Here is a 272,511-nt window from a genome sequence, read left to right as displayed (position 1 = left end):
TTTGTATCCATCACAAGATTATAAGTTCTTTAAAGGGAGGAACTATGTCTCCTCTACTTACTTGAATATAATTGACACCCAACAGACTGTTCAATACAAATCAGATGTGTAGTCGCTAACTGTTACAAGAATAAAGGCAACAGACCTTGAAAAATAGTATGGAGGTTCCTCAAAACATTGAAAATCGAGCTACCCTGTGACCCAGCAATTGCCCTACTGGGTACTTATACTAATGTAGTGATCTGAAGGGGCACCTGCACCTAATGTTTATAGCGGCAATGTCCACAATAGCCAAACTATGGAAAGAGCCCAGATGTCCATTGACAGACGAATGGATGAAGAAGATGTGGTATATATATACAACAGAATACTACTCAGCCCTCAAAAAATTGGAATCTTGCCATTTGCAATGACATGGATGGAAAATAGGGTATTATGCTAAGCAAAGTAAGTCAATCAGAGAAAGACAATCATCATATGATCTCACTGATATGTGGAATTTAAAAAACAAGGCAGAGGATCATAAGGGAAGAAAGGAAAAAATGAAACAAGATGAAACCAGAGAGGGAGGAAAACCACAAGACTCTTAATCATAGGAAACAAACTGAGGGTTCCTGGTGGGGGGTGGGGTGGAGGGTGATGTGGTGTAGAAGTATGGGGATGGACAGTGGGGAGGGTATGTGTTGTACCGAGCACTGGGTGTTGTATAGACTGATGAATCACAGACCTGTACCCCTGAAACAAATAATACATTGTATGTTAGTTAATTGAATTTAAATTTCAAAAGTGCTTAGTAGCATTTGTCTTGACAAGATAACCGTTATCACTGCTACTTAACAAATTGCCCCAAAACTTGGTGCCTTAAAGACAATAATACTCATATATTTTCTCTCACGGTTTCTATGGTCAGGAATTTGGGAGTGGCTTAGCCAAGTGGTCTGGTTGGGGGTCACTCATGAGATCACAGTCAAGACATCAGCCAGGGCCACAGCTATCCAAAGGCTTGGGTGGGGCAGAAGAATGCACTTCCATGATGGATCTCTCCCGTGGCTGGTAATTTCGTGCTGGCTGTAGGTAGGCGGTCTTGGTCCTTCCCCATGGGGGCCTCTTGCAAGGTTACTTGGATATTCTCACATCATGACAACTAACCTCCCCAGAGTGGACCATCCAAGAGAGAGCAAATGGAATTGGTACTGTTTTTTTAATGATCTAGCCTTGAAGTCCCACATTATGACTTCTGCCACATTCTGTTGTTTCAAGAAAGTCCCTACCTATGGCCCACATGTAACTGACTGAGACTTAGACTCTCCACCTTTCCAAGGAATTGTGTCAAAGAATTTGTGGACATACTTTAAAACCAGCACGTAACCAAAGAACAAGTTAATGAATAAGAGGATGAGGAAAAATTTGATGTAGTGGCTCTACGTAAGTTTTCCTAGTTTCAGAATAGAGAAGGAAAAATAACTGCAGTAGTTTGAGAGCAATGTAGTAAAGAATCAAACAGTGCATTAATATCTGGAGAGATTACTTAATATCAACATAGATACAGAGGTGTAATATTTATAAATGTTTCTCTACAATATGTTAGGAAAAGTTACCAAATATGTTAGGAAAAGTTACCAAATCCTAAAAGGTTAAAGACCAACAGCCAGTGCAGCACTGCAAAATACGTACATATAATCAACGGATAAGGTAACAAATGAAATAGCAGCAAAATAATAGCACCTTCCATCCTTGCAGGGATTACAATAACTATAAATGTCTGAAAAGAAAATCTTCAGTCTATCCATGCATTGTTGGGTTTTTGAGTGGAGGGCCAGGAACACATAGCATTACCTTCTTTGCCAATTCATATCAGCCAAATATCTGATCCTAGGACTAGAGAATTAAGCAGATAAAGTACAAGGTTAGAAGTTGAAAAGGAATAAATTACATAATCTACTGTAACAGCATTATTGTATATATTGCCAGGCAGAACTTTAGCACAAGCCAAGATCTCTAAACCGCTTTCTATGGAGAAATGGATCTCAGTATCTTAGTTCTTTTCCAGCTCAGGGATATAATATCTGTCTGCTAAAAACCCCTCTTTAGTTTTAATTGACTGTGCTGTCTTCCTCCCTTCCTTTCCTGGGCCATTTTGAGAACGGAAGAATGGCTTGCAGATCACATAAATAATACATGGCCAAAACCACATAAGGAGTATGTGCATATAAGAAATGGTGGTAATTCATGATGGATTAAAAAAAAAAAGTTTAAAAAATACGTGTGTGTGTGCATGTGTAATTCTTTTTCATCTAAATTCCTCCCAAATGAAGAGTCCACAGAAGTGACTTTTCAAAATATTTTATTTATTTATTTATTTTTGAGGAGAGGAGCAGAAGGAGAGGGAGGGAGAGAATCTTCTGCAGGCTCTATGCCCAGCACAGAGCCCACATGGGGCTCAATCTCACAACCCTGAGATTGACCTGAGCTGAAATCAAGTCAAATGCTTAATCAGCCAAGCCATCAAGTGCTCTTACTTTTGTCTTCTCTCTCTGACTTATTTCACTTAACATAACACCCTCTAGGCCCATCCATGCTTTTGCAAATGGCAAGATTTCATTACTTTTTATGCCTGAGTAATATTTCATTATATATATATATATATATATATATATATATATATATATATACATACCACATCTTCTTTATCCATTCATCTATCAGTGAACACCTGGGCTGCTTCCATGTCTTAGCTATTGTAAATAATGCTGCAATAAATGTAAGGGTACATATATCTTTTCAAATTAGTGTTTTTGTGTTTTTGCGGGGGAGTAAATAAACAGTAGTAGTATTACTGTATCATATGGTGACATATTTTTAATTTTTTGAGAAAACTCCATACTATTTCCACAATGGCTGTACCAATTTACATTCTCACCAACAGTGTATGAGTGTTCCTTTTTCCCCACATGCTCGCCAACACTTGTTATTTTTTGTCTTTAATTCTAGACGTTCTGACTTGTTAAATGTGGTATCTCATTGTGATTTTGATTTGCGCTTTGCTGATTAGAGATGTTGAGCATCTTTTCATGTGTCTACTGGCCATCTGTATGCCTTCTTTGGAGAAATGTCTGTTCATGTCTTCTGCCCATTTTTTTAAAAATTTTATTTATTTATTTATTTATTTATTTATTTATTTGACAGAGAGCAACACAGCAAGAAAGGGAATACAAGCAGGGTGAGTGGGAGACGGAGAAGCAGGCTTCCTGCTGAGCAGAGAGCCCGACATAAGGCTTGATCCCAGCACCCTGGCATCACGACTTGTGCCGAAAGCAGATGCTTAATGAGTGAGTCACCCAGGCACCCCTCTGCCCATTTTTAATCAGATTATATGATTTGGGGTGTTGAGTTCAAACATTGTTATTTTAATTCAACTTCTGGTAATGGACATTTTTGTAAAATACTATAGGTTGTTCCACATTTTTTAACTAAGTGTGCTAAACTTTAAATGTTGCTTAATGGTTCCAGATTTTATGATTATTAAAGATAGTTCTGTATTTTACAAGGTAACCTACTGCAACAGAAAGGTTATTAGATTAGGAATCACAATTACCTCATCAAGTTCTTCAACCTCCCTGGCACATAGTTTTTGCATCTGTAAAATGGGTACAATATCTTCCCTGGATTTTCATTATTTATGATAAATACTAAATTATATAACATGTAAATAGTTATCGATCAGTTATTGGATATAAGAATGCATATACTAAAATAAAGGATGGTTTTAGCCCAAGAAATGTTAGGCAGCTCTGATTTTAATGTTTTGTGTTTGTTATATATGAATTGTGATTTCCCAAAGCCCAGTGATGGAAGAGATCACTTTTGGAAGTGATGGAAGAGATAAATTACGTTTGACATTACAGTAAATAGATTTTGAGTAATGGACTCTCCTATGGAAAAAAAATTACTTTTAATTATATGGTTTTTATAATAGCCATTTTTAGTATATGGAGTTCCTTTTTGCTTATATTTTCCTTCTTTGTTCTATCTGGCTGGTTGAATTTTCTAGATGAAGGATCTCTATAGGTCCCTTCCAGTCTTATAATCTGTGCATCTTTCTAAGCATAAATGCAAAAGCTATGAATACCTTACTTAATATAATATTCCCCAAGTTAATTGTTTCTGAAAATAGATACAGGTATATAAAAATATAACCAACACTGATGAACATAGAGAGGGCACCCTAGGCACTGACCCTGGCTAACACGGTTAGATTTCCCAAGCATCTGGGGAAAGTGCTACTTTGATGCATTTCTGGTATTATCATCAGGCTTTACTACATAAATTTCTGAAAAACCATAAGTTTGGCGAGGCACATTACTGAGCAGAGTGGAAGACTTGGGGCGGGGGAGGGGAGCATTATCTCTCTAGAGCTGCTGTGTAGAGCAACGTGTGTCTCCTCTAGAGAAAACCTTGAACCTCACTTCCACCGTTTCATCACAGAACTATAGGAACAACTGAGCTATGGTGGCTCCAGTCTTCAAATTGGACAGTGTCATTTCAGGGCAATGCCTAAGGCAGAAGTTTCTAAACACTGGACCTTGGCCCAGGGCATCAGAATCAGCTGGCAAACTTACCGCTTGCTCTGACTTCATACTTCTGACTTCAACAGAAGTCAGATCTCTTAAAGAGGAGGCATAGGTATTTGTACTTTCAGCAAAACATCCAAGTGACTCTCACAAAGTCATGTGCAAGACTCACTGGTCAAAATCGGCTGCCCAAGCATGCCCACCGCTGTGCCTTATCTTGCTGTCGATGGAATATTCCACAGCAAGACACAGGTTTCAGCCATTCTCCCACATAAATGAATACCCATCAAAAACTAGTACTTTGGTTTTCATTCCTTCAGCAAGTATTTCCTAAACTCCTACCACATGCACTGTGATGGGTGTCAGCTCAGAGCAAAGAATAAAGCAGATAGGATCTCTTCCATCACTGGGCTTAAAATCCTGTGCTGGAAGGAGGGGCAGTGGTACATTAAGCAAATAATCACTAATAGATTGTGGGTATAAAGGAAAACAGGGCATTTGAGAAAGTATTATTAGTGCTTCATATATTCATGAAGCATGAACGTGATCAGAGAAGACCTATGTTAGGAAATGACATTCCATCTGAGATTTAAATAGTGGGTACCAATTGGCCATATGGACAATCATTAACAGGGGGTCCATGAACCCTGCTACAGCAATAAGTTTCACTTCTTACACACCCTTGTTCTCAAATGTAGTTTCAGGTCCACCGAGCAGTGTGCCTCAAAGCAGCTTAGGAAAAGAACACTCTGACTCAGAAAGGAGTCCGTTGGACTGGGGGGCTCCATTAAGAAATCCCATTCCTAGAAGCTTATTTAGTTATTATCTGTTTCCAATCTGGGGCTCTAGTAATCAGATTTTACATAATTTGATCTAAAACAATGGTTCTCAATCTTGGCTGTACACTGGAATCTCCTGGGGACCTTTTAACAAAAACTCCTGATGGGCTGGCCTCACTCCTAGAAATTCTGATTTAATTGTCTGGGTGTAGTCTGGACATGAGGATTTTCTAAAGCTCCCCAGATGATTCGAACATGTAAACAATTTTGAGAATCACTATTTAAAGGAGAAACAAACAAACAAAGTCTGAATTGATAAACAAGGAAAGTCAATGAACAGTTAAGATAATCTGTCGGTTTTGCGTATCTCTGTTAGAAAGCAAAGAATAGCCAGTAAAATTGAACCTAAAGTCACTAGCACACTAAACACTAATGACGAGCTCACTGGCTTTCTACTTCACATAATAAATAACTTTCTCTGCCCTTGATCCATTTTTAAAAAAGATTTTATTTATTTATTTGACAGAGAGATACACACTGAGAGAGGGAACACAAGCACGGGGAGTGGGAGAGGGAGAAGCAGGCCTCCCACTGAGCAGGGAGCCAGACACAGGGCTCAATCCCAGAACCCTGGGATCATGATCCAAGCCCAAGGCAGATGCTTATTTGACTGAGCCACCCAGGCACCCCATTTTTATGGGCTAACCCTTTATGCCAAGGATTTTGTGTGCTGGACTAAAGAAAAAGATGTCAAGGTAGGTTAAGAATATCTCATCCCTCAGAAAATTTGAAGTCCATTCAGAAAGACAGAACTAACATCCACAAAATAATCAAATGGACACAGTTCCAGGTGTTAGCTGAGACAACAACAGTTCAAAAGATGGGAGAAAAGGTTGGGCAGATCAAAAAGCCCAAAAGACATGGGACCTAAATGATCTCAGAAAAAGGAGAAGGAATAAGGCCAGGCAAGGGAGTAAGAATAACCATGGAAGAAAAAAGAGAACAGGAAAGAAACCTGCCTTCCTGCCCTCGGAGTGGGAGTTTGGAGTAGGAAGAGATCAGCTTTCTCTCCAGTTGAAGTTGGCCAACAACCAACAGCCATCATCACATTCTGTTCTTCAGAGAACCGATCTTTTTAGGCATCTCCCCTCGTAGTGAAGAAGACTGTTTTTTTTTTTTTTTTTCATTTTACTCTATCAGAAAAGGAATGAAGCTTTGACTTCTGAACGCTTTGATGTCAACTGCCAGGTTTTACAATTTTTAGTTCCTCAAAGGTCTTCCAGTCTTACTGTCACTGAGAGATAAAATGGTTTTTCAAATTTTAATGGTATATTTTGGTCACTCAGGTACAAGTTTCTCCAGATTTAACACCTAAAGAGAAACTAAATCACAGTTATATTTTAGGGTGGATTTATACCAGGCACTGTGGGAAGTACTGTGCATACATTATCTCATTTAATTTTTACACCATTTCATTAGGAAACAGTTATCCCCATTTTTTAAAAAAGATTTATCCATTTATTTGAGAGAGAGAGAGAGATAATGGGTCAGAGGAAGAGTGAGAGAGAGAGAATCTCAAGCAGACGCCCCGCTGAGCGGGAAGCCCGCCATGGGGCTGGATCTCATCACCCACAAGATCACAACCTAAGCTGAAATCATGAGTCAGACACTTAACCAAATAAGCCCATCTCCATTTTTTCAGATGAAAACTATGAAGTGCATAGATTGCAAGCAAGTGACATAGTAAGTGGTAGAGTCTGGACTTTGACCCAAGTCTACTTTATTCCAGTGTTTAACATGTCGGTACTGTCTTTTGCAAATTTTATAACAGAAGAAATCAAGGTTCTTGGTACTACTTTATTACACCTAAAATCTCATGATCTCTGTACAGGAGAACCACCTGGGGTATTCTTAAGCTATAGAAGCTTGGATCCCACCTCAGAACTACTGAATAAGAACAACTATGGAGACTGGAAATCTATAATATTTTCTAAGGACCACAGGTGATAATAATGCACAGCCTAGACAGAGAATCACAGTCCTGCTCAGCAGCAAGAGCTGGGAAACGTTTGTGTGGCCTAAATGCTACCTCCCGTGTTTCTATGCTGCTCTGCTCAGGGCTCTCCACTTAGAAATAAGTGTAGCACTTTCTTGTTGAAACTGCTGGGAACAACCATGAGGAGGAAAACAAAGATGATGATAACCGATAGACGCAAGTTTGATAGGATACTCTCTCTGCCTTGGAGGAGCTCAACCAATCCCAAATCTGGGGAATTTACAAAACATCACCGTTTCTAGTCAGCAGCGGTTGATGGCATTGTTGCGTTCTCCCAAAAGTATTAAAACCTATTACACCAACCCTATTTGTGGTTTGCAAATGTGCTTTTGTAGATGAAGCCTGTCCTAAATGAACCCAGTTGCCGGCTTCAGTTGTGTTAGTACTGGTGTTCCCCCTTTCTCAAAAATGATTAAAGTCAGTACTCATAGAGGTCAGATGCTCAACACCACTACAGAAAACATGCTTTGGGAAATATTTGGGCATCATCAAAGAAAGACAGTCTTGTTAATCATGATCTCAACAGCTTTGAATGTTTTTACAACCGGCATGTGATTGTTGTAAGCGAAGGGGTTTGAGGGTAACCATGGAGGGCTGGGATAGCCAGAAGGGGCTCTTTAGAATGCTTGGAAATACAGTAGGATAGGTAAGTCTGGGTCAGTCCTTTATACTTGTGCTGGGAAGAAATTAATATTCACGTTATTCAGAGGATCATTCCAAAACAACTATTCTTAATGAAGTTTTCTTTCATTTAGGGCAAAAGACCAGCATTCAAGGGCTATCTATGTGAAATGAGACCTAGAAAGGAAACCGCATTTTTTTATCTTCCTTAAGGACTAAGCCACTAAGTAGAAGGCAAACTGGAATTAGGCTTCATAAGCTTTATAGGGCATCTGTCAATCATTTTCTTGATTATGGCCTATTTGAAGCCCCATGCTAATCTGTTGTTTCATGAGCAATTAAAAATCACCAAGAAATGTACTGGTGTTGAGTCCTTTGACATTTCCTAAGTATAAATGCAAGAGAATATAAATGATAAGTCAACTTCTGGAGATAGAAGTTTTACGTATCATTAGATCTTATGTAACAACTTATAACTGTCCAGGCTTTCAAAAATAGACAAGGAGACAGCAATTAAAAAACATCTTGAGAACACATAAACTCAATCCAAGCAATAAAATTAAGGCCATAAATTTATTTGCCTACCAGCCCCTGCATATTCATTTGTTATTACAAATGGTTTAATATAGACAGGGAGGGCAACCTACCTAACATCCCCATAGTCTATGATTCCCTGGAAAGTGGCAATTATCGGTGGCAATTAGCACAGAGTGAAAGTGGAAGAGAGCAATTAACATCATAATTTCAATTGCTTTATCAAATCGGGATGGCAAACAGATTTTTTTAGTGGTTAGTTTTATGCCATCAGAGCCTATTGCCTTTGAGGAGAACAAATGGTTGGAACTTACTCTTGGAGCAATCTCACGGCATCGAAACATCTCAAAAGCATCAACTGAAAAATGGTCATGTACTTAGCGGAGGAAAACTTAGAATAGCAAGGTATGGGAAATCTCCTCAGTAGGTAGAACAGTTTTATACAAATACCTTTGAGACCAAAGGCTTGCAGGGATCTGTCAAATGTTGGTGGTGTGGAGTGCTGCTGCTAGGTAGAGGATCAGCTGCGCAATAACTGCTTCAGAACATCACTGTGCCAAGACTCTGTCTTCGTAAATTGTGATTCTTTGTTCTCAGTGAATGGGACAGGCTCACTTTGCAAAGGTGAAGAAAAAGGCAAAAGGCTAAGTGATGTAACCTTTTTTTTTTAAAGTGAATTCCTTATTTTACCCCTTAGTTCTGGGTTTATGAATCATAAGATAGTCCATCTGGAAGGGACCTTGAAGACCATCCAGCAAGCCCTTCATTTTACAGGTGAGGAAACCCAGACCTAGGGGACTTAAGTGGCTAGCTCAAGGCAATATTCCTAGCTCACTGATGAACTTCTGGGTATATCATCAGTGTCCCCACTTATTTAAGAGAACAGAGACAGATTTCCCTTTCAGAGTCTACTAATTGGAAATTCTTTGAGGTTAACACTAGCTTTATTTATTTATTTATTTATTTTCCGGAGGTGCTAAACCCATTGGTCATTCCCATATTAATACCTTGAGTGCTTTAGAAAGGCAATGTTGAGATATTTCTATGCAGATGTGAAAGGGAGGTTTGTTTGAAACCATGCAGAGGGGAGTAGAGAGCCTCTGTCTCCAATGTAGGAGATTTGCTGAACTGGCCATCACATTTGAAAATGTCTGTCTCTAGGTCCTAACTTACCACTTATATGACCTTAAGAAAGTTACTTGATGTCTCTGAGCCTTGATTTCCTCATCTATATAATCAGGATACTAACAATTACTTCCAAGGTTGTTATAAAAGTAGATTTCAAGTTGTTAAGTAAATTGGGAAAATAATGAAACAAAATGCCTAGATGTCAGCTCCCTTTATGTTCCTTTTCAGTTATCACTGCCACTTCCAGAAAGTTCTAATAAAATCAAAGTGGTTTTTACACCACTGGGCTCAAGTTTCTTTATCCATAAAATAGAGATAAGATACCCAACTTCATTGTGAAGTCTGTGGTAGTGCTTGGTAGCGTGGGCCCTGTTACACACTCAAGGGAATAATGGTGTTATTGTTAGTATCCAAACCCTCATACTCCACATTGGACAGTTTATGTTCCAATCTACTTATACCTTCGTCTTTCCTCTCCAAGTACCTGACACTCTTCCTTCAACAACTTGTCATCTTCCCTGGTCACGTGACCAGTTCCTTAGTGTTTGCTTTGTGCTGGGATGCTGCAGGGCTACCACGGAAGCCCAGGCTCTCTGCTCCGCCCGGAGCCTCCCACCACCCATGTCCTTTAAAGCATGTGTTTAGTACCTCATTTGGCACTTGCTACATGTTGTTAGCCACCATTTTGCAGTTACGTGGATTCCTCTACTAGATGATACAACTCAAGAACAAAGAATGTTGTGTTTTTGTTGTTTATTGTTTGTTTGTTTTACTAACTCTACAAGTCTAGCTGAGTATATCGATCAGAGCAGGCTCATGTTACCTCTCTGTTTGTTGAGTTATTACCTGATTACAGTATCGAAGTTGGCCAATAGCTTTGCCTTAGTTACTCTGCTCCCATGAAAGATTACCAGGAAACTAAAACAGCCATTATTTTGCAGGCCAGGAATTTGCACAGGGCATAGAAAGAACAGTTTATATCAGCTGCTGGATGGCTGATGCTGAAACGCTTGAAGGCAGAGGCTGGAATCATGTGAAGGCTCATTTGCTCACAATGAATTCTAGCTGCCATCTGGAATCTTAATAAGAGCTGTTGACTGGAACATATGTGCGTGGCCTATTTGTGTGGCCTGGGCTTCTCTGGATTATTGTGGCTGCAAAAAAAAAAAAAAAGGATAGCCAGGTGTAAGCTGTGTCCTTAATAAGTTCTAGCCTTAGAGGTCACAAAGCATCACTTTTGCCTTATTCTACTGGTCAGAGATGTCATGAGTCCACTGAGATTCAGAGGCAAGGGTTAATAAACTCTAGCTCTTGATGACAAAGTGGTTCTGAAGGAGCATGGAGCTGTGGAAATACTGATGTGGCCATTTTTAGAAAATATACTCTGACATAAGACTTATTGTTCTAATAAAATAACACCAAGTTTTTCTATGTTTTAAATTTAGGGGCTATCTTTCTCTTAAGTCTCCAAGTAGATGATCTGAAATCTAGAGGGCATCTGTTCTACAGATGAGAAAGAGAAGCATGGAAAAGATATGGCATAAGGAGTACACTCCAAACACCCCACTCTAGTGAGTGATCCACTTCACCTTCAGGGCAGAGAATGTCTATTGCCTAAATAGACCATCAGTTACTACTTCGGGAATCAGTGAGTGATCCCATAGTTGGCATTTGGTTGGAGCTTCCTTTGATCCCTCAAAGGTGCTTTATCCCTGATAATGCCACAAAGTTCACTCCCTGGTTAGTTTCCCTGCCTGAGCTGACTCTTTCCTTAGCTCAAATAACAATCAATTCTGGACACTCTCGTGCTCCAGCTTGCTGATGTTCGCATGACTAAGGGAGAGTAGAAGAGGATTTCTCAAGTTTTTGTGTTCTTTACTTTTCTGTGAGAGGTTCAAGACTCCCTCTTATCAATACGTACCCCTAACCACCAAAAAACAAAGAGATAAACAAACAAAAATGGATATGGTAGAAAATAAAGGTATTATACAGACCACAAAGTTTGAAAAAATACCCTGCAGACATGTATGATTGTCACACAGAAGCAAGTTTCTCAAAGGAAGGAACACACTACTAGTTTTATAGGGTCATTTTAGTACAAAATACTTGTTCTCTTCCAAGACACACAGCAGGCAAAACTGTGAAACAGTGAAGTCTGTGCACCACCCTTCCTCTCCATGTGTTTGCACACACACACACACACACACACGTACACACACACCCTTCCTATTAGTGCTCTTTCCTGGTCTGTCCACACACCATAGGCTACCATGACATCTGCCCAATCACCCTTCTGTTCTCTTCAGCCCTCTCCATAGAAAAACCCATGTGCTCACTTATCGTCTCAGAGTCCCGAAGCCAGTCTGCTCCACTGATCGTGGTTAATTGCTTAATTAATTATTCCTTCCAGGTATTCCTTCCAGGTATCCTTTCCAATAACAAAGAGCTATTAGGATTTCCTGGGAACCTAGATCTTTGGACTTTTCAAAATCAGCAGCAAGAATCAGCAATACTTAGCAAAGGCCTTAAAAGTGAACACCTTTTCACCTACCAGTTAGACTTCTGAGAGTATAGACCAGATAACAACTGAACCCAAAGATTTGCATAATGTAGATGTTTACCAACATGCCAGTTATCATAATGAATATTTGGAAATAATCTGACTATCCAAAAGTAAGGGAATAGAGCTATTAGGTAATGGCTAAGAATCTACCTCTTAGGAATATATGCAAATAATTAAAAGAATACATTAAAATATATTTATTAGCATAGAAATTATTTGATAGTATATTATAAAATATTATAAGTAGATTATATAACATAATATAGAAAACCATATGGTCTTCATAAATATATTTTTCATATGTATATATTTTTTCATAAACATAACCTTCTAGGAAAACCCTAGAAGGATATATACCAAAATATTGTGTTATAAAACCTCTGGCAGGTGTTTGGGGATTATTTTAAAATTTTTAAAGTTTATTTATTTCCTTTTTTAGTACACCCAATGTAATACTCAAATTCAAGCACTGCATATTCAACTGACTGAGCCAGCCAGGTGCCCAGGATTATTTAATTTTTATTATTCTTGCTCATTTGAATTTTCTATTTTTACCTAATGATGAGTATTCTTTGTATTTCTTTTTTAGTTGAATAACTTAAAAATTAATACAAGTCTGTAGAAAATATGTCTTAACCAAGATAGGATTTTCCATTTCTCCTCACATTTCATCCTTAATCAGCTACCCAGTCTATTTCTGGGTAGTCTAACTATTAAGGTGCAGTAGGTAATCATTTTATTGAAGTAAAACGAGTGCACAAATCTTACAACTCAATCCATGTATTGAGTGGGTAATTATTTTAAAATGAAAATGGAAGTGAATATTGGGACCTACACAAAGGATAAATAAAAAGTAGAAATTTAGATGCCAAGAGAATATCTCTCTGTTCCCCAAGTTCAGAGTCAGATTAAGAGACGGCCAGCAGGGCTACTTTATGGGAAGTTAACACACTGGGGAGCAGCAATCTTTGCTGCTAATGTAATGAGTTGGAGAACATTGTAGTTACCAGAAATTTTCTCAGGAAGGGTAAAATATGGCTTAAAGAAATACCTGGGTAAAGCAAGTATTGAGATAGGGTATGAGACCTTCAAAGGAGCATTCTAAAGGCCCCATTTTCTAAAGACATGGGTCAAGTTAACTTCAAGGTTTCTTCTGATTTGCTGCATGGTGTTCATGAATTTGGGGATAGCACTAAAATGCTTGGACCTAAGAAGAATAGGCAGAGCTCTGCTTCTGGTGACCTTTCTCTGATACTTTTCCCTGCAGGGCTCAGCCCCTCCTCTACATAAATATGTAAATATTTAAAGAAAATAGAGTTGTGGGCGTGTCCAATTTTTAGCCTGCCCAGGACACTCACAGGCTTCGTTCCAGCTCTGAATCCAACACAGAAACTCTCAGGGATCCAAGTCTCACCAACGGTATTAGGACTGGAACTTTTGCCGCCACATGGCATCTTCATAGGACTGTATTTATAGCCATTAAGTGGCCTACTACAAAAACGCTCTAAGAATTCCCATTAATAAGATTTTGATACTGGAGTGTAAAGGGATATACTGTATTCTCTCCTCTTGTACTATATTCTCCTTTCTTGTTTCCTTTAAAAAAAAAAAAATTATTTATTTATTTATTTGAGAGAGCGGGTGCAAGATCCTGAGTAGGGTGAGGAACAAAGGGGGAGGGAGAAAAAGGGGAAAGAATCTCAAGTGGGCTTCCTGCTGAACACAGAGCCCCATGGGCGGCTCAGTCTCATGACTCTGAGATGGAGATCTGAGCCGAAACCAAGAGTCAGATGCTTAATCAAACTGAGATACCATGGCACCCGTCTCCTTTCTTGTTTCTTGTGAGTTGTCCAAATTATTTGCACGTTATATTTTTGGGTCTAGATAAAATTTAAGTAACATGTTAGCATCTCTAGATATGTTGTCCTTCAGAAATAGCACACTACTCCAGACATTGATTTATTGAATAGGTTCGAGATGCACTTCAAGCAGTTGGATCAGTCCATCGATGACAGCCTGTCTTGATAGGTACAATGGCAGAGAGAGGCACAGTGTGTTGTGGGAACTGAACGTGCACACCTACAACGTTGGAACGTGTGAATTTTGAAGAAGGGGGCAAATCACTAGACAAAAGAGGGAGAACGATCATTTCCTATAGCAACAGAGTTTCCCAAAGTTTGTTCCGTAGAGTACCAGTTCAAACGGATGCTAACAGCTAATTGTCAGGAAAAGTCTGTGAGAAAATGTTTGTCGAATACTTGGGTAAGCATGAGACAAACCCAAAATGAAGACTGTTCTATTAAAAATAGAAGGAACATATTCTTCAAAAATATAAATGCCATAAAAGACAAAGAAATGGCAGTCCTGGCCATGTGCCTGTCCTAGCTGTCAAGAACGAACCTGCTTCAAGGAATGCAGTTGGCCAATAGCCTCCAGCTGCCACATCTTTGAATTGGCCGCTGCTGTGTTTATGCTGAGACCACACTCCCCTCAGGCTGCTTCCAACCGGTGCCTATGCTCAGAAAGGGAACGACAGCAGGGCCCTTTCTGCCTGTAGCAGAACTCGGCTCCTCTGCTAAAAGGAAAAGTTTGCTCTGGGGCTCCCCATGGACCTGATGATGGATCTTGGATCTTGGGTCTTCTGTATCTTGACTCTGGTGGCGGCTACCCCATTATATATATGACACCTATGACAAAACTGCTAGAACTAAACACACACAGACACATACACACACACACAGAAGTGCCCATGAAACTGGAGAAATCTGAGCAAGTTCCTCAGATTATACGCAGTTTCCTGGTTGTGCTACTGTCCTCTAGTTACGCAAGGTGGGGAAAATGGGGGAGGGGTAAAGGGATCTCTCTCTATATGACTTCTTCCGGCTGCGTGGAAATCTACAATGATCTCAAAATAAAAAGTTCACGGGGCGCCTGGGTGGCTCAGAGGGCTAAAGACTCTGCCTTCGGCTCAGGTCCTGATCCTAGAATCCTGGGATCCAGCCCCGCGTCGGGCTCTCTGCTCCGCGGGGATCCTGCTTCCCTTCCTCTCTCTCTGCCTGCCTCTCTGTCTACCTGTGATCTCTGTCTGTCAAATAAATAAAATCTTTTTTAAAAAATAAATAAATAAAAATAAAAATAAAAAGTTCACACCCATACACTGACACACACACACACACGCTTGGTCTTTCCTGATGTGTACCATTTACCTTTCCCAAGGAATAGATGTATGTTATAATGGTGCCTAATGGAGACAGCGTCTTTATCCAGAAGAGCAGTTCCAATAGCCGGCTGTCTTTCAGTAACTAGGATAGACCCAGAGGAAAGATATTTTTGTGCAGGCAAGTCTTTTGGTAATGTTCACATCTCACGACATCGGCAGCTGCCTACTCCACCTACTCCATCTCCCTTTGGTGGATTGAAATGAAAAGTTTGTTCTTATTCATGAAGAGCTGTGCTTAGCCTTGTCCAACTTGGTAACACAATTCGTACATTTTTCCTGTGTTATAAAACGGAACCTAAGAAACCTGTTTTATTCTAATTGTTCATTTTGAAGGTGAAAGGAAAGGTCTGTGCTCAAAATGCATGTCTAGGACCTCAAAGCAGAGAAATAAAAAAGCTGAATTCAAATGGAGGTGTAAAAGCTTCCTCCTTCCCTCTCCGCACAGCTATGGAGGAATAAAAGCCTTTTTCTCTATTGACAATCAATCAACAAATATTTACAACCTTTTCAACAAGCTTTTTCGACCATTAGTAGATCATTAGAGAAGACTGAGAACTCCCTGCCCTTTTAAAGGCTTTAGGGATTTAGCTGCAGAAAGATGAAACCACGCACAGTTAAGAGAGCTCCCATTCTGCGCCCATACTTCAACCACAGGTAGCTTTTAAGAATCCATTTGTGGTTCTGGACAAATGGGCTGAACTAGGATGGGAACCCATAACAGAAGCAACTGAAAAAGGAGATAAGCAGTTAGAAAATTCTAAGTATTTTGAGAATACTGCTCAATTGTATTATACCTCTTTTAAATTAAAAAAAAAAAAGTATGTTAAACTGTAAAATAAACATTCTTCCCTATTTGTGCTTCTTATCGGAATAATTGAAAATACTCTGCAATTACATATTTAGTATTTTGCCTTTACCTATTGGTGAAGATGATAAGTGATCTACTTAGAATGCTGATTTTATTCATTTTTCTTCAGGTCTCGCAGTGGTTCAGCAAGTTAGAAATGTTGTGCTTACTAGCAAGATTGCATTTATTCTTCAAGCAGTTCATGAGTTCCAAAATCAAGTGCTTAAAACCTCATAGAGTGGGAAGAGGATGTACATGGGAACTCTCTGTACTATCTGCCCAATTTTCTATAAACTCAAAACTTTTCTGAAAAAATAAAGTCTGCTAATTGAAACGCAGCAAAAACCTCATAGGGAACTGGAGCTAAGGTTACAAATAGATATGAAAATTTTCTTGTTTTGTGTACTGATAACTTTTCAAGCAAGTATAACCAAAGCCACCTTGTCCCATCCATCCCCCACCCCCCAAAAGCACTTGTTCTCTTTTGGAAGGAACCTACTAATAGAGGTGGGAAGAAATAGCCAGAAGAAAAGGTCTTGAGTCTGTCTTGAAGGGAGGAAAGGAAGACACATCAGCATGGCTCTCAGGGTCCTCACTCCTCAAAAGGAAAGCTACGTGGGACTGGCTGATACAGGATGTGAGAAGAGAAGAATCTCTCTTCTCTAGAGAGACTCTCTTCTCTAGAGAGTCTCTTCTGTAGTAGAGACAACGGCCACATCTGCTGGAAATAAAGATGAGAAAAGCAGTGTACAGTGACAGGTGGAATTTTGAGGCATCCAAGACAGGCCAGACAAGAATGGCCCGTGGCCCTGTGACCAGGTCAGGAAACGTTGGCATTACCAGCCCCAGAGAAGAAGTGTGTAGGAAAGACTGCTGTTCCTAAGACACATACCCCTCAAGGACTCCCCTCCCCTTCTGAGCAGAGGGAAGGACTGGACTGAGTTCGAAGTTCCCACAGGGGACGGGCAAAGGGAGCAGAAGAATCAATTTGTTACAGTAGGACATCCCTGCTTTATCCCATGACTAGCATGGCCTGAGGGAAATCCCTGTGATGTAAGTAATCTCTGAAAGGATTCACCGAATCATGCAGTGTTGTTAAAATGCTGCATCCTTTATCATAAGAATTCCCACTAATTTTTTTTTTTTAAGGAAGTTTACTTTCAGAGAGTCAGATGATGCAACCCCTTTCCACGAGAGTGACCGCAGGAAGGCTGTGCCATGTTGCTGCTCCCTCACTTTCTAATCTTGAAAAGATTTTTCTGGGACATCAGATAAATAGGACTTAAAATTCTGAGCCCACTGCCCCACTGTGTACGCACTACATGGGTTGCGGCAAAAAGCTTCCCTTCGAGGTGTCCTTTTCAAACTGTCTCTAAAATGAGGATAACCTCTTCCCAGGAGCAGCCCCCGTAACTATGTACCACTGGTGACATTTCTTCAACTGCATAAATGTATACGGAGTGTCAAACTGTGTAGGCTAGAGCTTAAAAGCATTAGTATGGTGAGGTGCTAATCTAACCTGCAACCTGGAATTTCTAGAATGATTCACAGGAACTTCTCAGAAATGTCAGTGAATGCCATTTCCCCAACCCTAAAGAGCCTAAAAGGGCAGAGAGCATGGTGATTTCCTAGGATGGGTCACTACAGCAGAAGCAGCATCTGGGGGTTTCCACCGTTCTTTCACAGTTCAAGGGTGTGGAGGTAACACTGGAGTTCCCAGCAGCAACCTCCACAGCAAAGGTTTGGGATTTCATAGGGTGCATGTGCAGGATGGCCATGAACTTTACATGCACAAGAAACAATTTCCGAATCCAGGCGCGGTGGCTAACTGCTAGTCACTACCCTAATCCCCCCCCCCCCCATAAAATTAGAATAACACATAATGCTGAAGTCACAGACCCAGCTCCAAGTCCCACTCCTCTGGAGAACTCCCTATTGTGGCCAAAAGATGGATTAGGGCTTCTAATCGGTCCTGTCCTGGTGCCTTTAAATGAATCCAGCTCACCCACGCAAACTCAAGCGGCAAGCCCATGAAACACCCGCTGGCCATAGAAATTTGGAATTCGTCTAGACGTTTCCCTTAGAGAGATGAAGAAATTTGCCCAAGGTCACACAATCAGGAACTGGCAACGCTGGGATTCAAATCTCCATTTGCCGAGCAACAAAGACTGAGCACGGCTGGGCGTGTTGTTAACTCTAGGCTCTCAGTGCTCCTTCAAAGGGAAAAACACTGCTGCCGATTTGGTGACGGGTGACCTGGGCTAGGCTAAGAGCACTTGGGTTCAAGAGGCTAATAATAAAACACATGAAGAATCTCAGGTCCAGGTGGCTCTATCAATTTCGAGATAGATGTTATCCACCAGAATGCATTTCCTCTGCCCACATCTCACATTGCATAGGTCGCCAGTTACTATTACTGAGTGCTTTATGGGATCAAAAGAATAATAAAATATATCTCCTGAGCTAAAGCAACTCAGGGAACTCGAGTCTCGGGGGCTGGGGGGCAGGAGTGCAGACGTGGAAAGTAAACCAAAAACACAATTGTCTGTTATTCAGCCCACGGTAAGATACATGCCTCTAGAGAGATAACCAGCAGAAGTATGCATATTACCAAAATGATTTTTCCTAAAGTACTGGTACTTCTCTGCCCTCATGCTGACCCTAAACACACCTGAGAATAACATATTTACTCGCTTCCTTCACCTTAGTAGCAGATGCTTGAAAAAGTCTTAACTTGCTGTTGCCCTAAGCCCCTCCTTCTATTTTTGTAACAGAGAAGCAAAATTCTCCACGGTTGTTGTTTTTTTTCCCCCTGAGCATTCTTAACATGTTAGGACTTAGTTGAGATCTTTTGGAGAACAGCGTAATTGTTAGGAATGTGATCATGGGCCCTGTTCAGGAGGAATGTACACACGATGTACATGGCCGAGTTCTGTCAGTTTCGGTGGCTTAGTCTCAAGTCACGTACAAGCGGCTTGAGGATTCATGCGCAGCCCCCACATTATTCATCTGTGGCTCCGATTGTTGCCGCAATAAAGTGAGGCCGTTCTCTCTGCTGGGCTTGTGTCAGTACTTCCAATCTTATCCTGTTTTTTCAAGTCTTTCAGACTTGGCTGTGAGACCGCCTTGTGGGTCTGAAATTCAGGAGACTGTCTTATAAGGCGGTTTTGATTCGATCTCTGCAAGTTTCCCCGTCTGAGCCGTCTGCTCAGGACACGACACCCAGGGAAGATTGCACAATGCTTAAGCTGTTGTGTTTCTAAAACGAAATGGAATTACCCACCTGCCACCCTGGACACGTTTGGTATTGTTGTTTAGGAATCAATTAAAATCAATTGCGCTGATCTGTTGGAATTGTATCTGAAACAACTTGGAGTTGTGTAAAACTTGGAGAGATGTGATTTTCAATCTCTATTTTTACGAAATGTGAAGGTGTTATACGTTCTGTCTGATTCTTGCCTTTGTGTGAGTTTTTCGCCTCCTCAAATCTGGGCCAAAGGAAATTTTTCACATGCTTATATTCACCTTCAAGTGATATGCTTCACTACGAAGCTTGATTATTCAGAGACAATAGGTACCACGATGCCATACAATTACTCTAAGATTGGTTCCAAACTAAACCACACACATAGATTTCTCGTTTCTCATAGTAGTGTCGAGACTTGGGATGTGTTTTTAGAGATTAAGCAGAGAGCAAAGAACATGGATTGAAAGGTTTTCTTTAAATCATTTTGCCTTTGGTTTCTGCAGGCTGCAGAGAAAGGCAGATTGGTATAGTGGAAAGTGCCCAGTCTGAGTCTACGGAACCCAGATCCGTTTTTACCACCATGTGACAAGGGCATGTTAATGATGTTGTGTCTCCTCAACTATAGCCTGTGAAAATAACATTTCACTCATAAGGGGTTCAAGTGGTTCGGATTTACTCATTCATTTATTCAAGAAACATTTGGCACATTTCCTATGTGCCAGCACATAAGCATTGGAACCACAGAAAAAATAAATCCCTGTCCTAATGAAGTCTATAGCCAAGTCAGATAGACAGACTTGAATCCAACAATGACCTAAATCAAAATTAAAAGGTAGTTACAAAATGGAAAGTGCCACCAAAGAAAGGTGCATGCGGCTCTGAGATCATATCAGCCTCATTCAGGGAACTGAGGAGGCCTCCTTAAGTGGATGGTGTTGAGCTGAATCTGAAGGACGAGGAAGCATTAGCTGGGCACAGTTGGGGGTACTTGGTAGGGGTTGAATTCAGGCAGAGAGATCAGCGGGTACATAGGCCTCGTGACAGGAAGAAGCATGGCGCCCAAGCAGCCTGAATGGAGAGGAATGTGGAGCTAGAGGAGATGAGGTAGGAGCCAGAACAAGGTCTTATAGAAACTGTGATCCTACTGACTCACTCTCTGTAATCCTCAAAACTGCCCCCTTTTGGGTAACCATATGATCACATTACTCATGGGCCACGTATACATTTTGACCTTTATCTTGAAAGCAGTAAAGAATTTTAAGCCTGGGAATAACATAACAGTTTTAGAAAGTCAAGAAAGATGTGAGAGTTCATCGCAATACCTGCAGTCTCTCCTATGACTGCATGTTTCATAGCAGCCTCATAAGGAACCACAGCCTGAAAAAAACAGTATTCTACATTTATCAAGGTATAATGCAAGCATTCCACAAACAGGTGTCAAGTTTTCAGGCATATAGAGTGCCATATTAGGATTCTCCAGAAAGACAAAAACAATAGAATGTGTGTATATGTATAAGTAGAACTGTGTGTGTGTGTGTGTGTGTGTGTGTGTGTGCGTGTGTGACAGAGACATTTTTAAGGAATTGGCTCATATGATTATAGTTTGGCAAATCCAAAATCTGCAGAGAATGCTGGCAGACTGGAGACCCAGGGAAGAGTTGCTATTTGAGTCCAAAAGCAATCTGCTGGCAGAATTTTCTCTTCTTTGGGAGAGGTCCGCCTTCTTTTCCTCTGAGACCCTCAACTGATTAGATGAGGCCCACCCATGTTAAGGAGGGAGTTCTGGTTTAGTCAACATCTACAGACTTAAATGTTGATCTCATCTAAAAAGCACCTTCACAGAAACATCTAGAATGATGTTCAAGCAATTTCCTGGGTACTATGGCCTAGTCAGTTGACACATAAAATTAACTGTCACAAGCACCTATTGGTACAGGTAAATAAGTGAGGTTTTAACCCTTCCAGGTTTTGAATAGCAAATTGTTTAATCCAAATATACTTGGAATCTACTCCCAAATGCACTTGCTCCCATAGATCATGGCATCTTTGTTGGGACACGAGCTCAATCTAGACAGTTTATGAACAGACAAAATAGTTTCTGAAGAGGCACAATGGGTTTTGTGTTCTCCAGGATTCCCACCTATTACAGGCCCCATAGGTCCCACATTCCAGAGTGGAGAGATGAGATGTTCTGGGAAGAGGTGTGGCTGAGAGACCTCCCCCCTTGAAAGCTTCCTGCCTTGGAAGAATAAGGCAAGAACTGTTTAGTTTGTCAAGGAAATTCCCTAAGGGAACCATTGACTTTGAAACTTCACAATTTCAACGAGGAAGTTATAAAGGCCAACATCTAAGAACTGAAAGTCTTCTCCCACACTCATTTTTTTAAAAAGAAAAAAAAAAAAAAAGTAAAAAAGGACATCTCATGTAAGCAGCCTCCCTGTGATACTTTTGTGCCTCTGTGAAGAAATAGGAATTTTGTATTACAGTTTAACCATACCAGCTGCGTTGGTGAGATGAGCCATGATTTCCCCCACGACATTAGCATTTGACTTTTTAATTCACAAAACCTTTCTCTTCTGCTCATGAGAGCGAAAAAAAATAACATGCTCTGATGTTGTGTCCATGTTTCCCCTTATTTGAGAAAGTGAGCAAAAGGTGAAAGAGGCTTTCTAAAGATATTGAAACTAAGGCCACACCCATGTTTTGTTTTCTTTTTTTTTTTTTCCTTGTCTTTTTATAGCTTGGAGAGAGGCAGCATATTTGAAAAGTGAAGAGAACATTTTCAGTGATGAGAGTCATTGTGCAGACTAGCTGATTTTTAGCTTCACTGTAGTTGGAACAAGACACAATGGCTTTGCCTTAGCATTGGTGATAGAACGTACAGTGAGCTCTGTGATTGAGAGAAGTATAAACTGAATGGGGTGTCTGAGACAGACTGTGGGCTCTGCTTTCTGAAAAAACTGGAGTAATAGCAGACCAGGTTTTTCCACACCAGTAATATCAGGACACACCAGTGTGATTACATCTTATCTATGTGCCTCAGGAAGGATTTTTGCCTCACATATCCCGGAAGCCAGTTGCCTCAGACCTGTAACTGTCCAGGGAGCTCAAACTTTTTCCTTCTTTCTATTATTTTCTCGGTTCAAAATATATGCAGGACTTTGGGGAAACCAATGTTTTGGACTGCCTGCTCTTAAATGTGCCCCCATCTCAATGGCCAGTACCTTAAGTATTAATTAGATTTCCTTTCTACAGTGTATATTGTAGCAAAACAAAGCACAAGGACTCAACTGTGTTGATATATACCATGTAACTACACATGCTGACTAAAGCGAGTGAGTGCGCGCACGCACACACACACACACGGCAAATCATTCTAAAAAATGTTCTATACCCTTTTTCTCTATATATAAAAACATACTGATTTTCTTTCTCCAAACCAAGTGATAAATTGCTCTTCTGGAAAGCTACAGAATTTCTACTAGATTAGCCAGTTATTTAGAGTTAAGACAACTTGAAGTTTGAAGATTCCTAATCATCAAATGCCTACTTTACTTGGGGAACTAGTTCACTCCACTGTGAACAGTTCAGTCCACTGTGAGTAGCAAATCCACTTCCTTCTATAGAGGTAGAACTGAGCACAAACAGAATAGCTGACCAGATTTACAGGAATAGAACGATAATAGAGTAGGGAAAGGGAGGTAAACTGCTTATATGACCACACTTCTCATCTTATGATTTATCACAAAAAAGGTTTTTTCAAAGGACAAAACCGTTCATCCACCCCATCTCTCCACTGTTTTCCTTTCTTTCCTTTCCTAATCGAGCACCCCCAATCCATTGTCTGCATGACTATCAGCTCTTGTCCCCATGCCCTTCTCATCTTGTAGAAGGAAACCCTGGATTCTTCAGAAGTGTATAAATTCAACACAGAATGGTTAAATATGGTATAGAACACATCTTCCCAAGATGATGTAATGCTGGTCTGTCTGAAGTTGGGGTAGAATGTTCTAACTATGAATATTCTGTCAAACTCCTCATATGTGTGTACTTTAAACTGAGTTTGATTTAAGTGGTATTTCCAAATCCTGGCATTTAAAAAAATATTTATGCTCATTTATAAAAATTTGGAAAGATTCATTTCCTTCTAGGTATGAGGGATAGGGAATTTTTTTTTCCTACCCAAGAGGGTCTGATTTTCATTTTTGACACAATGGGTCAGGAATGAATGTTAAATCCAGGTTCCCGGGAAGAGAGGCCATAATGATCTGATTTGGGTCCCTGCTGCTACCCCCAAATTCATACATTGAACTCCTAACCCCCATGATGTAATTATATCTGTAGATGTGGCCTTTAAGGAAGTAATAAAGTTTATGTAAGGTCATTCTAATCCTAAAGAATCTATGCCCTTATAAGAAGAAGAACAAGCAACAGAGCTCACTCTTTCTCTTCATGCATATCAAGAAGAGGTCATGCGAGCACACAGCAAGATGGCATCCACCTGCACGCAGACAGAGAGGGACTCGGAGTGAAACCTGTCTCGCCAACACCGGGATCTTAGACTTCTAAGAACTATGGAAGATACGTCTCTGTTGTTGAAGCCACCCAGTCTGCTGTATTTTGTTATGGTAGCCCCAGCAGACTAAAAGAGGGGTCAAGTTCCAGATCGGGAGGAGCAGGACACGGGCCAGGACTAGAAGCCCAGTGAGAAATCTGAACCGCTAGAATGTCCCCACGGTTTGCAAAACACGGAGAAAGCACCAGTATATATAGAAACGTGGCATGCAATTACACTGGGCTGTGAGAACCAATAGGAATTTGAATCCCTGTTATTCCCAGCTGTGTAATCTTCACAGTTTCAGTTTTCTCATTTGCAAAATGAGGATAAAGGTAGTAACTCTGTATCGTGATGATTGAACAACATAGGTAAAGAGCTCAGCACAGTACCTGCCTCGCAGGAAACACTTACTTAATCATCAAAAGCAAGGAAGACAGTGGAGAGGCTGCTAATGAGCAGTTAATGTGGCCAGAGGACAGAAGCAGAGCATCGCACAAAGTGACGATTCAAAAAGCCTGGGAACAACTTCTCCAAAGGTGGAACAACTACTAGGAGCCCACAGTTCCTATAGAATATGACTGCCGGATGCAGTCAGGGGCTGGCGGCTTGCTCCCGATTCTAAGCAGCCTTGCTCATATGGATAGACGTCCATATCATTGTGCTTGCACAAAACAGATGGCCCACTCACTGAGGATGTAACACAGAATAATTATGGTTAAAGAAGATTGACAGAGGAGGGTGAAACATCCCTGGGCTAGCAAGAGAGGAACACCACCAGCAATCCTTGGCCTGAAGGGCACTGGGAGGAAGTGGTTGCTGAATCCCAGTGAGACCCGCGTGGTAGGAAAGGGTCTCGACAGGAGCTGTGACCTTTTCTAGAAGAACACAGTCACGAATCACCTGAGGCCTGGCAGGAAGGGCTGTGGGGAAAAAGTAGATCCACCTCTCTCTCCTGCCGCCCTCTGACTTCCTGCCAGTCCCTCTTGTTAGCCAAACCCAAACTGAAGCCAGAGACAAGGGAGCCCAGGTGATTTAGTCCACAGACGTCCGCCACATAGAGCTCAGAGTGGGGAAAGATGGAGAGTCCCCCTTTAAGGAAACACAGAATAGACAGTGCAATGAACAAAGGATAAAGGAGTGTACTATCCCTCTAATGAAGATGGGAGGCTGAAGGCACTGTTCTTAGAGTTGAGACTAGGTTTTCTTAGGAGCCCTCCTGGGTATACTACAAACTCATCAAGGCAGAAAGCAGCTCTGTCTCCTCTGTCTCCAAGAAATCCCTCTGTCTCCTCAGAGGCGCCAAGACCCCTCCCTGGCACCTTCATCCAACACACATCTCCTTCTCTGATTATACTCTCTCTCGTGTGTGCTTCCGAATTTTCAGCACCTGGTTCCTGCCTGGGTGGCTGCTCTTTTCACCTTGGGCTTCCCGGGAGCTTACCTTTCTTTGGAGAAATTCTATTTCCAAGTGAGCTCTGATGATCCTATCCAACTATACCTAGGGACAAGTTCTACTTGAAATGCTTTGACGTCTGGTGTATACAGGACACAATGCAGGTGGAGAAAATGACAGTGTTCTGCTTCGTCTTTAACCTATGTCCTGAATGCTCTACTTTGTTTTCTGTTAGTCACTAAAGAGTAATGGGATGCCGATCGCTTTCATCTTGGGATGTATTGCGAAGATGTTGACTTTGGGATCTAGTCCCCTTGCCTCCACCCCGCCGGATATGCACTCATAAGTCTTGTTGACATTAATGAATAGTTGTGTGTGCACAGCGTGAGGACAAGAGAGACAACCGGGGTCAGAGAGGCGGTTTCTCTGCTCGAAGCAAGAGCAATAAACTTCATCCACCAAAGAAACTGGGAGAGTAGCAATGTAGGCGATTCTTTTTGTTTTATTCTATAGGGAGGCATTCAAAGTTCTCCTAATTAATAGAATCTTTTGTGCATCACATTCAGAAGGGCTCTTCCCTTTCCAGAAGGAATCTAACAGCACAGCAAACATATGCATTTCTGGCTGCTTTTCAAGCCATATTTATTAACTAAGTGCTAGGGTGGAGGACGGTTTTCTTTGCCAACAGGATTCATAGGACACAGCGCTTGAAAGCACATCAAGGAATGAACCATTTCTATGACAAACACAATCCCTGCTTGTAACACCAACTTAGCTGGTGCTGTCAGCACTGACCACATAAACCACAGACTAACTGAAGAACTTCAGGCACCTAGGGTTAAACACAGTCTCCCAGTATGATGAGGTGCTGGAGCCAATCCCCAGAGCCACTTGAGTTTAGAGAAAATAGCAGCTGGTCAGACAGAGACCATTTCCGACTTCTCCCCACCATTTTGGACACAGGGATCTTCCTGGTGCTGAACTCTCTCATATCCTGTTGCTGGGAAGGAGTATCCTATTCACCAGAGGGCCCACACTACTCCACACACCCTTTGCAAAACAACTTTTCTGGGACAAATCCAATGACCTATGAAACTGAAGCCGGGAAGCTGCCAGGTAATTAAGACACAGGCCAGTTTTCTTTGGTGCCTCCTTACAGCCCCTGTCCACCCTTCTCCCTCTGATCGCTCCCAGCTTCCAAAGTCAGACATTCTCCTTCCCTCAGAGGCAGCCTGTGAAGATGAGGTTGGGAGAAAAGGTGGTTACAGGGTTCGTGTAAGGTGACAAAGCTGGCACACGCTGAACACTTAGCATTAGACAGCCGCCCCTGAAGACTGCTCCAAATCCATCAATCATCATGGAAAAATTAGAAGCTTTGCTGGATTCCTGCCTCTCCAAACACAACTTCTGAACTTCTAAATGGACTCCATAATTCAGCATTTGAGAATCGAGCTTCAGAACAGCAAGACTGTCTCTATAACACACTGTCAGGCAACTTGGAACAGGCAGAGAGGAACAAGTCAAAACAATCAGCTATTTCATGAAGGGCACAAGATTAATCTTGAATGATGCCCAAGTCTGACTCACGTTGTCAAGTATTATATATGATCTCTATGAGCAGGCCATTTTCCCAATTCACTGAAACATCTGTGCACTTTAATGGGCTAAGCTCTACCCCATCCAATGCCCTCTAGCTGTTTTTGTTGTGGATTATGTAATTTAGTGAGTGATGCAATCAGAACAGGAATGCTTTCTACCTGTGCTTTGTACATGATGTTGTCTGATGGTTAGTGCAATTGGCTAGATGGCTCAGGACCTTAGATTTCAACACCCTAAATTGCTCTGTGACCTTGGGCCTTTTACTTCCCCTCTCCTGGCTTCCACTGTAAAAATGGGGAGGAGCCAATAGTTCACCTCTTTCACCACTGAGTTTGAAAATACATTAGAACTGCTGTGAAAATACACACCGGTACAAGGGACCAATGCCCAGAAAAAAGACAGGCTAAGAATCCTGGAAAGTGGGCAGTGGGCATATTTTCAAACAAAAAATTTTTTTTGCCTGTTTTATTTGTCTTTGTGTTTTTTTTTTAAGATTTTATTTATTTATTTGACAGAGAGAGATCACAGTAGACAGAGAGGCAGGCAGAGAGAGAGAGAGGGAAGCAGGCTCCCCGCTGAGCAGAGAGCCTGATGCGGAACTCGATCCCAGGACCCTGAGATCATGACCTGAGCCGAAGGCAACGGCTTAACCCACTGAGCCACCCAGGCGCCCTATTTGTCTTTGTGTTTAACTATGTGAGAAGTTATGCATCTGAAGAGAGACTCTTGAGTATAACTTCAATTTTCATTCAGTGATATGAGGAAGAGAAAAAGAAGTTAGAGAAATCTGGGAAGTAAAGTTTGCTTTGTTAAATGCAAAAGAAGCTCACACTTACCTTAAGATATATTCCACAAGGATCAATGACTTAAATGTTAAAGAAAAAAAAAAAAAAAAGGGAGGGGCGCCTGGGTGGCTCAGTGTGTTGAGCCTCTGCCTTCCACTCGGGTCATGGTTTCGGGGTCCTGGGATTGAGTCCTGCGGCGGGGTCTCTGCTCAGCGGGCATCCTGCTTCCCTCTCTCTCGCTCTCTCTGCCTGCCTCTCTGCCTACTTGTGATCTCTCTCTGTCAAAGAAATAAAATCTTTTATAAAAAAAAAGAAAAGAAAAAAAAGATGCATGAAAACACTAGAAGAAAATGGGAATGTTTTTAGAAATTTGGAGACTTTCTCAATGATGTCATTAGATCCAGATGCTACAAAGGAAAAACTGAATGATTTACCTACATAAAATTGTAAAACTTCTTTACAGGAAAAAAAATAAAAGACACACACAAAATAAACATGTCAAAGAAGAACAATGAATGTTTCATTTCACTTATCAGAAAGAAGCAACTGTCTTTAACATACAAGGTACTCTTTAAAAATCAATATGAAAATCATGAATTCAAAAACAAACAAAGGAAATAAATAAGCAACCCAGAAAAAAGACTGAAAAGACCAACAAATAAATAGAAAGATGTTTCACCACACTCATAACTGAAGAACTATAAACTGAAATAATGTTGATATGCCCATTTTTTTTTTTACCTATCTAATTGACATATTTAAATGCTTCTTAAACCCCCTGATTAGTGGAGGTATGGAGAAATGGACTTTCTACATTCTAATGGTGAGAATGAAAACATAAAAAGTTGGCAACTGACAACATACATTAAAATTTAATTTGTGAATTCAAAGGGATTCTTTTTCTAGGTATTTTTTCCTGCAGATATGCTCTTAAAGTATACAAAGACTCTTCACTCCAGCATTGTTTGTAGTAACAGAAATCTAGAAACAGCTATCTAATGCAATCCTTCAGGAGACCCATAAGTACTGACAATTCAAGTTATCTAAGACATGTTCTTAAGAAACATTGTATAACAATAAACATAGTTCAACTCCCATTTGAGGTTAAGAAAAGATCTCTAATACCTAGAAGTGTGTGTGTGTGTGTGTGTGCGTGTTGCTTACATGGATTTCCTATTCTATTGGCATCTGGGCTGAGGTTTCAACATTAATAATAGTAAGGGACATATTCCCCCATATTCTAATTAGAGATACTCTATTATCTGAATTATCCATTCAGAACTTACTAAAAGGTAAACAAAACCCTATATTTTGACCCTTAGCTCATCATCCATCTTCAATCTCTAACTATGAGGATGTTAGAGTGAGGGGTGCCTGGGTGGCTCAGTGGGTTAAGCTTCTGCCTTCAGCTCAGGTCATGTTCTCAGGGTCCTAGGATCGAGCCCCACATCGGGCTCTCTGCTCTTGGGGAGCCTGCTTCCCACCTCGCTCTCTGCCTGCCTCTCTGCCTACTTGTGCTCTCTCTCTGTCAAATAAATAAATAAAATCTTAAAAAAAAAAAAAAAAAGATGTTAGAGTGAGAAAGAAAAGGAGAGCTTGGAGAAGTGTTTTTGGCCTAATAGCACTTAGTTCCATGGATTCCCTTTCTCATGAGTGAAGTGCCAAGAGAGGGAGAAAGAAAGAGAAACCCCTGGAGAGTGGAAAGGGCTTGGCAGATGGAGAAAAAAAAAAAATCTCTCAATCCCGTCTCGTTGCTTGCCATGCTGCAAAAATTCAGAAGGTCCCTCCATGCTTCTCTTTTGATAGAAGGTGAGAGAGCCCTTGGGTGAACTGAATCTGTGTCCCCCAAAACTTAGGGGCACAGAATGAGGGGCCTGCCTTTTTCCTAGAAAAGGCTAAAGGCCAGACATAGTCTAGAACAACACGGAACAGCAGAGGAAAGAAAGAGGGCCATGGTGGGAGTGGCCGCCATTCTTGTAGGGCTCGATAGGGCAACAATGCCAGGTTTACCCAGAGGCTCAGAGATCGCTCTGGAAGGCAGCCAGGCTATGCCATCTTAAAAAGATCTTGCCCCAGAGCCCTATCTGCTGGGGCAAGATAACCCTAACAGAAACATTCTGGGAGAGGAGAGGAACCACAAGATTGCACTGCTGCCCACATTCCCAGTGTGAACAAGCTGAAATCTGAGATTTGGGGGAGTCACGAGAGAAGAGGCTAAGAGAGCATCTCCAGAGAACAGAGAACAGGTCAGAGAACAAAGAGCAGAGTCCCTGACGGGGCAGAGAGAGTGTCCGAATAAAGCCCTTAGAACCACCCCATGTGAGAAGCAGCCAGCACTAGCTCTCCACCACCCAGAGGGCATAGATGTCTGATTACGCAGCACCCGGTGAGCAAGGCCTGTCCTTTTACCTCTCATCTGGCCTCCACAGCCCAGTCCTGAGTGGCCAGGGGCAGCAGGGTTCAGCAAGGGGCCCAGGGGTGTGAAAAAGCAACGTGAAGGAGAGGAAAAAGCCACATCCCACATTCCTCTGTCTCCCTGGAGGCTTCTGAACCATGACCAGGTCTACACTCAGGGGAAGGAAAGAAATGTCTAACTGGATCCAAGAAGCAATATATATATATATATATATATATATATATATATATATATATATATATTTTTTTTTTTTTTTTGACAGAACGAGTGAGAAAGAGCAGGGGACTGGACCAGAGGGAGAGGGATAAGCAATAATCGATGCCCGGCTCAGTGGGGAGCCCGACACGGACCTCGATCCCAGGGCCCTGGGATCACGACCTGAGCCGAAGGCAGATGCCTAACTGACCGAGCCACCCAGGCGCCCCAAGAAGCAACTTTGACTGATCAAATTGACCTTTTCAATCTCTTTGAAAATGAAAGACTGTTCTTAACTCTACACCTATTTGGAAAAGCTACAGGATCTGCCCAAGGGAATGTCTAAGAGGTTTGGTAGCATGCTTTGAACTTTTCTGATTTCACCCCCATTTAGTTCAGCCCCTTGGATACACCAGTTCTATATACATTACACATTAAAAAAAAAAAAGATTTTACTTATTTATTTGACAGACAGAGATCACAAGTAGGCAGAGAGAGAGGAGGAAGCAAGCTCCCTGCTGAGCAGAGAGCCCGATGGGGGGCTCGATCCCAGGACCCTGAGATCATGACCTGAGCCGAAGGCAGAGGCTTTAACCCACTGAGCCACCCAGGCGCCCTACATTACATATTTTTGAAAGGACCAGCAAGAAACTGTCCGCGGAGCGGGCTTCATGCATGTGGAGGGGCGGGGACCTTTGCTTTTACTCAGCCCCCCCCTTTTTTTGCATCTTTTATGATAAACATAAATCATCTTAAAATTTAAGCTGTTTTAAATATGGAGCTAAAACACGTTGTGTAGCCAGATTAATTTATGAAAACTCTTTGCCCCAAGGCTTTTAAAGGATCCTTTTCAGAATCCTCACCTTCCCCTTTAACACAGTTACCTACCACCTCCTTGGCCTAATCTGCTAGGTTGGGTGGAGTTCCCCAGCCACCTAGTTGGCCCCAAAGGGCACCAGAACCTTCTGTCATTTATCCCACTGAAGTACACTGGAAAACAAATAGCCCGGAGAGGTAGGTTCCCAACAGCCGGCGCCTTGGCCAGTCAGTCCCACGCAAGTAGGCATTCCCAGGTGTGTCCCTTAAGGCTTTAAAACTGCTTTCAGGGTGCCTTCCACGGATATGAAGTATTACAGGGAGTTCCTAGCATGAACAAGCTCAGGTCTGCAGAGTTCCACATCTTCAGTGAGAGGCTCATTCATCTCCCCATCCATCTTTCAATCAATACATTTGGACACCTAGTATTATGACTGACAACTATGTTTTACATCACGAGGTAGAAAACCAATTGTTGGCAAAGCTTAGAAAAGAGAGGGGCCCCTGGGTGGCATAGCCGGTTGAGCGTCCAGCTCTTGGTTTTGGTCAGGTCATGACCTTAGGGTTGTGAGATCAAGCCTCTCGTTGGGTTCCGTGCTCAGCGCAGAGTCTGCTTATGCTTCTCTCTCCCTCCTCCCTGCCCCTCCTCCCCTTCTCTCTAAAATGAATAAATGAATCTTTAAAAGAGAGAGAGAGAGAAAGAGGAATTTCCCTCAATAGCTTTTTTCCTAAGAATTATTTTGTTTATATCGTAGTAGTCTTTCATGTCAATGATGTATTTGCTCTCTGTCCTCATAAATACTCATGACTCTGGGAAGGTTGCTTCTTGCCTTATAGATTAAATGGTCTGACAGTGGGCTGCTCACCTGGTGGCTCCATCAAAGAGAGAGACCAGGGGGCACCTAGGTGGCTCGGTCGGTTAAGCGGCTGCTTTTGGCTTAGGTCATGATCTCAGAGTCCTGGGATGGAGCCCCACATCGGGCTCTCTGCTCAGTGGGGAGCCTGCTTCCTCCTCTCTCTCTGCCTGCCTCTCTGCCTACTTGTGATCTTTGTCTGTCAAATAAATAAATAAATAAAATCTTATTTAAAAAAAAAAATGAGAGGGAGAGAGAGATGGAAGGAACCCAAGAAAGACCATGGTCCAAGGCCCAAGCCAGAGCTGAAGACCTCATGCCCTAAAGAGTCCGTAGCAAAAGAGAGAGCCCATCTCACTTTGTCCTCCCTTTCCACAGCGGAAAGATTAGGTAGCTCCCATTTACTCTTCTAAAAATGGATTACAAACCTATATCCCTCCAAGCTCAGGAAGAAATATCTGAGGCCCTCTTCCCACATGGCTCTTAGAGACTGAGGAGGCAATGAAGAAAAGGGGCCGAAGCGGGGGCGGTGCACTGTCACCTCACCCAGCCCTAACCCTGTCAGGCCTCTTTCCATACAAGTTCTTCCTGGCAGCTGTCATTCAGCCATGTGGACTATGGGGCAAAACCCTCAGAAATCCAAGACAAGGTGAGAACCGAGGATGAGGGTGGGGAGTGGGGGGTGGAGGTCAGTCAAGAGGGACACTTGGAAGTGCAGGGAAAGAGGCAAAAATCAGGAATCCTTTTTGGCAGGACAATCTAGACCCAAGTCCACAAGCCAGGATGGTATCAGCACCTGGAGTCATGGCAAGGCAGCAAGAATTAAAAAGGTGATAAGAGAAGAAAGAGGAAGGAGGATGTCAAGAACTTGAGTTAAAAAAAAAAAAAAAAAAAGGAGAGGCGAAGCAGAAACTCGAAGCAGAAACAACCTCTAAAACTGGAAATCTGCTTTCTCTCTCAGTATAGTCTCTCTTCTTAGGGAATGTGATCTGCTAGGTCATGTCACTGAGCACCCCCCACACCCCATAGATAGCTATGTTTGGGAAATGGCTGATAGGATAATTAACCTGGGTTTTGGACTCTAAGTATGAAGGTAAAGGTGGATTCTAGCACAGCTCTCTACTTAAATGTCACCACAAGATTGTTGCTGGGAAAGGAAGTTGCATACAACCGAATACAACAATTAATTAACAATGCAAAAGAACACATTCTGAAAGGTAAGAACAGGAAGCACTCCATAATCCTATAAATTATTCCTGTTTATTGAGTGCTAAAAGCACAAGTTCCAGACATATATAAATAATGTATTTGTATAAATAATTGAAAACACAAGGAAAATTACATAAGCAGGAACCAAATCTAAATTTAGCAAGGCCCCTGGCTTCATGAGTCCCTATAAACTATGCTTCTCACTAAGCCCCGTCACCTCACCCAGGAGCAAATCAAGAGGAGAAATATTTTACTGTATTGTATGGAACTGGCTACAGCATTTCCCTTCTCTGGTTTTCAGTTTCTGCACCTAAAAAAAAGGGTGTGTGTATGTGTATGTGTAAAACAGCTTTGAAACCTCTTCCAGCTCTGACATCATATTACCTCCTGAAAAATTACTAGACTACTCATTAATTAGGATTCTGTTTATACTTCTATTGTTCAGGAAAATTACTTGTTTGGGGCTTAATTTGCCATCTTTTTTTTTTTTTTTTTTTTTAAAGATTTTATTTATTTATTTGTAAGAGAGAGAGAGATTGAGAGCGAGCACAGGCAGACAGAGTGGAAGGCAGAGTCAGAGAGAGAAGCAGGCTCCCTGCGGAGCAAGGAGCCCGATGTGGGACTCGATCCCAGGACGCTGGGATCATGACCTGAGCCGAAGGCAGCTGCTTAACCAACTGAGCCACCCAGGAGTCCCTTAATTTGCCATCTTTATTGCAAAATCATCTATGTAAATCCTAACATCCTTGAGCATCCCAAACATCTCTGGATTTCAATTTTATTATTTATGGCTTGACCCATCATTAAGGAACACTTTCTCTAGTAACATTGGTAATCTTGGTTTGGTGTTATTTAAGCTAACAAATGACTATCTTTGGCTAAAAGCATATACTGTAACTACAACCTTAGTTCATGAATTAGCTAATTGTTTCGCCCTCCTTGGGACATTAGCTTGTTGTCTCTTTCCTCCAGAGGAAGACTCCATGGTGCCAAAACTCTGGTGTAAATTAAATTAATGGGCTTCATTTTCTAAGCTGTACAAAATGCAGAAGGAGCATGCACTCCCTGGTCTTCCCTCTGGCAATGGTTACACTTGATTCTAGAAACAAATTATCAAGTAAATCACCAATAGCTCTGGTTAGTGAGAAAAGGAAATGGTAGGAGCACTCTGAATTTGGCGTGGTTTTCTTCTTCTTGGACTCTGTTCAGACTCAGAGATAACAGTTAAATTACAATTGTCATTTATGGGGTAGCAACTATGCAGCAGGCACGCCCATTATCTCCAATCTTACGACAATTTGGGCAAGGTAAATATTATCTATCATATTAAATACTGTACTATATAGATCTCCACATCTATAGATATTTATAGATACTATAGCACTACAAATAGTTTATATTAGTCGTTGGTATGCATACTGTTAATCTTTGAGTCTCAAAGATTAGAAACTTGTCAATGGCCACATAAGACACAGAAATAAAATTTAAACTTGGGTTTCACCTGACTTCAGTCTTCTCACACTACTTCTGAGATCCTTCTCAAGCAACACATTGCAGTGGTTAAGACTGCAAGCCCTAGAAATAATACCAGCTTTCAAATCCCTGCTCTAGAATCGAAGAGTTCTGAGGTCTTAGACAAGTTTCTTAGGTTCTTTGAACCATTGTTTTCTCACCTGTTGATAATAGTAGTGCTTATTGCATAGAGTGAAATGATGCAATATTGCAATAATACAATTTTGCAAGTACCTGCACATTCCTTGACAAGTAATATGTGCTCGGTATGTGGTGGGAGTGGGGGCCGTGGGGGTTATATTGTGCTCCCCCTGGAAGCAGAATTATTTCAAATTCTGCAGTAGAACAAGGACCCTTGCCACAGGATCCAGCAACAGATCCACCAACAGTCCACTAAATGTTTGTTAATGATCTCTGTGGTTTACCTAATAATGCATTTTCTGTCCAGGCAAGTGATATAGGTGTTTTTATTTTTATTTATATTTCCAAAATTGGAACGAGTCTCTTTTTTCCCCTGTACATGTGTGTGCTCACGCATAGTATGTATGTATGTTCAATCATTTATGTCAATTTTTATTATTCATTCATTTATATCAAAGATGCCATAATATCATATGGCATGAAAAAGCATTTCTGCATCTGAAATTGCTTATTACTTACTTTACATTGTAAATATATATAAACAATTATATTAATTGCTTATTGACTACTTAATATTAAATACACTTGGTTGGCTCAGTCAGTTAAGCATCTGCCTTTGGCTCAGGTCATGATCCCAGGACTCCATGAGACCTGTGTGAGGCTCCCTGCTCAGTGGAGAGTCTGCTTCTCCTTCTCCCCCTCCCCCTGCCCCTGCTCATTCTTTCTCTCTCAAATAAATAAACAAAATTTAAAAAAAAATTACCAATATATACATCACATGTACTTTGAAGATTAAGAAGAATAGATTTTGTAACAAAATGTCACATAGAGAAAATGTGTAGGGTGTGTGTGTATGTGTCTTTGTGTTCCATATCATTCATTTACTATGAAGTTATGATGCTGCCAAGTTCAGTTAAATTTCTGGGGATCGAATTATCCTTAAGCTATATCCATCTTATAGTTGATAAATATAGTGTGTAACAATTGTTCCTTCCCAAATTGTTCCAACAGAAAAAAAATAATACCCCACAACTGAATTCATTTCCTATGCTATACATTTGAAGGAGGCAGGCAAACTCCATAAAGTATGGCCAAGAGTGGTCACAATTACTTTCCAAGCCAAAAATTATGGATATTTAAGGCATTAGGGTTTATGAACCCTAGTTAGGAAACTAAGAAAAGGCATATCTCTCTTTCAATCCCATAAAGTAGAATAAAATAACCCCCCTGGGAGTAGCATACACTACTCCTTAAATAAAATGGTGAGCCGTGTGAAAATAAGGACCACACTGACTATTCCCTCTCTCTAGAAATGCCCTTCTTACAGATAGCTACATATCTAACTCTCACTTCCTTCAAGTCTTTGCTCATATTGCTTTCACAGTAAGGCCCATACTGACAGTCTTTATACTGCTATACTGTTTTATTTTTCCATACTATTCAATTTACTTATTTATTAGATTTAGTATTTATTGCCAATCATCCACACAGAAATGTAGGTTCTATGGGGAAATGCATCTTTGTCCATTTTATTCATCATTGTATTCCAAAACCCTAAAGAAGTATCTAGAACATAAAAGGTGCTCAGTAAATATTCATCAAATGATGCTTCTGCAGATGATATTGAGACATGCTCAATGCACCCGGGTATGTTCCTAATAAAATACAGAATCTCCATCCTCCAACAATGAACCATTACAAAAACAAATTTCTCTGGGAGGGAGGAATGGAAAATAAAATTTATTATTGTATACATTCCATGGCCTGGGAAATGGTGACATAGTGATCCAGTCATACAAGGCTTTTCAAGCACCTGGTCAATGGAATCACATGCAGTGATCACTCCAATTTCCTTCCCCAAGTAATATCTCTTCACTTTGGGGTGATGTGCTCTAATCCTCACATGATTACATCTGTCTCGGACTGTATTACAATTCTCCTGGCCTTACTCAATGGCTTGTTCAATCTACCCCCTACAGAACCTTAGCATTCCATGATAAGGGGCTGTGAGAGCATTTGACTATTTCAGAATCTAGCCATCTCTTTGTGATTGTCTCCAGGTTACACTCATCCTTACCCTATGGTGTAGCAATTCTACTCGACCGCATAAGGATGATGCCTCTGGTATCAACAGAGTAGTTCCACATTGTTTGGCCATATAGCTGATATTATAGAGGAGAAGAAATAAATTGTATTAGAACCACCACAACTTTCCACTCTTATCATTTTTCCCTAATTTTTTACACCTTCCCCTTGAAGTTAATCAATAGTTACAAATCTGTACCTTTATTTTCACTTGCCGTATACATTTATAACTACAATAACTAGATAGATAGGTGAAAGTCACGTGCTTGATCATTTTCTAGCAAAATATACATGTTGTGGACTTCAAAATACTTGAGAACTTCTGATTTAAGATTTCTCTTGGAAATGAATTATATTTTCACTAGAATGAGTTGGATCTAGCCTGAGGCGGATGTTAAAATCAAAGTGACTTTAAAAAGTGGATCTAATCCAAGTGAGTGTAGGCATATATGCCCTTACCAAGCATAGATCTGAAATCACTGGAATTGCTGAATGGTTGTTATAATATTTGGAACTCTCCCTTAGCACAGAATCACTTGAACAGAGTATTAGTAGAACAAAAAGTTGTTTCAATTTCATGCAAAACAGGATTAAATGTGTCTTAGATGAATGATATATAAAGAAAAAAAATTTCTAAAAAAAAAAAAGAACCCTCCACTCATATAAAACCATCCAATCCCAATTGGCCACCGTCACTGTGATTTCCTGATCTATGACTTCTTTGTCTCCAACTCCATGCTCTGATTGCAACTGTCACTGAGTCACACAGCCTGCTCTAGGCATGGAGCCAATTTGATTACAACAACTGCTTGTGTGACAGAGAAAGGTGGTTTTCAGGGCCCTAGCAAATGGCTCACCCAAGCTTCTGACTCTGGGGCATAAATTTTTACTGTCATTCACAAGTTGGAGAATAAATATCCGCCTAACCTAGTAAACCAACAACCTGGAAAATACATATGGATGCAGGATTCTATAACCAGGACACAGTAGGAATGATCAGACTGATCATACTCCAGACTTATAGTAAGCACAACTGAGCACATCTACATTCCTCGAGTAGCAATTTCCATGTACTCAATACATTGCAATCTTATTTTTATTTTCCAGAGTTACGACTACGGCTGGCTTGTTTTTCAATCTCAGGTGCCTAGTACATGATGTACGCATAAAATATTTACTTAGTATTTTAAATATTATGAAATAACAAGTCACTTAGAATGAAAATAACAAGTCACCTAGAGGCAGCAATGTACCTATTAGGTAGTCTCATTTACCCAAAAAGCTACTAATTCAAGGGGAGGAATCTAAGTATTTTTTCAATCTTTTAAAACAGAATAGTTCTGTTTCAAATTACTTGTTTTAGTTTCGTGGAAGCTAAGACCTGTGTTTTTTGTTTGTTTTAACTTATCAAATAATATGGCATTCTACTAATGTAATTAAGACAATCAGGGGCGCCTGGGTGGCTCGGTGGGTTAAGCCGCTGCCTTCGGCTCAGGTCATGATCTCAGGGTCCTGGGATCGAGTCCCATATCGGGCTCTCTGCTCAGCGGGGAGCCTGCTTCCTCCTCTCTCTCTCTCTGCCTGCCTCTCTGCCTACTTGTGATCTCTCTCTGTCAAATAAAATAAAATCTTAAAAAAAAAAAAAAAAAAAAAAAAAAAAGACAATCAAAAAGTGTTTATGTAAATAAGATGTCCTAACCACAATGGCAACTGTTCAGGATATCTCTGTATTTATTTTCAGGTTTCTATGTTTCCTTTCTTTCTTTTTTTTTTTTTTTAAAGATATTTATTTATTTATTTATTTATTTGACAGAGATCCCAAGTAGGCAGAGAGGCAGGCAGAGAGAAAGAGAGGGAAGCAGGCTCCTTGCTGTGCAGAGATCCTGATGCCAGACTTGATCCCAGGACCCTGAGATCATGACCTGAGCGGAAGGCAGACACTTAACCCACTGAGCTACCCAGGCACCCTCCTTTCTTTGTCTAAAACATAGCCTAGAACATCAAAATTCTTCAACCTCTTGGAGAGAAGTCTTTTGCTGTATCTTTTGCCCTGACTGATCTTCATTTCATTCACATAGTTCACCTGACAAACTTGTATTAAACTGGGTACATAGTTAGGTACCCTAAGATAGAAGAAAATGGACTAAAAAATATAGCTACCATCCAACAAACACGTCTCAGGTTCCATTCTTCTGCTAGTGTTTTACACATACTATCTCAATCAAACAAACTTCTATGGCTGTCACTATCCTTTTTCCTTTTTAAGATTTACTTCCTTATTTGAGAGACGGGAAAAAAGACGGGGAGGGGAAGAGGGAGAGAAATCCTCAAGCAGACTCCAGGCTGAGGGTCAGAGCCCAGTACGGGGCCTGATCCCAGGATCTTGATATCATGACCTGAGCTGAAATCAAGAGTCAGCCAGGTGCCTCTGGCTGTGACTATTCCTATATCTGCCTTAAAATTAAATTTAGAGGGTCAAGGAATTTGTCCAAATTCACCAGCCTGTGCAGTGAGCTGAAGTTCAGCCCAGGGCTCTTTGACCCCAAAGCACAGTTCTTTCCTGTTCACATGCAAAGATAGAACTAAAGGAAAAGATGCATTTTCTTATTCTAACCAGCAATTTGGATGGCAAATGAGCCACATGTGCCTGAAACAATAGAAATGATTCTAAGGGAATGCAAAAGGAAATGTAAGATGGCCTAGGCAGAGGGCCACTTTCCAATAAAGTAAACCAACTGTCTAAGCAAAGTAGACCTTGGGAAGTCAGTCCCAGGCTGGAAAGAATCAGCAATTTTTGGTCATCCCCAACACTTCCTCCCTCTAGAATATTCATCTCCCAGCTCAGCCAGCTTTTGTGTTTTTGTTTTGCAGCTGGGATGTCCCCCAGGGCACTCTGCTTTCCATAGATTTCTGGCCTCACTTAAAACTTCTTCCCTCTTAGTGGAGTCAAAGCTGCAGGTTTTCAAAAAGTATTCCACTGAGAAATGAAGGGGAAAATGAACATGGACGGAGGTGGAAGAAGAAAAGGAGAAGGGAGAACGTAATAATAATAATAATAATGAGTAGTCAAAGCACATTTAAAAGTATTGTTAATAAATGCCATCTTCTTTTTAGGTTTTTGGTTTTAGTTTTCTTGCTTTGTTTTGTTTTGCTTTTTCTAGTCCTAAGGAAAGTCTACTCAGAGACCTGATTTCCAATTCGGTTAATTCAAAGATCTCAACTTTCTTTCCTCTGAGTGGGATTGGGGACAGATGACAGCTAAGGTTTCTCTGTGTCTGTTGTGCATATATTATCTTATTTCATTATGAGGACATATGAGAGTGGCATTATTATCAGCTTTTTACAGAACAGGAAACTGAGTTCAGAAAAATGAAATACCTTTTCCAAGTGTCCTTAGCCAGTCGGGCAGAGATGAGCAGTATTTGCAACCAAGCTTCTCCCAGAGTTCCACTTTGGGACCTTAAGAATGCTCTCCTTGTTCATCCTGAGGCACTTCCCTCTATCACTTAGTCCCTCATCTCTCCTGTATCTATAGCTTCAGCAGTAGCTGAAACAAAAGTCAGCCCCAAAGTGATATAGCTAAGATTGGAGATGAGAGGTTACGCATGTAGACTGACCAAGTGGTTGCGTTTGAAGCCTTATGGATTATGTGTGTGTAACTGTGTGATCTTGGGCAAATACCTTAACCTTCCTGAGGTGACATTTCCTCATCTGTAAAATGGGAATGCTGTCTTACAGGGTGAGAACTAGATCATAAATACCTAGGTGAAATGAGGAGAGCAGTGCCTGGCATAAATAAACATTGTATAATCATCCGCTGCCATTATTACAGAAGTTGTTGTGTGGGAAGGAATAAGAAATTAGGACTTTAACACTCTTCTTTTTTTTTTTTTAGTATTTTATTTATTTATTTGTCAGAGAGAGAGATCGAGATCACAAGTAGGCAGAGAGGCAGGGAGAGAGAGCGCGGGGAAGCAGGCTCCCTGCTGAGCAGAGAGCCCGATGTGGGGCTTGATCCCAGGACCCTGAGATCATGACCTGAGCTGAAGGCAGAGGCTTTAACCCACTGAGCCACCCAGGCGCCCCAACACTCTTCTTAAAACGTGAAAAATCAGTGCTCACTGAGTCACTCTGCTGCTGTTGGGTCAACTCACTGTTTTGGGACAATAAAGATAAGCAGGCAAGAAATGCCCAGGAAAAAAAAAAAGGAATACCCTGGAATTTCCAATGATAATACAATCATTATATTAATCTTTGGAGTAATGGTTCTTCTGAAAGAAAACAATTCCTGTTGTTAAAAGGTAATCTGAATCATATTAAATTTTTAAGGGTTTATTTGAGCAAAAAATCAATTCAGATTGGGCAGAGACAAACCGGAAGTGGTTAAGGAGTGCTTTACTGACAAGAGCTAGAGGAAAGGCTTTAAAGAGGAGGCAGAAGCAAAGCAAGAAAATTGTTTGATTGGCTATAGCTTAAGTGTTTGCTTTATTTGGAAAAGCCGATTTGGCTATTTGTAGTTGTTTGTCCTTAGCTTTTGATTTTTTTAACCTTGAGGCATTTCAGGCTAAGGTTTTGGTTTGCTTCAGCAGGCTACTACTATAAGGCACTGGAATCACTTCAGTCTAATGGCCTCCTCGTTTAATTAACTTAACACTGTTTGGCCATATTCTTAGTGTACACTTTTCTTTGAGCATAATAGACACTATAGATAAATAGTTATTTATCTTAGGGCTGGAATGACCTTCAGAGTTGGTAGTTAAATGCTTTCACTATACTCAATCACAGCCTTCCAACTACCTTTCATTGTCATACAAATGTTATGAAAACACACACAGAGGAGGCAGATTGAAAGATAGCCCCAAATATGAAATATTACCCCAAATGGACTCTGCTCTTGGAGGAAAATATTATTATTTCATTAAAGAGATATCTGTTTATCTACCTATCTATAGAGAGAGGATTACATAATTTGGAGGGTTGGGGAATAAATATTTTATGGTAATGTCCATTTAAAGAAAAATTTGTTGAATTCTCATTCAACTTCGATGTAAAATAGCCAAGGCTATTTTCCATGACCCGAAGGATTTAAATGGCTTCTTTTAAAATAGATGGATATTTTTGTGAGGGAAACTGATTAAGAAAAGTCATCAAGACTTTGACATAAATAATAATCCTTTAAGCAAAATGTATATTCCTAATACAATATATATTATATAATTATATATACTGAGTTCATATGAAACCTGATTTCTCTTTTACCTATAGATCTTTCCAGTTCTTAGAGTATTTTGAATGGGGCCTGGGAAATTTCATTTTTTACAAGTTCCTTGGCTAATTCTGATTCACACCCAAATCTGGAAACCACCGACCTACTTTTTAATGGCTGCCCTAAAAGTATATTATGTAGATATGATGCCATTTATTTAATCAATCTCCTTTTCTGGGGTGTTTAGGTTCAATCCAGTTTTCATTATCATAAACCAGGCTGTGATGACTACCTTTATTAATCATATCTAACATTTATTGCATGTTTCCTATATGCTGGCCACTATACTATACATTTATTTCCTTAGGACAAATTCTTCAGTGGTAGAATTACTGAGATCAATTTTGTGTATTTTTAAGATTTTTGATGCTTGTTGCCAAGATGTCACTCCAAAAGTTTTCTCTGTTGCTACTTTTGAGTGGGAAAACACTGAGGGCTATGTTATATGAAGACTAGCATTCAGCTGTCAGCTCAGTAGGCACCCACAAACAGTGGCTCATTCAAGATACTTAGAAAAGATACGGCACAATGTCCTAACTCGTGCATCATATCTTAGCTGCTATTGTTGCTAAAAGTAGCTCTCCTGAGTGGTTGCTTCCAGGAACGCCTATCCAGGATCCAGCCACAGGGGCTCTACAGTTTCTGGGAACTGGCACATTTCACATGCTGTCTCTTCTAGGGCCATCAAGGCATAGCTATCTTTGGTAGTCAAAGGAACACAAGGTAAGGTGGAAATGCTGGATCCAAGATTATTTTTTGTAGAATTCAATAGGAAAATGTTTTGATACTAGATGAAAAATAATATGCATTGATCAGGTTAAAAAAAAATTAAAGCAGACCTAAAAGAAATTAATCAGGTAGGCATGCTGGAGTCATCCAATGAGTAAAAATGAAATGCCTTTCCTCCCCATTGCTCTTTTCTTAGGTTTTTGTAGAATGAAGTATGTGGACAACTCTGAATAATATCAATTACTTGCTTATGTCGTATCTTACCTTTTTAATATAGGGAGGAAGAGAAGAAATTGTTTGGAAAGGTGGTATTTTTCTTTTTAAGACCAGTATGAGATGTTCTTGGTTACCAAAATAGATATTTTTAAAATCACAGCAGAAACCCATTCTGACTCTAGCATTAGGGGACAAAGCCATCTTGTCTTCAAAGAAATCTGGTTGATTCAGCGAACACAACTAGATTATTTAGGATCTGTCTACAAATGTCCAAGAGCTATTCACCTTTGCAAAGTAGAGCTAAAAGACTTGCTTTCATTAAAATGTGGAATTTTAACACTGGAATTGGATTTTATAATTCACTGTCTTCTCCAATCTTTTTAAGAACAAAGTGAGAGCACAAAGTATAAATAATTCCAATAAACTGTCTAGTCCCCACTCTTATAGGAAACTAAGGCACAGAGAAGTTAAGTGAACTCCTGAAAGTCACATAACTAGCAAATGGAAGGTGTGAAGTCTGACTGTAAACCAAGACTCAATAATGTCCATCCCTTAATTTTCTTTTCTTCTTGAAGTTGCCAAAAAATTCCCAAAGAATCTGGAACGGTTACATTTTACATATTCCTTCTTTGGGGTAAAGTAGTAAATGAGGTATCATAACTACTAACTAAAGGTGCTTATTTTTTCCTTCCCACCTACAACGTGCTTCCTAGGGTGAAAACATCCCTAACCTTTCAAGGACCTTGTGCATGTTAAATGTGCACCTTGTGGCTGGGTGTCAGTCAAAGCAATCACTCTTGCTGTGGATTCTAGAAAAAAACTAAAGTTGGAAGCAAATGGCATGTGAAAAAGCAATGAAGAGGCAGAGAGAATGAGATATTTTCTGGAGTTTTGGGTAAGGAAGATTTGGGGCAGTGGTTAAAAAAAGAAGCTGTGTAGAAGGAGGAAGATCTGGAGAGAATCTGATGCATCTAACAAGCAGTAGAGTGAGGACAAGGACTTTCATGGCCATTGTTGACTCCTGTAACCAAACTGAGTACCTGAAACCAGGCTGGCACCACTGAATGCTCAAGAAAGTTCTGTTGAATAAAATAACATGAGTCTGGCACTCTGAAGGCCTGGAATCCCTTTCTGGCTTTCTCATTAGCCTTGGTCAATGCACCTGTCTGAGCCTCAGATTTTCATCATCTATTACATGAAAGACTTGGGCTAAATTATTTCTCTGTAGATACAGGCATTTTTTTTTTTTTTCCTGCCAAGCTCTCACTTAGTAGGGGACCATCCCCCTTTCGACTCCATCATCTGTGAGATTATAATGGGACCATAAATAAAATCTAACCTTGTCTGGGAACCAGTGTTGATTGGCCCAGGCATAGGAACTTCCAAGCTGGGCCAATATCAGGGATTTTTCCCCTCAAGGAATTTCAGAATTGGAACCAAAGCATTAGTATCAGCCTTCTGGTGCCTGAAACAGAGAATACACAAACCTGCAATTGGTTGCTGGTCACATTCCCCCAGTTTGATCTGAGTGGTAGAAATAATAGATAGAGGGGTGCCTGAGTGGCTCAGTGGGTTAAAGTCTCTGCCTTGGGCTCAGGTCATGATCCCAGGTTCCTGGGATAGAGCCCCGCAATGGGCTCTCTGCTTGGCGGGAACCCCACCTCTTTCTTTGCCTTTAATGGGCAGCCATTAAAAAGTAGTGATCTCTGTCTGTCCAATAAATAAATTTTTAAAATCTTAAAAAAATATAATAGAGAAAAGATAGATAGAGAAAAGAAGCAGCACAGAAGTAGAGCAGAATGACAGAAACAATTTTTAAATCCACCATCCTTAGGCCGAGTGCACTCCTGTCCTTTGTGTAAGTAGATACCTTAGATTCCTCACCTTATATTCCCCATTAAAAAAGCCAAAATTAGCCCCTTAGCCACTAAATCATCTAGGAACCAAGATGAAAATGGTTACATCCAATATACGCAATATCTCTTTCATTTCTAAAAGTCAAAGATTTTAAGAATTATGGAGCCTGCAAGGTGGCCAGATAGGAGCATTGTGTTTTGACAGGAAGCATTTTTCACTGGAGCTGCCTGGAAAACAAGATGGGCTGTTACAGCACTTCCTGGGGTCGGGACAAAAGAGAACCTTTACGTAGGACATCAGATTGTTAAATGAAAGAGCTTCATGGGTGCCTGGGTGGCTCAGTGGGTTAAAGCCTCTGCCTTGGGCTCAGGTCATGAATCCAGGGTCCTGGGATCGAGCCTCTCGTCGGGCTCTCTGCTCAGCGGGGAGCCTGCTTCCTTCCTTCTCATTCCGCCTGCCTCTCTGCCTACTTGTGATCGCTCTCTGTCAAATAAATAAATAAAATCTTAAGGAAAAAAAAAAAAAAGAGCCTTTTGCCTAAGTGGGAAATTAAGTTTTGGAGAAACAAGACAAAATGGATATTTCCACAATCCCAGGAAAGCTAAACAACAGACTCCTCTGTCATTAAAAATTTTGGAATTTTGTTCACCTTGCCCCAGTCCCAGCCTTGAGATAGGGCTCCATCGGCACAAACGGTAGAAGGGAGGGTATTAGTAGGGAGTAAAACAGGGGAAAATTCAAGAAGCTTTAGTAGCATCTTAAGTCAAATTAAGGGACACCTGGGTGGCTCAGTTGGTTAGGCATCTGGCTTCAGCTGGAGTCATGATCCTAGGGTCCTGGGATCGAGTCCCACATTGGGCTCCTTGCTTGGTGGGGAGCCAGCTCTCTCTCTCCCTCTGCCTGCCGCTCTGCCTGCTTGTGCTCTCTCTCTGTCTGTCAAATAAATAAATAAAATCTTAAAAAAAAAAATGAAGTCAAATTAAATGAAGTAACTAAGTGGCATGTTTAGAATTTGTCTTTCTGCATATAATTCACATCCCGGAGATTTCTTTACAGTAGAACAGGTTTCATTTTCACCGAGTGGCCCCAGTACATGTTTGATTGAATGATTACTATGCAAGAAGGACTGGAGAAGAATTATAAGCGTATTTCCTTGGAACTCTGAGTTAAAGCGCTTCGTGATCCAATGCTGGGAAGCTTTCCATCTTATTGTGCCGTAGACCCGTCTGCCGTGTCATACAGTGTTTTGATCTTGGTGATGCTAAAGGGACAGAAGTCCCCTTCCTGCCACATTCTGCATGTACTTTTCTCATGGATAAAAGCTGTATTCTCCTGTCACTGTTGTGTTATTTGGTTTGAAGTGTGCATCTGAATTGGAATTGGTATCTAATATTGATCTGACAAAAGCCATTTCTCATGAAATCTCAGAAAAAGCACTGATAGGCCAGGTCTCCTAGTTTGACACAGACAGTAAAGAATGGGGGGGGGGGGAATCCCAGGAAGTGTTAAAGATGATGATCTATGGAGGTGTAGGAGCAAAATATTAGAACTTTTATTTTTACTTGTTCTGTATCTTACTCATTTTAAAAATTTTATTTTAGAATGTTTTATGATGAACACAATATATTAATATGACAGCATATGTATATAATTGATGTATTGATTTTATTTGGGGCTGTATTTCAAAAACCAACAATAGGACTACAATTCATTCCTTGAATGCTCTTAGGAACAGGGATGATGAGATAAACAGAATCATACTGTGCAAATAATTCCAGACTTGGTTGGAGCTAGAGAACATGAATTCAAATCCTGGTTTGCTTCTTACTACCTTTATAAGCATAGGCGAGTAAGTGCACCTTCTTGAGCTTTCCCTTCCACATCTGCTAACTGGGTATGTGAGGCCGCGGGAGATAATGAACATAGGACTGAGCAGGGTATCTGGTACATACAATTTTAAGATTTTATTTATATAAATATCGCATATAAATCTCAAATTTATTATTAAACACTGATTTTCTTGGGCTTTTCAAATATATCACATTATTAATGACACATAAAAGGCAATACTCAAATCTGTTAAGTAAGTTCTCTTAAGATAAAGATCATTCATCCAACTATCCTAGTCTAAAGGTATTAGGCTAAGTGAGATAAGTCAGTCAGTTAAAGACAATTATCATATGATCCCACTCATACATGGAATTTAAGAAACAAAACAGGATAATAGGGGAGGGAAGGGAGAAATAAAACAAGACAAAATCAGAGCGGCAGACAAACCAGAAGAGACTTAATCATAGAAAACAAACTGAGGGTTGCTGGAGGTGAGAGGAGTGGAGGCATGGGGTAACTGGGTGATGGACATTAAGGAGGGCACGTGATGCATGAGCACTGGGCCATATATATAAGACTGATGAATCAATGAATTCTACCTCTGAAACTAATAATACATTATATGTTAATTAATTGAATTTAAATAAAAAATATAAAATGCACCAATAAAAAAACCAACAAATATCCTAGTGTAATTATTGAATAATATTTATTCCTTAGGCGGTTTCGCTAGAATAAAGTATTTCCTTTCTTTTCTTCTATTACTCTTGTCCCCAAAACACATGCTCAGTTTCATTTCAATCCATGGCTTTATAAAGAAATACCCAAATAACATCATTCATAAAATCCTTCTACAAAATATTTCATGGCCAGAGTTAGAAAACTCTAGCAAGAAATTGTACCCAACTATTTTGGATTGGACCTTTACACGATTTCTGTTTTGTACCGTTTTGTTTTTCCATGAATGACCTGGCCTTAGGCCAGACAGGAAGGAGTTTTAAGGAAAAAGTAGAGTTTGGCTAGAAGGAAAAGTTGCAGTCGTCTTTGTATTTCTGTTAGGGAACAAATTCCCATGCCACTGAAGAGAAGCTGTAATCTGACCTGGGTAGCATTGCCTTTCAGAACAGGGGTTCTTAATCATGGTGCTGTTGACCTATTTGAGCTGGATTGTTCTTTGGTGTGACGGGTTGTTCTTAGTAGAATCCCCAGCCTCTACCCATAGATGCCAGTGCTATTCCCTTCCTCATCCCCCCACCCCCCGCCCCGGCCCTGTTGTGACACTGTGACCTAAAAATGTCTCCACTGAATGTGCCCTTGGGGGCAAAATCGCCCACAGTTGAGAACCACTATCCTAGAATAATCCCCAGGATCTTTTCTATTGTGTTCAAGATAAAGTGAGTCTAAAGAATTAGGGAGAAGTTGAAATCCAAACCCTATTTTTACAATGTTTCCTCTAGGATTTTTTCAGGGTGCAACTTTGTCAACATTTGATCACTGGCTTGTATTATGCCTAAAAGCCCAAGTCAGACAACCAGTGCCGAGGTAATCCCACCTTCCTTTGTGAGTGCCACCATCTCTACAATTTTTGTGAATCTATGAAGTACAAAAAGGGAAAACGCCAGGACAAGCTCCCAAGTTAGAAGAAATAAGTCTGCATTTGGAGGTGAACGGGTTACTGGGTCAAGGGCTAGGGAGAAGGAGGAACACCGGACCCACAATGCAGGGCATTTTACTGGGACCAAACCCTGTTCTGTTGGCCATTGAACTGGCAGCGTGAGTGGAGGAGGAGAATTTCCCCTGGTCCGTATCTATCTCCTCTCCTTTTTGCTTCAGCTTCTTTCTTTTCCTTCCTTTCTCCCCACCCTCCATCCCTCTTCCTCTATTTCTCTTTCCTCTTTCTTTTTCTCTTTTCCTTTCTTTTCTTATCCACCGTTTCTTTGTTTTCCCTCCTTGTCCATGCCTTTTTCCTTCTGGTTCTTTCCCTCTGTTACTCTTCTAGGCAAACGCTGGTCGTCCAAATCAAGCATACTGGCTATGACTGGGGTTCTGGAATCAGACGGCCCAAGTTCGAATCAGGCCTCTGCTGTGTTCTTGTTGCGAGAACTAAAGTTATTTAACACTATGTGATTTTATTTCTTCATCCCTAAAACAGAGATGATACTAATCACACCTATCTCATGATGAGATTAGGATTAACATATGTAAGCACATGGAACAGAGCCTAGCATCCAGTAAGCACCCAATGTTAGCTATTATGATTATCTTCATGTCCTCCACCAGGGAGGAAAAATGTGCAGCAACATTTGGCCACTTGTATTTATCGAGAGGGCTATTGTATGTTATTGATCTGGGAGAGGAGAAAGTTAGGCATCTGTCTCATAACACTTTTAAGAATAATATTCGTTTTGTTTAACACAGTTGTGCTGGGGAAGCTGTGCTGGGGGATCATTATGGACAAAGGGACATTTTACAGTAATAGAACATATGCACTTCCCCTGAATTTCTCCCTAAAGCATATGCATTACTATTGCTAGTCTGAATACAACGGATACAGTATTTCTGTGTGACTGGAAAAAAGGCAAACTTTAAAAGTACATAAATAAAAACAGAATATCGACTATAGGAAAGAAAATTTTCAAAAGCCTTTATAAACTGTAGTTTTCTTTTTTATTATTTTTGCTAGAAAAGAAAGTGGCCCATGGAAAACCATGTGTAAGAAATGAGTACATTCATAATGGTTTCTTCACAACAATATTCAGCTAAGGGTACAGCGAAGGAAATTGAGACGGAAATTAATGAAAAACAGATGGATTATGGAATTCACTGAAGAAGAAACATGAATGAAATGAAACTTAGTGGTTAGGGAAATGCAAAACAAACAAAAAGGCACCATACTGGGTGGCCTTACACAGGCAAAAATTAAGAGATTGTCAAAATCCACTTTGAGTGAGGGTATAGACAAAAGGGTACTCTCATATACTCCTGGTGAGAAGATAATTGATTTTTTAAAAAATGGAAGAGTGTTTTTGGAAGACAATTTGGCATTATCTTCCATTATTTAAAATAGTCATTCTTTTTGACCTCACTATTTCACTTATACAAATCTTTCTGTGAGAAATCTTCACCCTTAAGGCCAAAGGTATGTAACAAGGGTGCTCACTGAAGCACTGTTTCTACTAAAAAAACCCAAATCTGGAAACAATCAATGATTGATATCCATTTATAGAGAGAAATAGGTATTATAAAATACATTTAAAAGAATGAATACTAATATCATGTTAAAAAAGCATGCTAAAAAGGAAGTAAAATAATATATAAAATTTGTTTTTATTATGTGTGTGTGTAAATACATAGAAAAGGATCTAAAATTACGTATTCTTAATTAACAGTAGTCACCGCTGAGACAAGTAAAATTGAAGTTCTCTTACTCTGACTGCTTTATTATAGAGCTCTAAGTTTTTGCAGGAAGCACTTGTTTTAATTTTAAAAGTCAACAAAAAACGCAGTTTGGTATATTTATCTTTGCACTTGGGGGATTACTGTGATGACATACATATCTACCTATCCATATGTCTGTGCTAAAGTTCAACTCCAGTGTATCTGGTCTGAGGTAGCTGATTACGTCTTGGGATTTCTTCACCTTGATATTAATTATTTTGTGCCTTTTAATATTGCTGCTTTTAATTGCACATGATGACCCAGGTTCACATGAGCTCCCTTCATATTCTGGGAAGGCAAGAGGCAACTTCTATCTGTCAACATCGTTGAGGGTACAACACTAGACATTTTGGGAAAAGAAAACAAATCTTAGAAAGCAGAACTCCTGTCTTCTTAATTTGATATTCAGAACATTCAGAACACACACTAGCAACTTAAGAATACCTTGTAGATTAAACTAAACACAGGAAAAACGTCCAGTATAGAATTTTTACATTTTTACATGCATTCAGAGGAGAAAAGAGAAGTGGAAAGCCCAGTGGGAATGACACTGGGATGGATGAGATAAGAAGCAGGACAGGTGGCCTTGGGCATTTAGTATACAACAAGCAACCGTGGATAGTTCTTGAACTGGGCATCAAAACAAAGCACATCAGAGTATTTTCTCAGAGCATTTTGGTATTAATTAGTAGATTGTGGAAATAAACCAACAGGGCCTGTACAGTAAAGTACTGTCAGACAATACGATTGAATATAAATAAGCCAGCCACATAAACATCCATCAGATCACTGTGCAGTATCAGACCCTCTCCTGGGGAAGATGAAGATAGGTATTGGTGAAAGGGGTAACATATTTAACTAGGCTGAGCACTGGGGAGTGGCTGTGAGCACTTCCCCCTCACTGGGCTTCATCTTCAGTATGCTGACCTTGTTGTTATGTAAGTGTGCAAAAAAGAACCAGACATTGATCAAACCTCTCTTAGCTCCAATTGTCCCTTTAGAGGCTGAAGTTATACAAATATACAGTCATCAGTGTTTTGTTTTTCCTATTCACACTCTCCTTGAACACATGGGTGAAGCCATTTTCAAGGATGGTTTTCCATTTCACTGTTCTTATTTATGTTTCACAATAATGTTTTATGGCAACTCACTGTGAAAAAGTAGAAAATATATATATTGGTCTCTGCCTCCAGTTCTTGGCACAGAACTCCTAAAACCCTTGTAATTTCCTAAGTGATAAGAACACTAGGAGCATCTCTTGTTCTAATATTTGCCTTTGACCCCGTCCCTGACACCGACCTCCTAAAACCCTTGTAAATTCCTAAGTGATAAGAGCATTAAGAGCATCTTTTGTTCTGATGAGGCTGAGCGGCTTTCTAGATGGCTTCTGGATGGGGGTCTGGTCATCAGAAAGACCAAGCCATGATTAGAAGCTTGGAATTTTCAGCCCTACCCCTTCATCTCCACAGACAGGAGAGGGACTAGAAACGGAGTTAATAATTGATCATGTCTATGTGAGGAAGCCTCCAAAAAATCCCAATAGTAGGGGGTTCAGGAAGCACCCAGGGTGTTGAACACACATGGGAGCTGGGAGAGTGGTATGCCTGGAAAGGGCGTGGAAGCTCCGTGCCCCCTCCCACATACCTTGCCCTACTCAAATCTTCCATTTGGATGTTCACCTGTATCCTTTATCATATATCCTTTTACAATAAATTGGTAAATGTATGTAATGTTTCCCTGTGTTCTGTGAACCACTGCAGCAAATTAATTAAACCTGAGAAAGGGACCATTGGAACCTCTGATCTATAGCGTGTTGGTTAGAAGCCCTGGGCTTGTGACCGCTTCTGAAGTTGGGGCAGAAGTGGGGGCAGCGGTGGAGATGGGGGAGCAATTTTATGGGACTGAGGCCTTAACTTGTGGAATCTGATGCCATCTCCGGATAGACGGTATCAGAAGTGAGTTAAATTGTAGGATGCCCAGCTGGTGTTGCAGGGAAATACTTCATGTGGGTTAAAAACTCCACCTATTCGGTACCCAAAAGTGAAGTGTGCTGTTTTAAAATAAAGGAGGCACGCAGGGGAGAAACACAGCAGGAAAGACCTGGAGTTTTCCCTACACAAAAGGGGGAAAACTGAGTTTCTTCCTAAATGCTCTCCTATGATTAATCCTCCATTTTATGTGAAGCAAGTTGAGTTGCTCCAATAGCACGTCACTTGTAACACTTCTAGCACTTACCACAGGAACGGGAATTTACCTATTGACATCTTCACTAGACGTGAGTTTCTTGCAGTCAAGTGCTGCTTTCAGTATATTTAAGTAACTAATTAGTTAATGAATTCCTCTGATACAGTTATTATCTGTGACTTTGTCAAAGATGGATCATTTGAGAGTTGCCCCTAAGGACCACTCTCTAATAAATCCTAATGACAGTTTTCTGAAAGTTCTTTTTATCCTTCACTAAACACTTTTGGTTTTGTAAAAGAAGATCAGTATTAGAAGTAAACACCTTGAAAAAAGAATTAAAAAAAAAAAACCCAAGAGATGATTATTGTTAGAATTAAATGAGTTACATTCAAGTGAATGAATGAAAAGTAAAGGATAAACTGGGATCATACATAAGTAGAATTTATGAATTTGAATGGAAGTTTGGCCAAATATCTCACGTCATTTATATATTTGAATAAGTAAAAGCTTCAGAGATATAAATTCAAAATATAAATTAAAAGTTGTCCTTTTGGGGCGCCTGGGTGGCTCAGTGGGTTAGGGCCTCTGCTTTCGGCTCAGGTCATGATCCCAGGGTCCTGGGATCGAGCCCCGCATCGGGCTCTCTGCTCAGCAGGGAGCCTGCTTCCTCCACTGTCTCTGCCTGCCTCTCTGCCTACTTGTGATCTCTGTCAAATAAATAAAAATAAATAAATAAATAAATAAATAAATAAAAGTTGTCCTTTTGGTGAGGGCACCTGGGTGGCTCAGTAGGTTAAGTGGCTGCCTTTGGCTCAGGTCATGATCCCAGAGTGCTGGGATCGAGTCCCACTTTGGGCTCCTTGCTCGGCAGGGAGCCTGCTTCTCCCTCTGCCTCTGCCTGCCACTCTGCCTGCTTGCATTCTCCCTTTCTCTCTGACAAATAAATAAAAGTTGTCTTTTTGGAGAGACATAAATTACCAGTACCATATAAAATAGCATTTATTAAGCACCTACCAGACATCTCACTTTATAAGTTATGATGCAAAAATAATTTGACACCTATGGAAGTTGGGGTTGACTAAATCTAGACATTAAACAAATACTCAGTTAAGAATAGTATCATGGGACATATCAAGAATAACCACATTTCTAGACTAGACCAAATAGTGTAGGGTGTAGCTAGCAATTTTATTTTCCTAAATCGATTCTAGAAAGCTCTATGGAAAATATTAGGAGACATACTTAAAATAAGCAGGGACAATAAGGCGGGTTAAGAGAAACTGTCCTAAGTCCTTGGCACAGCTTGGCAGGGTCTCCAGAAGGAAGACTTGGATGATCCAACAAAGGAAGGAAACCTGAAATAAACAAAGATTGGCTAAGACCCAGAAGACAATAAGGGTGTGAAGTGTTTTAGCTTCCTGATAAAAAGCTTTAGAGCTGAGGGTGGCATTCTCTAGTATGAAGGACGGGTCAGTGTCTTCTTAGGATTTAAAAATCTTACGGAGAAAGAAAACATCTCTGTCTGGAAAGGTAAGGACTGGCCAGGTGTCACTGAAAGCAAAGTTTTCAGCATCTAATAATTTCTAAACACAGAATTCTTCAATATAGTATATTTAGATTTTCTTATGCAAACCTATTAAAGATACTGTCACAGAATTCCAAAATGGACATATTTGGGGATGCTAAGAAGAATAGTGTCATTAAAGGAAAACAACAGCAGTTATTTTTATTACTTGTCATGGCATTTATTCAGATAACATCTTGTATTTTCTAAATGTTTCCTTTTGGTTTTCCATGTCTTCCTAGCTAGATTGTAGATTGCTGGAAAGCAGACTTTCTCCCAGCACCTAAAGTAGTCCTGAATATTGTCTTATCTACATGTTTTTTATCCATCCTCTCTCCCTCTAGGCCCTGACCAATGCCCTAATTTTCTCTCAGGTAGACCACTGCCACAGCCTTTTTACTGGTCTCCAAAATTTTGCAATATGTCTATATCTATCTATACAAGATGGTATACAAAACAGATAATAAAAATAACTGCTACCTTTTCTCTCAAATACTCACAATTCCTTTATAGATCTCCTTCTGCCCTATCACCTAAACTTCTACATTCTTGGAATTATAACTGCCAAACTTATAAATTATATATATATATATATATATATATATATCACACACATCTACATTGCCAACACAGGTAGAGGTCTGGAAGAGTCAACTCTGTATGTAATGCAAGCTCTTAAGTTTTGTTTTTAAATTTAAGTAGAGCAAATAGAAGTTATAATATATATATATAATATATATATTATAACTGCAGTAATAATATATAATATATATATAATATATATAATAATTATATATATATAATATATAACTATATATATATAAGAATGTAATGTTTTAAGATGCCCTGAGTGGCTTGTGAGAACTGCCAGGCTTTACACATGCCCAACAGAGTGTAATGAAGCCCGACTGAAAGTGTGATATTGTTGAATAGAAAGAACAGGAATCTTTCAGGTAAGTCAGAAAAAAGAGAGTTGGGAAAAGAAGGAATGCTTTTTAGGGAAGCAGGAAGATTTGAGAGAAAAGGGGGAAATGGGGAGGTGGGAGGAAAGGGGCAGCCCTTACGGGCACAGTGCCCTGGTGGAGAGACCTGGGACTTCATGGAGCTGAGTGTAGAAGACTTGATGGAGGGAAGAGCAGAGTCAAGATGCTGAATGTTCTTAATCCTAGACCAGAAAGAAGAGGATCAAAGGAAATAGGAACAAAAATCCTTTTGTCGCAGGGCGGGGGGGGGGGCAGGGTATGAAAATGGCTGAAAATGATGGTGGGAATATCTTACTTTTATATACTTGGAGGATAGGCAAGTCTGACGAATGATACCCCTAATCAAGGTTAGGAAAGGCCACCTACCAGAGAAAGAGATTATTTACAGCAGGGCTTCTTAAACTTCAATGCACAGTTGAATCACCTAAGGATCTTGTTAAAATGCAGATTATAATTCAGTAGGACTCCGGTGGAGCCCAAGAGTTTGCATTTCTGCAAGAGTTTGCAGCAAGCTCCCAGGGGAAGCTATGCTACTTTGAGCAGCAAGTAATTACAATATTCAACATGAGCATTTAAAACATTTTTATCGAATAAATAAACACAAATAAATAAATGCATTAGTGCTTCTAAGGTAGATATCTTCTGCGGCTTTACCAAAGACTCTAATTATGAAATTTATCTCTTTTTTACCCTTAGTTGATGGCAATGAAGATATATCTAAGATAAAAAGAGGGAATACAATGCTCAGTCCAAACCAATAATAACATATTCGAAAGCACAACCATGGTTAGATGTCTATATTAATAACAAGATAGTTACTTATGGCAACATATCTGCACACGAAAGTACCCAAAAGGACGTTCTGTGATAGAAGTGTTCTATATCTGAACTGTCCAGAATGGTAGCTACCAACCATCCATGGCAGTTAAGCCCCTAAAATGTAGCTAGTAAAACTACAGAGTAAGTTTTTAATCTTATCGAATTTAATTGATTTTAATTTAGCCACACATGGCTAGTGGCTACTGTGATCGTGAGAACTAACCAGATGTTGTTGCCTCTGGAACTGATGGTATAAGGGCATTTATGTACGTGGGCATCACAGGAGGCAGCTGATAACGACTCCTCCTCCCTTTATTCCAAAGTACAGTTCTCCTGCCAAGTCATCATCCACAACAATAATGATTTGAAATAGAAAGTATATGCCACCAAGGAGCTCATCTTGGAGAAGTTATATATACTACCAAAACACACACACACACACACACACACACACACACACTCTCAGACACACACACAAGTGCATGCACACACACAAACACACATGGGTTTGTAGAGGAGAAAAATTCTAGTTTGAGCTCCAGCCACAGCCCTGCTAATGTGTGAACTTTGGCAAGTCACCTAACCTCTCTGATGGTCAGTTCCTAATTCTTTCTATAAATTGGAACTGATGATAATTCCTAGTGGGCAAGGTGGTTAGGAAGGTTAAGTTTCTAAAAGACTTTCCAAGTTTGGTAGTTGTATACAATGGCCGGGTATTACTCACTAAAAGGGAAGTCAAATGCCATATTTGAAACAAAATCCAAGGAATCATCTAGACTCCTGTTGTGGTGCATTTGTTGCATGCACACATCCTTGGAAATTTTATGTCACAGATATTTCAATCCTTCACATTTACTGTACTGGGATCTAACCTTCAAGGAACAAGCATGCCAATTCCATTTGGGAGAATGATGGTAAGGAGAAGTGCTTTATTTAGCAGTGTGGGCCTGGTAAGCATCCTCCCTGCTAAGATTATGCTGAAAATAAAGGAAATCACAGACTGCTCATTTCCCTTGTACTGGTTGTAATCTTGTGGAAACTTCCTGTAAAAGGCAGTTATAGCATTAAAAGTAAACTGATTTCACACTCACCGGATACTACCAGACCAACAATTGCAGTCCTTTGGGAGAAAAATAAAATAGCATACTTATCCTTTATACTTTGTATTAGTTTGGAAGAACAAGGAAACCCTAGCAATGGAGAAACAGACTCATGCCAGAGGCAAGGAAACTATTTAGAAACATGGTTACCATTTAGTAATTCCTCTGAGAGGCAAAGCTCATTAGCCAAGAGACTGGTTTTACACACACACACACACACACACACACACACACACACACACAGAAAGAAAGAAAAAAAGATTGTTCATTAAACAAAGTACAGCATGAAAATAGAATCAATCCCCTTTGATCTAGGCACATTCTAGTTACAGTTTTAAAATTTTAAATTTTGAAACATCTGCTCAGGGTAATGTTTAGAAATAGAAATTTGAGTATGTATTTTATGCACTGCTAGAACCTCACATGTTGGCATGATTATCTCCTCTTTTGGCTTTTCAAGTATACAAATCTCTGCTGAGAGCTTATTAGCGCAAGGGACAGCATGTGTGAAATGCTGAGCTGCTGTTGTGTTCAGGTTGCAATAACAAGCTGGAGGGGGCTCTGAATTTCCATCACCATGTCAGTCAATACAGCTTCATTTTTTTTTTTTTAAGATTTTATTTATTTATTTGACAGACAGAGATCACAAGTAGGCAGAGAGGCAGGCAGAGAGAGAGAGCAGGAAGCAGGCTCCCTGCTTAACAGAAAGCCTGATGCGGGTCTGGATCCCAGGACCCTGGGATCATGACCTGAGCCGAAGGCAGAGGTTTTAACCCACTGAGCCACCCAGGCGCCCGCTTTTCAAGTCTTATTAGATCCAGGTTCCCTGACTGAACTATCCCTTTGGCCTGGACCTGCCTTAGCTTATGATAGATGTTGGGCCACCCTTTTTTGGGTGCTGCTGAAATCAAGATTCTTAGGTAGGGATGTGTTTGGAGATGGGATGAAAAGTAGTTGTAGGGAAAAAGGTAGAAGACTGTGAAGGGTTAAGAAGGACCAAGAACCTGGCATCGTTCTGGAAAAGCAGATTTGTCAGTTCCATTACAGATCTGCTGATCCCAATCTTGGGAGTGGGGCTAAGGAATCTGCTTTCAAGCAGTACTTCCAGCATATTAAAAAAAAAATATATATATATATAATAGAAAATTTCAAATATATGAAATAATAAAGAGAATGTGCTCATTATCATTTTGTAGCCAATCTTGTTTCATCTCTATCCCTACCTACTTCTTCCCACTCCTCACCCTACTGAATTATTTTGAAACAAATCTCAGATATATCATCTATAGATATTTCAGTATGTTTTTATAGAAAATGAGGACTTAAAAAAACCATAATCATAACACTAATACTTAAAAAAAAATCCCTTATTATCATCAATCTCTAGTTGGTGTTTGCTTCCCCGATGATCTCAAATGTAAAAGTATTTGTTCAAATCAGGATCCAGATAAGGTCTCCCATATTGCCTTTGGTCATTCTGTCTCTTGTACTGGTGAAGGTACAGACACTGAGATAGAGCAGTGAGGCCTCTTGAACTTAAGGTAGCTACTGACAGTGAGTAAGACTGAAAGGCCCCTGACCCTTGAACCTGAACGTAGGACCATTTCTGATTGCTTCAGAGGAGAATTCTCTGTTCAGACCAAGATAGTTTACTAAAATGCTGGTAAGATCTTCAATAACTGGGTGAGAAGGGAGGACTAGAAATGTACCCTTAAAAAGAAGGGCACAAATGTGTCCTGAGAGGGGTACGGGGAACACTGGAGGAGGAACAGTCTTGTTATTATGTCTTGGTTATAGGACTGGGAACAATCTAAAAAGTGTGAAGTTGGGCTATTGATCATATATTGCCCCTTTCGGTAAGTACTGTGTGTGAAAGTGGCCAGCACAGTGCCTTGCACAGCACAGCCAAGATGGCTTTCAGATCTCCCAAAGCCTGTCATTGATCCTTTCCCTGATGCAGGTGAATCTCAAGCAGATGCAAACTTCTTCAAAAGAAAAGGAGGCCTTTACCAGTGACCCAACTTTCCTTGTACTTACTTAACCATAATGACTGAGAGCAATCATTTATGGATAAGGCTTGCTAAGGGCCATGTGTCTAGCAAGAGTAGTAACAGAAGAAAGCCCATAGTTATTTATTGAATGAACAAGCAAGGCTGAGTTTAACCTTCCAAGCCACTGCCACCACCTTGTCATGGAGTGTACCATCATATCCATTTTACAAAATCGAAGGAAGAGCTAGAATTTATTGATCTCTTCATCTGTTCTAAGGGTTTCACATATATTATTAGTTCATGAATCAGCACAACAGCTCTACGAATTAGGTACTATTCTCCCCATTTTTCATGGGCAATGTTTATGTAACCTGTCTAGAACACACAAATGATAACTGATGGGACTTGATTCAAATCTGAGAAGGCAAACTGGGTAGTAGAAGTAGTAGGAAGGAGAGCAGGCCAGTACCAACATTCCGGGAACAGGGTCTTCCCAGGAACAAGATCAAAACAAAACCAAACCACCACCACCACCAACAACAACAAAACGCATGTTCAGAGGTAAAAGAGGTCACCTCTTCCAGCCACCAACACTGCCCCTTCCTTACTCTGAGTAAGGAAATGCTGCTGCCCAAGAAAGAGGCAAGAGTTACATTAAGGAAACCTCAGAAATCAGTGGGCTGGTTTTAGGGACCGCCTGGGAGTCTTAGCTCCTTTACTCCTCATTTATTAAGCAATGTGCAAAACACTACTATGTATAAAACACTGTTTAATAACAGGCTAGTGTATGCGCTCTAGAAAGCAGCAATCCTGAAACCTCCTGGAGACAGATGCCAGGTGAGGAGCGCTGGCTGGTTTGGGAGTTTTCCCCCACTTTCCTCATCCTCAGGAATTGTTTTACCCCTCAAGGTGACAGGAGCAGCATTTCCTCTCAGGCCACATAAACTGAAAATGAGAGAAAAACACCGCACACAAAACTAGACTGATAGCTAGAGAGATGCGTCAGAAACTTAGGACTCAGCCCCCAGAGCGGATGGCGTAAGGCTGACTTTCTAGGTAGAAGGGATGATAGAATTTGCAGCGGCCAAGGCCAGGGGCCCTGAGTTCTCTAGTCCCGCAGACCCTAGACTGCCGGCTGAAACCCCAGCAGGTTTCTGTGCAAAAACCTTTAAAGATGAATGCATACATTGTCCTCTAATAATGCAAAAGTGACAGCTGCCTATTCAATAATCATTCCGCCTCCGTTTAGAGCAGTTCGTGCCACAGAGGCATCTTCTGCGCTATAGTTATGCAACCTCACTCGCAGCGGGAGTTATTTCCTGTGCTTCTGGCTGCGCCAGATTCATGTAACACGCCTACTCTGGGCTTCAATGGAAGTCGTTCTCCATTAACAACCACTCTAGCTTTCGGAGATGAATGCCCTGCACAGCATACCCCTCGCGCTTTAAGAATCCAAGGTATTAAAACTAACTCTAACACACACACACACACACACACACACACACACACACGCACTCCCGCTGTACATGCAGCTAGGGGACTGCAGCAGTGCAACCAGAGGGACAGCAGGCGGAGCTCTCTTTGTACGGTCCCTCCCTCTAACCCCCACCAACTAAAAATGAACTCATGCCAGTTCCATTCTTCGCTCTGCAAGGAAAACACAGACACACACACACACACACACGGCAAAACAGAGCAGCCTCCAACACACACACACACGCACACACGCGGCAAAACAGAGGAGCCTCCAATTTCCTCCTTGACCACACTGTCATTCTAGCCTCCTCGTTCTAACAACCCAGATATTCCAAAGCGAGTAACGGGGTGTAACGGGGAGTAACGCGCCGCAACAATGCAACCTCCCAAGCAGCTCCCCGTGCAGCTCACACCCCCGCCCCCTTTCGCGGCGTGCCAAGAGTTTGGAGCGCGCGCACGCACACCGAACACGGTGCCTGGCGTATCCCTCCGCCTCCCTCCTCCTTTCCCCACTCTGTGGCTCGACAACGATTTGGGAAATGAAGGGAGGAGGGAACTACTTTCCTGAAACTTGCTATGCTGCACACGACTTCGAGTTGCAGTGATTCGCCCGGAGGCCGCAGCTTTTAGCCCTACTCACACGCCCTCACAGCCCGGGTACTGCGCTCGGCAACCGCACCCCGCGTCCGCTCTGGCCCCCGGGGGAGGCAGGCGGCCGGGAGAAGTCGCCAGGGACTACTTCGCCTCCTTCTCCCTTGGGCGCCCCCGGTTCGGGCAGCGGCGGCGGCGGCGGAAGGAGCGGGCGGCGTGAGCGCTTCCGCCGCCCCCCTCACGGCTCCCCTCGGGCGGGTGTGAGGAGCTGGCCCGCCGAGCTGCCGGTGGGCACCGGCTGGTGGGGGACCTGCGTCCGCTCTCCTCGCTCTCCCGCTGCCTCCCGGGACCCTGTCTCCTGAGTACGCCTGCTCTTCTCCGACCCGGGTGGGGGAGATCGGCTTGCCTGCCCTGGCCTCACACGCTCCCCGCCGCCCCCTCCTCCCCCTCCTGGAGGCGTCCCGGCTGGAGCGTGTCTGGAGGAATCCGCCGCCGCGAGGCCCCTCGCCCCGGTCCTGCGCGTGGCTGAGGACCGCCCCGGCCGCCTCTCGGCGCTAAGCGGGCAGCCGGCGGCGAGGTGGGAGATGGTGGGGTGGGCTCCGGCAGGACCGCGCCGCCGCCGCCGCCTGGAGCCTGGGCTCGGCACCCTCCCGCCGGCCCCCACCGAACGGATCTCTGCTTCCTCCTCGCCGCATCCCTGAGGGAAGCGCCGCCTCTGCTCCCGGGTTCTCCGCCCGCCCGCTCCTTCCTGGCCGGACCCCGCCGCGCTCCACCCCGGTGGCGGGAGGAGCAGCTCTCCAGTCAGCCTTCGCAGCCCCTCTGCCCTTTTTCCTTTCCACCCACCCTCCTTGGCCTCCTCGGATCCCTTGGCTGGGCGCTGAGGCGGAGGAAGAGGCTGGGGTCGCCACGGCGGAGGTTGTTGCCGCCACCCCCCTGCGGGGGTGGCCGGGGTTCCCGGCTGGGGGGGCACCGTTCCGGGTGAGGCATCCACCATGGTGAGGCCCCTGAGCCGCTGCACCCGCGCCCCCCCGGCCGCCGCTGCCTCCTGCCCCTCGGTGCTGCTGCTGCTCCTCCGCCTGCTGTTGCTCCTCCATCTCCAGATCGGATCGCGGTGAGGGAAAGATGAGCGAGGAGACGGCGACTTCTGACAACGAGTAAGCGCCTCATTGATTTTGATTAGTAGCCCCCCCCCCCATCCTTCCGACCCCTCTGAGACTTGGGTGCCGGAAAGCTTGCAAGCTTGGAGAGTTCGGTGCATCTTGTTCTGGAGATAACATTTGATTTCTTTAGCCATTTAATGGCAGCCCCCCCGCCCCCCCCCTTGCGCGTTCAGTTGCTTACTTCTGGGGGAGGGTATTGAGTGTTGGGGTGGGATGGCAATTGTACGCCTATGAGATGGACTAATGTGGACGGATGGTGGCGGGGTAGAAATTAACTTGTTTGCCTCGAAGACCCCTGGCCTGCCCTTTTTCACTTTAGCCTACCAGTCCATATACCCTGAATATCTATCCTGCTTCTTTTATAGCTATTTTACTTGGAAACTAATGTGTGGGAGCACCTCCTGCAGCAAACTGCTCTTGAATCTTAATTCGATGAGTCAGTGACTCTTAAATACCGATTAAACCTCCCCCCTCCCCCCTTTTAAACTTATGACCTGTAAGCTTCATGTAGAAAATGGAACTAGGGAAACATTTTTAGAATTTAATAACGAAGGACACCTGGAGTGTGGGAGACATTGAACTGTTACGTTTTACCTTTGCGAATGCTGGGCATGCTTTTATCAGGGGCATAGAAGAATATTGAATGTTAATTTATATCCTTCGGCTGTATTGAGAAACACCGTTTACCTTGGTTTAACAGTATTTACATTGCTGAATGTGTTGATGACTTCATTCATTAACTTCTAGAGTGTCATGGTTTAAGTTTGTGTTTATTTGGGCGGTTCGTTTTCCAAACGAAATATGTTGCCTTTTAAATATTTTGCTTCAAGGTAACGGCTGCCTGCAAGAATAATGGTGCGGTAACAGTTTTTACGGAGACCGGATTTAATTTCGTGCAGAATATTTGCGTCCGTTCTCTTGTAATTAAGCTCAAGTTTTGTTTATCTTTGGAGGATTGGAAAGAGTTAAGAGAGTTAGGACTAGTCCTAGGATGCATTCCTTTAAATAAAGTGCATTCCTCGAGTCAGACCTTTTTCAGAGAACTTTAAAATCCAAAGCCTAGGCCTGTTTAACATAAAATAGCTTGAGAAATGCCAAACAGCGTTTCTCCTCAAACCTCCACCCCCCCCCCCACCCCCAACACACTCTTCTGATGAGCGGGTGTGGGAGAAGGTAGATTGCTGCAGTGTCAGTGCAGTCTAGAAGCAGAAGTGGCCGCCATGTTCTCTCTCTTTTTGTGAATCGCCCTCATTTGCATAGCACACTCTTCATTCATAAAAAAATAATTAAACATCCATCACCTTGGACATCTTGAAAGGATTTCCCAGGACAAAGATTCAAAGCCTGACTGTCTGTCTTCTTATAGATTTTCGAGATCAGGAAGTAAGGAGAATTACAAGTTATAGGTTAAATTCAAAAACATACGCACACACAAACAACTACCTCTATTCTCAGAATGTTGACACAGTTATGTGGGAAATATCAGTTCGGGGAGGTGCTGGGATCACGTGATCGCCTCCATTCATAAAATACCTGGCTGTCCATTCACAGTGCAGTGCACTGTCTCACTGCCTTCCGCAGATTAGACCTACTTTGAGAGAGATCAAGAAGTATCTCAGATAACACTTAGGGGAAAAACTGCTAAAAATCCTGAACGGAAGGACGATAATTTTTACTGGTATCTTTTAAGAAAGTAGACTGGATCAAATGTCAAATTCTGTTTTAGAGATGGGAAAAGACAAATTACCATATTTAAAGTAAAATGTTAATATTTTCTCTCTGGATGCATCTAATAGAAAAATGAGGGAAGGTGAATTGACACATGCATAAAATACATTGTTTCTAAATAGACTTTTTCTAATACTTGTGGGCAGATTAAGGATGCAGGTTTTTCATTAGTGATATTGGTGGATGATACTGCTCTTACACTGAAAATCAGTAAACAATTCCCAGTACTTTTAATCCCAAAGATGTTGGGATTTGAGACACCAAAAGGCAAGTTGAGAGGGTTACCTTTTTTTTAAACTCAAAAAATTAAAAGTTTTTGATATAGGTCACCTTGGAGATTACCTCATTCACTGAGACATTTAGAATTCTGTTTTTTTTTTTTTCACAAATTTCTCCTGCATTATTAAAAAGTTATTCCCTAGGGCTTTGTTATGTTAGTTTTGGTAGAACAGTAAAAAATATTTTAGCATATGTATTTTTTAATGAGATGTTATGGGGACAAACTCTTGGAGGTTTTATTTAAAAAAATTTTTTTTTTAAATTTTAGGAAATGATGTGTTTATCTGGTAATCAGTTTTATTAGAGCCAACATTGTTCATTAGCTAAGCCACAAAGTGTGAACTCCTTTGAAATGTAGTTTTTATTCCAATAATTTATCTTATCTTTACTATATAAATGTTAATTTAATACTTTAATAGAGGTAATTTATTACTTATAGTTGTATATAATAAGAAACAACAAAAGATATATATATATATATATATATATATATATATATGTGTGTGTGTGTGTGTTATGGCAGACACACTTAAAGCCTCAGCATAGTAAAATTCCCCCATAATATGGATTTTATCTGGGCCTTTCATATATATTTTTTTTACCTTCATTTTCCTTTTTTAGGAGGAATCAGTAGGAATTTAATTACATTAGAGACTGTTCTTAACACTTAAATGTTATTCACCTGATTTCAACTTTTTAAAGACTGAAAATCACCCAATATTTTGGGAAACCAGTAACTTTTTCTAGGTAACCATTGTGGAAAAATCTAGTAAGGCCTTTAGAGGCCTCATTTTGAAATCCTCTAATACATACTATATTACTTGAAATTAGAGTTTGGTGTGGAGAGATAGCTCTCAAAAGTTGATTGTGAGTGTATATTTAACCAATAATTAATGAAGGATCTATTATATGTAAGACTTTATCTTATGCAGTGCCAAATTTGGGGAAGGGTTTGTAAAAGTCTGCTTTTCTTTTCCATCCTTCAGTAATAACTGGAACTAACTTAAAGAGTCAATTAAAAAAAAATTCCTTCTTGCAAAAGTAGTAATTTACGATAATGTACAAAATAGTCCTTAAAGGGAGTAAGTAATAATAATTTATTTGTGTATTTGTTTCTCAGATAACAAGTCTTAACATTTGATATACTGTAATCAAACCTTTCCAGTGATGTTGATGATGAATCCTTTTTATTTATTGGCTTCTTACTATGTACCATGCACTATGATGGCTTTTTTCTGTATTATTTTATGTACATACATGTATACTTTTTTTTTTTTTTTTTAAAGATTTTATTTATTTATTTGAAAGACGGAGATCACAAGTAGGCAGAGAGGCAGGCAGAGAGAGAGAGAGAGGGAAGCAGGCTTCCTGCGGAGCAGGGAGCCCGATGCGGGGCTCGATCCCAGGACCCTGAGATCATGACCCGAGCCAAAGGCAGCAGCCCAAACCACTGAGCCACCCAGGCGCCCCTACTTTTTTTTTTTAACATTTTATTTATTTATTTGACAGAGACAAAGAGAGAGGGAACCCAAGCAACGGGAGTGGGAGAGGGAGAATCGGGAGTGGTGGAGATAGAAGCAATGTAAGGCTAGATCCCAGGACCCTGGGATGGTGACCTGAGTGGAAGGCAGAAGGCAGATGCTTAACGAATGACTGAGCCACTTAGGCGTTCCCCCCAGAACATAGTTTTTAATGGCATAGTTTTTATGTTCAGTATATAACATACATTAGTTTTAACCAGGCTACTATCGTTGGATATTCTGTTATTACTGAACAGTGCTGCATTTGATCCTTAGCTCTGTCATCATCCAAATCTTACTCTTTCCTTAAGATAGTCTAGGAATGGAGTTAAAGAAGATGTAAATTTTAAGTTTTTTCTGCTATATTGCTCTCTAGAAAGGAAAAATTCACATGACAGTGCTTATGTCTTCAAATATGTGTCCAGTTCTCTTTGAAAACATTTTTGCCAAATTTAAAGGTGGAAATGAAACCCTTTTCCCATTTTTAAAATGCTCTGGGTGGTAAAATAATATTGATTTAAAAAACCCCAAAACTAAAACAAAACAAAACAAAAAACCCCCAAACCCCAAAACTTGTTAGGTTTTGGGCAACCAGACTGTTTTTAAATATCATGTTATGAATAGAATTAAAGTGATCATACAAAAGGCTTTTGCAGATAATTTACATAACTTTTAACTAGTTTCTATGTAGTATGGTGTAACATAAAGAGCATTGGACTTGGAATTGGGAGATCCCTTTCTGTCCTAGCTGTCACTAATTATTCTGTGATTCTGGACAAGTGCAGCATCTGTGGGTCTCAGTTTGCTCATTTCATTTGAGCAATTTGAACTAAGCATCATTAGAGGTCCTTCTTGTACTAAATTACCCTGAAATAATTTAGTGATAGACAAACATATGTATTTGTTAATGATTTTTTTGATTAATTTTATTATGTTGTTTTTGACATATTTAAGCAAATGAAAGTCTTCCAGTAGAGATCTGGTAGGATACTGAAGTAAAAGCATGAATTTTGAAGGGCCGAGGTAAAAAATTTGGAGACAATTAGTACATTCATAATCGTTTTTTTTTTTTTTTTAAGATTTTTATTTATTTGTTTGACAGATCACAAATAGGGAGGGAGGCAGGCAGAGAGAGAGAGGAGGAAGCAGGCTCCCCACTGAGCAGAGAGCCCGACTCGGGGCTCGATCCCAGGACCCTGGCTGGGATCATGACCTGAGCCGAAGGCAGAGGCTTTAACCCACTGAGCCACCCAAGTGCCCCCATTCATAATCTTTTAAGACTTTATTATTTTGGGCTTAATAGCCACATGTCTTTGATAATGTATATACCTCACATGTAGAGAACTTTGTACTGTTTTTTTTTTTTTTATCTTTTAAAAACTATGGCCCCTGGATGAATAAGTGAGCAAAAGACTATTGGGCTTAAACCAACTTGAGTAGTTCTAAAAGGAATATACTACTTTTAGTAGTTCTAAAAGGAATAACAAGAGACCAGCTCTCTCATGCTTTACTTACTGGCTAAGAAGTGTCAAAAGTCTTTTCATTTGGTTATTCATACTAATCATATTAACTTAAGACTAAGGGATAATTTTACACGTAATTAGTTTAAGAAGTTAACTCAGATAATGAGTTTTTTCATTCTTTGATAGTTAGATTTAATTCACTATTTATGACAAGTTTTATGTCTGAGCTGCATCTCATTTTATTTTATTTTAAAGATTTTATTTATTTATTTGACAGAGATCACAAGTAGACAGAGGCAGGCAGAGAGAGAGAAGAGGAAGCAGGCTCCCTGACCAGCAGAGAGCCCCATGCGGGGCTCGATCCCTGGACCCTGGGATCATGACCTGAGCCAGAGGCACAGGCTTTAACCCACTGAGCCACCCAGGCGCCCCTGCATCTCATTTTAGAGTTGACAGCCAAAGTCATTACAGATCCCTGAGATGTTTTTATGGCACTCAGTATGGTTTGAGATGAAAAAGAGCTCTTCATGTATTTTTGTTTAAATGTAGTTCATTATTTTTGTTAAAACATAGTTCATTAGTAATGGATTTTAGACCGAGTTATTAAATTGCTTCAGACATAGGGTTCTTAGAATTAAGAGTGTTTTTGCTAATCTCTAATTGAAATTTGTTTACATTCATAATTGACAGAATTTCCAACAAACCATAGCAGCATTAGAGATACTTGTGAGAGCAGTTAGTTTCCTAGGGCTGCTGTAATGTAAAAAAGTACCACAAAATGGATAGCTTAAAACAACAGAAATCCATTGTTTCAATTTTGGAGGCTGAAAGTCGAATATCAAGGTGTTGGCAGGGCCACGTTCCTATTAAACCAGTAGGGGAATCCTTCCTTATTCTGGCTTTTGGTGGTTGATGGCAGTCTGGCATTTTTTGGCTTGCAGCTGCCTGATTGCATTTCCTGCCTTCATCATCACATGATGTTCTGCCTGTGTGTCTCTGTGTCTTCAGGCGGCCATGTGATACCAGTCTTATTGGATTAGGAGCCGCCTCTACTCCAGTATGACCCCCTCTAAATAAATTACACTTGTAGTGACCTTATTTCCAAGTAAGGTCATGTTCTGAGGTAGAGGGTTTGAACACAACATATATTTTTTTAGAGGGATACTATTCAACCTGTAACACCAATAAGTTAGATTTTTTTCCTTATGGTTCAGTTGCTGTTCATTTGTTACAGATTTATTGAAATAGTGCTTTGAGTCATTGTAGGGACGGCTTGCAGGGTCATTCAGAAGAACATGTGACTCTTCATCTCAGGGTTGTGAGTTTAAGCCCCCTTTTCGGTGTAAAGCTTACTTAAAAATAAATAAATAAATAAATGGAGTTACCTTTATTAAACCATTGGTAGAGCGTATGTGTATCTTAATAAAGCATGGCTATTGCTGTGTCAAAATTAAAAATATTTTGATAGCTATTTCAGTATAATTGATTCTTTTGTAATCCTATGTATTTTGTTTTAGGCCTTTAATATTATTCTGAGAAGGGGGCCATAGCCTTCAGTCAGTCAAAGAAGACTATTGACACAAAAGGTTAAAATCTTCTGCTATAGACAAGAGGCTGAACTCAAAGATAGAGTTTATAAAATTGGAAGATTAAGAAACATGAATAGTTAAAGGAACAAGTCCAACGTATCAGCTCATAGTTCCAAAACAGATCATGGAGGAGAGGAAATACTCAGAGATAATGGCTGAGAATTTTCAAGAAGTAGCAAATCAAACCCAATTCAGTGAACTAAATACGAAACAAAGCTTCATAGTCAGACTGGGTTTATCTTGAGACTGCATTAATGGATCAACATAAGAAAATTGATGTATTTTTATCACATATAAAGATTAAGGAAGAGAAATAATACAGTCTTAAATGCCAGAAGTGCAGTGTTGTCATTCAGTCTCTGTTCATAATATGAAACTAAATGTTTATAATTTATAGATTTATAGTATATGTTCATAAATGTAGATTTATAGTACTTTTCTACTTCCTAGAATTTTAGACTTAATATATATATATATATTTTTTTTAGATTTTATTTATTTATTTAACAGAGATCACAAATAGGCAGAGAGGCAGGCAAAGAGAGAAGAGGAAGCAGGCTCCCCGCTCAGCAGAGAGTCCGATGTGGGGCTTGATCCCAGGACCCTGGGATCATGACCTGAGCCAAAGGCAGAAGTTTTAACCCACTGAGCCACCCAGGCACCCCTAGATTTAATATTTCTCATTTAAAAAGATGGTATTGGGTTTGGTCAACTTTAGGATAGCTTTTAGTATAAGAGTTGTGGCATAAAGTCACCAAACTTTTTTTGTTGTTGTGAATTACATTGACTTTGTGAGTTTGCAGTTAGGGGTCAGTTTTGGGTTTGCACTCTTAATGAAATGTAAAAGCATTTCAGAATATTGGTTGCTTGAATTATATGGATTTTTTAGTTTTTTTCAGGACAGATACCATTAGTAACTTTCTCTTCAAGAATTTCAGTGTAGTGACATTTGAGTGGCTTCTAGGTACTTCCACTTTTCCTTAGCCCTGGAGATGCAAAGATAGGTAAAACCTGATAACTGCTTTCACTATCCAGCAAGGGAACTAGATCCGTCTGAAATGTGATGTGTGTTCTGTATATGAAGTTCTTCAAGGCTCAAGGAGAAAGCGATTATTCCTGGCTGCGGATGGCAGTGTGGGAGTTGTGTGAAGGAAGGCTTCAGAAAAGGTCAAATTTTAGGAGCTGGCCAGAGATAAGGATGATGGAAAGGGAAGGGCATTTCAAGAAAGGAGGGGAAAACAAAACAAGAACAAGCATGAAATGGGAAATGAAAAGTTAGGAGAAAAGTAATAATTTTTTGGATATACTTATTTGCAGGAGTGGTGGGAGAGAACATTATATAAAAAACTAATGATGTACTGTACTTTGGTTAATTGAATTAAAAAAAAAAAAGACTGTTGGAGGCATTTGTGAGAAGTCTAGATTTATGCTTAAGTTTTGTCAGCAACCTTGGGGCAAGGGTGATGGCTAGCCCTGGAGCATGACCCCCACAAGATGAATGTGAAAGAAGCTGCTGAAATTCAGTTTTTGTTTTCTCTTCTTCTGCCCTCCCCTCTCTTCTCCTATCCTACCCTCTCCTGTCTTGTCATGTCCTTAGTAGGCTCCATACCCAGGCAGGAGCCCAATATCGGGCTCAAACTCACCACCTTGAGATCAAGACCTGAGCCAGCGGGGCACCTCGATGGCTGAGAGGGTTAAGTGTCTGGGGCTCAGGTCATGATCCCAGGGTCCTGGGGTCAAGCCCTACATCCGCCCTACATCAGCTCTCTGGAGCCTGCTTCTCCCTCTCCTCCCTTGGCCTGCTCCTCCCCGTTTGTGTTTGTACTTGTACTTGTGATTATGCATGCGTTCTCACTCTCTGTCAAAAAAAAAAAAAAAAAAAACAACCCCAAAAAACAAAACCTGAGATGAGATCAAGAGTAGGGTGCTCAACCAACTGAGCCACACAGGTGCCCCAAAAGTCAGTTGGTCTTGACAAGATGAAAAAATTTATTTTAATTGGTCAGCGATGATATTTTTGAACAGGGTCCTCATTAATACTTCAGACAATGCACTGAGTTCAAAGAAAAGTTGTTCTTTGAGCTACCCTTCCTCACTCCCAACTGCAAGTCTTAGGTCAGTAAGGATACTTAATGAGAAGTACCAGTTTAAGTACTACTTTTCATGTAGGCAGTGCAGAACTACTAATTTAAGTGAGGCAGTGATCCCAGATTTGTGTAAAAAGCTGAATGCTGGGATTCATTTGGGCAGTTGATTGGAGGGAGAAGATGAACGAACTACAGTTGATGAGAAAGATGTAATAACCAAGTCAGAACAGCAGGAAATAGTCCATTTGAAACTGTTGAGGATAAGTTTGTGGGGCAGTTCAGATGGTCAGATGATTACTTGACTGGATGTGAAGGGATGAGTAGGAAGAGTGTGGGATGACTTCAGCATTTTAAATTTGGGCCTCTTGATGCTTTTAAATGAAGTGGAAAGAGGCAGAGGTTTTTATTGGGAAAACATCTCAGTTTTGGCCTTTTAAAACTTGCCTACCTCTAAGCATCAAGGTAGAAGATGTCTCATAAGGTGTATTAAATATAGGTTTGGTATTCCAAAGAAGGTTGAGAGGGTAGAGTTAGAGGTGATGTCTTTGACATATGTAATAGTTGAACCAGGGGTAAATTGCCCAAGAAGAATATTTTAGTAGTGGGAAGATGAATGGTGAGAAACAGCAATGTTTTTGAGAGACAAAAGATAGAAAATCCTTTTTTTTTTCTTTTTTAAAAGATTTTATTTATTTATTTGAGAGAGGAAAAGAGAGCCTGAAAGGGGAGAAGCAGACTCCCCAAGGAGGTAGGAGATGTAGGACTTGATCCTGGAACTCCAGGATCATGACCTGAGCCGAAGGCAGTGGCTTAACCAACTGAGCCACCCTGGCATCCCAAGATAGAAAATGCTTGATAGGTAGGAGAGTTTGGAGGAAGAGTATTAAAGACAAAATAGGAAGTAATGAAGTAGAGACAGAAAAGAGTACGGCTATACACATTCAGGGGAAAATTGGGAGTTGAGATTATTGTTGAGGTGATGCAAGAAAGAGAAAAAACATTTACAGAAGGCTTGGGTAAAAGGTAGAACAAAGTCTAGGAAAGAGAAGTCTCTCAGACTTTGTTATTGTTTGTCATATGCTGTGCTAGATTTAATCCTAATGACCCATGTGAGGTAAGTATTATCCATAGTTTACAGAGGAGATAACTGAGACTTAAGAGTGGTTTAGTAACTTGCCCACAGCCACAAAAGGGAGTAATGGTAGAACTGAGATCCAAATGCATTGTGTTTGTATCATACCGTATGCGAGTATGTATGCCAGTCAGACTTGATTTTAAAGAAAAAAGTGAGGTTGGAGTGATATATAGACACAAAGAACTGACGGCTGTTTTAAGGGACTGGGGACTGGAAGTTTTGGTAAAGTTAAAGAGCATGTAGAAGTGGGAAAAATTGAAAAATAGATATTTGATCAGAAAAGATAGACTCCAGAGTAATGATAGATGAGAGAATATTAAGGTAGAAAAGGTTGTTGCAATAGAGGAGCCAGGATCTTTATAGAAAAAGGTTAATATTGGGGTGCCTGGGTGGCTCAGTGGGTTAAAGCCTCTGCCTTCGCCTCAGGTCATGATCTCAGGGTCCTGGGATCGAGCCCCACATCAGGCTCTCTGCTCAGCAGGGAGCCTGCTTCCCTCTCTCTCTCTGCCTGCCTCTCTGCCTACTTGTGATCTCTGTCAAATAAATAAGTAAATAAATCTTTTAAAAAAAAAGAAAGAAAAAGGTTAATATGGCTGTTTAAGTTGTTAGGTTGGTGGTATCAGGAGTTGAGGTGGAAAGGAATCTTGAGGCAGCACCAATGTGTTTAATGTGTGTGTGGATTGAGTGACTTAGAGTGCAAGTATGAATGCTGACGTCTGCTTCTACTATTTGAAGAGACTGGAATAAAGGTTTTAGAATTGGAGGTTGAAGATGGAGGGTGCTAGTGGAAGGAGGGCAAGAGAGGGAAAGGTTTATTTAGCTGTGGGAAGAGTTGAGAGTATTGGAAATGATAGGATCTCATGTAGTAAGGGTCTTATCCTGAATAAGGACGTTGGGAACTAGGGATGTTGGGAGTTAGAGAAAGGAAGATAGACATGTGAATAAATTAACCAGATTTGGATTTTAATGAGAGAACGTTAAGGTTTTCTGAGAGGCTAACCAAGATATTGACTGATACTGTAGGGTTTTATCCAGATACCTTATACTGTCTTTGGGAGAAGGTTTTGTATTTTTGTAATCAGAAAATCCTTTTCAAAACAAAATTCACTAAAATTACAATTTTGTGATTAACTTGGGTCCTGCAGTTACTGGTGACTGCCTCATTAAGACTTTGGCAAATCACATAACATGTCTTTGTGCTTGATTCTCCATCTGTAAAACCAGGATAATATGTCACTACTTCAAGGGATGTTAAAGTAAACCTCCTCCTCCCCCCAACATTTTTTTTTGATTAGAGATAAGAGGATATTAAAAAGAACTTCTAGTTCTTGAGAAGAAAGGTACTATGTTCATGAAATAATCAGTGCTCAATTTCATTTAGCCCAAGGTAGGGTTACTTTTAAAAAGGGATTACTGGGGCGCCTGAGTGGCTCAGTGGGTTAAAGCTTGTGCCTTCCACTTGGGTCATGATCCCAGGATCCTGGGATCAAGCCCCAGAGCCCCACATCGGGCTCTCTGTTCAGCAGGGAGCCTGCTTCCTCCTATTTCTCTGCCTACTTGTGATCTCTGTCTGTCAAATCAATAAATAAAATCTTAAAAAAATATATATAATTTTTTTCAGGAGGAAACAATTTTTCCAGGAGGTCAATAATCCTTTTTTATTTTTTTTTAAAGATTTTATTTATTGATTTGACAGAGATCACAAGTAGGCAGAGAGGCAGACAGAGAGGAAAGGAAACAGGCTCCCTGCTCTGAATTTAGTCTGTTAAGTTTAATTTGGTCAGCTAAAGGTCTGTAAACATAATGTTCTTTTTAGTCACCAACAACATTGGCAGAGAGCCCAATGTGGGGCTCGATCCCAGGACCCTGAGATCATGACCTGAGCCAAAGACAGAGGCTTTAACCCACTGAGCCACCCAGGCACCCTGAAAAATTGTATTTCAAATTAAATGTTAAAGAAGGAGCTTTTTGAAAGAACTTAAAATCTAAAAATTCCAACAAGCAAAAAATAACAAATCTGTGTTGTGAGTATTTTCTTTTATGTTCTGATCAAAAAATGGAGGGAAGAGGTAGCTAGATTAGTAACTAGTGTTGGCCAAGATATAAGGCAAAGACCTGACTCCAGCCAGTTTTTTATTTGATACTTAATACAACTAATTACATAAGGAGTATATTTCTAGAGCTTATTAATTAAAGCAATTTTTAATACATGAGGTATATTTTGGAAGTATAAATAGCTTTGACATCTCTCTGTTGATTTCAGTGGAAAAAGTTCTCCTTCTCAGAAAAATAGCATCCTATGGAAGATATAAAATCTACTTTTGTGAGAGAGAAGGTAGAGAGGAAGATTTTTTCGGCTTATTAAAGATGTAGACATTTACTTTTTTGCAGCTATAATCAAACTTAAGATTTCTACCTAAGAGGTGAGATGGGCTAAATCTATTAGCAGTTCATTGCTCTGAATTTAGTCTGTTAAGTTTAATTTGGGCAGCTAAAGGTCTGTAAACATAATGTTCTTTTTAGTCACCAACAACTAAAGCAAAAATCTGTTTATATTTTCATGTAGCCTTATTAGCTTATTAATCTGAAACTAATTTATTAATAAAAATAGTTGCTTTAGATACATAATTACTGAAACTTGATTTAGAAAGGAATTTGAAGGTGTCTATGAATCAAAGTCTTAAATGAACATAAATCAGGAACTTAAAAATATGATGAAAATTATATATACTTTTTCTCTTGAGAATTATTTAATCCAAAAACCCAAACTTCATTAACTTAGTAAAAGTTGAGAACATATACCAGATAACTTTAATAAGTATATCAAATTAAGGTATTCTTTAACTCCCTATTTTGAACACTTTAAAAAGGAAAGAGAGAGGGGCGCCTGGGTGGCTCAGTGGGTTAAGCCGCTGCCTTCGGCTCAGGTCATGATCTCAGGGTCCTGGGATCGAGCCCTGCATCGGGCTCTCTGCTCGGCTGGGAGCCTGCTTCCCTCTCTCTCTCTGCCTGCCTCTCTGCCTACTTGTGATCTCTATGTCAAATAAATGAATAAAATCTTAAAAAAAAAAGTAGTTTGACTTATAATTACTGGATAACTTTGAGTCCCATTTTTGCATTTATCCTGTCTCAAATAGATTTAACTAGATAGTAGGAAGAAAATAGTGAAACTGAGCTGAATCCTTGTAATTGACTAGTATGGTCTGAATATTCATCTTCCTGGGAGTCCATATTGACATCCTAACCCTCAAAGATGATATTAGGAGGTGGGGCCTTTGGCAGGAGCTTACATCTTTTTTTTTTTTTTTTTTTAATTTATTTATTTGACGCAGAGAAAGAGATCACAAGTAGGCAGAGAGGCAGGCAGAGACAGGGGGGGAGCAGGCTCCCCGCCCAGCAGAGAGCCTGGTGCAGCGCTGGATCCCAGGACCCTGGGATCATGACCTGAGCCGAAGGCAGAGGCCCAACCTACTGAGCCACCCAGGAGCTTAAATCTTGAGCTTGGAGCCCTTGTGCCTTCCCAGTTCCAAGACTCCATAGAGAGGCTTTGGAGAGATCCTAGCCCCTTCTGCCATGTCAGGGCACAAGCAAAAAGGCTTCCACTATGAACTAGGAAGAAGGCCCTGAGCCAACCATGCTGGCGCCTTATCTAGGACTTCCCAGGCTCCAGAACTCTTAAGCAAATTTCTCTTGTTTGTAAGCTATCCAGTCTGTGGAGTTTCGTTGTAGAAGCTTGAATGGACTAAGATACTGACTTTTCTTTGTTTGGGTAAGGACAAGGAACAATAATTACCTCAAAGAATGAAGGAAAGAAAAAAAAAAAGCACAATTTTCAGTTGCTTTTAGTTTCATACATACAGTTTTTACTTGTTTTAACAGTATATGTACAAATGTTTATTCATTTTCACCTAATATACTAAGAATTTTCATACTTATGCATAGTTTTTTTAGTAATATAATTTTAATGTTTGTAATATTTCATCTAGTTGTACTGTATGTTTACACAGCCATTATCTTATTCATGAAAACTTGGTTTCCAACTCTTTGCCTTAATAAGTAAATAACATTGTAATGAGCTATTTTTTTTTTACATGTAATTGCTTTTTTCTTTTCAATTAATTTCTTAGGATGAATTTACAGGAGAGCAATAAATATGTCAAAGAATATTAAGTTTTTAAAAATTTTGTTATGAATTGCTGCTTCCAAAAATTCACATTTTTTTTAGTATTGTAGATTATTTATAAATGAAATTCATTCTCAGACTTCTTAGATTCCATTTTTTTTTTTAGTATCTTGCAGTTTTTTTATATAGCTCCCAGCCCATAATTAAGTGACAGCTAATATTTGAGTGATTACCAGCATCATCTTAAAATTATCTTGTGGATTTAGTCTTCACAGCAACTATTTCAACATTGTTATAATTACTGTGCTTCCATTTACAAAGATGAGGAAATGGAGGCTTAGCAAAAAGTTAAAGAACTTGACAAAGATTATATAGCTGGTAAAGACTCCAGAGCATGTACCCCTGAAACAGGCTTTTAAACTTTTGACTGTGACAGTCATAAGTACATAATACATGCATTCATATGCAAACATCATTTCATAGATCAACTTAGACAAACTGCGATGGCACAAGAGGATTTTTGTATTTTTTTTTTTAAATTGAGATATAGTGGGCAAACTTTGTTAATACATTAATTTCAGGTGTACAGCATAGTGATTTAACAATTCTGTATGTTATGTCATGCTCACCACAAGTGTAGTGACCATCTTTCATCCTGCTCTGCTATTATAATACCACTGACTAGATTCCCTATACTGTACCTATCATCCCTGTGACTTAGTCATTCTGAAACTGCAAGCTTGTACTTCCCGCTCCCCTTTATCCCTGGGCCCATTCCTATTCTGTATAAAAGCATAATGCTGGTCAAGACTTTGTAGTTAAAAATCCCCTCTTCTGGGGGCGCCTGGGTGGCTCAGTGGGTTAAAGCCTCTGCCTTTGGCTCAGGTCATGGTCCCAGGGTCCTGGGATCGAGCCCTGCATCAGGCTCTCTGCTCAGCAGGGAGCCTGCCCCCCCATCTCTACCTGCCTCTGCCTAGTTGTGATCTCTCTCTCTGTCAAATAAATAAACAAAATCTTAAAAAAAAAAAATTCCCTCTTCTGAACTACAGTGCGTAAGGGATGTTGTACTCGAAGGATGCTTCTATTGGTACTAAAGATTTACATTTATGTTCAGTTTATTATTTCATGAAAATAAGAGATAATATTGGAAGGCATAGAATCCTCAGGGGAGTGCATTTCAAGGTCGAGTTGTGAGGAATTTCAGGGGAATTCAGATTTGAATTGCTGTAGCTCAATTATAGATAATATGTGTTACATCCTTGCTTCTCACATTTCTTCACTGAAGGGTTCCAAATGGTAAGGGAATGCATTCCAAAGCAGTCTTTAAAAGGTATAAAATTATTTTGAAATCTAGCAATCGATTTCAAAGATTTATGTAAATCTTACATTTTAATCAGTACTATAGTCGTATTTCCTGTATGAAATGCTTCTAATTATTTATATTAGATGGAAAGCTTTTTAACTATCATATCTTTGCATATTTATATCCTGTGCCATTATGTGTCTAGCTCATGTGGCACATTCCTGGGAGGAAGTGTATTCTGGTGAGAGGCAGCATTTGAGGTACATCAGCGTGTTGCTCCTGGGTGGAGGGCATGATTATATCCTGTAATTATAGTGGCTGCCATTTTCAAACGAGTAGGGAACCTTTGGATCCAGGAAAAATTAATAAAAACTTTCTGAAATACAAAAACAATATACACTGTGGGAAACTGGGAAAACAATGGGAAATTACCCATTGAAAAATTTTCTTTTCTGCACTTATTTATAGTAGAAGTATTATAAAGGCAACAATATGTAGAAGTGATCTTAAATTAAAAAATAATGTTTCTATAAAAATATTAGGTAGATTATACAGTTTATATAGACAGTGAATTACCTGTATTAGGAAGAACAAAATTTTGCTAATTGGCACTCTAAAAATATGCAAAGCTGCATAGAAAGAAAAGAAAACTCAGATTCTGGTCTCAGTTTTACTATTTACCTATGTGACTTAGATGTTTTAGTGTCTGTGCTAATGAGCACAGTTATCTTTCCCTGTCCATAAATACTTCTTCATGAAAAATGTAAATAAATAGGTGAGTTTTAATTTACTTGGGAAAAGGAGGGTTTTCTAGAGGATTGGAATAGAAGAGGGAGGTAAAGCAGAAGGCACACAGAAAAATAAGAGGTTTTTAGCAAAACCTTAGCGAAAGGAAGAAACCTAGGGGAAAATGAGCCTGGCCCTGTTTGGGAAGTCACATGAAATCTATGTAAGTAGTGTGTTAGCTATGTTATTATATAATCTATATGTTGGGAAGCTTTCTAAAATATCTGCATAGTTAAAATTGGATTGTGAACGTTTGAATGGTATACCAAATGATTTAGGAAAATTGCTTTTTAAGATACTGTTTGCAGCAAAACAATGACTTCACAAGGATGTTGAGATCATATAGGGGAAGGAGAGAGTTCCTAACATTTTTAAGTTGATCAGGGAATGGTAAATGAGAGTTCATTATACAAGACTCATTATGTTAAAAAGATACCAATATTCTATTATTTGAGCATGTTTGCCTTATTGCTTTATTAATGAAGTTGAGGTAATTTTTAAATTAAATATAATGTAGTATTTGTTTCAGGGGTATAGGTCTGTGTTTCATCAGTCTTACCCAATTCACAGCTCTTACCATAGTATATATGCTTCCCAGTGTCCATCACCTAGATACACTATGTCTCCCACCCTCTGCCCCTCTAGCAACCCTTTGTTTGTTTCCTGAAATGGTGTCTCTTATGGTTTGTCTCCCTCTCTGGTTTCATCTAGTTTAATTTTTCTCTTCCTTCCCCTATGATCCTCTTTCTTGTTTCTCAAATTCCTCATATCAGTGAGATCATACGATAATTGCCTTTCTCTGATTGACTTATTTTGCATAGCATAATATACTCTAGTTCCATCCATGTCATTGCAAATGGTAAGATTTCCATTTTTTGATGGATACATAATATTCCATTGTGTGTGTGTATACACACCACATCTTCTTTATCCATTCATCTGTTGATGGACATCTAGCATCTAGACTCTTTTCATAGTTTGGCTGTTGTGGACATTGCTGCTATAAACATTGGGGAGCACATGCCCCTTTGGATCACTACATTTGTATCTTTAGGGTAAATAACCAATAGTGCAATTGCTAGGTCATAGAGTAGCTCTATTTTCATGAAGTTGAGGTAATTTTAAGAGTTTTCATAGGCTCATATGTTAAAACAGTATTTGGTACACCGTAAGCACTAAGTGTTTGGCAGTATGCATTCAAGGTATGTCCTCATTCTCAACCTTATTTTTTAAGTTTTAAATTCATTCCTCATTTGCAGTAACAACTCTTGTCTTAGTTGTGGAGTGATTCCTGCCTGCTTTAATACATCTCCAGCCTTCGAAATCATCCAACTATAAAGGAATTGTAGATAAGGAAAATATATTTTTACCACCAGCTTTTAATCCATTGTCTCTCACAGTTCTTTCCAAATGGTTCTATTAATTCACTCAAATATACTTTTTTCTCCCCTAAAATTTTCCTTATGTCCATTTGCTACCATTTCGTCCTAACTAGAATTCTTTAAGAATCTAATCCATCCATCATTTCCAGTGAAATTTCCTGTACTGGTAGAAAGATTTTGTTTGTAAATCCTGTCCAGTATGGGAGCCACTCTGTGGCTCTTTGGCTAATGAGTACTTAAAGTGTGGCTTGTGGGACTGAGGAACTAAAATTTTAATTTAAATAGCTACATATAACTAGTAATTCCTGTATTAGATAGCACAGATCCAGAGAATTTCTAATCTCTCAATCCCAGCAAATTTTTGAAAACAATAACATGTTCTGTGTTCAATCTTAGCCAGTTTATTGAAGAAATATACTACCTTAGCTAGGTAGTAGATAAGCTTCTTCCAAAGTGTGGTATGTAAGATATTTTAGCTTAAATGACAAGCTATTCCTTTCTACATCTTAATTAAGAAAAAAGGTGTGTGTGTTTGTGTGTGTGTTTAATAAGGAAGGAGTATTATCAGCCTTAGTCTCTGGTAGACAGCCAATACAGTAAAAGCCAAACTGTATTAAATGTTATAGTTATCATCTATTTATGTCTTGTGATTTGTTGTTGTTGCTGTTGTTTTAAATTGGCTGTAGTGATAAAAAAACCTTTCAGGAGTATTTTTTGGTTAAAAATGTGGTACTGCATTTAAGGTAAAAAATTGATGGTGGTAGTGAATGTCAAAACAAATCTGTGGCATACTGATTTAGTGGAAGGAGAATTGGAGTGGTAGAGAATCACAAGTCCTGCTGTGACACTAGTTTGCTGAGGCAGTCTGTCTTTTTTAGGTGTGGTTTCTTCTGCTTCTTTCTTTGGGTAAGAGGTTGGTTTTGAGTGAGAAGAGATTTGAAAATTTTTAAATTTTCTTGTATAGTTAACATACAGTGTTATATTAGTTTCAGAGACTTATATTTTTAAGTGTACTTTATACTGTAATAACTGATAAAGCATACCATTTTGGACAGAAGCTAAGATGTATTAAACACTTTGTATGTCAAACATGCTCTATGTCAAACATGATTTACCTCAGTTAATCCTTCACTCCAAAGCCATTTACACATAACTGTCACTCCTTTTTATTTTTTATTTTTAAATTTTATTTATTATTATTATTTTTAAAGATTTTATTTATTTATTTGACATAGAGAGATCACAAGTAGGCAGAGAGGCAGAGAGAGGGGGAAGCAGGCTCCCCGCTGAAGAGCCCAATGTGGGGCTCGATCCCAGGACCCTGGGATCATGACCTGAGCTGAAGGCAGAGGCTTTAACCCACTGAGCCACCCAGACACCCCAAAGAAAAATCCATTTAAATAGATGACATTTTACTCCTTTTAATAGATGACTTGATGCAGTCAAATGACAAAATGCATTTGGAATACTGAATATATTTGATTTAAAGGAAACGATTATAAAAATCATGTTTATAATTCATTTTAGCAACTTAACATGATGATTCTGGTGGAGATTAATCAAATGATTCCATGAGGATCTACACAACAAAAGAGTATAAGAACAAAAAGTGACAGTTACAGTATAGCTTTAAAATGCTTTATGAATGTTAATTTTTGTGATGTTACTTATAGTGATCGATCAAAGTACAGAATGCACCTTTGTAATTTTTAAATTTCTTATATTGTAGGGTTTTAAAAGGTGATTTATTCATTTAATTTAGAGAGAGAGAGAGAAAGAGAGCTCCTGTGCATGCTGGAGTAGCAAGAGGGAGAGAGAGAGAATCTTAAGCAGGCTCCACAATGAGCACAGAGCCCTACTGGACCTTAATCTCAGGATCCTGAGATCATGAATGAGCCAAAACCACGAACCAGATGCTTAACCAACTGAGCCACCCAGTTGACCCTTAAATTGTAGGTTTTCTATCTGTATCCTCTCTGCATACTATTTTGAGAAGTGTCAAAATAGTTGTCTGTTCAGTAGTATAACATGGAGAAAGGAGTTACACCAGGAACACCTGGGTGGCTCAGTCCGTTAAGTGTCTGCCTTTGGCTTTGGTTGTGATCCAGGAGTTCTAGAATAAAGTCCTGCATCAGTTTTCTTCCATCAGCAGGGATGCTGCTTCTCCCTCTGCTTGTTGCTCCCCCTGCTTGTGTATGTGCTCTCTTTCTGACAAATAAGTAAAATGAAATGTAAAAAAAGGAAGAGTATACCACTAAAATGCATCTAATCAGATTTTATATTTATACCCCTCCATAACCTACAACTTGAGGTACTTTCTTGATCATAATATTAAAATTAAATATTAGAATTAGTATCCACTGAAGCTAATAAAGATGAGAATCATAGACAGTAAAGTTAGTAGGATTGTTACTGATCAGGAAGTTCAGTCATTTTTGGTTTTTATTCTTCTCTAGCACACACTGGAAAATAAATATTTTTTTAGTTCTTTTTTTTTCCTTTTCAAATTTTTATTTAAATTCTAATTAGTTAATATATAGTATAATTTTGGTTTCAGGAGTAGAGCTGAGTGATTCATCCTTACATATAATACCCAGTGCTTATCATAGCAAGTGCTCTGCTTATTGCCTGTTACCTATATAGCCCATTCCCCATCCACATCCCTCCCATCAGTCTTCAGCTTGTTCTCTGTTGTTTTCTTATGGTTTGTTTCCCTCTCTTATTTTCCCATCTTCCCTTATGTTCATCTGTTTTGTTTCTTAAATTCCACATGAGTGAAATCATATGGTTTTTGTCTTTCTCTGACTTATTCCTAGCTCTATTCATGTCATTGTAAATGGCAGGATTCCATTCTTTTGATGGCTGAGTAATATTCCACTGTATATATACCTCATCATTATCCATTCATCAGTTGATGGACATTTGTTTGGCTGTTGTTGATAATGTTGCTGGAAACACAAGGATACATGTACCCCTTTGAATCTGTAGTTCTGTGTCTTTGGGTAAATAGATAATAGTTCAAATGCTGGGTCATAGGGTGGTTCTGTTTTTACCTTTTTGAGGAACCTCCATACTGTTCTCCAGAGTGGCTGCACCAGTGTGCATTCTACAGTAGTCTAAGAGGATTATCCTTTCTCCATATCACCAGTATCTCGTTTCCTGTGTTAATTTTAGCTATCTGACAGGTGTGATGTGATATCTCTTCATGGTTTTGGTTTATATTTCCCTGATAATGAGTGATACTGAGCATCTTTTCATGTGTCTATTAGCTATCTGGATGTCTTTGGAAACATTTCTATTCCTACCCATTTCTTAACTGGATTGTTTGTATTTTGGGTGTTGAATTTGTTAAGTTCTTTACAGGTATTGGATACTAACCTTTTATGAGATATGTCATTTGCAGATATCTTCTCCCATTCCGAAGGCTGCCTTTTAGTTTTGTTGATTGTGTCCTTTGCTGTGGCAGAGGCTTTTTATCTTGATGAAGTCCCAATACGTCATTTTTGCTTTAGTTTCTCTTTCCTCCAGCGACATGTATAGAAGAAGTTGCTCTGGCTGAGGTCCAACAGGTTGTTTCCTGTTTTCTCCTCTAGGATTTTGATGAATTCTTTTCTGACATTTAGTTCTTTCATCCATTTTGAGTTTTTGGGTATGGTATAAGAAGGTGGTCCAGTTTCATTCTTCTGCATGTTGCTATCCAGTTTTCCCAACACCATTTGATGAAGAGACTGTCTTTTTTTCCATTGGATATTCTTTCCTGCTTTGTTGAAGATTAGTTGACCATAGAGGTGTGGGTCCATTTCTGGGTTTTCTATTCGCTTTCGTTGATCTGTGTATCTGATTTTTATGCCAGAGCCATACTGTCTTGATGACTACAGCTTTGTAGTATAGTTTGAATGATGTGACCTCAATTCAGATACTCTTAAGGGTATTTGAGCTGTTTCCAGATATTTGTAGTCATGAATATTACTACTGTGAACATTTTTGTTATATGCTTTGGATACATATATGCTAAAAGTTCTCCTGAGTATATACTTGGGAATAAAATAGTTGGATTATGGATTGTTGTTGTGTTGTGGATTTTAAATTTACAAGGTAATGTCAAATTGTGTCCCAAAATATTCTAATTTATACTCCCCACCAGCAGTTGAAGAGACCAGATAAAAAATTATACTTTATTGTGATCTAATGATTTTTGGTGAAATGTTTTTCAGTGCTTACTGTGTACCAGATATTGTTCTAAACACATGAATTGATAAATTCTTTTAATCCCACAACATCCCTATTGGGAAGATATTGTTATGCCCAATGAAAAAACTGAGGCTTGGTGAGGTTAAGCTAGTAAGAGTTGAGATTCAGATTGGTCAGGTCAGGCTGCAGAACTCAGCGTTTTAACTGATGGGAAATTGAACCTCTTCAGAAACTCATATTTGTGCGTTTATATTCTTTTTTCCCTTTCCCTCTGTTCCCTTCAATCTCTAGGCCTATGTGTGCTTGTGTTGTATTAGCACTGTCTATCGTGTGGTCTTCCTTTAAAAAGCAGTTTCCTACAAAAGTTCAGCTTCCTCATTGCTAGAATGAGTAAGATGGTTCAGATGATTTATAGCATTTTTGGCTCTAATATTTTATAATTTGACTTGCTCTTTTATATAGTTCATTTTAGTTTTAGAATAATCTGTTATTTATATTTCTTTGTAGTATTAAAATGTGAAACAATTTGGTATGCTTTATATCATTGTATAATTCCATATTAACTGTGTTTTTTTCATAGACTATTTTTAATGTATTAAGCAGCTAAAAAAATTCTGGAGTGGACTTGAATGTATACTGATCTTTACATAAGCTTTTGTACATATATCCCTTGAACAGATTGAAATGTTTTCCTTTAACATTTCTAGGTAGTGTCCTTGAGGTAGTTCTTTATTAAGCCAATCATTTTCATCATCTGTTTACATGCTTAATAGATGTTTTGGAGGTTTTTTTGTTTCACCTTTTAGGTACTGAGTTTTTTGAGATAAAATATTATTTTAAAATTATAATTCTAGTGATAGATGAGAATTTACTGGCCTAATAATTATTGAATGACAAAGTGCCAAACATAATAATAAACACCCAATTACTCATGTATATTGCCAAAGTAAGGTATTATTTATTCAGATGTTAACATGTTTAGGTTCTGTAAAAACAGTGGTTAGGTCTTTTTCAATAAGGAAAAATCTTTTAATTCAAATCCATTGTGTGTATGCTGCATATTTGAGTGGTAGTTAAATGTTTTACTGCAGTGGGCCCAAGAGGATCAATCACACATGTGCCTTGGAATAGTAGGCTGATAGAAGCACCAAACAGATGGAAATCAGGATGTTGCAGTGTTTCTTATTAGTCAGATTTAGTCCCTCTCCTGAAGTTTACATTGCTCTTAGGTTTGGCACAGTCATTAATGTTGATATTGAGTGAAATAGTTACAACAAACATTTACTGAATGTTATGCCAAAGAAAGGATTGGAACTAACATTTTTGAGGTTTAGTGTGTTCCAGGTGTTAAGACAGTAGGCTTTGGGGAAATGGAGGAGTAAAAGATGAATTTTTTGCCCTCACTGACTTCTCAATCTGATACTAGAAGTAAGTGGGTTTTTTTTGATAATGAAGGACTTGGAAATACTGATTTTTCTGCTAGGAGAAAATACAGTTTTCCCAGAAGAGTGAGAAAAACCACTTGAAGTAAAAATTAATTCATTTTGAGAGGCATTTTTATGTGTTATGCTTAACTTTATATATACTATAGTAGTCTTGTAATGTGACAAAATAGCTACAGTCTTAACTGATTAACTTTGAAGTTTGTATGGCAGGAGAGATTTTGTAATAAAGGTAAAAGATACAGTGTCGGTTAATTTAGAGCAGATGAATATTGTGAACATAATTGTTTTTGTAACTTTAGCCTTTATTATAAATAAAATTTTATATGTGAATGATACTTTATTATTTATAGAATGTGTAGGACTTTAATCTTTTTTTAGAAAATAATTTCTTTCACTAGGAAGAGCTTTGAAATGAGTAATTTGTAACTATTTAGCTCTCTTGGGTCAGGCTTTAATGTAAGAGCACAAGATGTGTCATTCTAAATCAGATAAATGGTCCAAATAAGCCTACATTTCTGATTAAAAGAGTAGAGGGTATTTTTGGTGAAGTACAGGGTTGTGGTTCCAAACTCCTCAAATAACTTGTCCTTAACCTACTGAACTATAATTTTTCTTCCTTTCTTCCCAATTGTTTGTGCTAAAAATTGGAGATTTTATGGGTGAGACGTCAAGGTAGGAGCATTGAAAGGATTGTATAAACATGCTGGTGTGTCATTGCCTCTTATCATCCTGTATAATCTTTTTTTTTTTTTTTTTAAGATTTTATTTATTTATTTATTTTGACAGAGATCACAAGTAAGGCACAGAGGCAGGCAGGGGTGGGGGGGGCGGGGGAAGGCTCCCTGCTGAGCAGAGAGCCCAATGCAGGGCTTGATCCCAGGACCTGGGATCATGACCTGAGCCAAAGGCAGAGACTTTAACCCACTGAGCAACCCAGGCGACACATCCTATATAATCTTGAGAAGTTTTTCATTATTATATACTGAAGAGCTGTCATTCAAAGATGTGGCAACTACTGGTAAATTAAGTATAAGCTAGTCCTCATATTGCTGTGTTCTTTCAGAAAATTCTGATGCATCCATATATATGTATGTATGTCTCTCACTCTGAAATGTTAGACTTAAAGTAGGAAAAAATACACAAAAATATATTCCTCAGTCAGCTTTCCAAGATGTTAACATCTTACATAGCCAAATCAGGAAATGAACATTGATATAATATTATTCAAGTTTCATCAGTGCCACTGATGTCCTTTTTCTAGTTAAGGGTACAATCTCACATCACGTATTTTATTAAGTATTTATGTCCCTTTAAATCTAGAACAGCTTTTCAGTCTTTCTTTAACTTTGAAATTTTTGAAGAGTACTGGCCAGGTATTTTATAGAGTTTTTCAGTTTAGGTTTGTCTGATGTTCACTTGTGATTAATTCAAGGTAAGCATTTCTGACAATAATGCTTATAGAGTGGTGATGTCCTCATGCTTCACATCAGAAGGTCCATGAAGTTGATATAAACCATATTGATGATAATGAACTTTATCATTTGGTTAAGGTGGTGTCTGCCAGGTTTCTCAGCTGGTAAATTCTTTTTATAATAAGCATCTTCTGGGAAGAGATACTTTAAGACTGTATAAATATTCTATTTCTTACCACACACTTGCCTACTTTTTTTTTTTTTTTTAAATAGCCATTGTTTTTTGCTTGCAACAATTAATTGTGATGTTTGCCAAAGGTGATTTTTCTATTTCCATCATTCCTTCTGCTACTATTAATTGGAATTCTGTAGAGAAGCTTTCTCTTCTCCTTGCATTTATTTAAGTATTTCTATAAATATGGGAAATAATCCATTGCTGTCATTATTTTGATGCTTTTTTGGCCATATTTGGCCACTGGAGCCCCATGAGGTTGGCTTCTGCGCCCTTTTGACATATTTCTTCGTTTTTCGAGCACTTTCTTTTCGGCTTCACAAAATGTTTCAGACTCATCTACATTTTCTTCACTCCAGCTTTAGAGTCATTCCATTTATACAGGGAGCTCTGGTTCCTTTTATTGGAGAATTGTATTTAGGAACTATTATCCCACTGCTAGGTGTGCTCATTGGCATTAGGATGGGGCTGGTGCTACGCATTTTGCAGGTGAAGAAAACTTGAGATGAAAGTTAAAAGTTTTGTTCATAACTCCAAGACAGAAGTGATGGAGTTGGGACATAAACTCAGGCCTTCTCATTCTAGATTTCAGATTCTTTCTACTTGCTCTCTTTTATTACTATAATATTCCTTTTATACATTGGTCTTTTCCATAAATTTTGTTGCTTGTCTTTCTTGGCAAGGACAGAGCACAGTCTGATTCTAATATTCAAGAAAATTACTTTCCAGCAATAGGTATAACTATTTCAAAACAGAAAATAGTCGTTATAATTTCAGAAATATTTATCATATGGGGTGCCTGGGTGGCTCAGTGGGTTAAAGCCTCGGCCTTCGGCTCAGGTCATGATCCCAGGGTCCTGGGATGGAGCCCCGCATTGGGCTCTCTGCTCAGCAGGGAGCCTGCTTCCCTCCATCTCTCTCTGCCTGCCTCTCTGCCTACTTGTGATCTCTGTCTGTCAAATAAATAAATAAAATCTTTAAAAATAAAAAAAAAATTATATGCTTGATATGGGTAAGCCAATGTCAATCAAAGACATTGGTAGTATTTGAATATGTGTGTACTTGTTGTGGGGGGACATTGTGCTGAGAATGTTTTTTTGTTTGTTTATTATGAATTCCCCCCCCCCTCAATTTATAGTTAAGGGGGTAGAGAGAGACAGGTGGTGTGGCTATTGTAAATTAATTATCAATGACTCCAAATGGCTTAAGGATTTGTATATAATATATATCACATAAATATGTAGTATTTAGATTTATATGTGTATTTTAATGTATTGTCATTTCATAATTTAAAAAATATGCAACTATTAAATGACATGCTTGCTGATTACACATAAGCACTTTATGTTGTTGCTTTTAATTCTTACAGTAGCATCTTACATTGGGATTATTTTTCTCTTATATTCAAAGTGAGCAAAGAGTCTTAAATGGAGTGACTTGCCTGAGATTATAAAGCTTAATAAAAGTAAGATGGATTTAAATCCAGTTTTTACTCAGCTTACTATGTGAAGTACTGTTTCTGTTATATATGTGGTTTGTTCAGGGTTTCAGAGTGTCCCTTTGTTCTGATGTTGAGTATTTGGTGAACAAGTCTATTCTGTATCCCTCTTCAGGGGCTTTTGAGTTTGTTCTGCCAAGGATGATGACCCAACTCTGTCACTTACCAGTTTTGGGATTGTGAACATCTGTAAAAGGATAATAATCATACCTGTTTTGAAGGGGTATTTTGACAATTAAATGTAATCCATATAAAACATTGCACTGTGTCTGTACATAGCAAATACTAAAGTGTTAGCTGTCTATTAGTACTATTATTAGCAGGAGAAGTAGCAATTAATTAATTGCAAAGGAACATTAAAAGTTCATAAGAGAGAATAAACACCAATACATGACAAATATTTATAGTGGACTACCTGGGAAATATTACAACCTTGGGTAGTTAAGAAATTAAGAATGAGAAAAATTTTATTAAACAGCATCTTGTCTCTCTGGGTTTTTTGTTGTTGTTGTTTTTGTTTTTTGTTTCTTGGATTAGGGCACTAAGGGCTGAAATGATAAACCAACTTGCCCATATATTGTAGCTGCAGTGTGTTGAACTCTGGGACTGTTCAGTGTTTTTTTTTTCCCCGTCTTGATGTTTTTCCTCAATGTCCATGGAAACCACTATCTCTATTAAGGAAATAATTTATTGGGGATGTAATTTTTTTTCTTTATTCTTAGGAATCATTGATACTGGTAATGAACACTGATTGCTAAAATACAGCCAGTGTATGTTTGAAGAGAAATACCTAATTTGCCTTTTTAAGGGTCTATGGTAGCATAATAATGCTTTCAATCAGAAGAATCCCTTTGAGCAACAGGTCAATGAAAAAACTTTTCTAAAAGCACTGTTTAGAGCCTCATGTTAGTCTAATAGGGTCTCAGCAAGAAATAGTTTATTTAGCTTTTGGGTGAATGCTATTTGTTTATTTTTTTTTTTTTTTTAAGAAATTTCAAATACAGAAGTACAGAGTACATAACATACATGTGTATTCTTATCATCCAAAATTACTATTAACATCTTTTTCCCAGTTTTTCTTTTTAACGCATTATTGTTTTTGTGGTGGTAATTATAATTGAGTTACACTATTAGATCTATTTTGTCTAAAGACAAAGATGTTGTTTTCTCACTTTGGTTATTAAGGACATTTGGTTGGACACTATTTAAGAAGTTAATGAGTATGTGGACCAGCAAACTACATTTTCTTTCATAAGAAAAAACAGTTGTTTGCAAAACCAAATGAGTTAAAACGAGCAAACTATTTAGTATCTGTTAAGTTAAAAGAACTACTCTTGACCATCATTCAGAAATATAATGAGAATGGATGACACATTAAAAGGTTTCGAAAGCATTAAATGCTTTGCCTAGTGAGTGAACTTAGCCCATCCTCCAAAATGGCTCCCAATGCTTCCTACCTCTTGGTATTAACACTTGTGTAGTCCCTTACACACTGGACCAGGGCTGGTCTGTGAGGCTAATAAAATACAGTAGAAGCGATGGTAAACCACCGCTAAGATTAAGTGGTAAATGATACTCAGCTTCTGTTTTAGAGGTATGTGCTCTTGCTCTCCCTCTCTCTCTCAAATAATTTACTCTTGGAGAAGTTTTGTTGCTATGTCATGAGGCACAATAATAATAAGGAACAAAACAAGCAATGAAAGTTGCAGGTACCTTGCTTTTGAGAACTAAATTGTTTGATATCAGGTCCCAGGCTCTCTAACTCAGCCAAAGCCTCTCCATCCCTTCACCCAGGAAGCACCTCCTCATCCTTCAGCAGATGTTATCTATCTCCTGGAGGGATCAAGGTCTCTTCTCCGTGTGGTAGGTGAAATGCTTTGCCTAGTGAGTGAACTTACCCCATCACCTATCATCTATATCTAAAAGGTTATTATTTTTTTTCCTATACACACATAACCATTGTGATAACTTCATAGTGTACCAGTATGATGAAGTATTTAGGAACTAGGTTAGGTGAAAAAAAAGTTGTAGGTACTTGCCAGGTAGAGCTTGGAGAAGAGTTGATCAATGAAAAATACGAGCTGTCTCCAAGTAATTGATAAACCTCATAAAATATTAGGAGTATACTTGGACTCTTGTTCCTCAGAGTAAAACTAGAAGCAGTGGATGAAAGTTAAAGGATGATGTAAATTTTTGTTTTACACAAAAGAAATTTCCTAAATAATGTAATTTGATAAATAAAGAAATGGATGGTCTCATGAAGTCTGGAGTTTCTTGTTATTTTCAAACCAAGACAGAAAGGATCCATTTGTGTGGATCTTTTAAAAAGGAGTGCTGTGTTGTATGTCAGCGTAGTTTAGATCTTTCAGATGTCTTATAACTTCCTAAGGCCCATACTTTTAATTTTTATACACTTAATACACCACCCTGTTTTTGAAGTCCACCTTCTGAAAAATGCATATTTATTGTATGAACATAAGATGCGTAGCTTTATAAAAAACCTTATAGTGCTCACTTCGGCAGCACATATACTAAAAAAAGAACCTTATAGTTTGAGATTTATGAAGTAAAATTTGTCAGTCCCCACTAATCAAACATTTTTGTGACTGTTTTAAATTTATGTATCTATATGAAACCCGTATTATGTCTATGTGAAATTTATCTGTAGGAATAAAAAGCTTTTACTTCTTGACTTAAGTGATTCACCCTTGATATTTTCTTTTTTTTTTTTTTTTTAAAGATTTTATTTATTTATTTGACAGAGAGAAATCACAAGTAGACAGAGAGGCAGGCAGAGAGAGAGAGAGGGAAGCAGGCTCCCTGCTGAGCAGAGAGCCCGATGCGGGACTCGATCCCAGGACCCTGAGATCATGACCTGAGCTGAAGGCAGCGGCTTAACCCACTGAGCCACCCAGGCGCCCTACCCTTGATATTTTCTGAATTGTCATTTTTCAGTGGACACCAACATTGCTAAAATCATCCATGGTCTATAATATTCATCCATGGTCCATAAATAAGGTCTTTTTGTGAAAGGGTGTGGGTTTACTATATAGACTTTAAGCATTCCTTACTCTGCCCAAGGAGCCATATATAGTATTTGTGATTCATTCCAGCTGTGTCTGATATAAAAGCTACTAAGTTGTTAAGTGGTGTTAGAATGCTTTGCGTTTTCAGATTTTGGAACAGTTTTTATGTTTACCTCATTCCTAATGCCTGTGGGAAATGTGTTCTATACATCTTCAATGTAGTCTTTGACTCATTGAATGTTTGTTGTTGGGAGGGCCAAGAGGGAGAGAGAGAGAATCTTAAGCAGGCTCCATGGCCAACATGGAGTCTTGTAAGGGCTCAGTCTCACAACCCTGAGATCATGGCTTGAGCTGAAATGAAGAATTAACCCATTTAGCACCAGGCGCCCCTTATTACAACTTTTGAAATGCAAGTTCATAGATTATAACTTATCTGATGATTAAAATTTGTCTGATGATGGTTTTTATTTCACCATTGCCTGTTTTTCTTCTGTGTGGGAACCATGGTCTCTAAGTTTATAAGGGCATTACTGGCTTGCTGTTTTTGTTAGTTTTCTTAAACTACTGTGTATGAGGACCATGATACCAGTTTAAGTCCAATATTGCTCACAGATAAAGAGTGTTTTTTGAGTTTTAGTGTAATTCCATGGAGTGTACTAGATTAAACATTTTTGGGCTAGGGGACAGAGTAATGAGCATTATATATAAAAGAGGTGTTGTCAAGGTGGAGATGTTTACTTTGTGTAATGGGATTATAGGTTTTGAGATTTGCTCCTCTGCAGAAGCGGGGAGTCATCATTACGGTTTTTTGAGTAGAGGCTGTGAGCTTACATTTAGGCTTATGAAACTGTATAAAAATGAAAAACATAACTGATAGAGAGTATTTACTCCAGATATTTCTTACTTTTACATAAATGAAACTGGGGCTAAAGAGTGACTTTTTTTCCTTTATAGACACAGCAACTTAAGTTTCTGAGCAGAACTACAACAGCATGGGCTTTAATTCCTTGCTCAGTTGCTTTAATTCCTTGCTCAGTCACTTAAGTGGTACAAGTCACTTAAGATTTTGAAACTTCTCAGTTTAAACTTCTCAGTTTTCTCAGCTGTAATGGTGGAATAACACCATTTTACAGAGCTAGTTTCAGAATTAAGGAAAATACCTTTAAACAAATACCCAATAGGCTGCACAGATAACAAGAGCTAGATAAATGTTTACTGTTAAAAGTTTATTATTAGAGCCTAGATTGCTTTGTTTCTTTTTTTTTTTTTAAAGATTTTATTTATTTATTTGACAGAAAGAGATCACAGTAGACAGAGAGGCAGGCAGAGAGAGAGAGGGAAGCGGGCTCCCTGCTCAGCAGGAGCGGGACTCGATCCCAGGACCGTGCCTGATCCGAAGGCAGCGGCTTAACCCACTGAGCCACCCAGGTGCCCCGCTTTGTTTCATTTTATATGGTTTGATTGTTTTTGTGATTATGAGGGGAAAATAAAGGTAACCTCTAACTCTGCTGCTTGTAAATTTTTCTGCATTGTTTAAGGCATATTGTACACATTTTATCTTTTTATTTCTTCAAAACTGGGTCTTTAGTGTTTGTCCTGTCACAGTGAATGAAATATGTAGCTTTTGTAGGGTTTTGAACAAGAATTATATGACCTGACTTGCACTGTGTTTTTAAAAAAGATTTTGATTAATTATTATTCATTAATTTATTTATTTATGAGCGAGTACTCACAAGGGAGTTGGGGGAAGGGCAGAGGAAGAAGGAAAGAATCTGAAGCCAACTCTGTGCTGTCTAGCCTGACCTTGGGCTCAGTCTCGCAAACCTGGGATCACAACTCTAGCTGAAACTGAATCTGATGCTTAGTCGACTGAGTCACCCAGGTGCCCCTCTGACTTGTGTTTTTAAAAGATCATTCAGAAGTTCTTGGCTTTTAGCTGTCCATAGGACTTTTTTTTTTTTTTTTTTTTTAAGCTAACTTGTTCTTCCCCAAAAAAGTCCTTTGGTGTTTTAAACTAAGTTTCCAATAAACAAAATTCAGAGAGTTGTCATCTTTATAATACTGAGTTTTACTTTTAGAAAAGAAAAAGTTGTGGTGCCTGGGTGGTGCAGTCGATTAAACATTGGTCCCTTTCTGTTCAGGTCCTAATCTCATAGTCATGAGATCTGCCCCATGTCAGGCTCTGCTCACCATTGAGTTGTCTTGAGATCCTCTCTCTTTCTCTCTCTACCTTCCTGCTTGTTCTCTCTCTCTCAAATAAAAATCTTAAAAAAAAAAAAAAAAAGAAAAGAAAGAAAACAGAAGTCTTTATTCATTCAAGTCCTTTATATACCCTTCATTAAAGTTTTACAGATTTCATGTTGATCTGCACATTTATTCTAGTAATTTTATATTTTATTGTGAATTGGCTCTTTTTATATTGCAGTTTCCTAACTCATGGTAATTAGGAAAGCCAGTTAATTTTTTTATTATTTCTATTTTTAAATTATTTCTTATATTCATCTACTGTGCTCTTTTTTAAAAACAGACTTTATTTTTTAGAGCAATGTTAGATTCACAGTAAAATTGAGGGAAGGTATAGATTTCTCTTATATCTCCTGCTCTCACACATGCCTAACCTCTACCTTTGTCAATATCCCCTACCAGAGTGGCACCTTTGTTAAAACTGATGAATCTACATTGATAGATCTACATTGATACAACCTTATCACCCAGAGTCTCTTTTGGGTTTGGACAAATGTACAATGATATATATTCACCATTATAGTATCACGGAGAGTAGTTTTACTTTTTAAAAAAATCTTCTGTTCTCTGCCTACTCCTCTCTCCTGTCTGTGCCAACCCCAGTGACTACTGATCTTTTTTTATTGTCTCCATAGTTTTGCTTTTCCAGAATGTCACAGAGTTGGAATCATACAGTATATAGCTCTTTAGACTGACTTCTTTCACTTAGCAATATGCTTTTAAAGTTCTTCCATGTCTTTTCATGGCTTGACAGCACATTTCTTTTCAGCATTGAAGAACATTGCATTGTCTGAATGTATCACAGTTTATCTTGGTTGCTTCCAAGTTTTGGCAATTATGCATAAACCTGTTATTAACATTCATTTGCAGATTTTCATTGTGGACACAAGTTTTCAGATCCTTTGGTTAAATACCAAGGAGTGCTATTGCTGGTTGTGTGATAGGAATATGTTTAGTTTTATTATAAGAAATCACCAAACTGCCTTCCAAAGTGGCTGTTGCATTCTGCATTCTCACAAACAATAAAAAAAAAGGTTCTGTTGATCCCCATCCTCATCCGCATTTGTTGGTGTTAGTGTTTTTTATTTTTGTCATTCTAGTAGGTGTGTAGTTGAGTCTTGTTTTGATAAGATGACATAAGATGTGGAGAACCTTATTGTGTGCTTATTTGCCATCTGTGTATCTTTGGTGTGATGTCAGAGTCTTTGGTCTGATATTTAATCATTTTGATTATTATTACTGAGTTTTAAGAATTCTATGTATATTTAGGACAAGAGTCCTTTATGAGCTATTTCTTTTACAAATTATTTTTTGTAGACTGTCGTCTGTTCATTCTCTTGACAATGCTTTTGTACTTTCAGTTAAACCCAGCTTATTAATTGTTCTGTTCATGGATCATGCCTTTCGTTTTGTATCTAAAAAGTTCTTGCCACACCCAGGTCACAGGTTTTTCTCCTGTATTATTTTCGAGGAATTTAGTAGTTTATGTTTTATATTTGAGTCTGTGATCCATTTTCAGTTTATTTTTGTGAAGGATCTGAGGAATGTGTCTAGGTTCTTTTTTTGGCATGTGGATGCCCAGTTGTTCCAGCACCATTTGTTGAAAAGACCATCTTTGCTCCATTGTATTGCGTTTGTACCTTTGTCAAAGGATAGATCAGTTGAGTCTATTTATATGAGTCTATTTTGGGGTTGTCTATTCTGTTCCATTGGTCTGTTTGTTCTTTCACTGATACCTTGATGATTTTAACTTACAAGTCTTGAAATCAAGGAGTGTCAGTCCTTTAACTTCGTTCTCCTTCAGTATTGGGTTGGCTTTTCTGGTTTTTTTTTTGTTTTTTTGTTTTTTTTTTTTGCCTCTCTGATATAAACTTTAGAATCGGTTGATAACTGTGAAATAACTTAATGGATTTTGATTGGGATTACATTCATTTCATAGATCAAATTGGGAAGAGCTTACATCTTGACAGTGTTGATTCTTCCTACCCAAGAACATGGAGTATTTCTCCATGTATTTCATTCTTTGATTTCTTTCATTAGAGATTTGTAGCTTTTCTCATACAGATCTTGTACATGTTTTGTGATATTTGCACCTAAGTATTTCATTTGGTGGGGGTGCTAATGTGGATAGCACTGTTTTTAATTTTCAAATTGTTTATTAATATTATATAGATAAGTGATTGGCTCTTGTGCTTAATCTTGTATCCTGTGACTTTGCTATGATTGCTTATTAGTCCAGAAGTTTTTAAGTTGTTGATTCTCTCGGATTTTCTACATATATGATATCATCTGTGAATAGACATGGTTTTATTTCTTCCTTCTCAGTTTGTATGCCTTTTATTTCCCTTTTTTTTTTGGCTTACTGCATTAGCTAGAAATTCAAGTACAGTGTTGAGAAATCTGTATACATTTTATTTTATTTTCTTGTCTTACTTCATTGGCTAGGACCTCAAATGCATTGTTGAAAAAGAGTGGTGAGAGGGGGCTTCCTTGCCCTGTTCCTGATCTCAGATCACAAGCTTCTAGTTTCTCACCATTAAGTACAATGTTAGCTGTAGTATTTTGTACATACTCTTTATTAAGATACTCTATATCTGCTTCTAGGTTACTAACAGTTTTTATTATGAATGGCTGTTGGACTTTACCAGATGCTTTGCGGCTGTTGATAAAATTACATGATTTTTCTTCTTTAGCCTTTGATATGATATAGTATATTAATTGAGTTTTTTAAAATGGTAAGCCAGCTTTGTATACTTGGAATAGATCCTTTGGCGGTGGTACATAATATTTTTTCACACAATATAAATTTTTTACCTTTTTTTTTTTTTTTACACACATTGCATATATGTCTATGAGAGAGATGAGTGGTATTAGTCTGTAGGTTTTTTTTTTTTTAAGTCTGTAGTTTTTATATGGTTTTGATGTTAGGGTAACACTGGTGTCATAGATTGAGTTAGGAAGGGGGTGCCTGGGTGGCTCAGTGGGTTAAGCTTCTGCCTTCATCTCAGGTCATGATCCCAGCGTTCTGGGATCAAGCCCCATGTCCTGGGGGCTCAGCCGGGGGCCTGCTTCCCCACCACCCCCGCCTGCCTCTGTACCTACTTATGATCTCTGTCAAATAAATAAATAAAGTTAAAAAAAAAAAGATTGAGTTAGGAAGAATTTTCTTTCTGTTTTCTGAAAGAGACTAGAAAATTGGTGTACTTTCTTAAAGTTTCCTTTATTTTAGGGAAAATTCATCAGTAAACCCAAGTAAGCCTGGTGCTTTCTGTTTTGGAAGGTCATTGATTATTGACTCAGTTTTTACAATAAATCTAGGCCTTTTCAGACTTTTCGATGTGAATTTTGGCAGATTGTGTTTGTCTCTGAATAGATCTGTCTCATGTAGGTTGTCAGATTTGTGGGCATAGAGTTGTTCATAGTGTTCCTTTATCATCCTTTTAATGTCTATAGAATCTGTAGTAACGTCTTTCCTTTCGACTTACCAATTTTATTGATCTTTTCAAAGAACCAACTTTTGGTATTATAGATTTTTCTCTAATGATTTTCTGTATCCAATTTAATTGATTTCTTCCCTAATTTTATTTCTTAATTTCTTCTCATCTGCTCTTTCTGGATTTCAGTTACTCTTCTTTTGCTAAGGTTTTAGCCTAGGTAATTGATTTTAGATATTTACTTCCTTAGAGATGCCTTTGGTGCTATATGTTTCCCTTCAGGCACTGATCTCTTAAGTTTTGACAAATTCATTTTCATATTCATTTAATTTAGAATATTTTGTCTTGAAATTTTTTATCTTGATCTTGAGATCAAATGTCTTGGGATTTTTTTTGATCTATATTGTGTTTTGTATGTACACTACACACATGTATATACATATTCACTGAGTCATAAACATACATAATTGGATACAATGTTGTTGTTTTGATCAAACTTAGTGTTAGATCAGTTAAGAATAATAATAAAAGTTTTTAATTTACCTTCATTTATTCTGTCTTCAGTTCTTTTTTTATATGGATCTATGTTTTCCTGACCTTTATTTGTTTTCTTCTTCCTGAAGGACTTTTTAACATTTCTTGTAAGCATGTCTTCTGGCAACAAATTCTCTCAATTTTTTCCTTGCCTAAGAGTCTTTATATCTCCTTCACTTTGGAAGGGTAATTTCACAGGGTATGGAATTTTAGGCCAGTTATTTATTTTCTCTCAACATTATATATATTTCACTCTAGTCTATTCTTGCTTGTATGGTTTCTGAGAAGTAAGACATAGTTCTTATCTTCACTTCTGTAGAGGTAGAAGAGGTATTTTTTTTTTTCCCTCTCATTTCTTTTGGGATTATTTTTCTTTATTTTTGATTTTCTGTAGTTTGAAAATGATGTGCCTAGGTATAGTTTTTTTCACATTTGTCCTGCTTGGTGTTCTTTGAGCTTCTTGGGCCTGTATTTGGTGTCTGATACTATTTTGGGTAAAGGCTTAGTTAGTCATTAGTGTTTCAAATATTTCTTTTTTTCTTTTCTCTTCTGTTACTCTCCTTACACAGTTTTTAGTTGTCTCGGGGTTCTTAAACTTTTGTTTCAGTCTTTTATCTCTGCTTTTAGTTATGGAGATTTCTACTGAGATATCATCAAACTTAGAGATTTGTTAGCTACATCTAGTCTATTAATGTCTTTGAGTCTGTCAAAGGCATTTTTTGTTTCTGTTTCAATGTTTTTGATTTCTACGATTTCTTTTTAGTTCCTTCTTAGGATTTCCATCTCTGCTTTCATTGGCGCATCTGTTTTGCATACTGTTTACCCATTAGAACACTTTGTGTATTCTATAGTTGTTTTAAATTCTTGGTTTGATGATTGCAACATTTCTGTCAGAGCTGAGTCTGGTTTTGATGTTCTGTGTCTTAAAATTGTTTCTTGCCTTTTAGTAGGCCTTGTAATTTTTTCTTGGTAGCCAGACATGTTGTACTTGCTAAAATGAACTGATGTAAATAGGCCTTCAGTTATGTGGTGAAGTGTCTGTCAGGGAAGTGTTTTATAGTCCAGCTGTTAGGGCTCAGTCTTTTCTTCCTTCAGCTTTATTAAAGTATAAATTGACAAAAATTATTTACACTTAAAGTGTGCAGTTTAATGTTTTGATATACATATACATTGTGAAATAATCCCCACAATTAATCTAATTAGCATATCTGTCACTACATATAGGTCCCCTCCCCTCCCCCCCACCTTTTTTTTTTTGGTGGTAAGAAAAGCTATATCCTCTTAACAAATTTCAGGTGTACAATATACATTATTGTTAATTAGCACATTGCTTATAGCTCTCTATTTCACTAGAGTTGCTGCTTCTAGAGTCTCTTATGTTTACCTAGCCTAGGTCAAAATTACTTGACCAGAAGGATACAGGGGAATGACTGTTTCTGTAGGAAGGGAGCTCAGAGGAGGAAGGCAGAATATTTAATCTTGCTTAGGACTAAAATTTTATAAAATGTTTTTTGTTTTCATAGAGGTTCTTTGATATAGGACATCAGTAAATTGAGAGCAAGATTAGGAATTTATATTTTTTTTTGTTCATTTACTCGACAATAACATAATAACAACAACAATAACTGAGTATTTATTATTATCTCCAATAACATACTCAACAATAACGTACAACAATAGCAATAACAATAACATACATTTTTTTTGTTCATTTACTCAACAATAACATAATAACAATAACAACAATAACTAAGTACTTATTATTAATATCTCCAGTAATACTCTATTTGATAGAATATAATAAAAATGGAGTAAGGAAGACAAATCCCAGCTTTTGTGGAACATAAACTCTGTTAATAGGGAGACAATAAATCCCTAGAGAAGTAAGTAAATTTGATAATTTCGGATAGTCATAAGCATTATGAAGGAAATGAAACCAGGAAAAGAAACAAGAGTGTAATAAAATAGGATGGAGGGGGGGCAGCATCTGGGTGCTCAGTTGGTTAAGCTTCTGCCTTGTGCTCAGGTAAGAATCCCAGGGTGCTGGGATCAAGCCCCTGCATGTCAGCCTCTCATCCTGGAGTTTTTGGTCTCCCTGCTCAGCAGGGAGTTTACTTCTCCCCCTCCCTTTACCCATTCCTTCCACTCTTGTTTTCTCTTGCATGCTCTGTGCATTTTTCTCTCTCTCTCAAATAAATGGATTAAAAAATCATTTAAAAAATTTTATAGAATAGGATGGAGGTAAGCTAGATATTGGGACCTTTTTAGATTGGGTGAATTAGCTTTGAGGATTCATGTTAGCTTATAGTTGTACTTAGGGGGGAAGACTTAATGTCTCTGAATGTCTCAGGGAAGCATCCAGGTAAAGGTAGCAAAAAATGCAGAGACTCGGGGTGGAAGGAAGGTGTTTAAGACTGGAAAGAAGGCTGGTGTTGTTGGAGATAGTGAGCTAGGAGAGGAATCAAGAGTTATAATCTTAGAAACTATGGTAAGGAGCTACTAAAAGAGTTTAGATTGCTAAGCTATCTTAAATGAATGATATTGCTTTGACTATTGAGTTCCTCTTTTAATGCTTTCCTTTGAAATTTAATCTTTAAGATTAAAATAAGGTTACAGTAATTGTCTATATTGCCTGAAGTGATAGGAAAGAAAAAATTCTGGATAAAATCTTATGGTGTCATGTTTGCAGTTAATTTATTCAAAATTAAGGTTTTGTAGTTTAATATTTTGAATAAGTAGTTATTTGCCAATACAGCTACATATCAGAACTACTTCCTAAGCCTCATCCCTTAGGAATCAGGGAGTGGACCTTGGGAATCTCTTTCTAAAAGTTCCCCAGATAATACTCAGAGCCAGTATTCAGATGTGAGTTTGGGAATCTTTTACCAATGGAATTTTTATCTAGTACAAGTTTGTTCATTATTCTCGTACCTGTGTGCTTATTATTAAATGAGTTGTTGAGATTATACAAATTTCTTATTTCATATTTAAGAGCAAAGTGTATTCAGTGCTTTAAAATAAAAAATGTATTAAGTGACAGTTTAAGGAATGAGGAGTAAAGTACTTATTGACTAATCACCCTTGTTGCTTTGCACTGTTGAGGAGATCCCAAAACATGCTGTTTTTTGTATAGTTTTCTGGTTTAAAAAAGAAAGAAAAGTGTAGTGGTAAAAATGGATGAAAGTAATTTATATTTCTGTTGAACTCAAGACTAGTTGTCTAAGACAGAGGATGAAAACTAGGTAAAATTAGTCCACACAAAATAAACCAGTACTTAAGAATTCAGATTTCCTATAGGCACGATTTCCAGCTTCGCTAAAAAAAGATCAGAACATTCTCATGATATTGAGCCTGCATTCCTATATGGTAGCTGCTGGAGTAGATGGCCATAGTCTCCATCACTGCAAGTATTATACACGCTTAAAAGCAGTAATCTTTGCTCATTTAGGTTTATTTTTGATACCTGCTCAAGGCCTGTGTTATGGTTATCAGTATAGGCTGAACCTGAGTCTCATTTGTGAAAGGAGAAGAGATAGAAAAATTCAAACTTTTATTTTATAGCTATTCCTTTATAAAAGGCAGATTATCTTAAAATGATATGGTTTAACAAGATAGATAATCAATAGAATCTGAATTACTACTTTAATCTCTGTTACTGGAGAAATTGAGTGTTTGACAGTTATTATATAAATCCATTAGTACTTTTGCATTCAAATTGTACTTTCGATAAACTAGGCTTCTCTTTCACATTTTATGACAGAAACCATTTTCTTGGCTTTCATTATACTTTATTCCACAAAATTTCCTACCTCCCTTTAGTACTGTGACCCAATCCCTGACTCCTCTCTTCCATAAAAGGAGTAGTATTTCTCCCAAAGCTCAGTCTCAGTAGCATATTCTCCTTATCTTTTATGGAGGCTTCGGATTCACTTTCAAAACTCCATTTCCAGAATTAATCAGTTGTTCCTCTGAACCCTAATGGCTGTTTAAAACAATCATTTCCCTTTATTTGTTCATTAATTGGATTGTAAATTCTTTGAGAACAAAGACTGTGTTTTTATTCATCTTTGGATATTTTTTGTTCAGTATATTATTTGACTTGTGAAAGACATCCAGTCCATCCATCCATTTAATTTTTTTTAATCTGTTATGTGCTATGAACTGTTGAATTACTTAGGCTCTCCATGGCTTTTTAGTTATTCCCCTTGAATGTTCTTACTACACTTGACAACGGAACTCTTATCCTAGATTGACGACTTTTCTACATCCCTTACACTGCATGCAGCACCACTAGACTGAATCTTTACAAGTTTACAGCTCTGGAGATTATCTTTGTATTTTTTGTATTCCCTATTTGTTTCATAGTATTTGTTCTATGCCTTGTACTTCTCTCTGTAAAGACATTGCTATATTCCCAGGGTTCATTACTGAAATAGTACTTGGATTCAGTAGCATTTTCTTAGCTGCCTTTCTTTCTTTGCTTCCTGACTCTTTCAAGCTTTCCTGATCCTACTTTTTAATAAAATTAAAATTAATAATTAATAAAATTAATAAAATTACCTGCCAATTTAATGATATGCCCCTGGCACAGAAGTCTAGAATAGTTTCCTTTTGAGTATGCAAGGTGTTGACCAGTAGGATTCCTGTTGAGTCTAATTTTTGTCATCCTCAGTAACCTTCCAACTTACACAGGAATAACATACACATTGCATACTCTTAGTCTTTCATTGTGTTCCGCCTGCTTTAAATTACTTTTTTACCTTAAATCCATGCCCGTGTTTCCTTCTTCAACATTGTAATGGTTATCTTTTGTTTCAGTATGCTAACCATAACTTGATTCTTTTTCTTTTAAAAGAAGAGCTCCCCTTACTGTTTGGGGAAAATCACCCCTTCTTCACTTTGAGGCCTTTGGTTTGAGTTGCATGACTGACCCTTCATAGGTGTGATTTGTTTTGGAATTATCCAATAACCCAAGCTAGACAAATTAGAGACAATGAGGCTCAGTTTCAGGACTTTTGAACTCTGAAAAGAGGCTGTTTCTGCTGTAACAAGAGGATTTTGTGCATTTGGAGCTAATGGGGTGAATGAGATAAGTAGGGAATCTTAACCAGAGCCAACTTTATATTTTTTTAAAGATTAATTTACTTATTTTAGAGCACGAGCTAATGAGCATGGTTGGGGAGGGGCAGAAGGAGAGGGAGAGAGTCTTAGACAACGCTTTGGGTACGGAGTCCAATGCAGGGTTCCATCTCACGACTTTGAGATCACGACTTGAACAGAAACCAAGAGTTGGACGCTTTACCAACTGTGCCACCCAGGCACCCCTAGAGCCAACTTTACAATGAAGTTACTTTTATTTTAAATTAAAATGCTTGTAGTTTGAAGCATTGTCCGTACATTTCAAACAGCATAATAAGCAGGAGTCCTACTAAATTTCCCATATTAGCAGTTGTATATTGTGTCCACATGCAGGCAGGGGTTGTGTATACATGGACATGTGCAAGAGGTATAGATAGCATCTTAACTTATTCTGTGAGAATCCTAAGGCTTCTTGGAACCTTGAGATAAAAATTTATTATTCAGTAGATATATACTTAAAATGTGAATACTGTTTTTTAATCAGTGAGTTATATCAACCATGCATTGGCTTGGTTGTAAATAATGATAAAAAGTAGGCTTTCTATTCAAACCTTTATTTGAACACTTGCTCTATCACTTATTATCTATGTAATTAGGTATGAAAAAAATGAGGGTTTGAGGAAATCTCACTGTAAGAAAAACTAGCTCTGCAACTGAATCTGTTATTTTAATTTTAATCTTAATTGGAGAAATGTTATCAAATGTCTTTGTTTTGATCCCCAAAGGGGTCCCTGTTCTTTTGATTCATTGTCAGCTGCCAGACTTTCTCCTCAGAATGCTTGATTCAGAGGAGCATATGTCCTGCCTTTCCACTTTTAAAATCTTCTTAGTGCCAGTACAAATTGACTGACAGGTCTTGGAAACTTCCTCTCCTGCTTTCTCTCCCCACAATTCCAGGTACATTTTTGATGTTATTTCAAAATGTTCCTTTACGGTCCACTTTTTATTTTATATTATTTTAATTTTTTTTTAAGATTTTATTTATTTATTTGACACAGAGGTAGAGGGGCAGGCAGAGGAAGAGGGAGAAGAAAGCTCCCAGTTGAGCAGGAAGCCAGCCCAATGCCGCACTGGATCCCAGGACCCTGGGACCATAAGCTTAGCTGAAGGCAAGTGCTTCACCTACTGAACCATAGTCCACTTTTTAAATAAGATCCTACTAGAATTAAATAAGTAAGATGCTACTAGAATTTTTTCTCCCTTTATGAATGAGATTTTAGAGGATGTATTGTTGGAGTATATCTTATTGTTAAAGGCAGCAATACTTTTAAGATTTACAACCCACATTGTTAAAAAGTATATGTTGTAAGATATACTAAGATCATTTTTTATTGATTTTATTCTCAGTTATAATGAATAAGTTACATATAACGAGGCAATATTCATATTCTGATAGCTGATAGTAATAGAATGAATTATAACGACTGAGCACTTATATAAATAAAATATTTATGTAAATGTGTCCCATCTAATTGTCAGTGAATCTGTTTTAGATAATTGTAAAAACTTAACCAAATCCATTCGTCGTCTTCTTCTTCCCTTTTTTTTTTTTTTTTTAAGTTTTATTTATTTAATTAATCTCCACATCCAGTGTAGGGCTAGAACTCATGACCCAAGATCAGGAATTGCTCGCTTTTCTGACTTAGCCAGCCAGGTGCCCCCTCCATTCTCCTTCTTTAGGGAAATGATTTGGGGTTAATTTTTAAAGCTTTGGTTCTCTGGAATCCTGATGAAAGTAGAATGTGAGTGTGTTATTAGGCAGCAATTGGTTAACAGCATCTGGACTGGGAAAATTGTGAATGAGCTCTGGAAAGCCAGAACTTTACTCTGCCCTGAGCGTGGTGGTTTCTTTTACCTGGGTATATCTCTTTTCCAGAACTTCCAAGAAGCTATGTCTGTGGTAGTAGTATCAGATATTTTGGTTCCTGTTTGGGGCTTTTAGGAATGATTCTATACACTCGTGATTTCATACCCATAGGGTTTTATTCCTTCACAACTGAACTTTCAGTTAAGGAGCTAAAGAATAGCCTCTGAATTGCTATGAGGACACCTGCTGAAGAGGAGTCTTGAAGTTGCTCTGCTGGGTGTCCTGTGCTGTGTTTTCTTGAGTTAAAGATGCTAGGTAGCATTAGCACATTAGTCACATTGTGTGGACTTTGATTAGAGAGTCGATGTTACAGATGTTCTTTTGCTTTTATTATGACATGCAGATGTGATAGTGCTCATTAGTTGTAGTAGAAGAGAATTGTGATGGAACAATACAATGTTGAATGTCAAATCAAGTTTTTGGTCTATTCAAGGTGCTATGGATGGTATAGGAAATTTAAGATGTAAATGGGAGAAGGTTAAAACTAGATGATACAGGGCAATGCTAGAGGAATCATAACTAGTGACTGCATCATGAAAGAGATTATAAATACACCGAATTCACCAGAAGGAGAAGCCTTTATAGCCTCTAAAACGTAAGACAAGTATTAGCTATGGGTCTTTTATATTGGTGTAAAGAGCATTCCAGAAGAGGAAATGAAATGCAAGGTAGGAATATACATATATTTATTTCTTTGGTGGCTACTTCAGTTTATAGTAAGTAGAAGACATCAGGGATTAGCTCCAAGTATTGTATGAGAGAAAGTGAGCATTCCAGATTTTAAGAATGTTTTCTTTCAATATATGCTCACCTGACAAGTTATTTTTGTAATCTTTTTGTTAGATTTCCTGTCCAACATGGTAGCTGCATATGACTATAGAGCACTAATCAGAATTGACATGTGCTGTATATAAAATGTGCACCAAATTTCAAAGACTTAGTATGAAACAAGTGGAAGATTCTCATTATTTTATATTAAGTATCTATTAAAGTGACATTATGTTGGATAATTAAAATTGGATTAATTAAAATATGCTATTATTTTACCTCCTCCTTTTTTTTAATTGAGGCAAAAGTCACATAACATATTTAACCATTTTAAATTATACAGTGTAATGGTATTTAGTACAGTCACAGTGTTGTGCAGCCACCATCTCTATCTAGTTCAGAATAGTTTCATCACCCTAAAAACATACCTCATATACATTAAACAGTTACTCCCCAACCTGCAGACCAACAACCTATTTTCTGTTTATAGATTTACCTGTTGTAATGGAATCAAATAATATGTGACCACCTATTTATAGCTTCTTTAACTTTTAGGAGTAATATTTGTAAGATTGCATATTATTGCATATCAGTGCTTAATTGTTTTTTATAGATGATGTTATAGTCATTATTAAAAGTGTGGTATTAAGGTCCCCAACTATTACTGCAGATCTCCTTCTCTCTCCATTTTTTTCAGGGTTTACTTTGTATAGTTTGGGACTCTGGTCCCTACACTGTCTTGATGACCCTTTTATCAATATATAATTACTTTCTTTTTCTCTTGTAACTTTTTTTTTTTTTAACTTTAAGACTATTTTCTCTGATATTAATATATCCATTCCAGCTCTCTTTTGGTGAGAAAAATCATGGTGAAAAATCATGGAATATTTTTTCCCATCTGTTTTTTTCAACCTGTTGGTAGTTTTGGATGTGAAGCAAGTCTTTTGTAGATAGTATATGGTTGGATGACGTTTTTTTTAAATCCTTTGTGCTAGTTGGTCAACAGCACTTCATTCATTTACATGTGATTACTGTTAATGAAGTACTTCTGCCTCTTTGCCATTTGTTTTCTGTATATTTTACACCTTTTCTGTTTCTTATTTCCCCTTTTTCCCTTTTTTTGGTGCATTTTTTAATAGTGTATTTTCAATTTTCTTTTATATGTATCTGTGTGTGTGTGTGTGTGTGTGTGTGTGAGATATTTCTTTACTGGTTATCGTGGAAATTACAGTTAATACCTTAAATTTATAACGACTTAGTTTAAATTGATACTAGCTGAGCTCTAATAGCACATAAAAGCTGTACTCCTATATAGGTCCACTGTATGTTGTTATTGTCACAGTTTACATCTTCACACATTAATGTGTGCATTAATACAGATTTATAATTATTAGAAGCAAGAAAAATCTACAAACCAAAAATAGAATAATAATGGCTTTGTATTTCCCTCTTTAACCCTACCACAATTCTTCATTTCTTCATATGGCTTTGAATTATTGTCTAGTGTCCTTTATTTCATCCTGAAGGATTCTTTTTAGCACTTCTTGTACAACTGATCTACTAGTGGCAACCACCTCAACTTTTTTTTTTTTTTTTTAAATTTTATTTATTTATTTGAAAGACGGAGATCACAAGTAGGCAGAGAGGCAGGCAGAGAGAGAGAGAGAGAGAGGGAAGCAGGCTTCCTGCGGAGCAGGGAGCCCGATGCGGGGCTCGATCCCAGGACCCTGAGATCATGACCCGAGCCAAAGGCAGCAGCCCAAACCACTGAGCCACCCAGGCGCCCCCCACCTCAACTTTTTAGTTACCTTAATTTCTTCTTCATTTTTGAAGGATAGTTTATATGTAGAGTTCTTAATTTGACATTTTCCCCCCAGCACTTTACTACCTCTGGCCTCCATTGTTTTTATGAGAAATGGGCTGCTAATCCTATTGGGAATCCCTTGTATATGATGAGTAGTTTTTCTCTTGCTGCTTTCAAGACTTTTTGTCTCTTAACAACTTGGTTATAATGTGTCTCAGTTTCAAAACTATTTATCTTTTTTTTTTTTTTTTTTTTTTTTTGCGTTTAACTTCTTGGATGTGTAGATTTATGTCTTTTATCAAATTTGTAAAGGTTTTTCTTTTTTTTTCTTTTTCTTTTCTTTTTTTTTTTTTCTCCATTTCTCCAAATACTCTTTCTGCCTGTTTCCCTTTTCTCTTTCTGAGATTCTCTGTTGCATGTGTGTTGGTACATTTTTTGATATTGCCTCACAGATTTCTTAAGCTCTGTTCATTTTTCTTTGTTTTTCTTTCTCCAACTCTGACCGGTTCATTTTGGTTGACCTACCTTGAATCTCACTGATTCTTATTCCTGATCAAACCTGGTATTAGAATTTTTCATTTCAGTTACTATTCTTAATAATTCCAGAATTTTTATTGGGTTCCTTCCTGTAATTTTTCTTTTCTTTCTTTCCTTTTTTTTTTTTTAAGGTTTATTTATTTATTTTAGAGAGAGAGAGGGAGTCAAGCAGACTCTCCTGAATGTGGAGCCTAATATGGGGCTTAATCCCAGGATCCTGAGATTATGAAGTTAGCCAAAGCCAAATGTCAGACGCTTAACTGACTGAACCACACAGGCACCCCTTATAATTTGTTCCCTTATTAATATTTTCTCTTTGCTTAAACATCATTTTCATTATTTTCTTGTTTTTTTTTTTTTTTTTACTCTGAGTATGTGACAGTTTATGTATGTCCATAAGTAAGTCCAGTATCTTTATTTCTTCAGGGATAGTTTGTGTTAATTTCATCAGTGAATGGCCCAGACTTTCCTATTTCTTTATATGCTTTGTAAATTTTTTTGGTGAAAACAAGAGTTTGAATATTATAATGTAATAATAACTCTGGAAATCAGATTCTTCCCACTCTTCAAGGTTTGTTGCTGGTCATGGGCTGTAGTTTAATTTTCTGAACTCTGAAGTCTTTATTCTTTGCCATGTGTGGTCTCTGCAGTCTCTCTTCTTAAAACCTGGGGTCATCTCATGTTTTGACAGAGATTTCCTTGAACTCCAGGAGCTAAAAAAGAAAGAAAGAAACAAAGGAAAACTCTCCAGTCTTAAACAGATTATCTCCGTATCACAACACTCCTTCAGTGCTTAGCCAAGCTATTTATAGCTGCCTTACCCTTTACTTCCCACTTGCGCTGAGCTTAGAGGTCAGCCCCAGAGGGTCTTTCAGAACTTTGTCTTGGCTATGCATGGGGCTTTCTGTCTTCCCCAGTCTATAACTGTTTTTGATTGCTCTAATTCCTTAAAGAAACTCTCCCAGCTTTTCCTCCCAGACTCTTGGTACATTTTTTACTGGCCATTTGTAATATTTTGCCCTTGGCAGCAGCTGGCTGTTTGTTTGTCTTATGATGTGTTTGAGGAATGCAGGCACCTTATGTCAGTCCTTCATAGAGCTCCAGATACAGTTCTTTGATGCTGCAATCTGGCTCTGCTTTCTCCAGAACCAGGGACCAGGATCTCATGCTGAGAACACAGGTTGCCCTGTTTAAGATTACCTCTGAGGGTGGGGTTGAGGAGTGGGTTTAGGCCAAGGGCAAGTGCCACAAAGCTTTCCTCCCATTCTCAAGTTGCCCTTAGACTTAAAATTTGCTTGGTCACTGTAAATCTTTGATTATTTTCTAGAGTTCTGACAAAGTTGATTCTGTTTGCTCTGTTTTTTAGTATTTCTGTTGAGGGATGGGCCCCTGAAGCTAACCTTCTCTGGTATTTTCACTGTTGGCCTACTTTTCTACTTTTTTAAATGTAACTAACTACCAGAAAATTAATAATTACATACATGGCTTGGATTATATTTCTGTTAGACCACACTGTTGTAGTATTGCATTTTCAGTGGAAATTGAGTACCTTTATGTTGCATTTGGAAGGAATAATGCCTGAAATTCTCAAAGATCCTGTAGTTGCACAATTAGGAATAGCTATTTGCCATTATACTTTGTATTTTCAGATTAGTGTGGCATTTTTAGAGAATCTCTAAACATCCTTCTATAGGATGAAGTATTACTAACATTGTGTAATTATGTACCTACCTCATTGAAGACTCCTAAATTTTGACTAGATTCTCATATGATTAAGTGTTTAAATCGTCTTGGGCTTTGAGCCTTTTTTTCCCCAAAGCACTCTTCATAGATATTTGTAAGAATTGTTGAGCATTCTTCATGCTTCTTCATCTGATTTTCTTTTCTATTTCTGGATTCAGTTTTACAAGCATTTATTAAATACATATTTTATGGAGGTACTCCTGGACTTTCAAGTGTTGGGCCTATCCAGGACTGCCAGATATTCATGTTGGTGATTTTCTTAAATACTGTATGGAGAGATACTTCCTTTTTCTCAGGAGATTAATCTGCTGATTAGTTTTGGTCTCTGCCACTGACTCCATATCTTTTCAGCACCCTCTGCTTGTTTGCCTAATCAGTAAAAAATTGGCATCCTAGATATGCAGGCTTGTCGGCTTACCCTCATTATTACTCTGTTCCTTGCCCTTAAGTGCCAAAGGCACTGTATACATTCTCAGCATGGGTAAAAGCTTTACTCTCAATTCTTGCTTTCTGGTGTATTTGGAAAAGTAAATGCTCATCATCTCTACTAAATGAGGTTACATACATGTACAAAACCATATAGAAGGAGTTGGCAACATATTCAAAGGTTGGGGGTACTAAATATAAAGGATTCTGCTGGATTTCTTAGTGAAAACATATTATTTATGTTGACAGTGAAAGAATTGCTTCCTCATGAGTGTCATTTGAATCTCCTTGCATTTGTTCTCTGACCGGAGAGATGGGTAATCTCTCATCAAATGTTCTTGGTATTGACCTGATAAATTTAGATGAGAATTACTTCATCTTTGTCATAAACCCACAAATTTTTCCTTAGTATTTCTGGTAGCACTGATAAGATCAGGCAATAAAATTTTACTAAAGATGCCAAGAAACAAGAGATACAGATTACTATGCCTTCCAATCTGGTAAAAAGGAACTAATCAGGTAATTACATAGTGGTACACACAAGGATATCATGTATCTTACCTAAATCAGTGTCCCCTTTTTGTTTTATAGAGGAATTATTAAACACAGCTAACTATCAAGTATGAATTATTTTGAGTCTTCTACTCACACTTTACATGATGGAAGCAGTATAAGAGAAACTGATAGGCCATGATAGGCATCAGGGGAGACTTTCTGGGAAGTAAGAAATAAAACTAGATAATGTATTAAAATTTAGAGATAATCCATGTTCACTTTGGATTCTGTAAGAATCCCTCTCTGCTAAACCTATGTCTGCTTTCAAAGGATAAAAATCATTTTTCTTCTACCACCCAGGAATCCTTCTCAGGCCTTCCCTCCTCAAAAGCTTGATCTGAGGTGTAAGACTTAGGAAGACTAAGAAATTCCCTCCCTTGTCTTTCATCTTCTCTGGTTGTATGTCTTTATAATACTCATTATTTGTACTTCGTACATGAGAATATTCAACTTTCTTCAGGCACGTTGTTATTTCCTTAATGAGCCAGGTTATCTTTAGAAGAAATACGTGCATATGATGTAGTTGGTGGGATGTTCTATGGAATGTAGAGAGGGCTGAGATACTAGGCTATATTTAAACAAGTCTCTGTTATTAGGGAGAATTACACATAGTAAATAGGTGGGAACGGTGATACTGGTTCTTTCAGGTTCTTGGGAGAGATTCAGTGTGCAGGATGGGGCAGGTTTTAACATTATGGAGGGCAAGAATGCTGTTAAAATCAATCTGCATTCCACTTAAAATTCATTGTTGTAGTATAAATGACAAGTGTACAAAAACTGCTAGCTCTTGTTACAGAGACAGGTACCATTTTGAGATCATAGCCTATCAAGAAGTGTGTGTGTGTAAGAGTTTGGTAAATACATTTCTGAATAAAGGGTAATACATACATATGGTAAAAAATTAAAAAAAAAATAAGAGCACTTAATGAAAGGAAAATTACTTTTGTACCTCTCTTTTTCTCTTGCTAAAGAAAGTTAATCTGTTGTATATTCTATTCATATGCATGTACCTGTGTGTGTGTGTGCGCGCGCGCGCGCGAGCATGTGTGTGTTTTCTTCACAAATGATAGCGTATTAGACATATTTCATGTATCTAAAAAAAAAAATCAAAACCTAATAAAACCTAGAGATCTGCTCACTTGATACTATAAAGAGTTTCTTCATATTTATCTTGGCTACACAGCATTGCATTCTTAGAAGTGGAGAACTTTTCCTGACTGTGCGACTCTGGTCAGAGAGAGATGTGGCTACAAAAGGGTGAGAGGGAAGCAATGTCCCTGTCTTTCAGAATGGAAGAAGGCCACATTCCAAGGAAGTGGATGACTTTTAGAAATTGGAAAAGACAAAGAAACGTATTCTCTTCTGTATTATCCTGAAAAGAGTGCAACACTGCTTGCACCTTAACTGTAGCCCAGTGAAGCCCTTTGGACTTCCAGTGCACAGAATTGTTTAAATTTGTGTTGTTTTAAGCCACTCTTTTCAGTAATTTATTATGGCAACAATAGAAAACTAATAGATATATGCTGTGCATTCTTTTTATCAATTTGTTACTCCTTTTTTACAGTATTGTTTATCGTGTTTTTGCTATACAGGAATGTTTCGTATAGTTGAATTTATCCCTTTATTTTTTAATTGCCTCTGGATCTTGGGCCTTTCCTACTGTGGGATTATTTTGAAACTACTGTATTTCATTCTGATGCTTTTATCTCATTACAAACTCTGATATTAATATTGGTTCCCTGTCTTCTACGTTCTGGTCTCTTATTGACAATGAATATTTTTATACTTCAGCTTTTCTAACATAGACCAAGAGTACTTCCAAAAATGAAATCATGTAATCAGTGCCGGTAATTAAGGAATCGGGGAATTAACAGTAGTGGGGCCAGATGGCATGGGACATACAAAGTTGTAGAGTTTTAAACCAGACTTCGGTTGGTTGATGATACTGCCTAGCATAACCTAGAATTGTTGACTCTTAAGGGATAGTTTGTGGCTACCTCTTTATTTATTCTTTTTAGATTTTAGTTTTATTCCTCCTTCTTCTGGAAGACTTCCAGATGCTTGTGACTTGGTTAGTAGTGTTTTCATCATGTAAGCAGTATGTGGAAGAGTTAGAGAACTGATACTTGATACTTAGGTGTGGCTAACAATTCTTACTGAAAGTAAAAAGCTGTTCCCTGGGTTTATTATCAAAGCCATCATAAAGATAGAATGAGATAAATTTAGACAATTTCAGAATGCAGATATTATAATATCATAAAGTTGATTTAATATATGAAGCATTTAATATATGAAGGCATTATAATTATAATTACTATTATAATGTCTTCATATATTAAATAAACTTCATATATTAAATCATTGGGTACCAAACTGTGAGCCAGGTACGATATTAAGCACTTTACTTGCATTTCCTCATTCACTTTTCAAACACCGCAGTTAGATAGTTATTATCCCCATTTACAGAGTAGGAAAATGTTGGTACAGAGAGCAAAGTAATTTAATTTGCCCAAGATTATAACTTTTAAATGATGCACCTGCCTTTGCATTCTAGGAAATCTGACTTGCTGTGAAACACAATGCCATGTGATGCTTTGGCGATTACTATGTGGAAAATAATATTTGCTCCAAGTTTAAAGTTGCCAATACAAAATGAGTAATTTAAGACTTTTACTTTTGTAATCAAACTCATTCTTTTATATCTTTATCTGTAAAATTTTTAAAAAAGATTTTATTTATTTATTTGACAGAGAGCACAAGTAGGCAGAGGAAAAGAGAGAAGCAGGCTTCCTGCTGAGCAGAGAGCCCGACATAGGGCTCGATCCCAGGACCCTGGGATCATGACCTGAGCCAAAAGCACATGCTTAACCCACTGAGCAACCCAGGTGCCCCATCTGTAAAATTTTGAAATAACCTGTCTCATTAGCGTTGATGCAGTCAAAGTTCTGTTACTGCACTTGGTCGTGGAGAGATTTTTAAAAACACAAATCAAAGTATTCTACTCCCTTGATAGATTTTTATCTTGTGGGTCTCTTTATTGTGTTAAAATAGAGTACTAACTTAGACCATGGTTTGAAAGACCTGATACAGTAAGATCCAGTAAGTTAACTTCACATCAAATGTAATTTTAGTCATCTCCTGTACTCCCCATTTTGTGTTAACATATCCCACTATTTATATTTCTCACTAAATTATGAGCTTTTAGGAAGAGACCATAACTTCTAAATTTTGTCTCAGTATGAAGCATATAAATAAATGTTCCCTGGATAATTGAATAGATGAATGGGTAGTAATGTGGTTATCTTCTGAATACCATCTGTATTTTTTATGGGTGAGAAAATAAGTACTTATACTGTGAAATGCTATATCGTTCTGATTTACTTCTGTTTAATGCTTCCTTTTTCTCTTTACCCACTCTCTGTAATAATATTTAATACCTGGATGGTAATACTTACCTTAAATATACTGTTGAGGACATGGAATGTTTTGTCACAGTAAATATCTCCTTATGGAAAAATATAAATTCTTATTGTACTGAATCTTAAGGGTTTCTAAGTTTTGTTTTGTTTTAGTATTTCTAGCAATTTTGTTTGGTACTATTGTAGTTAGAAATAGAAAATAGTTACCTTTGCCTCCTGTATCTGGATTGCTTTCATATCCTCAGGAAAGTTTACCCTCATCTTTCCTGATGCTACTATAACAAATTACTACAGACTTGGTGGCTTAAAAATAACAGTTTTGTTATATTGTAGTCTGGAGGTGAGATATCCAACTAGATCTTGTTGGGCTGCAATCAAGGTGGTGATAGGACTGCACTTCTTTTGGAGGATTTAGGGAATCATTTCCTGGCCTTCTCCAACTTCTAGAGGCCTGCATTCATTGGCTCATGACCCCTTTTTGCATCTTCAAAGCCAAACAGAATAACATCATCAAGTCTCTGATTCTGACCTCCTTGTTTGCCTCCCTTATCCTCTTTAATTGATCTTCTATTAGTTTTATTTTTGTTTTCTGGATATTAGTATATTTTGTTTCCTTGGAAATGTAATAATTTTTTTGATTTGCTTAAGAGAGGATGATGTAACTCTGCCCCAGCCAGTGTTCAGGTAACTCATTTGCAAGGACTGTGAGTCCCCAAAATTGTATTCAAATGTGATTTTTTTTTTTTTAAGTCTAATGTGTATTTTCTTCAGGGGAGATAGTTTGTAGCTTTAATCACAATTTCAGTAGTATCAGTGATTACCCTGAGCCCCCAATTTAATAAGAACCATTACTGTACAAAACAATGAAATGACTTGTACAGTTCTGGTTTTTTTCTTGAATCTGTTTCCTAAATATATACATTTCTCATTGCCTGTTGGCCATTAAATAATGGTCCTATCCCAGCATACTTCTGTACTTCATTCTGAGAGCAGTTTGGTTCCAAGGTCTTAAGTTTTTATTTGTAATTTTTTTCTTTTACCTTTTGCCAGAGACTGCTAATTAGTCCCGGGTATCTTTTCTGTTTTACTAGTAATAGTGTTCCCAGTTTTTAGATGGGCACATGGTTGTCTGGAAATACAGGCTGTATTTCCTAGCTTCCATTACAGATAGTTGTGGTATTGTAACGTAGTGATAATCAGAATTGTCTATATAAATATATTTAATTTTGTTATGACTTTCTAAGTAATTTCTGACCACTCTCTCCTTGTTATAAAATTGTCTGTACTTCCAAGCTTTGTAAATCTATATTAAAAATCCTCTTTGGGTTGCTGAAGGGGAGGTGGGTGGGGAATGGGGTAACGGGGTGATGGAGATTGGAGAGGGTATGTGTTGTAATGAGCATTGGGTATTATATAGGACTGATGAATCAGACCTGTACCCCTGAAACAAATTATTTTGTTAATTAAAAAAAATAAAGATGAGCTTACAACACACACAAAAAATCCTCTTTAGTTAGGGAACTTCTTAGGTAAGAGTGTTAATGATGTGTATTGGCAACATCACTGTAATAATTTGGCAGTGTTTTGGTGAAAATATAATTGAGGTCTGTTTGAAGTAATATTTAATATTTCATGAAATAAAAAGAAAAAGATAACACCTAGAAGTGTTAAAGCATGGAAGCGTAAGAAGGTTTAGAGGTTGGGTTAGGCTTTGGAATGGGATAGAGATGTTTTCTGGTATAAATCCATACTGGACCATAGTGGACCCTAAATACAAAAAGAAGTTAATGAAAATGGGTCTTAATTCACCAGCGGTATGTATAGCAGACTTGATTGCCATGCCTAGGGGAAACAGAATCATGTAGGGCTAAGAAACAAAGACCAAACTGGATTTAATTTCTGGTGAGTGATCATAGGGTATAATTCAGTAGGTGCATGAGTATTTGTTCTGCCAGACATGGTGATATTAAGGACTTTTTTACTTAAAGAGAAAGTAGAGAATTCTGTTTGCTGAAATGATTTTTAAAAGAAAAAGAAGTTTTGGGGCGCCTGGGTGGCTCAGTGGGTTAAGCCTCTGCCTTCAGCTCAGGTCATGATCTCAGGGTCCTAGGATCGAGTCCTGCATGGGGCTCCCTGCTCACTCTCTGCCTACTTGTGATCTCTCTCCCTATCTCTGTCAAATAAATAAGCAAAATATAAGAAAAAGAAAAAGAAGTTTTATCTCTTAATAGAATGTAAAAGGTTTAAAATAGGTTTGTATGAGATCTTATAGAAAGTCCCCAGCACAAATCATAAAGGAAAAGAAATACATTTCACCATGGTGAAAGAAAAGCTCTGTTCTTTGAAAGCCCTTACAAAAATAAAAGCAGCCACGGATCAGAAGATGCTTATAATTCACATAACTGGCAGAGGATTAGCATCGCTAATATAAAGACTTTATGCAAATCAATAGAAGGACAACTCAGTTGAAAATTAGATAATATAGAAAGAACGAAGAGAGCAAGAAAGTGTTTGGGTAGATGTATATAATAGGCTTGGTAATAACGGAGGAGCAAGAGTATGGTATAAGGGAGAAAAGAAACTAAAAGTGACAGCCATTTTTAGGCCAAGGACATTTTGCAAATTAGAGTATTGGGGCTTGTAGAATTTTCTATAACTGTACTCTGATTTGATAAGAAATGTTTTACCAATGTGCACATTTGAAAATGCAACCAAAATAGGCATTTGCCACAAAATACAATAATGTACAGCTTTAGAGTTATTCTGGATTATGTGTAATACAGTATTGCTATTTCAAAAGAAACTACGTGGAACAATATAAGAGAGGCAAAATTTATCTTCATGTTGGTCCTCTTCTTTTGCCTTTAACTTTAACGAAGTACCAGTTGAAAATTTTAGGAAATAAACGTCATGGTGACTAAGAATTTTAGGTAATTTAGAACACATGCTTAATCCCATTAGTAAGTCCTCCTGGCTCTTCCACCAAAAGAGACCCATATCATTTCTTTCCACTTGGGTCTATTCCTTTTTTTTTTTTTTTTTAATTTATTTGACAGAGAGACACAGACATCACAAGTAGGCAGAGAGGCAGGCAGAGGGGGAAGGGGAAGCAGGCTCCCCGCAGAGCAGAGAGCCTGATGTGGGGCTGGATCCCAGGACCCTGAGATCAGGACCTGAGCCGAAGGCAGAGGCTTAACCCACTGAGCCACCCAGACACCCTGCGCTTGGGTCTATTCTTCTCACCCAAGGCCAATCCAACATTACCTCTCACCTGTACTTGCTGACTATAGGTGAAAGGATATATTTGATACAATTGTTCAGATGAGATCAGAGAATATCAGTTGAGATACAATTTAGATTTTGAATAAGATAAATGAAACCCAGCTAGGTTTTACAAAAGAGCCTCTTCGTTTTACTAGAATAAAAGCTAGGATGAAAAGTGGTTATTGTGTAGCCCACTACCACAGGGAAGAATAGAGCTTTAGTTTGAACTATTTCAGAAAATTATAGAAGTAGTTATTGTCAAATTTGACTTTTTTAAATAAATCACTGAGAACAAGTGCCTTTCAACTAAATATTTAAAGCAGCTCAAGAGGGAAATTGTTGGATTCTTAGCAATAACAACAAATTGTTATCATAAATAGTTGTTGTCTTAGACTAATAGACTGATAGATTACAAATATGATACACAGAGAGTAAAATCCAACAAGTTCTTAAGATTTTAATTGTATCATGGCAAGTATTATTTTTCTTTATTTTCCCCATTTACTAAAATGGGCTTCTGTTGTTTACAGGATGAGGGGAAAATGTTTATTATTATTTTAAATAGAAAAATACACTTTGGTTCCTTGCTCTAAAATTACTTTTATCTAAAGAAAGAGGGGATTACAAGTACAAATTTTATTATACTGAAAGGCAGATATGACAATTTGTAAGAGCTGCCATTAGTCTTTAGATGAGAGGTCGCATGTTTTAGATAAGAGTTAACTACTTTCATTTGGGCAAAGAAGACATTTGAAGGTAAAGAGATTATAATAATTGAAGGCACAGGTGAGAAGATTAACCTTGGCAGGAAGGAAGGTCTGTCTTTAAAAACAAACACCAAAGCCCCACCCCACATATTTATCGAACAACTTGAAACATTTTATGGTACATATTCTAGTCTTAGGTCTTAAAGTTGGAAGCTGAGTTATTAAATTATAAACTAATGAAGGCCCTGGTAGGGGGAATACAGATTTACTTATATAAGCTTCTGGGATAGTTTAAAGCTTGAAGGATCAGCTTGAATAATTAAGTGAGACAGTGACGTATTTGGTATAGTGAGATTAAAAAAGTATATAAATTACTGGTCAGCTGAAAACTTCTTTTATTGTATTAAAGTGAACAGTGAATCAGGCAGCCTTATTACTCTTCTCCTAAAGAGTTCTTTGTTTTATCTGATTTTTCTAGAGAGGACAATATGTCTCTTCTAGGTGGCACTTTATAAAATAGAAAACAAAATAATTGGGTTAACAAAGAGAATTATGTTAGGGATGCTTTTTTTGAAAAAGCGTTCATACACGGGACATTCTATAATTTTTACAGTATGTTGAATAAAGCCAAGACATAGTTAAAATGTAAGTTCTATATTTAAATCACTCATCTCGTAAATATTAATTATAAAATTATCTTGAAGAAACAGAAATTAAGGGAAAATGCTAAACTTCACCATCCTAAAATAACTACTTAGGGTTTTTAATATACTTTCTCATGCTGTTATTTGTGGATATTTTTATATTTTTAAAAAAATATAAAATGCTGAGAAGCATTACACAAATTGTAAATGAGAATTAATAAAATTCAAAAATGAAAAAATAAGAGTTTATGCCCTAAAGAGTTTAACTACTTTACACTCTGAAGTCATAATGTACCTGATCTTCTACATACAGGTTATTTTACTCTTTGGGGTTTCTAAGTCTTGTAGAACCTAGGATAAAGTTCTTAAACTTCCCAGTTTACTACAACATTAGATGAGAACGAAGAAGAGTCAGGATCTTACAGTAAAATAAATATTTAAGTACTTGTTGGGAACTTGAATTTTGGTTTTAATCCCTACCTTTGTGACTTCTTTGAACTTCAGATATTGACCTTTAAATGAAGGAGTTCAGTTCACAAACATTTAAGCTGAACCTAGTATGTCCAAGTTATATGCTGTGCTTCTGGGGTATCCTTAGGTTAAATTCTTGACTAACCAAATGACCTTTGTCTAGTATTGATTCTTTACCTCCAAGCTGGTTGTCATTGTAACACGCTTCCCTGACTTCTTGGTATACATGTCATGTTTATAGTAGAGGTACTTGTTCCAGCCTGTCCTAAGAGGAAGACTCCAACCTGATACATGCATTATACCAACTAATATGCTATGCACTCATACCTCTTCTGACCAGTTCTTTGAAGTGAAGATTGATAAAAATGGGGTCCAGATAAGAATCAGAGCCTCGGAGTAACTGAGTAATAAAAAGATTAGAACAGTAACCTGTAAAGCTAAAGAGTTATAGTGCTTCCCTTAAAGAATTAGTTTGACACCAATAATAGAGAATTATGGTTGACTGTGTAAATTTTATCTTTTCCCAGTTCCTTCTTGGCTTTGAATTACCAGGATGATTACTACAATTTTAGTTCTTTGTTTTAGTAATAATAATAATTCATGCTTAAATATTGTTTATTATGTGTCAGGCATTGTTTACAATTATTAAAGGTAACTTTCTCAAGGACGCACATCTAGTAAGTTGCTGAGCCAGGATCCAACTTGTGAAAATATGACTTTAAACTCCTCACTCAACCACAACACAAGCGATGCTTTAAGTATACAGCTTTCTGACAAAAGACTTGGGCCAAGAATTTATAAAGAATGTCTAAAAATCAATAATAAAAGCATAATAAAAACATGACCAGAGACTTAAAAAGAGGATGGCATATAAATGGCCCATTGCCACATGAAAAGTTGTTCAACGCCATGAGTCATCAGGAAAATTGATACTAAAACCATAATGGGTTGCCACTGTAATTCAGTATAATGAGTAAAATTTAAAAGACTGGAAACACCAAATTTTAGCAAGGATATGCAGCAACTGAAATTATCATATATTACTGATGGGAATGTGTAATGATAAAACCACTCTGGAAAACAGTTTGTTAATTTCTTTTATAGTTAAACATATTATCCTGTAAACTATCAATTCCATTTTTCCATATTAAGAGAAATGAAAGCAATATGTCTACAGAAGGGCTTGTACAGGAATATTTATATAACAACTTTATTCATAATAGCTAGCAACTAAGAACAATACAAGTTGCCCATCAACACAAGAAAGAATAAGTGATTTGTGATGTATTTATTCAGTGAGAGTACTACTTAGCAAGTAAAAAAGCGTGAACTTCTAATATAACAGCACAATGAGTCAAATAAGTAAAAAAAAAAAGGTACAAATGGGCATTCTGTTTGATTCCATGGGTATTGAAACCCGGTAACAGTCCAAGCTAATTATTTGTTTAGAAACACAAGAGTGGTTACCTATTTGTTGGATAGGAAGCAGGCTTAAAGGAATTTTCTGGAGTTATGAAAATGTTTCATATCTTGATGATCATGTTGGTTATGCAGATGTGTACATTTGTCAGAATTTGTTGAATTTTATATTTAAGATCAACATATTATATATAAAATATACCTCAACAAAATAAATATGTAAAGTGAGAAAAAAAAACCCAACTGGGGGGATTTCAGACAAGCACTAGGACAACAGAAATAACAACTGGCAGCCTAACACTTCGAACATGTTAAGACACTAAGTAGCACAGAACTGTTACATAGAACCTCAGTTGATAGTCATAGTAACCAAGACAAGTTTAAGTTTTATTTAATACAATTTTTAAGAAGTTATCAAGGTGTGCTACTTTTAGAAAGGAGTTATTAATTATTATATTGAAAGTTTGGAACTAAAATGCTTAGATATGGATGATCTAGAATATTAGTTTATATGACACATTTCTTAGATTTTATGTAAAGAACAGTTGTGGTTAATATTGGGAAATGATTCTGGCTAGAACTAGAATGTGGTCTCTTTAGAGACTGCTAAAAAGAGAGCCTGAAAAATTTCTATAGATGAGTTTGCTTGATAAGTTCTTGAAACAGAACATTTGTCTTTATATGATTTGTGTGATTTATAGCGGAAATAAAAAATGTGGTATCTGTACTGTGTTTGTTTCAGCACTTTTTTTTATAACCCAAAAATGTTAGAAACTTAGAGATATCACAATGAAATGTGCTAAAATATAGCATTAATTTGTCCTGGTTATATTGCAACAGGTGGACATAAATAGACAAGTTTAATGGTGGTCTGTAGATTGACAATATTTGTCTCTGGGGTCCTTTATGACTTGTTCCACGGCAATCACATGTGCTTCAACTACTCAAATGATGAATTGAAATACAGTATTTGCAGTCTTTTATTGTAAGGTTAGTCTTCAAGATAAAGGTCGATCTTTTAAGTTAGTTAGTTTGTGGTTTTTTTTTACCTCTCTTCAAGTAGGTTACTTTGTGGATTGTCATGGAAATAGGAAACATTTTAGTTACCACACATTAACTAATGTGGTTTTTGAGTTCTCAAATAAGACTGACAGCTTGGCTGTTTCTTGTTTATGGAAAACCTAATTTCTAATCTTTGCATCTGTTTTAGTAATAGTTATGCACGAGTGCGAGCTGTGGTGATGACCCGGGATGACTCGAGTGGTGGATGGCTACCACTTGGAGGGAGTGGACTGAGCTGCGTCACTGTCTTCAAAGTCCCTCACCAGGAAGAGAATGGCTGTGCTGACTTTTTTATCCGTGGAGAGCGACTCAGGGACAAAATGGTAATGAATAATGTATCTACTGCTAAAATTTTAAGATTCTGTAGAATAAATTATCTACTTAAAGTTTTCATTAGCGTACCATTAGGAGAATGATTTTTGCTCAGGATCAGTGATTATATTTCTAAGCTCTTTTAATGTTAAGGACAGTGAAACATGCCTGTTTCTTTGCAGCTGGGACTCATTAATGTATTGTGTTAGAAAGGAGCTGCATTTTTTATTAGGTTTAATCATGAATAGCCCCCCCCCCCCAGTTATTAAAACCAAGTATAATCTGCCTGCCTTCTTTCTCACTCTCCCCTAGACTAGTGGTTGACAAACTATAATCCACAGGGAATACCCAAGCCTACCATGTGTTTTTGTAAGATCCACGAGTTAATGATTTTTATAGGGGCACCTGCGTGGCTCCATCTCTTAACCACCTGCCTTGGCCTCACGTCATGATCCCAGGGTCCTGGGATGAAGTTCCACCTTGGGCTCCTTTCTCAGCAGAGAGCCTGCTTTACCCTCTACTTGCCACTCCCCCTGTTTGTGCTTGCTCTTATGCTCTCTGTCTCTCTCTCTCTCTGAGACAAATAAATTAAACTTTAAAAAAAAAACAAAACACCAAAACAACAACTTCAAGTTTAAAAAAAGAGGAATGGTTTTTACATTTTTTAATGATTGAAAAAAAGCTAAAGAAGAATAATAATTTTGTGACACATGAAAATTACATAAAATTCAAATTTCAGTGTCCATAAATAAGTTTTCTTGAAATATAGCCTAGCTTGTTCATTTAATTTTTTCTATGGCCCCTTTCATACTACAGTGACCGAGTTGAGTAGTTGCTGTAGAGACCATAAGTATCTGGAACCTTACAGAAAATTTTACTGGCTCCTAACTGCAGTTTCTTATCTCAGGTTCTTTCTCTTCATTCTCTATGAATCTAGTTCTTCTGGGCTCATAAGTCTACCTGTTTGCCAGACTAGTTTTTAACACTACTATTTTCTACCAGATGAGTTTCCTTCCATCTGTATATTTTAAAATTTGAATCTAAACTTTGATAATGTTGGATATTTGTTCTCTTTTAATTGGTATGGAAAGCTCTTTCTTATCTCATTTGTGAACCAAAATACAACTGCAGTCATACCTGAGAAGCTGAGAGTTGTTAATGTCATTTCTGCATCAAGCAAAAGGAAAGCACACACTTAGAAGCAAAAGGAGAATAAAATGCCAAAAATTTCCAAGATTCTTGAAAATAACTAGAATTCCCTTCAAATATGTAATTGTGGACTAGTTTGTAAGCCCATTTACTTACCATCAGTAATGTTATTTCTGTTGGAAATGTGTTTTAAGTTCCAAATAATTCTTTCAATACACGAACATTTTGATTAAATCTACTTTTTTTATTTTTGTTCCTCGTTTTTTTTTTTTAATTTTTAATTTTTTATAAACATATATTTTTATCCCCAGGGGTATAGGTCTGTGAATCACCAGGTTTACACACTTCACAGCACTCACCAAAGCACCCACCCTCCGCAATGTCCATAATCCCACCCCCTTCTCCCAAACCCCCTCCCCCCAGCAACCCTCAGTTTGTTTTGTGAGATTAAGAGTCACTTATGGTTTGTCTCCCTCCCAATTCCATCTTGTTCATTGATTCTTCTTCTACCCACTTAAGCCCCCATGTTGCATCACCACTTCCTCATATCAGGGAGATCATATGATAGTTGTCTTTCTCTGCTTGACTTATTTCGCTAAGCATGATACGCTCTAGTTCCATCCATGTTGTCGCAAATGGCAAGATCTGGTTTGGTTTCTGGGTATTTTTTATTACTGAGTTATTTTTAGTAGTTTAGAAATTTGCCCAAATTGTCTGTGCCCCAGTTTTTGCCTCAGTTAAATGGAGTTACCCTAAATCATCTTGAAAGCTTTCCAACTCTGTTTTTTGAGTTTATGATTCATTCCTGACAAGGTATCTCAGTTAACCAGAATGTGGTTTTAGGATTGTAGGAAACCCCAGTTGAAGTCAAAAGTGTATATAATATATTTAACATACTGTCTCTAAAAGTTTAAATATTTAAAGGTAGTTTTGAGTTTGCATAAGATGGTGGATGGCATACTAATGCTTATTTAAATAAAACTTGTAAACTTCTAAGAAAGAACATACGGTGACCTGTCCTGGAATTTTATGCTTCTGTCTGAGCAAATAATAATGGAAATGTTGGAGGAGAGGTTGTAGATTTTAGGAACTGAATAAAATACTGAAGATTTAAGGCATGTTTTAATTTTGTAAAAATAGGAAGAAAGACAAGTCAAAGGTGGAGAAAGAGTTGGAGAAAACAGTTGCTAGAAAAAGCATAAAAATAAGGAAAGGATGACCTAGATGTGAAGTAGAAAAAAAAAATATCAAAGTGAAACAGAGTATTAGTTATATTAATGATGGTGGACAGTGTACTTTAGGATAATTAAATACAGGACCAAATCTGCATTAATTAGGAGTGAAGCTGGTCAGTGAAAGCTCAGATTGATGGATTAGGTGGTTGCTTATAGTGTGGCTTTGACATAAAACTAGTGAGAATAAAACTGGGATTCAGAAAGAGCACACAAAAACTTATTTCCTTGTCAGGACTTAATTTGAGCCCATAACCTAATCCTACGGTATAGAATCGTAATAGATTAACAAGAAGATAGGTTTTCCTGATAGAAGCACTGACCTAGGAATCAGAACATCTCTTCTTTCACCCGACCATTTTGCCTAGAGGAATCTTATTTGTGAACAAGGATGATAAGTATATCTCTGTGTAGACATAAAAGGAAAATTACTTTCAGTTGGAAGGTTGCCATTTTTCTTGTAAGGATTAGCAGTACTGAAGAGTTTAGGTGATGGGGACTTGTGTGATCAAAGGCAGTGGCAGTAATGCCTAGAGATGAATTGAAAATAGCAGTCTTACGGAATCTCAAGATAAATGGGACAGGGACATTGAAATAAGCACATTATTTGGCCCCCTTTCTTGGGTAATGCACATCTGACCAAGAAAATTCTGAAGCAATAACAGAATTGAAGTGTATACGTTTTTCATTTCACTGCATTTTGAGATCATTAATGTCCTTATCTATCGATGTTTTCATTAATTGGTTTTATTTTAATCCATTTTTCTGGATTCGAGTTTCATGATTTATCTAAAAAAGAAGTACCTTATGACTGTCTATAAGTTTACAGAGGTCTTCCCAAGTTAATGATGGTTTTCTTTAAAATCCTTGGTGAGTAAACTGCAACTAACTTATCTCCATGCAATTCATGTAAAAGATATTTGGTAAAAGCTGTATTCTGTACCCATTTTTTTGTGAGTCACATCTTAGAATTTTCTACCTTAGGTGAATTGTAGAAATGAAGTGAGATACCTGCCTTTCATACCTACGAGAAAATTTGTGCCCTCTAAGAAATGATCAATAATTAGTAATCTGATAGTTAATAAAGAAATACTTGTGTAGCTAATAAAGAAATACTAGATAATACTTTAAAGTGTATGTATTAGTCAGAATACTGGTTAACCACAGTGAAGAAGAAAGGTGGCTTTTCTCAAAGGTAAAATATAGGCACTTAGGTAGAAGACTTTTTCTAGTCTTTGATTTACAGTTACTATACTAAAAATGTCTTGTTACATTCCCAAAGGGTTATATTTCAATACTGCTGCTGCTGCTGCTACTACTACTTCTTCTTCTTTCACAAGAAAGGGAGCTCAGATAAAGAGCAGGCTCACTGGGATTTTTTTCAGGAAGATGGCCTTTTGTATAATTAGGTCAGTGCTCATTCATTCATTCATTCATTCAGAGAAATTAGAAGCTATTTCCTATGATGCTTACCTATAACTTGCCTGCAAAGTTATGATGCTTGCAAAGGTGGAATTTATTTCGCAGCCATCCTTTCATACTGTAAATTAGAGCTCATAAATAGGTAAACGTGGCTGGAGCTCCCAGACTGCTTGCCTCTTCACCACTAGCAGTTCCACCTCTTTCCTTGTTGCCATACAAATGTTCTTTTTCTAAGTGTGCCTGAGGAAAAAGTTGGAAAGTTCTGCTCTACATCGACTTTCATACTTTATTGATGATTGAGAAGGAACTCAAAAGAAACACCAGGCTTTGGTGTTATAGCCGAAGGTAATAAAATACTACCTTTAATTAGGTAATAATGACACTTGGGGATGGGTGGAATAGTTTTTGACAAGGGTGGATTCTCAGAACTGCTTTTTTTTTTTTTTCTTTTAATATGAATTGTAGCCTCCATTTCCTTCTAAATCTTTATAGCCTTGGTTTCTTCAGTAAAAGTTAGTGTTATCTTGGATCACATTTTAAAAAATGCTAACTAAAATTTAACTGTTAATTTGGGTTAACTTCACTGTTGAGCTTCACATTTCCCATGATAGAAACTTTCTCTTGCATTCAGTTTTCACTGGATATAGTGACCCTTCTCTGTTAATATGATAGTCCTATTTTATAAGCAAACATTTTATCAAAGTATTTACCATATGTATAGATTGTATTATTTGACCATTTTAGCTAAATTGCATGTGATATATAAATTTGAACACTAAATTATATATACCTTTAGTCTTTATGAGTACTTGAACAAACTCTCAGTAATATTTAAAATTTTGCTCAAATGTTACTCAACACAGTTTTAAGTTATAGATTCTAAAATAACTATTTAGAATATTTTATGTAGTATACAATAAAAATACTACAAATTTAATTTAAATGTATTATGCTATTAAAAGTTACATACTATGAGATAACAAGAAATGGGGTAGGCTATATAGAAAGATAATGTAGGATTCTTACAACATCTAGATTACTTAAAAATACTCTGGAATCAAGAAAAAGACATTGCTATGTCAAAGCAGAGTTATAGATATAACTAAAAGCTTAAAGTGACAAAGTAATATTAAAATGAAGAAAGGAAAAATAAGAAGCATTTTAAGTTTTAAGAATTTGCCTGAGATTAAAGGAATTGTTTTTTGGATTAATAAGTAATTGGGTTGTGGATAAAAATGGTTATAAAAGTTAAAATGCCTGTAAGATAATAGTTCTATTGTTTAAAAAGGCACATTTTAAAAATGGGGCTTCTTTCCAGTTAAGTTGCCAGAACCTAAAACAAAATTAGATTGTTTATTTCTAGGAAGAAAATAAAATAGTTAAAATATAGCAGTGGCTTTTTAAAAAATGAAACTTACCCACTCTCCACCATTGGAAACCTTAGAAGATCAGGGATCATCTTTCTGTCTTGGATTGAACTTTATAAAAGTACAGAACAACAGTTTTCTGCTTAGCCTTTCCCACTGTACTTCAGAATTATTCCATTGTGAAACTTCAGTCCTACAGAACTCTTCCTCCACTGAAAACCAATGGCATTAACTAACTTTCTGTTCAGGATTCAGCCGCTCTGTCTCTTGGAAAATGCTGGTTCTGTCACCATAACACCACAGAGTTGGGGGAAAAGTAGCAGTGGGAGTAGAGATAGTTCAGGATTTTTCTTGTTCCTTACTCCTCTTACAGGATATTCCGCTATCACCCATGTATATGCCATTTAGATAACCATCCTCTAGCTTTCATTTTCATCTGTTGACCGTAGCAGTTCCTTCCTGTAGCTAACTTTTCCACATCTGAGCCTCATCATTTTTGGCTGCTTTTCTTTGCATATGTCATTACTATTTTATTCCCCTTTTCTTGCTCTTAGAGTGTCCTGCATAATCTATCACTTTGTACCTCCAATTTTCTCCCAATTTCACTAGACTCCTTCAGGCTTCAGTATCTTTCCTATTGTCTTCTTTTTTAATCCAGTCTGATTTTTCTTGTCAGTCATTCATACCACTCTCATTCATATTTCAGTTGCCAGTATGTGATGAGTTTTTGACTTACCTTGCACTAAAGGAAATTCATTGAATCCCACATTATCAAAAGGGAATACTCCCTTTTTAAAGGTGAGTCTTTCATGTCACAAGTATTTATTGAGTAGCTACTGTGTGCTAGACATTGTTCTACACACTAGGGATATGTAAATAAATAAGTCCCAGTTTGTAAGGCAACATTCTGGTGAGGGACGAAGAAATATTAGAATAAACACAATAAAATGCTGGATAGTTCTCAGTGCTAAGGGGGAAAAAAACAAGTCAGGAGAAAAGAGGTGTGGGGAGTTTTTTGTAGGGAGGTTTGTTAAAACTAGATTGGATAGCCAAGGAAGGTTTTACTGAGAAGTAGGTAACATTTGAGTAAAGATTTCTATTTGGATAAGGCCTTATATTTTAATTTATATGTTTGGACTTTTAAATCTTGAGTATCCTTAAAGTAGAATTAATCTGTAATTTTGGCTAAGATTTTATGCTACACTATGTAAGATATTGAGCTTTTTGTGGACGTGGTGAATGGATTCAAATAGTGCAACGATAATAGTCATAGACTTAGGAATTAGTGATTCTTCCATTTCTTCAAACAAGTGCTCTTTGTTTTTTATTCTGTTTCATTCCTTTCTTCTGTATACCTCTCCTTTCTTGCCTGTATTACTGCAGATAAGTCTCCTAATATTTTTCATGGCCCAGTTTTACTTTTCTCTGGCTTCTATAGTGCTTATCATACTGAACTTTCTAAAACCTGGATCTAATATTTCTTTAGTAGTTTCCAGAAATTTCCTTGAGACAGTGCTATCGTCTTATCTCAACACAAAAAACTTACAGTCTGGTCACTGCTCTTTTTATTTGTCTTGAATGTATCTGCCTGTTTACCAAAGCAGTGCTTTCCATGATGTTGCCTTAGTGAATTATTCATTCATGATTCACCAAAAGTATGTGTCGAACTTATGGAAATGCCTTCCCCTCTTTTACATTAACGAAATAACTGTAAAGATTGCATGTTGAAAGTTTATATGGAATAGTGAATATAGGCAGACAGCTTGCTACTCATGAGGAAATGAGAATGGAAGGAACAGTTGCCTTTTTATTGTCCCTGGTAAGTAACAGATGGAAAAATAGGAAAACTGAGTTAGAGAAGGCACCTTGGGCAAACCAGTATTCCTGGAATGGAAGAAATACTAATTAATAACATTCATCTAGTCCAAAATTAACAATTTGTTATCTTTAGAGACTATAATAAATTATACTGTGAATGGCTTTCTGGATAGCTGTAAATTTTGTGACTTTCCTCCCAGCAGTTGTTTTACACCAGTTAATTCTTTAATAGTCCCTGTATTCCTTAAAGAGGGGAAAAAAACCTGCCTGTTATAATTTCTATGCTCTTTCTTCTAGAGACATGTAATAGTTGTTTCTTGAAAATTAATATCTGGAATATGTCCCATGTTACCTTTCCGGTTACTTTTATTTCGTCTTTTTAGAAAACTTAAGCATAACACTTGCATCAGCACCCTCTTTATTATGTTATACTTCCTCTTTAATATTCAATTATTAATTTTAAAGTAATATTTAATTGTTTAATGATTGACTTATACTGGCTAATTTGTTCTATCAGGCTCATCAGAATTATCTTGGCTTGATGTTTCTGTTTTGTGTGTGTGTTTTTTTTTTTAAGATTTTATTTACTTACCTGACAGACAGAGATCACAAGTAGGCAGAGAGAGAGGAGGAAACAGGCTCCCCAGCGAGCAGAGAGCCCTGTGCGAGGCTTATCCCACTGAGCCACCCAGGCGCCTTTTGATGTTTCTGTTTTATATCTCATTGTGATATATTGCACATCCTTTCCATTACATTCCAACTGCCATTAAACTGCTAATGATAGTTAGTAGCTTCCGTGATAGCTAAATTAAAGCCCAAACTCTCTGACCCCAAATTACTGACTTTTTTAACTTTACAAATATTTTCTCACTACTTTTGCTTATTAGAATCTAAGTGGAATGTAGCATGTATTTAATAGATTAGTTGATTGATATTATTCCTTTAATTAATCAACAGATATTTGAGTGCCTTCTGTGTGCTAGACTTTTTAAGTTTATGATATAGTATGATGGTTTGATTTAGACTTCTTACAATAGTCTGCTTGGGCAGCCATAAGAAAATGCCACAGGTTGGCTGCTTTAAACAGTGGAAATTCATTGTGAAGTCCAAGATCTAGGTGCTAACTGGTTCATTTTCTGATGAGAACTTTTTCCCTAGATTTCAGAAGGAAGCAGTTAAATACATTACAGTTCCTATTCAGTTCCACTGGTTTGTCTGTTGATTGTTAAGTGAATATTTCACTTTTTAGTTTTAGTTTTATGTAGTTTAATATCTGCTAATACTAGTTTTCCCCTTGTTAGTAATTTTTACCCTTTTTTATTGGTATATCTTTGCTTATTCAAAACAGTGAACAATTTGTCGTCTTTTTTTTTTTTTTTTTTTTTGGTATAGGTACACATTTTTTTTTTCCCTAGGCACATCAAAAATGTTTGATTGTAAATGCTGTTTTGGGGGGAAGGGGTGTCATTTCTGGTGTCCTTTAAAGCTTATTCATGAAACTTACCTTTCTTTTGTGTAGCATTAGCTAGAACTTCAGAATAATATTAAATGTTGGTGCTAATGTTGGCTTCTTTGTGAATTTAATGGAATTTCTGGTGTTGCAGACACAAGTGTGATTTAGCTATTGCTTTGAGATGTCCTTTATTATAAGAAAGTGTCCTTAATGTCTCTTAGGTTCCCCTACCAGAAGTTGATACTCATTTTTCTGAAATCTAGTTGTGCAGATGTTCTGTAAACTTTTTAATTGATATTTTTATTGTGAAAATTAGAGATTACTAATTGTTACTGTAAGGAATAATATGAAGAGATCCTGTTACTTGGGTAACATTTTGCAAAACTATAGTATCACAGTCAGAATATATATTCAAATTGGTAAAAACCATGATCTTCAGGTTTCCCTACTTTTACTAGTACTTATTTGGGTGTGTATTTAGAACTATACAGTTTAACCATCCACAGAAAAGATACAGAACAATTCAATAATCATGAGAATCCTCCCTCCTGTTACTCTTTTATAACCATATCCATTTCCTCTTTCCCCTGGCAGCCACCCATCTGTTCTCCACTTCTCTACTTCTGTAATTTCAAAAATGTTTTATAATTGGAATCATAAGTAAGTAACCTTTCAGGATTGGCTTTTTTCATTGACTATTGTTCCCTGGTTTCATTCAGGTTGTATATCAGTAGTCTGTTCCTTCTTATTACTGGCTAGTGCTCTGTGATGTCTTTGTACCAAATTTGTTTAACCATTGACTCATTGAAGGACATGTAGGCTGTTTGCAATTTTGGGCTATTGCAAATAAAGCTGCTCTGAACATTCATGTACACATTTTTTTATGAATCTAAGTTTTATTTCTCTGGAATAAATAAATTACAGTTGTTGAATGTATGATAGTTTCATAAGAAACTGCCAGACTTTTTCCCAGAATGGCTGTGCCATGTTACATTTCCTTTAAGGTTGTTTTGTTTTAGTTTGGCAGTTTGGAGATCTAACAGCCTATGGGAGCTTGGGAAAGAGCCAAGTAAAGAAGCAGGAGTTATTGCCTGTGCCCAAGAATTTTGGGTGGTTGTTTGTGCGGCCACCAGGAGTTAGAACAGTGTCTTAATTAGAAGTCATTGACCAGTTTTCTCCAATTTCTACTGGTAGCAGTCTCTTCTAAATTCTCTACAGGGGATAATCTTCTTGCTGGTGGTCTTCATATCTCTCAGGTGCTGAAGGAATGACCATGTATCTCATTTTCCACTTCTTCATCCCCTTTTACTCTTCCTACTGATTCAGTTTCTCTGATGGTTACAAGTCTCTGGTGGTTTTCTGTTTTCAATCAGTTTTAATTAAGTTTTTCTAGGAAATTGGCTATTTTTTAAAATTTGGGTTTATAAAACCTTATACTGTATTCTTTATTACTTTCTAAAGTTTTGTCGTGGTTTCAGTTTTGTTCTACTTTCATTCCTAATTCTGTTTATTTATACTTTAGGGGAAAAAAAGATTTTATTTAAAGAGAGTGTGCAGGGGAGAGGGGAGGGCGAGGCAGAGGGAGGGGGAGAGAGAATCTTAAGCAGACTCCACACTGAGTGGGGACCCAAGGTGGGGCTCAATCTCACAACCCTGAGATCATGACCTGAGCGGAAACCAAGAGTCTGATACTTAACTGACTGTGCTACTCAAGTGCCCCCATTTATTTGTGCTTTTATGCTGTTTTTTGTTTGTCTATTTCATTTCTTTGCAGAGAGTCAACTTTTAGCAAGAATAGGATAAGATCTCCTGAACATCTTTTACCCAAATTCATGAAATCCACCTCCCCTTCCATATACCAATTCTTTAACATGTTGGCCTATTGGTTTTGTTACTCTCTCTCCCTCCCCCAGGAGAGAGAGAGAGAGAGACACACACACACACACACACACACACACACACACACACACACTTTCTGAACTATTTGAAGTAGGTTGCATATATTCTGCCCTTTACCTCTTTGTGCCTCAGTGTATTTTTCCTGAGAACAGGGATATTTTCTTAGTCACAGTTTAATTATCCTATTTAGGAAGTTTAACATAAATATGGTACTTGAATCTACCATCCATTTTCCAGTTTTGTTAACTGTCCTAAAAATGTTCTTAGAACATTTTTGTTCCTTCAGTATGAGATCACATAGTACTTAGATGTCACGACTTTATTCTCCTTTAATCTAGAGCAGATCCTCAGTCTTTTCTTTATGACATACATATATTTAAATACTGACTCCCTCCCTTCTGTTGTAGCTGAACTGCTCTTATGTGAGAAACACTGTCATTGTTTCTTCTGTTTCTTTTTAAAAATGTCTAAAATCTGCTCAGCTCAGAACATGCCATGGAAGACAAATTTTTATTAATAGATAATTAGTAAAATTATATATTTGATAATACAGTATTTTTTGATATTTCTTGGTGTTTTTATAAAGGATTTTATATCCTCCAGAAAACTAGAAATGAAGCAACTATTTGAGATAACAAGTATTGATTTTGGTTAGAAGTAATCTAATTTGAATTTGGCATTTTTATTTCAAAAATGAAATTATTTTTTCCTCAGAGTCAAACATACTTCATAAAATTACTTGTGAAAAAACTTAAGCCTGGTTGCCAGCTGTACTACTTCTTAGATAATACAATTTGTAAACCTGTAATTAGCTCTTTGTAAGGTAGCAGCTATAATAAAGTACATAGTAGTTTGAAAGTACATATTTAATTTTACTCTGCTCTCCCAAATTGTTAGTTGTTATTAATGAAAACAAAAATGAACTTGTACCCATTTTTGACTTGGTCTATTTTAAGTACTTCTGGCAAACAGTCCAGTAATTTTATGATGAGAGTTTTGCTCTATATTTCCCCAAAAAATTTGGAATATATCTTCAGAAGTTTTAGTTACTCTAGAATTTCTTTCAGAAGGAGGAAAAACATTGGAGATTGAAATTTTTCACTGCCTTTAGAATCCGTTAACTTTAGCTTCTCAGAATCTATCCATAAGCTCTTTGAGCTCCTGAGTGCTTTTTATTTATCATTCAAATTTTTCCTCCTTCTTTATTAAAAAAAGTCTTCTCGCAAATTCTGATCTAGTTTTTCATAGCACTTATTGTATTATGGATTAGTGCTGTCACCTCATAACCAACATCACCATTACTACTACTGTTTATTGAAGGTTTACTATGTGTCAGTTACAAAACAGTGTTAAAATTCTACTGCTTCTTAAAATGCTCATGCACTTACGTTTATTGAGATCTTTATTTCTCCATACAGCTTCAAGTTACTGTCTAGTATTATTTCATTTCACTTTGTAGGATTTCCTTGAGCTTTTTTTTTTTTTTTTTTGCAGGATAGATCTAGTGGGAACATTCTCTCAGCCTTTGTTTATCTGAGAATGTCTTAATTTCTATCCTACTTTGAGGGGCAGTTTTGCCCAGAATAAAGGATTGACTTTTTTTTTTTCTTTTAGTACTTTGAATATATCTGCCCACTGTCTTCTGGTCCCCAAAGTTTCTAAAGATAAATCTGCTAATACTCTTTCTTAGGACCCCTTGAATGTGGTGGTTCATGTGTATCTTGCTGCTTTCAAGATTCTCTCTCTGTCTGATGTGGGGCTATCTTTTGAATTCATCTTATTTGGAGTTCGTTGAGCTTCTTTGATGTTTATATTGATGTCTTTCATCAAATTTATGAAGTTTTAAATTATTGTTTCTTCACATATTCTCTTTGCCCCTTTTCCTTTTCTCTTTCTGCAACTCCCACAATGTATGTTGGTTCTCTCTCTCTCTCTCTTTTTTTTCTTTCAAAGATTGATTTACTTATTTTGAGTGTGAGGTGGGGGGTGGAGCAATGCGGAGGGGCAAAGGGAGAAGGAGAGAGAATCCCAAGCAGAATTCATCCTGAGAGCAGAGCCGTAGGCAGGCTCAAGCTCATGACCCTAAGATCATAGAGCCAAAATCAAGGCTCTAACGCTTAACCAACTAAAATACCCAGGCACCCCCATGTTAGTCCTCTTGATGCTGTCCCACAGGTCCCTTAAGCTGTTTGCTTTTCTTTAATCATTGTTTTTCTAGTCTTCAGACCCAATAATGTCCATTGTCTATTTTTAAGTTCATAGATCTTTTTCTGCCTGTTCAAATCTGCTTTTGAATCTCTGTAGTGAATTTTTTGTTTTATTTATTGGACTTTATAGCTCCAGAATTTCTTCATTTATTTTTAGATTTTCTCTTTATTAATACTTTCATTTTGTTTGTAGGTCATTTTCTTGACTTTTTCCTTAAAACAGTTTTGTGGGATTTTTTAAAATCCTTTGTCTAATAGATGTGCCCAACAGTTTCTGTTGATTTTCTTTTTACTTACAGTGGGAAAATGAAAAAATGAATTTACCGGTGGTGTGCCTTGAGCTTTTTTGTTGAACATTGAACATTGAGTCTAATTATGTGGTAACTCTGGAAATCACATTGTCCCCCTTCCATAAGATTTGCGCTTTTTTTTCCCCCTTTTAAATTGTTGTAGGTTATCTCTGCTGAGGATCTGCCTGAAGTGTAAATTTAGGTCTTCTCATGTCTTTTCTGAGTATTTCCTTGGATATGAATAGTCACTTTCTGATTTTTCCCCATGAATGTAATTGGTTTTGAATGTCCTCCTCTTTAGTGTTTGGCACCCAAAATGGGAAAAAGTTTAAAAAAAAATAGCTAAAAAAGGATGCTGATCCTTTAAATAACCTGGACATCTCTTCCATTTGTTGAGGAGGGACTTGAAACAGTAAGGGAAGGTATACCAACTATGGTTGTCCTCTCCTTCATCTGCATTTCTTAGCCATCAGTAATCAGAGCACATGGATTGCTGATACTTGGAGGACACGGTCCTTTTTACCCACCCTGGCTCCTGTGATTTGTGTGTGAGCTCCTCTAAGGAACATGTTGTATATACCTCCCTGACATGGGGTTTGGGTAGCTGCTACTGTACTAATGCTGAAATTGACCGGTTAACCCCAGTTTATTGTCTGTGTCTTCCCTTGGGGATTGCAAACCTATCAGACTTCATAGTTCCAACATAGTTCTGTCAGACAGATTCTGCCAGTGTAATTGTTGTTTAGGTGGGGAGAAAGTTTCCTTCTTACTTTGTCATCTTCCCAGAATCCTCTTTAATAGCATTTAAAAATTTCTGTATTGAGTGACTTTATGAAATAGATTAAATAGCAAGACCTCTACATTAATAGGGGGGTAATAGAGGGGAGGGAATGCATTTACTGAAATATAATAGCTCTTATTCTCACCTCAGTTTGTATTTAAGAGCTACATTAGATTATTTGATATATGTATAGTAATCTTTGGCATTTAACTTTTGGCAGGTGGTTTTGGAATGTATGCTTAAAAAAGACCTCATTTACAATAAGGTCACTCCAACATTTCACCACTGGAAGATTGATGACAAGAAATTTGGCCTTACCTTTCAAAGTCCTGCTGATGCTAGGGCTTTTGATAGAGGCATTCGAAGAGCTATAGAAGATATTTCTCAAGGTAGGTTTTCTTGACTGTTTTTTTTTTTAATTTGTTTATCATATATGTAGTAGAATAGAGTGATTTTAAGCAGGTCATCTTTTGTGATATATGTGATTAGTTTTGAAAGCTCACTGTAGGCAAAGATAAAATAATGGGTTTTTAAATCTGTTTTATATTTGTCACATATACCACTTACATGTGTTTTCTTGAACCCATTAATAGCAGCCATCAGATAATGCAAATGTTTTTAAGTAGGAGTGTGGAAAGGGAATAGGCAGAACTTTCAAAATTCTTGTGTGTTATTATTATCAATCATATCCTTGTTTTGGTCATAAAAAAGAACATTCCTAATAATCAAATATAGTTGACCCTTGAACAACATGGGCTTGAACTGTGCCAGTCTACTAGATGTGGATTATTTCACAGTACAGTACCATGAATTTATTTTTCTCTTCCTTATAATTTGCTTGTTAATGTTTTCTTTTCTCTATTTTATTCTAAGAATACAGTACATATAACATACAAAGTATATGTTGAAACTGTTTATATTATTGGTAATGCTTCAGTCAGCAATGGACTATTAGTAATTAAGTGTTTGAGGAATGAAAAGTGGTATGTGGATTTTTAACTGCATTGGGGTGGGGCAGGGGTTGATGTCCCTGACCCCTGTATTGTTCAAGGTTCAACTGTATTTGGTTATTATTTCATAGGTAGGCACTATTTTTCCTATGGCAAACCTTTTCTTGAAACTCTTCACCTGATTTCATTATTGAGGGTTGGTAGAGACCAGAGCCCCATGCATCTCTTTGTATATGTTGCCAATCTGTTAAGATTATTAACTCTAAAGCCTGCAGGTTTTAAAGGGAAAAAGAATATATTTAGATGTAAGACTGGCCTCTGCTTAATTAAGCAAAAAGAAATCACTTTAAAGCCCATTTAATCCCCAAAGTGAAGTTATAATTAAGACTTGATTTGTTTTTCTAATAAAGAAGGAAAATTGTCTCTATAAATAGAAATAAACTTAAATATAAAGTAACTGAATCAAAATATATTAGCAGCATTGAAATTTGTTGTATTTTGAAAATAACATTTTACTAGGAAAATTAGAAGAAATGAATGAGACTGACCATAGGCAAGAACCTGGAAATGCTTAATACAGATCTGTACTGATAGTCCATGAAACTGTGCCTAAATAATTTATTTAGCTATTTTAAAAGATGAGAGATTGATAAACATTGATTTCCAGTTCAGAAAAATTTTTGTGGAATGATGACATTCATTTTATCTTTATTACAAGAACCTGTAAGTTCTTTCTAGATCATTGTTTTCAATGTTGGCTACACATTTTAGTCACCTGGGATACTTTGCAAAATAGAATAACTGGTCCCTACTCTGACTATTCGAATCTGTCTGCCGAAGGACCAGAGCTGAGGCATCTATTTTTTGTTTGTTTGTTTGTTTGTTTTTGAAGCTCCTCCTATTTCAAATGTGATGAAGAATTGTGAAATGATTCTATTATGAATTTAGAGGGGAAAAAATGTCCCTGAGGTCCTGTGGTAGTGACTGTGGCTCTCAAACCACTGCAAGAAATTAAAAAGGCATGAAGCCCTATGCCTCATCCCATAGATTCTGGCAATACTGATTTGAGAATATACTGTGGTACGAGCATCTTTTCTGAAATGTCACCAGTTGATTCTGATATTTAGCTATTGTTCAAGTACTGCTACTTTAAAAAGACAATCATTATCTATGGCTGCTAGAATTTTTAATTTATTTTTACTTTTTCCTTTTTTTATTAAGCTTTTTATCTTCATTCCAGTATATGTATATATAGCACATAAAGTGTTACATTAGTTTCAGGTGTATGATACAATGATTCAGCAATACTATACATTACTCAGTGTTCTTCATAGGTGTATTCTTATTCTCCCTCACATATTTCACCCACACGCAACTACCTCCCCTGTCATAACCATCAGTTTATTCTTTAGAGTTAATAGTCTCATTCTTGATTTCTGTCTCTCTTTTTCCTTTGCTCTTTTGTTTTGTTTCTTAAATTCCATGTGTGAATGAAATCATATGGTATCTGTCATTCTCTGACTTTGCTTAGCATTATACTCCCTGATTCTGTCCATGGTGTTGCAAATGGCAAGGTTTCATTCTTTATGGCTGGATAGCATTCCACTATGTATGTATACCACATCTTCTTTATCCATTCATCTATCAGTGGACACTTGGGCTGTTTCCATATTTGACTATTGTAAATAATGCTGCAATAAACATAGAGATGTATGTATTAGTGTTCTTGTATTTTTTTGTGTAAATAGTAATGTGATTACTTTCTGAGGAACTTCCATACCGTTTTCCACAGGGGCTACACCAGTTGCATTCCCTAAAGTGTTATTACTTTGAAGCCACACTCATGGCTCCATAAAAGGATACTTCTTTCACCTAGGATCAAATAGATTAGGATTAAATTTCATGTTTTAAAGGACCGTTTATATATGTAGAGGAGCCTACAAACTCCTTGCCAGGTAGAATAGACTACAGTACTAATCTATCTTATTATTTTTGAACATTTTTTAAAACATACTGGTTAGTGTTATTACCAGCCACTGTATAGACTTCCACCAGTCCCATTAAATTTCTTTTACTTAATCTTCCATGACAATAAGAATAAAATATGCAGCCCTTTCGGAAGGATAAATTTCTGCTCATCTCCATGTCAGCTGTATCTCTCAAGGGTAGCATAAACTAAGAATACTTTGCTAAGACATCCTTCCTTATTAATTTATTAAAACTAAAGACCCTCTTGAACACTAGGAAAATATACAGAGAGACATTGATACACAAAGATCAATAGCAACAGCTGGCTATTGGCTGTAAACAGTGGTTTAAGGCTTATTTGTTTTCTTTCTGCAAAAGCAACTAAAATCTTTGTTTGGGGTATTAAATACTGTTTCCTGGGTAAGAATATTTAGAAAATTGAATAAATCACATGTGGGTAACACCAGAGAAATTTTAAGGCATATACCCTGCCTAGCAGTGTGAGCATTTTAGAAAAATCGGGTCGGGCTTACTAGAGATAGTACACCTTCACAGAGAACATCTTGTTAGAAAATTACTGGAAATATACCCATAAAAGAGGTAAACAATCACTTTATTCTCCTAACAAAGAGGCAGGTATGAGTGGCCAACATCTGACTTGTTGCCAGACAGCCCAGAATGATCTCTGATCAGTTCTATAGTATTGTAATGATTTAATCAATTAGTCAATTATTAAAACCCAAGACAAAAATTCTTTGCGTAATTAACATCTACCTGTTTTCTTAGGATGCCCAACATTTAAAAATGAAGCTGAAGGAACAGAAGATGACTTACAAGTAAGTAGTTTGCCTTGAAAGGAATTTCTGAATGTAAGGATAGGGAGGAAATCACTAACCTTTAAGAAATACACAACTTCTATAAATTTCTAAGAAAATTTCTTGACACTGTATTTGGGTGGTTTTTTTTTTTAAATTTAATTTAATTTAATTTTGTGTGTGTGTGTGTTCCAAAATTCATTGTTTATGCACCTCACCCAGTGCTCCATGCAATATGTGCCCTCCTTAATACCCACCACCAGACTTACCCAACCCCTGCCCCTTCAACATTGTATTTGTTAAGAAACACAGAGAAACAGAAGCAATAGGATGTGTGGGCATGATACAGGTATGCATGTGTTATAGAGAGTTTGTTTTTGTTTGGTTTCCTTGGATTGGTTTTTTGTAGTTGGAGGTTTGTTTTTTTGGTTTGTTTTTTGCAAAGGAATGGGCTCAGTGATTGTGGGGACTGACAAGTTAGAAATGCACAGGGTAGGTAGGCAGGCATGTATGGTAGTTTTGACATACTTTGATGTCTTAGTTTTGAGTTGGAAGGCAGTCTCATGCCAGACTTCCTCTTTGGGGGACCTAAGTCTTTTTTTAAATTTTTTTTTTTAAAGTCTTTTCATAATGAGACCTGTCTGCTTTATAGAGGGTAATCTCCTTTACTTAAAATATACTGATTTAAATGTTAGTCACATCTGAAAATGCCTCCACAACGTTTGGATTGGTGTTTGCCTAGCCAAGTTGACAGATAAAATTAACCATCAAATATAGGCAAAGTACTTGTATAAAGAATTCACAAAAAAGGAATTGCATATTGTTAGTAAGCGTATATGAACAGTGGTAAGCAGCAGGTTGTGCAAATTAACATTTTTTAGTTATCAAAGGAAGAAGGGTTTAAAAATTGACAACACCCCCCTTACCCCCACCCCGGGGTGCCTGGGTGGCTCAGATGGTTAAGTGTCCAACTCTTGATTTCAGCTCAGGTCATGATCTCTGGGTCCTGGGATCCTTGATGCCTTGCATTGGGCTTCATGTTCAGCATGGAGTCTTCTTGTCCCTCTCGTTCATCATCTACTTCTCCCTGTTCTCTTTCTCTCTTTCAAATAAATAAAATCTTCAGAAAATAAATAAATAAATAAATAATTGACACTGCCCCGTACTGTGTTTCTCTGTCAGATTGACAGATTGATGCTGTGCTAGAGAAAATGTAGATAGGTAGGTTCTTTCTACAAAGCAGTTTGATTATATATATTAAAAAGCCTTACAAACAGAAACCTGAATGCCTGTTGATCTAGTGAACCAATTTCCAGTAATTTATACTAAGGAATAGAGATGCAGAAAGTGTTTCTTTGTTTTTTCTTGGACAAAGGTTTTTTTATACACAGATTTTTAGGTATGAGTATTTAAAGCATTAATAATAGGGGTATCTGGGTGGCTCAGTTGTTAAGCATCTCCCTTCTGCTCAGGTCATGATCATGGGGTCCTGGGATTGAGCCCTGCATTAGGCTCCTGCTCAATGTAGGGCCCGTTTCTCCCTCTTTCACTCCTCTTGCTCATGCTCGTGTTCCTCTCTTGCTGTGTCTTCCTCTGTCAAATAAATTGAAGTCTTAAAATAATAATAATAATTTTTTAAAAATAAAGTATTAATAAATATAAGCTATTTGGGAAAATTTGAATGATTGAATTAATTAAAGTATATCTTTATCATGCAACCATTAAACATTTTATTAGTAATTTGCTTATAATATACTAAGTAATAAAAACATAAAAATTATATGGTGTTACCACTACTCTAAAATGTTAAATATTTTTGTTTATTACTTTTGGATTGGGGGATTCTGAGCTATATATGTTTTTCTTTTTAGAACTTTTCCAGAACTTTAGAACTTTTTAGCAGCTTTGATATAATAAGTATTAATACTTCACAACAATATTATAACAGTAAACCCAAATTTGCCTGTATACCTAGTATTAATTATTTATATTACTGTAAAAATAGTTGTAACCTAAAGACATGGCAAATGTTTTATGTGCATTTATAATCAGAAAATAAAAATGTGTTTATTTGCAAAATTTGAGAAATATAGCTAACTTTAAAGAAAAAAACATGTATGCTACTATCCATGATAACCACCATACATATTTTTGAATAAAGCCTGCTGGATTTTTTTCTGTACACATAAATGGGCATGCACATGGGTTATTATAATATCATTATGCTGTAGTTTTTTTTTTTCCACTCCAGTATATATTTGTGTCCTTAAGTACTTCAAGTTTATAATTTTTATGTAATTTGTTTTTTAATAGATATATCTTAATTACCAGTCCCCCTATTGTACATTTAAGCATCCTTTGTTGTGCTTAAATATATGAATCTTTTAATTTTATGTTTGGTTATTTATTATTTTGAAAACACAGTGAGTTGCAGTTAATTAGATATAAGAAGTAAGTAATAAAATGAAAATAATATTTTTACTTAAGTCTTTAACAAAGTTCCATTTTGTTCTGGTATCAGTTAAAATTAGTCTGGAAATGAGGAGGCATTTTCTGGATTGCTCCCTGTGATGAAAGTAACTTTGGTTAAAATTCAGTTTCAGAAAGTAGAGTTTCACATACTAACACAGTCCATTACATAATGCTATTAGTCATTTTGATATTCTTCTGATTTGGTTTCACAGCATTTCTTTATATACCATTGTGTAAAGGAAAAACTGCTACAGGACATAATTTTTGCAGTACTCTGTGCATATAAAAGTCAGTGGATTTTGTAAAAAAAAAAACTTGTTTCCATCATTGTATTTGCTACTAGTACTGTATATATGAAGGCTTTGGTATAGAGTTAAAAATGGGGATGATATTAATGAAGAATAATAAATTTATTTCAGAAGCAGACAAAAGAATGAAAAAGAATTAGCAGGATGCTAGTGAAGAGAATTACTGTAGTATAAAGAGCAGCAAGAGTAGTTATTCTGTTAGCTCCTTAGGATGGCTACTTCATAGTAAGGTATATCCAGTGCCCTCAGTCCAAAATGTTACACACACACTCAACCCCTTAAAGAGTTATTTATATTTTACCTTGATTAGACACTAAAGCACTTGCTTGGTTTTTTAATTTTTTTTTATTTTTTAATTTTTAATTTTTTTTAAAAGATTTTATTTATTTATCTGTCAGAGAGAGAGGGAGAGAGAGCGAGCACAGGCAGACAGAGAGGCAGGCAGAGGCAGAGTGAGAAGCAGGCTCCCTGCTGAGCAAGGAGCCCAATGTGGGACTCGATCCCAGGACGCTGGGATCATGACCTGAGCCGAAGGCAGCTGCTTAACCAACTGAGCCACCCAGGCGTCCCGGTTTTTTTATTTTCATAATAAAATAGAAAATATGCAGTGTCACTAGAGATTATAACAGTAGGCTTCCATTTAAATGTAATTTTACTAAGCGATTTTCGTATCAAGTTTTATCTTTTGGCTTTATATTCTTTGGTGTTTTTAAAATAGATTATTAAATTATATTTCTTTTGATAGAACCTAATTCTCCTCTCCCTGAGTATACATTATACCTAGTTCTTTCTTACCAAAGAGACTTAATGGTAAAAGTGACAAAATGTGAATTCCAAGGGTTGATCATAAAAGACATTGCAGCTTCTTTCTGACGCTCTTGGATTGCCTGTACTAGAAAATGACAACTCTCACAGGATTAGGATACTCAAACAATCCAGTGGAGATGTCCATGTGGTAAGGAACTGAAGTCTTGTGACAATAACAGTGTTAGTGAGCCATCTGGGAAGCCAGTCATTTACTCCCAAATAAGCCTTTAGATGACTGTAGCCATAGTTGATGTTCTGATTGTAACTCACTGGAGACTGTGAGCCAGAACCCTTTCAGTTAACAGTCAAAATTCTTAATTTCTGACCTACAGAAATCATTTATGTTAAGTGTCAATTGAAGCCGTTAAGTTTGGGGGTAATTTGTAACTAATAGAGATTTAGGTGCCTATAAATGGGGTGCTACTGTAACACATACTTTAAAAGCCAGTAAAGGCTTATATGAAAATGAAGAAAACCATATAGGAAGCTGGGAGAAAGGGAGTTGCTACATAGTGGCACAGAAGGGTTAGCAGCACTGTCATTTGCAGTAATATGGGCCTTAGAAAATGTATCCAAGGGGATGCCTGGGTGGTTCAGTGGGTTAAAGCCTCTGCCTTTGACTCAGGTCATGATCCCAGGGTGCTGGGATCAAGCCCTGCATTGAGCTCTCTGCTCAGCAGAGAGCCTGCTTCCCCCTCTCTCTCTGCCTGCTTCTGATCTCTGTCTGTCAAATAAATAAATAAATAAATAAATAAATAAATAAATAAATAAATATCTTTAAAAAAAGAAAAAGAGAAAGAAAATCTAGGTGATCTAGCTAAGAAGATTTTTCAAGCAGAAGGTAAAAAATGGTGTTGCTTGGTTTCTTCTTTCTGCTTATAGGAAATGGGGTAAGGAAGGGCTCCTAAACAAAATGGAGCCAGGACCTGCTGGTTTAAAAATTCTCATCCTCTTAGTATATCACACTATGCCAAAATTGGGAAATGGCTTCCAGGCAAAGATCAGATCCAGGGCACTCTCAGAATAGCTTTGTCTAAAGATGAAGCCAAGTGTGTAATTTATAAAATCCATTCTTAAGACCTCAGAAAGATCTAAGGTATACCTCCAAGAACCTTTCAATCAAAGTGATGGGGCTTATTATCAGATTAGGGTGTCCCTTAGCAAAAATTTAAAGTAGAGAAGCGTTTTATCTCGGATTTGTGACTATGCTTTTTGTCTAATGGTGTGAACCCTGATAAGAATCACAAGAGACCCACAGTGTTTTCAAAAGAGTTATTTTGGCAGAAGTATCACCACCTTGGACTGAAGAGTGGCCATTTAGGTTCCCAAAATTCTGGTAGGAGTCAGGATAAAACATTCTATACACATGTATGTAAATGTGGGCTACCTTTCAAAAAATGGAAGGGTGACTCAGAAATCAGAGACAAAATCTCTAAGGCCAGAGCCAAGAGCCTTGGAGAATTCTTCCTAGGTCCTAAGTTCTCTTTATGCAGCTTGGAAGATGTGTCCACCTTGATTTCAGAATTACTTTGGCTCTGACTCCATTGTGCCTCCCTATTTTCTTCTGTACATGGTGGTATTAAAACAATTTTCCTCCCTATCCTGCCCTTGTATTTTGGGTATGTGTAGGGCAGATAATTTGTCGCTTTAGTTCCCAGGTCATCAGGTTGGGAGAAATTATACTTAGATGACTGTACTTAAGGAACTATACCTGAGAAGTATCATCTGTACATGGATCTATTTCGATCACATCATCCTGGCAGTGAAGTTGTTGCTCTAAAGAGATGAGACTTCTGGGGAGCCTTGGGAGAGGGATGAGTGTGTGTATTTTGTATATGAGATAACTGTAAATTATTTGTCCAAAAAGTTGTGAACAGTAGTGGTTTTAAAATATGTCCACAAATTCTTTCATACTCCTGTCTTCATTCTAGTCTAATTCTCCTCTCTTGGAGTGTCACTGTGCTTGTGACTCACTTCTAACAAATAGAATGTGGAGGAAGTGAGAGTAGGTCCCAAGAAAATTTGTGGCTTCCATCTTGCTCTTTTTCTTGGATTACTCATTTTGGGAGAAGCTTGCTACTGTGTGCAAGGATACTTGAGAGGTTCTGTGAGGAGATCCATGTGGTGAGGAACTAAGACCTTTTTTCAGCAGCCAGCAAGGAAATGGGTTGATTTTAGACGAAAGTCTTCCTGCCTCAAACAAGCCTTCAGATAACTGCAGCCATGGATAGTACCTTTACTGTGATGTCCTAAAGGACTGTAAGCCAGAGCCATTCAGCTAATGTGCTTCAAAATTTCTCACTCACAGAAACTGTGGAATAATAAATGTATGTTCTTTGAAGCTGCTGTTTTCTGGTAATTTATTCTGCAGGGATAGCTAACCAGTACACAAGCAGGAGGGAATATGATGAGAATGAAAGCTAACACCTGTAGTTATGTTCCTTTAATCCCTAAACTTCATCAGTTCTCAGTTTTTCAGATGATGTCTAGCTTAGGGTAAATTCTGTCTTTCAGTGGAAGAGTGTATTATATCTTGGTTTTATAGCCCTTTTGTAACAGAGAGTATGTTCAGGTAGGGAAAGAATCGTCTTTATTGTTTAAAAAAGTCTAACCTGATTATATATACATTAACCTTAATTATATCAAGAAAGGAGTGGGGGATACTGAGATGCTACAAATATGTGAGATAAATTTTTCTGAACTTCCTGTTTGAAAAATTTTTAAAGAATCGATATCCAGAATTAGAACTATGGAAGAAAACTCATAAATATACCTTAGTGCCATTGATTTCATGATAGGCCAAAGCTTTTACTGTCATTCTTCAGAATATATTAGAGATTATAAAATAATTTAATCACTGTATCAGAAATAAACCACATCATTTTGTAATTTACCTTTGAGCTTGGCATAACTAAACATTTTGAAATTATTTCAAATACAACTTGGTTGTGATTCATAGTAGTAGTTATGTCAGGTTTACTTCATTGGTGATTGTTTGCAAAGGTAATGAAAATGGGTTTTAAAGAATAACCCATTATCTTTTTTTTTTTTAAACCAGAAGAGGTAATGATTGTGTTTTATTTAGATCATTAAATGTCTCGAAGTCATTAAAATATCAGAGTGGAAATCCTCTCCATTTTAATTATTCAACAATTTATTCACCAGTTATTTGAGCACCTTTTTTTCTAAAGTTATATGAGGCATTTGGTTATTTGCTGGTGGGCCCTTTCTGCTTTCAGTAATTTTAGTGTCTTTATCAGTCATCATAAATCAACAGGAAGAAGTCTCCCTTTTTATTTCTTATCTGTCTTTGAAGGGTTATATAAAATACTTATCATTTGGATTTAAAATCGCATCTTGCTCATCTTTTATCCCTGATGTTTTTAGTACAGTGCTGATGACATACCTAGGTGGTACCCAAGAAGGGCTTTGTAAAGAAAAACCTTCACACTTACGATTTTTAACCTAGCTGTAAAAAAGTACAAATGTTGTTTTTCATTGGTTTCTTTCTTTGACTGTTTTAATGAGCCAGTTGTGGGGTGGGGGGAATGAGCCAGTTAAGGTGTTTTTTTTTTTTTTTTCAAAATGCTATCTCGTATTTGTTATAAGATCATTTTTACAGTGTTTCTCCGACCAGAGAATAGCTCTTATTGTTCAGATACGCTAAATTGGTAACAAAATCCATAAAACTCACCTCACAAGAGGCTGTGGTTCTAAGAGGAAAAGATCTCAGATTTCATGCTTTTGGGAGAAAGAAAGTTGACACTCAGTTGATCCAAACGGAAGGTTGTCTTATTTTTTCTTTTGGCCGCTGTGAAATACTTGACTAACTTACTCTTTTGATAGTGTCATTTCTTAGCCAAAATCATTTTAAGAATTATGACTTACAGTTAGTTATTGATTGTTTAATGTAACTTTGGTTTAGGAAGGGGGATATGAGTTGTTCATGCAATAACTTTCAAAGGTGGTAACATTTTAATAAGGCTCTGTTTCTGAAAACTAAGTGGATAGGCATTTTTATCCTTTTTTAAAGATTTATGTGCTTGGAGGGAGGGACAGTGTGAGCATGGGAGCAGAGCGCAGGGCAGAGGGAAGGAATCTCCAGCAGACCCACTGAGTACAGAGGCACACTTGGTCTCAGCACAGAGATCATGACCCAAGCCAGAGTCAAGAGTCAGATGCCCAACTAGCAGAGCCACCAAGGCACCTCCGCGGAAAGGCGTTATTTAGCTAACAAATGGATGCTATGTTACTGTGACCGTCACCATCCTACATTAAGTACTATTCCACAGTTGAGGTCCCAAAACTTGAGTATATTTCACATTGAGTTTTTGTTATCTAACAAGGGAGCAAAAGAACTATATAACCTTTTTGCATAATGATTTGTCATTTACATTTTGTTCTTGACTCTTAGACTAATACATCTTTAAGCAGAATATTAGGGCAGTTAGAAAATTATAAAGAAGAAATCAGGAATCATTTATTCCTACGCAAACGTAACTGCTGTGAAAAATTTAGGTAGCTCTGCCTAGGTTTTTCTTTGTTCTTTTGCTTGTATTCAAATACATATTTCTTTATTTAAAGTACTATGAGAATCAGTCTCTTTTCCATTTGGATTGTGTGTGTGTTTTAAACATTTTATTTTTAAGTAATGTCTGTACCTAGTGTGGAGCTCAGACCTATAGCCATCAGATCAAGAGTTTCATGCTCCATGGACTGAGCCAGCTGGGCCCACTCCTTGATTGTGTTTTGGAAGGATTCTTGTTTGTATTGGTGATGGTAGTGATGGTGGTAGTTGAAATTTAAGTAGTATAAATCCTAAAATGTGGACCCCCAAAGTCTGACTTGAGTTTTTGCATTTAGCCATTCTAATCACGTAACTGTGCCAGACAGTTTATTTAACCACTCATGTTTTATTGAACCTTTATTTTCCACAGTCTCTGACATTAATTTTTGTTGGTATTTTTCCAGGTGTGACCTTAGGATAAAATCCTAAAAATAGATTTACCAGTTACAGGATTGTATAAATTTATATCGTTACCAGGAACAAAATAACTAAAAAACAAATTAACAGACAATAAACAATTCCTGAAAATCTAACACCACATTTAAGCCAAACTGACTTTATTAGAAAAGTAGTTTGGTTTGTTTGCTGATTAACCTAGGGTGGAAGACTTGTTTTCTTTTTTCTGTTTTTGTGGGACATTATGTCTTGGTACACTTCTCGTTCCTTCCATATTTCATAACTGATTACTGTGTTCAGATTGATTAAAGTTCTTTATGTGCTATTAAGTGTTTTTAGACAAAGCTCACAGACAAATGCAAGATTAAAAACTCACAAGTTAGTGTATTCTTACTCTTAAACTAATCAAAGGAACTAAAGAAACTAGTGAGCAGAATAGGAGATAATTGTGGTCAAATATAAAATGAATTGCTACTGGGTGCTACACCAAAATATTAATGATGATTTTGCTGGGCTTGTGGAATTGTAATTTTTTCTGTGCTTCCCAAGTTTGCATAATTTGAGTATATGATTTTAAATGCCAAAAGAAAAACAGTTTTTGTAACATTTTTAACATATGCAATGCTAAAATGTAAGACTTTTTCGTCAAAGAACATTTTAAAATTCTTTCATCATGCTAAAATTAACTAATAATATAATTACTAAAATCTTCTCTTGTTGGTTATAACCCAGACACACATTTTCAAACCTGTGTTTTGCGATATACAAAAACAAGAGTAAAGTTCTTGAGCAGCAAGTAGACCAATAATACTTTTTCCACATGTGATTATTCATTGGGAATCGTATTTTAAAAGGTTTGCAGAACAACGCTAAGTTGTCTGTACTCAGAATTACACAGTAAGAAGGGATAAAGGGAGGAGAGGAGCAAAGTCGGTTTCTATTTTCTCCGCAGCTGTCATCTAGCCTTATGTTCTGATAGAGAGCTACAGCTGGAATTATTTTATTGTTTTACCCAGCATCCTTTTGCCTCTACACATTAAATTGCTATAGTAGTCTTAGAAAAAGAAAAAGCTACACAATCTCTTAGCAACCATAGGAGAATAATTATTATACCAGCCTCTGAGAGTGAAACAGATTTCCATTGTACATTAAATATTGGCATCGGTTACTATATAGATAATACAGATGAGCCTATGCCAGCACAATCCTAAGAACATTGAATGTGGGTGTATAGGACTGCTATAGATAATTTGTTTAAAGCCAGGGAGCATGCAAATGTATGTACAGTCTTTATGTATATCATGTGTTAAATTTTCTGCTCTTGTGAAAGATTTTTGGCTTTTCCCAACACCTAACTTTAGAATATGTCCATGTTCCCATAGTAATTGTTACTTTTAAGGGTTTGTAATTCCGTTAAAAACATTCAAATTTGACTTAGCTGAATACTTTTTTACTCAGTTGTATCCAACTTAAAGTTTTGGGTTTTATTAATTTTAATTATGGAAATAGTGCAGATATGTTCCTGGAAAATAACAAAGTATTTTTCTTATTTGACAAATAAGATTGGCAAAGATCAGTAAGTGGTAAAGCCCAGTGTGAACAGAGATGTGAGGAAATGGTCTCTCTGACATGTACTGTTGAGGGGTTTTCGAATGATACATAAGCTTACTAGAAGGTAGCTTGGTAATACAATGGAGATATATGTATATTCTTTATTCAGTGATTATATTTATGGAAATGAATCCTAAGGAAATAATATTAGCACTGCACCAGGTTGTGTGTATAAGGACGTGCATTGCAACATACATAATAGAAAGTTGGAAGGAATCTAAAGGTTCACAATTAGAGTATTGCTTACAAACAAATACTGAACTTTTTTGCAACCATTTCAAAGCACAAGGTACATCTTTATAAACTGATGTGGTGAAAGGTCCATGATACATTTTGAAGTGAGAAAAAGCACCACATGGATAGACTGCCTATAGTATAAATGAAACCATATTCTTTGTAGGATCTGAACCAATAAACATGCATTAAGAAGTCTGGAAAGCTCTTTATCAAATTATAGTAGGTTTTATTCCATGGGGTCGGGATAATGAGCAGAATTTTTCTGTGTAATTTGAACTTTTACATTTATTAGAATTATTTCTTTTGTGGGTGAAGATTTTTTTGTTAAAGACTTTTTTCCTACATTTTAATTCCTGTTACACCAGATTTACTGAGTCTATATTACTATAATGTGATCTGATTTGTGGATGATTGCATGTTAAAGGTTATTTACATGATACTATATGACGGTCATAATTATAAGCCCTAGGGATAAAATGTAGGCAAAGTCTCGCATTACTGGCTCCTGGCAGAAATACAAATAAAAGAACACTTAGAATATAGGGTGATAGACAACAGTGTTTTTGAGGAGCTTTAGAGGAGGGAATGATTAAATTGGGGAGTGGATCACCAAAGACTTTTTAAGAGTTTATAGCTGACATTGTCAATGTTTTTCTTGTGGAAAAATTGAAGATAGTCATTGTGGGCAGTGGAAATGACATGTATGAGGAATCAGAAGTGTGAAATGTAGAATGGTAAGAAACAAGCACATCAATATTTCTGAAACCAAAAGATTTGAGGATGAATTAGTATTAGGAGACATGATAAAATAACAAACCTATCCATTCGTTAGTTCTTTTGTTCATTCTCAGAGTTTCTTGTTTCCAGAAAGAAAATATTATGTAACTTTTAGTAAGAAATTAATTGTTGTAAAAATTAAATAGCAGATAGGTACGTATAAGTACAAATTATAATAATGCCTGGGCTTGGTGAGAATATGGATATGCGAATTGTTAGAACCACCTTTGAAACGAATTTTTATTATGTAAACTGGGTCATACATAGGTATATCCTGTAATCCACCGTTTTTATTCCTGGATATTTACTGGAAAAACCTCATGTGCATAAATACCATAAAGTCTGTAAAAGAATGTTCTTAGCGACATTGTTTGAAATAGCAAAACAAAAAACAAAACAAAACAAAAAAAGATTAACTGGGGGGAAGAGGGCCCATTTCTGTGGATTTGTGTAAATTACATTTCTTATGAAGGTGTTCCTCAGGCAATACTGATTTTCTTCCCTTCCACTCTCCAGTATGTTCAGGATTCCCCAAAAGAGCTTTGATAATTGGAAATCTTAGAAGGGCTCTGAGCAGAAAGACAAATAGATTTGCATGAATAGCCTTCCCCAAGGCTGGAAACAAGGAGATCAGTTAAAGGCCTGCTGATAGAACATTTTTAAAAAAAAGATAAGGAGAGAAAGTGGATTTGAAAGATACTCAGAAGGTGAACTTGTTTAGAAAATAGTTTTTTTTAATTGACAGAAAGGTTGCATGAATGCAGATGGGTTTGGGGCAAAGGTTAAAGAATGTCTTAGTTCATTATTTCACATACAGAGTAGGGGGAAAATGTATTTAAACCAAAAAGCATGTGACTAATTCCCTAGTTAAATTACTTGAGTGTTTTAATCACACCCGTGCACACACACATAAATATTGTAATTCTGTATCACAAACAATTGTGATATTGTTTGTGGCCAGCATAAAAGTAAAGCTCTAGAAAAATTGGAAAATTACTCAATCAAACCATCAAGGATAAGTGTTAACATTCCTTTTATATCCTTTCAATCTTATATTTTTTTATGGTCATGATAATACTATAAATAAAATTTTGTTTACTGACTTCTAAAAATTAAGTGTTTCCCCATATAGTGGATATTAGTCATAAGCCTAATTTCAAATGACTGCTCAATATTCCATTAAGTGGGGATACCATAATTTATGTAATGATTGCCATATTTTGGGATATTAGGGTTATTTCTTCATTTTTACTATTTTACTATTAAAAGTAATTCTGAAAAAAATACTTTTGCCTAAAGCTTCGTCCATTTAGTACCTTTTTTCTTCGCAAGATTCAAGAATTTGTCAAAATGTTTGAATATTTTAAAATTTTTATACATTCTACTTTTCACAAATGGTTGTTCCAGATTTTACTCATGTATATAGAATTAGTAGTGAATAAGAATGACATTTTTACTTATTACTGCGTTTTTTAAAACTCTTCCAGTATACATCAAAATTTTTAACTTGCTGAAGGAGATATAATTAAGTAGTAGGACAATACTCTCCTAGTTTGTGATTCTATAAAAATGTTAGTTTGTTTCTCACACAGTTCAGGGATAATCGGCTTTATTGTATAGATGGGGGAGGGGAGTTGTTTGTTCTTACCATATAAGACACCTGAAGAATGTTTTCTTTATTTTACTAGCTGAGACCCATTTAGGTGTAGTTATAAATTCAGTGATTTACTATAGTAATTATAGTATATAGTAACTATAGTTATTAGGTTAATTCTAGCTGTTTTGGTAAACATTTTTAAGTAGAACTAAATTATTTGTTACCCAAATAATAATAAACACATTTTTATTTATTTAATAATGAAATAATCAACACTCTTGATAGTTCCCTTTAAAAAAAGAAATGTGTTCTTGGGGTACCTGGGTTGCTCAGTGGGTTAAAGCCTCTGCCTTTGGCTCGGGTCATGATCCCAGAGTCCTGGAATCAAGCCCCTCATCGGGCTCTCTGCTCAGCAGGGAGCCTGCTTCCTCCTCTCTCTCTGCCTGCCTCTCTGCCTACTTGTGATCTGTCTGTCAAATAAATAAATAAAATCTTAACAAAAAGTAAAAATAAATGTGTTCTTAATCAAAATGAAATGTGTTTTTGCTTCATGTACAGAATATAAATAGAATAAACCCAAGTCAGTAGAGTAAATACTTGTATTATATAACAAGTTTATGATGTTCAGATACAAATTTTTCAGTAGGCTTATCTTAAATTTTAAAATACTTCTCAATTAGATTGGAATTCAGTAAAAACAACCTGGTCCAAATAGTTGTCAGCATTATAAGGATAATTACTTTGTAGTTACTACTGGTCTTAGTACTACTTCTGCCACCACTACTGCTGCTACCAGAGCAATTCATGCTTGTTTACAAATTTTAATATTTTGAGTATTCCAATTAACCCCAAAGTTATTGGTGCAGATATATCCAGCTTATAATAAAACCATAATTTAGAGAAGTTAATTGCTTAAATTTTATACCTTAGTTGGATGAGACAAGTTTCTAACTTAGGCCCTTTCTCTAAACCTCCTCCCAGTCCCCCATGTTTTCTTCTATTCAGTCTGTTTATGATTTTTGATAGTTACTTGAATTATTTTAAAAACTGTCTAGAACATTTTAATACCTTTCAAAATTTTTTACTCTTTCCAATTTTCATCTTGCATTTTTAAAGAATGTTTGCTGGTTACTGGTATTTAACTGACTTATTTCTAGTAATTAATTTAGCATTAACTATCATAACTCACTGGAACAATTGTAATGGAAATTAGCTAAAAAGAACAATTAACTGGGTTTGACATTTTAGTTTTAAGTGATATTACATTCTCAAATATATTTTTATCTATTATTTTATTATTTTTTTATTATTTAAGAATTTTATATATTTATTTGACAGAGAGAAAGCAAGAGAGGGAATACAAGCGCGGAGTGGGAGAGGGAGAAGCAGGCTCCCTGCCAAGTAGGGACCCTGACTCCCGGCTCGATCCCAGAATCCTGGGATCACAAACTGAGCCAAAGACAGACACTTAACGACTGAGCCACTCAGACACCCCTCAAATATATTTTTTAAAGTTCAATTGCTTTTAGTTTTCAGGGCATTTTCACATATATTATCATCTCACTAAATCCTTAAGAAAACCCATGTGATAAAATAGCATAGGTATTAAAAGTATTTGATAATTGAAGAAACCAATTCCACAGAAATTAAATATCACAAGACTACTTTGTTCCAGGGCAAGGACTAGAACCTGCATTTATAAACTAAAATATGTTAGCTATTTTATTAATCTTATTACTTAGTCTTAGAGCACCAGATTTTTAAATGTTTGGTTTTTTTTTTTTTTAAGTTCATAAAGGTTTGCACCTTTAAGATTTAGCCCTGTAGTGATTACTCCAAATATTATTTTAAGCTAAAGCAGTGAAAGTATTTCTGTCATTTTTATTTGGCTTTCACAGTCTTTTCAGATAATTACACAGTAACAGGAAAAGTAATGGCAAATCTGCATATCTTTAAACAAACTATTTATGAAATTTCAAAAACATGTCATTAGGGCCTGTCATTGAACCTATCCCCTACCTAAGTCTCGTGTGCCTCAGTTGAATCAGCATGTTCAGGCTAATTAATTCTTTCATTCATTCAGTAAGATCATGGACTGTGGTTTTCTTTTGATCCCCTGTATCATGTAGCACAGCACAGTCCTTGGTACATGCTTTTTTAACTTACAAGACAACACTTACATTGATTTGTTTCTTCTCTGTAATAATTTCTTCATTTTCTATGTATGTATGTCACTTCTCGTTTAAAGTTTCATTTAGATTAGATTATCTCTCTCACGTGGCATGGTTAGGCTTTTGATTCTTCCTAAGTTGTCTTCCAGAGGGAAGCCCATTTTGCTCATAAAATTGATTTATTATTAATATTATTGTTATTTTATTTTGACCTGGCTCCCTAATCATAATTATTTGAGTTTGGGGAATTGCCATTTATAATGATGGTAGTGGTACTTAATGATTTGCTAAATACTTGCTAGCCTGAAACTCTCTTACTTTGTTTTTGTTTATATCCTGGCAACTAATGAATTTGGGGGATTATTCCATTAGGCAGCTGAAGAGGACACTTCCAGTTCTCTAGTGAAAGATCATCTTTTCCAGCAAGAGACAGTTGTTACCAGTGAGCCTTATAGAAGCTCAAGACCTTCTGCCTTTGAAGATCTGAATGCCAGAAGAGTTTACTTGCAAAGCCAAGCCAATCAGGTGAGAAGATTAAATATTTTTCAGTGTATTATTCATATGTATAGAAATTGGATATATTGGAGAAGAACATTAAGACTATCTGCCTTTGTATCTGGGAGGAAAAGCCATTTTAGCCTCTTAGGAACCAAAAGTTTCCCTAACTTTACATGAAGCTTCTCAGATTAGAGATACTGTGAAAAATATCCTGAGCAAACATACCTGTTTTGGCATACAGACTGATAAATTTCATTGAGTTGTTTCTTGTAGCTTAGCTCAGATACTCGTAATGTACTCCTAAATCAACTTAGTGAAAGTGTTTCCTTTGGGTACTCAGTATACAACCTTCTAATTGTTCCAGTTGATCTAAAAATGAGACCTTAATAGTAGGCTGTAACCCTATTTTTATGTCACTCACAAATGTTATCAAATCTGTTAGACCATTCATGACCCCATTTCTCTTAGTAATAGAAACAAAGACAACTATCATATGATCTCCCTGATATGAGGAAGTGGTGATGCAACATGGAGGCTTAAGTGGGTAGGAGAAGAATAAATGAAACAAGATGGGATTGGGAGGGAGACAAACCATAAGTGACTCTTAATCTCACAAAACAAACTGAGGGTTGCTGGGGGGAGGGGGTTTGGGAGAAGGGGGTGGGATTATGGACATTGGGGAGGGTGTGTGCTTTGGTGAGTGCTGTGAAGTGTGTGGACCTGGTGATTCACAGACCTGTACCCCTGGGGATAAAAATATATGTTTATAAAAAATAAAAAATTATAAAAAAAAAATAAGCATTTTAACTGTTTCAGTATGAAGACATGTAGTTTAAACGATACCCAGTATATGTCTACAAAATCAGAAGCCAATCAAAGTGCTTTTTAAAAAAATGTTTTAGGGGCACCTTTAGGTTAAGTCTCTGCCTTCAGCTCAGATCATGATCTCCGGGTTGTGGGATGGAGCCCATTGCTGGGCTTTCTCCTCAGCGGGGAGTATGCTTCCTCCTCTCTCTCTGCCTGCTTCTCTGCCTGTTTGTGATCTCTGTCTGTCAAATAAGTAAATAAAATCTTAAAAAAAAAAAATTAAAAATGTTTTAAAGTACTCTTCTTGATATATGTTATTTATAAGATGTATTAGTGTCTGTTGGGATTGTGGCTATGACTAAAGCCCACCTGATTCTCATTTCATGATTCTCATTTTAACCTGAGGATCTCAAACATGCAGCTTGTTAGGGAAGAAATTTGCTTTGCATTTGCTCTTCCTTCTATCTGGAACATTTTTCTCCTAGATTTTCATGGAGTTTACCCCTCACTTGAGGTCACCTTTTCTATGAACCCTTCCCTGGGTACTCTAAATAAAATAACAACTTTTCTATCACTACTCTATCTTTATTCTGCTTTATTTTTCTTCATAACATTTATCACTTCCTAACGTTAATGTATTTAATTTTTCTATTTGTACTTTTAGTTTGTTCCCTGATATCTTCAGAAACCTAGAAGTTTCTGAATAAAGTGAGCCTCTAGTTAACATTTGTTGAATGAGAGAATAGATAAATGCTAACAGCATCAGCTTAGAAGCAAATGATGTTTTGATTCGGTTTATTTCTGGTCTTATTCAGTGCTGGGAACTTGATTAATTTAGGATCACTTGGTGACTTTACTTCGTTATATTATAATTTTTTAATTTTACACACAATGTTATTTGTTTCAGAGGTACAGGGTGTAGGGTTCATCCATCTTATATAATACCCAGTGCTCAGTACAACACACTCCCCAGTATCCATCACCCATCTCTTCATCCAGCAATCCTTATTTTGTTTCCTATAAGTCTCTACAGTTTGTCTCCCTCTCTGGTTTTGTCTTGTTTCTTTTTTTCCTCTCTTCCCCTATGATCCTCTGCATTGTTTCTTAAATTCCACGTATCAAAAAGATTTTAAGATAATTGTCTTTCTCCTGACTTATTTCACTTAGCATAATACCCTCTAGTTCCATCCTTGTCGTTGCAAAGGGCAAGGTTTTTGTTGTATGCGTAGTGTTTCATTGTATATATTTACCCAGCGGGGGTGGGGGCAGCGCCAAGTGAGACTTTATTTTAATGACTCAGTAGCATTCCTCAAGGATTCATTTTGAGGATAAATACAGCTAGGACTTTTGAGATGCTAGGCATTAAGTAGCTTCTCTCTTTCCTCATTCCCACTCTTTCCCTCTATCTTTTTCATACAAACTCAGCATGGCCATTTATCTCTGTTTCTCTTTACATACCCATTTCATTCTTTTTTTCCTGGGGTCTAAGTTCTTTGTTTCCTCATTGATTAGTAGTGTATTATGACTTTTAGAATGTTAGGCTTAGCTCTTCAGTCAACATGACATTCTAACCTGGATCCCTATAGTCCCAAACCAATTCCATATTCTTACAAGAAGGAAGCCTATTGGTTCAGCTCAAGGAAGGTTTATTTATATATGCTACATAGCTCTCCATTCCAAGGTTACAGGATGGGCCAGTTAGGCAAAGAAGAGATAAAATGTTGCACACTATCCAACTTTGCCACTTTTGGGCAGAGCTCCTGTTCTAGACTATCTTGTAAGTATATGGCTTGCCTTTGTGTCAAGTGCCAGATCCTGGTTTAATCATACTTAACGGCTGATTGGCAAGAGATTGGCAAGGCTATTCATGGCATCCTTTGAGCAAAGAGATGTTTCTTTTTTTGCCTTGTGTAAATTTAATCTGTATGTTTTACATTTCCTCCCTAAACTTGTTACTTTGCTGTTTTTTATATGGTCTTGTTTGCTTAATAGAACCAAGCTAGGCACCGGGAGAAAAATTGTTCCTGGATAGAAATTTCTCCACCAGTTGGTAAGATCTTGGGCTTCAGACAAAGGCAGATCTAGTTTTAAATCCTGTCCTTTTAATTTACTTCAGATTACAAAACTAATGCTCTCCGTCTTACTGTTTCCTCATATGTAAATATCAATGATAATAAAACTTGCTCCTGTAGTGTTATTTTAGGGGTTAAGGAAGATCACTCATTCATGCAGACATTGATATGTTTTTGAAATATGTACATGTGATAAATGCTAGAGCACCTACTATGTGCCAGGCCCTCTTCTAAGCCCTGACAGTAGCTGTGAACAAGAAAAATAACATCCCTAGCCTCATGAAGGATATAAATGCTAGTAAGGGAGATAGACAATAAATAAGTTAAAGCAATAATAGATAGTAACAGTGCTATGAAACAAAGTAATGGGAAATAGAATAGTAGGAATATAGAGGGGGACTTACATAGAGCTATAAGGTGATAGGGAAAGTCCTCTGAGGGAGCTATTTATATGAAGATATGAGTAATATCAAAACAAAACATAATAGTCATGTGAAAATCCAGGGGTGAGGGAAGGGATATCCAAGCAGCAGCTTGGTATGTCAGAGAAACAGTCTGATAGACCTGCAGTTTAGTGAGCAAAGGTGGTAAATATACTGCAAGTTATAGTTAGAGAATTTAGTAGAGTTTGGATAGAGTAGGCTATTGGGAGGAGTAGGAATTTTGTTCTAGTTTCGATGAGAAGCAATTGGAAGGTTTTTAATCTCCAATTAAGATCCCAGTTGCATTTTTAAAACATTATTATGGCTTCTGTGTGGAGAATGGACAGTTAGGATGTGGTCATGAGTGGAATTAAGACCAATTTTGAAGCTATTGTTTTCATCCAGGTGAAAGATTTTGGTGATTTGGACTAGATAGAAATGATGAGAATTGGTTAGATAAGGAGTAAATTCTGGAAGGAAGAGCCAAAAGAATCTGGATAATAGATTAGAGTCCAGGATGCCTTCTAAGTTTGAGGTCTAAGCAAGAGAATGAGTAATGATGCCATTATCTGAGATGGGCAAGACTAGGACAGTTACTTCTGTCACCACCAATAAGGACCACTCCCACTTCCCACTCCTGTTAGCACAGAGTGAAAGACTGACCTAATATCCGAAGGTTGTATGTTAGGACATGTGGGCTCTTCTATTCTGAATGATGTGTATCATCATTAAATAAACTTGTGATTATTTCATGGTGAAAAAGATGACTCTCAAATCTTTCATGTGATCAGATAGTTTTTAATTGTTTACTTAACTGAAGTTCCACTTTCCCCCCTGTCCTCAGAATTTATAGGCCCTTTCGTTTTCACATTGGCCATTTTTCAAACACATTGGTATTGTCATCTATTGGCGAAGCTTTTTTTTTCTCCTTCTAAGAAGATGAGACTCTTTTTTCTTTGATAGTGTTTGATTGTCTTGATTTGTTCTGTCAAACACATGAGTGTTCCCCCAGTACCTAGAACTGCAGTTTATATCGATATTCTTCACATTTTCCCCTCTAAATCATGGTATATGAAGTGGCATAAAGGAACCTGGTAGTATTTCTTCCTGGTGTTTATCATAAATAAAAAAATTACTAAAAGCAGCACATTAATTTCAGAAAATCGTTCTGCTTTTACTTTGGAAGATGACTTTCATTCTCATATTTAATTATTTTCAGATTAGTTGTTAGAAGTGTTATATGTGTTTTCATGTTTAATAATTTTATCTAACCTCTGTAATTGTCTTAGGAAATCAAGAAGACTATTTAAAATGAGATTTTTATAGTCTTTTGGTCTTTCACTAAGTGCTTTTGATTCTGATATTACACTTGAGCAGAAACAGTATCTTTAGTTTTTGTCAGCGAAGAAATTCATGCATAGAATCATTAAGTACCTCTGAATGTCATTAGATTGATACTTGTTGATTATAAGAATTCTGAGGTTATTTACAAATGTTAAATATTTCTTCCTTCTACCTTCTTCCTCTTCTTCTCTTCCTTTTTATTCTAACTCAGATTAAAGTATTTCCTTTTATGGTAAAGAGGCAGCTTTATATTTCATTGAATCTGATTAAGTGTGCCCCTTGAACCTTATCATAGCTGGTCTCTACTGTATGCTGAGTACTATGGAAAGCACTTCTATAACTCATTGCTCTTCACAGCAACCTCTATGACAAACTACCTCATTTGGGAGATAGAAATTATCTATAGTTTATGCATGTTTTTGTCTAAGTTTACTATGAAATTTTATAAGAAATGCAAGAAAAATTAATTGGTACAAGAAGGAAAAAGTAAGCCAGTTTCACTTTGAGAAAAATAATAGCAAAAATAGAGACTGAAAATAGTTTGCATACCTTTTCTGGGGATTTTTGGAATCAGAACAATCCATCTGGAGTCATTATTTGCTCATTAGCATCTAGGCTTCCTAGGAAATAAGATAGTTAAGATTAGGGGTATCCAGTTTAATACTTTTAAATACAAAATATGTTCCAATATCTTGAGCGATGGGCAGAAAAACTCATTAGTGGAGGAGAGTGGGATATACAAACATCCTGAAGTAGACCTGTGATTCATATAGTTGAGCAGTGGGAAAAATCTTGGTGACTCTGACACAAAGTTACAATAAACTAATATCATCCCAGACCCTGGGAACTTATGTGGCCTACCTTTCTTGGCTGAGAGAACTATAAACTTTAAGCTACTCTTTTGACTGATGGGAGAGAGAAGAACTGAGCCCTTCTTCCAGCTTGGCAATGATGGTAGTAGTGGAGTGGTTGAAGAATATAGTGGCCTTGCAGAAAACTACAAAATAATGCTAGGTCACTGCAGAGAGGGAAGTAAACATTTGCCAGGCAGCTCTTAGCATGGGGATTTTGAACATGGCTTCTGGAGCCAGACTGTTAGGATCTAAATTCCAGCTTCTTTACAACTTTTCCTTATCTCTAAGATTGATGTGACATAGAGAAACAAGGGTTATGTTTTATGAGTTTGTTTAACTAGACATTTAATTACCCATTTGCTGATGTTAAAATAAGTGAACTCAGTTTATTAGGGATTAGAGTGGAGTAAGTATTCTCCCTTAAAGCTACTGTAGATATTAACTATGCATTTAATAAGTAATTACAGAGTTTCTTAACAGGAATAATGCACATTTATATTTGGCACAGTCCTGTTATAGTGGTATTCCACTTGTCCATTTGGATGTCCCCTAATAGGCCTCACAGAATGAATTACCTGTATTACAGAGTCTGGCCTTAAACTTGAAGGTCAGAAACCATATTTTGTCAGGATGTTAAGACATGCGTCATCTTTCATGGCATAAAATAATCAAATTTAAGAAAAATGTTTAATAAAAATTAGAATGGACTGTGAAGTGTGTAAACCTGGTGATTCACAGACCTGTACCCCTGGGGATAAAAATATATGTTTATAAAAAATAAAAAATTAAAAAAAATTAGAATGGAAAATTTAATTTAAGCTATCATGTGGACTGTAGAACTAGTGTAGCTTGTTTTAGTACATTGTCTACAGAAAATAGATCTTCATGAGATACTAGATGATTGCCAGAATCTAGCTTCATGCACACATGCTCAACAGAGTACTTACGTGCTTGGATGTTTAATTGCCTTTGACTGGATAGCTTGATGGATCCTTCCCTGCAACAGAATGATCTTGCCAAAAGGATTAGACAAGAAGTACAAAAGGTCTGAGATTTTCATCCTGGCTAACAGGTTAACCTGCAGTTTCTATGGATGCTGACAGAAAATAAGACTGGTAGATGAGAGACAAAGGGCATTATTACTAACAGCACAATAAAGTAGCCTGAGCTTCATGATTGCGTTGGCCCCCGGGCCTTCTAGGCCCCCTGGGGGTTGGTGCTGAGATGCTCAGTAGATGTTGCACACTCATTTGTGTTTGCATCACAGCATTGGAACCCTGGGCTTAGGGAACCCAAGTCTTTTTTAAAGGACAGTAAGTTTTGCTTGACTTTTGCCAGAGAGGGAGACAGTGTTGTAGTCATACTGGATACTAAACAAACCTTACTGAAAACTGGGAAGACATTATACTTCAGTGGTTTCACTTTACACACATCTTGGCATAGAAATAGTCTGAAACAAAGGCAAACAGTGCCTTTCCTCACCAGATCTGCAGAAATGAGACCTCTGGAGAATTGTTACTTAACACTAGATGAAAAAAACACTAGGTTTTTCCTCAAGATATGCATAGATAGGCATTGTAAGTATTTGTCTTTGACTCATTTTCTGTGCTTCTATAGGCTATTTAAATCCTTTTGATGGATAGGTACATTCTTTCAAAATGTTAATGCTCTCAGTCAGGTATTAGGTCAGTTAGATCTAATAGGCCTAGAAGCCATTATAGCTCTTGTACTCAATTTTGCTTACTTTCAAGTTCCTGAAGGTCATTTCATTGTGGACAAATAAAAGCACATGTATCAGTGAGCTTCTGATGGAAGATTTATGACATATTTAATACATAGAAAACAATATATATAATGAACACCTGAGAAAACAGCAAACAACTTAAAGAGCACCCCCAGTCTCATCTCCTTGCTTTTTATTCTAGAGGTAACCATTACCTTGGATTTTATTTGCTTTGCATTCCTGTGCTTTTCTTGGTAGCTCAACCACTTATTTCTTCTTCTCTAGCCAGTGGATATTTCAGTTGTTTGCATGTTTTTGTTGTTACTAGGCATACTGCTAGTACAAACATATGTAAGACTTACTTCAGCATGTATAGGAAACATTGACATTGATGTGTACAGAAGACTCTGAACAAATTAGACAAATTAGTCTATAGGATTCACGTGTTCTAGGAATAAGAGATATTGAGCATTTGTGAGATTATAGAAATAGCTGTGATTTTTCCTTTATAAAATGATTTTAACTAAGTGGTCTTCTATGACCTTGTTTCTGAGTAATATGAATAATAAAATTTTCAGTAGCATTTCTCCATTTTTAGTTTTATTTATGGGCAATATCTCTTAGTTTCTGGTAGTTTTTCACTCTCTTAAAGGGTTTTTTGATGAATAGATACTCTAAATTTTAATGCAACTAAATTTATCATTCTTTTCCTGATGGTGTTTCTACAAACTCCTCCCTATTATTTTCTCAAAGATTTTCTCCCTATACTACAAGTACAAATGTATGACGTGTATCCATCATTATGGTATCATGGAGTTTTTTTATTGCTCTAAAAATTCTCTGTGTTCCTTCTATTCACCTCTACTCCACCCCACCAAAACACAACTCTTGGCAACCACTTATCTTTTTACTATCTTTATAGTTTGCCTGGATCAGAAAGTCATATAGTTAGAATCATAACGTGTATAGCCTTTTCAGATTGGTTTCTTTCAATTAGTAATATATATGTAAAACTCTTCCATGACTTTTTTTTTTTTTAAAGATTTTATTTATTTATTTGACAGAGAGAGATCACAAGTAGACAGAGAGGCAGGCAGAGAGAGAGGAGGAAGCAGGCTCCCCGCTGAGCAGAGAGCCCGATGTGGGACTCGATCTCAGGACCCTGAGATCATGACCTGAGCCGAAGGCAGCGGCTTAACCCACTGAGCCACCCAGGCGCCCATCCATGACTTTTTTTTTAAAAATACTGAATAATACTCTCTATTGTCTGGGTATACCACACTTTATCCCTTCAAAGCTGCTATAAATATTGCTGTGCAGATTTTTGTCTGGACATAAGATTTTGAATCTTACGAGTAAATATCAAGGAGCACCATTGCTGGATCATGTGGGAAGAATATGTTTAGTGTTGTAAGAAATTAGCAAATTGTCTTCCAAAGTAGCTTGTACCATTTTGAATTCCCACCCAGCAGTCAGTAAGGGCTCCTCTTGCTCCATGTTCTCCCCAGCATTTGGCATTCTAAGTGTTCTGAATACTGGCCATTCTACTAGTTGTGTAGCGGTATCTCATTATTTTAATTTGCATTTCCTTGATGACTTAAGGTACGCAGCATCTTCTCATTTGCTTACTTTCCATTTGTGTACCTTTCTTGGTGAAATACCTTTAGAGATCTTGGCCCATTTTTTAAATTGGGTTGTTTGGTTTTTAACAGTTCTTTGTATATTTTTGATAACAGTCCTTTATCAGATATCTTTTACAAATATTTTCTCCAGTCTGTGGCTTGTTTTATTATTATTTTGACATTGTATTTTGCAGAACAGAAGTTTTAAATTTTTAATGAAGTCCACATTATCAGTTCTTTCTTTCATGGGTTGTGTTGTATCTAAAAAGTTATCGCCATTACCAGGGTCATATCTTCTGTTCCATTGATCTATTTGTTCTTTTGCTGATACCACACTGTCTTGATTAATATAGCCTGGAACTCAGGTAATGTCACTCTTCCGGCTTTAATTCTACTTCAGTATGGTATTGGGTATATTGGGTCTTTTACCTTTTTCTGTAAACTTTAGCATCAGTTTGTCAGTATCTACAAAAGAATATGCTGGGGTTTAATTAGGATTTCATTGACTCTGTAGACCAGACGTCTTGATGGTATTGAGTCTCCCAGTCCTTGAATGTGGAATATCTCTGCATTTATTTTCTTTTATTTTGTTCATCAGCATTTTATCGTTTTCCTCATACAGATGTTACATACATATTTTGTTAGATGTGTGCCCAAGTATTTCATTTTGTGGAGTGCTAATGTGAATAGTACGGTGTTTTTAATGTCAAACTCTGTATGTTTATTGTTCATATATAGGAAAGTGATTGTCTTTTATATATAAATCTTGTATCTTATGGCCTTATTTTTTATTCTAGGAGTTACTTCATCAGTTCTTTCAGATTTTCTACATAGATGATTATGTCATCTGTGAACAAGATCAGTTTTATTTCTTCCTTCTCAATCTATATGCCTTTTATTTCCTTTTCTTGTCTTATTGCATTAGCTAGAACTCTACCTTTGGATTTAATCTTCTTTTTCTAATTTCCAGTGGTGAAAACTTAGATTACTGATTCTTCTCTAATATATTTGGATTTGGACTTCCTTCACTCTGTCCCACAATTTTCATTTCTGTTATGTTCAAAATACTACTTATTTTCTGTTGCTTTCTTCTTTGATCTATATGTTATTTAAAAGTGTGTTGTTTTGTTTAATCTCTATATTTGGGGGGATTTTTCGCTTACCCTTCTGTTGCTGAATTCTAGTATAATTCCTTTGTGGTGTAAGAGCAGACACTGTAATTTCTATTCTTCTAAATTTAGCAAAGTCTGTTTTATGGCCCAGAACGTGGTCTGTCTTGGTTAATGTTCATGTGAGCTTGAGAAAATATGTATTCTGCTATTAAGTAGTCTGTAGATGTCATTTATATTCACTTGGTTGATTGAGTTGAATTCATTATGTCCTTACTATGTCCACTATGTCCTTACTGATTTTCTGCCTGTTGGATCTGTCCTTTTATGATAGAAGGGTATTGAAGTCTCCGGCTGTGGTAATAGGTACCTATGTATCTCTTTGCGGTTCTATCAGGTTTTGCCTTCTGTAAGTTAATGCTCTGTTCTTAAGCATGTACACATTAAGGATTGCAGGTCTTAGAAAATTAATCTCATAACATTATGTAATGCCCTCTTTATTTTTTTTTAAGATTTAATGTATTCCTTTGAGAGAGAGAGAGGGTTCCCAAGCAGGGGGAGAGGCAGAGGGAGACAAAGAAGCAGGCTCCCTGCTCAACGTGGGCTTCGATCCCAGGACCCCCAGGATCATGACCTGAGCCAAAGGCAGACGCTTAACCATCCGAGCCACCCAGGCGCTCCTTAGTGCCCCTCTTTATGACCAGTAAACTTTGTTTGCTTTGAAGTATGCCTTGTCTGAAATGAATTACATTTGCTTTCTTTTGATTAGTGTTAGTATAGTGTATTATTCCTATTTGCAGCTCAGTTAAGAATAAGAAAAGGAGGGACGCCTGGGTGGCTCAGTTGGTTAAGCAGCTGCCTTCAGCTCAGGTCATGATCCCAGAGTCCTGGAATCGAGTCCCACATCGGGCTCCTTGCTCAGCAGGGAGCCTGCTTCTCCCTCTGCCTCTGCCTGCCATTCTGCCTGCCTGTGCTTGCTCTCTCTCCCTCTCTCTCTCTGCTAAATAAATAAAATCTTAAAAAAATAATAAGAAGAAGAAAATGAAACTGTATTTTATTTTGAAAATAAATTTTTTTTTCTCAGTGCTCCTTTACTCTTACATATATCTGAGTTTCTGATCTATATCATTTTCCTTCATAACATTTCTTCATAACTTCGTAACATTTCTTATAAAGCAGGTCTACTGACAACAGATTTCTTTAGTTTTTATTTGCCTGAGAAAGTCTTTATCTTTTTTGAAGTTTGCTTTTTGGCAAGGTACAGAATTCTAGGCTGACAGATTTTTTTTCTTTCACCACCTTAAGTATTTCACTCCACTGTCTTCTTACATACAAGGTTTCTGAGGATAAGTCAGATGTAATTCTTTGCTCTTCTGTAAGTGAGGAACTTTTGTTTTTGTTCATTTTTCAGGATTTTTTTATCTTTGAGTTTTTATAGTTTGAAAATGATATTCTTGAGTGTAGTGTGTTTTTTGGCATTTATTCTGCTTGGTGTTCTTTGAGTTTCCTGTGTCTGTGGTTTGATGTCCGACATTAATTTAGTTGTGAATTCTCAGTCGTTACTATTTTAAATAGCTCAGAGATTTTTTTTTCCCCTCAGTCATGTCCAGTCTAATAAGTTCAGCAAAGGCATTCTCCATTTCTCTTAATGTTTGTGACCCCTAGCATTTCTTTGATTCCTTATTAGTTTCTGTCTCTTTCCTTGTATTGCTCATTTATTCTTGCATGCTGTCTATCCATCAGAGCTTTTAATATATTAATCATAGTTGTTTTCCATTCCCAGTCTCCTAATCCCAACAGCCCTGCTATGTCTCGTTCTGATGCTTGTTCTATCTTTTCAAATTGTGTTTTTGCCTTTGCCTTTCAATATGTTTTACAAATTTTTTCTTTTTTCTTAAAGCTAGACATGATGTACTAGGTAAAAGGAACTGCTATAAATAGGTCTTTAATAGGTGGGGAGGGGAAGCATTCCGTAGTCCTTTGATTAAGTCTATCTTTTAGAATGAGCCTATGCTTCTGGACTGTGAACTCCACAAGTATTTTGCAGTTTTTTTCTAACTTTTTAGTTGGGTCACATGGTTAGAGTTGACTAAAGTTGGCTCTTTCTCTTTTCCTAGGTCAAGTAGGCTCTGATAATATCCTAGGTCAGGCTCTGGTTAACTAGTTTCTCCTGAGGGCAAACCTTGTTAAAAAAAAACAAACAAAAAAGGAGTATTATGACATAGTTACAAAAGGTTCATTTTCCCCTCCTCCTTCTGAAAGCATGCAGGGATTTCTCTGGTATTTACTGCAAGAACCTGGTTGAGCTCTTGGAGGTAAATCCCAACAAAACTTCGAGAGCTTCACTATGACTGCTTCCACTTGGAGTTTTTAACTCCATATGTACACTGAGCTCTAGGACCCCATCAATTATAATTCAGGTTTTCCTACCTCAGCACTGGTTTCTCTTACAATTTCTGCTCATGAATCTGCTCTGGTGAGCTGTGACTCCCTTTATTTTCCTGTTTGTCTCCAATCTTGGAGGCAGTGGTTTACACTGTGTCATCCTCTCTATCACAGATCTGAGAAGAGTTAGTGATTTTTTTTTTCTATTTAGGTTTTTTGCTTGTTAGGACAGAATGGCAATTACTAAGTTCCTCACATGCAGATTCAGAAACCAGAAGTTCGTGTTACTTTCAAAATTAAAATTTTAATGTGTAAGGAAGGGTGCCTTGATGGCTCAGTTGGTTAAGTGGCCACCTTTCAGCCCTGGTCATGATCCTGGAGTCCCAGGATTGAGTCCCCCATTGGGTTCCCTGCTGAGCAGGGAGTCTGCTTCTCTGACCCCCTCCTCCTTCTCGTGCTCTCTCTTTGAAATAAAAAATAAAATCTTAAAAATAAAAATAAATGTGTGACGAATGACCTAAGTTTAAATAATAGGATAATTCAAGTGATTCTTTTTTCTTAAAACTGTTTTGAAAAGCTTCACTACTAATAGGCTATAAAGTTTTGGAATACATACTGCACATGGTTTTATTAAAAATAAATACATTCTCTTATCACTTAAGTAGAAATTGTTTATTTTTTAGATAACGTTCAGTCATCCGGGCCTAGACATTCAGAGCAGAAGTATAGAATATGTACAACGGCAAATATCCAAGGATTGTGGAAGTCTGAAGTCCCAAAATAGGGTAAGTTCTTAGTTTTATCTTCTGATATAGAATATAACTAATTAACAAATAGGTGAAATTTTTTAGTCCTTCTCATTCTCCATGTAGCTGAATTATACTAGAAAAGTTTTTTCATGTGTACATTTGCTGCATTTATGATTACTTAAACTCTATCCAAGTTTCTGATTTGAGTCTGGGGATTGCCCCTGTATGTTTATCACTGGATAAAGCTGATAGGAATTATATATTGGTAATTTAATAGACTGTATGCACCATTTCTGTAGCCCAGATCTGGAGGGGTTTTTTTTAGCCCCAGTTCCATAATATCTTGAGAATGGAATTTTGCCTCAACCTGGATCCAGGTGCTTTCCTGCAGACCGGTTACTGTGTCCAAGGGCTAGGACTAGGAAATACAAATGTGACTACAAGAAGCCCACTTGTATAGATAAAGGGGAAAAGGTCATTTTGATTTAGACCCCATTTGGTTTATCTCCAGAAAGATTTCATTTGCTCCTGGGCCTCAGGAAGACAATATACCCAGAAAGGGGGTTGGGAGAAGATTAGAAGGGGAGGGAATGAGAATAAGTGGGTGTAATGTGTTTTAAGTCATTTTCAGAGACTCATATAGCCAAGCTATATGTGTGTGTGTGTGTGTGTGTGTGTGTGTGTGTGTGTGTGTGTGTGTATTAGTGTGTATGTGTATTAGTTTGCTAGGGCTGTCATAGCAAAGTATCAGATGAAGTGGCTTAATAAAACAAAATTATTTTGTCACAAAATCAAGATGTTGGCACATTTGGTTTCTTCTGAGCCTTCTCTTCCTGGCTTGTAAATGTCTGCTTCTTGGTCGTGTCCTCACATGGTCTTTTCTTTTGTACATCCACACCCCTGTTGCCTCTCTGTATGCCCAAATTTCTTTTCCTTTTCCCCTCCTCTCCCCTCACTTCTGCTCCCCTCCCTACCCCACCCCCTTTTAAAAATTTTTATTTATTTATATTTTAGAGAGTGAGAGAGAATGTGTATAATCAGGAGGAGTGGCAAAGGGAGAGGGAGAGAATCTCCAGCAGACTCTACGATCCCAAGATCATAATCTGAACTGAAATCAAAAGTCAGAAGCTTAACTGACTTGGCCACCCAGGCATCCCTAATGTATTTCTAACAATAGTCTCTTCAAGACTTTTTGTAACATGCACTTCAAAACTCTGTTAGCCTCTCCCCATTTCTAAATGCATTTCCACATTTTTAGGTACTTATTAACAGCAATACTCCGGTTCATGGTACTAGAATCTGTATGAGTAAGGGTTCTCCTGAGAAACAGAACCAACTAGTTGCATATATATATACACACATATATATATATATGTATACACACACACACACATACACACACAGAGATTTATTTTTAAGGAATTGGTTCATGGAATAGTGAAGATACATAGGCAAAATATGAAGTAGGCTATCAGGCTTGAGACTGAGGGAAGAGTTGCAGTCCCATCCATCCAGAGGCAGAATTCTGTCTTTCTGGGGGTGCTCAGTCTTCATACTGTTAAGGCCGTCAGCTAATTGATGAAATCTGTCTGTGTTGTGGAAGATAATGTGTTTCATTCATAATCCACCATCTTAAAGATTAATCTCATCCAAGAAACATCTTCACTTAAACATCCAGAATAACGTTTGATCAAATATTTGGGCACTGCAGCCTAGCCAAATTGACATATACAATTAACCTTCACCATTCTTATTGCCGTCTTCATCTCTTTCCTTTTTAGGTCCCTTTGAAATCAATCCGTCACGTCAGCTTTCAAGATGAGGATGAGATTGTCAGAATAAACCCTCGAGATATCTTAATACGTCGGTATGCAGACTACAGACATCCTGACATGTGGAAAAATGACTTAGAGAGAGATGATACTGATTCCAATATTCAATTTTCTAAACCAGACAGTAAAAAATCAGACTATCTGTACTCATGTGGAGATGAGACTAAGTTAAGTTCACTCAAAGACTCTGTGGTATTTAAGACACAGCCTTCCTCATTAAAATTTAAGAAGTCAAAACGAAGAAAAGAAGATGGTGAACGTTCCCGCTGTGTATACTGCCAAGAAAGGTTTAATCATGAAGAAAATGGCAGGGGAAAATGTCAGGATGCTCCAGACCCTATTAAAAGATGCATATATCAAGTTAGTTGCATGCTCTGTGCAGAGAGCATGTTATATCATTGTATGTCAGACTCAGAGGGAGATTTTTCTGATCCCTGTTCATGTGACACTAGTGATGACAAGTTCTGCTTACGATGGTTAGCCCTAGTAGCTTTGTCTTTCATTGTACCATGTATGTGCTGCTATGTCCCCTTGAGAATGTGCCATCGTTGTGGTGAGGCATGTGGGTGCTGTGGTGGGAAACATAAAGCTGCTGGATGAAAGGATCCAGTGCCAAAATGAGCTTAAATTCTTTGTTTCCAGGAATTAGCTAACTTGGATTTGTGGAAGCTTTTGGCAAGCAATATGAAATCTTGCCTGGTGTCTGGGGCCACACGTGGAGGAAGCAGAACTTGTTAGTTCTTGGCATTTCACAAATGCTAGCCATGCCTAACTTTTTCCCTTGAGTGCATGGCATGTTTTGTTACAGGTTGTAAAGAGTATTTGCAAAAGGAAACTATTTCTGGTTATTGGCTATAAAAAGTGAGCATAAAATATCCAACCTAAAAGGGATTAATTTTTGGCTTTTTTGTATATTTATGCATTAGGTGATGGGACTTTTAGAGTTTTGAATTCATTAAGACATAAACTAAAAGTGCACTAAGGGACAGTTGATATCAGTCTAAGAAAGTTAACACTTGGGAATTATAAGAAATAAAACAAGTACAACTAAATCATTTATTAGTTGTTTTTTGAAAGTGGTTTTATGTATAAATAACAAATGTTTATATTTAACTAAATATAAGGTACGAATTATCACATATTAAACTTTTCTTCCCCTTCCTAGTTCTCAAGTAGATGTACATATATCTACTGTCACATTCCATTATGTTTTGAATATTTTACTCATCTAGTTAATAATGTTTTTATTCCATGTGAATGATTTGCTATTTTCATCCTCATTTCCCTTTGGCTACAGTTTATATTGAGTTCTGTCTGTACATTCTGGTAATCTAAAATCTTTAAAAATATCCTAATAGCCTTGAGTGACCAATTTTTTTTTTAAAGCACAGATGTAATTGTCTAATGTTCTGATGGAAACGTAACACTTATTTTTATATAAAAAGAGACTGAGTAAACATTATAGAAAAAAGTGAGGTTTTGGGTTGTTTTGTTTTGTTTTGTGGTATTCAACCAGCAAGTTGTTTTCTTTCAGAGTTTCCTCCTTCAAAAAAATCATATTGCATTTACAAATGTTTTACAAGGCAAAAAGTGTAACTGGATAGTTCATGTAAAAGTTTCCTACTGAGATCTCCATTTATCATTCTGCTAAACTAGAATATGTTCAGCTGTAATTAATAATTTTTAAGCTTAATTTTCAGTGCTTATTATTCACATAACAATAACTTTTCCCAGTTGCATTTTACTTTATTTAAACTTGCCAAAAGCAAAATTTATGTTAAAGTGTATACTAAACTGTCCCAGGAAAGTATTTAATCCAACATTGTGAATGAAATGTCTTGTACATATAATTTTATTTCTTTTGCAGAGCATTGTATTACTGGATGTTTTATTTACTAAGTAGTTGGATAAATGTTCCAACAAATGGTTTAAAGTAGTTGGGGTCAATTTGTCTGGTTGGTTTGTTTTTTTGTTGTTCTCTGTTTTTTGTTTTCTTTGTCTTTTTAAGTGTTACATTAAAACTCTAACAAGTAAAGGGTTCTTTAAGAACATTCCCTTAGAGGGATAAAGTTGAGAAGTGTGCCTTTTTTTTAATGGCTTGAAGTTTCCGAAGTGATAAAATTAAAATCACACTACCATTTGAAGCTCATTTCTATGCAGGTTTTAAAATGTCATTTATGTATCATTCTTTTTACATATCACACTTAAGCTTGTGTTAGCTTTCTTCTTTTGCCCCAGATCAAACTGAACAATGTATATAACACTATCTGTCTGTAAAATACTTTTTTTTAAGAAAGCATTTATATTTATATGACAGCTTGAACTGACAACATTGTGTATATAGATCATCTTGAAGTATTATTTCACATTGAAAAGAAGAAAAATATATTGATAACTATAGATGTTATGAAGAAGAGGTTATTTCTAGTTTTGTACTAAAAATCAATTGGATGAACTAAATCCAAAATATGACACTGTAGCAGCAGTTTTAAGACTTATTTTTACTGTTTATATAATTGAACACTGCTACACCAGATGATCTTCATCCTTGAAGTTTTCAGCTAAACTTGGTTTCCTAGAATAGACTGTTAACTTTCAAAATTACTTTTTACTGGTAAAATGGAAATATTGGTTTTCCTTGTGAGTGAATTTTCATATTTGTAAGTGCTGAGTTCATAATTCAGGTTGGAGCAAGGTGTGAATAACTGAAGAAAATAACTTGCTGGCTCTATAGGAAAATGCTGTGGAAATGAACTGTGTATATACTTCTGGGAAGAACAAATTTAATCATTTCTTCTGTTAAGCACTAATCAGTATAGTGCAACTCCTGGTTCTGTACTGTATTTTATATGCAACATATATGCTTTAATATTTTAATGTTTGTGCATTAATATTTTCAATTTGTTTAACCACTTTGCTGCTAAGATTTTGCCATCCCATTCCCATTTTTTCCTTTACAATTTTAAACAAGTTTCTTCATTAAAAACTATGGTGATGAAATGGTTTTTATTTCACCTTGGATCTTTATAGATAACATACTCAAATTCCAAACCAGTCTAGAAGACTAACTGATAATATAATGTTATCTGAATCCCTATGTGGAAATGTTCTTTTGAGTAAGTTAGAACTATGTGGGGGGGAAAAGGATAGTTTAAATTTCTCATTTTTAAAACGTGTATAGATATGTTCAGGAACATTTTCTTCTGCATATAGACTTGGCACTGCCAACTGGCTTTTCCTCTTAAACCTTTCTCTGCTTTTTAATCTGACAGTATAAGCAAATGGCTAAACCAGCTTAAGTTATAGTAAATATTGAAAATGAAATCATCTAGATGGCATAACAAGAAAAACTTTGGTCTGATGGCTTGTTGTGTTCAGAACTGCTAATTAAATGATTTTTCTCCTGCCTTGACAGGGGAATCATTTGAGGCTGAAGAAATAGGCGGTATGGAACTTCAGCACCACCTACTGGATGATTTATAGACCAGAGACGTGAGGTGGCAATTAGGATCTAATAGGGTTCATCACTACTACCAATAAAAAGGGCTATTTAAGTAGTGGTCACCTCCAAACAGAGAAAGCAAGAGTAAGAAATATCTTAAAGGAGCTGTAAAATGAACGTTTTCTCTAATGTGTCTTTTGGTCACTGAAAGATTTTAAGCACTTTTTTCTTACATATCCTGTCTTAAAATATTTCTTGATATTTGGAACTGGCAATCAAACTTAATGGATGTGCCGAAGCATTTATAAAACTAATTCTTTTAACGTGCAAAAGCCATTACCAAAATGGTATTCTCATTTTCCTCCCATTACCAACCAGGGAGTTTTTTTAAAAAATAAATAAATAAACAGCACCTATATTTGATGATGACAACTTCAGAGAATGTGTGTATGTCTCTGGGATGATGTTGGGACAGGGGTTAAAATTTAAAGGGGAAAACTTGAAACTACCTATTTTCATTGGTTATTCAGCAGTGCCTAAAAAGAACTTTTGAAGTAATACAAATGCACTTTCAATTCATGTGTATAGTGCCATCTGATATCTTGGGTAAGTCTTGCATTTTTTCTTTTACTCCCCACCCCACCCCCTTAACTGAATGCCACAGAGATGTTTTCTAATATCCATATGTCTTCAAAGTACAGGAAACCTGTCCTTTCCTCCAGATGGGCAATTTAAAGGATGTTTCTTTTGTTGAAATTTACTTTAGGCTTTGTGATTACTCTTTGGAATATGTGGGTAAGACTGAGTTTTTAATTTTAGCCCAAAGATGCATTAAGTAAGTGTAACATTTTTCTATATAAAACTTTGAAAACTTCAGTTACCTAGAAAACAGGTTCTTCACTAAATATTCTCATTCTTAATTTGACCTCCAGGATCACATTTCTAAGTAGAACGGAAAGCACTAGAAACTTGCATTGTTGTTGCACTTAAAAAAAAATTGGTCTATAAACCATGATAATAATAGTACCATAAGGTGTTTTGCAGCGAGTCAAAACATTAAGAAATCACAACCTGAGGTGATTTATATAAACCAAAAAACAACAACAACAAAAAAAGGGCTTTAAGGTATTAAGGTACTGTTTGCCTAGCAGCCAGGTGGTTATAAAACTTTCATATGCTTTGATACACTGATGTTAGCCATTGTTCCTGAAAGCTCCTTAAATTGCGTAAGTTGCTAGTTTTGAAACTTTTCAAGAATAATATAGTTGAAAAACCTTTGTATTAAAGATTCACATAGATTTTTGTGAACATTGCCAGTATGTAGTGTCATTTGCTTTCTATTCTTGACCTCAAAAGTGCCTCACTTGTATATTCCATTAAAAGCTTGACTGCATTCTTCCTAATAAGCAATGAAAAATTGTTTAACTCATGTCATAATGTATCTCTTTAGATATAGTTGATTAGCTTGATAGTTTGGATATATAATGTAAATATGCATATATAAGTTTGTAACTGTTTTTGTTACATCATACCCATGTAATTGGACATATCAGATGATATAAGAATTTGTTTTAATTACCTGATTAAACCTATCATGAAATACAAAAGGACTTTTTCTTAATCTTCTAGAGGATAACAAACTATCACATAAGAGATAGTAATTTCTCAAGGAGAAAGCAGTAGAAATGGACTTTTTGGGTAATTTTTTAAGGTAAAAACTGAAAGTTCATGTGTATAGTTCATCTTATCGATATTTTATTCACCCTTGATTGTATCCAGATTTTTTAATGGTCTGTTACTTATAAGTAGGTAAATACAATAAATATAAACATGTTATATTTATTGGTTTGGGAACATGTTACCACTAAACCTGGATTAAATGATAATCCTTGAATGATATGTGGGAAATTTTTAACCCAAGACTACTACTGATTTTTTGTGTGTCCTACTTGGTTTCAGAGTTTCATCTGTAATATAAACAAAAATAACTAATTATTCTGGATAAAAAATTAATAGGACAGTACTCAAAAATGATAGCATATTTCAACACCAGAATAACTTTTAGATTACTGTATTACAGTTACATTTACTTGAAGAATCAAGAATTAACTGTTTACCATGAATTATGAAATGTAGTCTCATGTGCTTATTTACAGGTTTTCAGAAATTTGCTTTATATTCTTCACAGTCAAGTTAATATCCACAAGTAAGGAGAATAGTTTTTACATCAGAGAATTCAAACTAGGGTTTCTGCTTGGCCATCAGTCTAGTGTCATGCTCACAGCGGTCCTGAAAGAAAAAAAACACTGGTATTAATAATAAAACTGGAGTTGACTCCTTTAAAATTAACTGCTTTAAGATTTGCAGTTTTATAGAGATCCTTTGAAATGATGGCTCAAAAAATATATTAACAATAAAAGTCTAACAAAATCATAGTTGAAATGGTGTTTTTCTTTTGTCTCTCAGGTTTTATTTTTGTTACATAATATATTTTAAATGATCACTTTTCAGTTCTCAACCCCATAATGAAGTATTGTCTTCCTTTTTTTTTTTTTTTTTTTTAAATTCAAGAGGAGGTTTAGGCTTTAAGAGATTAAAAAAATGTTCCCAAGATCACGTTAGAAGCACCAGGATTTGAACCAAATTGCCTTACTTCAAAATCTATGCTTTTAGTCGCAAGACAATTTTATGTTTTGTTACATGGGTTACGGATGTACTTAAAATAATACTGTTCTGTTAAAATGAAATTTTATTTAAGCTGGGAAATTATATAAGGGAATAACTTCTTAATTCCCACTCTTTTGTATCAATTCTGGTTCTCCTAGTCCTCTGTCTTCCTCAGTCGTGCACGTCTGCATTATGGCTTGTGGGGATCCTTAAAACTGGGAGGGTAAGATTGTGGTAATACTTCAACGTACCAAGATTTATCAGTTGGTGCTGATCCAACAGAAAGTACTGAAGACATACATGCTGTCCAGTGTGTGGTATTGTTCATTTTGCCCAATTGAATGTCATTTCCTTGAAGATTATGAGGGATTCTTTATCACCAAAGCAATGATACCTCCTGTTGAGGCAGTAGGAAACAATATTCTCAAATGAGTCTTCTGGATTCTGGACTCTTATTTAAAATAGTAAGCCATTTGTATGTCAGCTCTTCCACAAAGCCTGTATTTGAATCCGAGTTGCATTTAGTGTCCGGGCACCTTCTACCCATGTCACAATGAGGTTGGTGTCCCTCTTCCCTCAAACTTAATTTTAACCTAGAAGTAATTTGCAATAACCAAGAGGTTATGTGCAATTTGAAAAAGGAAGAACTCTAGGATTCCTAATATTGAAATAAGATTATTCTGGATGATAAAACTTAAGGAGGCCTGTTTAATTTCCATTTCTAACTAATTTTTAATTTGGTATTGTCAAATTGCAAGATAGTAATTTAAGTGATTTCTTTCTTTTTAAAATGTGTTGTGGTGTAGATCTTAATGGATATTACTTGTCCAACTTAAGCCCCTTTTGCCTCCTTTGTCTTTTCCTCCCTCCTTTTCCCTCTTAGAGGAATGCCTCCAATCTCTCCAAATCCATGAGGTGAAAAATACATAGAGAAGTAATTTCATCAGTGTATTATAATTCTTTTAAAAGTGCCTGCATTATTCCCAGGAATGACCCAACAAGCTTAAATGTGTGTCTTTCATCAGTAAGGGAAACTACTGTTTGACTATCACTTAAAATTTTTTTTAATTTTTTATTTTTTATAAACCTATATTTTTATCCCCAGGGGTACAGGTCTGTGAATCACCAGGTTTACACCTATCACTTAAAATTTAAGAGAAAACAAGTTGCATGAATTTGTGAATTCCTAGCTAGTTAACAGTTCCTTTTTAAAGTTCTTGTTAAATTTTCTAAGTGAAATGCACACAGATAGGATGATACTCTAAACTTCTAAGAAAGAAATAAGGATCCAAGCCAAATTAAGATTGCTGATAAAGTTGAGGTCACTGAAGTTTTAGGACTGGGTCTATCCTAACCTCTCTTTAGAGATTTACACACCACCCTTATTTTGCAAATTTAGAAACAGACCTAAGGAGGTTAAGATACTAATGCAGGGTCATTCATTTAATAACACAGCCTGCATTTTTAAATGCATACATCTCTTGCAGGCACCTCAAATTCAGTAAGCGCCAAACTAATTCCCCCCTACCCAACCATTCCTCAAACCTTTTTCTCTCCTCTCTATCTTGATGCATAGTGATACCACTGTTTATGCAGTAGTCTCAGAAACCTGGTCATCATCAGTTTCTCATTTTCTCTTACTTTTCACCATTAATTCCCAGTTTTTTACAGTTCTCTTTCCTGCATGTCACTTAAATCTGTGTTCCTTTATCCTCACTGCTGCTATCCTACTACAAGTCATCTCCGTACTAATGCTAGGGATTAGGAATTGAGTCACTTGTACATTTTTGTATTTACCAAAGGATGGTCTATATTTTAAATATGATTGAAAGGTGAAAGCACTTTAGACTACAACAGGGTAATGATAAAAAGTAGACATCTTCAGACTGATATATACCCAGATACAAACAAAAGGAATGGTTTATGGTGGGAGTGAGGGGTCAAATGATAAGTGACTTTGAAGAATAGTTGAGCACTTAGGACCAGTTAGGGAATTAAAAGCAACTTGAAATGTATGGCACAAACTTAAAAAACTGATGGGCTTTAAACTGTATGTTCCCCTTTCCTTAAAGCCATTCCTCCCCCCTTCCCCAGTCCCCATTCCCTTTAATACAAGCTTGTCTAATTGTGGTAGTGGTGGTTGTTTTCTAAGAGCTTAGGTAAAAGAAGAGTCAATTGCTGGAAACCTATGAGATCCTGTTGCTGTTAGTATTATAAGTAAATCAGTAGCTCCATAATCAGGTGAGCCCATATTCAAAAGGTTTCTTTGCTTTTTACAACCTGTTTAAAAAAAAAAAAAAAAACATCAAAAGTAGCCTACCTGGTACAGATTTCCCTTTCAAAGGTCACAAGGTCATGTCTCCAGGCAAAGCTGATTACTTAAAAGATAATTGGAACAGAGCCATCCAGGTTAAAGGAAGAGCAAATGCAAAGGCTCTCCACAGAAAGGAGCTTGGCCTGTTGAAGGAACTGCAAGGTCAGTATGACTAGAGTGGGCAGCGTGCAGGAGCTCGTGAAAGGAGATAAAGTCACAGAGATAGCAAGTGCCAGATCTTCTGGGAACCTGAAGCTCATGGAAAGGATTTCAGATTTTATTCTGTGGATGACAGAAATCCACTGGAAGGTTTTGTAAGGGAAATTTAATGATCAGCTGTGACTTTTTTTTTTAAGATTTTTTTTTGAGAGCACAGGAATGGGGGAGGAAGGGTGGGCAAGGGTGAGTGGGGTGGGTGGGAGGAGAAGAGAGAGAGAAACAGACTCCCTCCTGAGCAAGGAGCCAGATGTGGGGTTTGATCCCAGGACCCTGGGATCGTGACCTGAGCCAAAGGCAGACGCTTAACTGAGCCACCCAGGCACCCCAGTGAATTTTTTTTTTTTTTAATAGAAAACCCAATACTGGCTTCAGAGGTTGGGCTTTCATGTATTACCTGAAGTTTTGTCCTGACCATTTCACTGAAATGCTCTCAATAAAGTCCCCACCAACTCTACATTTCTAAATCCAGTGGATGAACACACCTCATGGACCAGCTTTTGACATATTCTTTCCTTCCTTTCACTACATGATCCTGGCTTTCTTCTATTTCCTTGGTCCCTCTCTTTGCTAGATCCTCCTCATCTTTCCAACCTTTACAAGTTGGAATTCCTCAGGAAACAGTAATAGATTCCCTCTCTTCTAGCAGTACTTTCCTTAGGGGATATTATTTCGTCTCAGTTACCTGTCATGCATCTGCTGGTGCATCCACTTTAGGTCTTCTACTTGACATCTCCACTTGGCTGTCTCGGGCATTTCCATTTCAGTAAGTCCAAAACAGAACTCTTGATTTCCCACTCTATACATGTTCCACCTCCAATCTGCCTTATTTTAAGAAATAATCATAATTTACCCAATTGATCCAAGAATTTTTCCTCATCGAAGACTTTAAAATAGTTTGCGAATCGAATGGTTCTTGCTAGGTGCACCACCACCATCTTAGTCCAAGCCTCACTCACCTCTTGCCTGTACTTCCATGACCACTTCTTGCTTCCACTTTTTCACTCTTCTGTATCTTATTTTTAGAATTGGTTTATTACCTATGTCCATGGGACATATGTCTTTTCCATGATCATAGTTTCAGAATTCATACATTTTCCCCCCTAATTTGACAGTTACTTCCCCTACTCTTTCCTTTCCTTCCCACTTGTACTTTGTGGTCAGGCAATAAGGAAAGAGAACTTAACGTTTATATGCCTGTTAGGTGCAAGGCACTGGATTGAATATGTTCACAGATGTTATTTAATTCCTTAGTAACTTTGTGAAGTAGGCATGATCACTTCCATTTCACAAATTAGGAAACTGAGGGCATACCAAAATTAAGAAAATATTACCTACATTCTTAATTGTGGGAACTGAAATTCTTACCCTGTTCTTTCTGACTCCCACTCTCCTAGCTACCGTTCTGCCTCTGGTGGGGTTTTCTCCATTGTCCCCTTGTTAAGTCCCAGGTTTCTCCTCAACTTTGATTTCTATTCCTTTATTGCTTTTGTTCATTCTGCCTTCTTTTCCTTCAAATCCTTGATTTTTTTTTCTCTCATCTTCTGCATTTCCTCTTACTATACTCTAACTTATTTTTTTTTAACTTTTTATTTATTTGACAGAGATCACAAGTAGGCATAGAGGCAGGCAGAGAGAGGAGGAAGCAGGCTCCCCACTGAGCAGAGAGCCAGATGTGGGGCTCGATCCCACGACCCTGAGATCATGACCTGAGCCGAAGGCAGAGGCTTTAACCCACTGAGCCACCCAGGCGCCCCACTCTAACTTATTTTTATCCACGAATGATTGCTTGAGCAATACTAGATTTTCAAAGGGCTTAGTTTCATGACTGTCTATATAAAAGCCACTTAAAGATATTAAATGTTGGGGTCCCTGGGTGGCTCAGTCAGTTAAGTGTCTATCTACCTTCAGCTCAGGTCATGGTCTCAGGATCCTTGGGATCTAACCCTGTTAGGCTCCCTGCTTGGTGAGGAGTCTGCTGCTCCCTCTACATGCCCCCCCACACACACACACCTTGTGCCTTCTCTCATGCATGCTCTTTCTCTCAAATAAGTAAGTGAAATCTTGGGGGGAGAGGGGAAGTCAGGCTGAGCCTTTAGCATGTTGTCTGCAGTACCTCACATTCTGATAAAGAAGCCATTGTCGGGACGCCTGGGTGGCTCAGTTGGTTAAGCAGCTGCCTTCAGCTCAGGTCATGATCCCAGCGTCCTGGGATCGAGTCCCACATCGGGCTCCTTGCTCAGCAGGGAGCCTGCTTCTCCCTCTGCCTCTGCTTGCCATTCTGTCTGTCTGTGCTTGCTCTCTCCCCCTCTCTCTCTCTGATAAATAAATAAAATCTTTAAAAAAAAAAAAAAAAAAAAAGAAGCCATTGTCCTGGAATGGGTTGGCATTAAGTCTTTGGTGTTTAGTAAAGACTGGTACTTACTCATTTCTTGTAGTTTGATCCACAATTAGTTAAAATCATCTCTACTTCTGATGACATGCTATAGGTTTAATCTGTATGTATCATAATAGAGAATTTCTCCTCTTCTGCATTTAAAAATCATCTTCTGTGTGAATGATATTTTTCTTAGGCTTTTAATTTTTTCCAATTTTAATATGAATAAACCTAATAATACATGGTAGTGTTTTTAAGCAGAAGTAAATTGTTATTTATTAGTTGTACCAGTATCTAATTTCTAAGCTCCCCTGTGCTTCTCAAGAAGCCATCCAATTCAGAAAGTGGTAAAAGAAATCAACAACAGGGGCGCCTGGGTGGCTCAGTGGGTTAAAGCCTCACCTTCAGCTTAGGTCATGATCCCAAGGTCCTGGATCGAGCCCCACATAGGGTTCTCTGCTCCACAGGGAGCTTGCTCCCCCTTCTCCCTGCCTGCCTTTCTGTCTACTTGTGATCTCTGTCAAATAAATAAAATCTTAAAAGATAAATAAATAAATAAATAAAAAGAAATCAACAACAACAAGAATCAACAACCAGAACTCTGGGAAAGTTCAAGACAAGACAATCTTTGGACTAAACTCCCACCAGCTAGAAACAGGCAGAGAAAGCTATGCAGCCTCCACACACCCACTTCAGATGGAGTTATGGAGGATACCAGAAAGGATTAAGTTACTATAGTAGGCTGAATAATGGTCCTCAAAGATAATAGATCCTATTCCCTGGAACCTGTGTTACCTTATATCAAAAAATGGTCTCTACAAGTATGACTAATATAAGGATCTTGAGATAGATTGTCTTGGATTGTCCAAAAAGGCCCCAAATGCAACCACAAGTATCCTTATAAAGGTAGTTCACACTCACATACCATCTGTAAAGATGGAACAGGGAGACATTTGAAAATGCTGCCCTTGAAGATTAGAGGGATGTAGCCATAAGCCAAGGGAAGCCAGCAGCCACTAGAAGCTGGAAGTGGAAGGAAAGGATTCTCCCCTACCAAAAGTCTCCAGTGGGAACAAAACCCTGCTGGTGCTTTGATTTTTAGTTCAGTGATTCTAATTTCAAACCTCTGGCCTCTAGAACTGTCAGAGGATAAAGTTCGGTTGTTGTAAGCAACCGGGTTTGTGGTTATTTTTACGACAGCCACAGAAAATGAATACATCTCACAAAAGGCAGAGCATTGGGCCCTAGAAAACAATGGATAAGGCAGTATTTCTCAGCAAAATCAAGAGTCTAATCAAGGATTCTTTCCCACTTCTAGGGTAGGAGACCTTCCTGGTATTCCCCAAGTAGAAGAATTGCTATGACTTTGGTTGCTTTAGATCTGCTATTCCTCTAATTTTCAAATGAGAGTTTTTATTGTGGTTATTCTGTTGATGCAGCATTGTATATTGGATGTGTTGGAGGGAAGAACAGAGAGTTGACTCTTGGCTTAGAAGATCTAGAACATAAGCTGGATGCAATAGCACAGGACAGACGGTCCCCAACTTAAAATGGTTTGACTTAATGACTTTCCAACTTTATAATGGTGCAAAAGTGATTTGCATTTGGTAGAAACCATACTTCAAATTTTGAATTTTGATCTTTTCCTGGTCTAGCCATACACAGTCTGATACTCTCTTGTGATGCTGAGTAGGGGCAGTAAGGCGTAGCTCCCTTAGGTGATCAGGAGGGTAAGCAACCAGTACACTTGTAATGATTCTGCTTTTCACTTTCAGGACAGTATTTAACAAATTACATGAGATGTTTACACTTGATTAAAAAGGAGGCTTTGTGTTGGATGATTTTGCCCAACTATGGACTACTGTAAGTGTTCTGAGCACATCTGAGGTAACCTAGGGTAAGTTACGTGTTTAGTAAGTTAGGTGTATTAAATATATTTTGGTTTATAATATTTTCAATTTATAATGGGTTTATTGGGACATAATACTATCATAAATTGAGGAAGATCTGTATTTTAGGTTGTCTCACTTGGGAATGGATTGTGTTCTTTGTGAAAGGATCAAAGGAATAATTGATGACCTCATTAAGGCAGAGATTTTTACCATGTGCTTCTCTGCGTCGCTAAGCTTTCCCTGGGGATAGGTTCAAGCCACATGACTAATTTTAGCTAGTCTAATTTGAGAGGTAATGACATGTGTCAGCTTTGGGGCATGGCAGTTAAGAACCAGTCTGCCTCCTTTGTCTCTTGCCCTGCTGCAGGTGTGCGAAGTCATCTATAGCTGGTGTAGCTTCAAGATAGAGGAGAATCACCTAACTTCATTGAACTTTGCCTGAATAAGAAATAAACCTTTGCGTTAAGCCACAGTACTTTGGGTTTTTGTTTGTTTTGTTTTGTTTCAAGAATATAATCTAGGATTTTCCTGACTAATGTAAGTCACAAGCATTTTTCTGAATTACTTTAGGATACTGAATTTATCAGTGAAAGCAAATTTGAAAATGAATCCTTTTCTTTGTACAATTTGTATTGGTAGACTCTTAATCTGTCCCCATCCTCACTAAGTAAATCTTCAACTTTGAAGAGGATCTATTTAAAGAAACAGAATTTGTTAGCTGCTTAAATTGTTACGTGACTTTTCTAACCCAGAGTACAGCAAAGAGTAGAGTTAGATATGAAGCTCTGTGTGATATTCTAACTTTACTACCGTATCTCCAGTGGCAACTTCTGGGGATGAATGGAAGTTAAATGTTGTATTCTGAAGACTCATATGTCATGCCAGAAAGTCTACACTTTATTCTGCAGATTATAAAAATCTCTTAATGGAAGGAGAGATGCCATGATCAGATTTGCATTTTCAAGTGATGGGTTTTATTGTTTTGTTTTGTTTGCGAGAGAGAGAGAGAGAAAGAGAGAGAGAGAGAGAGAGAAAGCTCAGGAGGAGTAAGAGGAGGAAAGGAAGAAAGAGAATCTTAAGTGGACTCCATGCCCAGCACAGAGCCTGACGTGGGGGCTTGATCTCACAATCCTGAGATCATGAAATCATTTCATGAGCTGAAATCAAGAGTCAGATGTTTAAACAACTGAGCCACCCAGGGATCCCAAGTAATTTTTCTTTTAAATTATTCAACAAATATTTATTCAGGGGATTCTAGGGTAAACAGGATAGACATATTACCTCCTTTCACGGGTCTTATATTCTAAGTTGGGGAGAGAGTATTCAATAAACAAACAACTAAATTAGAGATTTGAAATTTATGTACAAAAAATGACTATTTATTTGGAACACAGAATACCTGAGTGATCAGCCACAGCCTACAAAAGTGGCTTTTGAGATGAAGCCCAAATGCTGAGAAGAAGCCTGCTATGTGAAAATGAGAGGAAAGTACATTCCAGGAGTAGAGACCAGTTCTGGTACTCATATCTGACATGCTTCTCCTTAACATACAAAGGGTTAAACTCCCAACCATCTCACAAGTAAGTGGAATTATGGACAACTTCTGGGAAATTGGTTGTGAGAAGAAGTGACAGAAATAATTTCCAGGCTGATGTATGACCCTCTCTTTTTCTACCACAATAAACATTGGTGACATTGCATGCTGAAATGGCAGAAGCTCAAGATTAAGGCTGCCTGAATTACTGAGTCTCCATCATGGGTATTAGTTGTCCTATGGAATTGTCTAGTCCTACCAGATACTTTGTGTGACTTGGGGATTTTATACTGCAGTAGCATAACCTATGCTATCCTGTCTGATACAGACCGAGAGATGGGAACAAGTTTTGTAGCTTGCAAGATGAGCTGGATGACTGGAATAAGAGTACAGTGAGCATGGGGAAGCAGTCAGAAGCTGGATCACACAGGCTTTGTAAACTGAGGTAAGGAGTTTTTACTTTATTCTAAGTACGAGAGGAAATAATTGAAGCATTCTAAGTGGGGGGAGTGACATTTTAAATTTACAATTCTGTAAGATTCCGAAGGCACCTCTATGGAGAACTGATTTAAGAAGAGAAAGTTAAAACAGAGAGCAGGAAGGCCAGTTAGGAGGCTGTTAGAGTAGTCTTCATGAATTGTTCTTGTTTGGATCAGGGTAATGGTGGTAAGCATCAATAAAGGTGGACAGACTCCACATAAGTTTTAGAGGAGGCAGCAGAAGGACTTCCTAATGGATTGAAAGGGGGATATGGGAGGAGGGAATCAATGAAGGAAAGTAAGTCTGGAGAGATGTTGATGTAAGTAGATTGGGGAAGGAGCAGGTTTTGGTGGGGGTGGAAAGGAAAGGCATTTCACATTTGAGGTGACTATTAGACACCCATGTGGAGATTTGAATAGGAACTTAAATATAGGAATTAGTTTAAGGAGCAATCAGTTAGAGAGGTAAAATTGGTATGTATTGGTATATTTGCTTTCACCTTTCTTTAGCTTTCATTTTGTAGGGCTCATATGATTAGTAATTAATAAGTATGCTTGATCTAATGAGCACATATTGCACCTCAAAATTATAGAACATTATTTTCAAGCACATTTAGAAAAGTCACAAAAATTGACTATATATTGGACCATAACACAAATTTCAGTACCTTTAAAAGATTGGTCATAGACACACCTATGATCTCACTGAAATTAGAGAAATAAACTGATAATTAGAAAAAAGGAAACTATATAAGGTGTATTAGAATCATGCTGTTAAATAACTTGTGGTTCAAAGAGGGACTTAAGATCAAAATTTAAGATTCTTTAGACCAGAGAAATGGTAAAAATTACAGATATCAAATCATGTAAGATACAGCTAAAGCAATACTTGGAGAGAAATATATAACTTTAAATTCTAATATTAGAAAAGAAGAAAATCTTAAAACGAACTTGTTACTAAAGAGCCAATAGGAAATGTTAGAAAGAATAGTCTAATAAAGTTGAAGAAAGGTTATAAAGGAAGAAAATATAAAGATAAGGTAGGAATTAAATAAACTGGAAAATATACAGTAGAGAAGATTAACAGAGTCACAAGTTGGTTTTGGAAAAAAAAAAAAACAAAAAAACGAATACAATTGATAAACCTCTGGCAAAATATGACCAAATGAAAAAGGGACAAATAAGATCAGGGCTCTATATCCAACAAAAACATATTTCAAAAACAAAGGTGAGACAAAGACTTGTTCAGATATAGGAAAGCCAAAAGAATTCATAACTAGCAGTCCCACACTGTAATAACTGTGAAAAGAAGTCTTAGCCAGAATAAAAATGATACCAGATGGAAATCTGGATCTAAACAAAATAGTGAAGACCACCAGAAGTAGTCACTACACGATCAAATAAATATTGCCCTCATATTTAATTCTTTTTTTACCAAAATATTGACTGTTTAATCAATGTAGTATGTGGTTTATAACAGATGTAGAAATAGAAATTATGACAATAGCACAAAAGCTGGGAGGGGAGAAATGGAATTATGAGGTTCTTAGATATGTATACTATAAATTCTAAAGTAATCTCCAGCAATATAGAGTTAGGCAACAATTACCCTCTCTGTAAAGGAGATAACAGGTAACCTTTTAGATTATTAGACTGGAAAGCTTTCATCCTGCAGACTGGGCCCTAGGACCTAATTTGCATAAAAACACTGTCTAGGGTCTTTTCTTTTCTTTTCCTTTTTTTTTTTTTTCTTTTCTTTTTAAAAGCTTGTTTATTTATTTGAGAGAGAAAGAAAGAGGGAGCATGCATGCACATGAGCAGGGGTGGAAGAGTAGAGGGAGAGGGAGAGAATCTCCAGCAGACTCCCCACTGAGCACAGAGCCAGATGCAGGGCTTGATTCCACAACCCATGAGATCACGGCCTGAGCTGAAATGAAGAGCTGGATGCCCAACCTACTGAGCCACCTAGGCACCCCATCTCTAGGGTGTTTTCTTACACAAAGGTGCCAATCTCCTGATCCTTGGCTATTAGCACCACCAGAACCAGTCTTTGAAATGATAGTTTCCTGAGGCAGAGCTTCTAGCTCTAGTAATCTCAGCCCAGAGAAGGAGGTCTTCTATAATAATCCTTTCATGTACATATGGAATCTTCCCTAACAAGGTATGATCTCCCTTAGGCAGGGACTGAATGTTATCTAAATGTTGTTTATCGTTTAGCCTGACAGAGTACTCTTCATTTTGATCTGTATCTCAGCTTAGAAGTTTACTTAATATTAGCTGAATAAGTGAATAATTGGTGACATGTTATTTAAAGCCACATGGAACAGTATAAGTGAATCACAGAAAGGGGGAGGTCCCTGAGGGTCCCACCTTCCACATTCCTAATTCACCAGTTAGAAATCTGTCTTCTCAGAACCTGTCACATGATTGCACTACTTTTGCCTTCTTTTGAACTACATCATGAACTCTGCTACTTCTGCTTTTTTGTCATTTTTATCCTGGCTTCAATTTGCAAAATTATCTGTACTCACTTCTAATACCTTGCTTGTCAAATATTACTGCCTGTTCTGCACAGACATTTTATGTGCCAACAAATCTATCATTCTCTACGCCCCCAACACTGGATAAAAAGTATGTTCATTACTTCAATTATTTACCCAGTGTTAGCTTCCCTTCTTTGAAGAAGTTCTGAATAGATTTTTGAAGATTAAAGTGGAGAAAATATAGTTAAGCAACTTCCAGTCTTTCCAAAAGGCTGCAATTTGGTGACCCCTTTACAGAAATTTTATTTTCCTTTTTAGTCAATAAAGTGTAAATAATAATGTTTTCAAATACTAATTCATATGGTTAAATTTGTTGGTCTATTTCTGTATTTGGTAAACCATTATGGTTTGTAGCTATCTGTTATGCTAGCTTTAAGAAAATCTTTTTTTTTCTTTTTTTTTTTCTTTTTTATAAACATATATTTTTATCCCCAGGGGTACAGGTCTGTGAATCACCAGGTTTACACACTTCACAGCACTCACCAAAGCACATACCCTCCCCAATGTCCATAACCCCACCCCCCTTCTCCCAACCCCCCTCCCCCCAGCAACCCTCAGTTTGTTTTGTGAGATTAAGAGTCACTTATGGTTTGTCTCCCTAGCTTTAAGAAAACCTTAACAGGCAATAATGCCACCTAGTATTTAAATAACATATGGTTTCACAAATGAAGTAACCATATTTTTTGCATGAGTGAATGGGACAGAAAGGAGTGTGAAGCGTACCTCCTCCAAATTACAAGAGTCTTAGGCCTTGCTGTCTAACTCGCAATTTGAAAACAGTGTCTGGGGTGGAAATTGGGTGTTGGGGACAGGAGCAGGAGGTGGGGACAAGAAGATGGAACTGTAGAGTGGAGAGAAAAGCTGAAAGGGAAGCTGGGTTGTGGTTCTCCCCTGGCCTCTCTTCATTGGTCCCTCAAATCACCCCTTGAATGCTTGAGTTCTGAAAATTCTGTTCCAGGATATCTTGGCTTCCTACAAAACGCATACTTGTGGGGAAATCTCATTGGTCTTGGGGGCTTCAGCTGCCACTCACAAGCAGGTGACGCCTAACTCTATAATGCTGGCCCAGATATTTCTTACGAGTGTAAAACTTGTGTTTCCAATTGCCTGTGGACATAACCAGCTGGACCTCTCTAGTAGAGCAGGGCTTGGCTAACTATAGCATGGGGGCCAATTCTGACCTGATGCCTGTTCTTATATAGCCTGCAAGCTAAGAAGGTTGTTTTCATGCCGTAAGTGGTTGAAAAAAATCAAAAGAATAATGTTTCGTGACATGAAAATTATGTGAAACTCAAACTCATAAATTAAGTGTTCTTGGGATTTGAATTGACCATGGCTACTTTCATGCACCAGTGGCCAACTTGTGTAGTTATGAGTGGTTGTGCCAGAGACCAAATGGCCCACCAAGCCTAAAACATTTATTATCTGGGGTTGTAGAGAAAAAGTCTATCAATCCCTACTGTAGAGTACAACAAAAGTGATGGTATGTTATTCCCTAGGTTAGATTGTAAAAGGCAGTGCAGCTTCTGCCCCGCTGACTGTAGTGCTTAAGTTTGAAACCTTTGCCACTGCATAAGCAGACTGAGTGCCCTGGGGTCAGCATGTTGTAAGAAAAAAGAAACCAGATGACTTGGAGAGTCCCTGAGAAGGAACTGCTCCAGTCCCCTTAAACTCCAATTGCAAATGCATTATAATCTCCCAAGCTAGAAATGCCCAGCCAAGCCCTTCCTGAATTCTAGAGCCACAGAAACCATGAGCAATAATAAAATGATTGTTTTTGCTTTCGGCCACTACATTTTGGGATAATTTCTTAGGCAGCCAGCACTGCCAGCACTTTTCACTACTGCAACAGCCTCTCCTTGTTCCTTCTCAGTCCATTTATAGCTCATTGTGTTATCATTTCTAATCATCCGTTCCCTCTCCCAAAAGAGTATTTTACATCACCGTCCTTGTTATACCTTCCTATCTCCCTGTAGACTAAGTATGCTTCCTCATTCCTCTGTTTGCCTGGACCAAAGGAAATGTGAGCAGACAGGACTCCTAAGCAGAAGGTTTGGGGGATATGGGAGCTTCCCTCCACACCCTGTGACATGAGAACAGTGAGTCTCCTAAAAGGGCTGCTTGGTCAGCCTGTGTCCTAGAATGGGAAGACATGGAGGCCTGACATACAGTCCACCTGCAACCTAGAGCAGTACCTCAGATTCACAGGGCTGCCAAACCTCCTCTAGTCCTTTGCTGATATATAATGCGGATGACGAATAACCTTTGTTGTTACAAACCACGGAGATTTCGGTTACTTCCTCAGCATCACTGTAGCAAAACGAGCTTCTGCAGGGTGTGGGAACACCCTGAGCATATAAAGAATATATTGTGGTGGAATGCTTCTGGTCCTTCTCCTGACATCACCTGACAGTATTTTCCCAGTGGTTCCATGTTTCTGTGCCTTCAGTGTACACGATTTCTTCTTCCTGGGATGCCCTTGGCAGCCTATCAAATTATATGTACTCCAAAGCTTCATCACAGCGTCTCCTTTGCAATGTCTCTCCCAGTACCTCCTCCAGCACTAGCTCATGAGCCAATGAACACCAATCTGTATCCAGTGTTATCTGTTTAGCAGTCTGAGTCCCCATTACACTCTACCCCTGGAGGACAGGAAAAGTGTCTTTTCCATGTTTGTGTTATATCCCCAGATCCTAACACAAAACCCAGCACTGGGGAAAACTCCAGGAACCTTGGCTGAACAAGTGACCTGAGGTAGAGGCCGAGGGAGTCCTGAGAGTGACAGATAAGATGTAAACTTGAGGCAAATCCTCTGGAATGCTCTCATTTCTTGCCTCCAGCATTTTTCTGCAGAACCGATCAGATTCAGATAAACATCAAGGGCAACTGAAAAGGTAAAGGAGTCACAGAAATTCATCTTGAAGCCTGTTGTGGTCTTAGGAGTTTGGGAGTTGATTTTATGTGTATGGAGCTCAGTTGGTTGGTTGGTTGGTTGGTTGGTTGGTTGGTTGGTTTAGCACCACCGTGCGACTGACTCATCATCTCCCATCTCTGTTTCCATCTTCTTGTCCTCAAATCCCCTAACCAGTGAGTTCCAGGAAGCCACCTAATTTACAGTACCCTAGCATACCTTCAAAGAACGACCCTGGGTCCCTGCTAGAGCGGACATTTCTAATTCACCTATTCACCCTTTCGGGGTCTCTATCAAAGTTCTAGGGCTGGGGCAGCTTTCTGAAAGAGGACAGTTGATGCCGAGTGTGGGTCCGTCCCCACCCAGGAGAGGCCGGGGTGAGGGGAATGAGCCTTTTCTGTCTTTTAGTGCCCACAGCACATTGCATGGAGCCATATGCTTTTTGATGACTGATATCAGAGGACGACTTGTTAGCAGAACTGGACTGTCAAGTTAGCATTATGGAGACATGCTAAGGTGAGTCTTAAATTTTCCATGTATTTTTAAAAAAACCCTATATGAAAGTAATATAGTAACTATCAGAGATTCTGAGTATTAATTGGATGTGTACTTGTTTTATTTGACTATCATCCTGGCTCTATCTCTAGCGAGCTCTTTGGGCCTCAGTAAAATGAGTGGTTTGGAAGTAACTGAGAGCTAATGTTCCCTTAAACCTCTGAGATTCTAAGATTTCATAATGGATTTAGCAGCTGCAGGTTTTTGATGATGTGCCCAGAAATACACACCACAATTGGATCAAGATTGTGAACACGCTGATCTTTAAATAAAGGATGAGTAGGGGGAACTCATGAAATTATGGTGAGGATAAAATAAAATGCTGGATGTGAACATGCTTTGAAAATGTTTAGGCATCTTATGCAAAGTCCTGCCCATACTGAAGAGTGAAACACTACATTCAGCAGCTTGCTATCTCCCTAACAAAATTGGTGATTATTTTGTACTGATGGTAACCCACAAAGGAGAGAAATGGCTGAAAGCAGGTTCTACAGAGAGATGGTATAAAGAATAAAATGTTTCTCACATTCCTCATGGTCCTCTGCCCTTGCCTTTCTCCATGAATGAGTGATTGTCTTCACCATCTGACCAGTCTGTAAGCTAGAAACCCAGCATCCTTCTGGACCCACCCTGTTCTGCATTCCCATTCCTGGGGCCTCTGCTCAGCCCCATGTCCTTGGTCCATGTTGCCATCACCTCTTGCCCAGACTTGACCCTAGTCTATGCCACCTACACCCATCTGTGCCCTGGCCCATCTCCCTCAACCCCTTCTCTGTAATTCAGGTCTGACCGAGTACCTCCCCAGCTCTGAACCCTTCCATGGCTTTCCACGGGCCCCTTAGTACTGCTGGGGGCTCTCTACAGGCCCCTCAGCCTCAGAGCTCCAGCTCCCCTGTCTTTCTTTTCATTCTTTCTGTCCATACTGTCACCACAAGTCCATTGCTTGTGCAGTCTCCGGCTTGACAGTTCCCACTACATCTCCTCTCCTGATGAACTCCTACTCACCTTTTGAGAAGCCCTGCATTCTTTTCTCAAAAAAACTTTCCCTGGACTCCCTGGCTGGCTATGCTCTCCCATAGTTTTAGGCATACATTTGACATTTATCCGTGTTATTATTTGCTAAATCAGAAGCTATAATTCCCATGAGACCAGGAACAATGTTTATTTTTTGTTCATTATTCCAATCCCCAGCACTTTGCAGAGTAGGAGCTCAATAAATATTTTTAAGAGATTTTTCATTTATTCTTTTGAAAGAGAGAGAGACAGAGCACAAGCAGGGGTAGAGGGAGAGGGAGAAGCAGACTCCCCCGTTGAGCTGGGAGCTTGATGCGGGTCTTGATCCCAGGACCCAGAGACCATGGCCTGAGCCGATGGTTAACCATCTGATGATTAACCATCTGAACCACCCAGTTGCCCCTCGAAAAATATTTTAAAAATAAATTAATACTGTTAAGCATCGCCCTCTTGCTCTGGTTCTCCCTCGAGGTCTAAGTACCTCAAGACTAGAACACTTCAAGTTAGTAATCTGTTTTCCTCAGGACTATAATCGTGTAGAAGGGCACTGACATCAGTTAATGCACAGTATTGCGGCAGAAAGTGAGTGACCCCTGGGAAGGAAATGAGGAGTGCTGAAGGTTAGGTAGGACATCCCTGCTGCCCCTGGTACCTGGGATTGCTTCTGTATGTGGATTTGTCTGCTTGGAGATCCTGCAAGGACAGAGCGCATCTATCCACTGGTCCCTGAGCTCTAAGAGCCTGTCCGGTTCTGAAAACCAAAAGAAAGAACATTCAGGAAACCAATAATAATTTAAGTAATTATATCTGAGAGTAATCAGAAAAATCATGGGCCTGGCCTAAGTTCTATGCCTTTGGGTGAGGCAAAATTAGCCCATTCAAAAGAATTATTAAGGCAATTGTGAGAAAGGGCTTAAGTTGTTTTTTTGTTGTGCCCTAAAGTTCTACTTATTCAATGGAATGAGTACATTTTTGTGGAGTTTTTTTTATACTTTTATGTCTATGTGAAAGACAATTCAGGACCCTAGACATCTCCTCCCTCTCTTGAAACATGCTTTTTTTTTTTTTTTTTTTTTTTTTTTTTTAGCTCTGGGGATATCACTTTCTGGTTTTGCCTAAACTCTCAGGGCCTCCTCTTCAGACCCCTTTCTTAGCTCCTCCTCCTCTGCTAAGCTGCCTAATTCTGCTCCAGGGCTCAGGCCTCAGCCCTTTTGTCTTCTCTGAGTGATCTCATCTGCAAAATGGCTTTAATTACTATCTATTCACTGAAGAGCTCCTGAATTTCTATCTCTGATTCTGACCTTCCCCTGACTCCCAGACTTGCCTCACCAAAAGGACTCTCTCAACATCTCCATTTGGATGCAGTGCTGGATGTTTTCCATATTCCTCTCCAGATCCACTCTCCTCCCATCTTCTTTCTGCTCTGTGTCCTCTCTCTGAGGCTGACCATGACACATAGCATCACCAAGCTGTCTGTCTTCCAGTTGGGTTTGCCTAATGGGAAGCATTGGCAATAGATGGGAAGGTAGAAGGCGAGTGAGGGCCAGTGTGCATTCCCTTGTCTTTCTCTGCACCTGCTCACCATGGGTTAGATGTTTCCCTCTATCAGGGGAAACCCTCCCCAGTGGCCACAACTCTTCTCTCTGGCTTCTCTCTGGTGAGCCCATCCTTCCTCCCCGTGTCCCTTCAGGCCCAGAGCCTATCATCCTTCAGTGCTATGGTTGGTCTCAACGAGCTTCACCAGGGTCTACTATTCCCTTTGCCCATGCTCTTGGAACAGTCTGTTCACTGACCATTCTGCTGTGCCCCAGTTGAGAGTGTATCTGTTTCCTGCCTGATCCAGATGGATATGGACACCGCCAGGCAAAGGTAACACAGCCCCAGTAGGACTTCCATACCTCCTAGACCTCAGTCCTCCCACCACGGGGCATGGTACCAGCATGCATCCCCTTCCTTAAGCCAAGAACCCAAGACTTGATGCTATTATAAAGTGTTGGCATTTTGTTAGGTCTTCATGGTTTTTATGTAGAGGTTGCCCATTGGTTGTTCTCCATCTTCAATAACTGCAGAATTAGAAGACTGAGTCCTGTCTGTGCAGCCCATCAACAATGAGAATTTCGTGCTATTTCTCCCTGCACTGTGAGCCCTTCAATGGTGAAATCTTACTCATCTTTGTATCATTATCTAGCACAATATTTGAAATATAGTAGATGCCATATATATGTATATATATATACATATATATATATATATATATATATATATATGTTGGATTTATGAGTTAATAAGGTTTGCTGGTTACTGGTCTTGTTAAAGGGACCCTTTTTGTTCTTTTATATTTAAACTTTTAACAAAATAAAAGGGTAAAACTTTTATGTGATCAATATTGTCTTCACTTACCTAGAAGCAATTCTCCCTCAGCTTTTGTAATCTGTGACTGTTAGTTTGAATTCTTCTACAGTGCAAGGGATGAGGATTAAGTAGGACTGTTTTTTGGCTTTTGAGTTGTTTTTGAGCTGAATGAAGTTCACAAAACTACTGGGAGATTCTTCCATGAACAGCTGTTATGTGACCCTGTTGAAGGAAATGTGCATTTTAAAAAAAAGCAGAGTATAAACAATAAACACACTGGGAGGTCAAATTGAGAAGGGGAAGAGGAAGGCTGGGAGTAGGAGGGCTGAGACAAGGGAATATTTCACACCAGCGCGGAAAGAGCTAAGCATTTTTCCTGATGTCTTTAAAAGAAGTTATAGCCGTTTTTGGAAAAGACATGATTGTGGCTATTTATGAACATCACGTTGCTAGGTGACACCATGGGATGAGCCCCAGGCTAACCTATCACTCACTGATTTCCAAAACTAGCAATGAAGGGGTTCTGTGGGGGTGGCGGACAGAATCCAGGAAGGAACACGGAGGCATCAGGACAAGAAGTGTCTGGAGTAAATGAATCAGCCCTAGAAAAACCATTTTTCTCTCTCTATTCCAGTAAAATGATCTGTTCAGGATCTTGGGTCCAACCTTTCTCCTGCTCTCTCACTTGCTTGCAGCCTTTTCCTCTTTTATGACATTTGGCCTCCTCTGGGAGAAAAGCAGATCTGCTTCCTGCAGAAGCCAAGTTGGGAAATCACCAGGGAGGAAGCCGAGAAGTCAGGCTCCCCGCGCAGCGAGTCTGAGAACGGACATATTCTTTTTGGTACACATGCAGTGTGGGAATATGTGGAGGCTCTGTGTCCATGCTTGAATGTGAGGTGTGGTGTGGGGAATGTCACCATGTCTATGTTGTGACGACATGGATTTCCAATCAACTGACCACCTGAAATTTAAACACATTTTTGGCCATTCTGAAATAATAGTGAATGGAAGCAAAGCCAGTCATCATTTAGAAATGCATCTATTGAAAACTAGGCTCCTAATGTCTAGTCACTTAATAAGCATAGATTTAGGTCGGGAATACACAGGTTCACACAGCTGCCTGGAATCCGTGAATGGCCACCTGTGGGATATCAGCCAGCATCCTGTGGATAGCAAGAATTTATGAATGCTAAGGGACAGACCGGTATGTGTTCTGTAGGCTTATGTTTCCTGAGGCTCCCCCAACCTAGGGCCATGAGCTTGTATATAACTCAAGGTGGGTGCTTTGTGCCTTATCCAAAACTTGTCAGATGCAAGTTTGTTTTCCTTTGGTGAGAAGAATTCATGGGTGGCATACTTCTATCAGGAAATGGTGTGGGGTTGTTTCTCTTTTTTTGATATTATTAGCCATTAGTGTTCACTGTTTGGTTCCAGTAATTCATTAAGTGCTATAAAATGATGCTGTTCTGATTCTTCTGTTCCTTCTTCATTTTATAAACTGGGGTGCTTCCATAAAAGGGAAGGCCCCTAGGCAACTATCTTGGTTACCATGAGGCTTATATCATGTGGAACAGGCAGGGTAAATGCTTGATTCTTTCCTTCAACTTACTAGTCTTCAAAATAGTGAGGTAGTTCCTAGAATACTTTAGAAGCAGCCAATGAGGTTTTTAGATCCACGAACTTGTGGACGTAAACATACTTGATGTACTTTAATCCATGCCTGATATTATTTTTATAATGTTCAAATTGTCCTCTCTTTGATCAATGGAAAATCAAGTGATTTGACTTCCCCAATATTATCTTGTTGTTGTTACACTATTATTTATTCCTTCATCAAAGTCATCAAACTTTCCCCTGCTGATTTTAAAATCCTTTCTACATTTTTTGTTGACATTCTACTGTAAGATGGAGCTTTCCCTTTTCCACATTTGCCTTTTATTTATTCTATTATGTGAGTGTGGAATCACGGTATTTCAAGGAGTTATGATATATTAGTATTACTGTTTATGTTGATGACCTATTGTTTTAGATTTAGCCAGGGTGATCCCCTTCAAACTAACTTCTGATTATGTCCCCATCATGTTTTGAGTGCTTTTAAATTTTCTAGCCCAACAAATGTTCCAGGCTTATCTTGTACTTTCCCTGTCCCAGCCCTGGAACTGGCCCACCTTTCCAATAAGCTCTAGCACCTATTAGTGGAGGATGGCAGTTAGAATTCCAGATCTGGGCACAAGGTACTTCACTGTTACAGAGGTATTTTTGTTCCCAGGCCTTCTCAGTGGACACACATTGGAATATATGTATGTATGTAGTTAAGTGCATACACAGGTATATGCAGGCACACATTTACATCTCTATCAATCTATCTTTCTGTGTATTTTAAAAGCACATGTTCAACCTGATATCTCTGATTTCAGTCTAATACCACAGGGTTCATTCTTTGCTTCTTTCTTCCCGTGGTTGTAAGTTTCTTTTATAGTAAGAAGCCTCGGGCCCATTTCCTCAATGTACCTACTTGCTCAATCCTGCTTTATCCCACTTAGCGTATCTCCCTTCTGTGGGCCCTCTCCCTGTCTCTGAGATGTCACTGCCCACACTGGCATAATTTCCTTGTGCAGGTCCCTGTTATTCCCCAGGGATACCACATGCATCTTTTTCACCCAGGTCCCTGACCCCAAAGATTTTTTTTGGACTAAACTAGCAAGAGAAGGGAAAAGGGAGGAGGGGAGAAAGAGTAGGGATGGAGGGGGAGAGGGAGAGAGGAAGAAAGAAAATATTTATGATGTTTATGTTCCTTTTTGTAAAGTACTGTGTGATCTTTATTCCATGAAAATCTTGAACTCAACACAAATTTCATCTTTACATAGGATGGTAATTGTACAAAGAATTAAAATGTTTTTACTATTAAAAAATTTCCTCAAAAAAATTTTCCTCGATTAAGGAAATTAAATAATTTCCTTAATTATCAAATTAAATCATTCCTCCAGTCCCCCACCTCCATTCAAGGGAAGAAAGGATTGAGGGTAAGAACAGGGCAGAGGCACTCAGCTGACCAGGAAGTCCTTTTTTAAGACAGATGCTATAGAATTAATCAAGTTCTTCAAAGAATCCAGATCTCAAAAAAGCTGAGAGCTACGACTTATATAGTTTGCAGGAATATAGTTGAATGTTTTGGAGTTCTCAGATAAGACAAGTATTTTAAAATAACAGGGTGCCATTGTTTTAGATGTTCTTTAATTTTTAGATCCATGGTTAAAGTGGGAGTAAATCATTCAGCTAATAAGTAACAATTCACTAGGGTCGGAGAAGAAAATAATGGAACTTCCAAGTATCTTTACTTGTAATTAGAAATTTAAAAAACAAATTAATCTTTATAAGTATTTACTAAAACAAATAGGTATGTATGTTAATCACATTACATAGATGTTAACCAATGCATTCTGAGATCAGGCAAGAAGCTCACCACCCTTTCTGTAACTATGTGCTATTTGTATATACTCAGTTGAGGGGGACTTACCCGTAATGTTATTTACTTCTAACAAATAAATTATGATAAATGGACAACTAGCTTTAAAAATTACTGCAAAGAAGATTAAGATTGAAGATAATACTATGAATGTCAGTTCATGTTTATAAAGGAAATGGTAGACAAGGCTCGGCCATAGCCAGTACAAGCTCCTCAACATGAGATTAAAGCCAGGATGGCTAAAGTCAGCCTGAAGGATTAGAAACTGCCAAGAGACCATCTGAAGTATGAATTTCTATCTTCTGTCTTCAGTAATGACCCTCTCGTGGCATAGTTATTGAAGATACTATGAACAACACATTCATAGTAGCATTATTCACAATAGCTAAAACAAGGAAGCAGCCCATGTTCATTGACAGATGAATGGATAAACAAAATGTAGTACATACATACAGAGGAATATTATTCAGCTTTAAAGGGGGGAAATTCTGATATATGCTGTCATGTGGCAGAACCTTAAGGCCATTATGCTAAGTGAAGTAAGCCAGTCAGAAAAGGGCAAATACTACATGATTCCACTTATATGAGATACTTAGAGTAGTCAAAATCACAGAGACAGAAAGTAGAACTGTGGTTGCTGGAGGCTGAGGAGGAAGAGGAATGGAGAGCTGTTGTTTAATGAGTACAGGGTTTCAGTTTTACAAGGTGGAAAGAATTATGGAAGTGGATCGTGGTGATGGCTGCAGAGCCTTACGAATATACTGTATTACTCAGTCCAGTAGCATATAGATTTCTCTGAACTCAACGATACATTTCTAGAAGACTCTTACTTGGTATTAATAAAAGATGGTTTTAAATTTCATTTGGAAACACATTGTTAGTAATGGCACAGGAATCAACATGACAAAGATATAGATTACATTGTGTTGATAGGATATACTGTGGGAAGACAGAAATCATTGCTGATCATATGAAGATACAAATATAAGAAAAAATTATGTAGAATGGGAGATTTGTTATCCGGTCAGATCAAGGGGTGAGTAAATTATGGCCTGCTTGTCAAACTGGCCTTTTGCTTATTTCTGTTACTGGAACACAGCCACCACACTCATCTGCTTACCAGTTGCTTATGTCAACTTTCATGCTACAATGACAGAGTTGAATACTTATGACAAAGACTGTAAGTGGCCCTCAAGGCCCAAAACATTTATTATCTGGCCTTCTACAGAAAAAGTTTGCTGATGTCTGAGTTAGTTAATTAGGACTTAGATGATCCTAATATATCAAAGTATATTGTATATCTTAGAATACTTCAATAATGAAATATACAAAAGCCTACTTTTGTGGGTGAACTGCTATGTAAGATTATGTCACAGAATATATGGTCTCAGTAAGAAGTGATATTTTAAAGGTAAAAAACACTAATATTATAGAAAGTTTTTATACATGTTACCCCACTGAATGGAGTGGCTGTGACCAGAATAAATAGATAAAAGATTCTGGAGTTACAAATATAGCACCATCTATGAAATTTATTCTCCACATGATTCACAGGCAAGCTATTGCTGAAAAAAAATGGATAAATCAGACATTTACAGAGAGCCCCAGGTGCCATTAATTAAGTGAATTTTATACAAAACTGTTTAAAAATGCTTTGCACCTCGCAGAAGCTTGTGTGTTCCCTGTGTCAAAGTCCTTACAACTATATTCTATAGTTGAATGTCTATCATCAGTTATGGAAAATTCTCCATTATTATCTCTTCAGATTTTTCTTTTGTCTTAATTTTCTCTTTTCTAATTATAGATGTTCATATTTATCACATACAGACATATTTTATGTTCCTCACTTTATTGTGCTTTGTAGATACTGCGTTTTTTTCCAAATTGAAGGTTTGTGGCAACCCTGCATCAAGCAAGTCTATCAGCACCATTTTCCAATAGCATTTACTTACTTCATGTCTCTGTGTCCCATTTTGATCATTTTCACAATATTTCAAGTGTATCAATTGCTATTATATTTGTTATGGTGATCTGTGATTATATATATTTGTCTGATTATATTATATTTGTTATGGTGATCAATGATGACTCACTGAAAGCTCAGATGATAGCATTTTTTAACAAAAATGTACATTTTAATTAATTAAATGTACATTGGTTTTAGACATAATGTTATTCTCTACTTAATAGATTGCAGTAGAGTATAAACTTAACTTTTATATGTACTGGGAAACCAAAAAATTAATTTGACTTGCTTTATTGTAGTATCTGCTTTGTTATGGTGGTCTGGAACTAAACCAGCAGTATCTCCAAAGTATGCCTAGACTGTCTATCTTCTTTCTTTATTTTCTATCCTTTCATTTCTTCATGCTTCAGTCTAGGTATTTTCTTCTGACTTATCTTCCAGTTTACAAGTTTTTTTTTTTAAAGCTGTGCTTAATTTGCTATTAAATCTACCCTTTGAAATTTTGATTTCATTTATTATTTTTCAGGTTTACAAATTTTATTTGATTATATTTTATACTTTCCTGCTCCCTGCCATCATTCTCAGATTTGTCCTTAATTACTTGAACTTATTTTTTTTTTTTAAGATTTTATTTATTTATCAGAGGGGGGGGTGGAGAGAGAGCACAGGCAGACAGAATAGCAGGCAGAGGCAGAGGGAGAAGCAGGCTCCCTGCCAAGCAAGGAGCCCGACGTGGGACTCGATCCCAGGACGCTGGAATCATGACCTGAGCCGAAGGCAGCTGCTTAACCAACTGAGCCACCCAGGCGTCCCGATTACTTGAACTTATTAATTGTATGTATTTTAAGGGTGTATATGAAAATTTCATTATTTGAATCCCCTGTTCATTTATATCTATAGCGTGCTTTTTCTCTTGTCAGTTATGCCTTGTCCTCTTGTATGCCTGTTTTTTTTGGTTTCTGTTTTTGTTTTTTTTGAGATCTTGACACTGAAGAAATATTCTAAAGCTCTGGATGATGTTATCTTCTTCCAAGAAGATTCACTTTCGCTTAGGCAATCATCTAGGCAAGGGATGCTAGCAATTTCATATAACTTTAATTTGAGTGGGAATTGACGTGCTTCAAAGCTGGGCTCCAGTCTTTGAGAGGGATGCTTTTTTTCTGTTCGCCTTACTTATAGGTTTAGCCCATGAATAGGAATGTTAACTCATAGGAATGTAGTTCTGAAACAATCTAGCCTACCAAAGATAGAAGCAGAATTCCCCTAAAGGGAAGGACAAAATATGAGATTTGATTTGTGAAAGATGAAGTGTGCTAAATGTGTTAATGTTTTTTCTGATGCCATGTAGTTGTTGATAGTATGGTGCCTAGCAGATTTTTTAAAAAATTAGAGTTGACAATTTACATTAGCTTCAGGTGTATAGCATAGTGATTGGATAAGTCTATACATTACCTAGCAGCTTTTTTTTTTTAAGATTTTTTTTTTTTAATTTGACAGACAGAGATCACAGTAGGCAGAGAGGCAGGCAGAGAGAGAGCAAGGGAAGCAGGCTCCCCGCTGAGCAGAGAACCCCCCCTTTTTTTTAATTAAAAAGTGATCCAGTCTATTTGTGGTCTATTCCTTGGTCTTTTGGTCTATTCCTTTAAAGTAAAGGTGATGTTTAACAGTAAGCAAGGAATCACTTTTTTTTTTTTTAAGATTTTATTTATTTATTTGACAGAGAGAAATCACAAGTAGGCAGAGAGGCAGGCAGAGAGAGAGAGAGGAGGAAGCAGGCTCCCTGCCAAGCAGAGAGCCCGATGCGGGACTCGATCCCAGGACCCTGAGATCATGACCTGAGCCAAAGGCAGCAGCTTAACCACTGCGCCACCCAGGCGCCCAAGGAATCATTTTTTAAAAGATATTTGTGTTATGGAGAATTTTAAAAGAAGTGTTTGAAAAAATTTTCCATTATCTCTAGATTTTGTTTTTGCAAATGGTATCAGGTTGGCACTTATAAAAATCTCTCATCTGCACAGCAGTTTAAAAGTAGGAATCATGGTTTTCTAACCTATTTAAATTTTTCTTTTTTTAACTTTTAAAAATATTTTATTTATTTGTCAGAGAGCACAAGCGGGGGTACAGCAGACAGAAGGAGAAGCAGGCCCCCCGCTGAGCAGGGAGCCTGATGTGGGACTTGATTCCAGGACCCTGGGATCATGACCTGAGCCAAAGGCAGTTGCTCAACTGACTGAGCCACCCAGGTGTCCCAAACCTATTTTAAATTAGTCTAGCTAAAGAAATTTCAGTGAGTCTTGAAGCCATTTGTTAAAAATACAAAAATGCAGCACCTTCCAATTTTTGCCCAATAACAACAATGGAAATTTACTAATCAGATCTTTCCTCCCACCCACAAAAACTTTTGCGTATTTGGTAGGTGAGATTTAAATAATAGAAACCGTAGCTTAATAAACGTAGCCAATGGTGATGCACTTTTCCCATTTGGATTTACATATCTTTGTGAATTTTTTCAAATTATAGCTTCCATAACAATCAAGTATAAAAGTTGAATTTGAGATCAGATGTTTGAAGCATATCCAGTAACATCACTCACATTAATAATTTTTAATGAAATAAAAAATAATTTTGTATTATTTTAAAGTATTGTTATTTTATCCTTTCTCCCAGTTTTTAGATGTTATTTAGAATGCACACAATATACAAATATTGTAGTATTTGCTAATGGGTATGTGATCAAAAAAGTTTGAATACTACTGCTCTAGGGAATATATCAGAGGCAGTGCATATACTAAAAAATCCAGTGTTTATATATCAAAAACAAAACAAATGGTTATAAAGAAAAACAAACAGCTGGGTTAGCATTCCCTTGAATTGAAGAGCCAGGAGGAAGTTGGGAGTTTCTGCTTCAAATTAGTTCTCTTCTTTGTTTTCAGATGGGCAGTATGGTTTCTACAAAGCTCTCTTGAGGCTGGAGACATTTTCAGCCACCACTGTGTGGTGGTTAGGAGCATGAGTTTTGAGTCCTGGCAAAGTGTGTGAACTCAGAGAAGTCAGAGAACCTCTGAATGCCTCATCTGTAGGAGGGGTTGATGATAGTATTCTATTTATTTTTGTCACCTGACATCTGAGCACCTACCCCACCTTCCCCCCGCCAGTTCACAGTTGTCCCTCTGCCCATGTGGGAATCTCTGTGGAAGCCTAAGGGGCAGCTGCACATGGGCTCTGGCAGAACTAAACACCCAGTGCTAGCAGGGGGGTTCTCAAGTACCACTTTCCCAGTACTAGTTCTTTGCCCTTGTTGTTAATTCTGTGAGCTACTCAACAATCTTCAAATAAAAAGCCTTTCCACCTAAGTTAGCTGGAGTCATTTCTGAGGTTTGTATGTCCAAGCAACGTGAGAGATCATACTATCTTGCTGTGAGTTTGTTGTTGTTGTTAATTCTATTGTTAAAATTATTATGCAAAATAGGATGGGTTTTGTTTTGTTTTTTCCACATACAATGTTAGAATTTTAATACCTGCATGGATTCATTCACCACCACGATCAGGATACAGAGTAGTTCCATACCAAGGAAGACTGCCTCCTGCTATTTCTTTCCAGTCATGCTTGCTTATTGCCTCACATACACACCATGCAGTCTGCGACCTCAGTAGTGGTCTATCATTAGACCATTTTGGTATGCCCAGTAGGATCAAACCCATTGGAGCACAACTAGAGCGTGAGCCTAGCAGTTCACAAAAAAACTTTACTGGTTCACTTTGCCGAGCTCCTTCCTCTGTGCAATTTTCCTATAATTTATGGTTGCCTGGGTTTCACATTTTGGTCCTCTAGCCAGAATGCTGTATCTTTAGTAATCCCAATTTGCTGTCCATAGGGCCAAGTGGTGGAAGATTGGAAAGAGAAAGAAGAAAACTGGTAACCTAGTTCACCCCACTCTCTTGGGATCACAGCTCCATCAACTGGAAAGAAAAGCTTCCTTCTGTCCTAGTTCTGGCTCCTGTTGAAGTGTGGCCTCTGTGATGGATGGCTGTTGTAGGATTGTGGAATACAAGATAATGGACAGAAGGAAAAGAGATGGAGGGAGATCTCTGAACCCTCTCTGAGTTTTAAGAGTGACTTTTTCTGAGCCTGATCTGGAAAGCTTCTCCTGGAACTCTGTTCACACTAATGCCCGCTTTCAGGTTCCAGGCTGCCTTGAGTTTGGCCCCAAGAATACCACAAAGGAAAAGGAATATGGTAAACATCACCAGTTTGGTGGTCCTTTGAATTCTGATGTTGTTCCTCAGTCTCCCAGAGAGAGAGACTCTCTGGGTTTTTGTAAGGATTCAGTGGGACATTTTATGTTGTATCAGGATGCCGGACATAAACAAAAGGCTGGTTAAATATTCTATATTACTGTCTTTACTAACTTTATTTTAGTTAATCTATTTACCAAGATTAATAAATGTCAAATTCCTTTTCAAGTATTTAAAACCGAAAGACTGAGAGTCTGGGTGGTTCAGACCGTTAAGCATCTGCCTTCCACTCAAGGCATGATCTCAGCATCCTGGGATCAACTCCCTGCTCAGTGGGGCGTCTGCTTCTCCCTCTGCCCCTCCTTTGCCTCATGTTCGCTTGTTTGTTCTCACTTTCTCTCTCTCTCTCTCTCTCTCAAATAAATATTTTTTTTAAATGTAAACTACAACAACAAGAAGCCACAATTCTGCTCAGGACCATGCTCGATAAAGTATTCTTTTGAAAATTATTTGTGAGAAATACCTTTTCTTTCCATCCCTCCATTCAACTTGATCAGAAGTCATGTTTATTTACAGTCAGGATGTCCTGCTTTTAGTGGTATCTATGTCACAGAACACGGTGATTTCAAGATGTCATCCCCCTGTCATTTGTAGATCCAAATGGAGATATGAGGAATGGATAGCGCAGGGGAGCTCTGGTTCAAGGATGGTGTTTGTCTTTCTTTTGAGTCCTTGTTTATGAGCACAAGCCGATTACTGTGTTTACTTATTTATTTGTAACTTAGCCCTGAGGAAAAAGAATAGGGTTTAGAGTCTGGAGAATTCAGTTCTTCTATACCAGAGTTCTTCTATGCCAGCTATAGCTTATGAGCCAAAGAACTCTGGCTTGTACACCACATGAAAATATATACATAAAATAATAAATAATGTAGTGGGTAAAGGAAATTTCACTGGAAAACAGGCATGCTCAGTTCTTTACATACTGTCTGCTTTCTCTTTTTTTACCCACGGTTTTATTGAGAAATAACTGACATACATTGCTGTACATGTTTAAGGTATACAGTGTAATGGTTTAATATATTGCAAAATGATTGCCCCACTAGGTTTGGTTAATACCTATCATCCCATACAGATAGAACAAATAGGAAAGAAAAAAATACTCCTTGTGATGAGAACTTTCAGGACATGTTGTCTTAAAAACTTTCCTGTGTATCATACAACAGTGTTTACTATGGTCATCATGTCATATGTCACATCCCTGGCACTTACGTATCTTAGAACGGGAAATTTGTACTTTTTGATCACCTCCCTCTAATCTCTGCCTCCCACCTCTGGTGACCACAGATCCGATCTCTTTTTCTATGACTTGGTTTTGTTTTTGTTTTAGATTCTAAATCATACAGTATTTGTCTTTCTCTGTCTGACTTATTTCACTTCAAGTTCCATCTATGTTTTTGCTACTGGTAGGATTTCCTCATTTGTTGTGGCCGACTAACATTCCACTGTATGTACAACTTCTTTATCCATTCATCCATTGATGAACACTTAGATGGTTTCCATGTATTGGCTGTTCTAAGTAACGCTGCTATGAACAGGGGACAGATATCTTTTTGAGTTAGTGTTTTCATTTTCTTTAGGTAAATACCCCAGTAGAGGAATTGCTGGATCATATGGTAGCTTTATTTTTAACTTTTTAAGGATCCTCCATACTGTTTTCCTCAATGGTTGCGGGTTGCACACTTGACAATCCCACCAACAGTACACAAGTGTTTCCTTTTCTCAGCATCCATACGAGTATTTGTTAACTCTTGTCTTTTTGATCATGGCCATTTCTAACAGGTGCGAGGTGATATCTATTGTGATTTTAATCTGCATTCCCCTAATGACTAGTGATGCTGAGCCTCTTTTCCTATATCTATTGGCCTCTTGCTTATCTTCTTTGGAAAAATGTCTATTTGGGTCATTTGTCAATGACGATTTTCGTGCTGTAACAGTAGTTTATTATTACAACAGAAACCGGCCTGCAACATCTAAAATATTTACTATGTGTCTCCTCACAGCTTGCAGGAGACATATAGAGGTATGATTTAGAGGTATGTTTAGCCCCTGTTCTAAACATACCTCTGTCCATTTGGGCCAACACTTTTTGTCTCCTAGGGTACCATTTTCCACATTTAAATGCAAAGAATAAGCTGAATTTGTTGATCTGTAAGGACCCAGGATGCCTAACATGCTAGAACTCTGCCACCATTATTAAGAGCCAACTCATTTGGGACTCAATAACAACCAAGAAGCTGACTTTAACTCTCGTTTGTGAAAAATCTCAAACACATACAAAAGTAGAGAGAATGATGTAACAGGTTCTTCTGCTGTACTTATCACACAACTTCAATAAATATGATCTTATGTCCAATCTCGTTTCAATCACACCCTCCCAGTTCCCAAGCAAACCCCCCCACTCCCCACCCCACTAGATTTTTAAAAAGCAAATTTAAGGCATTGTCATGCCATTCATAAGCATTTGATGCAGCTTTAAGGGATGAGGACTCTTTTTTAAGACATAATATATGATACTATTTTTAAAAAATGTTATGGAGATGAAATTCACAAAATATAAAACTCACCCTTTGAGCCATCTTGAAGCATACAATTCAATTGCTTTTAGTTTTATTTACAAATGTTTTCCTTCACCACCGGGGAGCACAGAAAACAGGAAATTCCAATGTATTTCCAGCATCCCATTAGCAGTCACTTCTTTTTTTTTTTTTTTTTTTTTTAAAGATTTTATTTATTTATTTGACAGAGAGAAATCACAAGTAGGCAGAGAGGCAGGCAGAGAGAGAGAGGAGGAAGCAGGCTCCCTGCTGAGCAGAGAGCCCGATGCGGGACTCGATCCCAGGACCCTGAGATCATGACCTGAGCCGAAGGCAGCGGCTTAACCACTGAGCCACCCAGGCGCCCTAGCAGTCACTTCTAATTCCATTCTCCCCCACATCCTCACAGCCATTAGTCTACTTTCCGACTGTATAGATTTACCTACTTTGGACATTTCATATACATGAAATTATATAGTTGTAGTCTTTTTTGTCTGGCTTCTTTCACATAACATGTATCTTTTTGAGGTTTTTTGATGTCATAGCCGCCACGAGTACTTAATTTTTCTGAATACAAAACATTTTGTTGATCCATTCAATGGCTGATGGACATCTGGGTGGTTGCTCCTACGTTTGGGGTATTGGGATTAACGCTGCTATAAAGATTCATGTATAACTTCCTGTGAAAGTATATGTCTTCTTTTCTCTTGAGTATATATGTAAGAGTAGAATTACTGGATTGTATGGAAAGTGTACATTTTGCTTTTTGAAGAGCTATTGAACTGTTTCCCAAAGTGGCTATACCATTTTGCATTCCCATCAGCCATGTGTGTGGTTCTGATTTCTCTGCATTCTTGCTAACACTTGTTATTATCTATTTTTCTGATTATAATCATCCTGGTGGATGTAAGATGATATTTCACTATGGTTTTGATTTGCATTTTCCTAGAGACTAATGATAATGAACATCTTTTTATGTGCTTATTAGCTATTTATAGTTATTTTTTGGAGGAATGTCTATTCAAGTCCTTTGCCCATTTTTAAACTGGGTTATTTGTCTTTTTTATTGTTGCATTATAAGAGTTCTTTATATTTTCTGGATATTAGACCGTTGTCAGAAATATGATTTGAAAATATCTTTTTCCATTCTGTGAACTTTCTTTTCATTATCATTATGGTGTCCTTTGATGCATAAAATTTTTTAAAAAATTTTATTTATTTATATGACAGACAGAGATCTCAAGTAGGCAGAGAGGCAGGCAGAGAGAGAGAGGGAAACAGGCTTCCTGCTGAGGAGCGAGCAGGTTGCGGGGCTCCATCCCAGCACCCTGGGATCATGACCTGAACCAAAGGCAGAGGCTTAACCCACTGAGCCACCCAGGTGCCCCTTGATGCATAAATTTTTTTTTTTTTAAGATTTTATTTATTTATTTATTTATTTTGACAGACAGAGATCACAAGTAGGCAGAGAAGCAGGCAGAGAGAGAGGGAGGAAGCAGGCTTCTTGCCGAGCAGAGAGCCCAATGTGGAGCTCGATCCCAGGACCCTGGGATCACGACCTGAGCAGAACGCAGAGGCTTAACCCACTGAGCCACCCAGGTGCCCCTGATGCATAAAATTTTTAAATGTTGATAAACTCCACTTTATTTTCTCCTTAGTTGTTTGCGTTTGGGGGTCATATTTAAGACTATTACCTAATCCAAGGTCACATACTATTATTCCAACTAAACAAATGACAACAGTTTCCTAATGTTACCAGATTTGTAGTCAATGTTCAAGTTTCTGTGATGATCTCAAAAATGTCTTTTTATAATTGCTGTTTGTTTGATGAAAGAACCCAAACAAAGACCACAAATTGCATCTGTGTGATAAGTCTCTCAAGTCTCTTTAAACCAAAGAGGTACTCCTCTGGATGTCTTTTTTCCTTGTCATTCATTTATCTCTAGAGTTTCCCACATTCTAGATTTTGCTGATTGCATCCACAAGAGAGCTTCACCATGTTTCTCTACTTCCTAGATGTCCCAGGAGATGAGTAGTTAGAGCCAGAAGCTGATCAGATTCAGGTTCCAAATTTTGCCAGGAAGCCTTGCTAGGTGGTGCCATGGACTTGGTACTACCTCACATCAGGAAGCACATACTGCCTGGTTGTCTCTCATTTTGTGATGTTAAGTTTGATCAGGGATTTCCGATGTTGTGAACTTGGCCCATCCATTTTATAGTCCCTATCAGCTTTCAGTAAATGGTTTTAGCAGTCAATTGGTAAGTATTGTCTAGCTCCATTATTTCATTAGAGGTTGGAAAGTACAGCTGGCTAACTTGCTTAGTGGTTGCTGTCTACTGAATACCAAAACTTCCAAAGGGATTATTTATTTTGAATAATGTCACACAACATACCAGTACCTGTATTCACCCTCCTTCTCATACTCTGACTTTTAGCTTCCTTACTTTTTTTTTTTTTTTTGAGCTAAATTGCAGCTAAGATCATGTGGTTCACATTCCATAGAATTGTCTTGTCATTTATTTACTATATGGTTTTAGACACCCAGGGAATGCGTGTCCTAGATATTATTTACATCCATTGTCCTTGTCATAATTATGAAATCCCTGAAGATAGTCTTTCGAGTCATTCTTTTTTCTCTTATTTCCAACTCCTCAGTTTCTTTCCTCTCCCCCAATGCACATGTCTTTCATCTTCCAAAGATTTCTGTAGAGTCAGGAATGGAATAAGATAAGCTTTACACTAAAGTGCAAAGGGTTTACTTTTGCCTGTCTGTGAGTTTGCATTTTAAAAGGGAAAGATACCTAAAGATTTAACCTAAAAAAATAAAGCCCTAGTGATGAGATATCTAGATGGAATGCTAAGATTTTTCTTTCAGCCAGAGTCTTCCCTGACAAAAGTGAGCAATCACAAGTCCTTTTCAACCCTTAAAACACAGGGTGTAACCTATACATTGTGTCTATTCTTGGTGGAGAAACTCCTGCTTTCAATAGTTCCATTTCCGAGGTCTTCCAGATCTCTAGTAGGTGTTGGAAGCCACAGAGTCAAATGCCTAAATAACAGATAGGGATAGGATAGCCAATTATGACCATATCATCTTAAAACCAGGTTTAAGTTGTACAAATTAGAGAATTTTAGACTTCTCTGCTACTCCCCCAATAAAGCAAAAACAGTTTTAAAATAGATTATTAGCTAGGCTTAGCTTTGGCTGCAAGTAACAGAGAAACTTAAAATAACAACAGCTTAAGCAGTGTGGTTGTTTATTCCTCTCATGTTCCAGGAATCTAAAGACTATCAGTCCAGCACAACTGTGGCACTGCACTGTGTCAGAGACCTAGGCTTCTTCGATTGTGTTGCTTCACTGTACCTGGCTTCAGTTCTCAGGGATCCCAAGGCCCTAACTGATTACTAGTACTGCCCTGCCCTCGTTACATCTGAATTCTGACCTCCACAAAGGAGGAGGAGGGCAAAGATGAGCATGCCTCCTCTCTTTAAAGATGCACTCTAAAGTTGTGTATACCACTTCCTCTTTGTATCAGCCAGAATTAGCCACATGACCACACCTACCAGTCTTTATTCCAAGCAGCCATGGGTTTAATTAAAAATCATGGGTTTTGTTATGGAAGAAGAAGAAGATGGATAATACGGAAAAAGTAATATCAGCCACAAAAGAATCCATATTATACCAGCAAACAAGAAGCTATGGGGTATTTTGTGCCTCCCTCCCCAAATTAAAAACAAGATGCTCTTTTTTTCTTTAAGATTTTATTTATTTATTTGAGAGAGAGAGGTAGCGAGAGAGAACATGAGCAGGGATGGGGGTTGTGGAGAGGGAGAAGCAGACTCCCTGCTGAGCCCGGACCATGACGACACCAACACGGAGCTCCATCCCAGAACCCTGGGTTCATGACCTGAGCTGAAGGTAGATGCTTAACCAACTGAACCACCCAGGGGCCCCAAAACAAGATACTCTTAAATTATTCACTCACTGATGCTTAACTATTATCAGTTATTTTCAATAGGATTGATTTTTCTTTCTAACATCACACCAACCTTTTTTTTTTTTAAAGATTTTATTTATTTATTTGACAGAGAGAAACCACAAGTAGACAGAGAGGCAGGCAGAGAGAGAGAGAGAGAAGCAGGCTCCCCGCTGAGCAGAGAGCCCGATGCGGGACTCGATCCCAGGACCCTGAGATCATGACCTGAGCCGAAGGCAGCGGCTAAACCCACTGAGCCACCCAGGCGCCCATCACACCAAGCTTTGATCCCTAATCCTCCCACAGAAAAAGACCAATTCTTTCGGGTGCCTTTTTGATGTCACTTGAAAACCTACACTTGATAAAACAAAATAATTGTAGCCAGTTGTCTCTATTTCAGGAACTTTCCTTTTTAGGAGAAAAGCTTCTAAAATAGTTTCATATGTATTGTATTTTTAAAGTTGGAGTAAATGCATGCTCATTGAATCTATTTAGTACTTGGGTTTGTCAGCTTGGGTTTTTGAATTGGTCATGTGGGAGAGGAATTCCTTGAAATCTTTTATTTTCTGCTTTATATAAAGCACACCATGTTCCCAGGCTCAAATGTTGTAAAAGAAATCCTCACTTCCAAAATAACATATTGTCCAAAGTGGTTGCCCTAACTCACTCCTCTGGTTAATGGCGGCTGACTCATTGTGTGCTGGCAAGACTTCCACCTTCCACAAACAGTTTGAATTCTGTAGACATTAGGACAAGCTTCCTGTTTGGTCAGGCAGTGGCTAAGAATCAAATAAAGGTTGTGGTTTTTCTCTCTGGATATGATATCCAAGATGGAACTCACTGTGGGAGAGCTTCAGTGTTATTCTTGTTGTGTGGCAGAGAATGGCCGAGGGATCCTCCCATCAGTCATCCCTTGAACCTCTTCCATGGTAGAGATCCAGAGTCTCATATTTCCACTAAAAGTGTCCCCTGAGCATCATTCAAGTCCCTCCGGTCTACACCTCACTTTTCCAGACATGTAGTCTCGAGGCGAGTATAACAATTTGCATGCTTGTCTTCCAGGATTCCATCTATGACCAAAAACTTTGCCTGCATTTTCTTTGAGCTGCTCCTTTCCTCTTCAACAGCTCAGCCTGTAGAGCCCTTCCTATATTCTCACACATTTTCTTTCCTAACTTGCTCACACCTTCTCCCTCATCTTTTTTTTTTTTTTTTAATCATTGTTAAACTTGGATATCCCCTCACTCCCCAATCACCACCACCAATTTCTGATTCTGTGAACAATGGCTCTTCTTTTGCAATGTGTTTGATCTGGAATGACCTGATGCTCTATTTGTACATGATATCTCTCTCCTACAAGAGTTATCTAAATTCTTGCCTATTCAAAATGTTAAGGATGAAGGTCAGAATTGCAAGTCAAAGAGAATCAAGGGATTGATTATCATTCTTTGCCACAACTCTAGAATATTACCATATTTTAAAGGATAATATACCTAAAATAAAATAAAAGTACAACCCACCCCTAAACTCATTGATTCAGGGCCTTTTTTCCACTCCTTTTTTTTTTTTTTTTTTTTTTGCCACCACTGTTTTAGAGGACTATGCTAGAGGGTAAGGTAGAAATACCAAGTCAGCTTCTGCATTTTTCTTTTTTGATTACCACTTTCTAAAGATTATAGCATGAGTTTATTGCCTATATTTCTCGCTTAATTATGCTTATTTGTGGATAATTTTTCTTGGGTTTTCAAGGATATTATTAATATCTGACTTCACTCTGTCCCCCTATTCTAGAAGGCTTTATTATCCCACAGGATTTGGGGGCGGGGGGAGAACTATTCAACTGATTATTTCTCAAAACCAGTTTCCCAGAAGACTTTACCAGCTCCACATTAAGATTAAGAAATAGTGATGGTAGGCGTGCCTGAATGGCTCAGTGGGTTGGGCCTCTGCCCTCAGCTTGGGTCGTGGTCTCAGGGTCCTGGGCTCACCCAAGTGGGGCTCCCTGCTCGGCAGGGAGTTCTCAGTCTGCTTCTGCCCCCCCCCCCCCCGCCTGCCTCTCTGCCTACTTATGATCTCTGTCTGCCGAATAAATAAATAAAATCTTAAAAAAAAAAAAAGAAATAATGATGGTAGCAAGAAAGATACAATAAAAGACAATGAAAAATTTTGGTGCTCTTATCTAGTCAAAAATTATTTCTAAGACAAGGGACAAAACCAGGGCAGATGCTGATGAGTTAAAAAATAACTTCAATAAATAACTGCTCTTTACCTACTTGAGTTCCATCTATTCCTTTTTTTAGTTATGGCAAAATAGACATAAAATATACCATCTAACCATTTTTAAGTGCACAGTCCAGTGGCCTTAAGTACATTCACAATATTGGGCAATCATCACCAGCATCTCCAGAACTCTTTTTTTTTTTTTTAAGATGTATTTATTTGAGAGAGAGAGAGAGAGCGCGCAAGAGAGCCAGCATGAGTGCAGGGAGCGGCAGGAGAGAGAGAGAAAATCCTTGAGCATGCTTCCCACTCAGCAGCAAGCCAAACGCAGGGCTCAATCCCAGGACCCTGAGATCATGACCTGAGTCGAAATCAAGAGCAGGCTGCTTAACCAACGGAGCCACCCACACACCCCTTCAGAACTCTTTTCCTCTTGTAAAACCTAAGCTCTTTACCCATTAAACATTAACTCCCCATTTTCCTTCCCTAGCTCCTAGCAGCCACCATTCTACTTTCTGTCTCTATGAGTTTATGTACTCTAGATACCTCATACAAGAGAAATCAGACAGTATTTGTCCTTTCTGTGCTGGGTTTATTGCACTTAAAATAGTGTTCTCAAGGTTCATCCATGTTTTAGCATGTGTCAGAATTTCCCTCCTTTTAAGGCTAAATAATATTCCATTAAATGCATATGTGTACACACACACACACACACACACACACACACACACCGTATTTTGTTTATTCATTTATTTGTCTATGGACATGTGGGGTTGCGTCTGGTTTTTGCGAATAATACTGCTTTGAACATTGGTGTACAAATATCTCTTGAGACTTTCTTTTCCATTTTTCTGGATATACACCCAGAAATAAAATTGCTGGATCATATGGTAATTCTATTTTTAATTTCTTGAGGAATCATCACACTGTTTTCTATCAACTTATTCCCTTTAGCTTAAAATGGAATCTCATGATAGGGAGCACTTCATCCAGGATTTAGGTTTGCTTTTGAAAAGACTGCTGAAAACAGAGTCTAAATATCAGTAATTTAATAGTAGCCCCAAGTTAGAAAAACTATATGGCAATTACAACCAACTTAGCAAAACACTAGGGGAAAAGAACATATGAAATAAATAATGAACAATGGATTTGGATATAATTACTCTTTCCCTACTTGGAACTGTGCTGTGGATAATGCTCACTAATTTCCTTCTATTTCAGGTATCCCCAAAGAGGCTCTGGGTGATCAGCACCTGGCAAAAGCTAGGATGCTCTCCCCAAAGAAACACTTCCATGGGAGTGAGACAGAAACAGCTTGAAGTCTATTCACCATGATTTGGTGTCCTGTGGATTTCACTGGAATGAATCACTAAGTTGGGTTTCCAGAATGCTACCCTGAGAAAAGTGGGCAGAGCTCTCTTTGAATTAAAACCAAGGGTCTGGAATACATCTTGTATTCCCCTGCCAGGCGGAGGACTGTCTGTGGAGGAGGCAGAGTCGGCAGCAGGGTGGGCTTTCTTCCCACAGCTGCTAGGGGACTTTTCTGGGAAATGAGAGAACATATTTGTCTGGACTTCAAACTTGTCACTTTTCATACACTAGGTGAGGCCTGAGGTTGCCTGTTTTCAGGTTCTAGGCTTAGTTTTTATTGAAAAAATATAACCTCCAGCTTTACAAATTATAGATAGGGGTGTGAAAGCGTGTATTTTTAGATGCTTGTGATTTAAAAATGAAGAAAGAGGGACACGCCCAGGTGGCTCAGTCGGTTAAGCATCTATCCAAGTCTTGGTATCAGCCAGGTCATGAGCTCAAGGTCGTGAGATGGAGCCCCACATCAGGCTCTGTGACTGAGTCGGAGGTCTGCTTAAGATTCTCTCCCTCTGCCCCTTCCCCTACTCATGCTCTCTCTCTCTCTCAAATAAGTAAATCTTAAAAAAGAGAGAGAGAGAGAGAAAGTACATTAGGCTTATTAGATGTCAAATGGGTCTTATAAAACTACATTTTGATGGGTTTAGTAGAAATGATCTCAAAACATGTGGATTAAATTTTCCAAGAAGCACACACAGATTTAGAAATTAGAAGGAAAGAGATCTTGGCAATGCTAGTTAGGGGCCTTCCCAGCCTCCAAATGCTTTGCTGTTCTTGGTGCCTGGTGGGTTTCTAGACTCACACTCGGTGTTTTTTGGTGCTGGTGACTCATAAGATGGTTGACTGAAGAGTTGCCTGAGAAATGAGGCATCGCCAGTGGTCAAACTGAGCAAGTTAGACGGAAAACTACTCGAGTGCTCATCGCTCAGGTTGGCTCTCCCTATCACCAGATTCCCCGGTGACTCAGCCATTCTTGTCCCATTTGTCACTTGGCACGTCCCTGGATCAAGCACCAACAGTTCTGCCACCACCAGCAGCTCCTCAGTCAAGGTCAGGACACGCACAGGGGTGCACTCACCCACCTCCTGCTTCACGCAGTTGAAGCAGGGAAGGAGGCAATGCAGAGCAGGAAAGGAACGTAGGCCTTGAAATCACGGGTTCACCTCTTGGTGCCACCGCTTATCAGCACTTCTTCCTTCACCTCTACAGCGCCGTTTATCACAGCATTGTGAGGACACAAGGAGGTAACTGGCATAAAGGTGCCTAAAAACGTGCGGGGCATGTAGGAGGTACCTAATCAATGGCAGTTGGTGGTGGTAGGCAGATGCCTGTTTCAGTTCTTTGTTCCTTTTTTATTATGCCTCTTCCTGCTTCCTCTGGAAAAGCAACCTTTTACCCAGTGGTCTGGTCCTCAGATCAGAATCATAACATGCAAGGGTGGTACAAATTGCCTCAGGTGGTTTTCTAAGCATGCAGATTCTTGGGTCCCATGTCTGTTTGGAAGTGTATTAAAATAATATACACACACACACACACACACACACACGCTGGTCCAGGCATAAATAAATTCTGGAAATATACACAAGAATTCATTATACAAATCCTGAGAGGTACATTGGGGAGTGGGGATGAAGAGAACGTAATGCTTCATATTCCAGCTTTCTGAACTGTTGGGTATATTTTCTTTAAATATGGACATATTTTTATTTTATAATTTTAATAACTACAGAAAAAATAAAAACAACTAAAAGAAAATACAAATAATGATTTATCTGATTTTGAGAGGGGAAACCATGAAAAGAAAATAATTACAAAGAAAGAAAAGGATGGGGGCACATGGGTGACTCAGTCATTAAGCGTCTGCCTTCAGCTCAGGTCATGATCCCAGGGTCCAGGGATGGAGTCCTGCACTGGGCTCCCTGCTCAGTGGGAAGCCTGGTTCTCCCTCTCGCACTCCCCCTGCTTGTGCTACCTCTCTTGCTGTGTCTCTCTCCATCAAATAAATAAAATCTTAGAAAGAAAAAAATAAAGAAAGAAAAGGATGGACTTATTCAATAATATAAAACTTGTGTAAATCAGTATACTACCCATACACACAAACACATGTAAAAGCAAAGTGATTATGAAAATGAACAGTCACCTAGCAAAACTCATCAGGGAAAAAAGAGATATGACAAAAATTGTTAATAATAGGAATGAAAAAAGGGACATCAATACATATCTTACAAATTTAAAAAATAAAAAGAAGATATTATAAAATTGTTCCTGGTAAATAATATGGAATTTTAGATGAGGTGCACAAATTGCTAGAAAAACATACAAAAACAAAACTGATTCAAAAAGAATTAGAAAATCTCAAAAGTCTATACCTACTGAAGAAATTGAATCTCTGATTAAAAACTTTCCCGCAAAGAGAACTACAGACCAATATAACATGACCAGTGAATTACACCAAACATTTAATAAGGAAATATCTATAACTGATAAAGGACTAAAATACTTACTAAGTAGCTCTCTTAAAAGTCAATGGATTATGGACATTGGGGAAGGTATGTGCTATGGTGAGTGCTGTGAAGTGTGTAACCTGGCGAGTCACAGACCTGTACCCCTGGGGCTAATAATACATTATATGTTATTTAAAAAAAAAAAAAGATTTAAAAAATAAGTCAATGGAAAAGAAGCCTCATTAAAAACAGAAAACAGGGGAAACTGGGTGGCTCAGTGGGTTAAAGACTCTGCCTTCGGCTCAGGTCATGATCTCAGGGTCCTGGGATCGACCCCCCTACTGGCCCCCCGTGTCAGGCTCTCTGCTAAGTGGGGAGCCTGCTTCCCCCCTCTCTCTGCCTGCCTCTCTGCCTACTTGTGATCTGTCGGTCCAATAAATAAATAAATAACTTAAAAAAAAAAAACCAGAAAACATCACAAGAAGGCAATTGACAGAAAAAAGGAAAAGAAACTTAAACTACCTATAAACTTATTAAAATGTTCATTCTTAATAATTACACTAAGAAGGAGTTATTATTTTTTATTATTTTTGTGTTGTTGAAGGAAGGATTCATTGCTGATCACTAGGCACTGGCAGAGAGCGATTCAGTGGTAACTACAAAATCTGTATGTCATTTGACCCAACACTTCCACTTAGAGGAATTTAAGAAAATGAACATAGACAAAGAGGAAAAGTGTATAAGAATGCCCGTCTATGTGTTATTAATAGTAAGACAGTTATAGAAATCTTAAATGTCCAATGATAAGTTAAATAAAATAATCTCCATCATATCCATACAATGGCACATTATGAGGATATCAGAAGTAATGTCAAAGAATAGTAAAAAGAACCCTTCAGCCCGGGTCATGATCTCAGCGTCCTGGGATTGAGCCCCATATCAGGCTCCCTGCTCAGCGGGAAGCCTGCTTCTCCCTCTGCCTGCAGCTCCCCCTGCTTGTGTTCCTTCTCTCACTATCGCTCTCTGTCATAAACAAATAAAATCTTAAAAAAAAAAAAAAAGAATAGTAAAAAGAAGACATTTGGAGAAAACAGTGAAAAAACGTCAGAAAATAGGATTGGCTTGCTTCTGTTTATGTGTACTCACCCCTCCCTCCACCTCCCCCAACGCACAAACATTCATGGAAGGAAAACTGAGAAAACACATGAAATGTCCAAGCGGTTTTTCTGCATGATGTGATTCTAGGTGATTTGCATTTATTTTCTTTTTTGTTTGGGAACATTTTCCAAATTTTATACAATGAATATTCATTAATCATATAAGAAATAGGAAAATTGATAATACTTGTGGCAATAAAGATGGAAACACAACAACACGAAGGATATCTGCATTTCCTGTGTGACAGAGGCTTAACCCAATTATTTCCGCAAACATTCTGACGAGTGCACACTGGTATCATCCCCATTTTACAGATGAGCCTACCAGACTTGGACATAAAAAGTAATTTTCTCCCAGGTCAACGAGCCAGTGTGTGGAGAAGCCAGGATGCAAATGAAAACCTTTCTGACTCTGCAAGTCTACATTATGAAGACCACCTCCTAATGTTGGTTGACTACAAGTCAACCCAGTGTCCGAATCTGGAAGAACTTCACAGCAATTACAAAGACCAAGTAGCTGATTTTGAGAACACCATTGGGCATCTATTCCGTGCTATGCAAACCAGAACAAAGATGGGATGAGCCACCTTTTCATCTGTCATTCAGAAACGGAAGATCTGCACCAAATGAAAAACTGGGCAGACTTCCCTCTCCTGTGTTGGCGCTTTTCTTTTGAAGCAGCCAGTGTTGTCCCTGTTTCCCATCTGTAGCTCCTTTTCTCTGTGTTCAGCAGAATAAAACACTTTCAGGAAACAACTGGGCAGGAAGTAATGGAGGACTGAGTTTCATCCTGGGAGGTTTGATTCCCACAAGTAAAGAGCTGTGGTGGGAGTGGCTGGGGCTGGGGAGTATTGTCAGCGCATGGGGACTGTCGTGCTTTATGAACTCCATCTGTTCAGCGCATCTGGGACTCATGCAAAGTGGCAGGACAAGATTCTATTTCATTTCAGCTTATCCCTCTTAGATCAAATCCTATTAGAAATTGGGGGCTAGCTAAAAATTTTGTGCATCAACTCACCAAGCACAGACATCAGATGTAGGTCTGAGAAGGTACTCAATCCACCCCACTTGGATGGAGTGGGGCCAAGTGAAAAGCATGCACTCCATGTAGGTATTACCCAACACAAGCTCTGAATGGAGCTCACCTCATTCTAGGATGAGAAGACAGAGAGAAATGTGGGTCTCGTGGGAAAAGTGTCACCGAGGAAAAAGAAGAAAGCATCATTTTCAAGACTCAGAGAAACTTGAAATCTGAAAAATGGTTTATCCTAAGAACCAGGAGAAAATTATTTGGAGGTACTTCTAGGATATAGAAAGACATGACTGTGAAACATGTACAAAAAACTAGAAAAAGCATAGCTTCTATTAAAAAATAATGGCATTGAATGAAAAAAGATACACGAGAGGAGAAAAGAGAGCAAATAGAAAAACTGAAATCCTAGAGTGATCACTCATTTGTTATTTGTTCAGGAAACTTGTAATGTTCACGTATGTGCTGAGCACAGAAATAGAAGCAGTAAGGAGTGGAGTTAACATGATAAAAATTAAGTCGGAGATGTAGAAGACAAACTTCAGAAGATTTTTAAAAATTCAGGGAGAACAAAGAGATGAACATTGGAGAGAAGATGAACGACATGGAGAACAGGAATTGGAGGTCTAATCCATCAGCAATAGATCCTTCTGGTGATTAAAAACAACAACAACAACAACAACAAGTAAACAAACAGATAAAAACAAGGACAATGGGGTCATATACCATAACCAAAGATAAAGATATTTTCCTAAGCTTAAAAAATAAAAACAAATAAATATGACAGGAAAATGAAACTAGTTTACTACATTCCAGGCCAAAATCAATGAAAAGAGAACCATCTTTGGGCATAATATGAAGTTTTAAAAAATTAACAGTAATTTTTAGAAATGATTTCAAAAATACTCATGCAGGAGGAAAATTACCTGTAAAGAAATGGCACCCAGGCTGGCCATAGACCTTTCACTTGTAAAACAAAAATTGCAGATGAAAATGTAGCAAAACTGCCAAAATTCTGAGACAAAATGGTTGGAAACAAGTAAGTTTAGGCACAGCATAACTGTGCATAAAAATGTAAAGATGGCTTAAAATATGTTAGAGTTTGGAAAATATCATGAAAATTACTGTAAGTATTCCAATTTATTGAGGGTTTGGGGAGCAGTGAATAGCACCCATCTTCTCTGCCCAAGTTCTGAACTGATTTAGAAATACAAGTTGGACAGATGGGCTAAAATATTCACCTTCTGTTACTGATTAAGCTCCTGTTGGAGAATATGCCTTGTGTCTATGAACTACTGGATTTCCTAACTGAACTCTAGGATTAGACACCTGTACCCACAAATATCTCCCTGACATCGATGTCTGTCCTGGTAAACATTCAGCAAGCAGGGGGCTGAGCAGAACAGATGCTTTCTGAAGGTAGGCTTGGTTTAGAAAGGATGGAGCAATTCCATACATGCCTGATTTTTTCATTCCGAACTGCTCCACTCCCACTCCTGTCCAGGAAAAGTGAGAAAGGGGGTGAGAAAAGGGGCCAGGGGTCCTACTGGTGACCTCAGGACTTACCGATGGAAGGGATGGAAGGGAAAGGAAGGAAGTAGCACCCCTCTTCTCCCTGTCATATCATTCTGTATCTCCATTTCCTGCTCCTTTGCCCTCCCCACCCCACCCTACTGCAGCTGCCTGAGAAATAAGTACAAATGAAAAACTGAAAATTGAGGAAGTTGTGATATAAAAGGTTTGGCATTTATGTTTCCTACTAGAACCTGTTCTAAGTAAAAAAAAAAAAAAAAAACAATAGAAGTCAAGACAAAATTTATGTTATTCATTATAGGATTATGTATTATTTAAAGATAGCCCTGTACTGTTTATAATAGGAAAATACTTAAACGATTTAAATCATTATCTTTAGGAAATGGAAAAGTGCTTTAAAAGTGATGTGTTTAGGGGCGCCTGGGTGGCTCAGTGGGTTAAGCTGCTGCCTTAGCTCAGGTCATGATCTCAGGGTCCTGGGATCGAGTCCCGCATCGGGCTCTCTGCTCAGCAGCGAGCCTGCTTTCTCCTCTCTCTCTCTGCCTGCCTCTCTGCCTACTTGTAATCTCTCTGTCAAATAAATAAATAAAATCTTTAAAAAAAAAAAGTGATGTGTTTAAAAGATCTCTAACAACTTGGGGATCTGCAAGAATCATAATGATATGTTGCACAGGAGTTGTATGTAGTTTCAGCCCATTTGTCAACTAGAGCTAATGGTGAGTGCTTTTTTTTTTTTTTTTTTTTTCCTTGCAGGTAAATTTTGAAGGCATATCTGGTGTCAGTGGGAAAATGGTGTGATTGAGACTGGACATGGGATGTTGTTGTTTGGGGCGGGATGGGGGTCAGGGTAGGAAATGGTGTGATACCTGCCAATTATCTGCCCTCCATTTTGTTGGTGTGTAAGGAGAAGAAGGCAAACAAAACAAGATGTGAGGAATTTAGACCAAAATGTAAGTAAATGTGGCCTCAGGGAGTCAGGATTATGTGTGGTGTAATTCCAGCTTTCCTTATGAGTTTCTACTATGGATGATCTAAGAGCTGGTCTCCCTGGGATTGAGCTCTGGCTCTGCCACTTCAGGGCACATGTCACTTCACTTCTCAGGGCCTCGGTTTCATCTCCCAAATAAATGGTGGTAATAATTGCACCTATGTCACGAGGTCAGGACTAAGGCACATAGGCCAAGATTAAATGGATTAAAATATAAGAATGTGTGTAGGACAGTGTCCAGCACACATCTCATACAAAATTTAGCCATTAGTGTTAATAGTAGTAGCAGTGAGCCACTCTTTTTTCTACAATGAGCTAAAAGGAAAAAACAGGAAAGATAATGCAGAACTGTGAAAAAAAAGTTTGATAACATGTGAACTAGCTAAAGACTTCATATAAGATTTTTTGTTTAATTTGAATGCAACTATATAAATCTGTTATACAAGTGGGAAAACATTTGAGAGAAATAGCAAAAAATAAAAGATTAAAATAAGGGGTTTTAAAAAGCATTTCCTTTTAACTTTATTAAGTTATTTAAAAATATGCATGCGATTTAAAAAAACAGCAACCCTCTCCCATTTCCTTATAGACAAATATCTTCATCTGTAGTAGATGTTCATAATTCTATTTGATCAGAGTTTCTCTGCCTTTGTTCTGGGAAGAACAGTCCCCTTTTTCTGGGCTTCATCCTCATTCATAATCATGGGGGTTTGTAAAATACTGTTAAAGTTGTTTGATCCAAGAGAGGGCACTTGACCCAAGCCGGGCTGGTTAGAACCCTTCCTTGGGGAATTTTGGACTTGGGATTAGAGAGTATGATATACATAAATATGTGTGTGTGTATAGATATGTGTATGTGTGTGTGTGTATGCGCATGTACATACTATCTATCTCTCTTATCATCTGATCTGTCATCTGGTCCTTGGTCCCCGATATTCCACTAATCCTGCCTTTCCTACAGTTTCATTGTTTAATCCTTGTTCCATTTATGGTGAAGCCCTAATATTATTCCAATAAACTTCCTTTCTTGCCTGAGCTAGTTTGAGTTGTTTTCAACCAAGAATTGTAACTAATTCATATATCAGTTTTGCTAATAGCAAAAAAATAGGGAACTGTCTTAATCAACAATCTTAGGGAATGCTTAAATAAATTATGTCATATCCACATGATGGGAAATCACGCAGTCATTAAAATAATACCTTCAATGAATATTTGAGAAATCATTTGGAATGTTCTTAAATGAAAACAAGAGCCCACTATTTGACATTGGAAGAGGGATGGAGATTGGGCACCATTCAGGAAGAAGAACAGGAAGGGCCTATTTAGCCAGAGTGGCCCCACTCCGGTTGAACTGCCATTTTGTTGTTTATGCAGTAAAACTTAAATTGACTCTGCCCACCCCCCCACCACCCCCCAAGGGGAACTTACTTAAAAACAAGTCCTGGAAACCAGTCCCAGGTAACAAAGTCCAAATACAAGGGTGGGTCAGGCCAGGTGGAGGTATTCAATCAGTGGGGGCACATACTAACTCCTAGCTACCAAGGAGAATGGGCCCCACCCTTTGAGCACCTTTTGAGCACCAATTCTGACCAAGGTGATAGGGTGGTTCAAATGTCTACTAGGGTAAATTGTAATTCAGTTGGTCACCTAGCATGACCATGCAGCTTTCTCTGTGTGTTACAACTTCATTGGCCACCTGTGCGTAGCCAGGCCCAACCACATGGCCTTTGCTCTATAAGAGCTAGTCTGTGAAATAGAGAAGGGTTGCCCTCTCTTGTAAGAGGTGCGGCCCCAAACGTTTGGTTTGATTCTTGATGCTTGGCACGAAATAAAGCTTTGTTTGACCTTCGCTTCATATCAGTCTCGCTCCTTTAATCACGGACCCATTATTGGGGGACCCAACAGGACCAGCATGTGCAGAGGCCTTGAGGTCCATGAACTTGGCTTGGGAAGGTACTGACAGGAGGCTAGTGTACTTGAAACAAAGAAAGCATGGAGAAATATGGAATTAGATGAAAACGGAAGGTAGGCACTGTAGGCCACTGTCAGGCATTTGAGTTTTAACTCAAAGCCATGAAAAGTCATTGAAGGGTTTTGTAGAAGAAGAGTAACATGGAAATTTTATATTTTTAGCTTCTGGAAGAAGAACATGTTGAAGAGAAGCAAAAGTAGAAGCAGCAGAAATAGTCAGGAGGCTGCCACTAGATTGTCAAAATCCGGACAATTTTGAGAGTGGAAATGAGACCTTTTACACCAGAACCATAGGTTTAATCCAGGACTTCCTGGCCAAACCAGGGCAGATGGTCACGGAGCTATGATAGTGGTCCAGGCAACAGTGGTGACTTGAACTAGGGTGGAGAGATTGGTAAGTGTTCTAGTCATGGGACTTAAGGCTGAATCACAGTTTTCAATTGGCCATATTTGGCATAATGCTCTTTCAAGGTTCCTTGCTTTGCTTTACTGTGTTCAATAGGTAGCTTTTCTTGATGATTTTAGTGCCTCCGGACCAGTGGTTCCGAAAATTTAGTGAGCATCAGAATCACCAGGTGGGCTAAAGCACAACCGTCTGGGCCTCACTGCAGCGATTCGTGGTTCAGTAGGCCTGAGGTAGAGCCTGGGAATTCGCGTTTCCCACAGGCTCCCAGGTGTGGGGAGCGTGGGGCTGGTGTGGGGCTGGGGACCCTGCTTTGAGAACCATTGCTTTAGATGTATGCGGCTGGTGAAGGGTACTCAGACTCTCCCTGGACCAGCTGCAGGCCAGTTTCCATTATGTATGTTTTTTATGCCTTTTCTGATGCAAGTTTCCTGTTTTGGTTTTTAAATCTCTAGTGTATCTGTTTCCTTGCATTCATGCATTCACGTATTGCTTTACACAATTGACCGGAGGATCTCTGTGATCTAGTCAGGAAAACTAGGACTATTCTTATCTTTTGCACTTTGTTCTAAAACTGCCCTGGGCTTAGAGGTTTTGTGTGTTTTTGTTTTGTTTTGTTTTATTTTTTGATGGTGTTGGCTCTAGGGTTTCTCACGTCTAAATCATTCCTTACTCCCAATTTCCAGTACCCATTTTTTATGATGCTGCAGTTTTACTGTACTGGCCAATTGTTGGCTAAGCTCATCTTCTGCTCTTCATAAATTTTCCTTGAAGCTGCACTTTTTCTTCACCTACAGTCCCTGAGGTCTCCCATGCTCTGGCCTCCTGGGATCCTCGTCCTTACCTGTGATGGCTGTCAGCCCAGTGAGACCTTTCTGTTCCTACCTCATGGCTGGCCTCAGGGGACCCTGTGGCTGCAGTGCCCACAAGACAGCAGTGACTGTGGCAAACAGTCTATCACAGCTCTCTGGCCTACTCTGACTCTCTGCTTCAGCTCAAATCTCTCCTGGCCTCCGCTGACTCTGGGTCCCATGAATCCTCTGAATTCATCACTCATGAATCCCAACAAGACCATGTAGGAAGGCATCGCCTCTGAGAACAGTGTTGCCAGGGAAACATTAGCCTAGAAATAGCAGCCACTTTTCTCAATAGGCTTTTCCTGTTCCTGCTTTCAGAATCTTTCCCCTTTTTCACAGCTTCAGGATAAGAGACAAAACAGCTGCGCTTTATGTTTGAAAACTGCAACTCACATTCAAAATGCCCCGATCCCAGCGGAAAGCCTGTTTTCAGCACTTTTTTTTGGAGAAGTAGGCAAAACGTATTCTTTTATTTTAATATAAGTTTGCGTGTGTTTCAATTACCAAAGTAAGACTTTTTCCATTGTTGAAAATTTGGAAGATGCTGCAGAGGCCGCCTTTGGGCAACCAACTTGAACAATGGAAGCCTGAGTCAGGGAGAGGGACCCACAGGGAACCCCTACCCCTGGCTGAAAACAGACGCATTAGGCCACCCACTTGAAAATAGCCAGAAGTCCTTGCTGACCAATGGGTTACTTACAACAAACACAGCATAGGTACCACAGAACTCCATATGTTCCATTACCTCCTCACCTTTCCCCCCTTAACTCCAGCCCCCCCCCAACAGCTGCCTCCTTGGGGACAGTCTCTCCTTTGCTGTCCCACCCACTGCTTCCTTGCCGTGTATTCGATAAACTTCTATCTCCTTTGCTCTGCTGCAGGTGAAATCTTTCACCATGGGTGCTGCTGGCCTCCATCTGACTGGGGACGCCCGACAGATGTGGAATGCAAAAATAGGAAAATAACCGCTGATGACACCCAAAATAAAAACCACTCAGAGAGAAGCTTTTCAGCACGTTTAAATCCCCTAATTAATATTTTTTAGCAGCAAAAAGCTTTTCTTCCAATAAAATCGCACTTGGAAACCCAATTGGTACACAGATGTGGCTGCTTGGGTTGGGTTGGAGGCAGGAGACTTGGGGTGCAGCTGCTTAAGTTGACCCACGCTGCCCACAGCAGACCCACAGGTCCATCTGCTGGACGTTCTGCTGTCCACAGGCCTGAGTGAAGACTGCTGCTCCAGGTCAATCCTGTGCAAAATTTAAACCCTCCAGGTTCTCTGCCAGGGGCATTTTCTCTGCCTGACACTCTGGTTGCCTGGGGGCAGGAGGAACAGATGCTATTTTGGGGTGGATGGGCCTCTCCGCTTCCTCATATTCCATCTTTTCTTAGGGCCTATGTCAGTCAGAAGCAGAGATTATTAACGAGTCTCAAGTCTTTCCTGAGAAATGTATATCCATAGCTTTAATTAATGTGGGGCTCATGCGATTTTTTTTTCCCCTTTGTAAATGATAGTTTTAAAGATCTCAGCAATTTCCAGTTTAGTGGTATGACGGAAATCTTTGCATTTAAATAGTAAATGGTTGAAGTGTTAACTATTCAGGAACAAAGGAGAAAACAATTTGAGTAGAGATTTTGTTCCCATTGCTTTTAAAGCTTGCCCTTACTGTGTCTGTCATGTTTTTGAACAACTGATTTCCGCCCCCCCCCAATTTAAATTGTAATGTTTTGTCTAATATTTTAATTACCACCATTATGAGATGATTATGATGTGCATATAACTAACCTTAGCATAAAAAAGCAATAGGAATGGCACTGATTTCATATCAAGAATATACTCCCCCCCTGTTACTAGTGTAATTCAGTAGGCCATAAGTACATCGCTGGAAAGATATGTTTCTAAAATTTTGGTAAATTCACACCTTTTAAATTTGGGCAATTTCACCTATCTTAAATGTACTAGGAAGATTTCTTTCTGATGAAAACCCACAACAAGCATGTGTTTTTAAAAAGTGATAGTGTTTGTGTAATGTGAGCACATCTGTAACGTGAATAGAGCATTTTGTATTTTGTGATTTTACAGGTTCCATCTGATCTCACATTTATTTTGAATTTTCTGAAAGTTGAGCCCATTTTGTAGTGGGCATTTTTAGCTAGGCACTCGTCCTACACAGGGAGAGGCAGGCCTCACGTTCTTGGACTGTTAAGAGAGGCAAGTAATTGAGATGTCTCTCATCTCTAACGTATTCTCTTTGCCAGTCTGTAGCAAACAGTTTGCTGCCTTGAGGGTTTTTGACCTTGGTGAAGCAGGGCTGGTCTACTCTCCATCATGAGTCTATCACTGGATCTGAGCATCTTTGCCCCTTAACAACGTACAAGATAATTTACCCCCATCTAGGCCATCTAGCTCTTGTTTTGTGTTCGTGCTAAAACTGAGAATCTAAAAAACAAATGAATAATAAAGAAACAAAAACCAGATTCTTCTGGGTTTTTTTGAGACAGAGAGAGTGGGTGGGTGGGTGGGGGGCAAGCAGAAGGAGAGGGAGAGAATCTCCAGCAGGCTCATGCTCAGTGTGGGGCCCTGCATGGGGTTCGGTCTCACCACCCTGAGTCCATGACCTGAGCTGAAATCAAGAGTCTGACGCTTAACCGACTGAGCCACCCAAGTGCCCCCCCCCCCCCCCCCCCCCCGCCCATAGAACAGATTCTTAAGTACAGAGAAAAAATTGGTAGTTCGCAGGGGGAAGGATCGTAGGGGGACGGATGAAATAGATAAAGGGGCTTCAGAGGTACACACATCCAGTTATAAAATAAATAAGCACAGGGATGAAAAGTACAGCATAGAGAATATAGTCAATAATCTGTAATAACATGGGGTGGTGACAGCTGGTGACTGTACTTACCATGGTGAACACTGAGTAAAGGCACACAATTGTTGAATCAATATGGTGACCTGAAACTAGTATAACATTGTAGGTTAATTATAGTTCAATTTTTTAAAAAGTGAAAAGAAAAATTATGATGGAAATTAAAAGAATTAAAAAAATAATAAAAGGACAGATTGAGAGGAAACCCTGAACTTCCTGGTCCTTCATGGAGACCTCGATTACTTTGTATTTAACATCGTTTTGTTTTCTAATGACTGTTTTTAAATGCAGCACTGGGCGCTCTTCTGTTCATGGATACTCCAGAGAGGAGGCAAAAATCCATGGTTAAGAATTTTGAAATTAACGCGGCAGCAGCGTCCCCGTGGCCTCTTGGCGTGTGCGGGAGTCTCCCTCTGCTCCCCGGAGCTACAGTCCCCCCTAGTGGCCGTTTCTTCCAGAGCCTCCTCCTTATTCTGTGGGGCCGCCTCGCCTGCCAGCTGATGGCTCCAGTGCGTTTGAATTAGAGAATCCCAGCGAGTCCTGCATCTCTTTGAAATCCGTTATACTCAGGGCCTTTTGTGTTCTCTTGCGTGGCTTTGTATGAGAAAAGGTCCCTGGAGCATGGAGCCGTAGGTAATTGAAATTCTTCATTTCCTCTTTTGTTGGTTGCCTGTCCTCTGCAAATGAATCCTTCCCCTGTTCTGCCAGAGAGAACGTAAGTGAGGTGTACAGAGACACTGCAGGTGAGGGTTCAGGACACAGCACCTCCAAAAATCCACTCTTGGGAAGCCTGGCTCTCTGTGAGCACGGCTTTGCTGATCTGTGTTCCAAAGCCCTTCAAGAGAGCTAAGCAGTTTTTTTAAGCTCTTAAAGCAATTTTCCTTAAAGACCCTGGGGCCCCCAGAAATTTCTTCTGTTGAATTGTAGACTAGCTCATGGAGTGCTGGACTCCTTTTTTTCTGAGCATAAAGTCTTGCACATAGGATGCGCTTAATATGCTGAAACAATGTATAGGTAGTCATGTGTCTCTGACACCCCAACTCACAACACGGTGATCCCTGTGTCTTCTGGTCAAGTTCTTTCATTGGGCCAGATATCACAGTTAGTTGTTGCCCTTGGAAAACTGGGAAGCCAGTGAGCCAGAAAGCAAAGCCCCCAGGGAAGAAAGTGGAACAATTGTCTTAAGGAGATCAGGGTCTCCTGGGATAGAAGGACCGATATCCCAAACTGAAAGAGTCCTTTTGCGATGGACCAGTGAAACGGACCCTGGCTATGGGTCCTTTGAAGAAAAATTGCCCCAGCAACAAGGCTGTGAAAAAGTCGAGCTGGATAGAAGATGTATGTATATGTAACAAGATTCAAAAATGTCTCCCAAATTCTTCTGTGATCTCATATCAAGGGTGTCCTTTCAATGTCTACCCATTTTACTTCTGACTCCTGGTTTGCAGCAAACAATGCCGAACGACCTCATCACTCTAAGTAATAGGGCCAATATCTATAATCATTGGAAACTTGTCACAAATTATGAAGAAAGAAGGGACCTGTGACATACCTATGCTTTTGCTCATTTTAGGTATAAAGATATTGTTTTGAGAGATTACTGCATTTCAAATAGTGTTAAATCTTACCTAATTTTTTTTTTTTTTTAGCATGCACTTTAGAATGACATGAAAATTGCTTGGTTCTTAATAATATCTTAAAGCAAGGACTATTTTGATACTGTTTCTTTGGGGGAAGGAAAAGTATATTTTAAAAGATATCACATCCAGACTCTAGGTAAAATCTCAACTTCGGAAATCTTAATCATGCTCCCTTCTAGTTTAATGATCATTAAATTTATCTTATAAACAATTTGAAATAAACCACAAAATAGTAATGAATAGAGATGGCTATGATTTAGGAGAAACCTGGCATCTTCAGTTAATAAAACAGGATTAATGAGAATGGAATGAAAAACGAGTCTCCTGTCAACATTATAATTTACACAAGACTTGGGGTCTAGGGTATTTCGAAGTTACAGGAAGCAGCTAAAGAACTCTGGATAAAGGTATTCTTTCCTTTTAAATGTATCTAAATGTTATTTTATAACATTTACTCCTAAATTTAATGTTGTTTTTACTATACATCTTAGCTTCAATTAAATAGTTATTGAGTGATGTTTTCCTTTATCTGGTTGTTTGCAACCAAATAAGAAATTAACTTAAACTAAAAATGCATTTTTGGACAATTGCAGATAGCCTCATGGGATTGAACAGAAAGCTGAAATAATATGCTGGGAAAGGCTGAAATAATATGCTGAAGTTTTAAGGACCAGTCTATAACTCCTCTCTTCTTCTCCAGGGTTTGGAAGCAGGTGAAAGGTATTTATAGGATCTATAAAGATGTAGATTCTGAAAATCATCTTTATTACCGAATAAAGCTAATCGGACAGTGTGGCTTTCAACGTGCGGCCAAGTGGGCTTCCTAATATAACATCGCTGAATTAAACTTAAACTGGGCAACCACAGGTCTCTCTCACAAAGGTAGGATCCTTGCCATGTGGCAAAGAACAAACAGAATGAGCTCTCCTTGTAAGCAAGCAATGCTGAAAAGACAAAGAGGAGGTGGCAGTCTTGGGCACACCAGGTTCCCTCTACAATCCCTTCGATCAAGTAACTCATTCCCGCAGAAAGGTCTATTAAGGAGTGGAGACAGCCCAGAAACTAATGGAAGTTCCTCCAAATTGAAGCAGGAGGCCAGGGAATCAGAGCATTATCTATTGAATAATGTGGGTTGTGCAGTGTACATCCTGGACAGCTATAAGGTGCAGCCCTATTAAATAGGTCTTCCTAATAAACTAAGTTAATACAAGATCTCCACTGTGAGAAGCCTTTCTTCATGTCCACCTTTTTAAGAGATCTTAAAAAGAGATTTCCTTTTTAAGAGAAGCTGACTGCTCACTTTCTCTCCCACATCTGACTTTTGGAAATTGTGATGTCATCATTAGGTGACTTCTTCAAAGCTTTTAAAGAGCAGACTTAGGAATAAACAGAGAACAGCATTGTACAAAGCCAAGAGCATGAAGAGGAATTTGTGGGAAGATTTGGGGAAAGTGGACATTGGAGAAGCTATGAGTCCTGAAAGAAGCACATGGCAGGGGGATGGGGTGTTTCTAAGAATGTTACTGGGAATTATGCATCACCTCGCCCCCAACCCCCGCCCACGATGTTTGAGAAATTCAGTAAAGAACTTCCAATACTTTGTAATTGGGTTGTGTTCCTTTGACCATGATACACCCACAAACTGTTGCATCCAGTTCAATATGAAAGGTGGCTAACGGGAGGAAACAGGGTTTCCAACAGGGCTACTGAATGATTTGGGGTGTCTTTAATTAGGATTTAAAAAACAGCAGGCATTCTTGGGGGTAGAGAGTATTTCAACACGTCATTTTAATTTGGTTGGGGAGTTAACAACCGTATTGAGGTATATAGCACACACACCATACAATTCATCCACTTAAAGTGTTTAATTCAATGTATGTTAGGATATTCACAGAGTTGTGCGAACATCACCACCATCAATTTTAGACTATTTTTTTCACCTCAAAAAGAAACCCTGGACCCTGTAGCTATCACTCTCCAAATCCCTCCCCTACTCTTGCCAGCTTTAGACAACCACTGATATCCACGAATAAATTTTTTGCCTTTATCGATTTACCTATTCTGGACATTTCATAGAAGTAGAATCATATCATATACAGTGTTTTATGACTGAATTTTTTCTTTTTTTTCCTCCCCTTAGATTTTATTTATTTATTTATTTGACAGATCAGAAGTAGGCAGAGAGGCAGGCAGAAAGAGAGAGTGGGGGAAGCTGGCTCCCTGCTGAACAGAGAGCCTGATGCGGGGCTTGATCCCAGGACCCTGGAATCATGACCTGAGCCGAAGGCAGAGGCTTTAACCCACTGAGCCACCCAGGCGCCCTATGACTGAATTTTTTCCCTTAGCCTATTTTCAAGGTTCATCCGTGGTATAGCATGTGTCAGTTATTTCATTCTTCTTTGTGACCAAGTAATATTCCACTGTGTGAATGTACTGCCCTTTCTTTATCCATTCGTTGGTTGGTGGATTTGTTTCCTCTTTCTGGTTATATGAACAAGGCCACTATGAACATTCACATACAAGGGTAGGAGACAGAATAGACATTTTTCTAAAGAAGACATCCAGATGGCTAACAGACATATGAAAAAAATGCTCAACACTACTCATCATCAGGAAAATACAAATCCAAACCACAATGAGGTATCATCTTACACTGCTCAGAATGGCTAAAATTCACAATATAGGAAATAACAGATGATGGCAAGGATGCAGAGAAAGGGGAACCCTCTTACACTGCTGGTGGGAATGCAGGCTGGAGAAGCCACTCTGGAGAAGAGTATTGAGGTACCTTAAAAAGTGAAAAATAGAATTACCCTATGACCCAGTGGTTGCACTACTGGCTATTTACCCAAAGGATACAAAAATACAGATTTGAAAGGGTACATGCACCCTGATGTTTATAGCAGCCATTATCAACAGTAGTCAAACTATGAAAAGAACCCAAATGCCCATCGACTGATGAATGGATAAAGATGTGGTATATAGGGGTGCCTGGGTGGCTCAGTGGGTTAAGCCGCTGCCTTTGGCTCAGGTCATGATCTCAGAGCCCTGGGATCGAGTCCCGCATCGGGCTCTCTGCTCAGCAGGGAGCCTGCTTCCTCATTCTCTCTGCCTGCTTCTCTGCCTACTTGTGATCTCTCTCTGTCAAATAAATAAATAAAATCTTAAAAAAAAAGATGTGGTATATATTATATATATGTACACAGACACACACATACACACACGGTAGAATATTACTCAGCCATCAAAAGAATGAAATCTTGTCATTTGCAGAAACATGGATGGACCTAGAGGGTATTATACTAAGTGAAATAAGTCAGACAGAAAAAGAAAAATACCGTATGATTTCACTCATATATGGGATTTAAGAGACAAAACAGATGAACCTAGGGGAAGGGAATTATTATTTGACTTTTTAATTACAGCCATTCTAGTGGGTATGTTTTTTTTTTAAGTGGGTATGGTTTTGATTTACATTTCCCTGATGACTAATAATGTGCAGCATCTTTTCCCATGCTTTATAAATCTTGGGAGAAATGTGTACACAGATCCTTAGCCTTTTTTTAAACCGAGTTATTTGTCTTTTTATTGTTGAGTTGTAAGAGTTCTTTACATATTCTAGGTACAAGTCTCTTATCAAATATATGATTTGCAAATATCGTCTCCCATTATATGGGTTGTCTTTTCACTTTCTTGACAGTATCCTTGAAGCACAAAAGGTTTTCATCTTGATGAAGCCCAATTTATCTATTTTTTGTCTTTTGTTAACATGTCAATTGTTAAGGACTAATCATGTATGAATGAATTACCTTATTTTTTGCTTTCTATTGCATATGCTTTTAAAAATATCTTGCCATTACTGAAAATTTTATAATCCACGTATATACATCCCATACCTTGATAAAAACTGTTGTTAGATCTAAGTGCTTCTTTGTGCAGTGCTGCATTATAAAGAAATAGTAGTGTCGAATTTTTCTTAATAACCATGACCAACTATCAGTTATTCTTTAATCTGACCCATGCCTTAGTTTTAGAGTTTGACTAGTACATATCTTTATAACTTGCACCAAATTCTATCAGACCTTTCCCATCACTAGCACAGGCTCAAAGTATTTTTTAGCTAGCATGAAATGTTTAAAAAATCTTTGCACTTTTTCTCCTTTTCTTGAATCCAATGGCTAGTTCAGTGGAGGGAATCAAATGGTCTATTTGTTGCTAAAGTCAATCTTTTCTTCCACACCCTAAAAGCTGAGAGAGAGAAATATTTGTTTAGATATGTTAAGTCTCTAAGTGAACACACACACACACACACGACATACAAACACACTTCTCCTTAATGAAGTTAATGAAGTCTTTCTGATCAGATGTTTCACTTTGCTTTAGAAAGTTCTCCGCAAAAGGTATTTTCACAAGTTACAGCTGGCTGGACCAAATTTGAGTTGATACATGATAGCATTTCCTTATTTCATTTTTAAGTGATCCTTTGAACTCAGAAACTGTTGCCCTTACAGAATTTTCAGTTTTAAATCCCATCATATTAGAACTATCCAGTGAAATTTAAAGAGTGATTTTAATTTGCTTGTTCCCAGTACTCCTCACTCAAGTGTAGGAAACCGTGTAACTCGAATCCCTCTTTCCTTACAAACCCATTCGTAAGAAGGTCTTATCCCTTCTTTTCTGCATAAGGAAGTAGGTTTTAACTGATACACTTACTCAGGGCTTAGGTGTTTGCACGTCTCTATTGATATCTGTGTGAAGAAATGTGTTTCACATTGTGGAACTGATGTTGCGTTGATGTGTTTCAAAACTTTCCAAAGGAAGAGACTTTCTCTCCATTAGTATGCTCACCTGTGAGAGACACAACACCGTTGAGAAGAGCTCAGGTAGGCTATTGGCAACAGCGCTTGGCTGATCATTGGCATTACCTGAAGAGCCTGTGAAAGCCTGGCCGGGGCAGCTGTTCCCCTCGCTCACAGGATGAGACGCCAGAGCTTGGCTGTGGCAGCAGTGGCCCAGACTGGAGAAAAACAGGAAAGGCCAAGTACTAAAGGTATAGTGAAGACCTGCCCTCTAAAGGGGGGGGCTTACTCGGCCAGTAGGGATCAGAAGCTGTAAAACTTGCGTGTGATGACTGTCTCTTGAGAGAAGGATGTATGTGTGCATATTTCGAGAACTGAAAGACCGAAGCCTAATGCAAGGTACCTCACTGACTCTCTTCACCTTTCCCTGCTCCCCCCACACTTTAGGAATATATTTTAAAAATCTATTTATTATTAATATTTTTAAATGTGCACCTGAAAGGGAAAACTAGGTGATCTATGCGATGGTTTAAATTCAGAATGTTTGTAGATATTTAGTACAATCACTGTTTTTATTTATTTTTGTTTATTTTTTTTCTTTAGATTTTATTTACTTATTTGACAGAGATCACAAGTAGGCAGAGAGGCAGACAGAGAGAGAGGGAGAAGTAGGCTCCCTGCTGAGCAGAGAGGCTCAATCCCAGGACCCTGGGGTCAAAACCCGAGCCGAAGCTTCAACCCACTGAGCCACCCAGGCATCCCACAATCATTTTTAAACCTCAGCCTTTGTTAGATCATCTGAAGAATTTTAAAAACCTATGGATTCATAGGCCCCATCTCTTTTATTGACTTGGGATCTCTGAGGCTGGAGCCTGGCTATGTGTTTGTGTAGAAAGTTCTCCAGGTGATACTAAGTAGCAAACCTCCCTGCTTCTGGGTTAGGACAGGTGAAGTAAGTCAAGCCTCAGTGTTTTCACATTTTTTCATCAAATAACACTGAGAAACTGGAATCCAGAATGCAGGTGGAATGCTGCCTTGCAGTAGTGCTCCTCAAAAATGTTAGAAATCTTTGTTCAAAGAAACAAAGGTTTAGCTTGGTTTGTAAAAGGGAGAACAGCAAGAAGGTAACCTGGAAATACTCCGTTTGGTGGCAAGGGGGGAAGTAGAGGGACAGAGGAGCTTCATCTGTCCCCTGGCTGAAAGAGGACAGGAAAGGAACCCCCGGGGCTATGAGGAGGGCATTTACACATCTGCGCTTCATTTCTTTCTCTCTGTCTGCCTTTCGCACTGGGGAGTCCCGGTTTCTGTTGGCCTCTCCACTCTTTTTGCTCTCAGGAATCAGAACCAAGAAGTCAGGAGGCTGCCTGTTAGAGAGGCCCCTACTACCCCAACTTTCCTCCTTTCTTCTTTCTTGGGACATAAAGCCCATGATGCCCTAGACATGGTCCTTATTCTCTGGCATGGTGCCTACCAGTCTGGATTTTTTAACTCTCGATCTTCCCTGGTGAACCAAGCAGGACGAACTAGAAGGAAAGGTGATGGTTCAAACTGGGCAGCATCCTCTAAATGCCCCTCCTCGGCCTTCTCTCTCTCCAGGAGAGCTTCTAAATGTCTTCCCTTTGCAGAAATCTCTCAGAAGGCCCTGTCCTATCAGTTGTCCAATACTCAAAACCCCTTAACTTCCAGTAGAAACTCCACCCCCTGATATCTTGAAGGCTTTGTGTTAGAAACAAATTAGGGGGAGGCTTAGAGCAATACGACTTCCTGCAGCCTCTTCTCCCTGGACTATTATTATCTCTTCTCCTTCTAATTTGTCAGTAATTACTGTCCACTCTGCTTTGTAGTCTTTCCAGCCTCCTCCACTATTCTATCCTCTGACGTCCTGATGACCACATCTTCACCCGGGAGACCTCAGAGCCAGGAGGATAGGCTTTATGGGTTATATGGCAGCTCCTCAGCTCTGGTAGTGACCAGCATCACATGTGTGACTTTGGGAAAGTCATTCGGCTGCTCTGGAGCTGACAGCTCACCTGCAAAATGGGTCTAGGTTAGATCATCCCCAAGCACTCTTTAGTTTAGAAAAATGGTGCTACTTCATCCATGATTCTTCCTTCTTCCTATCCCTCCTAATCTATCAGTGGCAAGATCACCTCTTCCCCCATTTCAGTAAGTACTTGGCTGTCCCTACTCTTGCCTTCCTTCATGTCCAAGGCGCATCCACAACTTTATCACCTTATATATCGACAATAGTAACAGGATCCAGTATTCTCCATTTTCTTCCCCAATCAAGAACTTCAAATTGCCAATTACATTTTTCTAAACACCTGTTTTTGTTTTTATAGTACTCTCATCAGAAATCTACAATGGCTTGCCAGTTCCTTCCAAATAAGACCTTTATCTTTTGTCTGTTATTCAGTCTCCACAGACAGATCTGAACTTATATGTCCAAACCTATGTTTCATTCCTCTCCCCTTAGGAGCTCTTTTCCTGGCCCAAACTGTTCTAGTCATTCTTTCCATAATTGTTTTTACACCTCTTCATCTGGATCTCTTCCAAAATATCTTCTTTCTCACCCATGTTTAAATCTTACCTTCAGTAAAGCCCAGATACCACCCTGTTCTTGATGGGGAGTTCCCTCTGGCTCTACCAATCTGTAATGGTCTTTGGTCCCACTGAAGTAGTATTTAGGCTCACCGCCCACATGACTTTTGGCTTTGACTAAGAATTTGTAGGTAACTACACCTTTGAAGACCTGGATGATACTGGATCATTATTCATTCCTCCCCAAGGTATAGTTTAGTATCTTGTACAAAATGTGTACTCAATTGACAGAATCTGTTGACTATCAGATGCTTAGCTATTGGTTACCTAGAAATATAACCTCATGTAAATGTCAAGAGTATGTGGATTGTAATGATAGTTCTCCTACACCAAAGCAAAACATTGCAGAATGAAGCCTTGTCTATGCACGTATGCATGCACACATGTTCATGCACCTACACAGACTGCAAGATTCTCTCTGGGGTCAGGTGAGTGTCTAGAGATCAGTCTGATTCGTAGACTCTTGGAAAATGTCATCAGGGTTCTATTAGTCAGAAGTAGCACTTAAGGAGCAGCTTAAACAAAAACAAGTATGTATTGGCTTCTGTGATGGAGAATTCAAAAGAGAGATTTCAGATGTAGCTGAATTTAGGGATTCCAGTGTGTCCCAACTCTGATTTTAGTGCATGTTGGTTGATTTCCTCTTCGGACAAGTTCTTTCCACGTTTTGATAAAAGGACCCTTGGCAACTCCAGGGTGAAGCAGTCTTACAATGAGCCATCTCAGAGAACAGCTATTTTCCAACAGCATGGTGATGTGCTCTTTGACCACTGTTTTCTTACTGCTAGGACTTTGCTTTGCTACACTCATGTAGCAGTGGACACCTCATGACAGCACCGAAACCCTTGGCAATCCACATTTCTCCTAATCCCACCTCAGAAATGGCAACCAATCCAGAAATGATGGCCGCTTCCTAGACAGGTCTCACAATCCTTCAGTGGGACCCACACTTTCCATAAGATGTTTCCTTCTTGCTGAGTGTCATGTCACGGTTCCTGTGATGGTTCATTTTATTAGTCAGCTTGACTGGGCTAAGGGTGCCCAGATAGCTGACAAATCATCATCTCTGCATATGTCTGTGAGGGTATTTCCAGAAGAGATAAGCATTTGATTCAGTAGAATGGAATGATAAAGAAGATCCTCCTTCACCACCGTGGGCAGGCATCATCCAATCCACTGGGGACCCAAATAGAATAAAAAAAGCAGAAGAAGGGCCAATTCTCTCTCTCTCTCTTTTCTTGAAGTGGGATATCACCTTCTCCTGCTCTTTGGACATCCGAGGTCCTGTTCTTGGATGTTCAGTCTCAGATTGAATTATACCACTGGCTTTCCTGGTTCTCTAATTAACAGGTAGCAGACTGGAGGATGTTTCAGCCTCCACAACTGTAAGCCAATTCCTGCAGTAAATCTTCTCTTATATATATCTACATAGAAATCCTATTCTGTTTTTCTGGAGAATCTTGATGAACACGTTCTTCTATAGTGCACACTCTCATTGCAAATCAATACATCTGATTTTGTCAGATAAAAGTTCGTGCTTTGTTGTCTCTAATTAATTAAATTTTAACAGACATGGGAGGAACAAGTCTATATGTATAATATTTACCCTTAATTAGTTCTTAGAGGATGGGATGTTTTCTGATGATATTTTCTTGTGGGATTTTGACTTCTTATGTCACACAGCACCTATCCATTTTTACTGGAAATTCTCCACATGGATCTGAATGCTTTTAACTTGTGTCACCAAGGGCATCTCCCCCTGACATCTAGCAAAAGCCAAGATTATATTGTCCTACTGGTCCCAATTCCACATAACTAATTTTCAACACAAAAACCTAATGTATACAGGAATGTGGAAAGGTAGGTGTTAAAGGTCAAATGAAAAGGGAATATGGCAGACCAAGACAGTGACTACTGGCAACCCAATATAGATCTTATCTGTTTGATTATCTTTCTTCTAGAAGTTTTTCCTTTACTAGTAAGTTCAAGTTATCTATTCTGCTTATCAAATCAACTTAGCAGGTTAAAGTAACTATTTCATCATCTTTATGGATTCTATGGGTCAAGAATTAAGAAGGACTGCAATGTGGTTGGCTTATCTTTGTTCACAATATTTGGAGCCTCAACTGAGATGACCCAAAAGCTAAGGGTAAGGATTCTGGGGAACAAGTATCAGCTAGAGGTTTCGTCATTCACATGTCTGGCAGTTGATGCTAGCCATATGCTGGGACATCTGCTGAGGCTCTAGGCCAGAATGCTTCTTCAGGTGGGTTCTTCTTCCTTTTACCATGATGGCCTCAGATTTTCTACATGACAGATGAGAGCGCTAAAGGTCAGTGTCTCAAAAAGCCAAGTCATGAAATGTGTTGCCTTTGATGGCCTAGCCTAGAGTATAGCACAGCGTACTTTCCAGTGTACTCTATGGGTCTATCAGTCACATGTCCTCCCACATTCAAAGGGAAGCTATAGCTTCTACCGCTTGGTGGTACAGATGTCAAAGAATTTGTGGGCATGTTTTAAAATTGCCACACTTAAGGACTAAGATAATTATTTCCCACCCCTTCACCCCACCCCTCCACCCCACCCCTCCATCCTCTGTATGTATCCTGGTTATTTCTATCATGTTAAATACATAGTTAAATATGCCATGTAAATTACAGTGGTATAGTGGTGTCAATCCAGGGTTTCCTTCTGGAACCCATGAATCTTTGGGGAAATATAGACCACAGTTTGGATATTTTTACATTTACATTTAACTAAGACTGAATTTACTGAGAAAAGTGTTCTTTCAAAGAGTTTAGTTTAATTCATACTAACTTTAGCTGGGGACTGAAAAACAGAGTTCTGTCCCATAGAGCCACTTGAGTAATGGCATTGGCCTCCATCGTGAGCTGCTGCAATGCCTTTTTAAATTGAGCAATGGGATAGAGTTTAGGGAAAATAAGTCTATCTTTGTTGTTAGAAAAATACTAAAGAGAAAAGTGCTTACGTACCAGTAGCTCTGACAATGTGAATCTCTGGACAGTGGGAGAAGATTATTCAAAGATAGAACCAGTTAATAAGTGGTTTTGGACTCTGATTATACAAGAAAAAAAGAACAGTAACTAGATTCCATCAGAGACAAATGAGATTGATCCTAGTAGTCTAAGTATATATAATGTTAGTAAATTTCTTAAAAAAGGAATATTTGGTGAATTTTTTAGGGGAGTGTTTTACTGGGAGAATCCACTTCAGTGTTAAAGGAACTTTTATTGCTCTCCATCCAAAACTTCTGGAAGCAAGTAAGGCTTTTGAATTCTAAACATAAGCCTAAGCAGTTTTGTAGAGGAAGAAATGACAGACTTTTGTTTTTACAAAGATAAAATTATTTCCTTCTGGGAAAACAGTATTACCAGATATAATATTTCTGAAATTGCTTTCCTTTTTAAATTACTTGTTAGTATTTCTCATAAGATAGGCATCACAATTCATGAAAGTTCCTAGTGGAATGGCAGTTATACAACATTGCCTATGAAGATTTTCTGAAGTTGAACCAACACAGGGAAGAATACCATCCTCTATAAAAGGCAATATTGAGATCTGAAACCAGAACAAATTATGTGGGTTAAAATAACAAGCCTTCTGCAAATACTTTATATATTTCATGATCCTGAACATGATGTGCTTCCTCCTCATTATAAACTATTGAAACTAAGAACCAATCCAATGTTAATAAATTATATATCTGATTTTGCATTTTTCTTTACACAAGAAAAAAAAGTAACTGTTGTAACTGTTTTGTAGTGATGGTAATTAAACTTACTGTGGTAATCATTTGATGATCTATATAAAAATGATTGTTGTATACCTTAAACTAATACAATGTTTTATATCGAATCTCAATAAAAGAATATGGTGAAATTTTTTAACCTTTAAAATAGTACTATTTTTATGATCCAGCAATTCCACTTCCAGATATTTACCCAAAGGAAGTGAAAACAGGATCTTTTTTTTTTTCTAAAGATTTTATTTATTTATTTGACAAACAGAGATCGCAAGTAGGCAGAGAGGCAGGCAGAGAGAGAGAGGAGGAAACAGGCTCCCTGCCGAGCAGAGAGCCCGATGCAGGGCTCGATACAGGGCTCGATCCCAGGATGCTGGGATCATGACCTGAGCTGAAGGCAGAAGCTTTAACCCACTGAGCCACCCAGGTGCCCCGAAAGCAGGATCTTGAATAGGTATCTACACTCCCATGTTCACTGCAGCATTATTTACAATATGTGTAAAATATGGAAATAATATATGCCAAAATATGGAAATAACCAAAGTGTACATCAACAGCTGCATGGATAAAGAGGGTGTGGGCTGCATGTGTGTATGTGTGTGCATACATCTATATTTCAATATTATTCAGCTATGAGAAAGACATCCTGTCATTTGTCACAAAATGAATGGACCTTGAAAGCATTATGCTAAGTGAAGTAAGTCAAAGACAAATAATGTATGGTATCACCTATATACGGAATCTTAAAAAGCCTAACACATAGAACACAGACTAGAATGATGGTTACCAGAGTGGGCGGGGGGGGGGTGGTCTGAGAAAAATATTGGTCAAAAACGACCAACTTCCCATTATAAGGCGAATAAGTTCTGGAGATCTAAAGTACAGCATAGTCAGTATAGTTAATAATACTGTTACATACTTGAAATTTTCCAGGAGAATAAATATTAAATGTTCTTACCACAAGGAAAAATAGTATTTAGGTGATATGATACAGGTGTTTCCTGATGTTGTAGTCATAATTACTTTGCAATATCTAAGTGGATTAAATCAACACATTATATACCTTAAACTTGCACGTCACTGTATGTCACATCTCAATACAGATGGGGGAAAACATACAATTATCTACATGATATTTACTTATGTAATGCTTGCCTTCATGTATGAATATATATATATATATATATATATATATATATATATATATATATATATATATATATATCTCCTATATTTGCACTATAATTTAGGGGGAAAAAAGTAAATATAGCATCAGGTGAATCTATGCTCTTTGGGTTGCCCAGTTCTCATTCTCCTTCCTCTCAGGAAGGGCTCCCTTGTTATTTGGGTCTTCCCTTTCTATGCCCACACAGCCATGTGCTCTGAAGAAGCTAACCCTACCATCAGTTTCTGGGATTGTGCCTAGTAGGCTTAAATCAATCTGCACAAACTTTCTGTCCAGCCTCAGGGATTAGTACCAGAATGGGGATAGGATGCAGACTGGGCCAATGAGAAGCAAGAGGATATGGCTGAAAATTCCCTTTCACAGGCACTTTCCCTTTTTGAGAGCATCCCCAGAAGAAACCCTCCTTTGTGATGTAAAGAGGCCGTAAAAGAAGCTGGAGACACAGCCCACATCAGAGACTTCAAAGCAGAGAAATAGAGCCAAGGCCTTTATAACAGTATGAAGTCTCTGGTTCAACTCCTTCCCCAAACCTTGGACTCTTAAATTTACTTTAGCCAACACATTCTTATTGTAACTTAAGCCAGTTTGGATGGAGATTTGCTTCTTGCAGCACAGAATCCTAAAGATGTTCTAGGCTAAAATGGTCAGTATAAGGAAGAGCAAGGTATTTAGCTGACTTGATCATTTTCTTTAAATATAAAGGTTGTAAGCTAGAATTCATAATATTTCAATACCATCTTACACAGGTAGCTTTTCTTCCTCCCATCCCTCACCTTTGTTTGCTCTCACAGACAGAGCTCAGAAAAGGAGCTGCGTTAAGAATGATGAAGTCCGGGGCGTCTGGGTGGCTCAGTGGGTTAAGCTGCTGCCTTCGGCTCAGGTCATGATCTCAGGGTCCTGGGATCGAGTCCCGCATCGGGCTCTCTGCTCAGCGGGGAGCCTGCTTCCTTCTCTCTCTCTCTGCCTGCCTCTCAGTGTACTTGTAATTTCTCTCTGTCAAATAAATAAATAAAATCTTAAAAAAAAAAAAAAAAAAGAATGATGAAGTCCACCCCAGGCTTAGCCAATGGGGCGACTGTCCCCTCCTGTGAAACTCACAGGTGCGCAAAGAGGGCCGTGATAGCTGCCCTGCCTGTATCACCTAAAATAATTTGTAAATATAGTTTCATTAAAGTGTAGTTGACATAATACATGGCATATATGTAAAGTATACAACTTAATCAACATTGACATATCTACACATACGTGAAACCATCAAGGAAGTGTTTCTTTGAGTTACTCTGTAATCCTCCACCTCTCCCCACCCTGACACCCATACCAGGCTCTAGGCCACTATGGATATGCTTTCTGTCAGTCTAGATTATTTGGCATTTTCTAGAACTTTATATAAGTGGAGTCGTACTCTATGTATTCCTTTTTTTTTGTCTGGCTTCTTTCATCGTAATTATTTTGAGATTCATCCATACTGTTGCATGTATCCGAGGTTTGTTTCTTTATGCTGAGTAGTGTTTTATTTTACGGGAGTATCATGATTTGTTTATTCGTTCTATTCAACTGTGGACTGACATTTGAATTCTTTCCATTTGGGGGCGATTACAAACAATGTTATGAACATTGCAAACATTGGCTGTACCTATGTTTGCCTTTCTAGTGCGTGAATGTCTAGTTGTGGAATGGAGGCTCAGATGGTAGGTGTATGTTTAACATTTTAAGAAGCCACCAAACTGTAGTCCAAAGTGATCGTGTAACTTCACATTCCTACTGGTGTTATGGGAGAGTTCTAGTTGTTCCACATCTTGCCCACATTTGGTATGATCAGTCTTTTGTTTGTTTGTTTAAATTCAGTGTAGTTAACATAGTGTATTATTGGTTTCAGCAGTAGAATGTAGTGATTCATCAGCTGCATGTAACACCCATTGCTTGTTATATCACATGCCATCTTTAATGCCCATCGCCCAGTAACCCCATCTGCCCACCTCCCCCTCCAGTAACTCTCAGTTTGTTTTCCATAGTGGTTTGCCATGATCAGCCTTGTAAATATTAGCCACCCTCAAAATCCAGCGGGTTCTCTTACTGTTATTTTAATTTGTATTTATGACAAAGATACCGAATCTAATTTTACGTACTTACGTGCCATCCACATACCGTCTTTGGTGAGGTAACTGTTCAAACCTTTTGCCCATTTTTTAAAGAGATTTTATTTATTTTGAGAGGGGGGTGGTGCGCATGAACATGGGAGCAGGGGAAGGGGAGGCAGAGGCAGAGGGAAAGAGAGAATCTCAAGCAGACAGAGTGCTGAGTGAGGAGCCTGACTGAGGGCTCAGTCTCACATCAGTGAGATCATGACCTGAACCAAAATCAAGGGTCAAACACTTATCTAACTGAGCCACCCAGGTGCCCTTTGCCCATTTTTCATAAGTTTTTGTTTTAATTTCAGTTAGTTACATCAGTGTTATATTAGTTTCAGGTGTACAATATAGTGATTCAACACTTCCATGTGCCCATCACAATAAGAGTCCTCCTTAATCCCCATCTGTTTAACCAACCCATCCCCTGTCCCACCTCCCCTCTGGTAATCATCACGCCCTTCTCTGTCGTTAAGGGTCTGTTTCTTTTGGTTGCTCTCTTTTTGCTCACTTGCTTCTTAAATTCCACATATAAGTGAAGTCATATGGTATTTGTCTTTCTCTGGCTGATTTATATCGCTTAATAATTTAATTTCTAGCTCCATCCATGTCATTGTGAATAGCAAGATTTCATTCTTTTTTATGGTGGAACAATATGCCATTATATTATATATCTATATATATTATATAATATATATGTAATATCATAGATACAGATATATATATAACTTCTTAAAATTTTTATTTTAATTACAGTTAATGTACAGTGTTACATTAGTTTCAGGTATATAATATTGGAAGTGATTCAACACTTCCATGAAACATTTCCATTTCTCTATTGATGGACACTTGGGCTGTTTACATTTCTTCACTACTGTAAATAATGCTGCTATGAACACACAGATGCATGTAGCCCTTTGAATCAGTTTTTTCTTGTATTCTTTGGTAGTGTGGTTGCTGGATTATAGTTTAGTCCTATTTTTAACTTTTTAAGGAAACTCCATACTGTTTTCCATAGTGGCTGCACCAGTTTGCACTCTCACCAACAGAACAGAAGTGTTCCCCTTTCTCCATACCCTCACCAACTTTTGTTGTTTTTTGTGTTGTTGATTTTAGACATTCTGACAAGTGTGAAGTGATATCTCATTGTAGTTTTAATTTGCATTTCCCTGATGCTCTGTGATGTTGAGCATCCTTTCAACTGTGTGTTGGCAAACTGTATGTCTTTGTTAGAAAAATGTCTGATGGCTTCTGCTTATTTCTAATCAGATTATTTTGTTTTTTGGGTGTTGACTTTTTAAAATATATTTTGGATACTAAAACTTTATTGGATATGACATTTGCAAATATCTTCTCCCATTTTATAGGTTGCCTTTTAGTTTTGATTATTTCCTTTTTCCTTCAATATTTTATTTATTTATTTGACAGACAGAAATCACAAGCAGGCAGAGAGGCAAGCAGAGAGAGAGAGAGAAGGAGGAAGCAGTCTCCTCGCTGAGCAGAGAGCCCGATGTGGGGCTCAATCCCAGGACCCCAAGATCATGACCTGAGCTGAAGGCAGAGGCTTTAACCCACTGAGCCACCCAGGCACCCCTGTATGGAAGCTTTTTATTCTGATGTAGTCTCAGTAGTTTATTTTAGCTTTTGTTTCTCTTTCTCAGGGTACATAGATAGAAAAGAGATGGTACAGCTGATGTCAAAGAAGTTACTCCCTGTGTTATCTTTTGCCCATTTTCCTTTTTTTATTTTTTTAACATTAATTCAAATATGACTTTTAATGTTTTCTCATAGTTTTCATTTTTTTCATGGTTACATAATTATTCCATCATATTCATAATATCACAGTCCCTGTAATCACTTTTCTGTTCCTGGGCATTTCTTTCTTTCTTTCTTTCTTTTTTTCAAAGATTTTATTTATTTATTTGACAGACAGAGATCACAGGTAGGCAGAGAGGCAGGCAGAGAGACAGAGGGAAGTAGGCTCCCTGCTGAGCAGAGAACTTGATGCGGGGTTCAATCCCAGGACCCTGGGATCACGACCTGAGCTGAAGGCTTAACCCACTGAGCCACCCAGGTGCCCCTGGGCATTTATTTCTATTACTTTCAGTTTTATACTTCTTTTCCTCTGGATTTTATTTTATTTTCCATTTTTATACATATTATATATTATATAATAACATACAATGTATTATTTGCCCCAGGGGTACAGGTCTATGAATCGTCAGGCTTACACACTTCACAGCACTCATGTCACATACCCTCCCCAATGTCCATAACCCAAGCACCCTCTCCCTAACCCCCTGCCCCCAGCAACCCTCAGTTTGTTTGTGAGATTAAGAGTCTCTTATGGTTTGTCTCCCTCCCAATCCCATCTTGTTTCATTTTTTCCTTTCCTACCCCCCAAACCCTTCACCCTACCTCTCAAATTTAAATTCAACTAACTAAGATATAATGTATTTGGTTTCAGAGGTAGAGGTCAGTGGTTCACCAGTCTTATATAATGCCCAGTGCTCATTACATGACGTGCTCTCCTTAATGTCCATCACCCAGTTACCCCATCTCTCCCCGCCACCCTCCCCCGCAACCTTCAGTTTGTTTCCTGTGATTAAAGTCTCTTAACTTTTGTCTCCCTCTCTGGTTTCATCTGGTTTTGCTTTTTCCTCTCTTCTGCTATGATATTCTATTTGTTTCTTAAATTCCACAGATGAGGGAAATCATATGGTACTTGTCTTTCTCTAATTGACTTTTTCACTTAGCATAATACACTGTAGTTCCACCCACCTTGTTGCAAATGGCAAGATTTCTTTCTTTTTTTTTTCTTTTCTTTTCTTTTCTTTCTTTCTTTCTTTCTTTTTATGGTTGAGGAGTAATCCATCTTTTGCCCATTTTGAAAGATGAGTTGCTTTCTTCTTCTTTTTTTTTTTTAGTTGAATTATTTATATTTCCTGGATATAGGATCTGTATTAGATGTATGATCTATAAATATTTTCCCCAGGTATGTGGCATGCTTTTTATTCTCTTAGTGGTGTATTTTGAAAAGGAAAAGTTTTCGTTTTCATGAAGTACAATTTATCAGTTTTTCCTTTTCTGGACTGTCCGTTTGGTGTCATATCTCTGAAATCTTTGCCAAGGTCATGAAAATTTTCTCTTAGGTTTTCTCCTAGAAATTTTCTACCATTAAGGATTTACATTTTGGTCTCTGATCCATTTGAAGTTAAATTTTGTATACAGTGGAAGTTATAAATCAAAGTTGTTTTTTCTTTGGCCAAGAATATTTAAGTTTTTCCAGCACTATTTGTAAAAATAACCTATCCTTTCTCCACTGAATTGGCTTTGTACCTTAGTCAAAAGACAAAGGTGTATATGTGGGTAGGTTTATTTATGTACCGTCTGTTCTGTGTTATTGATTTATCTGTCTATCTTTACAATACCACACTGTCTTAATTATTGTATCTTCGTGAAAAATCCTGAAATAAAGTAGTGTTAATTCTTCAACTATGTTCTGGTCCCCCAAGTTTTATTGAAAAATAATTGACTTATATCACTGTGTAAGTTCAATATATACAGCATGATGGTTTGATTTTTATATATTGTAAAATAATTGCAATAGGTCTAATGTACACTTATCATATTATATAGATACATTAAAAAGAAAAACAAATTCTCCTTGTGATGGGAACTCTTAGGATCTACTCTTAACAACTTTCGTATGTATCCTACAACAGTGAAAATGATAGTCATCCTGCTGTACACTATATTTCTGGTTATTTATTTTATAACTGGAAATTTTTACCTTTTGACCACCTTCCTCAAGTTCCCCCTTTCCAACCCTCTCCTCTGGCAAGCATAAATTTGATCTCTTCTTCTATGGGTTTTGTGGTTCCTTCCTTCCTTCCCTTCCTTCCTTCCTTCCTTTCTTTCTTCCTTATTCCACATACAAGGGAGATCATATGGTATGTTTCTCTGACTTATTTTACTCAACAAAATACTTTCAAGGTCAATCCACGTTGTTCCAAATGGTAGGATTTCCTCATTTTTTTTTTATGGTGGAGTAATACTCCATTATATTTCATAAACATGTGCAGACACACACACAAATATATCACCACAACTTCTTTATCCATGATGCATTGAGGGACACTTAGGTTGTTTCTACATCTTGGTTAATCTAAATGATGCTGCCATGAACACAGGCCTACAGATACTTTCTCAAGTTAGTATTTTCACTTTCTTCAGGTGTATTCTCGGAAGTGGAATTACTGGAACATATAGTAGTTCTATTTAAAATTTTGGGGAACTCCCATACTATTTTCCATTGTGGCTGTACCAGTTTATAATCCCACCAACAGTGCACTCCACATCCATGCCAGCATTTGTTATCTCTTGTGTTGTTTTTTTTTTTTTAAAGATTTTATTTGTTTATTTGACAGAGAGAGAGAGAGATCACAAGTAGGCAGAGAGAGAGGAGGAAGCAGGCTCCCTGCTTAGCAGAGAGCCCGATGCGGGGCTCAATCCCAGGATCCTGAGACCATGACCAGAGCCGAAGGCAAAGGCTTTAACCCACTGAGCCACCCAGGCGCCCCAACTCACAGTCTCTTGTGTTTTTGATGATGGCCATTATAACAGGCAGGAGATATTCCATTGTGTTTTAAATTTGCATTTACCTAATGACTAGTGATGCTGAGCATTTTTCATGTATCTGTTGGTAATTTATATATCTACTTTAGAAAAATGTCTATTCAAGTTCCTTGCACATTTTTACTTATTTTATTTTTTATAAATATTTTATTTATTTATTTGACAGAGATCACAAGTAGGCAGACAGGCAAGAAGAGAGGTGGGGGGAAGCAGGCTCCCTGAGCAGAGAGCCCAATGTGGGGCTCTATCCCAGGACCCTGAGATCATGATCTGAGCAGAAGGCAGAGGCTTTAACCCACTGAGCCACCCAGGCACCCCAAGTTCTTTGCACATTTTTATAGGATTTTTCTATTGAGTGGTATGAGTTCTTTATATATTTTAGATACTAACTTATCAGATATATGGTTCACAAATCATTTTTTCCTATTCTTTTCACTTTGTTGATGGTGTCTTTTGCTGTGCAGAAGCTTTGCAGTTTGATGTAGTCCCACTTGTTTAATTTTGATTTTGTTGCTTGGTTTTTGACATGATTTCCAAAAAATCACTATATATCAGAGTCTTTTATGGTTCTATACCTTTTAGGAGCACTTTTCCTATTTTTGTAAAAAAAATACCATTGGAATCTTTTTTTTTTTTTAAGATTTTATTTATTTATTTGACAGAGAGAGATCATAAGTAGGCAGAGGCAGGTAGAGATGGGGTGGGGGGAGAAGGCTCCCTGCTGAGCAGTGAGCCCAATGCGGGGCTTGATCCCAGGACCCTGGGATCATGACCCGAGCCGAAGGCAGAGGCTTTAACCCACTGAGCCACCCACGCGCCCCAACCATTGGAATCTTGATAGAGTTTGCGTTGAACCTATAGATGGCTTTTGGTGGTGGTTGACATTTAACAATATTCTTCCAATCTATGAATACAGAATATCATTTCATTTATTTGTGTCTTCTTTGAATTTTTTTTTTCTTCAGTGTCTTACAGTTTTCAGAGTAGAAACTTCCTTGGTGAAATCTATTCCTTGGTATTTTATTATTTTTGAAGCAACTGTAAATGAGATTGTTTTCTTAATTTTCTTTATTAGTGTATAGAAATGCAACATATTTTTGTATATAGTTATTGTTTCCTGCAACTTTATTGAATTTGTTTAGTTTTAACAGTTTTTTGGTTGAGGGTAGGATTTTTCTTCCTATAAAATCATGATCTGCAAATAGAGACAGTTTAATTTTTTTAAAGATTTTATTTATTTACTTGACAGTCAGAGATCACAGGTAGGCAGAGAGGCAGGCAGAGAGAGGAAGGTAAGCAGGCTCCCTGCTGAGCAGAGAGCCCAATGCGGGGCTCGATCCCAGGACCCTGAGATCATGACCTGAGCTGAAGGCAGAGGTTTTAACGCACTGAGCCACCCAGGTGCCCCAATTTAATTTTTTTTAATGAACACACAGATAAAGAGAATATACTGATGGTTGCCAGAGGTAGGGATGGGGGGTGGTGAGCAAAATAGGTGAAGGTGGTCTAAAGGTAAAAACTCCCAAATATAAAATAAATAATCCTGGAGATATGTACAACATGGTGACTATAGTTAATAATATTGTGTTACATACTTGAAAGTTGCTGAGAGAGTAAATCTTAAAAGTTGTCACCACAAGAAAAAAGTTGTAAATATGTTCAGTGAAGGAAGTTAATCAGACTCATTCTGGTAACTATTTTCATATATATATACACATATGAAATATGTATATGAATTTCATATATATATGTATATATATATGAAATTTCATATATATATGAATTTTCATATATATATATTTCATATATGTGATCATTGTTGTACACCTGAAACTAATATGCTATATGTCAATAAAAACAATTTTTAAATCAATTCTATGTCTATAACAAGAAAGAATCAGAAATTGAAATTTTAAACTACCATTAAGCTGTTTTCATGTCTTGACTATTATAAATAATGCTGCAGTGAACAGGGGAGTGGAGATATTTTTTGAGTTAGTTTTATTTCCTTTGGATAAATACCCAGAATTGGACTTGCTGGATCACATAGTAGTTCTATTTTTAATTTTTTAATTTTAAGGAACACCCACCCTATTTTCCACAGTGGCTGCACCAATTGACATTCCCACCAACAGTGCACAAGGATTCTCTTTTCTCTACATCTTTGCCAACACTTTTTGTCTCTTATCTTTTTAATAAAGCCATTTTAGTAGGTGTGAGGTGTTATCTCATTATAGTTTGGATTTTTATTTCCATGGTGATTTGTAATTTTGAGTATCTTTTCACATGCCTGTTTGCCATCTATATGTTTTCTTTGGGGGAGAAAAAGATCTATTCAGATTCTGTGCCCATTTTTATTTTTATTTTTATTTTTTTTTAAAGATTATTTATTTATTTATTTGACAGAGAGAGAGATCACAAGTAGGCAGAGAGGAAGGCAGAGAGAGAGAGAGAGAGGAGAAAGCAGGCTCCCTGCTGAGCAGAGAGCCCGATGCTGGACTCGATCCCAGGACCCAGAGATCATGACCTGAGCCGAAGGCAGCGGCTTAACCCACTGAGCCACCCAGGCGCCCCACTGTGCCCATTTTTAAATTGAATTGTTTTTTTTGCTGGCATTGAGTTGTGTGAGTTCTTTATATGTTTTAGATATTAACCCCTTATCAGATATCTAATTTGCAAATACCTTCTCCTATTAAGTACATTGCCTTTTCGTTTTATTGATGATTTCTTTCACTGTGCAAGATTTTTAGTTTGATATAGGCCTATTTTTTTGCTTTTGTTGCCCTTTGGTGAGGATACAGATCCAGAAAAAAATATAGCTAAGACCAATGTCCAAGCCTGTTTTGCTTATATTTCTTTTAGGAGTTTATTGGTTTCAGGTCTTACATTTAGGTCTCGAATCCACTTTTTAGGTTTATTTTTATATACAGTGTAAGAAAGTGGTCCAGGTTCATTCTTGTGCATAGAGGCATCTAATTTTTCCAGAGCCATTTATTAAAGAGACTGTTTTTTCCTCCATTTTATATTCTTGCCTCCTCCTTTGTCATAAAATAAATGACTGTGTAGGTGTGGGCTTATTTCTGGACCACTATGTCCTATCAATCTGTGTGTCTGTTTTTCTGCTAGTACAATACTACTTGAATCACTATAGCTTACTATACAGTTTAAAATCATGGAGCATGAGGTGTCTGGGTGGCGCAGTCAGTTAGGCTCTTGGTTTCAGCTCAGGTGGTGATCTCAGGGTCATGAGATAGAGCCCTGCCTTGGGATCTGTGCTCTCCGCAGAGTCTGTTTAAGATTCTCTTTCCCTCTGCCCTTCCCCTCCCTGTCTTGAATAAATAAATCTTTAAAAAAAAAATCATGGAGCATGATATGTCCAGCTTTGTTCTTTTTCATGATTTCTTTTGCTATTTGGGGTCTTTTTTGGTTCCATACAAATTTGAGGATGATTATTCTATATCTGTGAAAAAGGTCAATGGAATTTTGGTAGGGATTGCATTAAATCTGCAGACTGCTTGGAGTAGTGTGGATATTTTAACATTAATTTTTCCAGTGCATAAACATGGTATATCTTTTAATTTATTTGTGTCATCTTTTATTTCTTTCATCATTACCTTATAGTGTTTGGGGAATAATTTTTTTTTCCTGCATCCTTGATTAAAGTTATTTCTAGGTATTTTATTCTTTTGAGCAATTGTAAATAGAACTGTTAATATTTCTTTCTGATAGTTCATTGTGGTGTATAGAAATAGAACCAATTTCTGTATGTTAATTTCATGTCCTACAACTTCATTCTAATAGTTTTTTGGTGGAGTCTTTAATATCATGTCACCTGCCCATAGTGACAGTTGTGCTTCTTCCTTGTCAGTTTGAATGGATTTTACTTCTTTTTCTTGTTTGATTCTTCTAGCTAGGATTTTCAATACTATTTTGAATAAAAGTGTGAAGAGTGGCATCCTTGTCTTGTTTCTTATTTTAGAGTAAAAGCTTTCAGCTTTTCATCATTGAATATGATGTGAGTTGTGGGTTTGTAATCTATAGCCTTCACTATGTTGAGGTTGTTTCCATTACAAACACTTTGTGAGAGATTTTATCATAAATGGATGTTGAGTTTTGTCATTTTTCTGTATGTACTGAGATGATCATATGACTTTTAACATTCATTTTTGTAACACAGAGTATCATGTTGATTGATTAGTGGTTATTGAAACACCCTTGCATCCCTAGAATAAATCCCACTTCATCATGGTATATGATCCTTCTAATGTATTGTCGCTTTAATATATTGATAATATTTTGTTGGGGATATTTCCCTCTATGTTATTCAGGGATATTAGCCTGTAATATTCTCTTTTTGTGGTGCCTTTGTTTGGTTTTTGTTTCAGGATAATGCTGGCCTTGTGGAATGAATTTGAAAACATTTCTTCCCCTTTAATTTTTTTTTTAAAAATCGTTTCAAAGGGATTGGTATTAACTCTTCTTTAAATGTTTTGTAGAATTCACCAGTGAAGGGGCACCTGGGTGGCTCAGTGGTTTAAGCCTCGGCCTTCAGCTCAGGTCATGATCTCAGGATCCTGAGATCGAGCCCCACATTGGGCTCTCTGCTCAGCAAGGACCCTGCTTCCCCCTCTCTCTCTGCCTACTTGTGATCTCTCTCTCTCTGTTAAATAAATTTTAAAAATCTTGAAAAAAAGAAAAAAAGAATTCATCGGTGAAGCTCTACATTCCTGAACTTTTGTTGGTTAGGGGTTTGATTACTGATTCAATTTCATTACTTGTAATCGGTCTGTTCAGATTTTTTATTTCTTTCTGATTTAATTTTGGAAGACTGTATGTTTCTAGGAATTTATCCATGTCTCCTGGGTTGTCCAATTTGTTGGTATATAATTGTTCATAGTAGTCTCTTACAATATTTATTTCTGTGGGGCTGCTTCTAACTTCTCTTTCAGTTCTGATTTTACTTACTTTACTTACTTGGGCCCTTTCTCTTTTTTTGATGAGTCTGGCTAAAGCTTTATCAATTTTATTTATCTTTTCAAAGAACCAATTCCTAGTTTCATTGATCTTTTCGATTTTTTTTACTCTATATTTCGTTTATTTCTGCTCTAATCTTTATTTTGTCCTTCCTTCTACTAATTTTATTTTTGTTGTTGTTGTTGTTCTTCTTCTTTTTCTATTATATTTCATGTGAGGGTAGATTGTTTACTTGAGGATGCCTGGGTGGCTCAGTTAGTTAAGTGCCTGCCTTTGCTTCAGTTGATGATCCCAATGTCCCAGAATCAAGTCCCTCATCCAGCTCCTTGCTCACCAGGGCAGGGCAGGGGGCTTCTCCCTCCGCCTACCTCTCTCCTTGCTTGTGCGCATGCTCGCTCTCTCTCTCTCTCTCTCTCTCTCTCTCTCAATCACTCACTCTCACTTTCTGATGAATACATAAAATCTTAAAAAAAAAAGAAAAAAAGATAAAAAAGATGTTTACTTGAGACTTTTATTTCTTGAGATAAGCCTGTATTGCTATAAACATCTCTCTCGGAACTGATTTTGCTGCATCCCATAGGCTTGGGAATTGTGTTTCCATTTTTATTTGTCTCAAGGTATTTTTTGATGTCTTCTTTGATTTCTACATTTGACTCCTTGGTTGTTTATTAGCATGTTGTTTTTCCTCCATGTGTTTGTGGTTTTTTCCACCTTTTTCTTATAATTGATTTCTGGTTTCATACTGCCGTGGTCAGAAAAAATGCTTGATATGATTTCTATCTTCTTAACTTTATCAAGACATATTTTGTGACCTAACATGATCTATCCTGGAAAATGTTTCATGTGCACTTGAAAAGAATGTATACTGTGCTTCTTTTGAATGGAATGTTCTGTATATATCTGTTAAGTCCATCTGGTCTAAGGTGTTACTTAAGGTCACTTTTTCATGATTGATTTTGTGTCTGGATGATCTATTCATTGATGTATGTGGAGCATTAAGTCTCCTACCATTCCGTTATTACTTTCAAGTTCTCCCCTAGTGTTAATATTTGTATTACATATCTAGATGCTCTTATGTTGGGTACCTAGACATGTACAATTGTTATATGTTCCTGTTGGATTATCTCTTTATTACCTTTTTACTGTCTCTATTTTAAAGTCTATTTTGTCCATATAAATATTGATAACATTTTCTTTTCATTTCCATTTGCATGTAATATTTTTCCCATTCTCTTACTTTTTTAGTTTTTATTTAAATTTTAGTTAGTTAAGATACAGTATAGTATTAGTGCCATCCTTTTACTTTACGTTTGTGTGTCTTTCAGTCTTATGTGAGTCTCTTGTAGGCAACATATAGATGGGTCTTTTTATTTTTATCCATTTAGCTACCCTATTTTTGAAAAATTCATTTTGAATTCAATTTAACAGATGCTGTGTTATTAATTTCATGGGTAGAATTTAGTGATTCATCAGTTGCATACAGCAAGCAGTGCTCATTAGATCAAGTGCTCTCCTTCATGCCCATCGCCCAGTTACCCCTTCAGCCCATCCATTGCCCCTCTAGCAACCCTCAGTTTCTTTCCTCAGTTTTTCCTTTCCCCTATGTCCATCTGTTTTGTTTCTTAAATCCACATATGAGTGAATCATATGGTATTTTTCTTTCTCTGGCTGACTTACTTCACTTAACATAATACCCTCCAGTTCCATCCATGTTGTTGCAAATGGTAAGATTTTGTTCTTTCTGATGGTTGAGTAATATTCCATCATTTACCACATCTTCTTTATCCATTCATCTATCCCTGGACTTGGGAGTTCTTTCTATAGTTTGCCTATTGTGCACATTGCTGCTATAAACATTTGCTCCTTGGAATCACTATATTTGTATCTTTTGGATACTGAGCAATGCAATTGTTGAAGGGTAGCTCTAATTTTAACTTTTTAAGGAACTTTCATACTGTGTTCTCCAGAGTGGCTACACCAGTTTGCATTCCCATCAAAAGTATGAGGGTTTCCCTTTCTCTGCATCCTTGCCAACATCTGTTGTTTCCTGTGTTGTTAATTTTAGCCATTCTGATCACTGTGAGGTTAGGTATCCCACTGTGGTTTTGATTTGTATTTCCCTGATGCCAAGTGATGTTAAGCATTTTCTCATGTGTCTGTTGACCATTTACAGGTCATCTTTACAGAAATGTCTGTTCGTGTCTTCTGCCCATTTCCTGACCAGAGTTTTTGGTTTTTGGGTGTTGAGTTTATTAAGTTCTTTACAGATTTTTGAATACTAGATATGACATCTTTATCTGATAAGACATTTGCAAGAATCTTCTCGCATTCCAGAGATTGCCTTTTAGTTTTGTTTACTACTTAATTTGCTTGCGGAAGCTTTTTATATTGATGAAGTCCCAATAGTTTATTTTTGTTTGTGTTTCTCTTGCTTTTGGAAATGTATCTTGCAAGAAGTTGCTGTGACTGAGATCACAGAAGTTGCTGTCTGTGTTCTACTCTACGATTTTGATAGATTCCTGTCTCACATTTAGGTCTTTCATCCGTTTTGAGTTTATTTTTTGTGTATGATGTAAGAAAGTGGTCCAGTTTCATTCTCCTGCATGTGGCTATCTAATTTTCCCAACACTGTTTGTTGAAAAGACTTTTTCCATTGGATAGTCTTTCCTCCTTTGTCAAAGATTAGCTGACCATAGAGATGAGGGTCTATTTCCAGGTTCTCTAATCTGTTCCATTGATCTGTGTGTCTGTTTTTGTGCCAGTACCATACTGTCTTGATGATTCCAGCTTTGTAATAGAGCTTGAAGTTCAGCATTGTGATGACTCCAGCTTTGGTTTTCTTTTTTAGCATCACTTTGACTATTTAAGGTCTTTTCTTGTTCCATACAAATTTAATGATTGTTTGTTCCAACTCTGAAAAATGCTGATGGTATTTTGATAGGGATTGCATTGTCTGTGTAGATTGCTTTGGGTAACATGGACATTTTAACAATATTTGTTCTTCCAATACATGAGCATAGAATGATTTTCCATTTCTTTGTGTCTCCCTCAATTTCTTTCATGAGTGTTGTATAGTTTTCAGAGTATCATTCCCTTATGTCTTTGGTTAGGTTTATTCCTACGTGTCTTATGGTTTTGGGTACAAATGTAAATGAGATCAATTCCTTGATTTCTCTCTCCTGCTTCACTGTTAGTGTATAGAAATGCAACAGACTTTTCTGTACATTAATTTTATATCCTGTGACTTTGATGAATTCCTGTATCAGTTGTAATTTTTTAGTGGAGTCTTTTGGGTTTTCTTTTAGAGCATGATGTTGTCTGTGAAGAGTGACAGTGTTAATTCTTCTTTGCTGATTTGGGTGCCTTTCTTTTTGTTGTCTTATTGCTGAGGCTAGGACTTGTTGAACAACAGGGGTGAGAGTGGACATCCTTATTGTGTTCCTCACTTTAGGGGAAAGTCTCTCAGTTTTTCCCTATAAAAGATGGTATTCACTGTGGCTCTTTCATATATGGCTTTTATGATATTAAGGTATGTTTTCTCTATCACTACATGGTGGAAAGTTTTTATAAAGAAAGAATGCTGTATTTTGTCATATGCTTTGTCTGCATCTATTGAGAGGATTGTGTTTCTAGACCTTTTTAATTTATATGATGTACTATATTGATTGATTTGCAGATATTGAACTATGCTTGTAGGCCAGGAATAAATCCCTCTTGGTCCTGGTAAAAATTCCTTTTAATATACTTTTGGGTCCTATTGGCTAGTATTTTGGTGAGAATTTTTGTGACCATGTTCATCAAGGATACTGGTCTATAATTCTCCTTTAGGGTGGGGTCTTTGTCTGGTTTTTAGACCAAGGTAATGTTGGCCTCATAGAATGAGTTGGGAGGTTGTCGTTACAATTCTATTTTTTGAAACGGTTTCAGAAGAATAGGGATTAATTCTTCTTTAAATGTTTGGTAGAAATCTCCTGGGAGGCAATCCAGCCCTTCACCCTTGTATTTTGGAAGATTTTTGATTACTGCTTCAATTTCCTTGCTGGTTATGGGCCTGTTCAGGTTTTCTATTGCTTCCTATTTCGGTTTTGGTAGCTTATGTGATTCTAGGAATGCATCCATTTTGCCCAGATTGCCTAATTTGTTGGCATGTAATTGTTGGGATACAATGTTGTTGACATATAATATTATTCTCTTTTAATTATTTGTATTTCTTTAGTGTTGATTGTGATCTCTCCTCTTTTATTCATGATTTTATTTATTTGGGTCCATTCTTTTTTTCAGAAGTCTGGCTGGAAGGTTATCAATTTTATTAATTCTTTCAAAGAACTAGCTCCTAGTTTCATTGATCTGTTTTACTATTGTTTTGATTTCTAGATCATTTATTTCTGCTCTAATATTTATTATTTCTTCCATCCTGCTGGATTTAGGCTTTATTTGCTATTCTTTTTTCCAGCTAGTGTAAGGTTAGGTGGTATATTTGAGACTTTTCTTGTTTCTTGAGAAAGGCCTGTATTGCAATATAATTTCCTCTTAAGACTGCCTTTGCTGCATCCCAAAGGTTCTGAACTTTGTTTTCATTTTCATTTGCTTCCACGTATTTTTTAAATTTTTAAATTTCCCATTCGTTTTTTAGTAGGATGTTCTTTAACTTCCATGTATTTATGGTCCTTCCAATATTTTTCTTATGGTTGACACCAAGTTTGAAAGCATTGTGGTCTGAAAATATGCATAGGATAATCTCAATCTGTTTGTACCAGTTGAGACCTGATTTGTGACCCAGTATGTGATCTATACTGTAGAATGTTCCATGTGCACTAAGGAATGCTTTAGAATGAAATACTCTGAATATATCTATTAAGTCCATCTGGTCCAGTGTGTCATTCAAAGCACTTGTTTCCTTGTTGATCTTCTGTTTAGATGACCTATCCATTGCTGTGAATTGGGTGTTAACATCCCTATTTTCGTATTATTATAGATGAGTTTCTTTAATTTTGTTATTAATTAAATTAATAATTTATAATTTGTAATAATTTGTTATTAAATAAATTTATAATTAATTGGTTGCTCTCATGTTGGGGTCATAAATATTTACAGTTGTTTGATCTTCTTGTGGCTAGACCCTTTAATTATGATACATGTCCTCCTTCATCTCTTATTACAGTCTTTGATTTAAAATCTAGTTTAGGGCTCCTGGGTGCCTCAGTAAGTTAAGTGTCTGCTTTGGCACAGATCATGGTTTGGAGTCCTGGGACTGAGCACCACATTGGCAGTCCCTGTTCAGTGGGGAGTCTGTTTGTCCTACTCCCTGCCCCGACCCCACTCATGCTCTCTGTCACTCTCTCTCTCTCATAAATAAATTTTTAAAAATACGTCAAAAAATAAAGAAAATCTAGTTTGTCTGATGTAAGGATGGCAACCCCTGCTTTCTTTTGATGTCCTTTGGCATGATAAATGGTTCTCCACCCCCTCACTTTCAATCTGGAAGTCTCATTGGGGCTAAAGTGAGTCTCTTGTAAGCAGCATGTTGATGGGTTTTGTTATTATTATTATTTTTTAAATCCATTCAGATACCCTATGTCTTTTGATTGGAGCATTTAGTCCATTTAAATTCAAAGTAATTATTGGAAGATATGAATTTAGTGCCATTGTTTTACCTGTAAGTTTGCTGTTCCTGTAGATTGTCTCTGTTCCTTTCTGGACTTTGTTATTTTGGGGCTTGCTCTTCCCTCAAAGGATCCACTTCAGTATTTCTTGCAGGGCTGGCTTAGTGTTCAGAAATTCCTTTAGCTTTTGTTTTTGCTGGAAATACTTTATGTTTCCTATTTTGACTGACAGCCTTGCTGGATAAAGTGTTCTTGGCTGCATATTTTCCCCTTTTGCACATTGAAAATATCATGGCAGTAATACTAAAAGACTAAAGAATAAAAACAAACAAATAAAAAACAACAAACGCTATATACGGTTTTCCCCAAGAGCTGAAGCCTTCTAGACTCTGTGATCAGTAAACTTGGTGCTAGCCACTGGTTCCTACTGGTCTTCTGCCGGAGGGTCCTGTTGTGCTGATTCTCAGGTGCTCTTGCACTTGTGGAAATGCACCTCCTTTGCCAGGGTCTGGACTCAGTGTAAGTGGCTCCGGATTCCACTGTATGGCCCTGTTTTGCCCCGTGAAGGCTTTCAGCACCCTGGGGCAGGATGACTATGGTTGCACCCTGATCTCTAGCTCAGGAGTTGAAAGTTCATGCCCCCCCCCCACTCTTCAGTGAGCCCTCACAGAAAAGCAGTCAATCTCTCCTGTCTCCCTGGTTTCTGTCAGAAGTCTGTTCACCCGGCCTATGACCAAGTGTTTTTATCTCAGGCGCATGACTGAGTTTCAAAACTCCAAATTTTACTCACTCCTGTGGTGCAGAACCATGTTCTTCCTTCTGGGGGAATGAGGGGGACTCTCCTCACATTTCTACCTTCTGCTGGCCCCCTGCCAAGAAAGTGGTCACAGGAGCGTGTAACAATTCGCAGTTTATGGCAACACCAAGCAGAAAGCCAGCACCAAGACTCAGTTTTCAACCAACTTCCCCACTCTTATGCCAGGAAACTCTCCCTCACTCGGGCACTCCCATTCTTCTTGTGACCCCAGGAATTCTGAGACCACACTGCCCCACCTGGGACTCTGCCCCACTTTGCCACCTAAGTACCTTTAAGCCAGGGACCTCCCCCACTGTAGTAGACTTCTAGAAGTTCCAATTTTGTACTCTGCTACTTATAATACTTTGCGGTAATCTCCGTAAGTACGGTCCCTCCCCAACCCCGTATCCTGAGATATAGCACCTTGGATTCAAGTCTCCACACTTCCTACCTTCCGAAAAGTGGTTGCTTTTCTATTTGTAGAATTGCAATGTTTCATTTATCAGATGTTTGATTGATTTTTTTCAGATGTTCAGAATGATTTGATAATATCTAGCTGTATCAGAAGGACCAGACACACTTAGGGTCCCTGACTTCTCTATCGTCTTAACTCCACCTAGTGACCTTGTGTGTTTTGATAGAAGCATTAGGTCCACTTACATTTAAAGTAACTATTGATAGATATGTACTTAGACCCATTTGTTGTTTTCTGGTTGTTTTTGTATTTTTTTCTCTGTTTCATTCTTCTTCTGTCTTCTTCCCTTGTGATTTGACACCTTTAGTGTTATGTTTGGATTCCTTTTTCTTTACTTTTGTGTGTCTGTTATTAGTTTTTGCTTTGTGACTACCATGAAGTTCATATAAACACCCTATGTATAGTGGTGCCTGGGTGGCTCAGTGGGTTAAATAAAGCCTCTGCCTTCTGTTCAAGTCATGATCCCAGGGTCCTGGGATTGAGGCCTGCAGTGGGCTCCCTGCTCAGCGGGGAACCTGCTTCTTCCTCTCCCACTCCCCCTGTTTGTTTTCCCTCTCTACATATAGCAGTTTGTTTTAAGTTGATGGTTGCTTAAGCTCAACTGAAACCTAAAAGCAATATATTTTCATACCCCCTCCCCCATTTTTGTTTTTGATGTCCTATTTTACATCTTTTTATTTGGGGTATCCCATAAGTAATTATTGTAAATATATTTGAATTTACTACTTTTGCCTTTACTTTTCATACTAGATTTAGAAGTGTTTGATCCACTGCCATTACTATCTGTTTGCTTTTACTAGTGAGGTATTTTTTTCTTTCTTAATTGTCTTCTAGTTGTGGCCTTTGATATTTGGTGGTGATTAATCCCTTTAATTTTATTTCTCTGGGAACTATTTCTTCTTCAATTCTGAATGATCATCTTACTGAGGAAAACATTCTTGGTTGTAGGTGTTTGTCCTTTCAGCACTTTGAATGTATCGTGCCATTTTGTTCAGGCCAGTGAAGTTTCTGCTGAAAAATCGGCTGATAACCTAATGGAGTTTCTTTCCCTTGTATGTATCTAGTTACTTTTCTCTTGTTGCCTTTAATATGCTCTATTTATGTTTAAATTTTTTTTAAGATTTTATTTATTTACTTGACAGAGTTCACAAATAGGCAGAGAGGCAGGCAGAGAGAGAGGGGGAAGCAGGTTCCCTGCTGAGCAGAGAGCCCGATGTGGGGCTCCATCCCAGGACCCTGGGATCATAACCTGAGCCGAAGGCAGAGACTTAACCCACTGAGCCACCCAGGCGCCCCTTATGTTTAACTTTTGACATGTTTTGAGGAGCGGTCAGAGGGAGAGAGAGAGAATCTTAAGCAGGCTCCACACCCAGCATGAAGCCCAACACAGGTCTGGAACTCACAACCCTGCAATCATGACCTGAGCAGAAATCAAGAATCAGACTTAACCAACTGAGCCAGCTAGGCATCCCTCATTTTTGACATGTTAATTATAATGTGTTATGGTGTGAATCTCTTTGAGTTCATCTTGTTTAGGGCTCTCTGTGTTTTCTGGACCTGGAAGTCTATTTCTTTCTCCAGGTTATGGAAGTTTTTAGCTATTATTTCTTAATATAAGTTTTCTGCCCCTTCCTCTCTCTCTTCTCCTTCTGGGACTTCTATAATACAAATGTTAGTATGCTTGAGATTGTCCCAGAGGACCCTTAACCAGCCCTGATTTTTAAAAAATTCTTTCTTCTTTTGATTCATCTTCATAATGCCCACTCTCCTATCTTACCGGTCCCTGATCTGTTCTCCTGCATCCTCTACTCTACTTTTGATCCCTTCCAGTATATTTTTCATTTCAGTTACCATATTCTTTAGCTCTGATTGGTTCTTTTTTGTGTTTTCTATCCTTTATTGAAGTTCTCACTGTGTTCAAATATTCACCCAAGTTTGGTGAGGATCTTCATCGGGTAGATTGTTTTATTTCCATTTCTCTTAGGTCTTTTTATCAGGTTTATCTTATTCTTTCATTTGGAACATATTCCTCAGTCTCTTCATTTTCTCTGAGTCTTCTCTAATTAAGTAGATAATCTATGTCTCCCAGTCTTAGAATGGGCTTATGTTAAAGGGGTACTATGCAGCCAGACATGTAATCCCTCTCCGTCACCCTAACCAGAGTTAGGCACTGGTTTGTGTGGTCTGCAGATGTCCTCCTATTGTGGCTGGGCTGTGGCTGCTCCAGGTGTTTTGGTGGGTGGGGCTGTCCCAGGGTCTGCTAATGCCAGGCCATGTGCAGGACTGGCCCCGGGTATGGCGGGCTGAGAGGCCTGGCTCAGACTCTTATAGGTGTGTTGGAGGGCAGTGGTAGCCCACCTCCATGGGCAGGAAACACTTTGTGAAGTCACTAATCCCTTCTGAGATTGCCCACCAGGTTAAATGGGATGGGAGCCTGAGACCTGGCTTTCTCGTCTTTTTCCTGCTCTTAGAAAAAGTAGCTTTCAGCGTTTTACCCTTGATGTTGGTAGAAAGAAATGCAGCTGATTTCTGTGCATTGATTTTATATCCTGACACTTTACTGAATTCTTGTACAAGTTCTAGCAGATTTGGAGTGGAGTCTTTTGGGTTTTCCACATATAGTATCATATCATCTGCAAAGAGTGATAGTTTGTGATAGTTTGACTTCTTCTTTGCTGATTTGGATGCCTTTAATTTCTTTTTGTTGTCTGATTGCTGAGGCTAGGCCTTCTAGTGCTATGTTGAATAGCAATGGTGATAATAGACATCCCTGCCGTGTTCCTGACCTTAGCGGAAAAGCTCTCAGTTTTTCTCCATTGAGAATGATATTCGCGGTGGGTTTTTCATAGATGGCTTTGATGATATTGAGGTATGTACCCTCTATCCCTATACTCTGAAGAGTTTTGATCATTGAAAATAGGAGAGATTAAAAAGCTCCCAGGACAAACAAAAACTAAAAGAATTTGTGAACACAAAACCAGCTCTACAGGAAATATTGAAAGGGGTCCTCTAAGCAAAGAGAGAGCCTAAAAGTAGTAGACCCGAAAGGAACAGAGACAATATACAGTAACAGTCACCTTGCAGGCAATACAATGGCACTAAATTCATATCTTTCAATAGTTACCCTGAATGTAAATGGGCTAAATGCCCCAATCAAAAGACACAGGTTATCAGAATGGATAAAAAACAAAACCCATCAATATGCTGTCTACAAGAAACCCATTTTAGACCCAAAGACACCTCCAGATTTAAAGTGAAGGGTTGGAAAACAATTTACCATGCTAATGGACATTGAAAGAAAGCTGGGGGTGGCAATCCTTATATCAGATCAATTAGATTTTAAGCCAAAGATTATAATAAGAGATGAGGAAGGACACTATATCATACTCAAAGTGTTTGTCCAACAAGAAGATCTAATAATTTTATTTTTATTTTTATTTATTTATTTTAAGATTTTATTTATTTCTTTGACAGAGACAGATCACAAGTAGGCAGAGAGGCAGGGAGAGAGAGGAGGAAGCAGGCTCCCTGCTGAGCAGAGAGCCTGATGTGGACTCGATCCCATGACCCTGAGATCATGGCCTGAGCTGAAGGCAGAGACTTAACCTACTGAGCCACCCAGGTGCCTCTTATTTTTTTTTAAAGATTTTTGTTTATTTATTTGACAGAGATCACAAGTAGGCAGAGAGGCAGGCAGAGAGAGAGAGGTGGAAGCAGGTTCCCTGCCAAGCAGAGAGCCCGATGCAGGGCTTGATCCCAGGACCCTGAGATCATGACCTGAGCTGAAGGCAGAGGCTTTATCCCACTGAGCCACCTGGGCGCCCCAAGATCTAACAATTTTAAATATCTATGCTCTTAACATGGGAGCAGCCAACTATATAAACCAATTAATAACAAAATCAAAGAAACACATTGACAATATTACAATAATAGTAGAGGACTTTAACACTCCCATCACTGAAATGAACGGATCATCCAAGCAAAAGATCAACAAGGAAATAAAGACCTTAAATGGCACACTGGACCAGATGGACATCAAAGATATATTCAGAACACACCATTTCAAAGCAACAGAATACACATTCTTCTCTGGCTCACATGGAACAACATTTTCCAGCGTTTTACCCTTGAGCACCATGTTAGCTGTGGGCTTGTCACATATGGTTTTTATTATGTTTGGGTACATTTCCTCTTCACCCACTTTGTTCTTTGTTTTTGTTTGTTTGTTTGTTTTTATATATAATCTCTACACCCATCATGGGGCTCAAATTTATAACCCAAGATCAAGAGTCACATGCACCACTGACCACTGAAGTGGTCACAACTGAAGCATCCAGGCACCCCATACCCACTTTGTTAAGATTTTTGTATCATAAATGAATGTTGAAGTTTGTCAAAGGCAAAAGCATCTCCTGAGATTATCATTTTATTTTTATTCTTCATTTTGATAATATATGTATCACAGTGAACCATATAAGCATCCCTGGAATAAATCCCATGTGATTGTGGTGTATAATCCTTTTAATATGGTTGAATTTGGTTTGCCAACAATTCTTTTGAGAATATTTGCATCTATGGTCATCAAGGAAATTGACCTTTAATTTTCTTTCTTTCTTCTTCTTTTTTTTTTTTTAATTTTTTTTTATAGTGTCTTTTTTTTTGGTTTTGGTATCAGAGCAATGCTGGCCTTATAAAATGAATTTGGAAGTATTTCTTCTTCTAATTTTTGGAAGAGCTTGAGAAGCAATAATTGACTTTTATATGTTGACTTTATCTGGCAACCCTGCTAAACTCATTTATTAGTTCTCATAGATTTTTTTTGTATATTCCATTGGATTTTCTCCATAGATGAACACTTCTTTTTTCCAATATGCATTTCCTTTTTCTTGCATTATTGCATTTCTAGAACCTTCTGCATAATGTTGAATAAAAGTGTATTTTACCAAAAGTGGTGAGAGTAGATATGCTTTGTTCCCAGTCTTAGGTATTCAGGGAAGAATTTAGGCTTTCACCATTAAATATAATGCCTGCTATTGTTTTGTTTTGTTTTCTACAGATGGCCTTTATTTGAGGAACTTCTTGTTTTTCAATGGCTTGAGTTGCCCTGGGAAATAATCACAGGTGGTGTCATGGAATAAGCAGAACGTCCCACCTCCATTTATTGCAATGAACTTCCCTCTTTGAACTGCTTTTGCTTCCCTCTTTGAACTGCTTTTGCTGCATCCCACAAGTTTTGGTATGTGTCATTTCCATTTTTATTTGTCTTAAGGTATTTTTGATTTCTCTTTTGATTTCTTCTTTGACCCATTGGTTGCTCACTAGCATGCTTTTCAATCTCCATATATTTGCAAGTTTTCCAGTTTTCTTCATGTAATTGGTTTCTAGTTTCATGTTGTTGTGGCTGGAAAAGATACTTGATATGATTTCTGTCTTTTTAAATTTATTGAGACTTGCTTTATGGTCTAACAGGTAATCTATCCTAGAGAATATTCCAGTTGTGTTTGAAAAGTATGTGTATTTGTTGTTTTTGGATGAAATATTTTGTATATGTCTGTTAAGACCCTCTGGTCTAATTACCAATTAAGGCCAATGTTTCCTTATTGATTTTTTTTTGTTTAGAGGATTTATCCATTGACAAAAGTGGAGTGTTAAATTCTTCTACTACTATCATATTGCAGCCTTTTTCTCCCTTTTGGTCTGTTAATATTTGTTTATACATTTAGGTGATCCTATTATGGCTTCAAAAATATTTACAAACATAATACATTTTTATTGGATTGACCTCCCCACCCCTTATTTCATACTGATGAAGATTATATCACACTGTTACTCTCACAAAGAAGATGGGGGTAATATTAGACCAAGTGATCCTGCCTCTGGACTGAGGATGAGACCAGCTTACTTGAAAGTATATGGTTACATGGAGAAGGTGTGCATGTCTAAGTTGAAGTTCTATTGGGAAATTTGAATGGAGAATGGATGTCAGGGAGGTAAGCAACCCTTTCCAGTGTACCTGAGTGATTAGAGGGAGCCCATTTAGATGAAGTTCTAGTCCCCATCCCCCAAAGGTTGTGGGAAGCAATTCTTTCTTTGCCTTTGAGTACAAATGAAGAAGCATGTGGCCTTGGTTCCCACTGACCGTAAAGGGAGTCATCCCGAAAATGAAGCAGCCATGGAGCTGAAGCACAGGGATTCATACAGAAATGGATAATGAGAGCTGGAGCTCCGACTAATTTACATGTAAGGTTTAAACTCGGACTTTTCAAGTACCCAAACCATTATTACTTGAGCTAATCTGAGTTGAATTTTTGTTGCTGATTTGTTTTTATTTTGTTGTAAATAAGTATGTTTCTAAACAACAGAATTCTGATATATGGAGGCTGATAACAGCAAAGGCCAATATTACAATCCACGATGTTATAAAAAATAAAACTTTCAGGAAAGAGCCAGTAATGAGAGAGTTATGTCTAGCCAGCAAGTGGGATCAAGGGGATTCAGTCAGATCCTTTCTGCCAGAAATTTCTAATTGGGGAGATAAGTCTTTTGAAAGAAAACTGTGGTAGAAAAAATGCAATGGCTTTACCAACCACTTATTTTTTCCTTCTAGGCACACAGGAAGACTATTTTTTCCAGCTTCCCTCCATAGAGGCTGGGATAATGTGAGTGTGACTGAGTTTTAATCTGTGCAATGTAAGCAAATAGTGTTTTCCTCTAGGCTTTACCATGAACCTCTTCATATAATCTGCCGTTCTCTCATTTTTCCTTTCTATACTGACTTTGGTTGCTATGTGTCCAAATAGCAGAGTTACAATAAGGATCCTAGGTCCCTGAATTACTATATAGAAAATCCTCATTTTGGTTATCTATTGCTGCATAGCAAACCACCTCAAAACACATTATTTATAATGATTCTGTCCATTGGCTGGGTTTACCTGGTTCCTATTTGAGATCTCTTATGCCATTGTAGACAATTCTTGGCTGAGACTACAGTCATCCTATGTATCAACTGAGATGGGTGACCTAGAAGGTCCACTCACATTGATAGCTGAGGTTGGCTAACTGCTTGGTATGCAGATGGGGCTGTCCACTGGAGTGCCTACATGTGGTTCTCTATGTGGCTCAAGATTCTCTTAGCCTAGTGCCTGTGTTCCAAGAGGAAGCATCTTGGAAGTGTACGTTTTAAAAGGCAGGAAGTAGCGGACAATTTAAGGACTTTACCTAGAGTTGCACAACATCATTTCCACCATATATTTTTAAAAGATTTTATTTATTTACTTGAGAGAGCAGAGAGACAGAGTATGAGGGGCAGAAGGAGAAGCAGACTCCCTGCTGAACAGAGAGCCCAATGTGGGGCTCAATCCTAGCACTCCAGGATCATGACCTGAGCGGAAGGCAGACACATAACCAAATGAGTCACTCACATGGCCCTCCACCATATTTTATTGATTGAGATAGCCACCAGGCCTGCCTTGATTCAATGGAGAAGTAAACTCTACTTTTGATGGGGGAGTGGCAAATATACTTTGCCAAAGAGAATATGGTATTTATTGGTGACATTGTCATGACCATCCTTGGAAATGTAATATGCCATACCTTCCCACCAAATGCTTCACTGGACTATGACTATCACTGAGATTTTGAGGTTATTAGTTTACCCTGACTAGCATACATCACGTTAAAAATGTTTTTGAGTATAACTGACACACAATATTACATTAGTTTCAGGTATACAACATAGTGATTCAACATCTCTGTACATTATGCTGGCTACCACAAGCATAGCTACAATTAGTCACCATACACTACTACTATTGAATCATTGACTATATTCCCTATGCTGTATCTTTTATTCCCATAACTCATTCGTTCCATAACTGGAAACCAGTAATAGACATAACATTGTGTTAATGGGGAACCACCTTTTTCCCTCTCTGGGTTTCACAATAATACCTCTTCCCCAGCTTGGGCAAAGAACCTTCCACTACAAATAAAGATACTATAATTTAAAATAGAATATTCAGTCTTAGGTGCAAGGAGGAACCTGCTACCTCCACTTGCAAAGCCATTGGTTGTACCAAGTTCCAGGTGCCACACTGAAGGTCTGGCTTGAGTTGCACTGGAAAATAATCACAAGTGATGTCATGGAACAAGAAGAACTTCCCACCTCTAGACATCTGGTTAGTTTAAGTCAGGCATCCATCTCGAATCCTAGGTTCTAGCATGCAAATTCAAGATCTTATTTCAAATGCCAGTGTGTTTTCCAAATATGTTCCCCCCTCACCTAATTTCCAGGATAGCAAGTGTCCAAATAAATTTTATATTTGCATTGCTTTTAAATATCCCTCAAGAGATTCTTGGAGCCCCTGTGTAGACCTCTTTATGTAGATATACTTCAAATCCACCTCAAATTCTTTGCATGGTAGGTAGATACTGGTCAAGAGTATAGTCTCACATTTCTACTTTCTTAAAGTCTTCTTTCTGTAGTTAAGGAACCTACAGAGCTGGTATCAAGGAGAATTCATGGCTACTGTTGTTTTCTCTAGTTTGTATGATGCTTTGTAGGAAACTCTCCTTGGATTTTCTATACATACAGTCTAGGAGAGCCCACCCGTTCTTGACAACTAGTAAGGCAGAGGTAGTTTCCTTGGTCCAGAAGATAAGTTTGAACGTAGATCATTTTTCTGAATATATCAGTCTGTGTTAAGATCAGTCAGATAAGTTCCCTGGGTTGATGCAAAAAAAGGGGGGGCAGTTTTTGCTGTAAAGCCTTCAGTGTTTCAAGGTTGGAGTTCATACACTACTTTTGGACTTCTGATGGGTACAAGGAGGCCAGCTTAAAGGGCATGACCTGTGTAGTTGCACTGAACCTGCTCTTACCCGAGCTCCATGCTTGGTTTAATACTCTGCTGTTGGCTTTCTTGAAATTCTTAATAATTTTTTAGCTTTTTCATTTTGTACCGGGACTGGAACATGATATAATCAGTCCTGAGTACAGGGACTTTCATTTCCTCTCTCTGATCAAACCCATCAGTAGCTGTCTAATCATGTCCTAGGGTACTACTGATGTCTTTGGGATAAAATTCATCTGAATGTGATCTAGGAATTGCCAGAGAAGTTAATATCTTCTGATAATAGGTGATACCAAGGCCAGAAATTTTAGAATATTCACAGAATCAAAAACAGTGTATCTCTGGATACTGTGGTATTCTATTCCATTCCATTCATTCCACAAATTGTTACTGAACCCTCTCTAGGAATGAGGACACAGTTCAACAGAGAAACTCATCAGGGACCAGTGTAGTGAATGCTGTGGAGATGAGCTTGGAGAGGTTTGCAAGTCAAATCCGGCATGGTGTATTAGGCCACGTACTTGTTTTTCACAGATTTTATATGCCTCCTAGGATTTCTCTCTGGACCGTTAGCTGCTTGTTTCACCCAAAAACCTGAGTTTCCTGTCATTAAGTCTAATGAATTCCATATTCATTCACACATATGCTTTGTTTTAAATTCCTTTAAAAATGAGTAAATCATGGGGTACCTGGGTGGTTTAGTTGGTTAAGCATCTGTTTTCGGCTCTGGTCATGATCCCAGAGTCTCAGGATCGAGCCTCCTGTTGGGTTCCCTGCTCAGGCAGGATTCTACTTCTCCCTCTGCCCCTCACTCTGCTCCTGCTCTCTCTCTCTCTCTCCCTCTCCAATAAATAAATATAATCTTTTAAAAAAAATGAGTACATCAGGTAAAGTGTTTTAAAGTGTCAGTACATAGTAAACACTATATGCTATCAATTCTCTGAGCTTGGATTCCTTAAAAAAAGAGTTTGAGGTGAAAGTCCTAACATTTTATTGGTCCATCTAACCCTAGGGAAGCAAGGATGATGACATGGGGCAGGTCAGGGGAGCACACAGATTGCAGTGCATTACTGCCCTGCTGAAGGTGAACATGCTGCCAGCAGAGACCTGACTAGGGCTTTCTCCTGAGAGGTAATAGCTGGCTGCCTGGTAGAAGGTTGGTTATCTTCTATTTTGGAGAGGGTTGTGATTCTGGATCGGGGCTTGCCTTTTTTGCTCTATTTCTCTGATTGCATCGCCAACTGAAGGTTCACAGAGTGTCCCACTGATGACAAGACTGCCTTGATAAGAGGCATGTTTTATGGCAGAGATGGTGAGACAGTTGGTGAAACATGGAAGTATTTGTAGGTGCTACCTACCCTGTACCTTACAAGAAGCAGATGTCCTGAGAGAATGGTGAAGTGATCTCTTGAGCCCTCCTGAGCTTAGGCTCAACATCCTGGAGGCTGAGGTGCTGATTTCCAGTAAAAGGTATATGGGGTTGAACCAACAGCTAATCTGTAGTGCTGTACCCATTAGTTAGAGTACATGGGCTCAGGGACTAAGGGGAGAAAGTAGGATTGGCCCCCTGCCCATCACTCCCAAAGATACTTTTGGTGTTTTTGCTTAGTGTTTCCTCAACTGTAGGCTCTTAGAGACCCTGGCTCCCAGGGTGGGAGGCTGTTGACTGAGTTAGTAATAGCTAACTCATTCAAATTTGGGCTCCTCATGCCTGTGAACTTGGAGGCAAAGAATAGTTACATTAGGGCAACCCTGTTGGGACCTCTATCACTCTAGAGGCCTTTTTCTGTGTCTTCACTTAATTAACTTTTCTATCGCTTTACTCACACTCTGTTGTCTGCTAGATTCATTCTCCCACTAGAACCTAGCTCTCTTGCTTCATTTTGGTGCTGAGATCCAGGATCACTTCCACCAAAGGGTGAGTAAAAGTGGACTTTTTTCTTTTCTTTCCAGGGAGACATTTCTCCCTTAGATGACCTCTTCTCATAAACAGCAAAACCAGGCACTTGTGGGTCAGTTAGAGGGGAATAGTGTAGCCCGTGGTTTTAAGTTTCAGTTGACGGGCTTCTGGACAAAGGTTTGGTCAAGCCCCCCTCCTCAAAAGAAGGGAATGTTGGCCTAACCTTACCCAGTTCTGCTTTCTGTTCATTGGCTTTTCTTAAATGGCTTTCTTCTACCTCAGGGACTGCCTATAGTGGGCCCTTTCTAGTCTCCCGTGATCACTATGCCTGTTTAATCACAGATTCATTTCAGGTATATAGGTTGAAGGTTTTTTACATTGAAGATGTCTTTTGTGAGAACTTAGGTTAGGGGACTCTTTGCCTCATTTTTGCTGCCACTAAGACATACGTTTTTCTGTTAGGTACAGTTTAGGTTCAGTCAGGGCCAGGGATCAAAACCCAAGTTATTGGCAAATAGGATTAGAGCTATCTCTTTATATGTCAAGTTGGAGGGAGCCGAAGATTTCCTGCGCATACTGCCCTTGGAATACTTTGGGCATTAAGGAGGAAATTACAAACTCCTAGCCATTTCCTCGATTAGTTGCATTAGCAGCTGGGACTTTAATGGGTCATATAATTGAGGCTTTCTTGTTCTAACGATAAAAATGTGCAATTATGACAATGTTAAATCGTGATGTCTATACTCGTCAACAGGGCTGTGCTTGTAAATGGGACCTCAGGTATATGGACAGAAAAAGTGCCCAGGGGTAAGGTGAGGCACCATAATTGAATCAAAGTTTAAGCTCTCAGTCCTGCTTAGCCTTTATGATTGGGAGGGGATGCGGGGGTGGGGTAGGGGGTGGTGTGTGAAATCTAGAGGAGAAAAGGAGGATCAAGTGACGCATGGGTAAGAGTGGCTACTCCCTTGGGGCCTGGGCCCTGCTCAACCTAAGATGTTAGACCATTTTTTCACCTTGGGTAGGAAACCACAAGATGCCTTGGTTCCCAGGGGAGAGCTACTATGTAGGGATGCCTTCATAGTCCCCTCTCTGTAACAGGTCCAGAGTAACTCCTATCGGGATCGCAAGATGGGAAACTAACCATTCTCTGTGGGGACTCCTCTGGATTGCGTACTGCAAAATTGGATAATTTCCTTTTATAAAACTTTCTAGTGTTTTCCATGGGTTGGTTAAACATGACAGGGTCTTCAACACAGGGTAAAAGAAGGTGTGGCCTTTGCAGCAAGGCATGGTCTCTTTAGTTCCCAAGGACTCTCCCTTGGAGTGCCTTTTAACCCACTGGGAAAAAACTGGATTGCAAGTTGAGGAAAGGATTGAGCTCCTCTAACACTGCATGGCCACAGTGGGATCAGGTCTCTCCTGCAGGAAACAGGGCAGATAGACTGAGGTACCCTAGGTCCATCCAGGCTCTCAGGGTTCTAAATCAGGACCCTGACATAAAAGCCTATTGCAGAATGCATTTACCCAAACGTGTTGGCTAGTAAACTCCTTCCTGACTTAATTGTCTACATAGGCCTCTTCCAAATAAACGCAGGTTGCTGGGGGAGACACAGGCCACCCCCAGCAAAGGAGATACTGACTCTCTCTCTCACTGTTCCTCTTAATAGATGTGAAGGCTTGTCCCTCATTTATTTCCCAGGTTAATGGTTATGATTGGGGCCAATTGTGATTATTCTACCTCAGGACAGGGACTTTAAGGAATATTCCCAAACAGCTGACAAAACTCCCTTTCTTTCAGGAAAACAACATCTCTGCATCCATGTTGAGATTAAGTATCTCTCCCGACATGAATCTGCTGTTTCATTCTTTATTACATTGCTCTTAAACTACTGCAGAGTTATTTTTCCTTCTCTATCCTAAAACTTATGTAGAGCCACTACATCAAATTTTTCCTCATCCTCTTATCCATTAATTTGTTCTTTGGTTACGGGCTGGTTTTAAAGTATGTCCACAAATTCTTTGACACAATTCCTTGGAAAGGTGGAGAGTCTAAGCCTCAGTCAATTACATGTGGGCCATAGGTAGAGACTTCCTTGAAACAACAGAATGTGGCAGAAGTCATAATTTGGGACTTCAAGGCTAGATCATTTAAAAAATAGTACCATCTTCATTTGCTCTCTCTTGGATGGTCCACT

At 38.0% G+C, this 272,511-nt stretch overlaps 1 protein-coding gene across 2 annotated transcripts; it reads left to right on the top strand.

Annotated features, from left to right (window-relative positions):
• Window positions 1-62,198: 62,198 nt before the first annotated feature.
• SPRED1 (sprouty related EVH1 domain containing 1) lies at window positions 62,199-174,641 on the top strand (the record flags this gene model as incomplete). 2 transcript variants are annotated; one of them, XM_082733694.1, is made up of 7 exons in its annotated part: window positions 62,199-62,327; window positions 121,718-121,892; window positions 135,720-135,888; window positions 139,204-139,253; window positions 154,548-154,700; window positions 167,695-167,796; window positions 169,542-174,641. In XM_082733694.1, the coding sequence occupies 7 exons, from the start codon at window positions 62,296-62,298 to the stop codon at window positions 170,190-170,192; spliced, it is 1,332 nt and encodes a 443-aa protein (XP_082589820.1). In that variant the 3' UTR covers window positions 170,193-174,641. The 2 variants fall into 2 exon arrangements, with proteins under 2 accessions (XP_082589820.1, XP_082589819.1); XM_082733693.1 differs by lacking the exon at window positions 62,199-62,327 and having other exon boundaries at window positions 121,680-121,892.
• Between the last annotated feature and the right edge of the window lie 97,870 nt (window positions 174,642-272,511).

Source organism: Mustela nivalis (assembly GCF_964662115.1).
Source record: "Mustela nivalis genome assembly, chromosome: 6".
NCBI lineage: Eukaryota > Metazoa > Chordata > Mammalia > Carnivora > Mustelidae > Mustela > Mustela nivalis.
This window is presented reverse-complemented; position numbering and strand designations above follow the sequence as displayed.